The sequence below is a fragment of the Oncorhynchus mykiss genome, chromosome 5 (assembly GCF_057628025.1).
Source record: "Oncorhynchus mykiss isolate SJ-2025 chromosome 5, ASM5762802v1, whole genome shotgun sequence".
NCBI lineage: Eukaryota > Metazoa > Chordata > Actinopteri > Salmoniformes > Salmonidae > Oncorhynchus > Oncorhynchus mykiss.
In genome coordinates, this window is record NC_143026.1 from 87,595,417 (window position 1) to 87,883,774 (window position 288,358).

Sequence of the window (288,358 nt, forward strand, 5' to 3'; positions counted from 1 at the left end):
TGATGGAACAGAACCCATCTATCTATACAGTGCATTCGGAAAGTATTCAGACCCCTTCCCTTTTTCCACATTTTGTTACGTTACAACCTTATTCTCATCCTCATCAATCTGCACATAATACCCCATATAATAACAAAGTGAAAACAGATCCGTTTTTTTTTGCAAATGTATAAAAAATAAAAAACATAAATACTTTATTTACAGTATTCAGACCCTTTCCTATGAGACTCGAATTTGAGCTCAGGTGCATCCTGTTTCCATTGATCATCCTTGAGATGTTTCTACAACTTGATTGGAGTCCACTTGTGGTAAATTCAATTGATTGGACATGATTTGGAAAGGCACACACCTGTCTATTTAAGGTCTCACAGTACATGTCAGAGTAAAAACCAAGTCATGAGGTTGAAGGGGAATTGTCCGTAGAGCTCCGAGACAGGATTGTGTCGAGGCACAGATCTGGGGAAGGGTACTAAAAAATGTCTGCAACATTGAAGGTCTCCAAGAACACAGTGGCCACCATTCTTAAATGTAAGAAGTTTGGAACCACCAAGACTCTTCCTAAAGCTGGCCAACCGGCCAAACTGAGCAATTGGCTGAGAATAGGCCTTGGTCAGAGAGGTGACCAAGAACCCGATATTCACTGACAGAGCTCCAGTTCCTCTGTGGGGATGGGAGAAACTTCTAGAAGAACAACCATCTCTGCAGCACTCCACCAATCAGGTCTTTATGGTAGTGTGGCTAGACGGAAGCCACTCCTCAGTAAAAGGCACATAACAGCCCGCTTAGAGTTTGCCAAAAGGCACCTAAAGGACTCTCAGACCATGAGAAACAAGATTCTCTGATCTGATGAAACCAACATTGAACACTTTGGCCTGAATTGCCGAGCTTCAGGTCTGGAGGAATCCTGGCACCACCCCTACAATGAAGCATGGTGGTGGCAGCATCATGTTATGGAGATGTTTTTCTGTGGCAGGGACTGGGAGACTAGTCAGGATTGAGGGAAAGATGAATGGAGCAAAGTACAGAAAGATCCTTGGTGAAAACCTGCTCAATAGAACTCAGGACCTCAGACTGGGGCGAAGGTTTACCTTCCAACAGGAGAACGACCCTAAGCCATCAGCCAAGACAACGCAGGAGTGGCTTCGGGACAAGTCTCTGAATGTTGTTGAGTGGCCCAGCCAGAGCCCGGACTTGAACCCAATCGAACATTTCTGGAGAGACGTGAAAATAGCTGTGCAGCAGCGCTCCCCATCCAATCTGACAGAGCTTGAGAGGATCTGCAGAGAAGACTTAGAAAAACTCCCCAAATACAGGTGTGCCAAGCTTGTAGCTTCATACCCTACGAAGACTCCAGGCTGTAATCGCTGCCAACGGTGCTTCAACACAGTACTGAGTAAAGTGTCTGAATACTTGTGTAAATGTGATATTTCCATTTTTTAAATTTGTAATACATTTGCAAAATAAAATTGGGGGGGATTGAGGAGCAGATATGGAGAGGATGGGGGAGGATGGGGGATAGCAGACAGGTTACATAAGCTAGAGATGGTTTTCAATTTCCATCAACCTGGCAGCCTCCTTATGGTGGATACAGCAGAGTGGATCTGTTTAAATATGTTGCTCTCTCCTGTGTGTGTGGATTCTGGGAAAACCGACTTACTCACATGGGAACTGTGGTGCAGACTGTGTGTGTGTGTTTTAAAATCAATGGTTTGACGTGCAACGACATTCCCTTATAACTTAATATACTGTATATTGGATAGTTGTAGTATTATGATATGGTCGTACTGCGTAATCAGGAATAACATATTGTAATGCTCGATTTGGTTGTCATGTCGCAAAATTAAAACCAAATAGCCCATATCAGACAAACTAAAAAGTTTAATGTGAAGTGGATGTCTACGCATATAAATAAAGGCATAACATTGTTATTGGCTCGCTTCTATTTGCTAAATTGTAAGCTACTGGCAAATATTTGTGTGCATTGGTCACATTGTAGAAATGATTAACAAACTCGAGGCCACTGGCTGATATCTTTCCTCGCTACATTGTAACAACAAAATATAACAAGCCCGGTGCGCGTCCACAGTTAAATGCCTTTCAGCATTTACATTGTATAACTGTCTTTGTAGGAATTAGACTGATGCATTACAAACTTCTACTATTTAACAGTAATATGGATATCGAATGAGAGTGGCAGAGCCTCGACAATACTCGCAGCAAAATTAATGGTTTTCTCAAACCGTTTAAGTTAATTAGGCCCAATATTCATTTTGGTCCAAATTTAACTACACATAAGTATAGCAAAGTATTGCATATTAGCACCCCTGAAATTATGTTAAACTTCCAGAGAGCCGCAAGAGTAGCGCAACAAAACAACTTTCACTCCATCTGTCAGAATACAGAAAAGTGTAGGCTACCTGGTTGGTTGTATCTTGTGGAAGGTTTTTAATGAGGATTTTCCTCCTGTTGCTCAGCTCGCGGCGAGTTCTCTCTAGCCTCTTCTCAATTTCCTCCGGTTCCAAATCGGGTAAGTCTCTGAGACTGGTCCCCTCGGATGCTGCGTCCTCATCCTGCCGGCTCTCCGGACTGTCAGAATCCGGGAAATTTGCACTTTCCTGGTTCAAAGAGTGAACGGTCGGCGGCTGGATGGAGGAAGCTGCCGCCATCTTGAGTTGCTGTGATAGAAAGTGAGTGGAGGCAGTGATAGGTGGGCGTCTGTGTTTTTGTCGCTCCCATCTGAGTGAGAGAGAGCAGACGGGAAAGGTACGCACATGAAACCAGGCACCGGCGCGCTACTGTAGGCTACCCCGGACGATTGGCGACCCCCACCGTTTACAAAATGTATAAGTGGGCACTATGAAACAATAACGAGTATTGTATCGCCATCCTGTGGTAGACTATACCCCATGGCTAATGAACTAATGCTACCTGTCAATAAGCACGTTATAGATAGGCTATATCCAATACTGAGAAGAGGACAATCAACTAGCCTACAGGTTGCATAATTCGTTTTATGATAAAGCATAATGCATACATACTTTTTTCAAAGAAACATTGCTCTCCAACAGTATGCGGACAAACCATTCACATTAGTGGATTTAGCTATTTCCCCCACATCTGTTGCTGACCGGTGTAAACAATCAGTACAAAAGCCATGCAATCTCCATAGACAAACATTGGCAGTAGAATGGACTTACTGAAGAGCTCAGAGACGTTCAACGTGGCACTGTCATAGGATGCCACCTTTCCAACAAGTCAGTTCATCAAATTTCTGCTCTACGAGAGCTGCCCTGGTCAATTGTAAGTGCTGTTATTGTTTAAGTGGTAGGCCACACAAGCTCACAAAACAGGGCCATCGGGTGCTGAAGCGAGTAGTCTGTCCTTGGTTGCAACACTCACTACAGAGTTCCAAACTGCCTCTGGAAGCAACATCAGCACAAGAACGGTTAATCAGGAGCTTCATGAAATGGGTTTCTATGGCCGAACAGCTGCATACAAGCCTAAGATCACCATACGCCATGCCAAGCGTCGGCTGGAGTGGCATAAAGCTCACCACCATTGGACTCTGGAGCAGTGGAATGGTTCTATGGAGTGATGAATCACTCTTCACCATCTGGCAGTCTGACGGAAGAATCTGGGTTTGGCGGATGCCAGGGGAACGTTACCAGTTCCAATGCATAGTGCCAACTGTACAGTTTGTGGAGGAAGAATAATGGTCTGGGACTGTTTTTCATGGTTCGGGCTAGGCCCCTTAGTTCCAGTTAAGGGACATTTTAACGGCTACAGCATCTAGACAATTATGGAAAGACATACAGTGCCTTGCGAAAGTATTCGGCCCCCTTGAACTTTGCGACCTTTTGCCACATTTCAGGCTTCAAACATAAATATATAAAACTGTATTTTTTTGTGAAGAATCAACAACAAGTGGGACACAATCATGAAGTGGAACGACATTTATTGGATATTTCAAACTTTTTTAACAAATCAAAAACTGAAAAATTGGGCGTGCAAAATGATTCAGCCCCCTTAAGTTAATACTTTGTAGCGCCACCTTTTCCTGCAATTACAGCTGTAAGTCGCTTGGGGTATGTCTCTATCAGTTTTGCACATCGAGAGACTGATTTTTTTTCCCATTCCTCCTTGCAAAACAGCTCGAGCTCAGTGAGGTTGGATGGAGAGCATTTGTGAACAGCAGTTTTCAGTTCTTTCCACAGATTCTCGATTGGATTCAGGTCTGGACTTTGACTTGGCCATTCTAACACCTGGATATGTTTATTTTTGAACCATTCCATTGGAGATTTTGCTTTATGTTTTGGATCATTGTCTTGTTGGAAGACAAATCTCCGTCCCAGTCTCAGGTCTTTTGCAGACTCCATCAGGTTTTCTTCCAGAATGGTCCTGTATTTGGCTCCATCCATCTTCCCATCAATTTTAACCATCTTCCCTGTCCCTGCTGAAGAAAAGCAGGCCCAAACCATGATGCTGCCACCACCATGTTTGACAGTGGGGATGGTGTGTTCAGCTGTGTTGCTTTTACGCCAAACATAACATTTTGCATTGTTGCCAAAAAGTTCAATTTTGGTTTCATCTGACCAGAGCACCTTCTTCCACATGTTTGGTGTGTCTCCCAGGTGGCTTGTGGCAAACTTTAAACAACACTTTTTATGGATTTCTTTAAGAAATGGCTTTCTTCTTGCCACTCTTCCATAAAGGCCAGATTTGTGCAATATACGACTGATTGTTGTCCTATGGACAGAGTCTCCCACCTCAGCTGTAGATCTCTGCAGTTCATCCAGAGTGATCATGGACCTCTTGGCTGCATCTCTGATCAGTCTTCTCCTTGTATGAGCTGAAAGTTTAGAGGGACGGCCAGGTCTTGGTAGATTTGCAGTGGTCTGATACTCCTTCCATTTCAATATTATCGCTTGCACAGTGCTCCTTGGGATGTTTAAAGCTTGGGAAATCTTTTTGTATCCAAATCCGTCTTTAAACTTCTTCACAACAGTGTCTCGGACCTGCCTGGTGTGTTCCTTGTTCTTCATGATGCTCTCTGCGCTTTTAACGGACCTCTGAGACTATCACGGTGCAGGTGCATTTATACGGAGACTTGATTACACACATGTGGATTGTATTTATCATCATTAGTCATTTAGGTCAACATTGGATCATTCAGAGATCCTCACTGAACTTCTGGAGAGAGTTTGCTGCACTGAAAGTAAAGGGGCTGAATAATTTTGCACGCCCAATTTTTCAGTTTTTGATTTGTTAAAAAAGTTTGAAATATCCAATAAATGTCGTTCCACTTCATGATTGTGTCCCACTTGTTGTTGATTCTTCACAAAAAAATACAGTTTTATATCTTTATGTTTGAAGCCTGAAATGTGGCAAAAGGTCGCAAAGTTCAAGGGGGCCGAATTACTTTCGTATTTTCTGTTTTAAAGCTAATGTTGAGATGAAATCTGAGTGAGAATGACGTGCTCTGCATGCACGTTCGGTATTTGGCCATGATTACTACAAGATAGCTGGCTAGACTAACTACCACTCTAAATATTGACATGGGTAATTGTCAGCTAATTGAGGGACTGACATAAGAGAAACACTGCTGATGCACAACCAAATGTAGACATCACACCTGGTGTATTCTACTACTCTTACTCTCGATAGTGGGGTGAGACCCCAACTGAGTAAAAAACAAAAAAATTCTAATTCAAATAAATATTGTTCAAATATACATTGCTCTCCAACAGACACTCCTTGCAATGTAGGATACAGGCCCTACTTTATTTAGCCTATAAATAAGAAATATACCCTAATGTACAAAGAGTGGAAAATGGAGTAACATTCCCCTGCTGTGCAGATTATAAACCTGAATGGTCAGGTCTTCTCTCAGCCACCCAGTGAGTCAATCCTTTTCCAGTGGCTGGAGGGTGCCACCCAGTCAGTCAATCCTTTTCCAGTGGCTGGAGGGTGCCACCCAGTCAGTCAATCCTTTTCCAGTGGCTGGAGGGTGCCACCCAGTCAGTCAATCATTTTCCAGTGGCTGGAGGGTGCCACCCAGTCAGTCAATCCTTTTCCAGTGGCTGGAGGGTGCCACCCAGTCAGTCAATCCTTTTCCAGTGGCTGGAGGGTGCCACCCAGTCAGTCAAACCTTTTCCAGTGGCTGGAGGGTGCCACCCAGTCAGTCAATCCTTTTCCAGTGGCTGGAGGGTGCCACCCAGTCAGTCAATCCTTTTCCAGTGGCTGGAGGGTGCCACCCAGTCAGTCAATCCTTTTCCAGTGGCTGGAGGGTGCCACCCAGTCAGTCAATCCTTTTCCAGTGGCTGGAGGGTGCCACCCAGTCTGACTGAGCTGTAAATGGCAGCTTTCCTCCAGGTCCCCCACAATGGCCATGTGCGTGTGTGCGTGTCTGACCTGAATGTATAAATTGCAACCCACTTAGTGGTGCAGAAAATATTTATTATGTTTATAAAAAGGGGAGAAAATTAACCAATCATCATGCAAAATAGATATGATGCTCCGTTTACCTAGTGAGATTTTTGGCAGCTCTACAAATAGTGCTACACTATCACAACGAAGGGATGGAAACATCCTGCTCTCAACTTGCAAATGAAATTACAGTCTTCAGACTAAAGCAGAACTATACCTCGTTTATGCGTAATTACAGCAATCAAACTAACCCACTTCATGTCTGACGGGAGGTTGAATAAAATAGTTATTCAATGGATATAGGCTATAACAAGATGGGCTTGAGAGTGTTCTCAAAACCGTACTGTATGTGAGCCTACTAGCAAAATATCCATACAGATTGGAAGACGAATCAATCAACTGTGTTTTCTCTGAAATGATGGTCAGTGATGCTGGTCAGTAACAAGATGTTGAAGAGACGATTTATCCCAGAGATAAACAGAAGCACTCCTCAAGAGAACAATCTCTCTCATACACACACCATTGTATTCCCCTCATGCCATAAAAATTCCTCATCAAAGTTTGTCACATTTTTCATCCATGCAAATCAGAGAAGTCTTTCACATGTAAAATGAAAGGCAGGCTATCCAACCAGATACCAACGGGGATGGTGTGTTGGTCTGCACTTCTGTGAGAATGACTGACAGCTCCACCGAGTGGGAGTATGAGAAGAAACAAGGAAACGTCAGCGCTCGATCGTAGGGACCTGTGAGTGGGTGTCAGCAAGTGGCTGAATGGGGCAACGCAGGAACCTGGGACACATGTTAATGTTATGTAGGCGGACTGAACCTTGAACCCTGAATGGCTGTGAGTGAGGTGCTCTGTGTGTGTAGGAGTAAAAATGATCAATTCAGGGATGGTGATAAAATCATCTTCATTGTAGATCTATTTCACCCATTTACATTGTCATTCCATGCTTTAATCCAGGACACTGGATGGTTGTCCTCACCATTCAGGTACATATTTAAATGGGATTGAAGAACAGAAAATTACAGAATGGATTAAGCATGAGCAGGACCCCTACCCTCTCTCACCTACCCAATTTCCCTTCAACATAACAATCCCCATGTTCCCTGATGTTAATGGTACATCAGCCTCAACCAGTGGTCCTCCTGAGATGCATAGATGACGAGGAGGAGATGCAAATAAGTACATGCCTACTTCAGAATAAGCTAGCCTGTTAGTTCATGTGTATGCTTACTCCTCAGTTGTCAGAGAATGCCTTGGGTACACCCTGAATGGCCTGAGGAAAGTGAGAGTGCTCTAATTCAGAGCAGATCCATGGCAGAGAGAGAGGGAGAATGAGTGAGAGGAGCCTAGTCTCTTTTAGAGGTGGTGAATGTGACTACAAGGAAACTCATAGAATCTAGATTGTTTGGTACAAAACTCTATATGCCAATTAAGATGTACAGAAAGGCTTATCAATAAATCAAATGTATTTATAAAGCCATTTTTACATAAGCAGATGTCAAAGTGTATATACAGAAAACCAGCCTAAAACCTCAAACAGCAAGCAATGCAGATGTAGAAGCACTATATAAAGCATAGCTCTTCCCCTACCTTCCCCACAATTAACTACTGCTACAGTAGCTGGAACACTGAAAACAGAGGGCAGTTAGTCTGTGGGATTGAAAGGCCATTGTCTAGTACTGTTCAGTTGCTCTAAGGTACCTTTCCACCCCAGTCTAATCCAACAATAAATATGGGTTGGTGGCTAACAGGAATATGGGCCTGACACGGAGGCAAGATAAAGGATCAGGTAATCCCTCCCTATCAGTTTATCCTACTGTATCTGTACTGGCAGGTGGGACATGGTGCCCTACAGACTGACCTAGGAACATCAGATTATGAAATGATCATTCTAGGAGTTGAATGCCTACTGAGTTGTTGCATTGGGATTGTGTCTACCATGGGTGGTGCTTAAGGTGGCATGTTATTGCTGAACTAAGATGTGATTAATGCTGTCTAAAGGGTACATGATGGTACACCGTGAATGAAATAGAGGCAGTACAGTACATGGTACACATTGAACTGTAACATAGTAAATGGGAAATACAGTGGGGCAAAAAAGTATTTAGTCAGCCACCAATTCTGCAAGTTCTCCCACTTAAAAAGACGAGAGAGAGGCCTGTAATTTTCATCATAGGTATACTTCAACTTTGACAGACAAAATGAGAAAAAAAAATCAGAAAATCACATTGTAGGATTTTTAATGAATTAATTTGCAAATTATGGTGGAAAATAAGTATTTGGTCACCTACAAACAAGCATGATTTCTGGCTCTCACAGACCTGTAACAACTTCTTTAAGAGGCTCCTCTGTCCTCCACTCGTTACCTGTATTAATGGCACCTGTTTGAACTTGTTATCAGTATAAAAAACACATGTCCACAACCTCAAACAGTCACACTCCAAACTCCACTATGGCCAAGACCAAAGAGCTGTCAAAGGACACCAAAAACAAAAATGTAGACCTGCACCAGGCTGGGAAGACTGAATCTGCAATAGGTAAGCAGCTTGGTTTGAAGAAATCAAGTGTGGGAGCAATTATTAGGAAATGGAAGACATACAAGACCACTGATAATCTCCCTCGATCTGGGGCTCCACGCAAGATCTTACCCCGTGGTTTCAAAATGATCACAAGAACAGTGAGCAAAAATCCCAGAACCACACGGGGGGACCTAGTGAATGACCTGCAGAGAGCTGGGACCAAAGTAACAAAGCCTACCATCAGTAACACACTACACCGCCAAGGGCATTGAAGATGAAACATGGCTGGGTCTTTCAGCATGACAATGATCCCAAACACACCGCCCGGGCAACGAAGGAGTGGCTTCGTAAGAAGCATTTCAAGGTCCTGGAGTGGCCTAGCCAGTCTCCAGATCTCAACCCCATAGAAAATCTTTGGAGGGAGTTGAAAGTCCGTGTTGCCCAGCAACAGCCCCAAAACATCACTGCTCTAGAGGTGATCTGCATGGAGGAATGGGCCAAAATACCAGCAACAGTGTGTGAAAACCTTGTGAAGACTTACAGAAAACGTTTGACCTCTGTCATTGCCAACAGAGGGTATATAACAAAGTATTGAGAAACTTTTGTTATTGACCAAATACTTATTTTCCACCATAATTTGCAAATAAATTCATTAAAAAAATCCTAGTGTGATTTTCTGGATTTTTGTTCTCATTTTGTCTGTCAAAGTTGAAGTGTACCTATGATGAAAATTACAGGCTTCTCATCTTTTTAAGTGGGAGAACTTGCACAATTGGTGGCTGACTAAATACTTTTTTGCCCCACTGTACATACAAAGGCAAGTGGTTTTAAGTGTAACATGGATTTATTTTTATCACATTCACATTTTATAACTGTACATGTTACACTGGAAGTTCTTTCAGTACATTAATTAAATTCATAGTGTTCGGTATACACAAGATTATACTTTCTTACAACAGCTGGTAAATACTGTTCATGCTCTCTCGTGTCAAAAACGTAATTACAATATAGTCTCAGTAAATGTAGCAGTTGTTTTTCAGATTCAATCAAAAAATCTAAACATCAGACCCACTGACAGTACCAGTCAAAAATTGAAACCTACCCATTCAAGAGTTTTTCTTTACTTTTACTATTTTCCACATACTACATTCCCATATTGAGACATCAAAACTATGAAATAACATATATGGAATCAAGTAGTGACCAAAAAAAGTGTTAAACAAATCAAAATACATTTGAGATTCTTCAAAGTAGCCACCCTTTGCCTTGATCACAGCTTTGCACACTGTTGGCATTCTCTCAACCAGCTTCATGAGGTAGTCACCTGGATGCACTTCAGGTGCCTTGTTAAAAGTTAATTTGTGGAATTTCTTTCCCTATTAATACATTTAAGCCAATCAGTTGTGTTGTGACAAGGTAGGGGTGGTATACAGAAGATAGCCCTATTTGGTACAAGACAAAGTCCATATTATGGCAAGAACAGCTCAAATAAGTAAAGAGAAACGACAGTCCATCTCAAAAACCATCAAGCGTTATGATGAAACTGGCTCTCGTGAGGATCGCCAAAGGAAAGGAAGACCCAGAGTTACGTCTATTGCAGGGGATATGTTCATTCGAGTTACCAGACTCAGAAATTTCAGCCAAATAAATGCTTCACAGAGTTCAAGTAACAGACACATCTCAGCATCAACTGTTCAGAGGAGACTGCGTGAATCAGGCCTTCATGGTCTCGTTGATGCAGAGAAACCACTACTAAAGAACACCAATAATAAGAAGAGACTTGCTTGGGCCAAGAAACACGAGCAATGGACATTAGACCGGTGGAAATCTGTACTTCGGTCAGATTTTATATATTTTTGGTTCCAACTGCTGTGTTTTTGTGAGACGTAGAGTAGGTGAACATATGATCTCCGCATGTGTGGTTCCCACGTGAAGCATGGAGGAGGTGGTGTGATGGTATGGGGGTGCTTTGCTCGTGACACTGTCAGTGATTTATTTAGAATTCAAGGCACACCTAAACAGCATGGCTACCACAGCATTCTGCAGTGATATGCCATCCCATCTGGTTTGCGCTTAGTGGGACCTATCATTTGTTTCACCACAGGACAATGACCCAACACACCTCCAGGCTGTGTAAGGACTATTTGACCAAGGAGAGTGATGGAATGCTGCATCAGATGACCTGGCCTCCACAATCACCAACCTCAACCCAATTGAGATGGTTTGGGATAAGTTGGACTGCAGAGTGAAGGGAAAGTAGCCAACAAGTGCTCAGCATATACATGGAAACTCCTTCAAGACTGTTGGTAAAGCATTCCAGGTGAAGCTGGTTGAGAGAATGCCAAGTGTGCAAAGCTGTCATCGAGGCAAATGGTGGCTACTTTGAAGAATCTAAAATCTCAAATATATTTTGGTTTGTTTAACACTTTTTTGGTTACTACATGATTCCATATGTGTTATTTCATAGTTCATAGGCCCTACTTTATTTAGCCTATAAATAAGAAATATACCCTAATGTACAAAGAGTGGAAAATGGAGTAACATTCCCCTGCTGTGCAGATTATAAACCTGAATGGTCAGGTCTTCTCTCAGCCACCCAGTGAGTCAATCCTTTTCCAGTGGCTGGAGGGTGCCACCCAGTCAGTCAATCCTTTTCCAGTGGCTGGAGGGTGCCACCCAGTCAGTCAATCCTTTTCCAGTGGCTGGAGGGTGCCACCCAGTCAGTCAATCATTTTCCAGTGGCTGGAGGGTGCCACCCAGTCAGTCAATCCTTTTCCAGTGGCTGGAGGGTGCCACCCAGTCAGTCAATCCTTTTCCAGTGGCTGGAGGGTGCCACCCAGTCAGTCAAACCTTTTCCAGTGGCTGGAGGGTGCCACCCAGTCAGTCAATCCTTTTCCAGTGGCTGGAGGGTGCCACCCAGTCAGTCAATCCTTTTCCAGTGGCTGGAGGGTGCCACCCAGTCAGTCAATCCTTTTCCAGTGGCTGGAGGGTGCCACCCAGTCAGTCAATCCTTTTCCAGTGGCTGGAGGGTGCCACCCAGTCTGACTGAGCTGTAAATGGCAGCTTTCCTCCAGGTCCCCCACAATGGCCATGTGCGTGTGTGCGTGTCTGACCTGAATGTATAAATTGCAACCCACTTAGTGGTGCAGAAAATATTTATTATGTTTATAAAAAGGGGAGAAAATTAACCAATCATCGTGCAAAATAGATATGATGCTCCGTTTACCTAGTGAGATTTTTGGCAGCTCTACAAATAGTGCTACACTATCACAACGAAGGGATGGAAACATCCTGCTCTCAACTTGCAAATGAAATTACAGTCTTCAGACTAAAGCAGAACTATACCTCGTTTATGCGTAATTACAGCAATCAAACTAACCCACTTCATGTCTGACGGGAGGTTGAATAAAATAGTTATTCAATGGATATAGGCTATAACAAGATGGGCTTGAGAGTGTTCTCAAAACCGTACTGTATGTGAGCCTACTAGCAAAATATCCATACAGATTGGAAGACGAATCAATCAACTGTGTTTTCTCTGAAATGATGGTCAGTGATGCTGGTCAGTAACAAGATGTTGAAGAGACGATTTATCCCAGAGATAAACAGAAGCACTCCTCAAGAGAACAATCTCTCTCATACACACACCATTGTATTCCCCTCATGCCATAAAAATTCCTCATCAAAGTTTGTCACATTTTTCATCCATGCAAATCAGAGAAGTCTTTCACATGTAAAATGAAAGGCAGGCTATCCAACCAGATACCAACGGGATGGTGTGTTGGTCTGCACTTCTGTGAGAATGACTGACAGCTCCACCGAGTGGGAGTATGAGAAGAAACAAGGAAACGTCAGCGCTCGATCGTAGGGACCTGTGAGTGGGTGTCAGCAAGTGGCTGAATGGGGCAACGCAGGAACCTGGGACACATGTTAATGTTATGTAGGCGGACTGAACCTTGAACCCTGAATGGCTGTGAGTGAGGTGCTCTGTGTGTGTAGGAGTAAAAATGATCAATTCAGGGATGGTGATAAAATCATCTTCATTGTAGATCTATTTCACCCATTTACATTGTCATTCCATGCTTTAATCCAGGACACTGGATGGTTGTCCTCACCATTCAGGTACATATTTAAATGGGATTGAAGAACAGAAAATTACAGAATGGATTAAGCATGAGCAGGACCCCTACCCTCTCTCACCTACCCAATTTCCCTTCAACATAACAATCCCCATGTTCCCTGATGTTAATGGTACATCAGCCTCAACCAGTGGTCCTCCTGAGATGCATAGATGACGAGGAGGAGATGCAAATAAGTACATGCCTACTTCAGAATAAGCTAGCCTGTTAGTTCATGTGTATGCTTACTCCTCAGTTGTCAGAGAATGCCTTGGGTACACCCTGAATGGCCTGAGGAAAGTGAGAGTGCTCTAATTCAGAGCAGATCCATGGCAGAGAGAGAGGGAGAATGAGTGAGAGGAGCCTAGTCTCTTTTAGAGGTGGTGAATGTGACTACAAGGAAACTCATAGAATCTAGATTGTTTGGTACAAAACTCTATATGCCAATTAAGATGTACAGAAAGGCTTATCAATAAATCAAATGTATTTATAAAGCCATTTTTACATAAGCAGATGTCAAAGTGTATATACAGAAAACCAGCCTAAAACCTCAAACAGCAAGCAATGCAGATGTAGAAGCACTATATAAAGCATAGCTCTTCCCCTACCTTCCCCACAATTAACTACTGCTACAGTAGCTGGAACACTGAAAACAGAGGGCAGTTAGTCTGTGGGATTGAAAGGCCATTGTCTAGTACTGTTCAGTTGCTCTAAGGTACCTTTCCACCCCAGTCTAATCCAACAATAAATATGGGTTGGTGGCTAACAGGAATATGGGCCTGACACGGAGGCAAGATAAAGGATCAGGTAATCCCTCCCTATCAGTTTATCCTACTGTATCTGTACTGGCAGGTGGGACATGGTGCCCTACAGACTGACCTAGGAACATCAGATTATGAAATGATCATTCTAGGAGTTGAATGCCTACTGAGTTGTTGCATTGGGATTGTGTCTACCATGGGTGGTGCTTAAGGTGGCATGTTATTGCTGAACTAAGATGTGATTAATGCTGTCTAAAGGGTACATGATGGTACACCGTGAATGAAATAGAGGCAGTACAGTACATGGTACACATTGAACTGTAACATAGTAAATGGGAAATACAGTGGGGCAAAAAAGTATTTAGTCAGCCACCAATTCTGCAAGTTCTCCCACTTAAAAAGACGAGAGAGAGGCCTGTAATTTTCATCATAGGTATACTTCAACTTTGACAGACAAAATGAGAAAAAAAAAATCAGAAAATCACATTGTAGGATTTTTAATGAATTAATTTGCAAATTATGGTGGAAAATAAGTATTTGGTCACCTACAAACAAGCATGATTTCTGGCTCTCACAGACCTGTAACAACTTCTTTAAGAGGCTCCTCTGTCCTCCACTCGTTACCTGTATTAATGGCACCTGTTTGAACTTGTTATCAGTATAAAAAACACATGTCCACAACCTCAAACAGTCACACTCCAAACTCCACTATGGCCAAGACCAAAGAGCTGTCAAAGGACACCAAAAACAAAAATGTAGACCTGCACCAGGCTGGGAAGACTGAATCTGCAATAGGTAAGCAGCTTGGTTTGAAGAAATCAAGTGTGGGAGCAATTATTAGGAAATGGAAGACATACAAGACCAGATCTTACCCCGTGGTTTCAAAATGATCACAAGAACAGTGAGCAAAAATCCCAGAACCACACGGAGGGACCTAGTGAATGACCTGCAGAGAGCTGGGACCAAAGTAACAAAGCCTACCATCAGTAACACACTACACCGCCAAGGGCATTGAAGATGAAACATGGCTGGGTCTTTCAGCATGACAATGATCCCAAACACACCGCCCGGGCAACGAAGGAGTGGCTTCGTAAGAAGCATTTCAAGGTCCTGGAGTGGCCTAGCCAGTCTCCAGATCTCAACCCCATAGAAAATCTTTGGAGGGAGTTGAAAGTCCGTGTTGCCCAGCAACAGCCCCAAAACATCACTGCTCTAGAGGTGATCTGCATGGAGGAATGGGCCAAAATACCAGCAACAGTGTGTGAAAACCTTGTGAAGACTTACAGAAAACGTTTGACCTCTGTCATTGCCAACAGAGGGTATATAACAAAGTATTGAGATAAACTTTTGTTATTGACCAAATACTTATTTTCCACCATAATTTGCAAATAAATTCATTAAAAAAATCCTAGTGTGATTTTCTGGATTTTTGTTCTCATTTTGTCTGTCAAAGTTGAAGTGTACCTATGATGAAAATTACAGGCTTCTCATCTTTTTAAGTGGGAGAACTTGCACAATTGGTGGCTGACTAAATACTTTTTTGCCCCACTGTACATACAAAGGCAAGTGGTTTTAAGTGTAACATGGATTTATTTTTATCACATTCACATTTTATAACTGTATATGTTACACTGGAAGTTCTTTCAGTACATTAATTAAATTCATAGTGTTCGGTATACACAAGATTATACTTTCTTACAACAGCTGGTAAATACTGTTCATGCTCTCTCGTGTCAAAAACGTAATTACAATATAGTCTCAGTAAATGTAGCATTTGTTTTTCAGATTCAATCAAAAAATCTAAACATCAGACCCACTGACAGTACCAGTCAAAAATTGAAACCTACCCATTCAAGAGTTTTTCTTTACTTTTACTATTTTCCACATACTACATTCCCATATTGAGACATCAAAACTATGAAATAACATATATGGAATCAAGTAGTGACCAAAAAAAGTGTTAAACAAATCAAAATACATTTGAGATTCTTCAAAGTAGCCACCCTTTGCCTTGATCACAGCTTTGCACACTGTTGGCATTCTCTCAACCAGCTTCATGAGGTAGTCACCTGGATGCACTTCAGGTGCCTTGTTAAAAGTTAATTTGTGGAATTTCTTTCCCTATTAATACATTTAAGCCAATCAGTTGTGTTGTGACAAGGTAGGGGTGGTATACAGAAGATAGCCCTATTTGGTACAAGACAAAGTCCATATTATGGCAAGAACAGCTCAAATAAGTAAAGAGAAACGACAGTCCATCTCAAAAACCATCAAGCGTTATGATGAAACTGGCTCTCGTGAGGATCGCCAAAGGAAAGGAAGACCCAGAGTTACCCAGAGTCTATTGCAGGGGATATGTTCATTCGAGTTACCAGACTCAGAAATTTCAGCCAAATAAATGCTTCACAGAGTTCAAGTAACAGACACATCTCAGCATCAACTGTTCAGAGGAGACTGCGTGAATCAGGCCTTCATGGTCTCGTTGATGCAGAGAAACCACTACTAAAGAACACCAATAATAAGAAGAGACTTGCTTGGGCCAAGAAACACGAGCAATGGACATTAGACCGGTGGAAATCTGTACTTCGGTCAGATTTTATATATTTTTGGTTCCAACTGCTGTGTTTTTGTGAGACGTAGAGTAGGTGAACATATGATCTCCGCATGTGTGGTTCCCACGTGAAGCATGGAGGAGGTGGTGTGATGGTATGGGGGTGCTTTGCTCGTGACACTGTCAGTGATTTATTTAGAATTCAAGGCACACCTAAACAGCATGGCTACCACAGCATTCTGCAGTGATATGCCATCCCATCTGGTTTGCGCTTAGTGGGACCTATCATTTGTTTCACCACAGGACAATGACCCAACACACCTCCAGGCTGTGTAAGGACTATTTGACCAAGGAGAGTGATGGAATGCTGCATCAGATGACCTGGCCTCCACAATCACCAACCTCAACCCAATTGAGATGGTTTGGGATAAGTTGGACTGCAGAGTGAAGGGAAAGTAGCCAACAAGTGCTCAGCATATACATGGAAACTCCTTCAAGACTGTTGGTAAAGCATTCCAGGTGAAGCTGGTTGAGAGAATGCCAAGTGTGCAAAGCTGTCATCGAGGCAAATGGTGGCTACTTTGAAGAATCTAAAATCTCAAATATATTTTGGTTTGTTTAACACTTTTTTGGTTACTACATGATTCCATATGTGTTATTTCATAGTTTTGACATCTTCACTATTATTCTACAATATAGAAAATAGTTAAAAATAAAAATAAAAAAACCCTTGAATGAGTAGGTGTGTCCAATCTTTTGACTGGTACTGTATGTTTTGGTGCCGTACAGTTGGAAATATGCACCAACCGACGTGACAAAATCGAGGTGTATATTCCCAGAGCTGTGTAGTGTTATGAGTAATGTCCAGTGCTATAATTTCAGTGCTGGTGGTTATGAACAGGACAGTAGGAGATAACTGTGACTAAAATTAATTACTGCTTTTAACTACCTACAGTGAGAGTAGAGTACCACAATATCCCATAATATGAGCTATAGGGTTAGGTGACATGGTATTATTATCCAATGAAAAGGTATTCTAGAACTAAAGTTGGGGTCAATTATATTTCAATTCAGGAAGTAACACGATATTCAATTTTTAAGAATTGAAATGAAATTGATCCATATCCTGTCTAGAACTAATCCAACTCAACGAACAGGGAGAAAGTTCCACTGCAGTCTAAAATAAAATCTCTTCTTGACAATTGATGTTGTCTTTTGTGACATTTTGCCCTACGTGGTTAAACAAAAATTAGATTTTTAAAGACTAACATCTTCAGCTTTAAGTGTCTAAAATACAACTATGTCAGTCTGTCTTCCATCCAATATGGACCTTAAGAAAGAAAGGTAGACCTAATAACATCCAAGGTGTCGCATACCATGAACTGAAAAATATCACAATAAACCCAAATATCTGAGCATCATTTTGAGTACACAATATTTCATTTCCAACATAAAAATATGGAGTGCAACACATGAATAGCTATTTGTGACTTTTAAAAAGTTATGTACACTTCTTACTGTATAGATCGGGGGTAAAAAAAAAAACACCCTAACTAAATGAATACAATAATGACTTGATTTGGAGAAGTTCATCCATGAATCACATGACAAAAAAACAATCATATCGGGGAAATTACTCGTCAGATAATCAGGCGGACTGCTGAAACAAAAATGATTTGATCTCTATTCACTAATTACACTTTCAAAACAATTAAACCATGTAATAATGCTTTCAATTGAGATGCTCTGACCACTTCCATACAATCAGACCAAACACACACACCCCATTACAGTTGCACAAGCTGTGTACACACACCTCCCTTTAACAGTGATAGGTCCCACTCAGGCATAGAGACAGAGAGCATCATAGCTTGGCCCACCAGGTCCGGATGTTAGTGTGAGGGGGTCAGATAAGACAGACCAACCAATCCCTCTCACCAGCTCTATGCCTTAATGTTCAGGCAGATAACAGGCCACCAACGTGTGGGAATGGCTCTTCCTGTGTGTCTGAGTCATTCTGCCAGGGTCCTGGCATGGCCCTTCCATATTCAGTCATACAGCATCCTGTTGACACAAACCAGCCCTAGACTGGTGGTTGCCTGGTAGGGTGGATTAGTGAATACAATGTATTGTATTCAGCTTGTTCAGTCAGGACAAAGAATTCAACTAATTTCACTTTCAAAACAATAACAATGATTTTCTCATTCTCTACTGAAAATAATCAGTGTCAGATATGTGTTGAATAACCACTTCCTCTCCATGATGCATCCTTAACAGGAAGTGAGGGGCATGTGCAGCAGGGGCACTCTGTGGGCCATGATCAGCCACTGTGGTTACCTTGGCAACCAGAGTTAATTCAGTTCAGTTCCAGCCACTGTCAGGCGCTCATCTGATCACTCTCAAATCCAGTTCAATAAATAGTAGAAAAATAATCCTTTATTCTTATTTGTTATCTTCTTCTTAAAAATCTGAGATGCATTGTTTACACTTTTAAACAAGTTCAGACCCCTTTTGAATAAAAGAGGCCTCCACGACACCCCCCGTGTTTCTGAGCAGGGCTATACTGGGCTACAGAAGCTAGTGTTCCTCAACAGAGGTGGAGTGTGTGAACTTTAAGGAGTCCTCCAGGAGGGGGACTGCTCTGTTCTCCCCAGCCCAACTCCTCTCACCCTGGCTTGGCACAGTGGGAGCACACATGGGTGGTGGAGTCTGGAGTTTGTAGTGGTAGTGTTGGATGAATAGCTAGTAGTGATGTAGCCAGGCTTGGGAGAGGGCTGGTGGGGTTGGAGGAGAGCTGAGGCCTGTGTAGGGATCGGGTACAGAGGATCAGCACTCTGTGTCCACACTGTGCACGGTGACTGCTGCCTGCAGGTGGTGTGTGTGGAGCTGGTGGTGGGGCGGGTGGCGGTATGGGTGGAACTTGTGGCTGAGCAGCGCCGCCGTCTGAGGGGGCGTGTCCAGATCCAGGTCGTCATCGTGGTTCCCCACGTCCACGCCGGCCGACAAGGGGTCGTTGTTGCAGGGAGGGTTTTCGCTGTCCTCCTGAGGACTCATGGTGCTGTAACCTGTTGCGACACACAGGAACACAGACGTTAAAACACATTCAATCCACATCTATGTAAAAAAACACAGGCATTCATAAAAGGAGATAAGTATACAAGCACTTTGTGACAGACCAATAGAGACTTCAGAAGAGAATCAGCAAGACTTTACGTCCATCGATCTATAATTACAGTTTAGGGAACAACATTCTAAGCCATTAATTACGTATGTGAAATCTCAATCATTGTAGAAACGTCTGGAGAAGGAGAGCTGTATGTGCAGTGAGTGGTGTGTGTGTACGTTGCACGTGAGCTGGTATGAAGGGACGAGTTAAGGAAAGTTTGTGCCCCTGCAGTGGAGAGAAAGAAAGTGATAGCAATCAGATGGGGATTGCCAATTTGAATCAATAACTCCGTCTCCAATACCTCTCCAACCTCCCTCCCTCCTCCACCGACTCCCCGCAGATCACTGACATTAAAGCATCATACACATCTGCCACCTCTGATACTGCCACATCCCAACATTTAGCATCCCTAAGGCACTTTAGTTCTAGAAGACGAAGCAACTTTTATAAAACAGTCCAACTGTGGAAAGAGGACAAATGTCACTGCTGTGCTGAGTGTAATGGAAGGTAGGTATGAGTGGAAGATGGGAGAAGGAATGGGCATCTATTGGTATATATCTAAGCGAAACAAAGAGGTACTAATATAACCTGGCTAGTAGAGCTTCTGAAGGTCACTTAGGCTTTTGACATGTTCTCTAATTCTGTCAGAGAGAACTATGGGGAGGACTTCAATGGGATCCGGAGGAGAGGAAAGATGCCAACTTCAGAAGCACTGAGTGCGTAGCTCCGCACTCATATCCTCTACTCAACTCCTTCCATCTATTGATGAAAAATCATTTCAAACAGTGCTACCGCCATTTGTCATCAGTTTTCGGAGTAGGAAAAGAGGTGAGAAAAGTAAATCACAGTTAAAAGGGCCATGAACAACCGTGGAGACGGGGCCTGAAACAGGGGGTGTGAAAGGTCAGGACTTAGGTAATCATACAGAGAAAGGTTGTATTAATAAAGCCTATACCAGGATGTCTGTTAGCCTGCAGGCTGTTAGACAACATCCTTGACTCAGTGACTTTGTAGCTAGAGAGTACAGAGACCCTTCAGCAGCTGTGTGAGTGAGTGGACTGTAGGAAAACACCACTGACTGAGCTGAGGAACAGAGCCAATGTGTTTTTAACGCTTTGCTGTTTGCCCTGAATCTCCTCCGCCCTCTTTCTTCCACTCTCTCTGTATTTCTCCACTGCTTCAATTTTCTCCTCTCCTTCCTCTCTGATCAGTAGCTACACAACCAGTGTTAGCTAGAGAGACTTATCACCGGGCAGAAGAGAGGGAACACAAGGGCAGGGTGTCCTATCTGTTATGTGGTTTTACAGAGAGTTATACTACTCTCCTCCTTCTCAACCAGAAAATGTGTGGTTTTAAGAGCAGAACAGTAGTGGCCTGTTTCCTCTGGGGGTCATACTGTCTTACCGTGGTCACTCTCTGTCCCTGACCGTCCCCAGTACCTCCTCCTGCGCTCGGGGCTGTGGGTGTGTCTCTCAATCACCGCAGCAATAAACCGTGTGTTGCTGACTGCAGGACGGGACAGGAAAACATCTAGGTTTAATACAAGGAATAAAGACAAGGTCAAGTCAAGGTCTTACAGTACACTAATACTAATCCTCTTGCAGTACTTACTGATTCCCCTGTCTTCATGACTGTCCTCATCTCGCTCATTATCCAGGTTAGACATCCGCACTGACATCTCTGCAGAAAGGAGAAAGGGAAAGAAAGTATTATTGTAAGAGATTACTTTCATGCATATCTTTAGTCAGAGTCAATAACAAGTGCTTATGGTCTTATTAGGGAAAGACAATAGTGCTTCTGTAGTGCAGGTCAGCTGTTGAGTTCAGGGCATTAGTTCATTCAATCATCCCCACAGCTCTAGCAGCAGCTTTCATTATCAAAACTAAGACGTGATGCTAAGACAACAGAGGCAATTTTAGGGGCAATTACTGTCTGAATTTGAATACTTTCATAACAGACTAAGACAATAACAAAGTGGTTTTAAAATGTCAATAACATGTCCTATTCATAGCACTGAGATTTCTCTGAGGTCAACCTAAATCAGAGGCTACCTATGTCACCACTACCGGTGTTTCCACTTGCATGCACTAACGAGCTGTATTTCCATAGTCAGTTGTTCTAGGTAACATTCATCTCCAGTATGTCGAAGTGTCTTACCCTGCGCGGCCAGAGGGGACATGTGTTGATGTGAGCGCCGGTGGAGCTGGTGTCTGTAGGCGTATACAGCCAACACCAGCACCATGATACAGCCCATAATCCCCCCAGCAACCGGCCCTACCGGTGCACTCCGAATCATGTTCAGAGACGCTACCTCCTCATCTGGAAGGAGGGAGGGGAGAGGGAGACAGTGGAGGAAGGGTTAAACACATTAGATCTATTATGCTAACCAAATTCTTCGAGGAGGACTATGACATGTATTTAGCCAGAGCTATGTATTTAGAGAGATCGGACAACTTGTAGAATTTTTAATATAGTTCTAATTTTAAACAAATCAGTTATACACCACTGTATAAATGTAATGTTAATGGTGAGCTATGACATAGCTGCCATAGAATGTTGGAGTGTCAAGTAAATGCATCATAATGCAGAAACCTCAATGACCCAGCCATAGAATTAAGAATTGGAATACGCAAGTCATTTAACAGGATGTCTATGGTCCTAACCAGAGCCATGTATTTAGAGTTGGGAAAAATAAGATTTCTGCATTATTTACATAACACTTCTACATTCTATGGCAGCCATGTTAGCTCACCGTTAACATTACGGGAGGATATTTATACAAAGCTGTGTAACTGAATGTCTAGAACTAGAACAATATTACACATTCTACAAGTTGGAATCGAAATAAATTGCTCAGGTCCTAACTCATTCAATAAATTGCTCAGGTCCTAACTCATTCAATAAATTGCTCTGGTCCTAACTCATTCAATAAATTGCTCAGGTCCTAACTCATTCAATAAATTGCTCAGGTCCTAACTCATTCAATAAATTGCTCTGGTCCTAACTCATTCAATAAGTTGCTCTGGTCCTAACTCATTCAATAAATTGCTCTGGTCCTAACTCATTCAATAAATTGCTCAGGTCCTAACTCATTCAATAAATTGCTCAGGTCCTAACTCATTCAATAAATTGCTCAGGTCCTAACTCATTCAATAAATTGCTCAGGTCCTAACTCGTTCAATAAATTGCTCAGGTCCTAACTCCCTAAATAAGTTGCTCAGGTCCTATTCCCTAAATAAGTTGCTCAGGTCCTACTCCCTAAATAAGTTGCTCAGGTCCTACTCCCTAAATAAATTGCTCAGGTCCTAACTCATTCAATAAATTGCTCAGGTCCTAACTCGTTCAATAAATTGCTCAGGTCCTAACTCCCTAAATAAGTTGCTCAGGTCCTACTCCCTAAATAAGTTGCTCAGGTCCTACTCCCTAAATAAGTTGCTCAGGTCCTTCTCCCTAAATAAATTGCTCAGGTCCTAACTCCCTAAATAAGTTGCTCAGGTCCTATTCCCTAAATAAGTTGCTCAGGTCCTACTCCCTAAATAAGTTGCTCAGGTCCTACTCCCTAAATAAATTGCTCAGGTCCTACTCACTAAATAAATTGCTCAGGTCCTAACTCGTTCAATAAATTGCTCAGGTCCTAACTCGTTCAATAAATTGCTCTGGTCCTAACTCATTCAATAAATTGCTCAGGTCCTACTCCCTAAATAAATTGCTCAGGTCCTACTCACTAAATAAATTGCTCAGGTCCTAACTCGTTCAATAAATTGCTCAGGTCCTACTCACTAAATAAATTGCTCAGGTCCTAACTCGTTCAATAAATTGCTCAGGTCCTAACTCGTTCAATAAATTGCTCAGGTCCTAACTCGTTCAATAAATTGCTCAGGTCCTAACTCATTCAATAAATTGCTCAGGTCCTAACTCATTCAATAAATTGCTCAGGTCCTAACTCGTTCAATAAATTGCTCAGGTCCTAACTCATTCAATAAATTGCTCAGGTCCTAACTCATTCAATAAATTGCTCAGGTCCTAACTCGTTCAATAAATTGCTCAGGTCCTAACTCGTTCAATAAATTGCTCAGGTCCTAACTCATTCAATAAATTGCTCTGGTCCTAACTCATTCAATAAATTGCTCAGGTCCTAACTCATTCAATAAATTGCTCAGGTCCTAACTCATTCAATAAATTGCTCAGGTCCTAACTCGTTCAATAAATTGCTCAGGTCCTAACTCATTCAATAAATTGCTCAGCTCCTACTCCCTAAATAAGTTGCTCAGGTCCTAACTCGTTAAATAAATGACTCTGGTCATACTCCCTAAATAAATTGCTCAGGTCCTAACTCGTTCACCTGTTTGGGGTAGGGGGCAGCATTTTCACTTTTGCATAAATAGAGTGCCCAAACTGAACTGCCTCCTACTCTGTCCCAGATCCTAATATATGCATAATATTATTAGTGTTGGATGGAAAACACTCTGAAGTTTCTAAAACTGTTTGAATCATGTCTGTGAGTATAACAGAACTTATTTAGCAGGCGAAACGCAGAGGACAAGCCATTCAGATTCTTTTTTTTTTGAGGTCACTGTCTTTTCAATAGGATTTCATGGGGAATTCTAATCAGAATTCTAATCAACTTTCCTGCAGTTCCTACCGCTTCCACTGGATGTCACCAGTTTGTAGAAATTGGTTGAAGTTGTTCCTTTGTGTAATGAAGAAGTACCATAGCTCAGAACGAACGTCACTTCATGTGTACCTTTTGATAGAGGCGCGTAACCAGAAAAGTAGCGTCAGTTTGTTTTGCTCCTGTATTGAACACAAATCATCCCGTCTTCAATTTGATCGATTATATATATTTAGAAATACCTAAAGTTGTATTACAAAAGTAGTTTGAAATGTTTTGGCAAAAACGCACCAAATAAATTGACATTTTGGATATATATCGACGGAATTAATCGAACAAAAGGACCATTTGTGATGTTTATGGGGCATATAGGAGTGCCAACAAAAGAAGCTTGTCAAAGGTAAGGCATGATTTATATTTTATTTCTGCATTTTGTGTCACGCCTGCAGAGTTTAAATAAGCTACTCTCTCATTGTTTACTGTTGTGCTATCATCAGATAATAGCATCTTATGCTTTCGCCGAAAAGCCTTTTTGAAATCTGACATGTTGGCTGGATTCACAACGAGTGTAGCTTTAACTTGCTATCTTGCATGTGTAATTTAATGAAAGTTTGATTTTTATAAAAATGTATTTGAATTTGGCGCTCTGCATTTTCCCTGGCTATTGGCCAGCCTACCCCAGAGAGGTTAAATAAATTGCTCAGCTCCTACTCCCTAAATAAGTTGCTCAGGTCCTACTCCCTAAATAAGTTGCTCAGGTCCTACTCCCTAAATAAATTGCTCAGGTCCTACTCCCTAAATAAATTGCTCAGCTCCTACTCCCTAAATAAGTTGCTCAGCTCCTACTCCCTAAATAAGTTGCTCAGCTCCTACTCCCTAAATAAGTTGCTCAGCTCCTACTCCCTAAATAAGTTGCTCAGCTCCTACTCCCTAAATAAGTTGCTCAGCTCCTACTCCCTAAATAAGTTGCTCAGCTCCTACTCCCTAAATAAGTTGCTCAGCTCCTACTCCCTAAATAAGTTGCTCAGGTCCTACTCCCTAAATAAATTGCTCAGGTCCTACTCCCTAAATAAATTGCTCAGCTCCTACTCCCTAAATAAGTTGCTCAGCTCCTACTCCCTAAATAAGTTGCTCAGCTCCTACTCCCTAAATAAATTGCTCAGCTCCTACTCCCTAAATAAATTGCTCAGCTCCTACTCCCTAAATAAGTTGCTCAGGTCCTACTCCCTAAATAAGTTGCTCAGGTCCTACTCCCTAAATAAATTGCTCAGGTCCTACTCCCTAAATAAGTTGCTCAGGTCCTACTCCCTAAATAAATTGCTCAGGTCCTACTCCCTAAATAAATTGCTCTGGTCCTAACTCGTTAAATAAATTGCTCTGGTCCTAACTCGTTAAATAAATTGCTCTGGACATACTGTGGGGAGATCAAGCCCACTAGCCCATTATGTTTGCATGACCTCGTGACAGTATGGAATGAGTAGACTCACCCAACATCCCTATGCCGTCCATGTAAGGGCTCTTGGCCCCGAGGATACCCCCGAAGCATTCCTTCTGCAGGGCACAGTAAGGTTTGTCCAGGTGGGTCTTCCCATCATTGTCCACCATACACCATTCACAGTCTAACACGCCAAAACAGTCACTGGAGATCACAGAGTAAAGGTATGAGGTAAAGTCATGGTCAAGACTCATACAACGTAATGGATTTTCTTCACATTAAATCTCAGCAAATGTATTTTGGAAACGTGTTGTGATCTGAAACTTGTTTTGCTCTTCTAAATCAGTATATACACATCACCACATGCTTTAATTAAATAAGTACAGTGCCTTGCAAAAGTATTCATCCCCCTTGCCATATTTTCCCTAATGGACATACACAAAATAGTCCAAATTGGTGAAGTGAAAAAAATGACTTGTATCAAAAAATTATAAAAAATGGAAAAGTGATGCGTGCATATGCATTCACCCCATTTGCTATGAAGCCACTAAATAAGATATGGTGCAACCAATTACCTTCAGAAGTCACATAATTAGTTAAATAAAGTCCACCTGTGTGCAATCTAAGTCTCACATGATTTCAGTATATATATATATATATATATATATATATATGTTCTGAAAGGCCCCAGGGCCCCAACCCCACTAAGCAAGCGGCACCATGAAGACCAAGGAGTTCTCCAAACAGGTCAGGGACAAGGTTGTGGAGAAGTACAGATCAGGGTTGGGTTATGAAAAAGTAGCCGAAACTTTGAACATCCCACGGAGCACCGCTAAATCGATTGTTAAAAAATTGAAAGAATATGGCACCACAACAAGCCTGCCAAGAGAGGGCCACCCACAAAAATTCACGGACCAGGCAAGGAGGGCATTAATCAGAGAGGCAAAAAAGATACCAAAGATAACCCTGAAGGAGCTGCAAAGCTCCACAGCGGAGATTGCAGTATCTGTCCATGGGACCACTCTAAGCCATACACTCCACAGAGCTGGGCTTTACAGAAGAGTGGCCAGAAAAAAGCCATTGCTTAAAGAAAAAATTAGGAAGGAAAACGCTATGTCTGGCGCAATCCAAACACTTCTCATCACCCCAAGAACACCATGCTGTGGGGATGTTTTTCATTGGCAGGGAATGGGAAGCTGGTCAGAATTTAAGGAATGATGGATGCGCGAAATACAGAGATTTGAGACTGGTATGGAGGTTCACCTTCCAGCATGACAATGACCGTAAGCATACTGCTAAAGCAACACTCGAGTGGTTTAAGGGAAAACATTTTAATGTCTTGGAATGGCCTAGTCAAAGCCCAGACCTCAATCCAATTGAAAATCTGTGGTATGACTTAAAGATTGCTGTGCACCAGCGGAACCCATCCAACTTGAAGGAGCTTGAGCAGTTTTGCCTTGAAGAATGGGCAAAAAACCCACTGGCTAGATGCGCCAAGCTTATAGAGACATACCCCAAGAGACTTGCAGCTGTAATTACTGCAAAAGGTGTCTCTACAAAGTATTGACTTTGGGGTGGTGAATAGTTATGTACGCTCAAGTTCAGTTCTTTTGTCTTATTTCTTGTTTGTTTCACAATAAAATATTTTTCATCTTCAAAGTGGTAGACATGTTGTTTAAATCAAATGATACAAACCCCAATATGTTTTATTTTAATTCCAGGTTGTAATGCAACAAAATAGGAAAAATGCCAAGGGGGATGAATACTTTTGCAAGTGGGCTGTAGCGGTAGCCTGTGGGCTGTAGCTGTGGGCGATGGTTGTGGGCTGTAGCTGTGGGCGATGGTTGTGGGCTGTAGCTGTGGGCGATGGTTGTGGGCTGTAGCTGTGGGCGATGGTTGTGGGCTGTAGCGGTAGCCTGTGGGCTGTAGCTGTGGGCGATGATTGTGGGCTGTTGCTGTGGGCAATGGTTGTGGGCTGTTGCTGTGGGAAATGGTTGTGGGCTGTTGCTGTGGGCAATGGTTGTGGGCTGTAGCTGTGGGCAATGGTTGTGGGCTGTAGCTGGGGGCAATGGTTGTGGGCTGTACTCAACCTGCTAGTGAAGCGCTGGCTGCAGCGAGTGTTGATACACTGGTGCAGGGTGTCCTGCAGACTGGAGTCAATCACCGTCAGAGACAGGGGCTCCTGGTGCACCTCACAGCTGGGGTTCCTGTTGAGCCACACGGTCAGACCATAGTGATGAACATGAACACACGGTCAAACCCCAATACACATGACCACACAGTCAGACTACAACAATGACAAACACAGTTCAAATGAGAACTGGCACCACACTGAATCAAGGAGGTAATGACTAACCAATGATAATGTCACAGTTTCAAATTAGGCAGTAATTAGCATTTCGTGAAAAGACCTCAATCAACCACAACAGAGGGAACACGACATGAATGCATGACTGCAGTCTGACAGCAGCTTTGTGGACGATCTTTTCTCTAGCATCCCTCTATCCTCTCACAAAGAGCCTTAGCTAGACAGACAGTTGTCCTCTTCATTTTTTGACAGCTTTTCTGCTACATATACACACATTTGACATACATGGTACTTTAATATAAAGCATAACAATAGTACATTACCAAACATAAGCTCTTTAATCTCAACCCTCAGCCACTCTCAGCCCACCTATCACCATAGACCTCAGCTCTTTAATCTCAACCCTCAGCCACTCTCAGCCCACCTATCACCATAGACCTCAGCTCTTTAATCCCACCCCTCAGCCACTCTCAGCCCATCTCACCTATCACCATAGACCTCAGCTCTTTAATCTCAACCCTCAGCCACTCTCGGCCCATCCCACCTATCACCATAGACCTCAGCTCTTTAATCTCAACCCTCAGCCACTCTCAGCCCATCTCACCTATCACCATAGACCTCAGCTCTTTAATCTCAACCCTCAGCCACTCTCGGCCCATCCCACCTATCACCATAGACCACCCTTGTTTGGTTTCCATGTGCCATATATTTTTCAATTGTACTGTGATGTTTTACATACATTTGAACCTTTCAAAATTGTATATTATCCACAGATTGTGAGCTAAAGATGAAAACCTTTCCTAAGAGTATTTTATATTATTTACTGACCGACTATGGCTTTCCAAATCACCCAAAACTGCTATTTGAAAGGGTCATTTTAAGTTCATGTTTTTTTAACCATTCCTGAACCTGTGACCAAAAATAATCTACATAGGGGCAATGTCATTTACAAAAACATTTACTTCGGCGATGTCATCTACAAAATAGCTTCCAATACTCTACTCAGCAAACTGGATGCAGTCTATCACAGTGCCATCCATTTTGTCACCAAAGCCCCTTACCATTTATTTTGCTAGCTGTATGGCGCAGCTGTCAAAATGTTGATCCTCAAATGAAATTGCTATATTTTTCTATTTATGCCAATCCTTTTCAGCAAATTTGTATCTTTAATATATGGCAGGCACACAAGTTCCTTACCTTCTCCCTTTTCCACTTGCCTCCTCCAGTTTGTATTGAGCAGATATTCCCATATATTTTCGATAGCTGCACGTGACATAACTCCAACAGTTCTATTCATAATATCATTCATATATTTAATATCAAGTTTAAACATGTTTCCATAAAGAATATTTTTCATTAGATAAATATATTTGAGTTTAACCATAACATTTGTTCTAGCTTATCTAAAGGACAAAAGTGAAATTGTAACCAGCTTTGCATGACTTTTTTAAGAAAGGGCGATTACTTTAAACAAAATGTCATTTTCAATTAGTTGGAAATGAGAAGTTGTAATCTGCAAAAAGGGCATGTTTTAACAAAGGATTAGTCTTTCTTAATAATCTACTGGAGACCGTTTTGGGTTGAAGTATAACTTATGTATGAGTGAAGCTTTTAGTGAGAGGTTTAATGCATTCATATTTAATCATTTTAACCCCCAAACTCATTCATTAAATAATTAGGCATGTTTAATTTTGTCTGGCTTAGCGTTCCAAATAAAATGAAATTGTTTTTGCTCAAACGATTAAAAACGAGTTGTCTGGAGTAAGCAGTACCATTAGTAAGTAAGTAAACTGTGATAGGACCATTAGTAAGTAAGTAAACTGTGATAGGACCATTAGTAAGTAAGTAAACTGTGATAGGACCATTAGTAAGTAAGTAAACTGTGATAGGACCATTAGTAAGTAAGTAAACTGTGATAGGACCATTAGTAAGTAAGTAAACTGTGATAGGACCATTAGTAAGTAAGTAAACTGTGATAGGACCATTAGTAAGTAAGTAAACTGTGATAGGACCATTAGTAAGTAACTGTGATAGGACCATTAGTAAGTAAACTGTGATAGGACCATTAGTAAGTAAGTAAACTGTGATAGGACCATTAGTAAGCAAACTGTGATAGGACCATTAGTAAGTAAACTGTGATAGGACCATTAGTAAGTAAGTAAACTGTGATAGGACCATTAGTAAGTAAGTAAACTGTGATAGGACCATTAGTAAGTAAGTAAACTGTGATAGGACCATTAGTAAGTAAGTAAACAGTGATAGGACCATTAGTAAGTAAGTAAACAGTGATAGGACCATTAGTAAGTAAGTAAACTGTGAAAGGACCATTAGTAAGTAAGTAAACTGTGATAGGACCATTAGTAAGTAAGTAAACTGTGATAGGACCATTAGTAAGTAAGTAAACTGTGATAGGACCATTCGTAAGTAAGTAAACTGTGATAGGACCATTAGTAAGTAAACTGTGATAGGACCATTAGTAAGCAAGTAAACTGTGATCGGACCATTAGTAAGTAAACTGTGATAGGACCATTAGTAAGTAAACTGTGATAGGACCATTAGTAAGTAAGTAAACTGTGATAGGACCATTAGTAAGTAAGTAAACTGTGATAGGACCATTAGTAAGTAAGTAAACTGTGATAGGACCATTAGTAAGTAAACTGTGATAGGACCATTAGTAAGTAAACTGTGAAAGGACCATTAGTAAGTAAGTAAACTGTGATAGGACCATTAGTAAGTAAACTGTGATAGGACCATTAGTAAGTAAGTAAACTGTGATAGGACCATTAGTAAGTAAACTGTGAAAGGACCATTAGTAAGTAAACTGTGATAGGACCATTAGTAAGTAAACTGTGAAAGGACCATTAGTAAGTAAGTAAACTGTGAAAGGACCATTAGTAAGTAAGTAAATTGTGAAAGGACCATTAGTAAGTAAGTAAACTGTGAAAGGACCATTAGTAAGTAAGTAAACTGTGATAGGACCATTAGTAAGTAAGTAAACTGTGATAGGACCATTAGTAAGTAAGTAAACTGTGATAGGACCATTTGTAAGTAAGTAAACTGTGATAGGACCATTAGTAAGTAAACTGTGAAAGGACCATTAGTAAGTAAGTAAACTGTGAAAGGACCATTAGTAAGTAAGTAAATTGTGAAAGGACCATTAGTAAGTAAGTAAACTGTGAAAGGACCATTGGTAAGTAAGTAAACTGTGAAAGGACCATTAGTAAGTGAGTAAACTGTGATAGGACCATTAGTAAGTAAGTAAACTGTGATAGGACCATTAGTAAGTAAGTAAACTGTGATAGGACCATTAGTAAGTAAGTAAACTGTGATAGGACCATTAGTAAGTAAGTAAACTGTGATAGGACCATTAGTAAGTAAGTAAACTGTGATAGGACCATTAGTAAGTAAGTAAACTGTGATAGGACCATTCGTAAGTAAGTAAATTGTGATAGGACCATTAGTAAGTAAGTACATTGTGATAGGACCATTAGTAAGTAAGTAAACTGTGATAGGACCATTAGTAAGTAAGTAAACTGTGATAGGACCATTAGTAAGTAAGTAAACTGTGATAGGACCATTAGTAAGTAAGTAAACTGTGATAGGACCATTTGTAAGTAAGTAAACTGTGATAGGACAATTAGTAAGTAAGTAAACTGTGATAAGACCATTAGTAAGCAAACTGTGATAGGACCATTAGTAACATGGGCTATTCAACTTTTCAAACACGCCCTCCTCTCCCTTCCTCCCTTCCAATGTAACCTCCTGTTCCGAGGACGATGGTCCAATATCAGAATGGTTCAGATAATAACTACAGAACGAAGCCAACATCAGCGTAAGCTTTGGTTGCGAATGGTATGAACGTTGAACTCTTATTCACTACAGAAGTGATACCTCCTAGCCCGTGAGTTAGCAACAGCCGCTGCAAACGAGGATTAGGAAGGAACAGACAGAGTATCCCGTCTACCACACAACGACGTTACTACAACATTTTCAATTTACCAGCAGAGACATTCTTCAAAGGACAAAGGACTCGGTTTGGCAACATGGCCTTCCATCTACCACCAACCTACCGAAGCGCAGCTCAGAGTAAATATAGCATTTTCCTTTTCCAAATGGGCGGTAATTTAGAATGCATAAGATACTGCATTTACGATAGCACAGCTTCGCCCTTTGTTCCTCAGTCTTCCCGCTCTTTCACTCAAACCCAGCCCATTTTCTTTTGTGTAACCAGTTGTCATATCTGTTCCGCCCGCTAGGGACGTTTTCCTTTATGACGTAATTTGTAATCAAGTTATGATTTAAATATGTGTATGTGTTATTCTGTGTGATTAGTTAGGTATTTAGTAAATAAATAATTAAACCCAATTTTGTATTGCTGATTCAACTTGTTAGCCAGGGTTCGTGCAGATAACCAAGAATTTACAACTTTCAGATGAGACTGAATTAAGATGACGATTAATATTGACTGATATTGATGTAAAATAGTACTAGGTCTTTAAGAGTTTATTCGTAAGATAACAGCTCTATAAATATTATTTTGTGGTGCCTGACTCTAGTTAATTACATTTGCATGATTAGCTCAATCAGGTAATATTAATTACGGAGAAATTATTTTGTAGAATAGCATAGAATAGCACTTAATCCGGCATAGCCAAAGACACGACACATTCTTTGCAAACTTTCTATTGAAATTGACTGTGGTAAGTACATGTATTTATTTGAGATGTGAACACCAAGTATGTTTACTTCACCGTCCACCCATTTTATTGGTAAACTACAGTGTGGTGTCAGGAAAATAACCTCACACTCAACTTCAACAAAACTAAGGAGATGATTGTGGACTTCAGGAAACAGCAGAGGGAGCACCCCCCTATCCACATCGATGGGACAGTAGTGGAGAGGGTAGTAAGTTTTAATTTCCTCGGCGTACACATCACAGACAAACTGAATTGGTCCACCCACACAGACAGCATTGTGAAGAAGGCGCAGCAGCGCCTCTTCAACCTCAGGAGGCTGAAGAAATTCGGCTTGTCACCAAAAACACTCTTTTACAGATGCACAATCGAGAGCATCCTGTCGGGCTGTATCACCGCCTGGTACGGCAACTGCTCCGCCCACAACCGTAAGGGCAAACTACCTGCCCTCCAGGACACCTACACCACCCGATGTCACAGGAAGGCCATTAAGATCATCAAGGACAACAACCACCCGAGCCACTGCCTGTTCACCCCGCTATCATCCAGAAGGCGAGGTCAGTACAGGTGCATCAAAGCAGGGACCGAGAGACTGAAAAACAGCTTCCATCTCAAGGCCATCAGACTGTTAAACAGCCACCACTAACATTGAGTGGCTGCTGCCAACACACTGACTCAACTCCAGCCACTTTTGTTGTAAAATATATCACTATCCGCTTTAAACAATGCTACTTAATATAATGTTTACATACCCCACATTATTCATCTCATATGTATATGTATATACTGTACTCTATCATCTACTGCATTTTTATGTAATACATGTATCACTAGCCACTTTAAACTATGCCACTTTGTTTACATACCCTACATTACTCATCTCATATGTATATACTGTACTCTATACCATCTACTGCATCTTGCCTATGCCGCTCTGTACCATCACTCATTCATATCTTTATGTACATATTCTTTATCCCTTTACACTTGTGTGTATAAGGTTGTAGTTTTGGAATTGTTAGGTTAGATTACTCGTTGGTTATTACTGCATTGTCGGAACTAAATGCACAAGCATTTCGCTACACTCGCATTAACATCTGCTAACCAGGTGTATGTGACAAATAAATTTGATTTGATTTTGATTTGAGGTAGTGTAAACATTGTGTCTTAACGAACCAATACATAATATGGTGCACTTGTCATAACTAGGTTTTAGTCCAGAGAGGCTAGAAAAGTGATCAAGATCCTCAATGAGACTGTGCAGGGATTCAGATTGAGGACTTAAGAAAAAACTGGAGTCATCGGCCTACATTGACACTTTTGTTTTTATCTCCTGGATTTCTAAACCCTTGCTGTTCTTGTTGGATCTAATTTGACCACATCTTGTTGGATCGAACATGAACACACGGTCAAACCCCAATACACATGACCACACAGTCAGACTACAACAATGACAAACAGAGTTCAAATGAGAGAACTGGCACCACACTGAATCAAGGAGATAATGACTAACCAATGATAATGTCACAGTTTCAAATTAGGCAGTAATTAGCATTAGGTGAAAAGACCTCAATCAACCACAACAGATGGAACACTACATGAATGCATGACTGCAGTCTGACAGCAGCTTTGTGGACGATCTTTTCTCTAGCATCCTCTATCCTCTCACAAAGAGCCTTAGCCCGACAGACAGTTGTTGTCAATGCTAGTCACAGTTTAATGGCTAACTGAGGACACAGGTGTTTCTGAGGAATGATCACAGCCATCTGATTATCATGACAGACAGCCTGATGACACAGTGACAGAGTCAATCACTACCTGTGGGCACGATAGAAAAGGCTTCATTCAGTACAGACACGAGTACACACATACATCTACATTACAATAGAGTGATACACATCTAAACATACAAACACAACAGAACTGTGGGCTTTTTTAACATGCAGGACGGTTCTTGTGATTCTTGACTCACCTGTTCTCAGTGTAGGTGAGGTTGCCAGTACACTCGTTGACCTCCAGGGGGCACTCACATGGACACTCACACTCATTCTGCTCCATCCTGTACAACACAGGGACAACAGTTTCAGCCATGTTCTAAGAATACAGATCCATGAAAGGTATGACTGAAAACCAACAAAATTGCAATGAATTAACTTTGTGATGCAAATATTCACCCCTTTTAATACAGCAAGTTAAACAGATACCTCATAGAATTCATTGGTTTCATGAATAGAAATGTGAAAACACCATGTTGTTTCCTGTGACTGTATATCTGACCTGTGACAGTTGAGACAGAGGCGGTCCACGGTGCTACAGGCACAGAAAGCCAGCGAATCACAAGTCTCGTTGACGATGCCAGCGAAAGCGTTGGTGCCAGGGATACGAGTCAGACGGTACTTGGAGCAGTGGCTCCCGTGGACCAGGTTAGTCAAGTCACCCTGTGAAGGAAGAGCGAGAGGGAGAGGGGGAACATAGTGAAATATGGTACTAGACAAGGATTTATCCAATGGTTTATACACTAGATGAGAGACAGGGGGCGCTGTTTTCAAGCCACTGTGCCTCCATCTTGGTAATCCTACACCATTGTAGAAAATGTTTTGGAAGTAAAAGAAATGCATTTATTAATGTTTAAATTTGTTGTGCCATGTTTATTCTATTACAGATAACTTAATGCATACTTTTAATTTAGAATACGTCAGATAAACATTTTTAAAAAATGAAAGAAATAGTACTAAAAATAAAAAAATATGTGTAATTTTGTCCTGGAAACATTTAAATGAAATACCGTAGAATTCCATTAATTCCTATGGAGGTCTGTATTTCTGAGGAGTGCCAATATGGCCGACCGCTGGCTTCAAAGCCTCTCATTGGCCAATACAAGCATCAGCAATCCAGGGTTTATATAAATCATTAGGTTTATCAGACAGTATATGGAGCCACTGTGGACCAGGTTAGTCAGGAGAGACAGGAGGAGTGTTGTCAAGCATCAGAGTTTGTTTTAAAAAGGCTATACACTATGTATTTGAAAACATGGTACTAACTAGACTATGGTTTATCAATGGCTCTACAAAGAAAGGAAGCACTTGGGTCATTTGAGTATCACTCATTGAGGATGCTATACAATTTCTCACCATGTGGTGGGGTTATAATGCTGATGGATACAAATAAAAGCTGTCCTGGGAAAATGTTTTTCTGAGACCAAAACAGGGAGATGACACTACCTGTCAACTTGCCTCTCACACTTTACTCAGTTAGTTTCAAACAATCCAAAATGGCAGATCTTGTGACACAGGCGCGGTCAGACTTCGGACCACAGGGCCATATTGGGGCCGAGACAGAGCGAGACAGAGCGAGACAGGGCGACAGAGCGAGAGAGAGAGCGAGAGAGACAGAGAGAGAGAGAGAGAGAGAGAGACAGAGCGAGAGAGAGAGACAGAGCGAGAGAGAGAGACAGAGCGAGAGAGAGACAGAGCGAGAGAGAGAGACAGAGCGAGAGAGAGAGACAGAGCGAGAGAGACAGAGCGAGAGAGAGAGAGACAGAGCGAGAGAGACAGAGCGAGAGAGAGAGAGCGAGAGAGAGAGACAGAGCGAGAGAGACAGAGCGAGAGAGACAGAGCGAGAGAGAGAGACAGAGCGAGAGAGAGAGCGAGAGAGAGACAGAGCGAGAGAGAGAGAGACAGAAAGACAGAAAATGTCTAATCAATTCAATTTAAGGGTGCTTTATTGGCATGTGAAACATATGTTTACGTTGCCAAAGCAAGTGAATTAGATAAACAAAAAGTGAAATAAACAATACCAAATGAACAGTTAACATTACACTCACAAAGGTTGCAAAAGAATAAAGACATTTCAAATGTCATTATGTCTATATACAGTGTTGCAATGATGTGCAAATAGTTAAAGTACAAAAGGGAAAATAAATACACATAAATATGGGTTGTATTTACAATGCTGTTTGTTCTTCACTGGTTGCCCTTTTCTTGGGGCAACAGGTCACAAATCTTGCTGCTGTGATGGCACACTGTGGTATTTCACCCAATACATATGGGAGTTGGGGTTTTCTAATTCTTTGTGGATCTGTGTAATCTGAGGGAAATATGTGTCTCTAATATGGTCATACATTTGGCAGGAGGTTAGGAAGTGCAGCTCAGTTTCCACATCATTTTGTGGGCAGTGTGCACATAGCCTGTCTTCTCTTGAGAGCCAGGTCTGCCTTCAGCGGCCTTTCTCAATAGCAAGGCTATGCTCACTGAGTCTGTACATAGTCAAAGATTTTCCTTGATTTTGGGTCAGTCACAGTGGTCAGATATTCTGCCACTGTGTACTCTCTGTTCAGGGCCAAATAGCATTCTAGTTTGCTCTGTTTTTTTGTTAATTATTCCAAATGTGTCAAGTAATTATCTTTTTGTTTTCTCATGATTTGGTTGGGTCTAATTGTGTTGCTGTCCTGGGGCTCTGTGGGTGTGTTTGTGTTTGTGAACAGAGCCCCTGGACCAGCTTGCTTAGGGGACTCTTCTCCAGGTTCATCTCTCTGTAGGTGATGGCTTTGTTATGGAAGGTTTGGGAATCGCTTCCTTTTAGGTGGTTGAAGAATTTAACATCTCTTTTCTGGATTTTGATAATTGGCAGGGTATCGGCCTAATTCTGCTCTGCTCATTATTTGGTGTTTTACATTGTACACAGAGGATATTTTTGCAGAATTCTGCATGCAGTCTCAATTTGGTGTTCGTCCCATTTTGTGAATTCTTGGTCGGTGAGCAGACCCCAGAACTCAAAACCATGAAGGGCAATGGGTTCTATAACTGATTCCAGTATTTTTAGCCAGATCCTAATTAGGATGTCGATAAAAGACAGAACTGTGCAGCCGTCTTCATCGACCTGGCCAAGGCTTTCCAATCTGTCAATCACAGCATTCTTATCGGCAGACTCAGTAGCCTCAGTTTTTCTAATGACTGCCTTGCCTGTTTCACCAACTCCTTTGCAGACAGAGTTCAAATCGGAGGGCATGTTGTCCGGTCCTCTGGCAGTCTCTATGGGGGTGCCACAGGGTTCAATTCTCGGGCCGACTCTTTTCTCTGTATATATCAATGATGTTGCTCTTGCTGGGGGCGATTCCCTAATCAACCTCTACGCAGATGACTCCATTCTGTATACTTCCGGCCCTTCCTTGGACACTGTGCTATCTAACCTCCAAACAAGCTTCAATGCCATAAAACACTCCTTCCGTGGCCTCCACCTGCTCTTAAACGCTAGTAAAACCAAATGCATGCTTTTCAAACGTTCGCTGCCTGCACCCGCATGCCCGACTAGCATCAGCACCCTGGATTTTGTTACTAAAGCACCTTATACCAGCCACCACTGCGACCTGTATGCTCTAGTCGGCTGGCCCTCGCTACATATTCGTCGCCAGACCCACTGGCTCCAGGTCATCTACAAGTCCATGCTAGGTAAAGCTCCGCCTTATCTCAGTTCCCTGGTCACGATTGCAACACCCACTCGTAGCACGCGCTCCAGCATATGTATCTCACTGATCATCCCTAAAGCCAACACCTCATTTGGCCGCCTTTCGTTCCAGTTCTCTGCTACCTGTGACTGGAACGAATTGCAAAAATCGCTGAAGTTATCTGCTATCTGAGCAGCTAACCGATCGCTGCAGCTGTACATAGTCTATCGGTAAATAGCCGACCCAATTTTACCTACCTCATCCCCATACTGTTTATATTGATTTACTTTTCTGCTCTTTTGCACACCAGTATTTCTACCTGTACATGACCATCTGATCATTTATCACTTATCACTCCAGTGCCTTTTGCACACAATGTATATAGACTCTCTTTTTTTTCTACTGTGTTATTGACTTGTTAATTGTTTACTCCATGTGTAACTCTGTGTTGTCTGTTCACACTGCTATGCTTTATATTGGCCAGGTAGCAGTTGTAAATGAGAACTTGTTCTCAACTAGCCTACCTGGTTAAATAAAGGTAAAATATATATTTTTTTAAAGGATGTCGAATCTTGTGTTCCTTTTGATGGCATAGAAGGCCAGTCTGAGATAGTTCACAGCTTTGTGGAAGTTACAGTGCCTTGCGAAAGTATTCGGCCCCCTTGAACTTTGCGACCTTTTGCCACATTTCAGGCTTCAAACATAAAGATATAAAACTGTATTTTTTTGTGAAGAATCAACAACAAGTGGGACACAATCATGAAGTGGAACGACATTTATTGGATATTTCAAACTTTTTTAACAAATCAAAAACTGAAAAATTGGGCGTGCAAAATTATTCAGCCCCTTTACTTTCAGTGCAGCAAACTCTCTCCAGAAGTTCAGTGAGGATCTCTGAATGATCCAATGTTGACCTAAATGACTAATGATGATAAATACAATCCACCTGTGTGTAATCAAGTCTCCGTATAAATGCACCTGCACTGTGATAGTCTCAGAGGTCCGTTAAAAGCGCAGAGAGCATCATGAAGAACAAGGAACACACCAGGCAGGTCCGAGACACTGTTGTGAAGAAGTTTAAAGCCGGATTTGGATATAAAAAGATTTCCCAAGCTTTAAACATCCCAAGGAGCACTGTGCAAGCGATAATATTGAAATGGAAGGAGTATCAGACCACTGCAAATCTACCAAGACCTGTCCGTCCCTCTAAACTTTCAGCTCATACAAGGAGAAGACTGATCAGAGATGCAGCCAAGAGGTCCATGATCACTCTGGATGAACTGCAGAGATCTACAGCTGAGGTGGGAGACTCTGTCCATAGGACAACAATCAGTCGTATATTGCACAAATCTGGCCTTTATGGAAGAGTGGCAAGAAGAAAGCCATTTCTTAAAGATATCCATAAAAAGTGTTGTTTAAAGTTTGCCACAAGCCACCTGGGAGACACACCAAACATGTGGAAGAAGGTGCTCTGGTCAGATGAAACCAAAATTGAACTTTTTGGCAACAATGCAAAATGTTATGTTTGGCGTAAAAGCAACACAGCTGAACACACCATCCCCACTGTCAAACATGGTGGTGAAAGCATCATGGTTTGGGCCTGCTTTTCTTCAGCAGGGACAGGGAAGATGGTTAAAATTGATGGGAAGATGGATGGAGCCAAATACAGGACCATTCTGGAAGAAAACCTGATGGAGTCTGCAAAAGACCTGAGACTGGGACGGAGATTTGTCTTCCAACAAGACAATGATCCAAAACATAAAGCAAAATCTACAATGGAATGGTTCAAAAATAAACATATCCAGGTGTTAGAATGGCCAAGTCAAAATCCAGACCTGAATCCAATCGAGAATCTGTGGAAAGAACTGAAAACTGCTGTTCACAAATGCTCTCCATCCAACCTCACTGAGCTCGAGCTGTTTTGCAAGGAGGAATGGGAAAAAATGTCAGTCTCTCGATGTGCAAAACTGATAGAGACATACCCCAAGCTACTTACAGCTGTAATCGCAGCAAAAGGTGGCGCTACAAAGTATTAACTTAAGGGGGCTGAATAATTTTACACGCCCAATTTTTCAGTTTTTGATTTGTTAAAAAAGTTTGAAATATCCAATAAATGTCGTTCCACTTCATGATTGTGTCCCACTTGTTGTTAATTCTTCACAAAAAAATACAGTTTTATATCTTTATGTTTGAAGCCTGAAATGTGGCAAAAGGTCGCAAAGTTCAAGGGGGCCGAATACTTTCGCAAGGCACTGTACCTGTGGTGCTGATGTTTAGGCCGAGGTATGTATAGTTTTTTGAGTGCTCAAGGGCAACGGTGTCTAGATGGAGTTTGTATTTTCTCTGAGCCCCTACTCACAATGATGCTGGTGTTGAACTTGTAGAAACGTTGGACTGTGCGGTCGCTGAAGCTGTTGCACAAATTCTTCTTGACAAAGTTAGGATGGTTCAGGATGTCGTTGGCCACCAGCGGTTCCTTGTGTGTGATGTGCTGCCGCTCGGCTGGAGCGTGACCTTTAGGATCGATGAGGGTGGGGTGGGCCACCAAATAACCCCTGTCCTCCATAATAAAACACCTAGAGAGAGAGAGCGAAATAGACAGCGAGAAAGCGAAGGAGATAGCGACGGAGAGAGAGACAGGGAGAGCGACAGAGAGAAAGCGAGAGAGAGAGAAAATACAGTTGACATATTATTCATTTTATGGAACAGTACAAACACTTTAACTTAATACACTTATATCAAATACACATGTCCACTGAAATCCATCAGATTTAAACACAATAGAACCCGAACGTCAGACTTGCTGTGGAAAGGGGAGAGGGAGAGAGCCAGAGCGATTACAGTAGACGTGGAGGGCAAAGAGAGCAGTGTTAAGTCAGGAGAGACAAGGGGTGGTGTTAGAGAGAGCAAATTCTGAATGTTAAGAACACCACATGGGCCAGGCTCCAGATCAGCTCTGTGTATTGTCACACCGGAGCCCCATATTACCCCAAACTGCAGGATAGAAAAGCATTCAACCCCAACCCACCTCCCTCCCCTTCCTCCTGTTAAACATGAACCACTCAACACTGAAGACTCTCGGACAGAGATAGAGAGGGAGACAGGGTAAAGAGTGAGAGAAAGAAAGGGGTAGAGGACTGGAGAGAGAAGGGGGAGAGAGAGGGGGCAGGGGGAGAGAGAGAGAAACTAGAGGGAGGGAAGAGTAGGGGTGGAAAGGCAGACGGAAAAGAGAAAGAGAGAATGTAGCAGCAGAATCTAGCATAACAGGATATTTTCTGAATGTAATTATAATCAAGCTTCTCCCTCTCTCACCCTCTTTGTAACTAGCATAAAGTTAATTTGTGGCCCACAACAGATACCAAAGAGAGAGACTCAGGGAAGTTCTCCCACTTAGCAGAGGGTATGCTGGGATGTTGGAGGACCAGGTGAAGGTGCCATTCAAATGAGATTCAGAGAGTCTTAAAAACCTCATTGGGTCATCCCTCAGGATCCCTATGAGAAACCGTCAAAAGATCTGTATCAAGAGAGAAGGAGCCTCAATGAAAGACGTACCGGATCTTGTTGCCCTTGTCCTGATTGCAGATGGGTAGCAGGTCCAGCAGAACCTTGTAGAAGTAACGCAGTGTGAAGTCTATCCCCATTACTGCTACTGCATACCCTGAGGCCATCTGAGAACTACACAGAGAGAGGAGAGAACATTATTCAACAGTACACATCTTATATTCTCTAGCTACCTTCCCTGCTTGTGCATGCAAACCTATTCCGAAAACCATGTGCTTGCAGCTCTTGGGAGCTTTATTTGAGAGCAGAGTCTCGGTATACTACAGACGCCACATGACATGCTCACCGGGGCAGAACCAACATCAACAGACTGAGCCTGCCTTATCAGAGCTGTGTGTGTGTGTGTGTGTGTGTGTGTGTGTGTGTATTATATCTTAATCCACAGCCTGTGTGTTCCAGTTGTTGGTGATTGCCTCCCGTCTACAGCCTCCTCTGAGATGAACCAGTAATGTTGTAACTGTAGTCAGCAGGAACAAACAGCAGACTGCCAGGGCCACGACACATTCAGATCACAGACTAAACAAGAACATTAGTCTGCCTATTTCCCACTACTTCTTCCTGTTTTGCTCTATGTATTGCTTGAGAAAATGGTATTATGTGGCTCAGGGTCAGGTTTGATTCCTGCTGCGGACACCCATAGGATGAATGTCTGCACGCATGACTAAGTCGTTTTGGATAAAAGTGTCTGCTAAACGGACAGTTCTGAAAAAAATAGAAGAGTAGAGTATCATTAAAAATACTAAAGAAACAGAACATTTCAAATTCATCAACAGTCCCAAATGGAAATCTCTAAGTGTTTATCAGGTTGCCCTGGTAACTAGACTGGTGTATCACCATCACTCTGAGTGACATAGATACAGTCCAGTCCAACTGGGTTTCTTCCAATCAGAGCCTGGGACTGTGGTTGACCCTTGACCCCTCCTACCTGGAGGTGTGGACGGTGAGGAAGATGGTGTGTTTGTACTCCTACAGTAGCTGGAGGTGTGGATGGTGTGGCTGATGGTGTGTTTGTCCTCCTACAGTACCTAGAGGTGTGGATGGTGAGGAAGATGGTGTGTTTGTACTCCTACAGTACCTGGAGGTGTGGACGGTGAGGAAGATGGTGTGTTTGTACTCCTACAGTAGCTGGAGGTGTGGATGGTGAGGAAGATGGTGTGTTTGTCCTCCTACAGTACCTAGAGGTGTGGATGGTGAGGAAGATGGTGTGTTTGTCCTCCTATCTGTAGGTGTGGATGGTGAGGAAGATGGTGTGTTTGTCCTCCTACAGTACCTGGAGGTGTGGACGGTGAGGAAGCTGGTGTGTTTGTCCTCCTATCTGGAGGTGTGGATGGTGAGGAAGATGGTGTGTTTGTTCTCCTACAGTACCTGGAGGTGTGGATGGTGAGGAAGATGGTGTGTTTGTCCTCCTACAGTACCTGGAGGTGTGGATGGTGAGGAAGATGGTGTGTTTGTCCTCCTACAGTACCTGGAGGTGTGGATGGTGAGGAAGATGGTGTGTTTGTCCTCCTACAGTACCTGGAGGTGTGGATGGTGAGGAAGATGGTGTGTGGATGGTGAGGAAGATGGTGTGTTTGTCCTCCTACAGTACCTAGAGTTGTGGATGGTGAGGAAGATGGTGTGTTTGTCCTCCTATCTGGAGGTGTGGATGGTGAGGAAGATGGTGTGTTTGTCCTCCTACAGTACCTGGAGGTGTGGACGGTGAGGAAGCTGGTGTGTTTGTCCTCCTATCTGGAGGTGTGGATGGTGAGGAAGATGGTGTGTTTGTTCTCCTACAGTACCTGGAGGTGTGGATGGTGAGGAAGATGGTGTGTTTGTCCTCCTACAGTACCTGGAGGTGTGGATGGTGAGGAAGATGGTGTGTTTGTCCTCCTACAGTACCTGGAGGTGTGGATGGTGAGGAAGATGGTGTGTTTGTCCTCCTACAGTACCTGGAGGTGTGGATGGTGAGGAAGATGGTGTGTTTGTCCTCCTATCTGGAGGTGTGGACGGTGAGGAAGATGGTGTGTTTGTCCTCCTACCTGGAGGTGTGGATGGTGTGGCTGATGGTGACCACGTATCCAGCCCCGCCCACATCCAGGTAAGGCCCGGTGAAGGTGATGAGGCCAGGGTTCGCCACTGCATGTTGGTACCTGTTTGGGTCAGGGGTTAGAGGTTAAAGATCATGGTCAGTGTGATAGGAAACAAAAACAAAACACCTTGACACAACATGCTAATTCCACAACAATACACGTGGATACTGTCTACTAACGAAAGGCTGGGAAAAACATTTAACAGACATTGACACTAAAATATATCTGACTATTCCAGACGGTGGTTCAAAATGAAAAGTGTCATAAAGGATTTAGTAGAACTGAGACTGTTCCATAGAAAGTGAATCATTCCAGCCGTAAACAGAAAGCTATGAGAACCGGGCCAGAACACTGTGGAGCAGGAATCAACTTCCCATCCCTCTCTAGGAGTCTGGAACTACCCCCCCACAACTCCTAAATAAACCTCACCATTGTCTCCGGGACGGATCGAAGGCTTTGTCCATGAGTGAGCCGGGGTAAATCCGAAGCACTCCATTGGGCGTTGCTATGTAACGGCGCACAATGTAGCAGTTGAGGCTACTCATCTCCATGAGTGTCATCCATTCATCTGTGACGTGACTGGTCGCCATCACCTCGTTCCTGACCGACGACTAGAGGGAGAGAGCGATATAGACAGAGGAGCTGAGCTCTCGCTTTAATGCAAGGTAGGCCCAGATCAGGATCTCACCACGCACAGAGAGTCTCTCAGTCTCTCCCCCACGTACAGAGAGTAGAGACTCTCTCCCACCACATACAGAGAATCTCTCAGTCTCTCCCCCACTCTCTCACCACATACAGAGTCTCTCAGTCTCTCCCCCACTCTCACCACATACAGAGTCTCTCAGTCTCTCCCCCACTCTCTCACCACATACAGAGAGTCTCATTCCCTCCACCACATACAGAGAGTATCTCAGTCTCTCCACCACTCTCTCACCACATACAGAGAGTATCTCAGTCTCTCCACCACATACAGAGAGTATATCAGTCTCTTCACCACTCTCTCACCACATACAGAGAGTCTCAGTCCCTCCAACACATACAGAGAGTATCTCAGTCTCTTCACCACTCTCTCACCACATACAGAAAGTATCTCAGTCTCTCCACCACTCTCTCACCACATACAGAGTCTCAGTCTCTCCACCACATACAGAGAGTATCTCAGTCTTTCCACCACTCTCTCACCACATACAGAGAGTCTCTCAGTCTCTCCACCACTCTCTCACCACATACAGAGAGGCTCAGTCTCTCCACCACATGCAGAGAGTATCTCAGTCTCTCCACCACTCTCTCACCACACACAGAGAGTCTCTCAGTTTCTCCACCACTCTCTCACCACATACAGAGAGTATCTCAGTCTCTCCACCACTCTCTCACCACATACAGAGAGTATCTCAGTCTCTCCACCACTCTCTCACCACATACAGAGAGTATCTCAGTCTCTCCACCACTCTCTCACCACATACAGAGAGTCTCTCAGTCTCTCCACCACTCTCTCACCACATACAGAGAGTCTCTCAGTCTCTCCACCACTCTCTCACCACATACAGAGAGGCTCAGTCTCTCCACCACATGCAGAGAGTATCTCAGTCTCTCCACCACTCTCTCACCACACACAGAGAGTCTCTCAGTTTCTCCACCACTCTCTCACCACATACAGAGAGTATCTCAGTCTCTCCACCACTCTCTCACCACATACAGAGAGTATCTCAGTCTCTCCACCACTCTCTCACCACATACAGAGAGTATCTCAGTCTCTCCACCACTCTCTCACCACATACAGAGAGTCTCTCAGTCTCTCCACCACTCTCTCACCACATACAGAGAGTATCTCAGTCTCTCCACCACTCTCTCACCACATACAGAGAGTATCTCAGTCTCTCCACCACTCTCTCACCACATACCGAGAGTATCTCAGTCTCTCCACCACTCTCTCACCACATACAGAAAGGGGCTAAAAACATGGAGCTTTTCTCTAGCTTCCTAGCTTCACCTAAAAGACAAAGAAGGCAGTGGAGCTAAGAGACTTGAGGGGCAGTTCGTTGTCTTTCTTTTGGTGGTGTTAGCTAGTGTGGTTTGGCTCACAAGTCTTTCCAGAAGATACGTGTTTGATATTGGTTTGGCTTCTCTGTGTTAATGACTGCCAACTGTGTGTGAGTACCTTGAGTCCAGGGTTGGCAATGAGACGTGTGTTATCACTGAGGTAGGCAGTGTAGTGTTCCACCATGCGTTTGGTCTCTGGTTGGCTGAGGTGTTCGTAGGGCGAGGAGAAACTCCCTGCAGACAGCATCACTGTAGGACTCTCTGACAGAGAGACAGAGAGAGTGAGGAAAATAGAGACTAAATGTAAAGCTCTAAAATCTCTGCCTCAAGCCTAGTTCCTCTCTCACAGTCATTGCCGATGTGGCCTCAGGTCTTACCGACAGTGGCCAGCTGTTTGAAGTGCAGACAGGAGCTGGGCTGACCCAGCAGGTCCAGGCGGTGATAGAGCAGCTTGGAGCTGGGAGCAGTGTTCAGGTTCTTCAGGTGTTTCACAGGGATCTCTGGCTGGACGTTCACTATGCACAGGATGAACGACTTGTCCTGGACCTGGGGAGGGATTGAGGGAGAAGATAATGGATGTTTTTGTGTAGGAGCTTCTACTTAGAATAGAGTGATACAGAGCAGAGACACAGCTAGAGGCATAGTTTTTCCACAATCCATTGATAAGTCATGACTGATCCTAACTTGTAAGGGGAGTTGAGGTTCAGGGCTACCTCTGGGACTACCTCTGGGACTACCTCTGGGACTACCTCTGGGACTACCTCTGGGACTACCTCTGGGACTACCTCTGGGACTACCTCTGGAACTACCTCTGGAACTACCTCTGGAACTACCTCTGGAACTACCTCTGGAACTACCTCTGGAACTACCTCTGGAACTACCTCTGGGAGAGAGGGACAAAGAAGATGAAGATGCAGTACTGCATTACTGGCTTGTTACGTTATGGAGAAGGAGTGAGAGAGGGACAGAGGGGAAGGAAGGGAGGGACAGAGGGGAAGGAAGGGAGGGAAAAAAGGATATAGATCTAGAGAGGAGAAAGACAAGACAGACACAGACAGACAATCAGTGTGACAGACAGACAATCAGCAGTGCATCGTACCAGTTTCCATGTGTAGCTGACGTTGTAGGCATCCTTGCTAGGGTCTCGGAGGCGGTTGGTGTGCCAGGACAGAGAGGAGTTGGTGGGCACAGCTATCACCTGACTACCCAGGGGCAGACTGGAGAGAGGAACAGGAAGTAGGAGGGTTAATATTAGCAACACAAGATTGTGCAATGCAGTCCGATCACCAAAACACCTCAGACTACAGTATATAAACAAAGATTTCTAGTGTCATGACGTTGCCCTCTTTGGACACCGCGAGCACCATCCCCCTACCTCTGCACCATCTCTCTCTGTCTCCTACAACCAGGCTGCTGTGGTCAGAGAGGTTGTAAATTCCTGGAGGAGACTATCTCCTCATGGCCACAGTATAGAGAGAGAGAGTGAGTTTCATAGAGAGAACAAAGGAATTTCTTCCACCTCACAGAATTGGAGAACCGAAAGACATTTATGTTCTGGAGAAAGTATAAAAGATCGGTGAACAATCCAGCTACGAACTGGTCCATTTGGTACAATTTTGTGAAACTCATGGGAGACAATTCGGCCACATTACCATAACGCTGTTTATACAATAGCCTCAGTTATGAGGATAACATCTAATTGTTGTATAAGATGAATAAGTGAGGATGATACTGTTTGTGAAATTGTGTAATGTGATTTTGGACTGTTTAATGAAGGAAACTCCAATTCCCTTTGGAGTTTAACTAAATCAGAGGACCGCCCATGAGCACAGTCCGGCGTCATGGGACAGGCCCCTTTCTGCTCTTCCAAATAAAACCCCCACCCGGTTTTCTATCACCAGACCAGCTTACCTCGATAACGAGAGGGCCAAGGTTTGAGAGGAGACCGAGCATACCTCAATTAAGAGATGGCTAAAGGTTGCAGACCAGCTTACCATGAGAGGGCCAAGGTTTGAGGAGAGACCACAAACCTGAGTATAAGCTAAGGTTTGAGTAGATAGTTGAATCTTTTAACCATACCACATGGTTAAACTCTTAGACTATCGATACCAACAGAATAAGAACAAGTCCTTGATATTAATTACTAGTCTGCAGCTAGGAATTCGGTATCATTGAACGCGAAGACCGACAACTGCCGAAACACCTATTCTATAACGACATGAATGAATGTCACTCTGAACTATCCATTCTAACCACAACAGAGAGAGAAAGAGGGTGGACAGACTCTCCAACAGAAACAAACTTTTCAACAGAGATCCCGGCGACACACTGAACGTGAATACACTGCTCAAAAAAATAAAGGGAACACTTAAACAACACAATGTAACTCCAAGTCAATACCACTTCTGTGAAATCAAAATGTCCACTTAGGAAGCAACACTGATTGGCAATACATTTCACATGCTGTTGTGCAAATGGAATAGACAACAGGTGGAAATTATAGATAATTAGCAAGACACCCCCAATAAAGGAGTGGTTCTGCAGGTGATAACCACAGACCACTTCTCAGTTCCTATGCTTCCTGGCTGATGTTTTGGTCACTTTTGAATGCTGGCGGTGCTTTCACTCTAGTGGTAGCATGAGACGGAGTCTACAACCCACACAAGTGGCTCAGGTAGTGCAGCTCATCCAGAATAGCACATCAATGCGAGCTGTGGCAAGAAGGTTTGCTGTGTCTGTCAGCGTAGTGTCCAGAGCATGGAGGCGCTACCAGGAGACAGGCCAGTACATCAGGAGACGTGGAGGAGGCCGTGTAGGAGGACAACAACCCAGCAGCAGGACCGCTACCTCCGCCTTTGTGCAAGGACGAGCAGGAGGAGCACTGCCAGAGCCCTGCAAAATGACCTCCAGCAGGCCACAAATGTGCATGTGCCTGCTCAAACGGTCAGAAACAGACTCCATGAGGGTGGTATGAGGGCCCGACGTCCACAGGTGGGGGTTGTGCTTACAGCCCAACACCGTGCAGGACGTTTGGCATTTGCCAGAGAACACCAAGATTGGCAAATTTGCCACTGGCGCCCTGTGCTCTTCACAGATGAAAGCAGATTCACACTGAGCATGTGACAGACGTGACAGAGTCTGGAGACGCAGTGGAGAACGTTCTGCTGCCTGCAACATCCTCCAACATGACCGGTTTGGCGGTGGGTCAGTCATGGTGTGGGGTGGCATTTCTTTGGGGGGCCACACAGCCCTCCATGTGCTCGCCAGAGGTAGCCTGACTGCCATTAGGTACCGAGATGAGATCCTCAGACCCCTTGTGAGACCATATGCTGGTGTGGTTGGCCCTGGGTTCCTCCTAATGCAAGACAATGCTAGACCTCATGTGGCTGGAGTGTGTCAGCAGTTCCTGCAAGAGGAAGGCATTGATGCTATGGACTGGCCCGCCCGTTCCCCTGACCTGAATCCAATTGAACACATCTGGGACATCATGTCTCGCTCCATCCACCAACGCCACGTTGCACCACAGACTGTCCAGGAGTTTGAGGATGCTTTAGTCCAGGTCTGGGAGGAGATCCCTCAGGAGACCATCCGCCACCTCATCAGGAGCATGCCCAGGCGTTGTAGGGCGGTCATACAGCCACGTGGAGGCCACACACACTACTGAGCCTCATTTTGACTTGTTTTAAGGACAATACCTCAAAGTTGGATCAGCCTGTAGTGTGGTTTTCCACTTTAATTTTGAGTGTGACTCCAAATCCAGACCTCCATGGTTGATAAATTTGATTTCCATTGATAATTTTTGTGTGATTTTGTTGTCAGCACATTCAACTATGTAAAGAAAAAATTATTTAATAAGAGTATTTCATTCATTCAGATCTAGGATGTGTTATTTTAGTGTTCCCTTTATTTTTTTGAGCAGTGTATATACAGTGCCTTGCGATAGTATTCGGCCCCCTTGAACTTTGCGACCTTTTGCCACATTTCAGGCTTCAAACATAAAGATATAAAAGTGTATTTTTTTGTGAAGAATCAACAACAAGTGGGACACAATCATGAAGTGGAACGACATTTATTGGATATTTCAAACTTTTTTAACAAATCAAAAACTGAAAAATTGGGCGTGCAAAATTATTCAGCCCCCTTAAGTTAATACTTTGTAGCGCCACCTTTTGCTGCGATTACAGCTGTAAGTCGCTTGGGGTATGTCTCTATCAGTTTTGCACATCGAGAGACTGACATTTTTTCCCATTCCTCCTTGCAAAACAGCTCGAGCTCAGTAGGTTGGATGGAGAGCATTTGTGAACAGCAGTTTTCAGTTCTTTCCACAGATTCTCGATTGGATTCAGGTCTGGACTTTGACTTGGCCATTCTAACACCTGGATATGTTTATTTTTGAACCATTCCATTGTAGATTTTGCTTTATGTTTTGGATCATTGTCTTGTTGGAAGACAAATCTCCGTCCCAGTCTCAGGTCTTTTGCAGACTCCATCAGGTTTTCTTCCAGAATGGTCCTGTATTTGGCTCCATCCATCTTCCCATCAATTTTAACCATCTTCCCTGTCCCTGCTGAAGAAAAGCAGGCCCAAACCATGATGCTGCCACCACCATGTTTGACAGTGGGGATGGTGTGTTCAGCTGTGTTGCTTTTACGCCAAACATAACGTTTTGCATTGTTGCCAAAAAGTTCAATTTTGGTTTCATCTGACCAGAGCACCTTCTTCCACATGTTTGGTGTGTCTCCCAGGTGGCTTGTGGCAAACTTTAAACAACACTTTTTTATGGATATCTTTAAGAAATGGCTTTCTTCTTGCCACTCTTCCATAAAGGCCAGATTTGTGCAATATACGACTGATTGTTGTCCTATGGACAGAGTCTCCCACCTCAGCTGTAGATCTCTGCAGTTCATCCAGAGTGATCATGGGCCTCTTGGCCGCATCTCTGATCAGTCTTCTCCTTGTATGAGCTGAAAGTTTAGAGGGACGGACAGGCCTTGGTAGATTTGCAGTGGTCTGATACTCCTTCCATTTCAATATTATCGCTTGCACAGTGCTCCTTGGGATGTTTAAAGCTTGGGAAATCTTTTTGTATCCAAATCCGGCTTTAAACTTCTTCACAACAGTGTCTCGGACCTGCCTGGTGTGTTCCTTGTTCTTCATGATGCTCTCTGCGCTTTTAACGGACCTCTGAGACTATCACAGTGCAGGTGCATTTATACGGAGACTTGATTACACACAGGTGGATTGTATTTATCATCATTAGTCATTTAGGTCAACATTGGATCATTCAGAGATCCTCACTGATCTTCTGGAGAGAGTTTGCTGCACTGAAAGTAAAGGGGCTGAATAATTTTGCACGCCCAATTTTTCAGTTTTTGATTTGTTAAAAAAGTTTGAAATATCCAATAAATGTCATTCCACTTCATGATTGTGTCCCACTTGTTGTTGATTCTTCACAAAAAAATACAGTTTTATATCTTTATGTTTGAAGCCTGAAATGTGGCAAAAGGTCGCAAAGTTCAAGGGGGCCGAATACTTTCGCAAGGTACTGTATATATTGATTGCAATTGTTCCCGAATGAGTGAGCGTTCATGTGCAAAGGATTAGCATTTAAATTGTTATAATATTCAACTCTGTAGTGTCTCCTCAGCTGACCCCCCACTCCCCTTTTGTCTAACAAGCCGCCATGCCGGTTTAGCCCACTAGGGCACATTCCCCTATCATTCTCCTATCATTTCCTTGTAACCATATCTACTGTTTGTTATGTATTTCTGTGAATTACTTAGTAAATAAATTATTTTAAAACAATTGATGTATGGATGACTCATAGTGAAGACTGGGTTCGTGCAGATGACCACCAATTTACGACGTTTGGAATGAGACTAACGTGAGGTAAATAATAATTAATTAATTCGAAGACTAATTGATCAGATATTAAAATATCTGAAAGTTATGTTAGGAAAATTCTAACTTTATAATCTGAATATTTTCCTTGGTGCCCCGACTTCCTAGTTAATTACAGTTCATGATTAATCAGTTTAATCGCATAATAATAATAATTACAGAGAGTTATTTGATAAATAAGTCTTCAGTTTTTATGATGCAAAAGACATGACACTATGACAAAGAGAGTGGATGAAAACATCTTACTACATTACTAGTCTGCCTTGAGTTTCCAGAATCTATACATACTGGTGAAATCCCACCTCTCATTGCCCCCTGACCCTTGACCCTAACTCACCGGAGAATGTTGTCCCGTACTACGGGGAAGCCAGGGATGTTCTCATAGTGGATGATGTCAGTGTGGAGGGGAGGCTCTGTCATCAGGTAGGGCCGCGTGAGGGACGGGTGCATCAGGGTGTAACCTGGGAAACCAAAAACAACTACATCATCAGCACTGAAAAAGCATCATCAATCAATGCCATCAGGGGCTCTTCACAGGAGCAGCCCTTCATGCAGCCCCCAGCACCTTGACCCCACCTCACCCCAGGGACGGGCTACTGCTCCTTGGGCAGGGTGAGGCCAGATCACCCCTAGACCCCTAGTACTGTGGTCCTGTATCCAGGCAGGCACCAGAGCAGCACTAATAGTAAGCTATGGGAGATTGAAAGCCCTTACGAGGGAGGGAAGGAGGGAGAGAAGGGGGGGGGTTGAATTTTAAGTAGGGCAAAGCGAGAGAGAGCTAGGGAGACCAAGCGAGCAAGAGCGAGGAGAATCCCTTTTCTCTAACGACAAGGTATCTCTGACCATATCACCAACCATTCGGATTGTTTACCAAAATCCCTCTAGGGAGTACAGAGGATATACTGCTAGGCTGACCAAGTTTCATAATAACCCAGTCAATACACATGTCTGAGCATGGCCTTTCCAAACCACCCTAGTAAACCACCCTAGCTCTTAAATATAGCTAGTCTGTGTTAACACTAAAGGGAAACCTAAAAGTAGTGGCCGTGAAGCACTGAGACAAACCCTAGCTCTGGCCCAGTCCCTGCCTTTCGGTGGGCCCCTGGCCCAGTCCCTGCTACAGGAACTGTAGCCTGTTCAGATGGGTTAAATGGAAAGTGAAATCTGGACACTGACTGTAGGTCTATAACCTCTCACATAGCCTTACTATTAACTCCTGCAGAATTAAACACTTCTTGCAGTGAAATGATGCACTAAATGTAGGCTAAATTTGGACTTGGGAAAAGGAGTGGAGAAATATGCTTTCTTTCTGCATCTTCAGATAGCTGGGTCGTTTTCACAGCTTTCTATTTCCTTACAACTGGTCCAACTGATGTCATTTGGACATTTTGCACAGAATTATTATTATTTTTTTTTTTTGCATTATTGCATTTTCTTCCCGGTCCCTAAACGTCTTTGCTCCACAAAAGAAAATGACACAGAGAAAAAACTTTACCGATGTGAACAAAACTGAACCATTCTATAGATGACATTATTCTGGAGAGGAGGGGTTTATTTAGTCTTCTAGGGCAACATATAATGACAGGAGAGAAGCTGCATTTATAGACCAGTTGACTAACAAATAGCCTACAAAAAGGTTGGAAATTACGAAGAAGCATATCTAAATCAGGCCAAACACATCCTGCATCCGCTAATGGGGTGCAAACTGGTCTTATGCATGCCTAATGACCGTACTCAGTCAGACTGGCACTCCCCCTCCGAGTCAGAGCTAACACTGGCTCCACTATGCCAAAAGTAGCAGTACTACTGTAGCACTGTGGCCAAGTGTAGAGAACTAATGTTATCTTCCCTGGGATGCCCCAGAGAGGCCTACTCTGTCATACAACACTGTGGCCTGGAGAGGAGAACACTAATGTTATCTTCCCTGGGATGCCCCAGGGAGGCCTACTCTGTCATACAATACTGTGGCCTGGAGAGGAGAGCACTAATGTTATCTTCCCTGGGATGCCCCAGAGAGGCCAACTCTGTCATACAATACTGTGGCCTGGAGAGGAGAGCACTAATGTTATCTTCCCTGGGATGCCCCAGAGTGGCCTACTCTGTCATACAATACTGTGGCCTGGAGAGGAGAGCACTAATAACAGAAGAACTAAAAGGCTGAGACAAGACATTCACATAGGAGTTGTTGTCCTCGAGGAGAGTGCTGGGTTAGGATAAGTGTGGAGGTGTAGGACACACCTTTGTTGTCTATGAGGAAGGTGTAGGAGGCCAAGGAATCCTGGTAGTAGGTGACGTCCTCTAGAATGTAGGCTAGGTTCACGTCCACCCCAACCACACCCAGCAACAGGTTGCCAAAGTAACAGGGCCGGCTCACCGTCATGATGAAACCTGCAGGGAGAGGACAGATAGTTTTACATGACACTGATTGATCACCAAGAGCCCAAATCAATCTGATCCAGTTAATAATATTTTCTTTACCACTGATTTAGGTTTAGCAGTGTACATTAGTTCTAACCTTAAACGTGATGTGGACATAAGAGCAGAACTGGTCCCAGACCAGTTGTTAGGTCCCAACTATAATCTCCCCCAAATTTTAACAGCCATGACCCAGGACCAATTGTTAGGAACTGTTGAAGCTGGACAGATCTATCATCTATTCGTTACCACTGATTTAGGATCAGATCCCTGTACCTCAGCTCTAGCCTTAACCATAATGACTAGAACAGACCAACTGGTCCTAGATCTGTGTCTAAACCCACCGTCTCCCATGGGGTCCTGGTAGGGCAGGCTGAAGCAGGACAGGTCTATCATGCGGTTGGGCAGGTTGATGTAGAAGCGTCCCACGGTGGTCTCCAGGTTACTGAGCTGATTCAGGACCATCATGCTCCCCTTCACCACGGGTAGCGCTGAGCGGTCCGGGACGCCGTACTTCAAAGAGTTCTGCTCCGCTAGGTCACGCAGGAACGCTAGCTCCTTCAGACCCGTCACGCCCTCTGTTGAGGAAGAAGAGAGCAACACAGATGTTTTACAGATGTTTTGCAGATGCGTTCAAATATATTGGAACCATTGAACGATTCACTATTTCTTGTAAAATAAGTTGACAATTTCAAAAACTGTGTTCACACATGTATTTGTTTGATGCACAGGACACAGGACACCCAAAAATACAAAAATAAAAACGTACACATTGAGATTTTTCACTTCAAAGTGGAAAAATGGCCTGGTTAAATTAATCTAAATGTAATTTGATTTGAATGGAAGTAGAGCTGTTGTGGTGACCGTATTACGGTCACGAGTCATGAAGGCAGTCAAATTCAACGTAACCTAGGTTCACGTTTTGTCACAGTAATTAGGCTTCTCCAAGTTGATGCTGCTGCTGCATAGAGCAGCGTAGAGAACCACAGAGCTGCATAGAGCAGAGCAGAGCTGCATTGAGCTGCGTAGAGCAGAGCAGAGCTGCATAGAGCTGCGTAGAGCAGAGCAGAGCTGCATAGAGCAGCATAGAGCAGAGCTGCATTGAGCAGAGCAGAGCTGCATAGAGCAGAGCAGGGCTGCATAGAGCAGCGTAGAGGCAAAGCAGAGGGGCACAAAGCAGAGCGGCACAAAGCAGAGGGGAACAAAGCAGAGGAGCACAAAGCAGAGCGGCACAAAGCAGAGGGGCACAAAGCAGAGCGGCACAAAGCAGAGCGGCACAAAGCAGAGCGGCACAAAGCAGAGCGGCACAAAGCAGAGCGGCACAAAGCAGAGCGGCACAAAGCAGGGCAGAGGGGAACAAAGCAGAGCGGCACAAAGCAGAGCGGCACAAAGCAGAGCGGCACAAAGCAGAGGGGCACAAAGCAGAGCGGCACAAAGCAGAGCGGCACAAAGCAGAGCGGAACAAAGCAGAGCGGCACAAAGCAGAGCGGCACAAAGCAGGGCAGAGGGGAACAAAGCAGAGGGGCACAAAGCAGAGCGGCACAAAGCAGAGCGGCACAAAGCAGAGCGGAACAAAGCAGAGCGGCACAAAGCAGAGCGGCACAAAGCAGGGCAGAGCGGCACAAAGCAGAGCGGAACAAAGCAGAGGGGCACAAAGCAGAGCGGCACAAAGCAGAGGGGAACAAAGCAGAGCGGCACAAAGCAGAGCGGCACAAAGCAGAGGGGCACAAAGCAGAGCGGCACAAAGCAGGGCAGAGGGGAACAAAGCAGGGCAGAGGGGAACAAAGCAGAGGGGAACAAAGCAGAGGGGAACAAAGCAGAGGGGAACAAAGCAGAGGGGAACAAAGCAGAGCGGCACAAAGCAGAGCGGCACAAAGCAGGGCAGAGGGGAACAAAGTAGAGGGGAACAAAGCAGAGGGGAACAAAGCAGAGGGGAACAAAGCAGAGGGGAACAAAGCAGAGCGGCACAAAGCAGAGCGGCACAAAGCAGAGGAGCACAAAGCAGAGCGGCACAAAGCAGGGCAGAGGGGAACAAAGCAGAGGGGAACAAAGCAGAGGGGCACAAAGCAGAGGGGCACAAAGCAGAGGGGCACAAAGCAGAGGGGCACAAAGCAGAGGGGCACAAAGCAGAGGGGCACAAAGCAGAGGGGCACAAAGCAGAGGGGCACAAAGCAGAGGGGAACAAAGCAGAGGGGCACAAAGCAGAGGGGCACAAAGCAGGGCAGAGGGGAACAAAGCAGAGCGGCACAAAGCAGAGGGGCACAAAGCAGAGGGGCACAAAGCAGAGGGGCACAAAGCAGAGGGGAACAAAGCAGAGGGGCACAAAGCAGAGGGGCACAAAGCAGAGGGGCACAAAGCAGAGGGGAACAAAGCAGAGGGGAACAAAGCAGAGCGGCACAAAGCAGAGGGGAACAAAGCAGAGGGGAACAAAGCAGAGCGGCACAAAGCAGAGGGGAACAAAGCAGAGGGGAACAAAGCAGAGCGGCACAAAGCAGAGGGGAACAAAGCAAAGGGGAACAAAGCAGAGGGGAACAAAGCAGAGGGGAACAAAGCAGAGGGGAACAAAGCAGAGGGGAACAAAGCAGAGGGGAACAAAGCAGAGGGGCACAAAGCAGAGGGGCACAAAGCAGAGGGGAACAAAGCAGAGGGGAACAAAGCAGAGGGGAACAAAGCAGAGGGGAACAAAGCAGAGCGGCACAAAGCAGAGGGGAACAAAGCAGAGCGGCACAAAGCAGAGGGGAACAAAGCAGAGGGGAACAAAGCAGAGGGGAACAAAGCAGAGGGGAACAAAGCAGAGGGGAACAAAGCAGAGGGGAACAAAGCAGAGCGGCACAAAGCAGAGGGGAACAAAGCAGAGGGGCACAAAGCAGAGGGGAACAAAGCAGAGGGGCACAAAGCAGAGGGGAACAAAGCAGAGGGGCACAAAGCAGAGGGGCACAAAGCAGAGCAGAGCGGCATAAAGTAGAGCGGCATAAAGTACCGTCGTAGAGCAGAGCGGCACAAAGCAGGGCAGAGCGGCACAAAGCAGGGCAGAGCGGCACAAAGCAGGGCAGAGCGGCACAAAGTAGAGCAGAGCAGCATAGAACAGACACATAGATGTGAGGTCCTTCGATGTACTGATATCAATGTAAGAAAATGTCCTCTAGAATATTCATTGACTTTATAACAGAGGACACCCTAGAATGATCTCTCCAACATTGCTGCCCAGACAGCTGTCACTGGGCACATTTGGCATTAAGACAGGGCTTAATATGGAATGCATGGCAGCCATATCACTGATTGGATTAATGGGGATCAAGTCAAGCCTTAATACTTAGGGCCTTGTCTGATAATAATAGGATGCTGCACACATGAGAATGTTGCACTATTGACAGGAGTGAGTCAACAGGAGGTGAAAGAAGTCCATACAGCCTGGTATGTGTGGATACAGCTCTGCTCAAACTGGACAGCAGAGGTCATAGTTGGAATGGCCATAGATGAACGTTTGGCCGATGATATTCTCTGTCAAATCCATGATTCTGTGGGTGATTTATTGGTTACTTTTAAAGTATATCTTTAAATCATTCTCCTGTTCTTCATGTCTGATGAGGTATTTTAGATGGATTGAGTTTGTTTGTGGTTCACAAATCAGGCAGGTGGGACTGGGAAGTATTAGACAGTCACAGACCAGGGGGAAGTCTAGAGGGTTTGGCAATACAGTCCATAGCTGAAGATTTCACTCTCCAACCATTTGGCCCTTCTGGTTCTAGCATTTCATCAAAAAACAGACACAGACAAACATGCTTAGTTCAAACATCAGAGTTGATGTGGGAGAAAAGACCACTGGTCACCTTTAACAATCATCAGCTTACACCTGGCACACACACACAGCTCTATGCATATCTCACAATGTGCTGCACAACAAAAGCTTTCTGGGTGCTATGCTAATCAACCCAAGATGATTACATATTTCTGAATCCTTTTCATCATGGCCCCTTTTAAACAAGCGGCCCCTGGCTGTCTTTGTCACGCACTACCCTTTGATGTCTTTAGACTAAGGCGCTCTCAGTTGTCCCTCGTTTTAATCTCCTAATGAACATGATCTGTGCTAATTCCAGGCTAAGTCATGTACTGTGAAGGGGTCTCTGTGTAGGACATGGAGCGAAGGATGAGGAGAAGGGGAGGAGGGAGGGGAGACAGGTGAAGAGGGCCAATAGAGAGGGGAAGGTGGAGACATAACAGACACACAGGAGAAAACAAAAAGCCTTTGAGGTTCCTGAGCACCTCTCCAGTCTGCACTGCCCCCATTCACCCACCTCTCCCTCATCCCGGTGGCTGGGTAGGTCCAGCAGCAGTACCCATAACACACACATTCCACTACTAATCAGGATCGATACACCATCAATCACATTACAAAACATATTGGATTTGTATTGACATTATAAACATACTAATGCCACTTCCAGCCACCACCAAAGCATTTCCTTTTCTCTTGCTGGAGTGACTCTCCATGTGATTTCTGAACATAGATGACCGTGTGTGGTGGAGGGTGATTACGATCATAAACAAACTGTGTGTGGTGGGGGGTTCCTACCATTCATGAGGGCGTAGGTGAGGATCATGACGGAGTTGTTGAGGTGGCGGTTCTCCTCTTTGACCACACGGAGGGTGTCTCTCTTCTCATGCTCCGATGTGTCTCGGGACGTGATGCCAGACGACAGGTAGACGATCACCATGTCTGTGTCTGACAGGAACACACAAGCACAGAGAGATCAGAAACACATTTTGGTCATAAATCCTTCCTCTCACAAATCCTCTACCTCGAGTCACATTCATTGCCACATAACTGACAAATTGGCATTCCCTATAGAACCCTCAAACGCACCTCTGGACCTGGAAGTCAGTTCCACCGCTTTAATACATTCTTCCCCTCTAATCAGGGACTGATTTAGACCTGGGACTCCAGGTGAGTGAATCCCCTCTAATCAGGGACTGATTTAGACCTGGGACTCCAGGTGGGTGATTCCCCTCTAATCAGGGACTGATTTAGACCTGGGACTCCAGGTGGGTGATTCCCCTCTAATCAAGGACTGATTTAGACCTGGGACTCCAGGTGGGTGCTTCCCCTCTAATCAGGGACTGATTTAGACCTGGGACTCCAGGTGGGTGATTCCCCTCTAATCAAGGACTGATTTAGACCTGGGACTCCAGGTGGGTGATTCCCCTCTAATCAGGGACTGATTTAGACCTGGGACTCCAGGTGGGTGATTCCCCTCTAATCAGGGACTGATTTAGACCTGGGACTCCAGGTGGGTGATTCCCCTCTAACCAGGGACTGATTTAGACCTGGGACTCCAGGTGGGTGATTCCCCTCTAACCAAGGACTGATTTAGACCTGGGACTCCAGGTGGGTGATTCCCCTCTAATCAGGGACTGATTTAGACCTGGGACTCCAGGTGGGTGATTCCCCTCTAATCAGGGACTGATTTAGACCTGGGACTCCAGGTGGGTGATTCCCCTCTAATCAGGGACTGATTTAGACCTGTGACGCCAGGTGGAATCAATTAATTATCAGCTAGAACAGAAACCAGCAGGCTCCGGACATCGTAGGGTAAGAGTTGAATACCCCTGCTATAGAACAAGCCTGTAGCATCAGTGGCCCGTAGGGACTGCATTTCCTGTTTCCTGTTCTTACTGGTGAGTTTCCGGGTGACGTTGCTGGTGTTCCTTAGGAGCTGGAAGGCCTTCTGGAAGCCCAGTGCATGCTGGGTAGGGCTGTCGGAGGCCTTGAGGTTGGTGATGAAGGCGCTCATCTTCCTCTTGGTCTCGCTGGTGGCAGGAGACAGGTAGCTCTTATAGCACTGGTCCAGAGAACAGGAGCGCACAGCCTCCGCTGAGGACAGGATCGAGACCTGGTGAAGAGGACATGCACAGACAACATAAACAACCACTTTGGGATTGTAATCACGGGGCATATGCACAATATGTTTTAGCTTCAGAGGGAGAGAAAGGGTGGTTATATCTAGAACGTGGATGGTTTGTCAGGGGTCATCAGTTTCAGAAAGGCTGGGGAATTGGGCTACAAGGAGGGGAGTAAGGGCTGGGTAATCAGAGCAGAGCTCCTCACCTTGTCATGTTCATCTATAGAGTTGAGGACGACGAGGGCAGCATCTCTGGCAATCTGGAGCTGTGTTTCTGTAATGGTCACTCCGTGGTCGATTATCACCACGATGTGTTTGGACTGGGGCCGCACCGCCGCCACGTACACTGGCCTGCGAGGACCCACACGCAGACACGTGATGAGTACACAAGGGCTGTCCCAGACTAAAAAACATCTTGGTCAACCAAGAGTCGTCTGTTCTTTCGACCAATCGATTGAACAAAAATGTTAAACGTGTATTTATCCATATATTGACAGATCCTATGTGTTTTAATCAAATCAACTATTTTTACTGAGCTTGTCTGATGCTTTAAGCACACTGTTTGATTAAATAATACGACCAGCAATTGATTTGATTGTGCCGGGCCGTGCTCAGGCTTGCTGTGCTGTGTAAAAACAAAAAGAAAGTGAATGTGTGACAAGCACCCGTTGTTTCTCTCTCCTCCCTACTGTAGCAACCACCACAGAACATCAACAGTGTTTATCTGTCTGTCCATGTTGCTAAAGCTGCAACATAATCACTGCAGTTTCTGACTGAAAAGTTCCAAATCCCTCACTTGTTTTGGAAAAACATTCCATATTCCCGTAACCCTTGCTCTCTTAACGTGGCACGTATGCATCGCATGCATGAGATCAAAGACCTATTCGCACGGGACTAGTATTACTAGAGAACGTTGATTAGTTAATTATAACTCTAGAATGTCCGTTAATCCAGAGGACGATTCGGTCGGGATTCGTTTTTTTCCAAACTGCCTCCTGTAATTCTTTGGAAGTTATGACAGAAGCCTGGAGGTTTTTATTCTAAGTGTGAAGATACAGTATTTCAACATGTATCCTGGTGACACTAGACCAAAACATCTTTGGTATAGTGTGGCCATAATATTTGAATTGAGGAAGTGTGATCATATTCATTAGGATGTTTTAGCGACCCGCAGTACGTACTAAATGCTTCCCAGCATTCAGATGTGAGCTAAACAGCGCAATTGCACTTGAGATGCATTTAAGGCTATAGATGAGAAAACATACTTATTATTCCCAAACATGTAGGTCAGTTGTATGCTGCTTTGCGATCTATTAACAGCAAGGGTTGCATTAAATAGGCTCAATATGTTTTACTGATGCATTTGGCAATATTCAATTATTAAGTACAAAATATATGAACAAAAGCATTCACTGTGGAAGTTGATGGGCTACATGTAGGCCATTCATATATAGCTTATGCACTTCAAATTTCAATGTAACCAATCAGTTATTGTTTTCTTGCGCAAACCGCGAGCAACACCTGTCAAACTCCAGATATTTCTCTCAAAACACAGGGATGTCAATTCGCACGGGACTAGTATTATCAGAGAACAGTGGGTTATTCTGTCTGGAATTGTTGTTCTCCTGCCATGTAAAAATTACTGACAAGGCAGCAGTGGCGACCCGCCATTCAGGGTAGGTGGGGCAGACCACCCTCTCAGCTAAAACTATATATTTTATAATTGTTTTGCCTGTTTTGCATGTTATTTTAGCATTAATACATATCACATATCAGTTTACAAACAATGTATAAAAAAAAACGACAAAGAAAACAAGTTAATAAAGCGACATTCAAACAAGGTCTCTTTTTTGCTTTCTTGAGTAAGGCAGCTCCAAAATGCAGTTGTTTCAGCCTAGCTCAGTGCTTTATGTGGTGGTGAGGCACCCAGTGGAAAATACGGAGCATAGGGGTTGGTAATGTTCTCTAGTTGCGCCGTGATAGGCTCAGTGTTCTGTCACTCATGGGGACACTACATCACCACAAAATCTACAGGTAGAGCTCGAGAATTCTAGCCCCTTGCGTGCTGCCATAGAGTTACAATAGAAGTGCCCTTCCAAGAAGACTCAAGGGCATTGGCCACAGACAAAATGACATCAAATCACGTTATAACTACAGCAGCTTTGATTGGACTGATCATGTCAACATTATACTTTCAAAATCTTAGCTAGCAGTCATCATCATGAATCAAGTCGACAATTAACTGGCAAATCCTATTCAATCCTTGTCATATGAAGAGAAATTATAGATAAAACGTATCGGTGCTCATTGGTCATTACACAACAAATTGGAAATCTCAAATTCAACAATTTGTGGTTTGGAAGTAATCAGTGGCTAACTGCAAGCATTGCAAAGCAATCACTAGCCTGCTATTCAGTGGAGTGAATGTGTGGTCCAAGTCTCTTACCAAGCTTAAAAGGATAAACATTCAACATTGGCCATGCTGTCAATCCAGCATGACTTCTGCCACTTTCAAAACAACTGTAAACTCGGACCTGGGAAATCTCGGACTTCAGTTCAATACAACTGGGAACTTGGGGTGGGGGGGACAAGCAACGACTGGAAAAATGTGTTTTGAACGGTTATCCAACTCGGAATTCCAAGTCGGGAACTCAGGCCTCTTTCTAGAGCTCCGACCTGAAGATCAGCTGTCTTGAAAGCACCATAAATCCAGAGAATGCCAGACTTTGATAACAAACTTTGCCCATGAAGGACCGCCGCGCCACCTTCCTGTTCAAGTGAGCACTGCACAACAAGGTGATTACAAAAATGTCTTATATGCCGTTGTATAATTGATGTAATATGACAGGTAGATCAACTCAGCAAAAAAATAAACGTCAATTCGTAAAAATCCAAATAACTTCACAGATCTTCATTGTAAAGGGATTAAACACTGTTTCCCATGCTTGTTCAATGAACCATAAACAATTAATGAACATGCACCTGTGGAATGGTCGTTAAGACACTAACAGCTTACAGACGGTAGGCAAATAAGGTCACAGTCATGAAAACTTAGGACACTAAAGAGGCCTTTCTACTGACTCTGAAAAATACCAAAAGAAAGATGCCCAGGGTCCCTGAACATCTGCGTGAACATGCCTTAGGCATGCTGCAAGGAGGCATGAGGACTGCAGATGTGGCCAGGGCAAAAAATTGCAATGTCCGTACTGTGAGACACCTAAGACAGCGCCACAGGGAGACAGGAGGGACAGCTGATCGTCCTCGCAGTGGCAGACCACGTGTAACAACACCTGCACAGGATCGGTACATCCGAACATCACACCTGTGGGACAGGTACAGGATGGCAACAACAACTGCCCGAGTTACACCAGGAACGCACAATCCCTCCATCAGTGCTTAGACTGTCCGCAATAGGCTGAGAGAGGCTGAACTGAGGGCGTGTTGTAAGGCAGGTCCTCACCAGACATCACGTCGCATATGGGCACAAACCCAATGCCGCTGGACCAGACAGGACTGGCAAAAAGTGCTCTTCTGTGATAAGTTGTGGTTTTCTCTCACCAGTGGTGATGTTCAGACTCGCGTTTATCGTCGACAGACCATGACGGACCCTCCCTCATGTGGTACCCTTCCTGCAGGCTCATCCTGACAAGACCCTCCAGCATGACAATGCCACCAGCCATACTGCTCGTTCTGTGCGTGATTTCCTGCAAGACAGGAATGTCAGTGTTCTGCCATGGCCAGCAAAGAGCCTGGATCTCAATCCCATTGAGCACGTCTGGGTACCTGTTGGATTAGAGGGTGAGGGCTAGGGCCATTCCCCCCAGAAATGTCCAGGAACTCCAGGGGAACATCTCACAGCAAGAACTGGCAAATCTGGTGCAGTCCATGAGGAGGAGATGCACTGCAGTACTTAATGCAGCTGGTGGCCACACCAGACACTGACTATTACTTTTGATTTTGACCTCCCCTTTGTTCAGGGACAATTTCTGATAGTCACATGTCTGTGGAACTTGTTCAATTTATGTCTCAGTTGTTGAATCTTATGTTCATATAAATATTTACACATGTTAAGTTTGCTGAAAATAAACGCAGTTGACAGTGTGAGGACGTTATTTTTTGCTAAGTTTATGTATACAGTAGCTAAGAAAGTAATACTAGGTGTATGTTGTGTAGTAAGTTGCCTCACCCTGATACATTTGGTCCCTTTTCCCCCTCATAACTTAGCCTACTGTTCTGACTTGGTGGTGCAATTCTATCCTATAGACTGTTTCAGAAAAATGTAATGATTGAATATTGTAAGAGCTTTCATTTTCTGCTTATATGCCCCCTTCATTTATCCTACGGTTCTGACTTCGTGTACAGGGAGAATACTGTAAAAACGGTCCATGTTCTGAATTAAGTCTCTGTACTTTTCAAAAGTGCTGAACAAATAGTTATATCGACTACGTGTCCTAGCTCGCTCATTACTGTCTTAATCGAAAAACTACAGATTGCCTCATAAGCTCGTCGTCCCGTTATGCCATAGTTTGTACATCTCAATTGACCATAGAAAACACATTTGTTTAAGCAAGTCATCCATATCAGCTATGTTTTTTTTAAAGGCAGTAAATGAGGCTGAATAGCCAGCTGGGGCAGTGGTGAGGTTTTGGGACTGCTGTTGGGACTCTGCTGTTGTGACAGCTTTATGAAGGCCCTAACATTTTGTGGGCACCATTTGTTACTGTTATAATCTAATTAATGTATTGTTTAGTGTTGTGTGGTGGCTTTGCTGGCATGCATCTAAAAAAAAAAAAAAATTGGGGTTTGCCCCAAAGAGATTTACATGCTAAAATCACCACTGCATGGCAGATTCGGACGGGACTAAAATTACAGATGTGATGTTTTGTTCTCATGGACATAATTACATTGCCCGACCTCCCCCAAGAAAACATCCTCATCTTTTAGAAAAATAATTTGAAGTTATAAGCGCAGGTCTTATTTTTATTTCACCTTTATTTACCTAAGTAGGCCAGTTGAGAACAAGTTCTCATTTACAACTGCGACCTGGCCAAGATAAAGCAAAGCGACAAAAACAACACAGGGTTGCACATGGGATAAACAAATGTAGTCAATAACACAATAGAAAAGGTCTATGTACAGTGTGTGTAAATGTAGTAAGATTAGGGAAAAATTACAATTTCGCATTAACACTGGAATGATAGTTGTGCAGAAGATGAATGTGCAAGTAGAGATACTGGGGTGCAAAAAAGCTAACAAAAAAATAGCATTATGGGGATAAGGTGTGCTATTTACAGATGGGCTATGTACAGCTGCAGCGATCCGTTAGCTGCTCAGATAGCAGATGTTTAAAGTTGGTGAGTTCCAGTCACAGGCAGCAGAGAACTGGAAGGAAAGGCGGCCAAAGGTTGGCTTTGGGTATCACCAGTGAAATATACCTGCTGGAGCACGTGCTACAGTGACCAGTGAGCTGAGATAAGGTGGGGATTTACCTAGCAAAGACTTATAGATGACCTGGAGCCAGTGGGTTTGGCGACGAATATGTAGAGAAGGCCAGCCAACGAGAGCATACAGGTCGCAGTGGCGGGTTGTATATGGGGCTTTGGTGACAAAATGGATGGCATTGTGATAGACTACATCCAATTTGCTGAGTAGAGTGTTGGAGGCTATTTTGTAAATGACATCGCCGAAGTCGAGGATCGGTAGGATTCTAGATTTAATTTTGGATAGGAGATGCTTAATGTGAGTCTGGAAAGAGAGTTTAAAGTCTAACCAGACACCTAGGTATTTGTAGTTGCATATTCTAAGTCAGAACCGTGATGCTAGTAGGGCATACAGTGGGGCAAAAAAGTATTTAGTCAGCCACCAATTGTGCAAGTTCTCCCACTTAAAAAGACGAGAGAGAGGCCTGTAATTTTCATCATAGGTACACTTCAACTATGACAGACAAAATGAGAAAAAAAAATCCTGTTTGAGGTTGTGGACAGGTGTGTTTTATACTGATAACAAGTTCAAACAGGTCCCATTAATACAGGTAACGAGTGGAGGACAGAGGAGCCTCTTAAAGAAGAGGTTACAGGTCTGTGAGAGCCAGAAATCTTGCTTGTGTGTAGGTGACCAAATACTTATTTTCCACCATAATTTGCAAAATAAATTCATTAAAAATCCCCTCATTTTGTCTGTCATAGTTGAAGTGTACCTATGATGAAAATTGCAGGCCTCTCATATTTTTAAGTGGGAGAACTTGCACAATTGGTGGCTGACTAAATACTTTTTTGCCCCACTGTATACATATAAAAAGTGATACATTTAACTATATATATATACACAGTGAGGCAAAAAAGTATTTAGTCTGCCACCAATTGTGCAAGTGGCCGTGCTGCTGCACCAGTTCAACTGTTCTGCCAGCGGCTATGGAATCCTGACCTGTTCACCGGCCGTGCTACCTGTCCCAGACCTGCTGTTTTCAACTCTCTAGTGACAGCATTTACTCCTGAGGTGCTGACCTGTACCCTCAACAACCACTGTGATTATTATTATTTGACCCTGCTGTCATCTATGAACATTTGAACATCTTGGCCATGTTCTGTTATAATCTCTGTTATAATAGCCTGGTTCCTCTCTAGGTTTCTTCCTAGGTTCTAGTCTTGCTAGGGAGTTTTTCCTAGCCACCATGCTTCTACACCTGCATTGCTTGCTGTTTGCGGTTTTAGGCTGGGTTTCTGTACAGTACTTTGTGACATCAGCTGATGTAAGAACGGCTTTATAAATAAATTTGATTGGTTGATGATTTATGTAACAATCATTTCTCCATTCTTGCCCATGTGTTTAGGGCTAGTTGATTGTACTGTTAATCTAGGTGTGTAATTGTATTGCTGGTCTGGAAGTGTAACATTTTAGTCATTTAGTTGTACTGTACCTGCTGCGGTGCTCGTAGTTGCCCTTGCAGTGGAACTTGTGGGCGGGAAACACAGTGAAGATGCCCTCCTCTGAGCTGAAGTACTGCCACTTGATGCCCGGGTTGGACTTCAGGTTATCTGCCAACACTACAGAGGAGAGGATGAGACATGTCAGTATTACAAACCGTAGGGAGGATTAATATTAGAGAGAGAGGGCGAGTAAGCAAGAGCAACAGAGCGAGAGAGGTAGGGTTGATACCATTTAAATTCTGAGGGATTCTGGGTGATGAAGTATTATGAAACACAAAGAGAGTGTTCTGTGCTCTCAGACACCTGTCAGACACCTGTCAGAGCCCACTGATAGATGGAGACTTTAAAAAGGGTTAACCTAGTCTCCTCTAATCTGTGTGTGAAGAGTGAGCTCACATGAGAATAATTCTACTAATACTAATGTAAGGCCTGGCATAAAATCCCATTCCCTATATGACTGTGTCAGACTGGATGTCAGATTAAACTGTTCATTCTGCTGTATTACTAACATGGTTCTAATCATTTCACTTAAGTATAACTGTGGGCTCTTAGTTGGCCTAATGTTGTCAACGGCACACTGTACATCTACACTACATGACCAAAAGAATGTGGACACCTGCTCGTCGAACATCTCATTCCAGACTCATAGGCATTAACATGGAGTTGGTCCCTACTTTGCTGATTTAACAGCCTCCATTCTTCTGGGAAGGCTTTCCACTAGATGTTGGAACATTGCTGAGGGGACTTGCTTCAATTAGTGAGGTCGGGTACTGATGTAGGCCGATTGACAAACAATTTCTGTATGCACCTCGCTTTGTGCACGGGGGCATTGTCATACTGAAACAGGAAAGGGCTTTCCCCAAACTGTTGCCACAAAGTTGGAAGCACAGAATCGTCTAGAATGCCAGCGTACGCTGTAGTGTTAAGGTTTCCCTTCACTGGAACTAAGGGGCCTGAACCATGAAAAACAGTCGGTACTATGCATTCGGGCAGGTAGCGTTCTCTGGGCATCCGCTAAACCAAAATTTGTCCGTCGGACTGCCAGATGGTGAAGTGTGATTCATCAATCCAGAGAACATGTTTCCACTGCTCCAGAGTCCAATGGCGGCGAGCTTTACACCACTCCAGTCAACGCTTGGCATTGCGCATGATCTTAGGCTTGTGTGCGGCTTCTCAGCCATGGAAACCCATTTCATGAAGCTCCTGTTTTATCTATGGAGATTGCCTGTCTGTGTGCTCAATTTGTTTAATACCTGTCAGCAACAGGTGTGGCTGAAATAGCCACATCCACTAATTTGAAGGGGTGTACACATACTTTTGTATAAATAGTGTATTTTAATAAGTCTCAACTTAAGCCAAACTTTCTCAGAGTATGTGACTTTCAAGAGAAGTTTCTTGTTTACTGGTTTGTTATATTACTGCATTGCAGGCTGATCAAGCAGCAGCATCTGCCAGGGAACAGGATCAAATTAGCTGCCTAAACAAACAGACTTTTATTGGGTCAGAGAAGTCAAGAGAATATTCAGAGAGATCAGATCACAAACCCTGCAGCTTCCTGTCTGGCAGAGCACAACAACAGAGGAACACAAACAGCCATTCACATGAAACAGACAAGAGAGGGGGAGGGACACACAAATAGAACCAGATTCCTCAACCAGTGCCAAAAAGTGTTACTATGTCTTGGTATGTGTGTGTCTTGCTCCTCTATAACAAAGTAGGGCCCTGAAGATGGATAACAGCACACATGATGACAGCATTTAAAGTGCCACTCCAGTCTCTTTTTACCTCATTTAACACCCGATATCCTGAAAAAATGGCACATCTCAATAAGTGGTCCAGGTAGGTCATGACAGAGCACAAATGGGGGTGGGGGCCTTCCTAGTTTGTTCTCCGTTGCTCCTGTATTGGTCCTCAAGCAAGGGGGGAGTCTGATGACATCACAGATGCCCATCAGACAAACTCCTAGAATGACCTATTTCTTGAAGTTTGTCTAAAAAAACACTGTTTGCTCAAAAAGTATTTGTTTACCCGTCAGTCTGTGTACTCTACTGTATTTATACTACACTAGAGTTTATTACCCCACTGCCCACATGCTGACCCAATCTACTCACTATTTCCTAACACAATATACAACAATGAACTACAAACCAGCAGCCTTCTAGAACACAGTACCCTATATAGACCAACACTACAACAACATGAACACAGTACCCTATATAGACCAATACTACAACATAAACACAGTACCCTATATAGACCAACACTACAACATGAACACAGTACCCTATAAAGACCAACACTACAACAACATGAACACAGTACCCTATATAGACCAACACTACAACATGAACACAGTACCCTATAAAGACCAACACTACAACATGAACACAGTACCCTATAAAGACCAACACTACAACAACATGAACACAGTACCCTATATAGACCAACACTACAACATGAACACAGTACCCTATATAGACCAACACTACAACATGAACACAGTACCCTATATAGACCAACACTACAACAACATGAACACAGTACCCTACAAAGACCAACACTACAACAACATGAACACAGTACCCTATATAGACCAACACTACAACAACATGAACACAGTACCCTATATAGACCAACACTACAACATGAACACAGTACCCTATATAGACCAACACTACAACATGAACACAGTACCCTATATAGACCAACACTACAACATAAACACAGTACCCTATAAAGACCAACACTACAACATGAACACAGTACCCTATAAAGACCAACACTACAACAACATGAACACAGTACCCTATATAGACCAACACTACAACATGAACACAGTACCCTATATAGACCAACACTACAACATGAACACAGTACCCTATAAAGACCAACACTACAACAACATGAACACAGTACCCTATATAGACCAACACTACAACATTAACACAGTACCCTATATAGACCAACACTACAACATGAACACAGTACCATATATAGACCAACACTACAACATGAACACAGTACCCTATATAGACCAACACTACAACATGAACACAGTACCCTTATAAACCAACACTACAACATGGTGGGGATATGGGCTACTTAGTGGCACGTTTGTATTTCATATTGAGTTGAGGCACACTAGCTTGCCATACATAAGCACTCTCAGGCAGTCCATCCATCTCCATCTAGTATTAAAAAGGAATCTCTAGACATGTAAACAGGCTAACAGAGTCTGTATATATCTACTAGGTTTCAGCCCTTAATCCTGCCACTAATGTATAGAAAACACTAGAACCATATAGATGACTGGCTGAAGTGCCACTGCTTACTCTAAAATAGTTTTGTGATGTTTTTGTTCGTTTGGATTTCGGTGAGGGATTTTCAGCTGTTTGGGCACACATTTTTTTGGGAGAGGCAAGCCCAAGTCAGTAGCCAAAGTCTATGTCCCTTCGTCCGTGATTGGTCAACAGTAAGGATTCTTCAATAAAGTCTGTTGTCATTCAACGAGAGACTACTCGTTTTCATGCACATTATTAATAAACATTGCACATACCATCTTAGTTAGATGTAAATTTGAAAGACTAAGATCTCCTCAGCAAAAACGTATACATTAATGACAGATTTCTTGAATTATCTTAGATTAATAGAGATACCAGAAGGAGATACCAGAAGGAGATACCAGAAAGGAGATACCAGAAAGGAGATACCAGAAAGGAGATACCAGAAAGGAGATACCAGAAAGGAGATGCCAGAAAGGAGATGCCAGAAAGGAAAAAACAGAAAGGAGATAACAGAAAGGAGATAGCAGAAGGGAGAAAACAGAAAGGAGAAAACAGAAAGGAGAAAACAGAAAGGAGAAAACAGAAAGGAAAAAACAGAAAGGAAAAAACAGAAAGGAAAAAACAGAAAGGAGAAAACAGAAAGGAGATAACAGAAAGGAGATGAGATGAGGAAAACAATAACCAGAAGGATGAGTTCAGGAAAAACAGATCACCTGACACGTCTCGCTCTACCTTTTTCTTCACTCACTCACTTCTCTTCCTCCCCAAGTCATTTCTCACTCTCTCCTCCTCTGGATAATCTCCCTTCTCTCTGTCCCTCCTCCTTTCTCTTTGGTTGTTCAGACTGGGTCCAGACAAATGGGGACGATAAATGCTAGCAGAGGCTGGAGGTCAAGACGGGCTGAGGAATGGAGGCTTGGCAGTAACATGAACTCCTGATGACTGCTTTGGAAAAATAAGCTCTGAGATGAAGATGTATCGCCCTAATCTGCATCGAAGGCGGAGTGGCCTGGAATTTGGACGGAGAGGGTGTGAGAGACGTAGAGACGGGTAGGGGAACAAGCTGCTTCAGCACAGTCAGGGCATGGGTTAGTGATATTCTGCCATGATAAGTGGAGTCAGGGAGATAGGGATTGGGGTAGGGTGGTGAGGGATTGTCTGAATTGTCTGAATTGTGGATTGTCTGAACTTTGACTGGGAGTGTTCTGATGCAGAAGTTAAATGATGACGTCATCACATCTGATTGGCTAACAGCAGTTCAGAAGGCCCGACAAAGCCTTATAATGTAGAATGAGAAAAACATCCAGTTCCTGAATGGAGAAGCAGACCAAAATACTTCCTTTGATCTCAGAGAGCGAGAGAGCGCGAGCGAGAGAGAGCAGGAAAATAGAAAGGGAAGAGAGAGAGAGAGAGAGAGAGCGAGTAGGAAAATAGAAGGGGCAGAGAGAGAGAGAGCGAGTAGGAAAATAGAAGGGGCAGAGAGAGAGCGAGTAGGAAAATAGAAGGGGCAGAGAGAGAGAGCGAGCGAGTAGGAAAATAGAAGGGGCAGAGAGAGAACGAGTAGGAAAATAGAAGGGGCAGAGAGAGAGAGAGAGCGAGTAGGAAAATAGAAGGGGCAGAGAGGAGGGGAGTAAACAGAATACAAAGTGGTCTAGTAATGCGTGGAACAGGCACAGTTCATTATTTCCATCTGGGTTCAAAGCCCTTTTCCTTTTAAGATGTAACCAACCATATGGTGAATATGAATTTCTTAGAAATATGGGTTGCCGTAAAGGGTGGTAAGGGTAAGGGGGGTAAGGGGTAGTGAGGGGGTAAGGGGTAAGTGAGGAGGGTAAGGGGTAGTGAGGGGGAAGTGAGGGGGTAAGGGGTAAGTGAGGAGGGTAAGGGGTAGTGAGGGGGAAGTGAGGGGGTAAGGGGGGTAAGGGGTAGTGAGGGGGTAAGGGGTAAGTGAGGAGGGTAAGGGGTAGTGAGGGGGAAGTGAGGGGGTAAGGGGGGTAAGGGGTAAGTGAGGAGGGTAAGGGGTAGTGAGGGGGAAGTGAGGGGGTAAGGGGGGTAAGGGGTAGTGAGGGGGTAAGGGATAAGTGAGGAGGGTAAGGGGTAGTGAGGGGGAAGTGAGGGGGTAAGGGGGGTAAGGGGTAGTGAGGGGGTAAGGGGTAAGTGAGGAGGGTAAGGGGTAGTGAGGGGGAAGTGAGGGGGTAAGGGGTAAGTGAGGAGGGTAAGGGGTAGTGAGGCGGAAGTGAGGGGGTAAGGGGGGTAAGGGGTAGTGAGGGGGTAAGGGGTAAGTGAGGAGGGTAAGGGGTAGTGAGGGGGAAGTGAGGGGGTAAGGGGGGTAAGGGGTAGTGAGGGGGTAAAGGGGGTAAGGGGGAAGTGAGGGGGTAAGGGGGGTAAGGCGGTTAGGGGGGTGAGGGGGAGGTGAGGAGGGTAAGGGGTAGTGAGGAGGGTAAGGGGGAAGTGAGGACGGTAAGGGTAAGGGGTAGTGAGGGGGTAAGGGGGGTAAGGGGTAGTGAGGAGGTAAGGGGGAAGTGAGGAGGGTAAGGGGTAGTGAGGGGGTAAGGGGGAAGTGAGGACGGTAAGGGTACGGGGTAGTGAGTGGGTAAGGGGGGTAAGGGGTAGTGAGGAGGGTAAGGGGGAAGTGAGGACGGTAAGGGTAAGGGGTAGTGAGGGGGTAAGGGGGGTAAGGGGGAAGTGAGGAGGGTAAGGGGTAGTGAGGGGGTAAGGGGGAAGTGAGGACGGTAAGGGTACGGGGTAGTGAGTGGGTAAGGGGGGTAAGGGGTAGTGAGGAGGGTAAGGGGGAAGTGAGGACGGTAAGGGTAAGGGGTAGTGAGGGGGTAAGGGGGGTAAGTGGTAGTGAGGAGGGTAAGGGGTGGTAGGGGTAATGGGGTAGTAAAGGGGGTAAGGGGTAGTGACGGGGTAATGGGGTAGTAAGGGGGGTAAGGGAGAAGTGAGGAGGGTAAGGGGTGGTAGGGGTAATGGGGTAGTAAAGGGGGTAAGGGGTAGTGACGGGGTAATGGGGTAGTAAGGGGGGTAAGGGAGAAGTGAGGAGGGTAAGGGGTGGTAGGGGTAAGGGGGTAATGAGGAGGGTAAAGGGTGGGAGTGGTAATGGGGTAGTAAGGGGGTGGTAGGGGTAATGGTGTAATGAGGAGGGTAAGATTAAGGGGTAGTGGGGGGGGGGGTACGGGGGAAATGAGGAGGGTATGGGTAAGGGGTAGCGAGGGGGTAAAGGGGAAGTGAGGAGGGTAAGGGGTAGCGAGGGGGTAAGAGAGGTAAGGGGTAGTGAGTGGGTAAGGGGGAAGTGAGGAGGGTAAGGGGTAGTGAGGGGGTAATGGGTTAGTAAGGGGGGTAAGTGGTGGTAGGGGTAAGGGGGTAATGATGAGGGTAAGTGGTGGTAGGGGTAAGGGGGTAATGATGAGGGAAAATGGTGGTAGGGGTAAGGGGTAATGATGAGGGTAAATGGTGGTAGGGGTAATGGGGTAATGATGAGGGTAAATGGTGGTAGGGGTAATGGGGTAGTGAGGGTGTAAGGGGGAAGTGAGGGGGGTAAGGAGTGATAGTGGTAGAAGGTGACCCACCTGAGTTGAGGTCCCGTCCAGGGTTGAAGGCTCGACTGTTGACCGTGGGGGAGAGCCTGTCACAGCAGATGGTCTTGGACACGTTGGTGTTGAAGTTACCATCAAACCTGAATAAAGATAAAGACATGTTTACAACAGAACCAATTGGACGTATATTTCAAGTAATATCTCTCAGAAAGAGAAGGCAGGAGGACGATAATAAAAAGATAGAAAGAGAAACAGAATCTGGACTGAATCTGAAATGCATAGTGTGCTGATGCAAAGTGCAACAACCATCTCACTGACGCCCATGCTGTGTGGAATATGCTTATCTCATCCTCCCAGTGATGCACCACATGCATAGGTGGGGTACAAGTAGTGTGTGGTGGGTGTCTGGGAGGTGGTGGGTGTATGGTTGCTCTAAGCCCAGTAGATTCCCTATCACATAGGGTTGGCAGCCACCTGGCCACTCCGTGCCGTCATAGCAGCTAGTCTTATCCATCCCAGCATTGTTTTCAGGCTGCCTCAGCCATGAAAAAAAAGCTGATAGAGGGATGGGGAGGGGAGAGGAGGGAGGCGTCTCTGGGGAGCAGGCTGCTCCACCCTGCACCATGGCCAGGTCACTTTGATCCAACACCACCCCCCATGCACCCCCCCCCCCCCCCCACACACACACAAACACACACCAACACAACCACCTAACCTGTAACCTGTTATTCCCTGTCGCACGCACACACGCATGTCATCCTCTCTCTCGCCACCCCATCCGGAGCTTGAGAGAGTGTGTTTGATTGACAGCTGCTCTGATGTACAAGATGCTTTGAACTTCAGACATTTAATTCCCATCAGGTTACAGTCATTATTATTCTCCTCCAACACACTTTACATGAGCAGGCTAAGAAAATGTTGCTTTGAATTCAACATCAAAACCAGGAGAATGAGAGCGGTGCAGGAGTGAGGGAGAGAGATGGAGGAGAGAGAAAGAAGAGAGAATGAGGAGAGAGAGGGAGGAGAAAGAGAACAACTTTGCAGCGTGTAAATGAGGGTTTTGAAAAACATCAGGTTTTAAAAGGGGTAGAAAATAAATCAATATACAGTACCAATCAAGGGTTTGGATACCTAGTCATTCAAGGGTTTTTCTTTATTTTTACTATTTTCTATATTGGAGAATAATAGTGAAGACATCAAACTATGAAATAACACATATGGAATCATGAAGCAACCAAAAGTGTTAAATCACAATATATTTTACATTTGAGATTCTTCAATGTAGCAACCCTTTGCCCTGATGACATATTTGCACACTCTTTGCATTCTCTCAAACAGCTTCATGAGGAATGCTTTTCCAACAGTCTTGAAGGAGTTCCCACGTATGCTGAGCACTTGTTGGCTGCTTTTCCTTCACACTGCAGTCCAACTCATCCCAAACCATCTCAATTGGGTTGAGGTTGGTGATTGTGGAGGCCAGGTCATCTGATGCAGCACTCCATTGCTCTCCTTAGTCAAATAGCCCTTACACAGCCTGGAGGTGTGTTGGGTCATTGTTCTGTTGAAAAACAAATGATAGTCCCACTAAGCGCAAACCAGATGGGATGGCATATCGCTGCGGAATGCCGTGGTAGCCATGCTGGTTAAATGTGCCTTGAATTCTAAATAAATCACTGACAGTGTCACCAGCAAAGCACCCCCACACCTCCATGCTTCACGTGGGAACCACACATGCGGAGATCATATGTTAACCAACACTTCGTATCACAAAGACATGGTATTGGACCCAAAAATCTCAACTTTGGACTCATTAGACCAAAGGACAGATGTCCACCATCCATCTAATGTCCATTTCTCGTGTTTCTTGGCCAAATGAAGTCTCTTCGTCTTATTGGTGTCCTTTAATAGCGGTTTCTTTGCAGCAATGCGACCATGAAGGTCTTTGAACAGTTGATGTTGAGATGTGCATGTTACTTGAACTCTGTGAAGCATTTATTTTGGCTGCAATCTGAGGTGCAGTTAACTCTAATGAACTTATCCTCGGCAGCAAAGGTAACTATGGGTCTTCATTTCCTGTGGCGGTCCTCATGAGAGTCAGTTTCATCATAGCGCTAGATGGTTTTTGCGACTGCACTTGAAGAAACTTTCAAAGTTCTTGACATTTCAGGTTGACTGACCTTCATGTCTTAAAGTAATGGACTGTCATCATAATATGGACTTGGTCTTTTACCAAATAGGGCTATCTTCTGTATACCAACCCTACCTTGTCACAACACAACTGACCATCTCAAACGCATTGCGGAAAGAAATTCCACAAATTCACATTCAACAAGGCACACCTGTTAATTGAAATGCATTCCAGGTGACTACCTCATGCAGCTGGTTGAGAGAATGCCAAGAGTGTGCAAAGCTGTCATCAAGGCAAAGGGTGGATACTTTGAAGAACCTAAATTATCAAATATTTTCATTTGTTTATAACTTGTTTACCACATGATTCCATTTGTCATTTTATACATTTGATGTCTTCACTATTATTCTAAAAAAATATATTTTTATTTATTTCACCTTCATTTAACCAGGTAGGCTAGTTGAGAACAAGTTCTCATTTACAACTGCGACCTGGCCCAGATAAAGCATAGCAGTGTGAACAGACAACAACAACGTTACACAATGTAGAAAATAGTCAAAATACAGAAAAGCCCTTGAATGAGTAGGTGTGTCCAAACTTTTGACTGATACTGTATATGAAACAACCCCTGAAGCTGCATTAAGAGGGATCATTTCCTTATACCAGAATCGCATACCGCTCTTCCATTACTTGAAGCTTTAGCTAGCTTATGACGAGGCCTCCTGAGATCTCCTGATATGGACAGAAGCATGTGCTGTGACAGACAGTGTCAGTCAGTCAGTCAGTGAGAGAGGTACCATCGGCCCATTTTCAAGCTTTTTAGGTCAGTTAAGCCCCTCTCTTTCCTTATCCATCCCTCTCTATCTCATGTTCAAACAGAGGCTTAATTTGCTCACACACTGAGCAAACAGAAAAACAGCCATTCCTGATCCCAGCTCAGACCAGAGCCCAAGAACCTAGCTCCATGTAAGAATGATGGAGGCCACGGTGTTCTTGGATACCTTGAATGCTGCAGCAATCCTGTCTCGGAGCTCTACGGACAATTTATTTGACCTCGTGGCTTGGTTTTTGCTCTGACATGCACTGTGAACTGTGGGACTTTATATAGACAAGTGTGTGCCTTTCCAAATCATGTCCAGTCAATTGAATTTACCACAGCTGGACTCCAATCAAGTTGAGGAAACATCTCAAGGGTGTGCAATGGAAACAGGATGCACCTGAGCTCAATTGAGTCTCATAACAAAGGGTCTGAATACTTATGTAAATGTATGTTTTTTATGTGTGGAAAAATTGTAAACACCGGTTTTCCGCTTTGTCATTTTGGGGCAGGTTAATGAGGGAAAAATAATTGTATCCATTTTAGAATAAGGCTGTAATGTAACAAAAGGTGGAAAAAGTCAAGGTGTCTGAATCCTGTCCGATTACACTGTTTGTCCTTATCATATTATCCACAGAGCAACACTACAATACCACCACACTGGAGATTGTAGCCAGACAAAAACATCAGAAGTGATTGGGTGGAACACAATACAGGTTCTCCTCCAGCCTCCATCTAGTAAATGACAGCCTGGGAATAACCATTATAACAATAAAACCCTGTATATTAACCCCGTCATTATCTAAACACACAGCTATCCAGCTAAACACCTTCTCTCATCTTTACCTGCCTAACTGGCTGGCTGGTCTTCCTGAGGTAGCAGTAGTCAGAGAGAAACAGATATAATGTGTTCAATTTAATAATGTAGCTAGAGCCTTCCGTCTGTCTGTGAAGGGGGTGTCTGTGTTCTGTCTGGCACTGGGAGCAGAGCTGCAGTAGAAGTGACAGTTATGGCAGCTTTCTATACTACATTCTACTAGCTTACACAGGAGGAGGGCAAACGAGCAGTATCTGTAAATCCACACACACTACATCTAAATGAATGGCTTTATGATACATTATTAGACAAGTGGCAATTGATATAGTCATCTGCAACTGAAAATAAGAAACTGACCTAGCTGGTACCAACATACCAATATGTTGACTAGACCTGAAACCCGGCCATCAGACCAACCATTGATGAAAGCAGTCCAACACAGACAACATTTTGTCAAAGCGGAAATGAGTTTGAGACATTCCAGGCTACAAGTGTAGGCCTAAGGATAATCACAGAATGTCATTACAATACACACAGGTGTTTTTTAACAGCTGTCTCTTTCCATTCATCTAATTAAAGGTGCACGGTGCACTGTTGGGTATTTTGTGAGTGAACAAATGTGCGTGGGTCGCCTACAGGAGAGCTTTTGTTAAGTGATTGTTTGACAATCCGATTAAAATCATCATGACTGGTTGTGTTTAGGCCACATTAAAAGGCCTAGGCGGTGTGTCCATAAGGCTAGGGGAAGCTAAGCTTTCCCCAAAGTAAATAGAATTATATAGCCTAATTAGCTTACTCCTGTCTATACAGAAATAATTGACATAATTACCTCAACACCGGTCCCCCCGCACTGAATCTGAACCGGTACCTCCTGTATATAGCCCCGCTATTGTTATTTACTGCTGCTCTTACATTATTTATTTTCTTACTTTAATTTTTACCTATTTTCTTAAACCTGCATTGTTGGTTAAGGGCTTGAAAGTAAGCATTTCACTGTAAGGTGTTGTACTGTATACACTGTATACACCTGTTGTATTCAGCCCATGTGAAAAATTCCATTAGATTTGAAATAAATCAAATAATTCAAAATAGACACATAAACCAGAAAGCATGATTTGGTCATTAGCTAAAACATATATATATATTTAAAAGCTGAGGATTGTTTTAAATCACATAGCATACAGTCGGTAGGCCCCACAATTTGTCCAGCACACTAGAAATACCAAATAGATAAATGCTGAGTTGTGACTGTCAGTAAAAAGCAGAGACCCAGCCAGGCATATCACAGTATTTAAAAATACAATTGAGGAAAAACGATTTGGAAAGCAAATGGCTTTTGCTGTAATGAGACGACAATGAAAAGACTCCAATCTGTCTTTTAGTTATATTAACTTAATTGAGCGAACAAGTAGCCTCTCTCATTGGCTCCAGCAGAGAACATCAGCCACATCCCCGGTGAGTCTGCATATTCACTGTCTTCATTACTGGGTCAGTGCCACTTCTGTTTGTTTTTGGACAATAACTTCCTCCTACAGGTTAAATGGGTGTCATATTGATAGTCTCCCCTTTTCGTAGGCCCATTATATGGATCAGACAACATCGTTTTTATTGATCTGTTTGCGGCACTAGAGTAGGCTACCCTGTCATTTTTTCAGTATATCTAAAAAAAATATGCATGTGCACACTTGGGTGTCCCATACCAGTAAGAAATTAAATGTGCTTCCACCCCTTGACATCCTGTTAACCACCTGACACCCCAGGCTATGGCCGGCCGTTTGACTCAGGAGCAGGCAGCAGCAGCTGACTTGAAGCCCATTGAAAGTGGGTGTCCCCTGACCTGGGGATGCATGGGCTCGCCACCAGCCTCTCTGGAGGATCCAGCACAGCACTGAGTTAGAGTTCGAGAACAGGCCTCGTTCGAAGTCCTGCTGTTGCATTGCACTGGCACAGATCAGATGGTAGGATCTTTAATTTTCCTGGCTGGGACTGTGTGACCCTGGGGAGAGAAAAAGTTATTCCACACACCCCCAAACGGTCACACTCCTAAATGAACTTTCTCAAAGAAGGAGCTGTCAGCTTTTCCCCAGGGGGATCCTTTCAAGTTGTGGGGGCGATGCCCTGCTATTAGACCGACAGGCAGCCTTCAGAAGTGAGCCTGAATTTGGTTTAACCCTCCTCGCCTCCCGCCACGTTCCCAACATCTTCTATAACCTTCTACTCAGTGAGAATATCCACCCCAGATATCCCTTTCTCTACATAAAGTGAGTGAGTGAGTGAGTGAGTGAGTGAGGCCTGGCCGACTACATTGTGATTCAATTCTGTAAGTATTATACTGGACTGGAGCAGGGCTGACTGTGGGAGAAGCAGAGACCCTAGAACTCAAGATAAGGCAGTGGAGAAACTTCAGAGACATAACATACACCATCAAAACTACATTAGATCTGAGAGAGAGAGGGAGAAACAGAAGAGAGAGACAACATACACCATCAAAACTACATTAGATCTGAGAGAGAGAGAGGGAGGGAGAAACAGAAGAGAGAGTCAGAGAGAGGGAGAAACAGAAGACATAACATACACCATCAAAACTACATTAGATCTGAGAGAGAGGGAGGGAGAAACAGAAGAGAGAGACAACATACACCATCAAAACTACATTAGATCTGAGACAGAGAGAGGGAGAAACAGAAGAGAGAGTCAGAGAGAGGGAGAAACAGAAGACATAACATACACCATCAAAACTACATTAGATCTGAGAGAGAGAGAGGGAGAAACAGAAGAGAGAGACAACATACACCATCAAAACTACATTAGATCTGAGAGAGAGGGAGAAACAGAAGAGAGAGACAACATACACCATCAAAACTACATTAGATCTGAGAGAGAGAGAGGGAGAAACAGAAGACATAACATACACCATCAAAACTACATTAGATCTGAGAGAGAGAGAGGGAGAAACAGAAGACATAACATACACCATCAAAATCAAAACAGAAGAGAGAGACAACATACACAATTGAAACTACATTAGATCTGAGAGAGAGAGAGGGAGAAACAGAAGACATAACATACACCATCAAAACTACATTAGATCTGAGAGAGAGAGAGGGAGAAACAGAAGACATAACATACACAATTGAAACTACATTAGATCTGAGAGAGAGAGAGGGAGAAACAGAAGACATAACATACACCATCAAAATCAAAACAGAAGAGAGAGACAACATACACAATTGAAACTACATTAGATCTGAGAGAGAGAGAGGGAGAAACAGAAGACATAACATACACCATCAAAACTACATTAGATCTGAGAGAGAGAGAGGGAGAAACAGAAGAGAGAGACAACATACACAATTGAAACTACATTAGATCAGAGAGAGGGAGGGAGAAACAGAAGACATAACATACACCATCAAAACTACATTAGATCTGAGAGAGAGAGAGGGAGAAACAGAAGAGAGAGACAACATACACAATTGAAACTACATTAGATCAGAGAGAAAGGGAAAAACAGAAGAGATGTAGACAGATGGAGATGTAGGCAGAGAGAAGTAGAAAAAGTTAGGAAGAGAGAGGGAGGGAGTAGGTTTACATGGACACTGATCATTTGATATTAAACTGACTATGGAAATAGTAATGTAAACACCTTACTCTGCTTATCTTAATCGGCGTAGGATCAAACTCGAAGTAAGCCTACGCCAGCGTTCCAGCGATGTATTTGATCTGCGCATGTGTCAGCACCGGTAGCGCAAACCTCCCTCTATATGAGCGAGTGAAGTGAGTTCGGAAAGACATAGTATGCCTTTTAAAAATAGTTTTCACACCCAAACTAACAAAAAAAATGACATTGTCACGGTTGTAGAATGTTAATTTTGATTGTAGATTTTCTGCATTTATTGTGCCATTATTGTGCCAGGTATTCCCAAACTTGGGTACGCCGAATAAAAATGTGATTCAAATAAAATTAAATGAAATAACAAAAATCAAACAGTCCATTTAGTAAGGCGTCCATAGAGACACATACCAGCTCTACTGGTAGTACAGCTACTATCAGCAGTACTACACCTGCACCTGTCCACGAAACAAACTGTTCTGCTTCCACAAACACATCCAATGCTAGCATTAGTAATTCTACATTTGTTGTTAGCCCAGCTACCATGGACACAGACTGTTGTGAATCTGATGCAGCCGAAGAGCCACTGCTCCCTTACTGGGATAAGCACCGAACAACAGACGTTCGACCATCAAAGAGTTGTATGATAAGAACTACATTGATTTGGGGTTCACTTATACTGGGAGTAGTGCCTTTCCTCAGCCACAGTGTGTTATATGGGCAAAAGTAGAAGCTCACATCTCGATGAAACCTTCACTCTTGCGCAGACATTTAGAAACAAAACATGGACATTTGAAAAATAAGCCACAGGAGTTTTTTGAGTGAGAATTAAGACAACTTTTGAGTAATAAGACATGTATAAAAACAACAGACACCATTAATAAGAAGGGGCTAGAAGCGTCTTATATGGTGAGCTACCAAGCTCTATAAGCGTCTTATATGGCTGAGACAATGCTGGGGAAGAAGGCCAACAAACTATACAGACAATGCCTTCATCAAACAACACTGTTTCATGACCCATCAGTGACATGGCAGGAGATGTTTTTAAACAATTACTGCTTTGCATACAAGCCAGTCAATTCTATGCGTTACAACTGGATGAGTCAACAGACATGGCAGGTCTGGCACAGCTCCTGGTATGTCTGTTACGTTTATGGGGGATCAATTAAGGAAGACATCCTCTTCTGCAAACCACTGGAAACCAGGACAACATGAGAGGATATTTTTAAAGTACTGGACAGCTTTGTGACATCAAATGGACTTTGGTGGTCAAGATGTGGTCAAGATTTGTTGGTATCTGTACTGATGGTGCAAAAGCCATGACAGGGAGACATAGTGGAGTGGTAACGTTGCTCCCGATGCAAGCAGTTGCTCCTGATGCCACTTGGGTACACTGCAGCATCCACCGAGAGGCTCTTGGGTACACTGCAGCATCCACCGAGAGGCTCTTGCTGCCAAGGGAATGCCTGACAGCCTGAAAGATGTTTGGCCACTAAATTGAAAATGGTTAACTTTGTTAAAGCAAGGGCCTTGAACTCTCGTGTATTTTCTGCACTATGCAATGATATGGGCAGGGACCATGTAACGCTTTTACAACATAAAGAAGGGCACTGGATATCAAGTGGCAAAGTATTGACACATTTTTTTAAATTGAGAGATGAGCTTAAAGTTTTCTTTACTGACCATAATTTTCACTTGTCTGACCGCTTGCATGATGACGAGTTTCTCACACAACTGGTCTATCTGGGTGATGTTCTTTCTCGCCTGAATAATCTGTATCTAGGATTACAGGGACTCTCCGCAACTATATTCAATGTGCAGGACAAAATTGAGGCTTTGATTAAGAAGTTGGAGCTCTTCTCCGTCTGCAGTAACAAGGTCAACACACAGGTCTATCCATCATTGTATGATTTTTGAGTGCAAATGAACAAGCTTAGGGAGAATGTCAAATGTGATATAGCGAAGCACCTGAGTGAGTTGGGTGCACAATTACGCAGGTACTTTTCCGATATGGATGACACAAACAACTGGATTCGTTATCCATGCCTTTCATGCCCTGCCTCCAGTCCACTTACTGATATCTGAAAAAGGGAGCCTCATCGAAATTGCAACAAGCGGTTATGTGAAAAATTCATTTAATTAGAAACCACTGACAGATTTCTGGATAGGGCTGTGCTCAGAGTATCCTGCCTTGGCAAATCACGCTGTTAAGACACTGATGCCCTTTGCAACTACGTACCTCTGTGAGAGTGGATTCTCGGAAATCACTAGCATGAAAACTACATACAGTGAGTGTGGAACATGATTTAAGACTGAGACTCTCTCCCATACAACCCAACATTGTAGAGTTATGAGCATCCCTTCAAGCACACCCTTCTCATTAACCTGTGGTGAGATATTCACAATTTCCGATGAACAAATAAGGTTTTATATGTAAGATGGTTAAATAAAGAGCAAAATTAATGATAATTATTACTCGTGCCCTGGTCCAATAAGAGCTCTTTGTCACTTCCCACGAGTCGGGTTGTGGCAAAAACACACTCATTCTTATGAAAAAGCTATAACAGGACTATAACAAGTTTGGGAACCACTGAAGTAGCCTGATTTCAGATGTGTCCAAGATAATAAGGGAAATCATTCTTGCAAAGCATGTAAACGTTTTAAACAAACTAATATATTAATCTGACGATCCACAATCGTGTTATTGTGTGCATGTAACAGTGCTCAGTGGGAGATGTAGACAGCTGGTGCAGTAGAGATTAGGGTTGAAAGCAGCGCTCTCTCTCCACTCTATCTCTCTGTCGTTTGAGGTGTGATTTCTCCTGCTGTAGTGAGAGATTGGTGGAAAGTGCATGGACTTCAGAGAAAGTTCTTCCCTGACACCACTCTGAGCCTACGAACCACACAACAAGGCCATCAAAAAAAATCCATTACCCATAATCCCCCACATCTGTCTGGGAGATTAAAATGAAGGCAGAGCAGACCAGTGGTGCTCACCACCACCACTACTACTACTACTGCTGCTGCTGCTGCTCATCCCCACCACCAATACAACTGCTGCTGCTCATCCCCATCCACCACTACTACTGCTACTGCTCATCCCCACCACCAATACAACTGCTGCTGCTCATCCCCATCCACCACTACTACTGCTGCTGCTCATCACCACCAACACCACTACACCTGCTGCTGCTCATCACCACCAACACCACTACAACTGCTGCTGCTCATCCCCACCACCACTACTACAACTGCTGCTGCTGCTCATCCCCACCACCAATACAACTGCTGCTGCTCATCCCCATCCACCACTACTACCGCTACTGCTCATCCCCACCACCACTACTACTGCTGCTGCTCATCCCCACCACCACTACACCTGCTGCTGCTCATCCCCACCACCACCACTACAACTGCTGCTGCTGCTGCTCATCACCACCAACACCACTACACCTGCTGCTGCTCATCACCACCAACACCACTACAACTGCTGCTGCTCATCACCACCACCACTACTACTGCTGCTGCTCATCCCCACCACCACTACACCTGCTGCTGCTCATCCCCACCACTACAACTGCTGCTGCTGCTGCTCATCACCACCAACACCACTACAACTGCTGCTGCTGCTCATCCCCACCACCACTGCTACTGCTCATCACCACCACCACTGCTACTACTGCTCATCACCACCACTACTACTGCTACTGCTCATCCCCACCACCACTACTACTGCTGCTGCTCATCCCCACCACCACCACTACAACTGCTGCTGCTGCTGCTCATCACCACCAACACCACTACAACTGCTACTGTTCATCCCCATCCACCACTACTACTGCTACTGCTCATCACCACCAATACCACTACAACTGCTACTGCTCATCCCCATCCACCACTACAACTGCTACTGCTCATCCCCATCCACCACTACTACTGCTACTGCTCATCACCACCAACACCACTACAACTGCTACTGCTCATCCCCATCCACCACTACAACTGCTACTGCTCATCCCCATCCACCACTACTACTGCTACTGCTCATCCCCACCACCACTACACCTGCTGCTGCTCATCCCCACCACCACCACTACACCTGCTGCTGCTCATCCCCACCACCACCACTACAACTGCTGCTGCTGCTGCTCATCACCACCAACACCACTACACCTGCTGCTGCTCATCACCACCAACACCACTACAACTGCTGCTGCTGCTGCTCATCACCACCAACACCACTACAACTGCTGCTGCTGCTGCTCATCACCACCACCACCACTACTACTGCTACTGCTCATCCCCACCACCACTACACCTGCTGCTGCTCATCCCCACCACCACCACCACTACAACTGCTGCTGCTGCTGCTCATCACCACCAACACCACTACAACTGCTGCTGCTCATCCCCACCACCACCACTACACCTGCTGCTGCTCATCCCCACCACCACCACTACAACTGCTGCTGCTGCTGCTCATCCCCACCACCACTACACCTGCTGCTGCTCATCCCCACCACCACCACTACACCTGCTGCTGCTCATCACCACCAACACCACTACACCTGCTGCTGCTCATCACCACCAAAACCACTACACCTGCTGCTGCTCATCCCCACCACCACCACTACACCTGCTGCTGCTCATCCCCACCACCACCACTACACCTGCTGCTGCTCATCACCACCAACACCACTACAACTGCTACTGCTCATCCCCATCCACCACTACTACTGCTACTGCTCATCACCACCAACACCACTACAACTGCTACTGCTCATCCCCATCCACCACTACAACTGCTACTGCTCATCCCCATCCACCACTACTACTGCTACTGCTCATCCCCACCACCACTACACCTGCTGCTGCTCATCCCCACCACCACCACTACACCTGCTGCTGCTCATCCCCACCACCACCACTACAACTGCTGCTGCTCATCACCACCACCACCACTACAACTGCTGCTGCTGCTGCTGCTCATCACCACCACCACCACTACACCTGCTGCTGCTGCTGCTCATCACCACCACCACTACTACAACTGCTGCTGCTGCTGCTCATCCCCACCACCACCACTACAACTGCTGCTGCTCATCCCCACCAACACCACTACAACTGCTGCTGCTGCTCATCCCCACCACCACCACTACAACTGCTGCTGCTCATCCCCACCACCACCACTACAACTGCTGCTGCTCATCCCCACCAACACCACTACAACTGCTGCTGCTCATCACCACCAACACCACTACAACTGCTGCTGCTTATCCCCACCACAACCACTACAACTGCTGCTGCTGCTGCTGCTCATCCCCACCACCACCACTACAACTGCTGCTGCTGCTGCTCATCCCCACCACCACCACTACAACTGCTGCTGCTGCTGCTCATCCCCAACACCACTACAACTGCTGCTGCTGCTGCTCATCCCCACCACCACCACTACAACTGCTGCTGCTGCTGCTCATCCCCACCACCACCACTACACCTGCTGCTGCTCATCACCACCAACACCACTACAACTGCTGCTGCTCATCACCACCAACACCACTACAACTGCTGCTGCTGCTGCTCATCACCACCACCACCACTACTACTGCTACTGCTCATCCCCACCACAGCTACACCTGCTGCTGCTCATCACCACCAACACCACTACACCTGCTGCTGCTTATCCCCACCACCACCACTACAACTGCTGCTGCTGCTGCTCATCACCACCAACACCACTACAACTGCTGCTGCTTATCCCCACCACAACCACTACAACTGCTGCTGCTGCTGCTGCTCATCCCCACCACCACCACTACAACTGCTGCTGCTGCTGCTCATCCCCACCACCACCACTACAACTGCTGCTGCTGCTGCTCATCCCCAACACCACTACAACTGCTGCTGCTGCTGCTCATCCCCACCACCACCACTACAACTGCTGCTGCTGCTGCTCATCCCCACCACCACCACTACACCTGCTGCTGCTCATCACCACCAACACCACTACAACTGCTGCTGCTCATCACCACCAACACCACTACAACTGCTGCTGCTGCTGCTCATCACCACCACCACCACTACTACTGCTACTGCTCATCCCCACCACAGCTACACCTGCTGCTGCTCATCACCACCAACACCACTACACCTGCTGCTGCTTATCCCCACCACCACCACTACAACTGCTGCTGCTGCTGCTCATCACCACCAACACCACTACAACTGCTGCTGCTGCTGCTCATCACCACCAACACCACTACACCTGCTGCTGCTGCTGCTCATCACCACCACCACCACTACAACTGCTGCTGCTGCTGCTCATCCCCACCACCACCACTACACCTGCTTCTGCTCAAACCCACCACCACCACTACAACTGCTGCTGCTCATCACCACGACCACCACTACAACTGCTGCTGCTGCTGCTCATCACCACCAACACCACTACACCTGCTGCTGCTTATCCCCACCACCACCACTACAACTGCTGCTGCTCATCACCACCAACACCACTACAACTGCTGCTGCTGCTGCTCATCCCCATCCACCACTACACCTGCTGCTGCTCATCCCCATCCACCACTACTACAACTGCTGCTGCTGCTGCTCATCCCCACCACCACCACTACAACTGCTGCTGCTGCTGCTCATCCCCACCACCACCACTACACCTGCTGCTGCTCATCCCCACCACCACTACACCTGCTGCTGCTGCTGCTCATCCCCACCACCACCACTACACCTGCTGCTGCTGCTGCTCATCACCACCAACACCACTACACCTGCTGCTGCTCATCCCCACCACCACCACTACACCTGCTGCTGCTGCTCATCCCCACCACCACCACTACAACTGCTGCTGCTCATCCCCACCACCACCACTACACCTGCTGCTGCTCATCCCCACCACCACCACTACACCTGCTGCTGCTGCTCATCCCCACCACCACCACTACAACTGCTGCTGCTCATCCCCACCAACACCACTACACCTGCTGCTGCTCATCCCCACCACCACCACTACACCTGCTGCTGCTGCTCATCCCCACCAACAACACTACAACTGCTGCTGCTCATCCCCACCACCACCACTACACCTGCTGCTGCTGCTCATCCCCACCACCACCACTACACCTGCTGCTGCTCATCACCACCACCACCACTACACCTGCTGCTGCTGCTCATCCCCACCACCACCACTACACCTGCTGCTGCTCATCACCACCAACACCACTACAACTGCTGCTGCTCATCCCCACCACCACCACTACACCTGCTGCTGCTCATCCCCACCACCACCACTACAACTGCTGCTGCTGCTGCTCATCACCACCAATACCACTACAACTGCTGCTGCTCATCCCCATCCACCACTACTACTGCTACTGCTGCTGCTCATCACCACCAATACCACTACAACTGCTGCTGCTCATCACCACGACCACCACTACAACTGCTGCTGCTGCTGCTCATCACCACCAACACCACTACACCTGCTGCTGCTGCTCATCCCCACCACCACCACTACAACTGCTGCTGCTGCTGCTCATCACCACCAACACCACTACAACTGCTGCTGCTCATCACCACCAACACCACTACAACTGCTGCTGCTCATCCCCACCACCACCACTACAACTGCTGCTGCTGCTCATCACCACCACCACCACTACAACTGCTGCTGCTGCTGCTCATCACCACCAAAACCACTACAACTGCTGCTGCTGCTGCTCATCACCACCACCACCACTACAACTGCTACTGCTCATCCCCACCACCACTACTACTGCTGCTGCTCATCCCCACCACCACTACACCTGCTGCTGCTCATCCCCACCACTACAACTGCTGCTGCTGCTGCTCATCACCACCAACACCACTACAACTGCTGCTGCTTATCCCCACGACCACTACAACTGCTGCTGCTCATCACCACCACCACTGCTACTGCTCATCACCACCACCACTGCTACTACTGCTCATCACCACCACTACTACTGCTACTGCTCATCCCCACCACCACTACTACTGCTGCTGCTCATCCCCACCACCACCACTACAACTGCTGCTGCTGCTGCTGCTCACCACCAACACCACTACAACTGCTACTGTTCATCCCCATCCACCACTACTACTGCTACTGCTCATCACCACCAACACCACTACAACTGCTACTGCTCATCCCCATCCACCACTACAACTGCTACTGCTCATCCCCATCCACCACTACTACTGCTACTGCTCATCCCCACCACCACTACACCTGCTGCTGCTCATCCCCACCACCACCACTACACCTGCTGCTGCTCATCCCCACCACCACCACTACAACTGCTGCTGCTCATCACCACCAACACCACTACACCTGCTGCTGCTCATCACCACCAACACCACTACAACTGCTGCTGCTGCTGCTCATCACCACCAACACCACTACAACTGCTGCTGCTTATCCCCACGACCACTACAACTGCTGCTGCTCATCCCCACCACCACCACTACACCTGCTGCTGCTCATCCCCACCACCACCACTACAACTGCTGCTGCTGCTGCTCATCCCCACCACCACTACACCTGCTGCTGCTCATCCCCACCACCACCACTACACCTGCTGCTGCTCATCACCACCAACACCACTACACCTGCTGCTGCTCATCACCACCAACACCACTACACCTGCTGCTGCTCATCCCCACCACCACCACTACACCTGCTGCTGCTCATCCCCACCACCACCACTACACCTGCTGCTGCTCATCACCACCAACACCACTACAACTGCTACTGCTCATCCCCATCCACCACTACTACACCTGCTGCTGCTCATCCCCACCACCACCACTACACCTGCTGCTGCTCATCACCACCAACACCACTACAACTGCTACTGCTCATCCCCATCCACCACTACTACTGCTACTGCTCATCACCACCAACACCACTACAACTGCTACTGCTCATCCCCATCCACCACTACAACTGCTACTGCTCATCCCCATCCACCACTACTACTGCTACTGCTCATCCCCACCACCACTACACCTGCTGCTGTTCATCCCCACCACCACCACTACACCTGCTGCTGCTCATCCCCACCACCACCACTACAACTGCTGCTGCTGCTGCTCATCACCACCAACACCACTACACCTGCTGCTGCTCATCCCCATCCACCACTACTACAACTGCTGCTGCTGCTGCTCATCCCCACCACCACCACTACAACTGCTGCTGCTGCTGCTCATCCCCACCAACACCACTACAACTGCTGCTGCTCATCCCCACCACCACCACTACAACTGCTGCTGCTCATCCCCACCACCACCACTACAACTGCTGCTGCTGCTCATCCCCACCACCACCACTACAACTGCTGCTGCTGCTGCTCCTCCCCACCACCACCACTACAACTGCTGCTGCTGCTCATCCCCACCACCACCACTACAACTGCTGCTGCTGCTGCTCATCACCACTAACACCACTACACCTGCTGCTGCTGCTGCTCATCCCCACCACCACCACTACACCTGCTGCTGCTGCTCATCCCCACCACTACACCTGCTGCTGCTGCTCATCCCCACCACCACCACTACACCTGCTGCTGCTCATCACCACCACCACTGCTGCAACTCACCACCACCACCACCCCCCCCGCTGCTGCAGCTCATCACCACCACCACTGCTGCAACTCACCACCACCACCACCCCCCCCGCTGCTGCAGCTTATCACCACCACCACTGCTGCAACTCACCACCACCACCACCACCGCTGCTGCAGCTCATCACCACCACCACTGCTGCAACTCACCACCACCACCACCACCACCGCTGCTGCAGCTTATCACCACCACCACCACCCCCGCTGTTGCAGCTCACCACCACCTCCGCTGCTGCAGCTCATCACCGCCACCCCCGCTGCTGCAGCTCATCACCGCCACCACCACCCCCGCTGCTGCAGCTCATCACCGCCACCACAACCCCCGCTGCTGCAGCTCATCACCGCCACCACCACCCCCGCTGCTACAGCTCATCACCGCCACCCCCGCTGCTGCAGCTCATCACCACCCCCGCTGCTGCAGCTCATCACCGCCACCCCCGCTGCTGCAGCTCATCACCGCCACCACCACCTCCGCTGCTGCAGCTCATCACCGCGACCACCACCCCCGCTGCTGCAGCTCACCACCACCCCCGCTGCTGCAGCTCATCACCGCCACCCCCGCTGCTGAAGCTCATCACCGCCACCCCCGCTGCTGCAGCTCATCACCGCCACCCCCGCTGCTGCAGCTCATCACCGCCACCACCACCCCCGCTGCTGCAGCTCATCACCGCCACCCCCGCTGCTGCAGCTCATCACCGCCACCCCCGCTGCTGAAGCTCATCACCGCCACCCCCGCTGCTGCAGCTCATCACCGCCACCACCACCCCCGCTGCTGCAGCTCACCACCACCCCCGCTGCTGCAGCTCATCACCGCCACCACCACCCCCGCTGCTGCAGCTCATCACCGCCACCCCCGCTGCTGAAGCTCATCACCGCCACCCCCGCTGCTGAAGCTCATCACCGCCACCCCCGCTGCTGCAGCTCATCACCGCCACCACCACCCCCGCTGCTGCAGCTCACCACCACCCCCGCTGCTGCAGCTCATCACCGCCAACCCCGCTGCTGCAGCTCACCACCACCCCCGCTGCTGCAGCTCATCACCGCCACCCCCGCTGCTGAAGCTCATCACCGCCACCCCCGCTGCTGCAGCTCATCACCGCCACCCCCGCTGCTGCAGCTCATCACCGCCACCACCACCCCCGCTGCTGCAGCTCATCACCGCCACCCCCGCTGCTGCAGCTCATCACCGCCACCACCACCCCCGCTGCTGCAGCTCACCACCACCCCCGCTGCTGCAGCTCATCACCGCCACCACCACCCCCGCTGCTGCAGCTCACCACCACCCCCGCTGCTGCAGCTCATCACCGCCACCACCACCCCCGCTGCTGCAGCTCATCACCGCCACCCCCGCTGCTGCAGCTCATCACCGCCACCCCCGCTGCTGCAGCTCATCACCGCCACCCCCGCTGCTGAAGCTCATCACCGCCACCCCCGCTGCTGCAGCTCATCACCGCCACCACCACCCCCGCTGCTGCAGCTCACCACCACCCCCGCTGCTGCAGCTCATCACCGCCAACCCCGCTGCTGCAGCTCACCACCACCCCCGCTGCTGCAGCTCATCACCGCCACCACCACCCCCGCTGCTGAAGCTCATCACCGCCACCCCCGCTGCTGCAGCTCATCACCGCCAACCCCGCTGCTGCAGCTCACCACCACCCCCGCTGCTGCAGCTCATCACCGCCACCCACGCTGCTGCAGCTCATCACCACCACCCCCGCTGCTGCAGCTCATCACCGCCACCACCAGCCCCGCTGCTGCAGCTCATCACCACCACCCCCGCTGCTGCAGCTCATCACCGCCACCACCAGCCCCGCTGCTGCAGCTCATCACCACTACTACTACTGCTGCAGCTCATCACCGCCACCCCCGCTGCTGCAGCTCATCACCACTACTACTACTGCTGCAGCTCATCACCGCCACCCCCGCTGCTGCAGCTCATCACCACTACTACTACTGCTGCAGCTCATCACCGCCACCCCCGCTGCTGCAGCTCATCACCACTACTACTACTGCTGCAGCTCATCACCACTACTACTACTGCTGCAGCTCATCACCGCCACCCCCGCTGCTGCAGCTCATCACCGCCACCACCACCCCCGCTGCTGCAGCTCATCACCACCACCCCCGCTGCTGCAGCTCATCACCACTACTACTACTGCTGCAGCTCATCACCACCACTACTGCTGCTCATCACCACCACTACTACTACTACTGGTGCTCATCACCACCACTAATACTACTACTGCTGCTCAAACACATTTAAACACAGGAAGGGGGGTAAGTGGTTTGTGGATCAGGTTTAGGTTAATACTCACTCAACCATGGAGGGGGGGATGGTGCAGCAGTCCTGGATGGCGTTCAGAGGAGAGGTCAGGTGGGCTGTGTATGACGCCTCCACTACCTGCTTGTTCCTGTTCACCACATCCAGGTAGCGGTTAAACTTCTCACGGATCTTCTTCGCAAGCTAAACACACACACACACACACAGTTAGATATATTCTGTATGACATGGTACACAAGGCCCTCGTCATCATCATGGTAGAATTACAGCACACGCTCAGTCAGAAGATGAAGTACCTTAGTTGAGCACCTATTCATGTATGAGGACCCTCCCATTCTATAGGTCAGAGACTACGTTCTGTATTAATCACAGTTTGAAAAAGGCACGTATAACACACACACAAGGTCCTCATACATACTGGCTGAATTACCAAGGGAAAGATCTGTGAACAGCATCAAAGCCGCTCAGACCTCAGAACCAGACTCTGTGTGAAAGCTGTCAATGTTGAGGAAAAGTCATGATGGGTGGTGGAGGGCTAGTGAGGAATAACCCTGTGTTACACGCTCAAAGCATGGAAACCAAGAAGGAAAAAGGAAAATCTAGTCCCTCCTAAACAAAGGGCGGATAATTGAATCCTGCTGGTTAGTGTTAAGCCTGACGAGTCCCCTGTGTTGGTGCTGAGCGATTTGTGCTTTTTGAGGTTGGTTCGATTTGATTATCAAAAAATAATGGTCTGTGATTTTTTTATTTTATTATTAAATGCACAATGCAATGCATTGAATGCTGTAACAACACAGAATAAAACTATTAATAAAAGTCCATGATGGTAGTGACTCCTTATGACTACTTAATAACCATCATTTATTCACATTACTTGAATGAAATATTTCAGTTGTTGTATATATTACATTTGATGACTTTATTTCATTCCAAGTCCTCATCTCATCTCTATAGAGCGGTTGTCTATGCTGTCTGACAAATTCACTATTTTAGTAGTTCTTCAGAGTAAATAAGGCATACTTTTATGACTGCTGAATATCAACTATCAATCACTTAGATAATGTATTTTCAGGTAGAGATAGTGGGGCAAAAAAGTATTTACCAATTGTGCAAGTTCTGCCACTTAAAAAGATGAGGCCTGTACTTTTCATCATAGGTACACTTCAACTATGACAGACAAAATGAGAAGAAAAAAAATCCAGAAAATCACATTGTAGGATTTTTAATGAATTTATTTGCAAAATAATGTGGAAAATTTGGTGGAAAATAAGTATTCGGTCAATAACAAAAGTTTATCTCAATACTTTATGTACTTTTTGTTGGCAATGACAGGTCAAACGTTTTCTGTAAGTCTTCACAAGGTTTTCACACACTGTTGCTGGTATTTTGGCCCATTCCGCCATGCAGATCTCCTCTAGAGCACTGATGTTTTGGGGCTGTTGCTGGGCAACACGGACTTTCAACTCCCTCCAAAGATTTTCTATGGGTTTGAGATCTGGAGACTGGCTAGGCCACTCCAGGACCTTGAAATGCTTCTTACGAAGCCACTCCTTCGTTGCCCGGGCGGTGTGTTTGGGATCATTGTCATGCTGAAAGACCCAACCACGTTTCACCTTCAATGCCCTTGCTGATGGAAGGAGGTTTTCACTCAAAATCTCACGATACATGGCCCCATTCATTCTTTCCTTTACACGGATCGGTCGTCCTGGTCCCTTTGCAGAAAAACAGCCCCAAAGCATGATGTTTCCACCCCCATGCTTCACAGTAGGTATGGTGTTCTTTGGATGCAACTCAGCATTCTTTGTCCTCCAAACACGACGAGTTGAGTTTTTACCAAAAAGTTATATTTTGGTTTCATCTGACCATATGACATTCTCCCAATCTTCTTCTGGATCATCCAAATGCTCTCTAGCAAACTTCAGACGGGCCTGGACATGTACTGGCTTAAGTAGGGGGACACGTCTGGCACTGCAGGATTTGAGTCCCTGGCGGCGTAGTGTGTTACTGATGGTAGGCTTTGTTACTTTGGTCCCAGCTCTCTGCAGGTCATTCACTAATTTGCAAATAAATTCATTACAAATCCCACAATGTGATTTTCTGGATTTTTCCCCCTAATTTTGTCTGTCATAGTTGAAGTGTACCTATGATAAAAATTACAGGCCTCTCTCATCTTTTTAAGTGGGAGAACTTGCACAATTGGTGGCCGACTAAATACTTTTTTGCTCCACTGTACCTTGAAGCAACAGCTCTCTATCTCTCACCATCGCGCGTTCTTCTGTGGCTTCCCCACACTAACCTAATGTAGAAGGCGTTAAAGAAACAGAACGGACAAGTGGATTATGGTTATTGCAGTTAATTACCACGTTTTTGGCGCTGAACTATGTAGAATGTTGGCTTAATGGAAACTACAACTCTACTGAAAAAAATTGAATTCAAACCGGTCAGTCAATTAGTTGTTTAAAAAACTAAAAATAATCTAAGATTTCAGTTCATTTTTGCTCAACATTACTCTCTGTCCTGTGTAAGTGTGTAGCTAAAGCTAGGTATACATTACAGCTCTCAGAGGGGGAGTCATGGCTGAGTGCACACATCTCTGAGCTTAATGCAAAAGGGGTTCCCTCTGGGGGACACTAATAATCAGCGCACCAGCAGCTCCTCACAACAGGTACCTGTTCCTACTCTGGAGCTAATGAAAAGCCCCCACGGGGAACCTAGTTAGAACCTACGGGACCGTGGCAACTCTCACCCACATGCATTGAAACACGTAGGCGACATAGCCTGACGAACACAAACAAGCACTACGAACTCCAACTCATAACATACAGCAGCTTTAGGCCTACACAGTAACATGACTGGGTCGGCAGGTAGCCTAGCGATTAAGAGCGTTGGGCCTGTAACCGAAAGGTCGCTGGTTTGAATCCCTGAGCTGACTAGTTAAAAAAATGTGCCGATGTGCCCTTGAGCAAGGCACTTAACCATAATTGCTACTGTAAGTTGCTCTGGATACCAGAGTCTACTAAATGACTAAAAATTTGTTTTTTTAAAGATACTACATTCAATTACTGCCTGGAAAAAAACAGGACAGAACCATTACTACGGCAACCAGTCGCCATGTCTGTCCACATCGCATAATGAGCCATGCCTGCCAACACAGCCCTGGCCCAGGCCAGGAACAGAGAAATGTGCTCCGACCCATTGACCGCGATTCCCTTAATCAGGCAGCTGCTATTCCTATTAAATCAGACAGCCGCTGCTCTCAGTAGGGCTTTATACAGGCCCAGCGGCGTCACAGCCAAACTATACATAGGATCTCAGTCCCAAATGGCCCCCTATATAGTGTACTACTTCTTACTACAGGCCATAAGGCTGAGGTCAACAGTAGTGCACTATGCAGCCTGACGATGGTGCCATCTGGGACTCATCCATACTGTAAACCCCTTCAGACTGGGCTGGACCAGCATGCTCACACAGCAATTAGCCCCAATGTGGACTGTAATATGTCTGTGTGTGTGTATGTGTGTGTGTGTGTGTGTGTGTACCACAGCAGTAATATGTCTGTGTGTGTGTACCACAACGGGGGTAAATAGAGAAATACCCATTAATGACTACAGAGAAACTAGAAACCAAAGAACTGCAAAGCACAGGTTTAGGGTCTGACTATTTTCCATAGCCAAAACCACCCTCCACTCCCTGACCTCCCACCCTCTCTTTACCCACAAATCCCAGCCACCCACCCTCCTACCAGGCCTCACCGCTCACTCCCCTGACCCCTATCCCCTTCACTATAACACATATTGGGCTCTGTGGTTGCTGTAGCTCTTGCCAGCCCGTCTCAGACCATGCAGTTCTGGTTCAGTGTGGTTAGGGCTAGAATACGCCTGGGTTAGGGAGGAGAGCTGTGACCCGGATCAGTACCAGACTGGGTGAATGTTACTAAATAACTAGCCCATCAAGGTCATTCCATACAGCTGAACAGAAACAGAGAAACCCTTCCATTAGCTCTAGCTGGCCTTTACTTTAAATGTCACTGTTAGGTGGTGTATCTCAGTGGTCTGAGACAGACCAGAGACACACCGAGAGACCCCAGAGACACACCGAGACACCCCAGAGACACACCGAGACACCCCAGAGACCCCAGAGACACACCGAGACACCCCAGAGACACACCGAGACACCCCAGAGACACACCGAGACACCCCAGAGACACACCGAGAGACCCCAGAGACACACCGAGACACCCCAGAGACACACCGAGACACCCCAGAGACACACCGAGACACCCCAGAGACAGAGACCCCAGAGACACACCGAAACACCCCAGAGACACACCGAGAGACCCCAGAGACACACCGAGAGACCCCAGAGACAGAGACCCCAGAGACACACCGAGACACCCCAGAGACACACCGAGAGACCCCAGAGACACACCGAGAGACCCCAGAGACAGAGACCCCAGAGACACACCGAGAGACCCCAGAGGCAGAGACCCCAGAGACACACCGAGAGACCCCAGAGACACACCGAGAGTCCCCAGAGACACACCGATAGACCCCAGAGACACACCGAGAGACCCCAGAGACACACCGAGAGACCCCAGAGACACACAGAGAGACCCCAGAGACACACAGAGAGACCCCAGAGACACACCGAGAGACCCCAGAGACACACCGAGACCCCAGAGACACACCGAGAGACCCAAGAGACACACCGAGAGACCCAAGAGACAGAGACCCCAGAGACACACCGAGAGACCCCAGAGACACACAGAGAGACCCCAGAGAAAGACAGACCGAGAGACCCAACTGAGAGACCCCAGAGACACACCGAGAGACCCCAGAGACACACCGAGAGACCCCAGAGACAGAGACCCCAGAGACACACCGAGAGACCCCAGAGACAGAGACCCCAGAGACACACCCGAGAGACCCCAGAGACACACCGAGAGACCCCAGAGACACACCGAGAGACCCCAGAGACACACCGAGAGACCCAAGAGACAGAGACCCCAGAGACACACCGAGAGACCCCAGAGACACACCGAGAGACCCCCAAGACAGACAGACCAGAGACACACCGAGAAACCCCAGAGACACACCGAGACACCCCAGAGACACACCGAGAGACCCCAGAGACACACCGAGAGACCCCAGAGACACACCGAGAGACCCCAGAGACACACCGAGAGACCCCAGAGGCAGAGACCCCAGAGACACACCGAGAGACCCCAGAGACACACCGAGAGACCCCAGAGACACACCGAGAGACCCCAGAGACACACCGAGAGACCCCAGAGACAGAGACCCCAGAGACACACTGAGACACCCCAGAGACACACCGAGAGACCCCAGAGACACACCGAGAGTCCCCAGAGACACACCGAGAGTCCCCAGAGACACACCGAGAGACCCCAGAGACACACCGAGAGACCCCAGAGACACACCGAGAGACCCCAGAGACACACCGAAAGACCCAAGAGACAGAGACCCCAGAGACACACCGAGAGACCCCAGAGACACACCAAGAGACAGACAGACCGAGAGACCCAACTGAGAGACCCCAGAGACACACCGAGAGACCCCAGAGACACACCGAGAGACCCCAGAGACACACCGAGAGACCCAAGAGACACACCGAGAGACCCCAGAGACACACCGAGAGACCCCAGAGACAGACCAGAGACACACCGAGAGACCCCAGAGACAGACCAGAGACACACCGAGACACCCCAGAGACACACCCCAGAGACACACCGAGAGACCCCAGAGACACACCGAGAGACCCCAGAGACACACCGAGAGACCCCAGAGACACACCGAGAGACCCCAGAGGCAGAGACCCCAGAGACACACCGAAACACCCCAGAGACACACCGAGAGACCCCAGAGACACACCGAGAGACCCCAGAGACACACCGAGAGACCCCAGAGACACCCCAGAGACACACCGAGAGACCCCAGAGACAGAGACCCCAGAGACACACCCGAGAGACCCCAGAGACAGAGACACACGAGAGACCCGAGAGACCCCAGAGACAGAAACCCCAGAGACACACCGAGAGACCCCAGAGACACACCGAGAGACACCAGAGACACACCAAGAGACCCCAGAGACACACGAGGGACCCCAGAAACAGAGACCCCAGAGACACACTGAGACACCCCAGAGACACCCCAGAGACACACCAAGAGACCCCAGAGACAGAGACCCCAGAGACAGAGACCCCAGAGACACACCGAGAGACCCCAGAGACACACCGAGAGACCCCAGAGACAGACAGACCGAGAGACCCCAGAGACAGACAGACCGAGAGACCCCAGAGACAGACAGACCGAGAGACCCCAGAGACAGACAGACCGAGAGACCCCAGAGACAGACAGACCGAGAGACCCCAGAGACAGACAGACCGAGAGACCCCAGAGACAGACAGACCGCGAGACCCCAGAGACAGACAGACCGAGAGACCCCAGAGACAGACAGACCGAGAGACCCCAGAGACAGACAGACCGAGAGACCCCAGAGACACACAGACCGAGAGACCCCAGAGACACACGAGAGACCCCAGAGACACACCGAGAGACCCCAGAGACACACCGAGAGACCCCAGAGACACACCGAGAGACCCAAGAGACACACCGAGAGAACCCAGAGACAGAAACCCCAGAGACACACTGAGAGACCCCAGAGACAGAGACCCCAGAGACACACCGAGAGACCCCAGAGACAGAGAGAGACCCCAGAGACAGAGAGAGACCCCAGAGACAGACCCCAGAGACAGAGAGAGAGAGACCCCAGAGACAGAGACAGAGAGACCCAAGAGACAGAGACAGAGAGACCCCAGAGACAGAGAGAGAGACACCCCAGAGACAGAGAGAGAGAGACCCCAGAGACAGAGAGAGAGAGACCCCAGAGACAGAGAGAGAGAGACCCCAGAGACAGAGAGACCCCAGAGACAAAGAGACCCCAGAGACAAAGAGACCCCAGAGACAAAGAGACCCCAGAGACAGAGAGAGAGAGACCCCAGAGACAGAGAGACCCCAGAGACAGAGAGAGAGAGAGACCCCAGAGACAGAGAGAGAGAGACCCCAGAGACAGAGAGAGAGAGACCCCAGAGACAGAGAGAGACAGACCCCAGAGACAGAGAGAGAGAGACCCCAGAGACAGAGAGAGACCCCAGAGACAGAGCGAGAGAGACCCCAGAGACAGAGAGAGAGACCCTAGAGACAGAGAGAGAGACCCTAGAGACAGAGAGAGACCCCAGAGACAGAGAGAGACCCCAGAGAGAGAGAGAGACCCCAGAGACAGAGAGAGAGAGAGACCCCAGAGACAGAGAGACCCCAGAGACAGAGAGATCCCAGAGACAGAGAGATCCCAGAGACAGAGAGAGAGAGAGACCCCAGAGACAGAGAGACCCCAGAGACAGAGAGACAGAGAGACCCCAGAGACAGAGAGACGACAGAGACAGAGAGAGAGAGACCCCCAGAGAGAGAGAGACCCCAGAGAGAGACCCCAGAGAGAGAGACCCCAGAGAGAGAGACCCCAGAGAGAGAGACCCCAGAGAGAGAGACCCCAGAGACAGAGAGAGAGACCCCAGAGACAGACAGAGAGAGACGCCAGAGACAGACAGAGAGAGAGACCCCAGAGACAGAGAGACCCCAGAGAGAGAGAGACCCCAGAGACAGAGAGAGAGAGAGACCCCAGAGACAGAGAGAGAGAGACCCCAGAGACAGAGAGAGAGAGACCCCCAGAGAGAGAGAGACTCCCAGGGAGAGAGACCCCAGAGAGAGACCCCAGAGAGAGAGACCCCAGAGAGAGAGACTCCAGAGAGAGAGACCCCAGAGAGAGAGACCCCAGAGAGAGAGACCCCAGAGAGAGAGACCCCAGAGACAGACAGAGAGAGACCCCAGAGACAGACAGAGAGAGACCCCAGAGACAGACAGAGAGAGACCCCAGAGACAGACAGAGAGAGACCCCAGAGACAGACAGAGAGAGACCCCAGAGACAGACAGACTCGCCGAGAGATCCCACAGACACACAGACAGACAGAGCGAGAGACCCCAGAGACAGACAGACAGACAGAGACTCCAGAGACAGACAGACAGACAGAGACTCCAGAGACAGACCGAGAGACCCCACAGACAGACAGACAGACACACAGACAGAGACACACAGACAGAGACACACAGACAGAGACACACAGACAGAGACACACAGACAGAGACACACACACACACACACACACACACACACACACACACACACACACACACACACACACACAGACAGACACAGACACACACACAGACACACACACCCCAGAGACAGAAAGAAAGAACTATGCATCCATCTATAGGCAGCTTTTGACCATAGACTAGCTGCTCATTGTCTGCCGTTGTCGCTCTCTGCTGATTCTATTTCCCCAGAGGAGCAAACAGCAGACTCCATCTCATCTCCCCAGAGGAGCAAACAGCAGACTCCATCTCATCTCCCCAGAGGAGCAAACAGCAGACTCCATCTCATCTCCCCAGAGGAGCAAACATCAGACTCCATCTCATCACCCCAGAGGAGCAAACAGCAGACTCCACCTCATCACCCCAGAGGAGCAAACATCAGACTCCATCTCATCACCCCAGAGGAGAAAACAGCAGACTCCATCTCATCTCCCCAGAAGAGTAAACAGCAGACTCCATCTCATCTCCCCAGAGGAGCAAACAGCAGACTCCATCTCATCTCCCCAGAGGAGAAAACAGCAGACTCCATCTCATCTCCCCAGAGGAGCAAACAGCAGACTCCATCACATCTCCCCAGAGGAGTAAACAGCAGACTCCATCTCATCTCCCCAGAGGAGCAAACAACAGACTCCATCTCCCCAGAGGAGAAAACAGCAGACTCCATCTCATCTCCCCAGAGGAGTAAACAGCAGACTCCATCTCCCCAGAGGAGCAAACAGCAGACTCCATCTCCCCAGAGGAGAAAACAGCAGACTCCATCTCATCTCCCCAGAGGAGCAAACAGCAGACTCCATCACATCTCCCAGAGGAGCAAACAGCAGACTCCATCACATCTCCCCAGAGGAGTAAATAGCAGACTCCATCTCCCCAGAAGAGCAAACAGCAGACTCCATCTCATCTCCCCAGAGGAGCAAACAGCAGACTCCATCTCATCTCCCCAGAGGAGCAAACAGCAGACTCCATCTCATCTCCCCAGAGGAGCAAACAGCAGACTCCATCTCATCTCCCCAGAGGAGCAAACAGCAGACTCCATCTCATCTCCCCAGAGGAGCAAACAGCAGACTCCATCTCATCTCCCCAGAGGAGTAAACAGCAGACTCCATCTCATCTCCCCAGAGGAGCAAACAACAGACTCCATCTCCCCAGAGGAGAAAACAGCAGACTCCATCTCATCTCCCCAGAGGAGTAAACAGCAGACTCCATCTCCCCAGAGGAGCAAACAGCAGACTCCATCTCCCCAGAGGAGAAAACAGCAGACTCCATCTCATCTCCCCAGAGGAGCAAACAGCAGACTCCATCACATCTCCCAGAGGAGCAAACAGCAGACTCCATCACATCTCCCCAGAGGAGTAAATAGCAGACTCCATCTCCCCAGAAGAGCAAACAGCAGACTCCATCTCATCTCCCCAGAGGAGCAAACAGCAGACTCCATCTCATCTCCCCAGAGGAGCAAACAGCAGACTCCATCTCATCTCCCCAGAGGAGCAAACAGCAGACTCCATCTCATCTCCCCAGAGGAGCAAACAGCAGACTCCATCTCATCTCCCCAGAGGAGCAAACAGCAGACTCCATCTCATCTCCCCAGAGGAGCAAACAGCAGACTCAATCATATCTCCCCAGAGGAGTAAACAGCAGACTCCATCTCCCCAGAAGAGCAAACAGCAGACTCCATCTCATCTCCCCAGAGGAGCAAACAGCAGACTCCATCTCATCTCCCCAGAGGAGCAAACATCAGACTCCATCTCATCACCCCAGAGGAGCAAACAGCAGACTCCACCTCATCACCCCAGAGGAGCAAACATCAGACTCCATCTCATCAGCTGGAGAAAACAGCAGACTCCATCTCATCTCCCCAGAAGAGTAAACAGCAGACTCCATCTCATCTCCCCAGAGGAGCAAACAGCAGACTCCATCTCATCTCCCCAGAGGAGAAAACAGCAGACTCCATCTCATCTCCCCAGAGGAGCAAACAGCAGACTCCATCACATCTCCCCAGAGGAGTAAACAGCAGACTCCATCTCATCTCCCCAGAGGAGCAAACAACAGACTCCATCTCATCTCCCCAGAGGAGCAAACAACAGACTCCATCTCCCCAGAGGAGAAAACAGCAGACTCCATCTCATCTCCCCAGAGGAGTAAACAGCAGACTCCATCTCCCCAGAGGAGCAAACAGCAGACTCCATCTCCCCAGAGGAGAAAACAGCAGACTCCATCTCATCTCCCCAGAGGAGCAAACAGCAGACTCCATCACATCTCCCAGAGGAGCAAACAGCAGACTCCATCACATCTCCCCAGAGGAGTAAATAGCAGACTCAATCATATCTCCCCAGAGGAGTAAACAGCAGACTCCATCTCCCCAGAAGAGCAAACAGCAGACTCCATCTCATCTCCCCAGAGGAGCAAACAACAGACTCCATCTCATCTCCCCAGAGGAGCAAACAACAGACTCCATCTCCCCAGAGGAGAAAACAGCAGACTCCATCTCATCTCCCCAGAGGAGTAAACAGCAGACTCCATCTCCCCAGAGGAGCAAACAGCAGACTCAATCATATCTCCCCAGAGGAGAAAACAGCAGACTCCATCTCATCTCCCCAGAGGAGCAAACAGCAGACTCCATCACATCTCCCAGAGGAGCAAACAGCAGACTCCATCACATCTCCCCAGAGGAGTAAATAGCAGACTCCATCTCCCCAGAGGAGTAAACAGCAGACTCAATCATATCTCCCCAGAGGAGTAAACAGCAGACTCCATCTCCCCAGAAGAGCAAACAGCAGACTCCATCTCATCTCCCCAGAGGAGCAAACAGCAGACTCCATCTCATCTCCCCAGAGGAGCAAACAGCAGACTCCATCTCATCTCCCCAGAGGAGCAAACAGCAGACTCCATCTCATCTCCCCAGAGGAGCAAACAGCAGACTCCACCTCATCTCCCCAGAGGAGCAAACAGCAGACTCCATCTCATCTCCCCAGAGGAGCAAACAGCAGACTCCATTTCATCTCCCCAGAGGAGCAAACAGCAGACTCCATCACATCTCCCCAGAGGAGCAAACAGCAGACTCCATCTCATCTCCCCAGAGGAGCAAAACAGCAGACTCCATCTCATCACCCCAGAGGAGCAAACAGCAGACTCCATCTCATCTCCCCAGAGGAGAAAACAGCAGACTCCATCACATCTTCCCAGAGGAGCAAACAGCAGACTCCATCACATCTCCCCAGAGGAACAAAACAGCAGACTCCATCTCATCTCCCCAGAGGAGAAAACAGCAGACTCCATCACATCTCCCCAGAGGAGAAAACAGCAGACTCCATCACATCTTCCCAGAGGAGCAAACAGCAGACTCCATCTCATCTCCCCAGAGGAGCAAAACAGCAGACTCCATCTCATCACCCCAGAGGAGCAAACAGCAGACTCCATCTCATCTCCCCAGAGGAGAAAACAGCAGACTCCATCACATCTCCCCAGAGGAGCAAACAGCAGACTCCATCTCATCTCCCCAGAGGAGCAAAACAGCAGACTCCATCTCCCCAGAGGAGAAAACAGCAGACTCCATCACATCTCCCCAGAGGAGTAAATAGCAGACTCCATCTCCCCAGAGGAGTAAACAGCAGACTCAATCATATATCCCCAGAGAAGTAAAAAGCAGACTCCATCTCCCCAGAGGAGCAAACAGCAGACTCCATCTCATCTCCCCAGAGGAGAAAACAGCAGACTCCATCTCATCTCCCCAGAGGAGCAAACAGCAGACTCCATCTCCCCAGAGGAGCAAACAGCAGACTCCATCTCATCTCCCCAGAGGAGAAAACAGCAGACTCCATCGCATCTCCCCAGAGGAGCAAACAGCAGACTCCATCACATCTCCCCAGAGGAGCAAACAACAGACTCCATCTCATCTCCCCAGAGGAGTAAACAGCAGACTCCATCTCCCCAGAGGAGCAAACAGCAGACTCCATCTCATCTCCCCAGAGGAGAAAACAGCAGACTCCATCTCCCCAGAGGAGTAAACAGCAGACTCCATCTCATCTCCCCAGAGGAGCAAACAGCAGACTCCATCTCATCTCCCCAGAGGAGCAAACAGCAGACTCCATCACATCTCCCCAGAGGAGCAAACAGCAGACTCCATCTCATCTCCCCAGAGGAGCAAACAGACTCCATCTCATCTCCCCAGAGGAGTAAACAGCAGACTCCATCTCCCCAGAGGAGCAAACAGCAGACTCCATCTCATCTACCCAGAGGAGTAAACAGCAGACTCCATCTCATCTCCCCAGAGGAGCAAACAGCAGACTCCATCTCATCTCCCCAGAGGAGCAAACAGCAGACTCCATCTCATCTCCCCAGAGGAGTAAACAGCAGACTCCATCTCATCTCCCCAGAGGAGTAAACAGCAGACTCCATCACATCTCCCCAGAGGAGTAAACAGCAGACTCCATCTCATCTCCCCAGAGGAGTAAACAGCAGACTCCATCTCCCCAGAGGAGCAAACAGCAGACTCCATCTCCCCAGAGGAGAAAACAGCAGACTCCATCTCATCTCCCCAGAGGAGCAAACAGCAGACTCCATCACATCTCCCAGAGGAGCAAACAGCAGACTCCATCACATCTCCCCAGAGGAGTAAATAGCAGACTCCATCTCCCCAGAAGAGCAAACAGCAGACTCCATCTCATCTCCCCAGAGGAGCAAACAGCAGACTCCATCTCATCTCCCCAGAGGAGCAAACAGCAGACTCCATCTCATCTCCCCAGAGGAGCAAACAGCAGACTCCATCTCATCTCCCCAGAGGAGCAAACAGCAGACTCCATCTCATCTCCCCAGAGGAGCAAACAGCAGACTCCATCTCATCTCCCCAGAGGAGCAAACAGCAGACTCAATCATATCTCCCCAGAGGAGTAAACAGCAGACTCCATCTCCCCAGAAGAGCAAACAGCAGACTCCATCTCATCTCCCCAGAGGAGCAAACAGCAGACTCCATCTCATCTCCCCAGAGGAGCAAACATCAGACTCCATCTCATCACCCCAGAGGAGCAAACAGCAGACTCCACCTCATCACCCCAGAGGAGCAAACATCAGACTCCATCTCATCAGCTGGAGAAAACAGCAGACTCCATCTCATCTCCCCAGAAGAGTAAACAGCAGACTCCATCTCATCTCCCCAGAGGAGCAAACAGCAGACTCCATCTCATTTCCCCAGAGGAGAAAACAGCAGACTCCATCTCATCTCCCCAGAGGAGCAAACAGCAGACTCCATCACATCTCCCCAGAGGAGTAAACAGCAGACTCCATCTCATCTCCCCAGAGGAGCAAACAACAGACTCCATCTCATCTCCCCAGAGGAGCAAACAACAGACTCCATCTCCCCAGAGGAGAAAACAGCAGACTCCATCTCATCTCCCCAGAGGAGTAAACAGCAGACTCCATCTCCCCAGAGGAGCAAACAGCAGACTCCATCTCCCCAGAGGAGAAAACAGCAGACTCCATCTCATCTCCCCAGAGGAGCAAACAGCAGACTCCATCACATCTCCCAGAGGAGCAAACAGCAGACTCCATCACATCTCCCCAGAGGAGTAAATAGCAGACTCAATCATATCTCCCCAGAGGAGTAAACAGCAGACTCCATCTCCCCAGAAGAGCAAACAGCAGACTCCATCTCATCTCCCCAGAGGAGCAAACAACAGACTCCATCTCATCTCCCCAGAGGAGCAAACAACAGACTCCATCTCCCCAGAGGAGAAAACAGCAGACTCCATCTCATCTCCCCAGAGGAGTAAACAGCAGACTCCATCTCCCCAGAGGAGCAAACAGCAGACTCCATCTCATCTCCCCAGAGGAGCAAACAGCAGACTCCATCACATCTCCCAGAGGAGCAAACAGCAGACTCCATCACATCTCCCCAGAGGAGTAAATAGCAGACTCCATCTCCCCAGAGGAGTAAACAGCAGACTCAATCATATCTCCCCAGAGGAGTAAACAGCAGACTCCATCTCCCCAGAAGAGCAAACAGCAGACTCCATCTCATCTCCCCAGAGGAGCAAACAGCAGACTCCATCTCATCTCCCCAGAGGAGCAAACAGCAGACTCCATCTCATCTCCCCAGAGGAGCAAACAGCAGACTCCATCTCATCTCCCCAGAGGAGCAAACAGCAGACTCCACCTCATCTCCCCAGAGGAGCAAACAGCAGACTCCATCTCATCTCCCCAGAGGAGCAAACAGCAGACTCCATTTCATCTCCCCAGAGGAGCAAACAGCAGACTCCATCACATCTCCCCAGAGGAGCAAACAGCAGACTCCATCTCATCTCCCCAGAGGAGCAAAACAGCAGACTCCATCTCATCACCCCAGAGGAGCAAACAGCAGACTCCATCTCATCTCCCCAGAGGAGAAAACAGCAGACTCCATCACATCTTCCCAGAGGAGCAAACAGCAGACTCCATCACATCTCCCCAGAGGAACAAAACAGCAGACTCCATCTCATCTCCCCAGAGGAGAAAACAGCAGACTCCATCACATCTCCCCAGAGGAGAAAACAGCAGACTCCATCACATCTTCCCAGAGGAGCAAACAGCAGACTCCATCTCATCTCCCCAGAGGAGCAAAACAGCAGACTCCATCTCATCACCCCAGAGGAGCAAACAGCAGACTCCATCTCATCTCCCCAGAGGAGAAAACAGCAGACTCCATCACATCTCCCCAGAGGAGCAAACAGCAGACTCCATCTCATCTCCCCAGAGGAGCAAAACAGCAGACTCCATCTCCCCAGAGGAGAAAACAGCAGACTCCATCACATCTCCCCAGAGGAGTAAATAGCAGACTCCATCTCCCCAGAGGAGTAAACAGCAGACTCAATCATATATCCCCAGAGAAGTAAAAAGCAGACTCCATCTCCCCAGAGGAGCAAACAGCAGACTCCATCTCATCTCCCCAGAGGAGAAAACAGCAGACTCCATCTCATCTCCCCAGAGGAGCAAACAGCAGACTCCATCTCCCCAGAGGAGCAAACAGCAGACTCCATCTCATCTCCCCAGAGGAGAAAACAGCAGACTCCATCGCATCTCCCCAGAGGAGCAAACAGCAGACTCCATCACATCTCCCCAGAGGAGCAAACAACAGACTCCATCTCATCTCCCCAGAGGAGTAAACAGCAGACTCCATCTCCCCAGAGGAGCAAACAGCAGACTCCATCTCATCTCCCCAGAGGAGAAAACAGCAGACTCCATCTCCCCAGAGGAGTAAACAGCAGACTCCATCTCATCTCCCCAGAGGAGCAAACAGCAGACTCCATCTCATCTCCCCAGAGGAGCAAACAGCAGACTCCATCACATCTCCCCAGAGGAGCAAACAGCAGACTCCATCTCATCTCCCCAGAGGAGCAAACAGACTCCATCTCATCTCCCCAGAGGAGTAAACAGCAGACTCCATCTCCCCAGAGGAGCAAACAGCAGACTCCATCTCATCTACCCAGAGGAGTAAACAGCAGACTCCATCTCATCTCCCCAGAGGAGCAAACAGCAGACTCCATCTCATCTCCCCAGAGGAGCAAACAGCAGACTCCATCTCATCTCCCCAGAGGAGTAAACAGCAGACTCCATCTCATCTCCCCAGAGGAGTAAACAGCAGACTCCATCACATCTCCCCAGAGGAGTAAACAGCAGACTCCATCTCCCCAGAGGAGCAAACAGCAGACTCCATCTCATCTCCCCAGAGGAGTAAACAGCAGACTCCATCTCCCCAGAGGAGTAAACAGCAGACTCCATCTCCCCAGAGGAGTAAACAGCAGACTCCATCACATCTCCCCAGAGGAGTAAACAGCAGACTCCATCTCATCTCCCCAGAGGAGTAAACAGCAGACTCCATCTCCCCAGAGGAGTAAACAGCAGACTCCACCTCCCCAGAGGAGTAAACAGCAGACTCCATCTCATCACCCCAGAGGAGTATACAGCAGACTCCATCTCCCCAGAGGAGTAAACAGCAGACTCCATCTCATCACCCCAGAGGAGTAAACAGCAGACTCCATCTCATCTCCCCAGAGGAGTAAACAGCAGACTCCATCACATCTCCCCAGAGGAGCAAACAGCAGACTCCATCACATCTCCCCAGAGGAGTAAACAGCAGACTCCATCTCCCCAGAGGAGAGACAGAACATATCCTGGTGTATGCTGTCGACCTCCAAACGGACAGGAGAGAAACTATTATGAACCGAGGTACTGTATCTACTGGCAGGCCGCATTAGCATGGTGTCTGGAACCTCTTAAATAACAACATACTGGAACCAAATGTGGGCATCAAAGCCTACAGTTTTCTATGTCCACACAGAAGGAGTGGTAGTACCGATACAGCCTATGGGCATTACCAGGTACTAAACTAATGACCATAGATCAGATTAATGAGAGCAGTAGCTGTGGGGGGAGAAATAAAAAAAAAAGATAAAATGACTTATTGATGACTTATTGATTAAACTGATCCAGGGCCAGCTACTGTACTGTATTATGCTGAGCCAGTAGAAATGGAAACTGCCAGTCTTTCAAACAGTGAAAACATCACAGATCACTGCAGCGCAGGAATGGGCATGGGCAGTAAGCAGACTGCTGTGGTTACTACTACTCTACACAGTGCCAGCTCATTAGCTCTGCCCACAGTGCTCGGGCCAGAGTAACACACTGACATATTACTGTACTGCTAACACACTGAGCTGGCTGGGCAGTGGGCTTCACCTTTCTTAATAGCTCTTGAAGGGATAAATAAAGTTGAATTACATTCACTTGTTTAAACAGATCTAGCCAGGAGTCTAATGTGGCCTCTTTATTACCAACCATGGGAGAATGGAGATTAAATGGCATGTATTCACTCTTTAATACTGCATTACAGCTCAGGTAGAGAGAGAACCGATTTCAGCATCACCTTGTCAGAGGGAAGCCTTACTGCACAGACACTGTGTAGTAGAGGGGATAGAGTGGAGGAGATAGAGTGGAGGAGATAGAGTGGAGGAGATAGAGTGGAGGAGATAGAGTGGAGGAGATAGAGTGGAGGAGATAGAGTGGAGGAGATAGAGTGGAGGAGATAGAGTGGAGGAGATAGAGTGGAGGAGATAGAGTGGAGGAGATAGAGTGGAGGAGATAGAGTGGAGGAGATAGAGTGGAGGAGATAGAGTGGAGGAGATAGAGTGGAGGAGATAGAGTGGAGGAGAGGAAAACAGAAAGAGAACTTAAAGCCGATGAGGCGGCAGCTGTAGAATTTTAATAAGCCCTCTTTCCCTCTGATGATTGTTGTGTGTTTACTGCAGCACAGACAATCACAAACACACATACTATGCACACACACGCACGGGTCCACACACACACAGGAAGGAGCACCCAGTGACTCACCTGCTGTACCTCGGTCTCTCTGTTTGAGGTCTTTTCTGTGTACACAAATGAGTTGAAGATTCTCTGCATGGAGAGAGAGGAGAGAAACAGGGTTAGTATGACTGTAAAAAGACTTGCTGCTTAAAACTAAATCACATGAGACCCAAACTCTCTTCATACCGATGCAAATACACATGGATTTATTCTGATTGCTTCATTTCAGAGGATCTCTTTTGCTGTGACGTGAATGTCTCGCTTCATTACCAGGCATTTGTTGACAAGGTCTTGTTAGGTTGTGTTATTTACTTTACTACACCCTTCAACGCTTCTCTGCCTTTGCCTTTACATTTAGATGAAGAATGAGAGAATAACTCCCTGCCCTCCTAGGTCCCCTCCAAAGTAAAGACCATTGCCTTTACATTTAGATGAAGAATGAGAGAATAACTCCCTGCCCTCCTAGGTCCCCTCCAAAGTAAAGACCATTGCCTTTACATTTAGATGAAGAATGAGAGAATAACTCCCTGCCCTCCTAGGTCCCCTCCAAAGTAAAGACCATTGCCTTTACATTTAGATGAAGAATGAGAGAATAACTCCCTGCCCTCCTAGGTCCCCTCCAAAGTAAAGACCATTGCCTTTACATTTAGATGAAGAATGAGAGAATAACTCCCTGCCCTCCTAGGTCCCCTCCAAAGTAAAGACCATTGCCTTTACATTTAGATGAAGAATGAGAGAATAACTCCCTGCTCTCCTAGGTCCCCTCCAAAGTAAAGACCATTGCCTTTACATTTAGATGAAGAATGAGAGAATAACTCCCTGCCCTCCTAGGTCCCCTCCAAAGTAAAGACCATTGCCTTTACATTTAGATGAAGAATGAGAGAATAACTCCCTGCCCTCCTAGGTCCCCTCCAAAGTAAAGACCATTGCCTTTACATTTAGATGAAGAATGAGAGAATAACTCCCTGCCCTCCTAGGTCCCCTCCAAAGTAAAGGCCATTGCCTTTACATTTAGATGAAGAATGAGAGAATAACTCCCTGCCCTCCTAGGTCCCCTCCAAAGTAAAGGCCATTGGTGGAGTTATTTCACTGTTAAATGGACCATTTCCTGGAATTATACTATTGCTTCTAAGTGAAGTCAACTACAGTAATAAGATTGTGTTATGCCTTCAGAAACCGAACCTGCCTGCTCCTGTCCATTGAAGATAATTGGTTACAGGCACCTTTACTCTCTAATAGATCCGTCCTACCATGTTAGAACCACTTACTAGTGCTTTCCATTTTGGTCAAATGCTGCCTACAAGCTGACTGACTGCAAAACCACCTGAACCCATTCAAAACTTTGGGTCGTAGGCAACATACGATACACATCATATTCTACTAATCATAAAGCACAGGCATAAACCCAGTGTTTCCCCTATATTAATACAAGCAGCGGCAGGCTAGTAAAAAGGTTTAGTGTAAAAGTAAACGACTAAAACCACATGAAGTAAATATTCAAATTAGATCATCTTTGAGAACTAAGAATCAAAATATAAACTAGACAGTGTAGTCCAGGGAGAATGAAAGATTGTAAACATGTCATGGCATGGGGCCCATTGATATAGTTATGTTGGGGTCACTCAGCAGAAGAAAATGACATTGGTAAATGGTATGTGTAGAATTGCAGGAAATTTGCTTAAAAACGGTTTTATTTTTTGTTGCCCCATGACAATATGTGTAGACAAAACATGTAGAATTGCAGGAACTAGCTTTACAAGTGTACATGTTTCTCTCCACCCATGTCAAAACATGTAGAATTGCAGGAACTAGCTTTACAAGTGTACATGTTTCTCTCCACTCATGTCAAAACATGTAGAATTGCAGGAACTAGCTTTACAAGTGTACATGTTTCTCTCCACTCATGTCAAAACATGTAGAATTGCAGGAACTAGCTTTACAAGTGTACATGTTTCTCTCCACCCATGTCAAAACGTGTATAATTGTAAGAAATTAGCATTAAAAAAATGTTTGTCTTTGTGGCCAAGAGGAGTGGCTTTAAAGGTTTCGTTCACACCCATATTCTACAGCATTAAACTACAAACATGGCAGGGATAATAACAGAGGTCCTTGTATGACCTTAACACTAACACAAAATACACAAGCATTCAAGAAAACTTTTAACACACACACACACACACTAGTTCCAGGTAAAAATAAATACATTAAAAAGCTAAATAAATGTTAACTATGTGTCAGGTGTTTAAGCTTCTCTACTGCCATGTTCCACATACACACTCACACCTGTCCTGTCCACACCTATTGTAGGACACATTCCAGAGCAGATGGGCACCAACTACCCAGCATGTCTCACTCCGCCTGCCTCACTAACCCGGAGTTCACTCCATTTTATTGCGTGATTCATGAGACCTCCCACAATCAAGAGGAGACTTGTCACGCTGACCTTGGTTCCTGGGTTCCTAAACAGAGAAGGAACCCCTGGAAAGCTATCTGGTAGGGGGATCAGGTAAAGAGGCTTTTCTGAGCTGGTTTCATTCTCTACTGAAGTTAAAGAGGTCGGCTCAGGTCCACACTGACAGCTAAGTGTTAGTTAAACATGGGAAACAAACACAGACATACACAGCCAACATGCTGCACATTTTACCCACAGCTTTATTTGGAAAACTTAAAGCCAACCTAGAGATGGTATAGCATGTATTAGTGCAGGCTGTTTGTTTTTGGACGTGGCGCGGTGGCTTTCACAGCTAAGACCTGGGCATGGAGGAATGCCTCCAACTGGAATCCAATATGGCTCACCCTGGCTCCCCTGACCCAGAGAGTCCATTGGGAGACAGACTACAGGCACACCCACACTTCAGGATCCTACCAGGGTATGGTTTCATACTTGAAGCTTGTTGAAGTATAAACAAATTAATGGAACAAAGTTGTATTCTGGTAGCTATTTTATTATTTTCGTCTTAACTAATCAAAGCTTAGGGTGGGCTCGAATGAAAAAAGCCACCCACGGCCTCATTCACCAAAACATACTTGACAATCATAAATCACAAGGACAACAAATAACTACGCTGTCTCTTAGTGTCTCTCCAGCCTGGTCTTCTCTTAGTGTCTCTCCAGCCTGGTCTTCCCTTAGCGTCTCTCCAGCCTGGTCTCCCTTAGTCTCTCTAGCCTGGTCTTCTCTAAGTGTCTCTCCAGCCTGGTCTTCTCTTAGTGTCTCTCCAACCTGGTCTTCCCTTAGCGTCTCTCCAGCCTGGTCTTCCCTTAGCGTCTCTCCAGCCTGGTCTTCCCTTAGCGTCTCTCCAGCCTGGTCTTCCCATAGCGTCTCTCCAGCCTGGTCTTCCCTTAGCGTCTCTCCAGCATGGTCTTCTCTTAGCGTCTCTCCAGCCTGGTCTTCCCTTAGCGTCTCTCCAGCCTGGTCTTCCCTTAGCGTCTCTCCAGCCTGGTCTTCCCATAGCGTCTCTCCAGCCTGGTCTTCCCTTAGCGTCTCTCCAGCCTGGTCTTCTCTTAGTGTCTCTCCAGCCTGGTCTTCTCTTAGTGTCTCTCCAGCCTGGTCTTCTCTTAGTGTCTCTCCAGCCTGGTCTTCTCTTAGTGTCTCTCCAGCCTGGTCTTCTCTTAGTGTCTCTCCAGCCTGGTCTTCTCTTAGTGTCTCTCCAGCCTGGTCTTCTCTTAGTGTCTCTCCAACCTGGTCTCCTTTGAGATGCAGTAAACCACCAAAGAGCCCATTTTCTTTTCAAGCGACTTTCTTCTTAATGGAGCAGCTCTTTAAAACAGGAACCTCCTGTGTAAAAACAGGTGACAACACAGCTAGAAAATAGAGATTCCTCTCAAATCATTCAGGCTGGGGATGGGGAACGGACACAGACTACGAATCGTTTTCATTAGAAGGGGTGTGAGGTGAGGTTGAGGTGGGGGAATAAACCTAAATTCAGTCCGGAGCCTTGAGCCACAGTAATTTTGGATTGGACTGGTGAGAGAGGGCGTGGCACTTTGCCTCAAAAACAGACTTAATTATTTGATGCATGGATTCTACAATGTTTGTTGCTCAATTGGTATCAAGGGACCTAAAGTGTGCTGGGAAAACATTTCCCCATCATTACCGCACCGTCACCAGCCTGTACCGTTGACACCAGTCAGGATGGGTCCATGGACTCATGCTGCTTACGCCAAATCCTGACACTGCCATCAGCATTATGCAACAGGAACCGGAATTTGTCGGACCAGGCAGAGTTTTTCCACTCCTCAATTGTCCAGTGTTGATGATCCTGTGCCCACTAGAGCCCACTACTCCTTCGGTCTCTCTCATAAACGAGCTGTTTTCACCCACAGGACTGCCGCTGACTGAAGGTCTTTTGTCTGCCGCACCATTCTCTGTAAACCCTAGACACTATTGTGCGTGAAAAGCCCAGGAGGGCAGCCATTTGAGATACTGGAGACACTGGGTGGTAGCCGGACAGTGATGACAGTTTAACAGTCTGACGCCTGGAGATAGAAGCTGTTTAACAGTCTCAGCTTTGATCCACCTGTACTGTCTACGCCTTCTAGGTGATAGCAGGATGAACAGGCCGTGGCTCGGGAGGCTGAGGTGACACCGGGTGCTGTGGATGTCCTGAAGCGTGCCCTTGTGCAGCGGTGGGCTGACTGCACCACACTCTGGTCGAGTCCGAATACCATACTAGCGTACTACATACATAAAACTGCATAATCATTTTGGCGTTTGAACTAGTAGAATTTGTGTGTTTGACAACAGCTGATAATCAGACACACTGTTCCAAAATGAATGAATGGCGGGGGTCAACTTAAGTGTGCATTATGTGGCACATTTGCAGTACTATTTTGCAAAATGTCACATAGTATACAATGTTATTATTCGCATAGCATTTAGTATGCTAGTATGGGTATTCAGACCCACTGTCTGGCACCTGAAGGGGTGACGCATTGCTTAGGTGTGGTGCACCAAGTTCCTCCATGTCGCACATGAACGTGTGTGTGTGTGTGTGTGTGTGTGTGTGTGTGTGTGTGTGTGTATATATATATATATATATATATTATATATATATATATATATATGCGAGTATATTTTTCACATGTGCTCTGCGGAGTGGGGGAGGGGTTGGAGTGCGTGGGAGCCCAGGGGCTGGCAGGAGAGACAGGAGCCAAGCAGGGTACAAATAGCAGTAGATGAAAGGACAGACAGGCTTTAGGAAGCTGAGATGGGTGGAGGGAGGTGCAGCAGCCTGCTGCAGGTACACTGTGGCTCTCCCCTCCTTCCCTCACCACTCTCAGAGCTGCTCCGCTCATTGGACTACAAAGGGCTGGAGCCAAGAGTGAGGCATCCTAGCTCTGCTTCTGATGTGAGTTTTTTCCACCCCCCCATCCCTTCTTCAATTTTTCTGATGGCTACAAAGTAGGTTTGAGCCATGCACCTGGGGGAACACGACTCTGTTTTTAGCAACAAATAAAAATTGCATCTCCCCCAAAAACACACACTAAAAGAGAAGCCTTTCCCTCAGCAACACACCAACAACCAGACTTCAAATCTAAACTCTTGTTTAGAACTCTTGTCTAAACTCTCGCTCATGTGACAAAGAAAATGTGATTTGCAGATATCTTGGGAGTAATGCGAGCTTGAGGAAGAAACAATCCATATTAATACCTCGATCCACAATGGCACATTAAATAACCTCAGAGAAACAAATGCTAATTAATACTTCTCCATTTCAATTCAGCAACACAGACAGAGACGGTTGTCTAATTAAATGGCTTGGGATCCCTGCCTGTCTGCCAATTGCTGCTGTATTCAGAACCAGACACAGAGGGAATTTCATTTGGTTCATCTTCCTAACGAACCGAACCCTCAGGCTACATCGGTAAATCTACACCTCCTCTCCCTTCATTGAGAGGCTCTCAGGACAGTGTGTGTGCAGTTTAGTGTGTGTTTGTGTACACCCGTGTGTCTGTGCAGAGAGTGTGAATATACACATGCAATTAGATCCACATTTGTTTCTGTACTGATGCAACTATGCCTCAGGTTGTCTGTTTATTGGAACATTCAAATCTAAACCTCCATTTAGGTTCTTTAAAACCTAAATGGTTTTATGTACAGAAACACTGAGGTCTGCTAGGGTAATGATTCAAGTCCGTTGCTACGGTAACTCGTTGGCATGGCCTAAACATTGAAGCCCCATAAAACGTACCACACCATACCAAGGCCTCAGACACAAAGATCTACTCACTCACTCCACTCTGACTCGACACATGATGGCTTCTCAACATGGAGCTAGCCTTATAAACCACTGTGTTAAATCCACAACAGGAAGAGCGGTAGAATGGAGAATGCATTGAGTAGCAATCCAAGGCAGGCACTCCCAAAACAATAAAATGTCTCCTTAAAATACAATAACAGCAAAAACATAACCCAGCTACATCATACCCATGCAGGGCAAATTGTGGTGGACTGGAGGTTAGCTCTTCCCCTAGAGAGAGAGCGAGAGAAGACGAGGATAGCAAATGCAAGGTACCCAAAAAACAAAACAAAAGAGGGTTCAGGCATCAAAACCTAAAATAACAGGCGTGTAGTCTAGACTAACCCTTCCCCCTGCTTCCCCCTCTTCCCCTTGTCAAGGGGGAAAGGCCTGTCGGAGTGTGCGGTTCTGTTATAACAGGGGCCAGGCCCTAGAGAGGCTGGGTCACCCAGCACAGAGGAGATCCCCTACACTGATCCCAGACCTGTCCCAGCCTCCCAGATCCACAGTTTGCTACTACCCTCACTGCTATGCTCCTGTAGACAGGATATAATGCTTTCCACATGTGAGGGAGAGAGGGGGATGGATGGAGAGGGAGAGGATGGGTGAGAACAATGACAACAGTGGAGGCCGGTGTTTTATTACAAACTCTCTCTCAACATCTCTCTCCAGCTACACATGCTTATGGTAAAGTGTCCAACTGAGAAATAATGTCTACAAGGAAAAAATAATTTAAACCAGAAACAAGGATTCAATCAACAAGAAGATAAATGTATCCTCAAGGCAAACTGTACTAGTATCTTTGTCTCATCTTTAATTTAGAGACAACTGAATTTCAACTGAAAATTACCTAACGTAAATTCAGATCCCCAAGTTCTTTCAAGATATGGGGATTGTTCTAATGACGCGAATAACATCTAAGTCTTTAGTAATGGAGAAAAACTGAATTGCTTAACAACTGGAATCCTGCCTCCCGAGTGGCGCAGCAGTCTAGAGGTGTGTCACTACAGATCCGGGTTCGATTCCGGTCTGTGTTGCAGCCGGCCCGAGACCAGGAGACCCATGAGGTGGAGTAGAATTGGCCCAGCATCGTCCGGGTTAGGCCAGTCAGGATGTCCTTGTCCATCGCGCTCTAGTGACTCCTGTGGCAGGCCGGGTGCATGCACGCTGACACGGTCACCAGGTGTACGGTGTTTCCTCCGACAAATTGGTGTGGCTGGCTTCGGGGTTAAGCGAGCAGTGTCAAGAAGCAGTGTGGCTTGGCAGGGTCGTGTCTCAGAGGACACACGTCTCTCGACCTTCAGCTCTCCCGAGTCCGTACTGGAGTTACAGCGATTGGATAAGACTGTATATAAATCAATGGAATACTTCCGTAACCCTTTACGGAGGGTTGCATTCAGGAGGTGGAAACTCTTAATTCCCATAGATTGCCATTTTGGGGAATATTAACAAAAATATATGCAAAGTAATATTAATACCATTTAAAATGTAGATGTTTTTGCATTGAATATATTTACCATATCATATGGAAACAAAAACAAACCTTTTACCTTATCATAAGCAGACATAATTGCAAATTATGAAATCCTTCCAATAGAAAAAATAAAAATGTACAAATTGAATTTTAATTAAATGAGTTGAATGATCCCCAATGATCCATCACATCTCCCAAAAACGTTTTCAACATAGTAGTAAAATGATAGTCTAGAAACTAAAGCTTTGGTTGTCTTCCTCTGAGGCTTCCATGTCTTCTCCCTGGACCTCCTCAATGTCCACCTCTTGAACATCAGACTCTCAGGCTTCCATGTCTTCTCCCTGGACCTCCTCAATGTCCACCTCTTGAACATCAGACTCTCAGGCTTCCATGTCTTCTCCCTGGACCTCCTCAATGTCCACCTCTTGAACATCAGACTCTCAGGCTTCCATGTCTTCTCCCTGGACCTCCTCAATGTCCACCTCTTGAACATCAGACTGAGTCCTCATCTTCACTGTCACTTTTCAACCTAGTTGAGGATGGCTCGTTGTCAGGCTCAAAAAGCCTCAAATTGGCCCAGATGGCTATCAATATTTCAACCCCTGCATTGGTCAGTGGGCAGGGCAGTGCAAGCAGAGTCAGGAAATTTCCCAGAATGTTTCCGACCCTTTGCAACCCTGCCTTTACTACATACCTGGATGAAGATTTCTACTTCAATGAGTCAGGACATACTGCTCACCCCGGATAAGGCAGCGTTGGGTAAACTCAAGGGGGGTGGTGTGTGTCTCTTTGTTAACAGCTCGTGCGCCATCTCTAATATTAAGGAATTATTGAGGTTCTGCTCACCGGAATAGATGTAGGATACCTAATGATAAGCTGTAGACCATACTATGTACTAAGAGAGTTTATCTATAATTATTCGTAACTGTCTATTTACAACCACTAACCGATGCTGGCACTAAGAATACACTAAAACCACACTCAACAAGCTGTATGAGGCCATAAGCAAACAAGAAAAAGCTCATCCAGAAGCGGTGTTCCTAGAGGCCCATGACTAATGCAGGAAAACTGAAATCTGTTTTACCTCATTTCTACCAGCATGTCACCCGTGTAACTACAGGTGAAAAACTCTAGATCACCTTTACACACAGAGACGCATACAAAGCTTTTCCCTCTCCCTCCATTTGGCAAATCTGTTTATAACTCTATCCTCCCGATCTTTACAAGCAAAAACTCCAAACAGGAAGTACCAGTAATGCGCTCAATACAGAAGTGGTCCAATGAAGTGGATGCTAAGTAACAGGAATGTTTTGTTGCACAGACTGGAATATGTTCTGGGACTCATTTGATGGCATTAAGGAGTTTACCACATCAGTCATCGGCTTCATTAATATGTGCATTGATGACGTCGTCCCCACAGGGACCGTACGTACATATCCCAACCAAAAGCCACGGATTACAGGCAACATCCAGTTAAAATGCTAGAGCTGCCTCTTTCAAGGAGAAGGTCACTAACACGGAAACGCTTATAAGAATTCCAGCGACACCATCCGAACGAACCATCATACAAGGCAAAGGGTCAATACAGGACTATGATCGAACCCTACTACACAGGCTCTGATGCTCGTTGGATGTGGAAGGGCTTGCAAACTACTGTATCACAGATTACAAAGGGAAACCCAGCAGCTGAGCTGGCCAAACGAGCTAAATGCCTTATATGCTCGCTTCAAGGCAAGCAACACTGAACCACGCGTGAGAGCACCAGCTCTTCCAGATGCCCGTGTGATCACACGTACTCAAAGCATGCACTGACCAGCTGGCATGCATCTTCTCTGACATTTCAACCTCTACCTGACCCAGTCTGTAATACCTACATGTTTCAAGCAGACCACCATAGTCCCTGTGCCCAAGAATGACAAGGTAACCGGTCTGAATGATTACCACCCCGTAGCACTCACATCTGTAGCCATGAAATGCTTTGAAAGGCTGATCATGGCTCACATCAACACCATCATCCCAATTCGCAAACTGCCCCAACAGATCGAAAGATGACGCAATCTCTATTGCATTCCACACTGCCCTTTCCTACTTGGACAAAAGGAACACCTATGTGAGAATGCTGTTCATTGACCACAGCACAGCATTTATTTATTTTTTAAAAGTTGTACCTTTATTTAACTAGGCAAGTCAGTTAAGAACAAATTCTTATTTTCAATGACGGTCTAGGAACACTGGGTTAACTGCCTTGTTCAGGGGCAGAACGACAGATGTGTACCTTGTCAGCTCAGGGATTTGAACTTGCAACCTGTCCAACGCTCTAACCACTAGGCTACGCTGCCGCCCCACCATAGAGCCCTCCAAGCTTACTAATAAGCTAAGGACACTGGGATTGAACACCTCCCTCTGCAACCGCCCCCAGGCGATGAGGGTAGGAAACAACACACCCACCACGCTGAGCATAAATACAGGGGACCTCAGGGGTGCGTGCTTATTCCCCTCCTGTACTCCCTGTTCACCAATGACTATGTGGCCGCACACGACTTCAATACCATCATTAAGGTTGCCGACAACAACGGTGGTAGGCCTGAACACCAACGTCAATGAGACATCCTATAGGGAGGAGGTCAGAGACCTTGCTGTGTGGTGCCAGGACAATGACCTCTCCCTAAACGCCAGCATGACAAAGGAGCAGATCGTGGGCTATAGGAAGCGGAGGGCCCAGCACACCCACATTCACGTTGACGGGCTGATGTAGAGCGGGTAGAGCTTCAAGTTCCTCTGTGTCCACATCATTAAGGATCCATCATGGTCCAAAAACACCAACACAGTTGTGCCCTCTCCACGAGGCTGAAAAGTTTTGGCAAGGGCCCTCAGATATTCAAAAAGGTCTACAGCTGCAACATTGCCAGCATCTTGACTGGCTGCATCACCATTTGTTATGGCAACTGCTTGGCATCCGACCGCAAGGTACTGCACTGGGACCGAGTGCCCTGCCATTCAGGACATCTATACCAGAAATATTCTCTGCTACAGCATGGCAAGCGGTACCGATTGGAACCAAAAGGACCATGAACAGCTTCTGCCCCCAAGCCATAAGACTGGCAAATAGTTAACCAAATAGCTACCTGGACTATCTGCATTGACCCTTTTACACCAACTTTTTTTTTCATTCATCACTGCTGCTACTGTTAACTATGTGTCACTTTATTCCGAGTTATACAGTTGAAGTCTGAAGGTTACATACGCCTTGGCCAAATACATTTAAACTCAGTTGTTCACAATTCCTAATCATAGTAAAAATTCCCTGTCTTAGGTCAGTTAGGATCACCACTTTATTTTATGAATGTGAAATGTCAGAATAATAGTAGAGAGAATTATTTATTTTAGCTTTTATTTCTTTCATCACATTCCCAGTGGATCAGAAGTTTACATACACTCAATTAGTATTTAGTAGTAATTTTTCAAAATAAAAGTCTGAAACTATTTTTTTTTTTATTTTTTTATTTTACCTTTATTTAACCAGGCAAGTCAGTTAAGAACAAATTCTTATTTTCAATGACGGCCTGGGAACAGTGGGTTAACTGCCTGTTCAGGGGCAGAACGACAGATTTGTACCTTGTCAGCTCGGGGGTTTGAACTCGCAACCTTCCGGTTACTAGTCCAACGCTCTAACCACTAGGCTACCCTGCCGCCCCGAAGACTGTTGACACCCTGCCGCCCCGAAGACTGTTGACACCTTGAGGAAGCGATAGGAAAAGGAATCTGGTTGATATCCCTTTAAATGGAGCAATGGGAGGCTGTGGAACATGGAGTTTTCAAAATAGAAGCCACTTCCTGGTTTGATTTTTCTCAGGGTTTCACCTGCAACATGAGTTCTGTTATACTCACAGACAATATTGTGACTGTTTTGGAAACTTTAGAGTGTTTATCCTAATCTGTCATCTGTCAATTATATGCATATCCTAGCATCTGGTCCTGAGAAATAGGCCGTTTACTTTGGGAACGTTATTTTTCCAAACATAAAAATAGTGCCCCCTAGTTTCAAGATGTTAACCCACCGTTCCTAGGCCGTCATTGAAAATAAGAATGTGTTCTTAACTGACTTGCATAGTTAAATAATTATTAAATAAAAGGTCACAATATATATATATAATTAAATAAAAATACAAAATCGGCCAAATCGGTCTCCAAAAATACAGATTTCCTAACGTGAAATCGGCCCTAATTAATAGGCCATTCCGATTAATCGGTCGACCTCTAGTATGTACATATCTACCTCAATAACCCCTGCACATTGACTCGGTACTGGTACCCCCTTGTACATAACCAAGTTATTACTCATTGTGTATATATTATTATTATTATTATTATTATTATTATTATTATTATTATTATTATTATTATTATTATTATTACACGTTTTATTTTTCTATTATCTCTCTATTTTATTTCTCTACATTGTTGGGAAGGGCCCGTAAGTAAGCATTTCGCGGTTAGTCCACCACACCTGTTGTTTACAAATCATGTGACAAATAAAATTTGATTTGACTAGCTCAGTGTTCATCCCTCTGGGGTTAAAATTCACTTAAAAACAGTCCTTTTGGACATCCTATAAGGCCACACACACACCGAGATGAACCAGGCACTTCTCTGATTCCTTTCCAAAAATAGCACATTGTGAGTTGTCGTCAGGCTGCTTTGCTGCCGTGGCTGATGGGAGAGTGAAAGCAGTCGCGCCTGTGTCTGATCTCTTCCTTCTGAAGGTGTTAGAAACTGCAAGGTGAACATTGCCTCTGCGCCAGTGCAAAACTTTGATCTTCAAAGAGAAAAGTACTGCTCGCAACAGGACGACAAGTGTAGAATGGAAAGAGAGAGAAAGGAGGGAGAGCTCACATCTCCTTCTGACATTCCCCGTGCTCATCCATCTCTCCGGATGGATCACAAAGCCCCCGCTCCCTCGCTTCATACAGTCTCATATATACAGTCCATTAAGTCTCAAGTTTGGTATATAATACAGTCAGTGATCTGGAATGAGAGGCAGTGTGTCCTCTCAAGGAGGACACATGATACAGCTGCTGAGGTTAGAGGTAGGGGTTAGAGGAAGGGCGGCAGGTAGCCTAGCGGTTAGAGTGTTGGACTAGTAACCGAAAGGTTGCAAGATCGAATCCCCGAGCTGACAAGGTATCTGTCGTTCTGCCCCTGAACAAGGCAGTTAACTCATTGTTCCTAGGCCATCATTGAAAATAAGAATTTGTTCTTAACTGGACTGCCTAGTTTAAAAAATCAAATCCTTTGCTAAAGTGCTCTTTTACTAGGCAACCTAGGGCCGTTAGGGTTACGGGCCGTTAGGGTTAACATGCTCAGAAATATCCTTTTCATGTCAGGATAAGGGATTGAACACAATACCTTCTACCTTATACAAACTACTGCTGAATACCCAAACTAATAATGTAAAACTATTTGATAACGTTACACATTGATAAGTTTAACAGCTGAACTCTGACTTTAGAACAGGGCCAAGCTCACTTGCAGTGGATGGCAATAAAAACATGACATTCAAGTGGAACAGAGGTGAAACTGTTCCAATAGAAGTTCAAAGCCAAATACCTGAGCTCTTCCTTTAAACTGATACAATCATTGAGAGGCCCAAGTAACCCCCCACCTCATGGAGATGGAGGAAACAATCTTGGAATGCACAGATGATGAGATTGCGTGGCAGTTTTTACGAGGAGTGGTGTATAATATTTTGAAGGACATTGGAAGACCACACATTTTAAATAAGGCGTGTCTGCTGACAGTAAAACAGAGTTAAGGCGCCTTCCTATGCTAGTGTGTGTATTTCACATGATGCTTTTCTGCAGAGGAGCATTTACGGTGTCTTGAAGTGTGTGTTTTTATGATTGATAAGATGTGTTTCAGCATGTGCGCTCACTAACTAAGCCTGACCAAGTGCATGAGTTTGACATTATGGGTCACTCTCTCGACTCGTGTCGGGTCTTTGGCTATGCCGGATTAAGTGATATGACATGCTATTTTATAAAATAATTTCTCCGTAATTAATATTACCTGATTGAGCTAATCATGTAAATGTAATTAACTAAAGAGTTGGGCACCACAAAATAATATTTATAGAGCTGTTATCTTCTGAATAAACACTTAAAGACCTAGTAATGTTTTACATCAATAGCAGTCAATATCAATCGTCATCTTAATTCAGTCTCATCTGAAAGTTGTAAATTATTGGTTATCTGCACGAACCCTGGCTAACAAGTTGAATCAGCAATACAAAATTGGGTTTCATTATTTATTTACTAAATACCTAACTAATCACACAGAATTACACATACACCTAATTAATCCTAACTTGATTACAAATTACATCACAAAGGAAAACATCCCTAGCGGGCAGAACACAAAAGGAAAATGCAATAAATATTTACTCTGAGCTGCGCTTCAGTAGGTTGGTGGTAGATGGAAGGCCGTGTTGCCCAACCGAAGAATGTCTCTGGTGGTCAATTGGATACGTTGTAGTAACGTCGTTGTGTGGTAGACGGGATACTCTGTCTGTTCCTTCCTAACCTGTGTTTGCTGTAGAGTTTGTCATCTTATCATTGATGAGAATGTCTCAGATGACGACCGAACTGACATCATATTCATTAAGTACCACCGCATATGTTCAATTGGTCGGATTACCAGAATATAGTTAATTTCCCCCCACCTTCTGATGTTCCCAGAATCTCTATGTTAACCAAGGGGTTTTCAAATGTAACATCAGTAGGGTAGAGAGAGGAAAAAGGGGGGAAGAGGTATTTATGACTGTCATAAACCCACCCCCAGGCCAACGTCATGACACCACTGACCTCAGGACCTCATGGTCCTGATTTAACTATACCCTCACTGCCCTCTCCAACCCGCTTTGGCCCACAAATGACTAGGGCCTGCCAGGCTAGGGCGCCCTGCGCCCAGTGTCTCACCCACAACTCCTGGAGAGAAAAGACCTCGTCCAGCCTCTAGTTAGGTCCAATGCCAGCCAGACAGGGGACCTGGCAGTGCCAACCAGAGTCACACCCTGATAACACACCAATCTCATACTTCACTGTAAAGAGAGTATGTGTATTCGAGGTGAATGAGAGGTGGCTTAAGATGGATGGAGGGAAAGAGACGGAGGAGGAATGAGAGGCCGAAAGAGAGCGGAAATGGCATCTATCAATCCTGCTATACAGCCTACGTGGGAAATGTAACTTTTCAACATACTTTGTACAAGAAAGCGATTTTTCCCCAGAGTCATTCAGATGAAAATGTCCCAGAGAGTGTGTTTAAAAGCAGTGTAACAAAGCACTCACACTGTGTCTGAAGGCTTGTTAACGGCCAGGCTCAAACCACATCACAGGCCAAGGCTAACAGAACTCTCCTTCCCTATCAACAACCGCTAAAGATATGCCTTCCTACTTCAGCACCGTTCTGGCCTAATGTCCTCTCTCTTTCTGAAGCGCAACAGACGCCATCATAAAGACAGAGGAGAGAGAGAGACACACAGAGAGAGAGACACACAGAGAGAGAGACACACAGAGAGAGAGAGAGACACACAGAGAGAGAGAGACACACAGAGAGAGAGAGACACACAGAGAGAGAGAGAGACACAGAGAGAGAGAGAGACACAGAGAGAGAGAGAGACACAGAGAGAGAGAGAGACACAGAGAGAGAGAGAGACACAGAGAGAGAGAGAGACAGAGAGAGAGAGACACAGAGAGAGAGAGAGACACAGAGAGAGACACAGAGAGAGAGAGACAGAGAGAGAGAGACACAGAGAGAGAGAGAGAGAGAGAGAGAGAGAGAGAGAGAGAGAGAGAGAGAGAGAGAGACACAGAGAGAGAGAGAGAGAGAGAGAGAGACAGAGAGAGAAACAGAGAGACAGAGAGAGAAACAGAGAGACAAGAGACAGAGAGAGACAAGAGACAGAGAGAGACAAGAGACAGAGAGAGACAAGAGACAGAGAGAGACAAGAGACAGAGAGAGACAAGAGACAGAGAGAGACAAGAGACAGAGAGAGACAAGAGACAGAGAGAGACAAGAGACAGAGAGAGACAAGAGACAGAGAGAGAGTTCCGGAGTTCCAAATTGAGCAGCTGCTGAAAAATGAGCTCCTGTATATATTGAGATTTAAATGGTTTTTTAGAGTGAAGTACATCGAAAAAATCAAAAGAAAACCGCAAGACTCAATAGAAGACAATACAAGCAACAAACCAAAAAGACAAGATTTTGAAAAAGTAACTATTTTTCATAAAATTATACAGTTATCTTAGCTAGCTGAATTGTTAGCTGAATTGTTTACATGTTGCTAAGCAGTTGCTAGGGACTCTCCTGGAAGAAGCTAGCTAGCTTACAAAGAATAACAAAAAAAGATCTAGTTAACAGAAGAAAGGAAGACAAAATAAGGACAAAATAAGGACAGAAGAAAAAGGAAAAGAAAAAAGGACAACAAAGTGAAACAGTCCTCTGAAGAAACAAGAGAGCGTAATACAAGAAACAGCACTTCTATTGCAACATTGTAGCCAACATCACCAGCGTTGCTATGGAAATTGTTTACCCACCAGACATCCAAACAGAGAAAGCTAAGAAAACTTTCAAAGGTTTGTTGATGGGACAGAACCATGAATGCCTGTTTGCAGATCTTACCAGTTACAAAACAAGAGCAAATTTAATTTTTAATACCAATCGAGGGAACATATGGAAAAAGGTTATTTGCAACCATTTCCCTTTCTTAAAAAAGAGGGGCATCAGCCAAGGATGTCAGATCAGCATTTTTGAAGAAGCTGACCAGAGCAACACATATCAAACAGTAAACTTATATAATAATGGAACTGTATTGATACAAGGCAATGATTCAAGCCTCCAGGCTTTTGAGAATAGGTTTGCTACCCTAAAAGCAGACGCTGACATCATCTCAGAAAATGAGGAAAAAGTCAAGGAGGGAGATGGAGAAAAGCAGACCCCAATGGTCTCTGTGACCCAGCAGGAAGCCCTCAACGTCCCTTTACCTACCTCACCTGCAGCAGACAGAGTCAAGGACATGACGATTTCAATAAGAACACCTGCTATGCAACGTTTCCACAACACCCTCTCTCTAGTCGAAGCAGAGGTCATAGAACTCAGAGAGAACAAGCGTCAAGAGGAGGACACTGTCCAGAAACTCAAAGAAGAGATGAAACAGTTCAGGGAGGAGAGCAGAGCATCTATAGCTAAATTAGAAAGCAGAATGGACAAGCTGAGTCAGACAAATGATGACCTCAGAGACCATCTGAGCACAACAAGAAAGGAGCTCGAACAAAAAGAGAGGTACATTGACACCCACAACCGGCAGAGAGTCATTGTGTCCTCTGCATCTAGAGAACATGTCCACCAGCTTGGTACAACACAAGCAGAACCTGAGACCAGCATGGCCTCCACTACACAGCCGGATGACACTGCACCAGCCTACCAGTCTGCTCCAGCCCAGGTCAACCTACCAGCCTCTCAGTCTGCTCCAGCCCAGGTCAACCTACCAGCCTCCCAGTCTGCTCCAGCCCAGGTCAGAATACCAGCCTCCCAGTCTGCTCCAGCCCAGGTTAACCTACCAGCCTCCCAGTCTGCTCGAGCCCAGGTCAGAATACCAGCCTCCCAGTCTGCTCCACCCAGACAATCACCCACAACTGCAATCCTAATTGATTCAAATGGGAAGTTCTTGTATAAATTCTGGTGTCCTACAACTGAGAGTGCAATGCAGCTACTCAGTCAGACCAGGATTGACACCCCTGACAACATCATGATCCACACTGGCACAAACGACCTTCATGCCAAAGGTGAAAATGTATCTGGGGCAGTGAGAAGAGTGGCAGAACGGGCACAGGCTATTTTCCCAACAACCAATATAGTTGTGTCCACCCTCCTACCAAGAAAAGACTTCCCAGGAAAGTTGATCGACAAAATAAATCAACAGATCACTGTGGACTGTGCCTCACTGCTCAACGTCAGAACGGCTCACCACCCCACTCTGACATGTCAACACTTATATGATAATATACATCTTGATCAGGACAGTATCAGAACCTTTGCCAAGGACCTAAAAGATGCAACACTTGGCAGGGACCCACACACCCATCACCCCAGCAACAAAGGTCCCCCGCCCCACCTTCTGAAACAACAGTACCTCCACCATCCCGAGGAGAAAAGAGCCAGACATGGCTTATTACAGCACAGCTCTACTAGACCAGGCCCATCACAACACAGCTCTACTAGACCCGGCCCATCACAACACAGCTCTACTAGACCCGGCCCATCACAACAAAGCTCTACTAGACCCGGCCCATCACAACACAGCTCTACTAGACCCGGCCCATCACAACACAGCTCTACTAGACCCGGCCCATCACAACACAGCTCTACTAGACCCGGCCCATCACAACACAGCTCTACTAGACCCAGCCCATCACAACACAGCTCTGACCACTACTCCAGGGTCGGTCAGAACACTGCCCTTCAGGGAAGTAGACCACATGATGCAGTCCACACCATGTATCAGTCAGATCGTCAGCCTACATATGCTGAGGTAACCTCTGGCAGAAGACCCCTAGAACAATCAGAGATAGGAGAGGTGCGCCAACTACTGCAACTAATATGCAGACTACTGAGCTAGACAGTCCCTTTAATTCACACACGGGCACCCACACGCGCACACACACACACACACAAACACACAGGGTTGCAGATTGCACATAAAATAAGTACAATGCAATCTTATTCCATTCTTATTAATTTGTTTACAAATATTCCTAAATGTATTGACACCGGTATTATAATAATTATTATATGTAATGGTGTGTGTGTATGTATGTATGTATGTATGTGTGTGTATGTATGTGTGTGTATGTATATTGTATGTGTGTGTGTGTGTGTGTGTGTGTGTGTGTGTGTGTGTGTGTGTGTGTGTGTGTGTGTGTGTGTGTGTGTGTGTGTGTGTGTGTGTGTGTGTGTGTGTGTGTGTGTGTGTATGTATATATATATATATATATATATATATATATATATATATATATATATATATATATATATATATATATATATATATATATATATATATATATATATATAGTATTTTTTTGTTTTTTTTCGATGTACTTTATTCAAACCAGTGAATATCACTTATTATAAATGCGATCATTAACTATCAGCTCTTGGAATATCCAGGGCCTATACTCTTCACATTTTGGTTATAAAACAACTAATCGAGAATTGATTAAAAACATCAAGGGACAGGACATCATAATCCTACTGGAAACATGGTGTCGTGGAGACATAGATACTCAGTGTCCCTCAGGCTATAGAGAAAGTTTACTACCATCAATCAAACATAAAAATGTTAAACGGGGCCGAGACTCATCATTTGGCATAAGCAGGACTTAGCACTGAATGAAATGAAAAAAGGTACCACTCACATTTGGCTAAAACTTAACAAAGGTACAATCTACTGTGACAATGATGTATACATATGTGCAGCTTATGCTCCTCCTTCAGATTCATCATATTATGATGATCAGTTTTTTGACAATCTCCAGACAGAAATCATTACATTTCAGGCGCAGGGTAAAGTGCTTCTTTGTGGAGATTTCAATGCAAGAACAGCCCTATTATAAATAATAGAAACAGTCCTGACCAAATACTGAACAAAAATGGAAAATAGTTAGTACATCTCTGTCGAGCCTTAGGCCTGTACATGCTTAATGGTAGAATCAGAGGGGACTCTTTAGGTCAGTTTACTTACTGCTCAGCTCTTGGGACAAGTGTAGTCGATTATGCCATCACTGACATTGACCCCTCCTCCATTAGTGCATTCACTGTCAGACCACAGACACCATTGTCAGATCACAGTCAGATCAACGTGTTTCTGAAGAAATTAACCGGCAATATTAATTTAAAAAAACAGCCCAATAAACTTTACAACATAAACCAATCGTTCAGATGGGCTCCAAACAGTGCAGAGGCATTCATTGAAACATTGAACTCAAATGAAATGAACTCTATACAGTTTTTCAATAACTCACAGTACCAAAACAATAAAGATGGTGTCAATTCAGCTACCCAAAACATCAACTGCATATTCCAAAAAGCAGCATCGAAAGCAAATTTGAGAAAACCAAAGCAATGCAACATCAGAAGCAAAAATCAAAATGTTTCTGACAAATGGTTTGATAATGAATGTAAAACAATTAGAAAACACCTAAGACAAATGTCAAACAAAAACCATAAGCAGCAAAACAACCCAGAGCTACGATATGAATACTTTGAAACTCTGAAACAGTATAAACAAACACTGAAATGCAAGAAATTAAATTATACCAACAAGACACTTGATGAAATTGAAAATGCAATTGACCAAAATCAGTTCTGGGACATGTGGAACAATTTAAGCACAACAAAGCCACAAGAATTAGCCATACAAGATGTAGGAATTTGGAAAACTTACTTTGATAATCTATACAAAAACATCCCACAAAAAGACTTACAACAGAACCAATTAGAAATTAAAGAAAAATTGAACATCCTTGAATCCGTCATTAAAAACAACCAAAATCCATTAGATTACCCAATAACCCAACAAGAACTAAATGAAAAGCTAAAATCTATTAAATCAAAAAAGGCTTGTGGTGTAGACAACATCAGAAATGAAATGCTGAAAAACAGCACACCTGAGTTGCAAAATGCTGTGCTTAAATTGTTCAACATGGTTTTAACTTCTGGCTGCTTCCCTGCTGTCTGGAACCAGGGGCTCATCTCCCCTATCCACAAAAGTGGAGACAAATCAGACCCCAATTATTACAGGGGAATTTGCGTCAACAGTAACTTGGGAAAGATTTTCTGTAGCATTTTGAATTCAAGAATTCAAACCTTTCTTCAAGAAAAAAATGTAATAAGTAAATGTCAAATTGGCTTTCTCCCTAACCATCACACTACTGACCATATATACACCTTACACACACTAATTAATAAACACGTCCACCAAAAAAAAGAGGGAAAATCTTTGCTTGCTTTATTGACTTTAAAAAAGCATTTGATTCGATTTGGCATGAAGGGCTATTCTACAAAATTCTACAAAGTGGGCTTGGTGGTAAGGTGTATGACTTAATAAAATGTATGTACACAGAAAACAAGTGTGCAATAAAAATCAAAAACCAAAGAACATAATTTTTTTCACAATGTCGAGGTGTGAGACAAGGCTGCAATTTGAGTCCAAATCTTTTCAACATTTATATCAATGAATTAGCAGACATGTTGGACCAATCTCCAGCCCCAGGACTCACACTATTTGACACAGAGGTGAAATACCTGCTATATGCTGATGACTTGGTACTTCTATCACCAACCAAAGAAGGTCTTCAACAAAACATTAATATTCTGGAGCAATATTGCCATAATTGGGCCCTGGCAGTAAATTTCCAAAAAACTAAAATCATGATTTTCCAAAAAAAACCCAGATGTCAGAAACACAAATGTAAATTCACCCTGAACAACACCTTAATTGAACACACAAAAAATTACACCTACCTTGGTCTGACCATATCTGCATCGGGAAACTTTAATATGGCAGTGAAGGCACTCAAAGAAAAAGCCCGCAGAGCAATGTATGCAATAAAAATGAAATTATTCAAAATCAACATCCCAATTAGAATTTGGACTAAAATATTTGACAGTGTAATCCTACCAATAGCACTTTATGGAAGTGAGGTTTGGGGGCCACTCAATAAACTGGATTTTAAAATGTGGGACAAACATCCAATTGAAGCCCTACATGCAGAATTCTGTCGGAAAATTATACAAGTCCAGAGAAATACACCAACTAATGCATGTAGGGCAGAATTGGGCCGTTTTCCAGTAATAATGAAAATACAGAAAAGATCATTAAAATTTTGGCTACATCTAAATTCAAGTCCAAATTCGAGTCTGCAATTTAAAGCACTTCAAGCCCAAGAGCTGAGCCCAGAAACGAGCCCTCTCAGTCAGCTGGTGTTGGACCTCACCAACCAAGCTGACACCAGCACTGCTTCAAAAGAAAGAATTCCAATAAGCAAAATCATGAACCAATCAAAGGAATCATATTTACAATACTGGAAAAACGAAACAAAATCCCAAAGCCGACTAAATTGCTATCTGACCCTAAACAGAGAATATGAATTGGCTGATTATCTCTACTCTGTCAGAGATACGAAGCAGAGACAGATCCTTACCAAGTACAGGCTGAGTGACCACCAATTGGCAATAGAAACCGGCAGACATAAAAAGACATGGCTACCCAAAGAGGAGCGTGTATGTGGTCACTGCATGACAGGGGAGGTAGAGACAGAGATGCACTTTCTCCTTTACTGTGATAAATATTCCTCACAAAGAGATTAATTATTCACAGAAATGACTACATATATTCCACATTTTTACAAATTGAACCCAGAGGAAAAACTAAGAATACTCATGGGCGAAGGAGCAATGGCTCCTCTTGCAGCCAAATATGTATTTTCCTGCCATAGCCTGAGGGACACTGAATAATAACATCTGCATAGTAAACAGTAACTTACTTATTATTATTATTACTAGAATTATTAATGTTTATCATCCCAAATATGGGTGGTAATGGTAGTGATAACAGTTTAGTGATGGTAGTAGTAGTCGTAGTAATGATGATTGTAGTTGTAGTACTGATATAAAGAAGAAGATGACCGTTATTTAGTTATAAGTTAGTTATAGTTTCATTTTCCATAATTTGATTTTATATTTATTACATTTCTACTATTGAATGTTACCATTTTATTGTATTTATTTTTGTATTTAATTTTGTATTATTATTTGCTATCATTTATAATTTTGTTACAATGTATATTGTATACATTGTTGCTTTGGCAATATTGACACAATGTTTTTCATGCCAATAAAGCAGCTTGAATTTGAATTTGACAGAGAGAGAGAGAGAGAGAGAGAGAGAGAGAGAGACAGAGAGACAGAGAGACAGAGAGAGAGAGAGAAAGACAGAGAGACAGAGAGAGAGACAGAGAGAGAGACAGAGAGAGAGAGACAGAGAGAGAGAGAGACAGAGAGAGAGAGAGACAGAGAGAGAGAGACAGAGAGAGAGACAGAGAGAGAGACAGAGAGAGAGACACACCATTGTAAATACAACCCATATTTATGCTTATTTATTTTATCTTGTGTCCTTTAACCATTTGTACATTGTTAAAACACTGTATGTATGTATGTATGTATGTATGTATGTATGTATGTATGTATGTATGTATATGTATATATATATATATATAAGACAGACAGACGAAGGACAGACAGACAGACGAAGGACAGACAGACAGACGAAGGACAGACAGACAGACGAAGGACAGACAGACAGACGAAGGACAGACAGACGAAGGACAGACAGACGAAGGACAGACAGACGAAAGACAGACAGACGAAAGACAGACAGACGAAAGACAGACAGACGAAAGACAGACAGACGAAGGACAGAGACAGAGGAAGGAAGGACAGAGAGAGCGAGAGAGACAGGGAACAGAGGGAGGGTGAGAGAGAGAGAGAGAGAGACAGGGAACAGAGGGAGGGTGAGAGAGAAAGAGACAGGGAACAGAGGGAGGGTGAGAGAGAGAGACAGGGAACAGAGGGAGGGTGAGAGAGCGAGAGAGACAGGGAACAGAGAGAGGGTGAGAGAGAGAGACAGGGAACAGAGAGAGAGAGGGAGACAGGGAACAGAGAAAGAGAGAGAGAGAGAGAGACAGGGAACAGAGGGAGGGAGAGACAGGGAACAGAGGGAGGGTGAGAGAGAGATAGGGAACAGAGAGAGAGAGAGAGAGAGAGAGAGAGAGAGAGAGACAGGGAACAGAGGGAGGGAGAGAGAGAGACAGGGAACAGAGGGAGGGAGAGAGAGAAACAGGGAACAGAGGGAGAGAGAGAGAGACCGGGAACAGAGAGAGAGAGAGAGACCGGGAACAGAGGGAGAGAGAGAGAGAGAGAGAGAGACCGGGAACAGGGGGAGAGAGAGAGAGACAGGGAACAGAGGGAGGGAGAGACAGGGAACAGAGGGAGAGAGAGAGAGAGACAGGGAACAGAGGGAGGGAGAGACAGGGAACAGAGGGAGGGAGAGAGAGAGAGAGACAGGGAACAGAGGGAGGGAGAGAGAGAGACAGGGAACAGAGGGAGGGAGAGAGACAGGGAACAGAGGGAGGGAGAGAGAGAGCAAGCCTGTGCTGCTATTCTGTTCATGCAGGAAACATATGACATCTAGTCTCATGTATAAATACTCCATATGGCTGTCCCTCACACTGCAATGAACCAAAACAGCAGGATAGAGACCTCATTAACAACACACACACTTCTCAGTCCACCTGCAATCCCACAGCTCCCCTCTCTCTCTGCTAATGTTCCTGTTGCATTACCAAGCAATCCAGATAACATGACCCAGTCCCTGGCAGACAGCACTCTGGTCTTAGAGACACTGATAGCCAAACACAGCTGCTGTGTGTGTGTGTGTGTGTGTGTCCTCTTCCCTATCACACTCAAGGCCCCAACACTACTCTGTCTGCCAATTAGTGTGATTTTTTTTTCTCACTCTCCTTTCTAAAAAAAGAAAAGCGCACCATCCCGCCTTTCATCTGCTCAACAACCTTGTGCTGCAGCGGACGGGGGGTCAGTTCAGACATCAGCCATGGTCACTTCCTGATTCATCTCCACAACCAGTGATCCGACGGAGAATGCAGTCCAGGGCCTCACACACAATTAGTGAGAGAGTAATACAAAGGGTTAGAGAGAGGCAGAGCGAGAGAGAGAGGAAGATGTTGGGGAGAGAGAGAGAGAGAGGAAGATGTTGGGGAGAGAGAGAGAGAGAGGAAGATGTTGGGGAGAGAGAGAGAGAGGAAGATGTTGGGGAGAGAGAGAGAGAGGAAGATGTTGGGGAGAGAGAGAGAGAGGAAGATGTTGGGGAGAGAGAGAGGAAGATGTTGGGGAGAGAGAGAGAGAGGAAGATGTTGGGGAGAGAGAGAGAGAGGAAGATGTTGGGGAGAGAGAGAGAGAGGAAGATGTTGGGGAGAGAGAGAGAGAGGAAGATGTTGGGGAGAGAGAGAGAGAGAGGAAGATGTTGGGGAGAGAGAGAGAGGAAGAGGTTGGGGGGAGAGAGAGAGGAAGATGTTGGGGAGAGAGAGAGGAAGATGTTGGGGAGAGAGAGAGGAAGATGTTGGGGAGAGAGAGAGGAAGATGTTGGGGAGAGAGAGAGGAAGATGTTGGGGAGAGAGAGAGGAAGATGTTGGGGAGAGAGAGAGGAAGATGTTGGGGGGAGAGAGAGAGAGGAAGAGGTTGGGGGGAGAGAGAGAGGAAGATGTTGGGGGGAGAGAGAGAGGAAGATGTTGGGGAGAGAGAGAGAGGAAGATGTTGGGGAGAGAGGAAGATGTTGGGGAGAGAGAGAGGAAGAGGTTAGGGGGGTAGTGTATCAGTTCCCTCCCAGTCAGGAACCTCTCCAGGACCTGTGAGACCAACTGAAACTGAAGACAAGCCCTCAGGCAGGAGAAAACAATATAGCCACAGAAAGACTTGTTCCTACTAGGGTTGAGCCATATTATGATGGTATCGGATATGGAAGATGATTGACAGTAATCGTCGGTGGTGATGTAAGATGATGTAAAACCAATTCAACTCGACTGGGACCAGGCAGTACAGAGCTGACAGGCAGCTCACAGCAGAGCCATGCCTAGTGGCCTACTCCTTTGTTGCAGCCTGCATAAACCAATTCAACTTGACTGGGACCACGCAGTACAGAGCTGACAGGCAGCTCACAGCAGAGCCATGCCTAGTGGCCTACTCCTTTGTTGTAGCCTGCATAAACCAATTCAACTTGACTGGGACCACGCAGTACAGAGCTGACAGGCAGCTCACAGCAGAGCCATGCCTAGTGGCCTACTTCTTTGTTGCAGCCTGCATAAACCAATTCAACTTGACTGGGACCAGGCAGTACAGAGCTGACAGGCAGCTCACAGCAGAGCCATGCCTAGTGGCCTACTCCTTTGTTGTAGCCTGCATAAACCAATTCAACTTGACTGGGACCACGCAGTACAGAGCTGACAGGCAGCTCACAGCAGAGCCATGCCTAGTGGCCTACTCCTTTACTGTAGCCTGCATAAACCAATTCAACTTGACTGGGACCAGGCAGTACAGAGCTGACAGGCAGCTCACAGCAGAGCCATGCCTAGTGGCCTACTCCTTTGTTGCAGCCTGCATAAACCAATTCAACTTGACTGGGACCAGGCAGTACAGAGCTGACAGGCAGCTCACAGCAGAGCCATGCCTAGTGGCCTACTCCTTTGTTGTAGCCTGCATAAACCAATTCAACTTGACTGGGACCACGCAGTACAGAGCTGACAGGCAGCTCACAGCAGAGCCATGCCTAGTGGCCTACTCCTTTGTTGTAGCCTGCATAAACCTATTCAACTTGACTGGGACCAGGCAGTACAGAGCTGACAGGCAGCTCACAGCAGAGCCATGCCTAGTGGCCTACTCCTTTGTTGTAGCCTGCATAAACCAATTCAACTTGACTGGGACCAGGCAGTACAGAGCTGACAGGCAGCTCACAGCAGAGCCATGCCTAGTGGCCTACTCCTTTGTTGTAGCCTGCATAAACCAATTCAACTTGACTGGGACCACGCAGTACAGAGCTGACAGGCAGCTCACAGCAGAGGCATGCCTAGTGGCCTACTCCTTTGTTGCAGCCTGCATAAACCAATTCAACTTGACTGGGACCAGGCAGTACAGAGCTGACAGGCAGCTCACAGCAGAGCCATGCCTAGTGGCCTACTCCTTTGTTGTAGCCTGCATAAACCTATTCAACTTGACTGGGACCACGCAGTACAGAGCTGACAGGCAGCTCACAGCAGAGCCATGCCTAGTGGCCTACTCCTTTGTTGCAGCCTGCATAAACCAATTCAACTTGACTGGGACCACGCAGTACAGAGCTGACAGGCAGCTCACAGCAGAGCCATGCCTAGTGGCCTACTCCTTTGTTGCAGCCTGCATAAACCAATTCAACTTGACTGGGACCACGCAGTACAGAGCTGACAGGCAGCTCACAGCAGAGCCATGCCTAGTGGCCTACTCCTTTGTTGCAGCCTGCATAAACCAATTCAACTTGACTGGGACCACGCAGTACAGAGCTGACAGGCAGCTCACAGCAGAGCCATGCCTAGTGGCCTACTCCTTTGTTGCAGCCTGCATAAACCAATTCAACTTGACTGGGACCACGCAGTACAGAGCTGACAGGCAGCTCACAGCAGAGCCATGCCTAGTGGCCTACTCCTTTGTTGTAGCCTGCATAAACCAATTCAACTTGACTGGGACCACGCAGTACAGAGCTGACAGGCAGCTCACAGCAGAGCCATGCCTAGTGGCCTACTCCTTTACTGTAGCCTGCATAAACCAATTCAACTTGACTGGGACCACGCAGTACAGAGCTGACAGGCAGCTCACAGCAGAGCCATGCCTAGTGGCCTACTCCTTTGTTGTAGCCTGCATAAACCAATTCAACTTGACTGGGACCACGCAGTACAGAGCTGACAGGCAGCTCACAGCAGAGCCATGCCTAGTGGCCTACTCCTTTGTTGCAGCCTGCATAAACCAATTCAACTTGACTGGGACCACGCAGTACAGAGCTGACAGGCAGCTCACAGCAGAGCCATGCCTAGTGGCCTACTCCTTTGTTGTAGCCTGCATAAACCAATTCAACTTGACTGGGACCACGCAGTACAGAGCTGACAGGCAGCTCACAGCAGAGCCATGCCTAGTGGCCTACTCCTTTACTGTAGCCTGCATAAACCAATTCAACTTGACTGGGACCACGCAGTACAGAGCTGACAGGCAGCTCACAGCAGAGCCATGCCTAGTGGCCTACTCCTTTGTTGCAGCCTGCATAAACCAATTCAACTTGACTGGGACCAGGCAGTACAGAGCTGACAGGCAGCTCACAGCAGAGCCATGCCTAGTGGCCTACTCCTTTGTTGCAGCCTGCATAAACCAATTCAACTTGACTGGGACCACGCAGTACAGAGCTGACAGGCAGCTCACAGCAGAGCCATGCCTAGTGGCCTACTCCTTTGTTGCAGCCTGCATAAACCAATTCAACTTGACTGGGACCACGCAGTACAGAGCTGACAGGCAGCTCACAGCAGAGCCATGCCTAGTGGCCTACTCCTTTGTTGCAGCCTGCATAAACCAATTCAACTTGACTGGGACCACGCAGTACAGAGCTGACAGGCAGCTCACAGCAGAGCCATGCCTAGTGGCCTACTCCTTTGTTGTAGCCTGCATAAACCAATTCAACTTGACTGGGACCACGCAGTACAGAGCTGACAGGCAGCTCACAGCAGAGCCATGCCTAGTGGCCTACTCCTTTACTGTAGCCTGCATAAACCAATTCAACTTGACTGGGACCACGCAGTACAGAGCTGACAGGCAGCTCACAGCAGAGCCATGCCTAGTGGCCTACTCCTTTGTTGTAGCCTGCATAAACCAATTCAACTTGACTGGGACCACGCAGTACAGAGCTGACAGGCAGCTCACAGCAGAGCCATGCCTAGTGGCCTACTCCTTTGTTGCAGCCTGCATAAACCAATTCAACTTGACTGGGACCACGCAGTACAGAGCTGACAGGCAGCTCACAGCAGAGCCATGCCTAGTGGCCTAGTCCTTTGTTGTAGCCTGCATAAACCAATTCAACTTGACTGGGACCACGCAGTACAGAGCTGACAGGCAGCTCACAGCAGAGCCATGCCTAGTGGCCTACTCCTTTACTGTAGCCTGCATAAACCAATTCAACTTGACTGGGACCACGCAGTACAGAGCTGACAGGCAGCTCACAGCAGAGCCATGCCTAGTGGCCTACTCCTTTGTTGTAGCCTGCATAAACCAATTCAACTTGACTGGGACCAGGCAGTACAGAGCTGACAGGCAGCTCACAGCAGAGCCATGCCTAGTGGCCTACTTCTTTGTTGCAGCCTGCATAAACCAATTCAACTTGACTGGGACCAGGCAGTACAGAGCTGACAGGCAGCTCACAGCAGAGCCATGCCTAGTGGCCTACTCCTTTGTTGTAGCCTGCATAAACCAATTCAACTTGACTGGGACCACGCAGTACAGAGCTGACAGGCAGCTCACAGCAGAGCCATGCCTAGTGGCCTACTCCTTTGTTGTAGTCTGCATAAACCAATTCAACTTGACTGGGACCACGCAGTACAGAGCTGACAGGCAGCTCACAGCAGAGCCATGCCTAGTGGCCTACTCCTTTGTTGCAGCCTGCATAAACCAATTCAACTTGACTGGGACCACGCAGTACAGAGCTGACAGGCAGCTCACAGCAGAGCCATGCCTAGTGGCCTACTCCTTTGTTGTAGCCTGCATAAACCAATTCAACTTGACTGGGACCAGGCAGTACAGAGCTGACAGGCAGCTCACAGCAGAGCCATGCCTAGTGGCCTACTCCTTTGTTGCAGCCTGCATAAACCAATTCAACTTGACTGGGACCAGGCAGTACAGAGCTGACAGGCAGCTCACAGCAGAGCCATGCCTAGTGGCCTACTCCTTTGTTGTAGCCTGCATAAACCAATTCAACTTGACTGGGACCAGGCAGTACAGAGCTGACAGGCAGCTCACAGCAGAGCCATGCCTAGTGGCCTACTCCTTTACTGTAGCCTGCATAAACCAATTCAACTTGACTGGGACCAGGCAGTACAGAGCTGACAGGCAGCTCACAGCAGAGCCATGCCTAGTGGCCTACTCCTTTGTTGCAGCCTGCATAAACCAATTCAACTTGACTGGGACCAGGCAGTACAGAGCTGACAGGCAGCTCACAGCAGAGCCATGCCTAGTGGCCTACTCCTTTGTTGTAGCCTGCATAAACCAATTCAACTTGACTGGGACCAGGCAGTACAGAGCTGACAGGCAGCTCACAGCAGAGCCATGCCTAGTGGCCTACTCCTTTGTTGCAGCCTGCATAAACCAATTCAACTTGACTGGGACCAGGCAGTACAGAGCTGACAGGCAGCTCACAGCAGAGCCATGCCTAGTGGCCTACTCCTTTGTTGTAGCCTGCATAAACCAATTCAACTTGACTGGGACCAGGCAGTACAGAGCTGACAGGCAGCTCACAGCAGAGCCATGCCTAGTGGCCTACTCCTTTGTTGTAGCCTGCATAAACCAATTCAACTTGACTGGGACCAGGCAGTACAGAGCTGACAGGCAGCTCACAGCAGAGCCATGCCTAGTGGCCTACTCCTTTGTTGTAGCCTGCATAAACCAATTCAACTTGACTGGGACCACGCAGTACAGAGCTGACAGGCAGCTCACAGCAGAGCCATGCCTAGTGGCCTACTCCTTTGTTGTAGCCTGCATAAACCAATTCAAAAAAATATGTTAGAAAGTATTTACAGAATGCAAGAAAACAATGTAGACAGCGCTATAAGATTTTCACCAAAGCAGCAGAAATTGTCCAGTCAGAAAATGTCCCAATATCAGATGATCTGGGCAATACAGCCAAAACTCATTTTATTTGACTAGCCACACTTTATTTTCTCTCCATTTGATATATATATATATTAAAAAATATATATTTATTTATTTGACCTTTATTTAACTAGGTAAGTCAGTTAAGAACAAATTCTTATTTACAAGGACTGCCTAGGAACAGTGGGTTAACTGCCTTGTTCAGGGGCAGAACGGCATATTTTTACGTTGTCATCTTGGGGATTCGATCTTGCAACCTTTCAGTTACTAGTCCAACGCTCTAACCACCAGGCTACCTGCCTCTAACCACCAGGCTACCTGCCTCTAACCACCAGGCTACCTGCCTCTAAACACCAGGCTACCTGCCTCTAAACACCAGGCTACCTGCCTCTAAACACCAGGCTACCTGCCTCTAAACACCAGGCTACCTGCCTCTAAACACCAGGCTACCTGCCTCTAACCACCAGGCTACCTGCCTCTAACCACCAGGCTACCTGCCTCTAACCACCAGGCTACCTGCCTCTAACCACCAGGCTACCTGCCTCTAACCACCAGGCTACCTGCCTCTAACCACCAGGCTACCTGGCTTTCTCCCACGCTAGTTCACAATAGTGTTTTTTGAATTACCTAAAAACGCCCTGGCCGTATGTACTTCCTACTAAGGGCTAAATAAAAAGTTAGGTGCAACTGAAACAATGCTTTGTCTGGAAATAATGTAAATATTGTTTTTGAGCTAGTGTGCATATGCCCATTCCACCTCTTCTGCAATATTAGTAATGTAATTAAAACACTAAATAAAGCCTATCTATACAACCACTGTCAGAACATCTTATATTGTCTACTTAATCAACTTACATGAAACATTACATTTCATGTAGCCCGGGAAACAGATTGATATGACCTTACTGTGGTGGGGGATCAAGGACCTTTCCTGTTGCTGGATCAGCAGGCCTGTGTATGACAGCCGAGAGGAGGAGGCGAAGCGAGAGGTTTCACTCTCGCCAAAATACGTCCAAAATAAGCCCAATGCGTTTCTATGGGCTTATATTAGACCTAAGCTTGTCGCCTGCCCTCCCGCCTTTGGGACGAAGACTCCCAGCAGAGGCATGAGCATCTCCTCATTATATACAGATTTCTGGTGGCAATAATGAGGTGCAGAAGAGGTGAATTTGGCACACCTGCACTTGCTCAAAAATAATATTTAGATTCTGTACAGACGGGCATGTGACTTCATTGTCTGGAGGTACATATAGGCCGGGAAGGCAGTAATGATGACAGCTACTCAACAAAACCACATTCTTTTGGAATGTACTGAAAATACAGTATTTTGAAATGATACGCTTGAAAAGCTGGTGAATGGCATGGTGAATGGCATGGTGAATGGCATGGTGAATGGCATGGTGAATGGCATGGTGAATGGCATGGTGAATGGCTGCTTCCTGAGTTTAAAGGAGAATGTCTCCTGTAAGCCCAGATTCTGGTTCACCTACAATGTATAGAAGGTTCATAAGATTGCAAGATTGGGCAAAAATTACAATTATTGAATAATTATCCAGTTCTTGGGACAGCGGAGTTCGTGCTCTGCAGCCGGGCTCTTCGTGACTTTCAATCAGCCACACGACGCACAGCCAATGACGCGGTCTTGACCGTTGGCACACACACACACACACCTCTTCTGTGCCACAGCTCCAACAGAGGAACAGGTCACGAAAAGAGATTTGGTTCCAAAATATATTTTGTCACGATTCCTTTTGTCCCTCCTGTAGCATGCAAGCAAATTTTTATATCTATTGTTTATAAAAATAAAAAAACAGAGTTCCTATTAAATCAGACCCAATGCAGCAGTTTATATATCAATATCAAACCCTTTCTGGGTAACAACATTCTGACTGCACTGGGACTTTAACAATGGGTTTCTCTTTTAGGCCGTCATTGTAAATAAGAAACTGTTCTTAACAGACTTGCCTAGTTAAATAACTGATAAATAAATTTAAAATAATCTTTATTTTGCCTCCTCTCACTTAGTCTCTCTGCTAGTGAGAGAAATCACACTTCATTTTGTGATTTTCCTGTGGCTAAGAATCATGGGCTTTCCCTGTGAACACCTTTCCTTAGGCCGAACACCATCCCAGTCACTTCCACTATAAACACTTTCGGCCTGAGGACACTGAAAACACATACAAGACACACACACACACCTTCACGGATAGCACAGCCAGATCCTGTGTCATAACTACCAGGGAGAGAACTCTCCTCCATTCAGATGGAAACTACAACACCAGAGAACAAGTTCCATTCCCTGGAGGCTGACGTCCTACCAGTTCATCTTCAACCACACAAGTTCCATTCCCTGGAGGCTGACGTCCTACCATTTCATCTTCAACCACACAAGTTCCATTCCCTGGAGGCTGACGTCCTACCAGTTCATCTTCAACCACACAAGTTCCATTCCCTGGAGGCTGACGTCCTACCATTTCATCTTCAACCACACAAGTTCCATTCCCTGGAGGCTGACGTCCTACCATTTCATCTTCAACCACACAAGTTCCATTCCCTGGAGGCTGACGTCCTACCAGTTCATCTTCAACCACACAAGTTCCATTCCCTGGAGGCTGACGTCCTACCAGTTCATCTTCAACCACACAAGTTCCTGTATAAATACAGCCAACAGGACTTTATACATTCCACTGGCAATACTCTTCAAAGAAAGGTCAAGAACTATTTCTTGATGAAAAAGGTGAGATAGTTATTTTATAAAAGCACTAGTCTATGAACATTGCTAGTCTATCAGAGGACTTTGTTCTTCTGTGCAATGAGAAGTCTTTGTGTGACCTGGGTTAGCTTCTAGAGTGTCTGCTGTTATGAATGGCTAAGAGGATAGGAGTTAGACTAACTGAGCTGACCTCTAATGACCCCTGCACAGAGGGCCATGTGAGGGAGGTGGACTGATGAGGAGAACTCTTTTAGGATACGCCTTATTATTCATCCCCAGGCAAAGAGTGAGGCTGGCAGCACACTGGCCGCTCTGTGCCACACTGGGTATTGTTGTGTGGGGGCTTTGGTTAGTCCAGCAGAGCAAACCCCGGCCCAGTCCACTGCTCCGTCCCTTCCCCCCTTCATTCCCCACTTCATTGGGAATGCAAAGCAGGAGAGAGAGGAAGAGGGGGCTCCCCTCATTGGGAATGCCAAGCAGGAGAGAGAGGAGAAGAGGGGGCTCCCCTCATTGGGAATGCAAAGCAAGAGAGAGAAGAGAAGAGGGGGCTCCCCTCATTGGGAATGCAAAGCAGGAGAGAGAAGAGGGGGCTCCCCTCATTGGGAATGCAAAGCAGGAGAGAGAAGAGAAGAGGGGGCTCCCCTCATTGGGAATGCAAAGCAGGAGAGAGAAGAGGGGATGGGGAGATCTCAGAAGACAAAGTGCCGGGCTGGAGAAGTGGGAAGGGTAGCCAATGATTCCCTACTTCCCTCAGCAGTCTGCCTCTACCTCTCCTCAATGTCCCTTCCCCCTTCCCCCTTCCTCTTTCATTCCCCGGGAGTTGAGTTCATCTTCGCCCAGCCCTTTGTGCTGAGTGAAGAGCAGATGTGGAGAGGCCTTGCTGTCCTGGGCAGCCCTGCAGGGATCAACACACAGGGATCCCAGACACACACGGATCCTTTTCTTCAGGTGTCTGCGTGTGTTGAACTGATTAAATAAATGCCAGCTAATCACGGCTCCTGTTTAATAATAAAGCCATTTGAGAGGAAACTAAGGGCCATTGGTCTCTCATTGAGGAACAGGGGCTTCAGACACTCAATTAACCAGTGAATAGCTAACTGGGTTTGACCATCTCTTGCTACTGGTCACCTGAAGTCCACATAACCATCTTTGATGGTACTGATTAGAGGAGGGAACTTCAAGGAAGTGAGGAGGAAAAAAGCCTTTTCTAAGACTAAGGAAAAACAGAAATATAGCCCAAAGTTTTTATATTTAGATGAGATAGGCCTAGTTGCAGAGGAACATTCCCTCCTGATTGTTAACTCCAGCAAGGCATCCAAGGGGTGGCCCTAACCCAGGGGCGGCCCTAACCCAGGGGCGGCCCTAACCCAGGGGCAGGGTCATACAAGATAACAAGAGGGTGGAAGAGAAAACCTAAAGAAAGAGTATAAGAGAAACAGAGGGCGAGAGAGAGGTAGCATGCTTAAAAACATTGAAAGCAGCTTTGGTCAAAGCCTTTAACAAAAGGGTACGTAGGCAAACCATCAGAACGGGAATAGATAAATGATCTCGGTCTACCACGCTGTAGTGTACAAACTGTTTGAAAACAGTTGTGGGGGGAGGTGGTGGGGTGTGGTGCAGGCCAGAGGGAGGTGGTGGGGTGTGGTGCAGACCAGGGGAAGGTGGTGGAGTGTGGTGCAGGCCAGGGGGAGGTGGTGGAGTGTGGTGCAGGCCAGGGGGAGGTGGTGGGGTGTGGTGCAGGCCAGGGGGAGGTGGTGGGGTGTGGTGCAGGCCAGGGGGAGGTGGTGGGGTGTGGTGCAGGCCAGGGGGAGGTGGTGGGGTGTGGTGCAGGCCAGGGGGGGGTGGTGGGGTGTGGTGCAGGCCAGGGGAAGGTGGTGGGGTGTGGTGCAGGCCAGGGGAAGGTGGTGGGGTGTGTAACACAGAAATTACATAACAATAATGAGCCTATATACAGGGGGTACAGGTACTGAGTCAATGTGTGGAGGAACAGGTTAATTGAGGTAATTTGTACAAGTAGGTAGGGATAAAGTGACTATGTATAGATAATAAACAGCGAGTAGCAGCAGTGTAAAAACTAGGGATGCATGATATATCGGTGAACCTAGCTAATACTTACAAGGATTCCTAAATCATTGCAAAGAATAACGAAAATGACTGCAGTTTCTACTAGTCATTGTTTTCAGGCCAGTTGTATTGGTGCTAGCAAGGTACCAAGCTAAAGCTGGCTACCACAGAAGTTGCGGTCAAACAAATTATGCTTTATTTCCGTTTGTGGCAGGTGTTTGCAGAGTTTTTTGTACAGCTTTGACAGTGCTACTGTATCTTTTTTGACACACAAACCACCCAAACAGAGTTCCATAGTATGTATGTCGTGAAGTTAATATAAGTGACGCTATTACTGTGTAACTCCAGTAGGGCAACATGGATTCCATTATCGTGGCTTTAATGGATTTCGCCTTTGAGTTGTCTCGCTGAAATGTTCTTACTCTTTCAAAAGACTTGTCTTGTTGATCCACACAGCAGACATTGTGGGCTAGGTTAGGAACGCTGTGTTAAACGTGTAGTGCAAAATTTAACGTGGCATCATTACGTCATGTACCTAAGTTATATAGGTATGCAATGTAGCTTTGACATCTGTTTTTAACATCCGCGTTAAACTAGACATCGGGCCGATACCGATGTTGGCATTTTTTTTATCTAATATCGGCCGATTCCGATATGTTCACCGATATATCATGCATCCCTAGTTTTTACACTGCTGCTACTCACTGTTTATTATCTATACATAGTCACTTTATCCCTACCTACATGTACAAATGACCTCAATTAACCTGTTCCTCCACACATTGACTCAGTACCTGTACCCCCTGTATATAGGCTCATTATTATGTCATTTCTGTGTTACTTTTTGTTCTTATTGTGGGGTTTTTTAAACTTTATTTAGTAAATATTTTCTTAACTTTATTTCTTGAACTGTATTGATGGTTAAGGGGTTGTAAGTCAGCATTTCACGGTAATATATTCAGTGATTTGATTTATTTCACTAGATTTTTATGGACACGCCCAACATTTTTACACACATCTTATAGTGTTCCAATAAGCAAACGAGGCTGCTTCCTGGTCCTAAAACCCACAGGGTCATTTCACTTCATTACGAATAGAGATAAAACAAATCTAAAGAAACTTTGTGGAATTGCAAAGTAAACTGCCTAAAAAATGTTAATAGGCATGTGCATCAACTCAAACATGAATGAAAATAGAATTTGATGGAAGACCAACTTCTGTACAATGACAGAGAGCACTTCATCTGAAGAGGCAGATCATCAGTTCAGAACACAAAGCACAGAGTAACGGGACGCATGTGTGGTTAACTCTGAGAATACCTCAACATCTTTACTCCTAGACTTCTGGAACACCACATAATGTTCTAGAACCATTCCGGAACAGAAAAAAAGAACACAACTTTAAAGAGGCCAGGTCAGTGGGAGTTCAGGCCTCAGAACAAAAGAGTAGCAGCTCCTCATGTCAGAGAAACATGTGCTGGTGAGTGGTGGAAGAGAGTAGGCCTATAGCCGGGGGGCCAGGAGGGGGTTGATTTTTGATAACTTCACTCAGAGGCCCACCACAGAGACCCAGCCACTCCAGAGAGCCCCTCTCCCCAGCCTCATCCCACCAGCAAGGCTAAGTGTGATGGATGGAGGTCTAGGGATGTTAACCGTCTGGCTGATTTCATAGAGGTCTTCTTAATAGGGCTCCTCACCGTGAGAGATGGGTCCCACCATCCAAGGAGACACATTCGCCACAGGACCAGGCTACCGTTGTGAGCTGCAGTTTTGGGGGGGAATTTTCTACATCATCTACTACATTGCAATTTTGAAAAGAAATATGTCATAATTGGAAGCAATGTGTGTTTTTGTCCTCAACAGAACATGTACACGCAGAGATAGGTTGTCCTAATAACTAGCAAAACACCAGGGCATCACATGTAAGCTAGATCTAGCACTGGCTGTGGGTCTGCTGGGTATTACAAGAGCACCATAGCCAATGCAGCACAGGCACTTTGAAGCTGCTCTGCAGAGGAACATCAGGAATTCAGATTGTATTATCTTCTCTTATAGGCTGCATTTTGACCACTAAGATAGGTGAAAAGAAAAGAGAGAGGTGTGAAGAGAGGTGTAACCGAGCTTGTCTAGTCAGAAGTAAAACCACAACAAGAAAGAGCAGCCAGGGAGAAGGAAACAGTCTCATACCCTCTCAACAACTGTTGGACTTGGACAGGACCCAACCTAAAGATCAGGACCTAAAGATTCTTTCCTGGGGATACTTCACAGGTTCCGCACCCCCCACACATTTTTTTTAACCATAATTATTCAATTAGGAGGCCTGGACAGGATTCTGGACGAGCCAACGCCAAAACAAACCAAAGGCACCACAACCCCCTGCTTCCCCCTTCCTGTGATTAAAGGAAGTAGCCCCACCTTTCAGATGGAGAATCAACATATTGATCATGGGAAATAGAAGGCAAATACATGCTCTCTGGGAAAACTGTACTTCCACAGAGAGTGAGTGACGAGCATCTGATTTCTCTTAGCTGCGGCTATGCTGTCTATAACGCAGTCCCTATGCTCCGCTTATTTGGCTAGGCCTAACTGTTGAAGGCTACATAGGCCTGGGTTGCTGTGTCTCAACAGTTGAGAAAATACAATAAAGACCATCAGTGTTTAACTCCACTGCAAATTAGGGGGAAAATTAGGTCTCTAAAATTAGAACAATTTCAACCTTTGAAGGTTGTTCTAAAAATGCTTTCCGGGCAGATCTCTACAGTGCTACCATTTTGGTCACATATGCTCCTAAATATTTGACTGTGCTACCTGGAATTTTAATTCAGGACCACCAATGCCCCCTTGTAAAAAATATTTATATATATTTTGTAATTGCTGGCAATTCTTATCATTAAAACCTAGAATATTTGAAATATCTTAATGTGCTCCTACATTTTTCCACTTAGGAGCAGATGTAAGAAATGTCAGCGTAGAGGCCTGCAGCGGTAGGCCTGCTCACTCAGCACCAAAGCTCATCTCCTCTCCACAGAAGCACTTGATTATCCACGCATTACGTTACAAACGCGATTGAGAACATAGGGTGTCTCTGTAACCAGGCTCCCTTGATAATTGAATAAGTCACTGACAGATTGTATCAATTTAACCCACTGACTCAAGAGACCATGACAGGGCAGTGGCACACATCGTATTACAAATAAGACCAGATTTACACTTATTTACATTGGCAGAGGACAATGTGAGGTTTGGTTGATTATAGAAACACCAACAAAAATGGATGAAAATGTAATCCCGGCAAGAAACGATATCATGCAAACAGGAATTATGACAAATGTATCTGTCTCTTTAAATTCATTGTGTATGACTTCCTCCTGTATAATTCACTGTGTACTCAGGATTGGGTCAGAGCACTTCAGTATAATCCCAGTATGGACACATTCCCAGCCTAGTCTAGCTTTAGTAGTAGAGACAGTTCTTTTGTCTTCATATTATTAGTATTTTTTAATTTTTGGAACAATTAGGGTTAAGTGCCTTGCTCAAGGGCACATCGACAGATAGGTTTCTGGTTCGGATCCCAGGGCCGACTAGGTGACCATTCAGTTACTGGCCCAAATGCTCTCAACCGCTAGGCTACTTCCATGGAGCAACAGGCCCTGCCTAGCACACATACCAGTGTTAGGGCAGGGAGATCAGCTGCCATAGCCACATCTCTACACTTATTTAAATGGACAGGTGACTGTTTAATCTGGATACAGTACACATAACTTTGCGGTCAAAGAGGTCTGACCAAACATAAAGCTTCATATCAATGCAATGCCTGAATTAAATCAGCTAAAAGCCCAGCTACATTTTCACAGCTTGTAAAATAACATGACAATCAACCTAGAATGTTGTAGTTTTACAGGAATTTTTTTTGCCATGAATGATTTTGTAAGATGAATCAGAAACCAACCGACACCACAGACACAAACCAGAAGACTGATAAATATGGGCATTCATTAAATTACACTCAGAGTACACCACAGCCAAGGCATGAATACTAGAAGAAATCAATGGCCAAAATAAGGTGGATAATAGTATCATGAGGTCAACACTGAGAGAGAGAAACTGAAAGGAAGAGAAAGAGAGACCAAGAAAGAGCAAAGATGGGGGAAATCAAATCAAGCTTTATTTATAACGCACATTTCAGACATGGAATGCAACGCCCTTCACAGGAAAGAAAAGACCCAATGTTCTTCACAGGGAAAAAAAAGATCCCAATGTTCTTCACAGGGAAAAAAAAGATCCCAATGTTTTTCACAGGAAAAAAAAAGATCCCAATGTTTTTCACAGGAAAAAAAAAGATCCCAATGTCCTTCACAGGGAAAAAAAGATCCCAATGTCCTTCACAGGGAAAAAAAGATCCCAATGTCCTTCACAGGGAAAAAAAAAGATCCCAATGTCCTTCACAGGGAGAAAAAAAGATCCCAATGTCCTTCACAGGGAGAAAAAAAGATCCCAATGTCCTTCACAGGGAGAAAAAAAGATCCCAACGTTTTTCACAGGAAAAAAAAAGACCCAATATTCTTCACAGAAAAAAAAGATCCCAAAAGATCCCAATGTTCTTCACAGAAAAAAAAGATCCCAAAAGATCCCAATGTTCTTCACAGGAAATAAAAAAAGATCCCAATGTCTTTCACAGGGAAAAAAAGATCCCAACGTTCTTCACAGGAAAAAAAGATCCCAACGTTCTTCACAGGAAAAAAAGACCCCAACGTTCTTCACAGGAAAAAAAGACCCCAATGTTCTTCACAGGAAATGAAAAGAGAAAGGAAACAAAGAAGGCCCCGGGGATCACAGCAGGCCTGAAAGCCAGGTCACAGTGGTAGGATGAAGGGTAGTGGAAAGATGAAACACCATTTGGACTGGGCCCCCTACTGATCATCACTGTGAGCCCTGCCTCTGAAGTGTGAAGCAACCCCCTTCCACCATCACTGCACTGTTCGCCATTTGTTGGCCATGGCCAGACCCCCCTTTAAACTAGCACGACAAACAGTGTTCCGAAAATCAATCAGGACAATTAAAATATGATAATTGATTGCATTTAGCGGTTTTCTACAATGTACCCACAAAGACAACAAAATGTCACCGAAAAAGGAAGGCACTAATTCTGTAATCAATCATGTAAAATGTTCAGGTATTAGAAACAACCGAGATCATTTTGTACTATCCACATCGCATTAAGCCAAATAGTAAACTCATGGCAGATTTCTGTTTTCGTCAAAATAACAGCAAATAATTTCACCTAAAACAGGAGCAGTGGTGTGGTGAGAGGAGGGGATGTGAATGAAGTGCGTTTAGTTCTCCCCTCCCCATTCACACACACTAATTGTGGTAATTCATAAATGTAACAGAAATCTGACACTATAAACGTTATAACTGTGACACCATAAAGCCTATATAAAAAGGTCCTGAGAAGATAACGCTGAAATGCTGCAGGTAAAGTGTTATCATCAGAATCATTTATCTAACATCCTTCCTCTAGGACTTCTAGGTGATGCAGTTCCTGATAAAGTGTGACAACACACCAACTATCTCAAAGTGCTGTTAAAATATTCTAACCTGCCTCGAAAAAGTAACTTCGGTATCGAAGTGCCTGGAAAATTGTGTTTCCCTTGTCACACTGCAACATTTTGTCATCCGCATACGACTTCAAAGACCGCCTTTCAAGAATGGCAAATATGTAACGTGAATAGCTACAAAGAACGTGGTTGTTGTAATTGATGTAGCTAGTTTAATAGAACATTTGTTACATTTCTGACCACAAAGTTACACTAGTACAGAACTGCAACAATGTGGCATAATTAGTAGCTGTAGCTAGTGATTGTAGATCGCAACAGAACCAATTCATGATACAAGTCAATGCGCAAGTAGATAATACGTCAAAAATAATAATTGTGTCGAATGTTAAAATCGAAACAGAACATTTGAACAGTTTTGTTACCTGCATGTTGAAGACTCCAAGCTCCTGCGAGGACAGTTTTTTCATTTGAACGGCTAAAACTTGTGCCTCCTCCAAGATCGAGAACTCCGTTTCGGCACCACAAACCCCACAACATAGAAGCGACATGACTGCCATACAGCTCCAAGAAACCGCCATGAAGTCATACCAGTGGAGTCTCGACTGCTTACTCCAATTCGTGTATGGAATTTGTGTTAAAATCACGGATCCTTCTCCCCCTACCCGCCTCGCCATGGTGGCTGGGGTAGTTGAATAGTAAACAGGGAATTCGCTTTGCAGCCCTTGGGGGAAAACTTCAAGGGAACAACTTCGCAACGTCGTCGCTAAACCTGGACCTCCTTTCAAGACAAACTCCCTCGATTTTAAACGGCGACATCAATGCATATTCGGGAATCGTTGAAAGCAGGAAAATAAAATCCGTGAAAGCACCTATAGCTGTTTTTTTTTTATCCTGCTCACCCCGCACCAACTCCAGCAAAGTGTGAGCCGGAGAATCACAATGGGGGTGAAAGTAGGAGGAGCGGGAGAAAAACCACGGCATGGAGCTTGAGGTGGGAATGGATTGGGCTTTGATTTGGAGAACAATCTTACATAACAACAAGTGGAGGCTGCTGAGGGTAGTAATAATAATGCCTGTAATGGAGTCAATGGAATGGTATCAAACAAGTGGTTTCCATGTGGTTGATGCCATTCCATTGACTTCATTCCATCCATTATTATGAGCCGTCCTCCCCTCAGCAGCCTCCACTGATAACAACTAGGCTACTGTAAAACAATATGCTCAACAGACGCTCTGTAAATAGCTACTATAGGCTACATCAGCTAAAGCAACATATGCCTAGTATTTTATATAGTCAACAAACACTGGGGATTGCAGTTTTTATTACATTTCATCAAGCAAATAGAAATCACATAATGTAAAGCACTTTCTTTCAACAATGGTGATAATGAAAAATCACATTTTGCTTTAAAACAAAGGCCAAGTGATTATCCTAGCCATATGCTACAACAGCACCATCCACAACTGCAGGGCTCTCCAGAGGGTGCCCTTACAACAACAAAAAATGCAGTTTTGAAACTGCAGTCGACTGTGGTATTTTGGACACAGTAATTACAGTATAACTGCAGTTACACTGCAAAATTACTGCAGTAAATCTCTAATTGCAGTTATACTTCAGTGTACTGCAGTTATACTGCACTCTGACTGCAATCTTTTTTTGTAAGGGTGGTGCGGTCAGCCCAACGCATCACCAGGGGCACACTGCTTGCCCTCCAGGACATCTACAGCAACCAGTGTCACAGGAAGGTTAAACATATTTTCAAGCACCTCAGCCACGGCCTGTTCATCCCGTTACCATCCAGGTGGAGACAGTACAGGTGCGTCAAATCTGGGACCGAGAGACTGAGAAACAGCTTCCATCTCCAGGCCATTAGACTGTTAAACAGTTACCACTAGCCTTAGTCACTGTTCTAACCGGCTACTACCTGGTACTCTACCCTGCACCTCAGAGACTGAGAAACAGCTTCCATCTCCAGGCCATTAGACTGTTAAACAGTTACCACTAACCTCAGTCACTGTTCTAACCGGCTACTACCTGGTACTCTACCCTGCACCTCAGAGACTGAGAAACAGCTTCCATCTCCAGGCCATTAGACTGTTAAACAGTTACCACTAGCCTTAGTCACTGTTCTAACCGGCTACTACCTGGTACTCTAACCTGCACCTCAGAGACTGCTGCCCTATGTACATAGTCACTGTTCTAACCGGCTACTACCTGGTACTCTACCCTGCACCTCAGAGACTGAGAAACAGCTTCCATCTCCAGGCCATTAGACTGTTAAACAGTTACCACTAACCTCAGTCACTGTTCTAACCGGCTACTACCTGGTACTCTACCCTGCACCTCAGAGACTGAGAAACAGCTTCCATCTCCAGGCCATTAGACTGTTAAACAGTTACCACTAACCTCAGTCACTGTTCTAACCGGCTACTACCTGGTACTCTAACCTGCACCTCAGAGACTGAGAAACAGCTTCCATCTCCAGGCCATTAGACTGTTAAACAGTTACCACTAACCTCAGTCACTGTTCTAACCGGCTACTACCTGGTACTCTAACCTGCACCTTAGAGACTGCTGCCCTATGTACATAGTCACTGTTCTAACCGGCTACTACCTGGTACTCTACCCTGCACCTTAGAGACTGCTGCCCTATGTACATAGTCACTGTTCTAACCGGCTACTACCTGGTACTCTTCCCTGCACCTTAGAGACTGAGAAACAGCTTCCATCTCCAGGCCATTAGACTGTTAAACAGTTACCACTAACCTCAGTCACTGTTCTAACCGGCTACTACCTGGTACTCTACCCTGCACCTCAGAGACTGCTGCCCTATGTACATAGTCACTGTTCTAACCGGCTACTACCTGGTACTCTACCCTGCACCTCAGAGACTGAGAAACAGCTTCCATCTCCAGGCCATTAGACTGTTAAACAGTTACCACTAACCTCAGTCACTGTTCTACCCTGCACCTCAGAGACTGAGAAACAGCTTCCATCTCCAGGCCATTAGACTGTTAAACAGTTACCACTAACCTCAGTCACTGTTCTACCCTGCACCTCAGAGACTGAGAAACAGCTTCCATCTCCAGGCCATTAGACTGTTAAACAGTTACCACTAACCTCAGTCACTGTTCTAACCGGCTACTACCTGGTACTCTAACCTGCACCTCAGAGACTGAGAAACAGCTTCCATCTCCAGGCCATTAGACTGTTAAACAGTTACCACTAGCCTTAGTCACTGTTCTAACCGGCTACTACCTGGTACTCTACCCTGCACCTCAGAGACTGCTGCCCTATGTACATAGTCACTGTTCTAACCGGCTACTACCTGGTACTCTTCCCTGCACCTTAGAGACTGCTGCCCTATGTACATAGTCACTGTTCTAACCGGCTACTACCTGGTACTCTTCCCTGCACCTTAGAGACTGCTGCCCTATGTACATAGTCACTGTTCTAACCGGCTACTACCTGGTACTCTACCCTGCACCTTAGAGACTGCTGCCCTATGTACATAGTCATTGAACACTGGTCACTTTAATAATACATACTGTTTTCCCCACTTGATATGTATATACTATATTCTAGTCATGGCTCATCCTATATAACTACTGCTGTACACACCTTTTATATTAATATACTGTCTGTACACACCATAATATGTATATATATATGTATATATATATATTTATATTTCAGATTCTGACATTACTCGTTTACAACATTTCTTAATGTCTTTATATTTTTCAGAATTATGTGTGTATTGTTTTTATTTATTTTAATGCATTTTACATTTACATTTGATTATTTTAGCAGATTCTCTTATCCAGTGTGACTTACAGTTAGTGCATTCATCTTAAGATAGCTAGGTGGGATGACCACGTATCACTGTCGTAGTAAATATATTTTTCGTCAATAAATAAAATAGCCATCAGGAAAGTCAGAGCTAGTAAGGGGAAAATAGTCAAGTGTGAGTGTTAGTTCACAAAAGGCTTTTTTGGGGGTGGAGGGGGGGTGATGTTGCATTATTAAAGATACTCTTTGAAGAGGTAGGGTTTCAGATGTTTTCGGGAGATGGGTAGGGACTCTGCTGTCCTAGCTTCAGGGGGGTACCAGGACAGAGAAGATGGGTAGGAGGGCCTAGAGACCAGAGGTGTCAGAATGGAGTGGGGAAGAAGGCTTAGAGCAGAACCTGAAGGTAGGGTGGGGCAATTCCTCTTGCTGCTCCATAGGCAAGTACCATGGTCTTGTAGTAGATGCGAGCTTCGACTGGAAGCCAGCAGAGTGTGTGGAGGAGCAGGGAGATATTGGAGAACTTAGCGTTCTGGATAAATCACAGGGGTTTAATGGCACAAGTAGTGAGCCTAGTCAACAGCGAGTTTCAGTAGTCCAGATGGGAGATGACAAGCGCCTGGATTAGGACCTGCGCCACTTCCTGTGTGAAGAAAGGTTGTACTCTACAGATGTTGTGGAGCATGAACCTGCAGGAGCGAGTCACTGCTTTGATGTTTGCAAAGAATGGCAGGGTGTTGTCCAGGGTCGTGCCAAGGTTATTTGCACTCTGGGAAGGGAACATTGTGGACTTATCAACCGTGATGGAGAGCTCTAGAAGCAGACAGGCCTTCCCCGGGAGGAAGAGCAGCTCCGTCTTGTTGAGGTTGAGCTTGAGGTGGTGGGCAGACATCCAAGCTGAGATATCTGCCAGGCAGGCAGAGATGCGTGTCGCCACCTGGGTGTCAGAGGGGGGGAAGGAGAAAAGTAGTTGAGTGTCATCTGCATAGCAATGATAGGATAGACCATGTGAGGATATGACGGTGCTGAGTGACTTTGTGTGTAGACAGAAGAAGAGAGGGCCTAGAACCGAGCCCCGGGGGACACCAGTAGTGAGAGTACAGGGTACAAACACAGATCCTCCACATCACCTGGTAGGAGCGACGTGCCTGAGCCACCCAGCCCCGAGAGGGTGGAGAGGAGGATCTGATGGTTCATTGCACAGAGGGGTATTACAGCAGATAGCTCTAGGAAGATGAGAACAGAGGAGAGAGAGTCAGCTTTGGCAGTGTGGAGATACTCTGTGACAGAGAAGAGCAGTCTCAGTTGAGTGACCCTTCTTGAAGCCTGACTGGTTAGGGTGAAGATCATTTTGAGAGAGTTGGTCAGAGACGGCACGCTCAAGTGATATGGAACTAAAATAAAAAAGGTCTGTTGTTTTTTACATCAGAGGGGTATTACTGCACTGTTGGAGCTAGAAACACATGCATTTTGCTGCACCTGCGATACAATCTTTAAATCTGTATATGCAACCAATATAATTTGATTGGATTTTCTCACTTGTGAAATGGAAACTAACCAATAAAACCGGGACCAGAGTCTCCAATAGAAAGACTGTCTTCAGTCAAGACATTTGATTTACCACATGTCCCAAATACAACTGGTGTAGACTTCACAGTTAAATGTTTGCTTACGAACTTTTCCAAACTTTTTTTATAACAAATAAAATAGTAATTAACAGTAGAGGAATAAAATATAATACACAAGAATGGAGCTATATACAAGGAGTACCAGTACCAGATCAATGTGCAGATGTATGAGGTACTTGAGGTAGATATGTACATTATGGCAGTGTAAAGTGACTAGGCATAGAGCATAGACTAGGCATAGATAACAATTAGAGTCAAATAAAGAATAGTGTAGCAACAGCAAATTATGAGTGTAAAAGTGTGTGTGTGTCTGTATGTTTGTTTGTTTGTGTCAGTATGCATGTGTGTGTTGTGTGTGTGCGTATGTAGTGTTTGAATGTGTGAAAGATTTGTGTGGGAGTGACAGTGTAGTGTGTGTTAGTGAGTGTGTACAGTATATAGTTGAAGTCAGAAGTTTACATACACCTTAGCCAAATACATTTCAACTCAGTTTTTCACAATTCCTGACATTTAATCATAGTAAAAATTCCCTGTCTTTGGTCAATTGGGATCACCACTTTATTTTAAGAATGCGAAATGTCAGAATAATAGTAGAGAGAATTATTTAATTCAGCTTTTATTTCTTTCATCACATTCCCAGTGGGTCAGAAGTTTACATACACTCAATTAGTATTTGGTAGCATTGCCTTTAAATTATTTAACCTGGGTCAAACGTTTCAGTTAGCCTTCCACAAGCTTCACACAATAAGTTGGATGAATTATGGCCCATTCTTCCTGACAGAGCTGGTGTAACTGAGTCAGGTTTGTAGGCCTCCTTGCTCGCACACACTTCTTCAGTTCTGTCCACAAATTTTCTATGGGATTGAGGTCAGTGCTTTGTGATGGCCATGGTCATTGTCCATTTGGAAAACCCATTTGCTACCAAGCTTTAACTTCCTGACTGATGTCTTGAGATGTTGCTTCAATATATCCACATAATCTTCCTGCCTCATGATGCCATCTATTTTGTGAAGGGCACCAGTCCCTCCTGCAGCAAAGCACCCCTACAACATGATGCTGCCACCCCCGTGCTTCACGGTTGGGATGGTGTTCTTTCGCTTGCAAGCCACCCCCTTTTTCCTCCAAACATAACGATGGTCATTATGGCCAAACAGTTCTATTTTTGTTTCATCAGACCAGAGGACATTTCTCCAAAAAGTACAATCTTTGTCCCCGTGTGCAGTTGCAAACTGTAGTCTGGCTTTTTCATGGTGGTTTTGGAGCAGTGGCTTCTTCCTTGCTGAGCGGCCTTTCAGGTTATGTCGATATAGGTCTCGTTTTACTGTGGATATAGATACTTTTTTACCTGTTTCCTCCAGCATCTTCATAAGGTCCTTTGCTGTTGTTCTGGGATTGATTTGCATTTTTCGCACTAAAGTACATTAATCTCTAGGAGACAGAACGCGTCTCCTTCCTGAGCGGTATGACAGCTGCACGGTCCCATGGTGTTTATACTTGCGTACTATTGTTTGTACAGATGAACGTGGTACCTTCAGGCATTTAGAAATTGCTCCCAAGGATGAACCAGACAGGTCTACAATTTTTTTTCTGAGGTCTTGGCTGATTTCTTTTGACTTTCCCATGATGTCAAGCAAAGAGGCACTGAGTTTGAAGGTAGGCCTTCAAATACATCCACAGGTACACCTCCAATTGACTCAAATCATGTCAAGAAGCTTCTAAAGCCAAGACATAATTTTCTGGAATTTTCTAAGCTGTTTAAAGGCACAGTCAACTTAGTGTATGTAAACTTCTGACAGATTGGAATTGTTATACAGTGCGTGAAATAATCTGTCTGTAAACAATTGTTGGAAAAAGTACTTGTGTCATGTACAAAGTAGATGTCTTAACCAACTTGTCAAAACAATAGTTTGTTAACAAGAATTGTGTAGAGTGGTTGAAAAACGAGTTTTAATGATTCCAACCTAAGTGTATGTAAACTTCCGACTTCAACTGTATGTAGTCTAGTGAACGTGCTTAGGGTCAGTGCAAGATAGAGTAAGTACAGATAGTTTGGGTACCATTAATTGACTATTTAGCAGTCTGGCTATTCAGAAGTCTTATGGCTTGGGGCTAGAATCTGTCTCGGGGCCTGTTGGTCCGAGAGCCGATACTCTGGTACAGTTTGCCGGATGGTAGCAGAGTGAACAGTCTTTGGCAATTTTTCGGGCCATCCTCAATTATAGAGGACCTGGATGGCAGTGATGTGGGCATGCTCTCCCCTCTTTCTCCTGTAGTCCACAATCAGCTCTTTGGTCTTACTGATGTTGAGGGAGAGGTTGTGGTCCTGGCTCCACACTGCTTAGTCTCTGACCTCCTCCCTGTAGGATGACTCACTAACGTCGGCGATCAGACCTACCACCATCATGTCGTCAGCAAACTTGATGATGGTGTTGGAGTCGTGCGCGGCCACTCAGTCGTGGGTGAACATGGAGTACAGGAGGGGACTAAGCACCCCTGAGGGGCCCCTGTGTTGAGGCTCAGCGTGGCGGAGGCGTTGTTGCCTACCTTCACCACCTGATGCCGACCCGCCAGGAAGTCTAGGATCCAGTTGCAGAGGGAGGTGTTCAGTCCTAGGGTACATAGCGTGGTGATGAGCTTGGAGGGAACTATGGTGTTGAATGCTGAGCTGTCGTCTATGAACAGCAATCTCACATAGTTATTTCCCCTCTTGTCCAGTTGGGAAAGGGCAGTGTGAAGTGCACTGAGATTGCGTCATCTGTGGATCTGTTGGGGCGGTATGTGAATTGGAGTGGGCCCAGAGTGTCTGGGATGATGGTGTTGATGTGATTCATGATAAGCCTTTCAATGTACTTCATAATTACAGATGTGAGTGCCACAGGGCGATAGTAATTTAGGCAGGTTACCGTGGAGCTCTCGGGAACAGGGATAATGGTGGTCAGCTTGAAACATGTTGGGATTACAGCCTTGGACAAGGAGAGATTTAAAATGATACGCAGCATGAATGGGACGTAGGTTTGTATACTTGGCCTGAGAACCTGTCAGATTTGATCATAGTCGTGAGATGCTTTTAGACACTTCCAAACAGAAGGATGTTTGCAGAAGAAGGGGCAAATATATGCAAAGTGCTTACTAGCACATACTGTATTGCGTTGGACACAGGCATTTCAATTTCCATTCCACAGTGAATCAAACAATGTCAAAATATCTGTCAATTTGAACAAAACCACTAGAGGAAAACGCATCTCCTCTCATCCCCTCCCCTCCTCTCCTCTCTACGTGTGTCAAGGCCACAGTGAGGCAGAGGTGACCTCATCTGAGCTCAAATGTCAGGAAAAGGTGCTGATGAGTGGAGAGGATTAGAACATAGAAACAGACGCTCTGCTTCACACCTGGAGAGAGGGCTACAGCTGCCTTCTCAATGTGTGTGTGTGTGTACGTATGGGCACGACTGTGTGTGTGTACGTATGGGCACGACTGTATGTGTGTACGTATGGGCACGACTGTGTGTGTGTGTGTGTGTACGTATGGGCACGACTGTGTGTGTGTGTGTGTGTACGTATGAGCACGACTGTGTGTGTGTACGTATGGGCACGACTGTGTGTGTGTGTGTGTGTACGTATGGGCACGACTGTATGTGTGTACGTATGGGCACGACTGTGTGTGTGTGTGTGTACGAATGGGCACGACTGTGTGTGTGTACGTATGGGCATGACTGTGTGTGTGTACGTATGGGCACGACTGTATGTGTGTACGTATGGGCACGACTGTGTGTGTGTGTGTGTACGTATGGGCACGACTGTGTGTGTGTGTGTGTACGTATGGGCACGACTGTGTGTGTGTGTGTGTACGTATGGGCACGACTGTGTGTGTGTGTGTGTACGTATGGGCACGACTGTGTGTGTGTACGTATGGGCACGACTGTGTGTGTGTGTGTGTACGTATGGGCACGACTGTGTGTGTGTGTGTATCTGTGTCCTGGTTACAGTGTTATGTGTGAGTGTGTGAAGGAGGGGAGCGAGCCAGCTGAACACTCATTGTAGATGTCCTGCAGTGTCACGCCACCCAAGCTGTGTGAGCATGAGCCTTGTCAGTAAGAGCCAGGCAGGTTGTCACACCCAAAGGCAACACAACAGTGGAAACTGATCATATCTTATGTGGAAAAACTGCCCAGCCAGTCAGTAGCTTTGGGAAACAACAGCGGGAGTGTGTGTATTGGTTGGACTCCTTGACTTGTGCATCGTCCTGGTTGTTGGCGATGGAAAATAACACTACCACAATATAGCTGACTTCACCCAAAAAAGGTTTCCTGTCAACAAAAAGCATATGTATGTATAATCTCTAGAAACTCTACTTACCAGATGTAAAGTGAAATGTGTCCCTCACCATCAAATAAACGTCAGAATCCAACTTTTGCCCAAACCATGTTCCTGCTGTGTAAACAGTGGGAGATTTCGAGGTAGGAAGTCTCTCGGGAAGTGTGTGGTCTAATGGCAGCCCGCTGTCTAACTTGGCAGGAATATGGTGAGAGAGGAGGGAGAGAGAGAAGAGAGAGAGGTCTTGGCAGGAATATGGTGAGAGAGGAGAGAGAGAGGTCTTGGCAGGAATATGGTGAGAGAGGAGAGAGAGAGAGAAGAGAGAGAGGTCTTGGCAGGAATATGGTGAAAGAGGAGGGAGAGAGGTCTTGGCAGGAATATGGTGAGAGAGAGGTCTTGGCAGGAATATGGTGAAAGAGGAGGGAGAGAGGTCTTGGCAGGAATATGGTGAGAGAGAGGTCTTGGCAGGAATATGGTGAGAGAGAGGTCTTGGCAGGAATATGGTGAAAGAGGAGGGAGAGAGGTCTTGGCAGGAATATGGTGAGAGAGGAGGGAGAGAGGAGAGAGAGAGAGAGAAGAGAGAGAGGTCTTGGCAGGAATATGGTGAGAGAGGAGGGAGAGAGGAGAGAGAGAGAGAGAAGAGAGAGAGGTCTTGGCAGGAATATGGTGAGAGAGGAGAGAGAGAGGTCTTGGCATGAATATGGTGAGAGAGGAGAGAGAGAGAAGAGAGAGAGGTCTTGGCAGGAATATGGTGAGAGAGGAGGGAGAGAGGAGAGAGAGAGGTCTTGGCAGGAATATGGTGAAAGAGGAGGGAGAGAGGAGAGAGAGAGGTCTTGGCAGGAATATGGTGAGAGAGGAGGAAGAGAGGAGAGAGAGAGGTCTTGGCAGGAATATGGTGAGAGAGGAGGGAGAGAGAGAAGAGAGAGAGGTCTTGGCAGGAATATGGTGAGAGAGGAGGGAGAGAGAGAAGAGAGAGAGGTCTTGGCAGGAATATGGTGAGAGAGGAGGGAGAGAGAGAAGAGAGAGAGGTCTTGGCAGGAATATGGTGAGAGAGGAGGGAGAGAGGTCTTGGCAGGAATATGGTGAAAGAGGAGGGAGAGAGGAGAGAGAGAGGTCTTGGCAGGAATATGGTGAGAGAGGAGGGAGAGAGAGAAGAGAGAGAGGTCTTGGCAGGAATATGGTGAGAGAGGAGAGAGAGAGGTCTTGGCAGGAATATGGTGAGAGAGGAGGGAGAGAGAGAAGAGAGAGGTCTTGGTAGGAATATGGTGAGAGAGAAGAGAGAGAGGTCTTGGCAGGAATATGGTGAGAGAGAGAGAGGTCTTGGCAGGAATATGGTGAGAGAGGAGGGAAAGAGAGAGAAGAGAGAGGTCTTGGTAGGAATATAGTGAGAGAGGAGGGAGAGAAGAGAGAGAGAGAGGTCTTGGCAGGAATATGGTGAGAGAGGAGAGAGAGGGGTCTTGGCAGTAATATGGTGAGAGAGAGAGAGAAGAGAGAGAGAGAGAGAGAGAGAGAGAGAGAGAGAGAGAGAGAGAGAAAGAAAGAAGAGAGAGAGATCTTGGCAGGAATATGGTGAGAGAGGAGGGAGAGAGGTCTTGGCAGGAATATGGTGAAAGAGAAATGGAGAGAGAGAGAGGGAGAAAGAAAGAAGAGAGATCTTGGCAGGAATATGGTGAGAGAGGAGGGAGAGAGGTCTTGGCAGGAATATGTTGAAAGAGAAATAGAGAGAGAGAGAGAGAGAGAGAAAGAAAGAAGAGAGAGAGATCTTGGCAGGAATATGGTGAGAGAGGAGGGAGAGAGGTCTTGGCAGGAATATGGTGAGAGAGAGAGAAGAGAGCGAGGTCTTGGCAGGAATATGGTGAGAGAGAGAGAAGAGAGAGAGGTCTTGGCAGGAATATGGTGAGAGAGGAAAGAGAGAGGTCTTGGCAGGAATATGGTGAGAGAGAGAGAGAAGTGAGAGAAGAGAGCGAGGTCTTGGCAGGAATATGGTGAGAGAGGAGAGAGAGAGGTCTTGGCAGGAATATGGTGTGAGAGAAAGAGAGAGGGAGAGAGAGAGAGAGAGAGAAGAGAGCGAGGTCTTGGCAGGAATATGGTGAGAGAGGAGAGAGAGAGAGGTCTTGGCAGGAATATGGTGAGAGAGAGAGAGAGGTCTTGGCAGGAATATGGTGAGAGAGAGAGAGAGAGAGGTCTTGGACCGCTGCCTCTGCTCCATTGTGGATTCTAGTGAATCAGGGATTGGATTGCTCCAGTGGATGGATTTGGCCACCTTTTACTTACAGATGTTTCTCACTAGGCCAGGCACCAGACCAAGATCAAGGCTTGGACTTCACAGCTGCAGGCCGCTTGTCAGAGAGGATATTCATTATTGTGGGAGGTTATGCACATATTTATAGTGTTCATTGTGTGTTGAAAAACATGTCTGTTTTTACACATCAGACAGAGTGTATACACACACACACACACACACACACACACACACTCATGGGACACAGCACAACCAGTTGAGTGTAATTTTTGTGCTGTCATGTGAATGTGGATTTGAAGGTGCTTCTCAGTAAAAGATGAGCGGCAGAGGAGCCTTCATTAGTCTCAATGCGTCAGCAGACTGACTCACTGCATACAACAGTAGTACTGGAATAATGAATGAGATTAACAAGAGTAGGAGATCATAGCCACGGGAAGTAGGGGTGCTGAGGGTGCTTCAACACACCCTGATAAAACACGTAGAAAGAATTAGAATTAGAATGAAAAAATCCCTACATTTGTGAACTGGGCCTTTATTACTCCTGCATGAGTGGAGAAACATCTACTCATCAGCAGAGCATCAGCTACTCTTCCTGGGGTCCAAACAGAGATAAAACCTTTCATCGTACAAAACACTGTGCATTAAACTACTTTACATTGACCCATCATCACACTATACTATTACAATAGTACATTACATTACTAAGAATAGTGTGTGTCTCTTCACAGTCTGCCTTGTGCTGTGAGGTATTGTTTTATCTCTTTATAAATCCGATTTTTACTGATAGCTTGAGTTACCTGAGGGGGAAGACAGGTCCATGTAGTCAGGGCTCTGTGTAGGACTTGGGACTGTGAAAAGGCCTCTGGTGTCCCTGCTGGAGAGGGGTGTTTGGAGCGACACTGCTAGGGGCTAGGTGTATGATGACCAATCTTCAGTCTTTAAATAGCATGGGTTGTGGAAGTGAGATACATTTATTCATTTCCTTTGTGTGTGAGGTAATGTGCTTTGGGGCACAAACCCATGAACATTGAGACAGATGCACAGAACACACACACACACACACACACACACACACACACACAATGCACATCCTGATTGTGGATATACAATTAGTACCTCTCAGCAGCCTTCTAAATGCTTTAGCATGTGACCATCTCATCTCTCTCCTCTAAATGACATGTAATCCAGTGAATCTGTCATTTTGTGTGTGGTGTGGTGTGGTGTGGAGTGGAGTGGTGTGGTGTGATGTGGTGTGGTGGGGTGTGGTGTGGTCTAATGAGGCCAAAACGCTGGTGCAATTGCTGTCTGCTCTGGGCTCATTAAATCAGCTGTATGGGTTTTATAACCCCCCTGCCTAATTAGCCAGTACTATCGCTCCAAGACTGGGGCACATCAAACAGAGTGATACACAGACACACACACACACACACACACACACACACACACACACACACACACACACACACACACACATGCACACATCAGACAGCACTGTGGAGTAATGGGATTCATCTGTCCTCTGTTGCTGTGTGCTGAGGTCTCCCAAAGAAGAGATATGAGCAAACACACACACACAGACACACAAGCACACACACACTAACAAGCTGGAGCTCACAATCATTACCTTCAGAAAGACCTGTTTCTAACCCCTACATTAGCTACACTCTACTGATTGGTAGTTGGAACACACATGAAACAGAAATGCCAGCCTGCCTTTGAACTGCTGCTACAGTGAGCGGCCGTGAGCTAGCTACATGCTATGAATAGCAACCAAGCCATGTTTGACAGACCGTTCAAATAGCCAGCTTCACTACCCATTAATACATTGGAGTTGTTAGCTACTGACTTTTTATCAATTTGATTTGTTTCAGTAGTGTATGAAACACTAATCCTACTGCCTGGCTGGCTGGCTGGCTGGATGGCTGACTGGCTGACTGACTGCCTGGTGGGTAGCCTATCTACCCAGACGACTCCTACCAACTGGCTGGCTGGATTTCTGGCTGCCTGGCTGGATGGTGGGTAGCCTATCTACCCAGACGAATCCTACCAACTGGCTGGCTGGCTGGATTTCTGGCTGGCTGGCTGGATTTCTGGCTGCCTGGTGGGTAGTCTATCTACCCAGACGACTGACGGGTCTTTTATTTGGGGAGAAATACTTCATTACACAGGAAGCCAGGGAGGGGGCCTCATTAAGGGAAAAGGACTTGTTTTATATGATTCTCATTTGCATAATTGTTATTATACCACGCAGCTATGACGTCACCTGGTTGGGGAAGATAAATGGAGAGAGAGCGCGAGAATAGAAGGGAGAGAGAGAGAAAGAAGTGAGGGAGGGAAAGTGTGAGGCTGATTAGCACAGGAACCCGGAGCTGAAAATACGTTAGCCCAGATCTAGGGAGAAGAAAAGAGACGGTCAGGGAATGGCAGGATAAACTGCTCTGTTCAACTCTCTCTCTCTGCTCTCTCTCTCTCTGTTGTTTCTCTGTTTCTAAATTAAAAAAAGGTTTCTCTCTCTCTCTGTCTCTCTCTCTCTCTCTCTGCTCTCTCTCTCTCTGTTGTTTCTCTGTTTCTAAATTAAAAAAAGGTTTCTCTCTCTCTCTGTCTCTCTCTCTCTCTGCTCTCTCTCTCTCTGTTGTTTCTCTGTTTCTAAATTAAAAAAAGGTTTCTCTCTCTCTCTGTCTCTCTCTCTCTCTCTCTCTCTCTCTCTCTCTCCCATCAGGAATGCTAAGACATGATAAGAGCAGTGGAGCATGGCTCTCCTAAGAGAGAATGAACACTGGCCACAGTTGGATATAATCAAAGGGGAGTTTACAGTAGCAGTTGGTCAGATAGTCTTTATATTATACACTTTGTATTATAGAGCTGTTAATGAATGTTCCACCGTTGCATATACCAACCAAGATATTTTATAAATGTATTTTGTTATTTCATTTTTTTAAATCCCAGCCCCCTTTCCTCGCAGGAGGCCTTTTGTCTTCTGGTAGGCCGTCATTGTAAAAATGAATTTGTTCTTAACTGACTTGCCTAGTTAAATAAAGATTAAACCTATAGAATAAAGCTATAGTGTGGTACAATTACTATATTGACTGTTCTGGATATGCCTCTAATACACCACCCCAGTCTAGACAGAGGTTCCCAGGATAATCCTTAGAGAGACGTTGTGATTGTTAGTAGATAGAGGCTCTGTACTGTCTGAAAACCATAGCCTATGAATTGATCAGTCTAAGCCCAGTGGCATCTCTAGTAATAACTCATTCACATAGGATTTGCAAATGTTGCCTGAAAAAAAATTGGGCAGTGTTTATACCCACTGGGCCAGATCTGGGTGAATCAACGTTGTTTCAACCCCAAAATTCTACGTGAGGACGTAGAAGGTTGAATTGATTGGATTTGCAATAAGTCATCAACATAAGGGAATGTGGTATTTTTTTCACCCAACTTTTAACCTAAATCCAATGATAGGGTGAACATTTTGTGTTGATTTCACATTGAATTTACATCAGTTGACAACTCAACCAAATGTCAATCAAAACTCGATGTTGAACTGACCGTACCATTTACAACAGTAAGTTTGCAGCTCGCCGTACCATTTACAACAGTAAGTTTGCAGCTCACCGTACCATTTACAACAGTAAGTTTACAGCTCACCGTACCATTTACAACAGTAAGTTTGCAGCTCACCGTACCATTTACAACAGTAAGTTTACAGCTCACCGTACCATTTACAACAGTAAGTTTGCAGCTCACCGTACCATTTACAACAGTAAGTTTGCAGCTCACCGTACCATTTACAACAGTAAGTTTACAGCTCACCGTACCATTTACAACAGTAAGTTTACAGCTCACCGTACCATTTACAACAGTAAGTTTACAGCTCACCGTATCATTTACAACAGTAAGTTTGCAGCTCACCGTACCATTTACAACAGTAAGTTTACAGCTCATCGTACCATTTACAACAGTAAGTTTGCAGCTCACCGTACCATTTACAACAGTAAGTTTGCAGCTCACCGTACCATTTACAACAGTAAGTTTGCAGCTCACCGTACCATTTACAACAGTAAGTTTACAGCTCACCGTACCATTTACAACAGTAAGTTTACAGCTCACCGTACCATTTACAACAGTAAGTTTGCAGCTCACCGTACCATTTACAACAGTAAGTTTGCAGCTCGCCGTACCATTTACAACAGTAAGTTTGCAGCTCGCCGTACCATTTACAACAGTAAGTTTACAGCTCACCGTACCATTTACAACAGTAAGTTTACAGCTCACCGTACCATTTACAACAGTAAGTTTGCAGCTCACCGTACCATTTACAACATTAAGTTTACAGCTCACCGTACCATTTACAACAGTAAGTTTACAGCTCACCGTACCATTTACAACAGTAAGTTTGCAGCTCACCGTACCATTTACAACAGTAAGTTTGCAGCTCGCCGTACCATTTACAACAGTAAGTTTGCAGCTCACCGTACCATTTACAACAGTAAGTTTGCAGCTCACCGTACCATTTACAACAGTAAGTTTGCAGCTCACCGTACCATTTACAACAGTAAGTTTGCAGCTCACCGTACCATTTACAACAGTAAGTTTGCAGCTCACCGTACCATTTACAACAGTAAGTTTACAGCTCACCGTACCATTTACAACAGTAAGTTTGCAGCTCGCCGTACCATTTACAACAGTAAGTTTACAGCTCACCGTACCATTTACAACAGTAAGTTTGCAGCTCGCCGTACCATTTACAACAGTAAGTTTACAGCTCGCCGTACCATTTACAACAGTAAGTTTACAGCTCGCCGTACCATTTACAACAGTAAGTTTGCAGCTCACCGTACCATTTACAACAGTAAGTTTACAGCTCTCCGTACCATTTACAACAGTAAGTTTGCAGCTCACCGTACCATTTACAACAGTAAGTTTGCAGCTCACCGTACCATTTACAACAGTAAGTTTACAGCTCACCGTACCATTTACAACAGTAAGTTTACAGCTCACCGTACCATTTACAACAGTAAGTTTACAGCTCACCGTACCATTTACAACAGTAAGTTTGCAGCTCACCGTACCATTTACAACAGTAAGTTTGCAGCTCACCGTACCATTTACAACAGTAAGTTTACAGCTCACCGTACCATTTACAACAGTAAGTTTACAGCTCACCGTACCATTTACAACAGTAAGTTTACAGCTCACCGTACCATTTACAACAGTAAGTTTGCAGCTCACCGTACCATTTACAACAGTAAGTTTACAGCTCACCGTACCATTTACAACAGTAAGTTTGCATCTCACCGTACCATTTACAACAGTAAGTTTGCAGCTCACCGTACCATTTACAACAGTAAGTTTGCAGCTCGCCGTACCATTTACAACAGTAAGTTTGCAGCTCACCGTACCATTTACAACAGTAAGTTTGCAGCTCACCGTACTTGTAAATAATTTGCAAATAAATGCCTTGAAATGTGTTAATTTTCCTGTTATTGGGAATAAAAAGTGTGCAAATCTGTCATCAAGGCAAAGGGTGGCTAAAGGTTGGCTTTGATACCGGCAATACCTTTCAGATATCAACAAAAGGCGATAAAAAGTTACCAGTATGATAATGTTTTTCGAAAAATGTCTTCGTATGAAGGGGATATAAGGAAGCTATCCCACAACTTAAACAGGATTTGCCAAAACTGACTTGTATAATACATACATGACATTTCGTTAGCTACAGTAAACACAAAATAAATTGAGTCAGTCAGTATCTTCTGTGCCATGAGTCCTCCTCCTCCTCCGTAGCTGGTCTTGGATTAGATTCTAAACACTTCAGACAGAGTCTCACCACAGTGATTTATCAGCCAACAGGAAACCTTAGAGGACACCAGAATTTAACAGGCACAGGGCCTTCTCCTGACTCTTGGCCAGGGAGTGAGGCGATTGGGCGGATATCTATATTTAAAAAAGGAAACCTTTATTGGCACAATTCAGCTAATGTGGAGAAGTCAATGCCAAAAGTAAAACATCTGTCACTTCACAGCAGGTCCTAGAATGAGAGAGAGAGAGAGATGGCAGTCATAAAATGAACCTGGTTATTGACCCCTAACCCTTGACCCCTAGCTGCATTCCAGTCAATGACCTCTCCCCTCTTTTTCAGACAGGTTCCCCTTATAATGCCCAACAACAACATATCTGAGTGACAGCCACAGTATCAAAACCTGCATATTGGTTGGCATACAGTGCTTCATTGCTGGTTGGGTTTTCAGTTGGGTTTTTAGTTCTTCCAATGGAACCCCTCCATTACGTATCAGGATTATAATTTGCGGCTATGGAGGGATTGGTCCAAACCTTGATTTAACCCAGATTTTAGAAGGAGGGAATCTAACGAGACAGATATAATAAAAAGCCTATATGGGACAACAACCCTTCCACCTCTGGATCAGAGAGTTCTGCAGTGCTGCTAACCTCAAAGGGGAAACTGGAGGAGCTGCTACTCTATGGGTTTTTCATTTGAGTTAACCGCAACGCTAGGCCAGCCAGAGATAACGCACACACGGACATGATCTGGGATTTGATCAGACATTGTTAGAGTGCTGCTGTGGAGGAAGAGAGGAAAAACAAGGGAGGGAAAGTGTCTGACCCAGTCAGAGGTTTTTTTAGGAGAAATCTGCGCCTCAGTATTACACTCCATTTTTCTATATTTTTGGGGGAGGAAAACTAGGAAGGAAAGCAGGCCCAGTTGCCATGACAATGCGATTCTTTGAGTTTTTTTTTTACTGCCGAATATAACCAGATCTGTTCCCCCCATTTTCCCCTTTCTTTTCCTACATCAGAATTAGCCTTTGAAGACTAAGCCGATTCCCCAGTCGAAGACATTGCTATTTCTGTCTGTATTTAAGAATGAGGCTCTAGCTTGAACAGTGTGTTTTTTTCTGACATCAGGACTTGAAAGCGTGTGTGTGTGTGTGTGTGTATGCGTGCGTGCAGGCCAACAAACAATAGTCCGATGATTAGCCTGCTGGGTTTGCGCTGATAATGCCTAATGTCTGAATAGTTTGTGCCGATAGCAGTATTAAGATCCCAAGGTGTCGTTGGTGTTATCATCTCCTCTTTAAGGAACAAATGAATAGAACATCTGATAGGATTATTCCCAACCAAAAGAGCATAACATTGAAGACTGGCAGGAGATGTTCTGTAATCTCAGAGTGGCGCAGCGGTCTAAGGAATTGCATCTCAGTGCTCTAGGTGTCACTACAGACCCTAGTTTGATTCCAGGCTGTATCACAACCGGCCCTAATTGGGAATCCCAATTGGCCCAGCGTAGTTAGGGTTTGGCCGGGGTAGGCCGTCATTGTAAATTAGAATTTGTTCTTAAGTGACTTGCCGAGTTAAATAAAAATCTCTCAGCCCATTTATACCATCCACCTGTCATCACTATACTACCACTTTATCATACAAAATGGCTGACTGATGTAGTCTTTATGTTCACTCCTCCAACATGATACGACTTCATTACTGCAAAAAACCTCCCTGCTTCTCTCTAAGTACCATACATCTTTCAGTACATAAACCATACTCCCATCGGTGTTCCTGCTAGATCATTCAGATGGTGCACAAAGAAACTAAAACTACTTCAAAGCACAGGAATGAAATGCTTGACCACTTTTAGCTTGTGAAGTGAACTAGCTGAATCATTTCCTGCCCATCATAAGGCTATTCACAAATCTACTTACTCCTCTCCTATGCATCCTTTTATAGGACAATATCACTCCTACTGAGATACATACCTACATAGAGACACAACGTTGAAAATCCATACCGCCCCAGCCCCAGCCTCAGCCCTAGCCCCATGTACTATAAATCCATGAGGCAGGGGCCCAGCCCTCCCTTCTGCCCCAGGCTAGGGGCCCCGATGTGGCGAGGAATGTTGGGGCTGAGTGGAACCAGACTTGGGGGTGTGGGCTGGGGTGCGAGCTGGGGAGAGCTAATGGAGTGGTCGGCCTCATCCCTGGAGCCCACAGCACAGCCAGATGGAACACATTAGCCAAGCCTCAGCCTCCATTCCAACACGGAGATGGAGGGATGAGAGCCGTTGGAGCTGCTGGACCCTGCAGATTGGAGACCAGAGACTGGGGAAGGGGGACACCAGCCTGCAATCTCATGTAGAGAGATCAGTCACACCATCATCTGGCATGGATACTAACAGGCTACATGAGCAGGAGAAAATCAAGCAATAATTTTGATCTACATTTTGGTGCAGAATAAAAGTTAGGCACTCATTTTACAAAGCTGAATATGCAGTTTTATAACGGTGATGGTATTACAAAGGCCACCATAGTCTTAGTCATGAGCAGTAGTAACTTCCTGTGCATACAGTACATCAGACAGGCACTCAGCAGGGGTTCTTTGTACTCTCTAACTCTCTAACTCTGAGATTTAGGGCTCTATTCTAACCTTAACCCTACTGGAGCTCTGAGATTTAGGGCTCTATTCTAACCCTAACCCTACTGGAGCTCTGAGATTTAGGGCTCTATTCTAACCCTAACCCTACTGGAGCTCTGAGATTTAGGGCTCTATTCTAACCCTAACCCTACTGGAGCTCTGAGATTTAGGGCTCTATTCTAACCCTAACCCTACTGGAGCTCTGAGATTTAGGGCTCTATTCTAACCCTAACCCTACTGGAGCACTGAGAATTAGGGCTCTATTCTAACCCTAACCCTACTGGAGCTCTGAGATTTAGGGCTCTATTCTAACCCTAACCCTACTGGAGCACTGAGATTTAGGGCTCTATTCTAACCTTAACCCTACTGGAGCACTGAGATTTAGGGCTCTATTATAACCCTAACCCTACTGGAGCGCTGAGATTTAGGGCTCTATTCTAACCCTAACCCTAATGGAGCTCTGAGATTTAGGGCTCTATTCTAACCTTAACCCTACTGGAGCTCTGAGATTTAGGGCTCTATTCAATCCCTAACCCTAACCCTACTGGAGCTCTGAGAGTTAGGGCTCTATTCAATCCCTAACCCTAACCCTACTGGAGCTCTGAGAGTTAGGGCTCTATTCAATCCCTAACCCTAACCCTAACCCTAACCCTGACATGGAGTGTCTATGTGGACTATGTGCCCTGACATGGAGTGTCCATGTGGAATATGTGCCCTGACATGGATTGTCCATGTGGACTATGTGCCCTGACATGGAGTGTCCATGTGGACTATGTGCCCTGACATGGAGTGTCCATGTGGAATATGTGCCCTGACATGGAGTGTCCATGTGGACTATGTGCCCTGACATGGAGTGTCCATGTGGACTATGTGCCCTGACATGGTGTCCATGTGGACTATGTGCCCTGACATGGCGTGTCCATGTGGACTATGTGCCCTGACATGGCGTGTCCATGTGGACTATGTGCCCTGACATGGAGTGTCCATGTGGACTATGTGCCCTGACATGGAGTGTCCATGTGGACTATGTGCCCTGACATGGAGTGTCCATGTGGACTATGTGCCCTGACATGGTGTCCATGTGGACTGTGTGCCCTGACATGGTGTCCATGTGGACTATGTGCCCTGACATGATGTCCATGTGGACTATGTGGCCTGACATGGTGTCGATGTGGACTATGTGCCCTGACATGGAGTGTCAATGTGGACTATGTGCCCTGACATGGTGTCCATGTGGACTATGTGCCCTGACATGATGTCCATGTGGACTATGTGCCCTGACATGGTGTCCATGTGGACTATGTGCCCTGACATGGAGTGTCAATGTGGACTATGTGCCCTGACATGGTGTCCATGTGGACTATGTGCCCTGACATGGTGTCCATGTGGACTATATGCCAAGACATGGAGTGTCCATGTGGACTATGTGCCCTGACATGGAGTGTCAATGTGGACTATGTGCCCTGACATGGTGTCGATGTGGACTATGTGCCCTGACATGGAGTGCCAATGTGGACTATGTGCCCTGACATGGTGTCCATGTGGACTATGTGCCCTGACATGATGTCCATGTGGACTATGTGCCCTGACATGGTGTCCATGTGGACTATGTGCCCTGACATGGAGTGTCAATGTGGACTATGTGCCCTGACATGGTGTCCATGTGGACTATGTGCCCTGACATGGTGTCCATGTGGACTATATGCCAAGACATGGAGTGTCCATGTGGACTATGTGCCCTGACATGGAGTGTCCATGTGGACTATGTGCCCTGACATGGCGTGTCCATGTGGACTATGTGCCCTGACATGGAGTGTCCATGTGGACTATGTGCCCTGACATGGAGTGTCCATGTGGACTATGTGCCCTGACATGGAGTGTCCATGTGGAATATGTGCCCTGACATGGAGTGTCCATGTGGACTATGTGCCCTGACATGGTGTCCATGTGGACTATGTGCCCTGACATGGTGTCCATGTGGACTATGTGCCCTGACATGATGTCCATGTGGACTATGTGGCCTGACATGGTGTCGATGTGGACTATGTGCCCTGACATGGGGTATCAATGTGGACTATGTGCCCTGACATGGTGTCCATGTGGACTATGTGCCCTGACATGATGTCCATGTGGACTATGTGCCCTGACATGGTGTCCATGTGGACTATGTGCCCTGACATGGAGTGTCAATGTGGACTATGTGCCCTGACATGGTGTCCATGTGGACTATGTGCCCTGACATGGTGTCCATGTGGACTATATGCCAAGACATGGAGTGTCCATGTGGACTATGTGCCCTGACATGGAGTGTCCATGTGGACTATGTGCCCTGACATGGAGTGTCCATGTGGAATATGTGCCCTGACATGGAGTGTCGATGTGGACTATGTGCCCTGACATGGTGTCCATGTGGACTGTGTGCCCTGACATGGTGTCCATGTGGACTATGTGCCCTGACATAATGTCCATGTGGACTATGTGGCCTGACATGGTGTCGATGTGGACTATGTGCCCTGACATGGAGTGTCAATGTGGACTATGTGCCCTGACATGGTGTCCATGTGGACTATGTGCCCTGACATGATGTCCATGTGGACTATGTGCCCTGACATGGTGTCCATGTGGACTATGTGCCCTGACATGGAGTGTCAATGTGGACTATGTGCCCTGACATGGTGTCCATGTGGACTATGTGCCCTGACATGGTGTCCATGTGGACTATATGCCAAGACATGGAGTGTCCATGTGGACTATGTGCCCTGACATGGAGTGTCAATGTGGACTATGTGCCCTGACATGGTGTCGATGCGGACTATGTGCCCTGACATGGAGTGCCAATGTGGACTATGTGCCCTGACATGGTGTCCATGTGGACTATGTGCCCTGACATGATGTCCATGTGGACTATGTGCCCTGACATGGTGTCCATGTGGACTATGTGCCCTGACATGGAGTGTCAATGTGGACTATGTGCCCTGACATGGTGTCCATGTGGACTATGTGCCCTGACATGGTGTCCATGTGGACTATATGCCAAGACATGGAGTGTCCATGTGGACTATGTGCCCTGACATGGAGTGTCCATGTGGACTATGTGCCCTGACATGGAGTGTCCATGTGGACTATGTGCCCTGACATGGAGTGTCCATGTGGACTATGTGCCCTGACATGGAGTGTCCATGTGGACTATGTGCCCTGACATGGAGTGTCCATGTGGAATATGTGCCCTGACATGGAGTGTCCATGTGGACTATGTGCCCTGACATGGTGTCCATGTGGACTATGTGCCCTGACATGGTGTCCATGTGGACTATGTGCCCTGACATGATGTCCATGTGGACTATGTGGCCTAACATGGTGTCGATGTGGACTATGTGCCCTGACATGGGGTGTCAATGTGGACTATGTGCCCTGACATGGTGTCCATGTGGACTATGTGCCCTGACATGATGTCCATGTGGACTATGTGCCCTGACATGGTGTCCATGTGGACTATGTGCCCTGACATGGAGTGTCAATGTGGACTATGTGCCCTGACATGGTGTCCATGTGGACTATGTGCCCTGACATGGTGTCCATGTGGACTATATGCCAAGACATGGTGTGTCCATGTGGACTATGTGCCCTGACATGGAGTGTCCATGTGGACTATGTGCCCTGACATGGAGTGTCCATGTGGAATATGTGCCCTGACATGGAGTGTCCATGTGGACTATGTGCCCTGACATGGTGTCCATGTGGAATATGTGCCCTGACATGATGTCCATGTGGACTATGTGCCCTGACATGGTGTCCATGTGGACTATGTGCCCTGACATGGAGTGTCCATTTGGACTATGTGCCCTGACATGGAGTGTCCATGTGGAATATGTGCCCTGACATGGAGTGTCGATGTGGACTATGTGCCCTGACATGGTGTCCATGTGGAATATGTGCCCTGACATGATGTCCATGTGGACTATGTGCCCTGACATGGTGTCCATGTGGACTATGTGCCCTGACATGGTGTGTCCATGTGGAATATGTGCCCTGACATGGAGTGTCGATGTGGACTATGTGCCCTGACATGGAGTGTCCATGTGGAATATGTGCCCTGACATGATGTCCATGTGGACTATGTGCCTTGACATGGTGTCCATGTGGACTATGTGCCCTGACATGGAGTCCATGTGGACTATGTGCCCTGACATGATGTCCATGTGGACTATGTGCCCTGACATGGTGTCCATGTGGACTATGTGCCCTGACATGGAGTGTCCATGTGGACTATGTGCCCTGACATGATGTCCATGTGGACTATGTGCTCTGACATGGAGTGTCCATGTGGACTATGTGCCCTGACATGATGTCCATGTGGACTATGTGCCTTGACATGGTGTCCATGTGGACTATGTGCCCTGACATGGAGTCCATGTGGACTATGTGCCCTGACATGATGTCCATGTGGACTATGTGCCCTGACATGGTGTCCATGTGGACTATGTGCCCTGACATGGAGTGTCCATGTGGACTATGTGCCCTGACATGATGTCCATGTGGACTATGTGCTCTGACATGGAGTGTCCATGTGGACTATGTGCCCTGACATGGAGTGTCCATGTGGACTATGTGCCCTGACATGGTGTCCATGTGGACTATGTGCCCTGACATGGAGTGTCCATGTGGACTATGTGCCCTGACATGGAGTGTCCATGTGGACTATGTGCCCTGACATGGTGTCCATGTGGACTATGTGCCCTGACATGGAGTGTCCATGTGGACTATGTGCCCTGACATGTAGTGTCCATGTGGACTATGTGCCCTGACATGGAGTGTCCATGTGGACTATGTGCCCTGACATGGAGTGTCCATGTGGACTATGTGCCCTGACATGGAGTGTCCATGTGGACTATGTGCCCTGACATGGAGTGTCCATGTGGACTATGTGCCCTGACATGGAGTGTCCATGTGGACTATGTGCCCTGACATGGAGTGTCCATGTGGACTATGTGCCCTGACATGGAGTGTCCATGTGGACTATGTGCCCTGACATGGAGTGTCCATGTGGACTATGTGCCCTGACATGGAGTGTCCATGTGGACTATGTGCCCTGACATGGTGTCCATGTGGACTGTGTGCCCTGACATGGTGTCCATGTGGACTATGTGCCCTGACATGATGTCCATGTGGACTATGTGGCCTGACATGGTGTCGATGTGGACTATGTGCCCTGACATGGAGTGTCAATGTGGACTATGTGCCCTGACATGGTGTCCATGTGGACTATGTGCCCTGACATGATGTCCATGTGGACTATGTGCCCTGACATGGTGTCCATGTGGACTATGTGCCCTGACATGGAGTGTCAATGTGGACTATGTGCCCTGACATGGTGTCCATGTGGACTATGTGCCCTGACATGGTGTCCATGTGGACTATATGCCAAGACATGGAGTGTCCATGTGGACTATGTGCCCTGACATGGAGTGTCCATGTGGACTATGTGCCCTGACATGGCGTGTCCATGTGGACTATGTGCCCTGACATGGAGTGTCCATGTGGACTATGTGCCCTGACATGGAGTGTCCATGTGGACTATGTGCCCTGACATGGAGTGTCCATGTGGAATATGTGCCCTGACATGGAGTGTCCATGTGGACTATGTGCCCTGACATGGTGTCCATGTGGACTATGTGCCCTGACATGGTGTCCATGTGGACTATGTGCCCTGACATGATGTCCATGTGGACTATGTGGCCTGACATGGTGTCGATGTGGACTATGTGCCCTGACATGGGGTATCAATGTGGACTATGTGCCCTGACATGGTGTCCATGTGGACTATGTGCCCTGACATGATGTCCATGTGGACTATGTGCCCTGACATGGTGTCCATGTGGACTATGTGCCCTGACATGGAGTGTCAATGTGGACTATGTGCCCTGACATGGTGTCCATGTGGACTATGTGCCCTGACATGGTGTCCATGTGGACTATATGCCAAGACATGGAGTGTCCATGTGGACTATGTGCCCTGACATGGAGTGTCCATGTGGACTATGTGCCCTGACATGGAGTGTCCATGTGGAATATGTGCCCTGACATGGAGTGTCGATGTGGACTATGTGCCCTGACATGGTGTCCATGTGGACTGTGTGCCCTGACATGGTGTCCATGTGGACTATGTGCCCTGACATGATGTCCATGTGGACTATGTGGCCTGACATGGTGTCGATGTGGACTATGTGCCCTGACATGGAGTGTCAATGTGGACTATGTGCCCTGACATGGTGTCCATGTGGACTATGTGCCCTGACATGATGTCCATGTGGACTATGTGCCCTGACATGGTGTCCATGTGGACTATGTGCCCTGACATGGAGTGTCAATGTGGACTATGTGCCCTGACATGGTGTCCATGTGGACTATGTGCCCTGACATGGTGTCCATGTGGACTATATGCCAAGACATGGAGTGTCCATGTGGACTATGTGCCCTGACATGGAGTGTCAATGTGGACTATGTGCCCTGACATGGTGTCGATGCGGACTATGTGCCCTGACATGGAGTGCCAATGTGGACTATGTGCCCTGACATGGTGTCCATGTGGACTATGTGCCCTGACATGATGTCCATGTGGACTATGTGCCCTGACATGGTGTCCATGTGGACTATGTGCCCTGACATGGAGTGTCAATGTGGACTATGTGCCCTGACATGGTGTCCATGTGGACTATGTGCCCTGACATGGTGTCCATGTGGACTATATGCCAAGACATGGAGTGTCCATGTGGACTATGTGCCCTGACATGGAGTGTCCATGTGGACTATGTGCCCTGACATGGAGTGTCCATGTGGACTATGTGCCCTGACATGGAGTGTCCATGTGGACTATGTGCCCTGACATGGAGTGTCCATGTGGAATATGTGCCCTGACATGGAGTGTCCATGTGGACTATGTGCCCTGACATGGTGTCCATGTGGACTATGTGCCCTGACATGGTGTCCATGTGGACTATGTGCCCTGACATGATGTCCATGTGGACTATGTGGCCTAACATGGTGTCGATGTGGACTATGTGCCCTGACATGGGGTGTCAATGTGGACTATGTGCCCTGACATGGTGTCCATGTGGACTATGTGCCCTGACATGATGTCCATGTGGACTATGTGCCCTGACATGGTGTCCATGTGGACTATGTGCCCTGACATGGAGTGTCAATGTGGACTATGTGCCCTGACATGGTGTCCATGTGTACTATGTGCCCTGACATGGTGTCCATGTGGACTATATGCCAAGACATGGTGTGTCCATGTGGACTATGTGCCCTGACATGGAGTGTCCATGTGGACTATGTGCCCTGACATGGAGTGTCCATGTGGAATATGTGCCCTGACATGGAGTGTCCATGTGGACTATGTGCCCTGACATGGTGTCCATGTGGAATATGTGCCCTGACATGATGTCCATGTGGACTATGTGCCCTGACATGGTGTCCATGTGGACTATGTGCCCTGACATGGAGTGTCCATTTGGACTATGTGCCCTGACATGGAGTGTCCATGTGGAATATGTGCCCTGACATGGAGTGTCGATGTGGACTATGTGCCCTGACATGGTGTCCATGTGGAATATGTGCCCTGACATGATGTCCATGTGGACTATGTGCCCTGACATGGTGTCCATGTGGACTATGTGCCCTGACATGGTGTGTCCATGTGGAATATGTGCCCTGACATGGAGTGTCGATGTGGACTATGTGCCCTGACATGGAGTGTCCATGTGGAATATGTGCCCTGACATGATGTCCATGTGGACTATGTGCCTTGACATGGTGTCCATGTGGACTATGTGCCCTGACATGGAGTCCATGTGGACTATGTGCCCTGACATGATGTCCATGTGGACTATGTGCCCTGACATGGTGTCCATGTGGACTATGTGCCCTGACATGGAGTGTCCATGTGGACTATGTGCCCTGACATGATGTCCATGTGGACTATGTGCTCTGACATGGAGTGTCCATGTGGACTATGTGCCCTGACATGATGTCCATGTGGACTATGTGCCTTGACATGGTGTCCATGTGGACTATGTGCCCTGACATGGAGTCCATGTGGACTATGTGCCCTGACATGATGTCCATGTGGACTATGTGCCCTGACATGGTGTCCATGTGGACTATGTGCCCTGACATGGAGTGTCCATGTGGACTATGTGCCCTGACATGATGTCCATGTGGACTATGTGCTCTGACATGGAGTGTCCATGTGGACTATGTGCCCTGACATGGAGTGTCCATGTGGACTATGTGCCCTGACATGGTGTCCATGTGGACTATGTGCCCTGACATGGAGTGTCCATGTGGACTATGTGCCCTGACATGGAGTGTCCATGTGGACTATGTGCCCTGACATGGTGTCCATGTGGACTATGTGCCCTGACATGGAGTGTCCATGTGGACTATGTGCCCTGACATGTAGTGTCCATGTGGACTATGTGCCCTGACATGGAGTGTCCATGTGGACTATGTGCCCTGACATGGAGTGTCCATGTGGACTATGTGCCCTGACATGGAGTGTCCATGTGGACTATGTGCCCTGACATGGAGTGTCCATGTGGACTATGTGCCCTGACATGGAGTGTCCATGTGGACTATGTGCCCTGACATGGAGTGTCCATGTGGACTATGTGCCCTGACATGGAGTGTCCATGTGGACTATGTGCCCTGACATGGAGTGTCCATGTGGACTATGTGCCCTGACATGGAGTGTCCATGTGGAATATGTGCCCTGACATGATGTCCATGTGGACTATGTGCCCTGACATGCAGTGTCCATGTGGAATATGTTCCCTGACATGGTGTCCATGTGGAATATGTGCCCTGACATGATGTCCATGTGGACTATGTGCCCTGACATGGAGTGTCCATGTGGACTATGTGCCCTGACATGGAGTGTCCATGTGGACTATGTGCCCTGACATGGAGTGTCCATGTGGACTATGTGCCCTGACATGGAGTGTCCATGTGGACTATGTGCCCTGACATGGAGTGTCCATGTGGACTATGTGCCCTGACATGGAGTATCCATTTGGACTATGTGCCCTGACATGGAGTGTCCATGTGGACTATGTGCCCTGACATGGAGTGTCCATGTGGACTATGTGCCCTGACATGGAGTGTCCATGTGGAATATGTGCCCTGACATGATGTCCATGTGGACTATGTGCCCTGACATGCAGTGTCCATGTGGAATATGTTCCCTGACATGGTGTCCATGTGGAATATGTGCCCTGACATGATGTCCATGTGGACTATGTGCCCTGACATGGAGTGTCCATGTGGACTATGTGCCCTGACATGGAGTGTCCATGTGGACTATGTGCCCTGACATGGAGTGTCCATGTGGACTATGTGCCCTGACATGGAGTGTCCATGTGGACTATGTGCCCTGACATGGAGTGTCCATGTGGACTATGTGCCCTGACATGGAGTATCCATTTGGACTATGTGCCCTGACATGGAGTGTCCATGTGGACTATGTGCCCTGACATGGAGTGTCCATGTGGACTATGTGCCCTGACATGGAGTGTCCATGTGGACTATGTGCCCTGACATGGTGTCCATGTGGACTATGTGCCCTGACATGGAGTGTCGATGTGGAATATGTGCCCTGACATGATGTCCATGTGAACTATGTGCCCTGACATGGAGTGTCGATGTGGAATATGTGCCCTGACATGATGTCCATGTGGACTATGTGCCCTGACATGGAGTGTCCATGTGGACTATGTGCCCTGACATGATGTCCATGTGGACTATGTGCCCTGACATGGAGTGTCTATGTGGACTATGTGCCCTGACATGGAGTGTCCATGTGGACTATGTGCCCTGACATGGAGTGTCCATGTGGACTATGTGCCCTGACATGGAGTGTCCATGTGGACTATGTGCCCTGACATGGAGTGTCCATGTGGACTATGTGTTTTTTTTACTACATGTTTTATTTAACCTTTATTTAACTAGGCAAGTCAGTTAATAACAAATTATTATTTACAATGACAGCCTACCCCGGCCAAACCCTAACCCAGACGATGCTGGGCCAATTGTGCGCCGCCCTACGGGACTCCCAATCACAGCCGGTTGTGATACAGCCTGTAATCGAACCAGGGTCTGTTGTGATGCCTCTATAACTGAGATGCAGTGCCTTAGACCGCTGCACCACTTGGGAGCTGTCTGCAACAGTGCATGTACTTTCTCTGCAGGCTGAGGTATTATGGGGCAATCTCCTGCTCCACTATCCAGAATGTCACTGTACAGGCAAAACCAATCTCCTGCTCCACTATCCAGAATGTCACTGTACAGGCAAAACCAATCTCCTGCTCCACTATCCAGAATGTCACTGTACAGGCAAAACCAATCTCCTGCTCCACTATCCAGAATGTCACTGTACAGGCAAAACCAATCTCCTGCTCCACTATCCAGAATGTCACTGTACAGGCAAAACCAATCTCCTGCTCCACTATCCAGAATGTCACTGTACAGGCAAAACCAATCTCCTGCTCCACTATCCAGAATGTCACTGTACAGGCAAAACCAATCTCCTGCTCCACTATCCAGAATGTCACTGTACAGGCAAAACCAATCTCCTGCTCCACTATCCAGAATGTCACTGTACAGGCAAAACCAATCTCCTGCTCCACTATCCAGAATGTCACTGTACAGGCAAAACCAATATCCTGCTCCACTATCCAGAATGTCACTGTACAGGCAAAACCAATATCCTGCTTCACTATCCAGAATGTCACTGGTACAGGCAAAACCAATCTCCTGCTCCACTATCCAGAATGTCACTGTACAGGCAAAACCAGGATGACAGGTCTGCTCAAAACTGCCTAAAAAATGATCGGCCAGCCCACCAACAAAACCGACAACACAAACATGCTGAGGATGGCAAACAAAATAGCAGAGGACCACTTCCATGTGCTCAGCTCAGAGTTTGTGCTCCTGCCATCCAGGAAGCACTATAGACTCTCCGGTGTAAACTGGTCAGGTACAAAAACGAATTTGTGCCCAACGCACTGACCACTTATGAACAGATAAGGAGGACATTAGGGGCATGGGGATAGATTCACTCATTCGGGAATGTGCAATAGTGAAAAGGGAAATGTAACTAAATGTGTAAAATAATCATGGAATCATTGACATTGAAATGATATTGATGTGCAATAACATGTGCTACATTCAGGGCCCTTGGACATCAAGGCGATGTGTAATGTTGAGTATATGGGGGGGGGGGGGGGGGGGGGCTAGAGTCCTTAAGCTGTCATTCTTGTTTTGTTTTTTCATGAACTTGTATGTTTGATGTTATGTCTGGCCTATGCCATGTTTTGTCAACTTATCGCAGTGCATTTTATTTACGTAAAGGAAATATCTGTGGGCAGTGTGCACATAGCCTGTCTCCTCTTGAGAGCCAGGGCTGCCTGCCTTTCTCAATAGCAAGGCTATGCTCACTGAGTCTGTACATAGTCAAATCATTCCTTAAGTTTGGGTCAGTCACAGTGGTCAGGTATTCTGCCACTGTGTACTCTCTGTTCAGGACCAAATTGTCATGTACTGTCATGTTGTGTCTTGTCTCTGTCCTTTCCCTTCACCCTGTCTCCCTCTGCTGGTCGTTGTTAGGTTACCTTTTCTCCCCCGCTTTCCCCCAGCTGTTCCTTGTCTCCTCTAACTACCCATTCACCCCGTTTCCCACCTGTTCCCTTTTTCCCTCTGATTAGGTCCCTATATCTCTCTCTGTTTCTGTTCCTGTCCTTGTCGGATTCTTGTTTGTTGTGTTTCATGCCTGAGCCAGACTATCGTCATGTTTGCTGTAACCTTGTCCTGTCCTGTCGGAATCTGCCGGTCTATCTGAGCCTACCTATGTTTGGTTATTAAAGAAGCTCTGTTTAAGTTAGTTCGCTTTTGGGTCCTCATTCACTCACCATAACAGAAGAATCCGACCCAGAATGGACCCAGCGACTTCGGATCCTCTCCACTCAGCCGTCGGGATCCAGGGAGCGATGCTAGGCAGACACGAGCAGGAAGTATCTGCTGCTCGACATGCCGTTGAGACCCTGGCCACCCAAGTCTCCAACCTCACAGAACAGGTTCACCATCTCCGCCTCGATCCACCGGCCACTTCCAGGGCTTTCGAATCTCCGGAGCCCAGAATCAATAACCCGCCGTGTTACTCTGGGGAGCCCACTGAATGCCGCTCGTTCCTCACCCAGTGTGATATTGTGTTTTCTCTCCAGCCCAACACTTACTCCAGGAGCACTGCTCGTGTCGCCTACGTCATATCTCTCCTTATTGGACGGGCTCGTGAGTGGGGCACGGCAATCTGGGAGGCAAGGGCTGAGTGTACTAACCAGTATCAAGACTTTAAGGAGGAGATGATACGGGTTTTTGATCGATCTGTTTTTGGGGAGGAGGCTTCCAGGGCCCTGTCTTCCCTATGTCAAGGCAATCGATCCATAACAGACTACTCTATTGAGTTTCGCACTCTTGCTGTCTCCAGTGGCTGGAACGAGCCGGCCTTGCTCGCTCGTCTTCTGGAGGGTTTCCGCGCAGAGGTAAAGGATGAGATTCTCTCCCGGGAGGTTCCTTCCAGCGTGGATTCCTTGATTGAACTCGCTATTCGCATTGAGCGACGGGTTGATCTTCGTCACCGAGCTCGTGGAAAGGAGCTTGCGCTCTCCGTCGCCTCCCTCTCCGCATCACTACCATCTTCCTCTGCCGGCTCGGGTGCTGAGCCCATGCAGCTGGGAGGTATCCGCATCTCGACTAAGGAGAGGGAACGGAGAATCACCAACCGCCTCTGTCTCTATTGCGGTTCCGCTGGTCATTTTGTCACTTCATGTCCAGTAAAAGGCCAGAGCTCGTCAGTAAGCGGAGGGCTACTGGTGAGCGCTACTACTCCTGTCTCTCCTTCAAGATCCTGCACTACCTTGTCGGTCCATCTACGCTGGACCGGTTCGTCAGCTTCCTGCAGTGCCTTAATAGACTCTGGGGCGGAGGGCTGTTTTATGGACGAGACCTGGGCTCGGGAACATGACATTCCTCTCAGACAGTTAAAGGAGCCCACGGCCTTGTTCGCCCTGGATGGTAGTCCTCTCCCCAGGATTCAGCGTGAGACGCTACCTTTAACCCTCACTGTTTCTGGTAATCATAGTGAAACCATTTCTTTTTTAATTTTTCGTTCACCTTTTACACCTGTTGTTTTGGGCCATCCCTGGCTAGTTTGTCATAATCCTTCCATTAATTGGTCTAGTAATTCTATCCTCTCCTGGAACGTCTCTTGTCATGTGAAATGTTTAATGTCTGCTATCCCTCCTGTTTCCTCTGTCTCTTCTTCACAGGAGGAGCCTGGTGATTTGACAGGGGTGCCGGAGGAATATCACGATCTACGCACGGTGTTCAGTCGGTCCAGGGCCACCTCTCTTCCTCCACACCGGTCGTATGATTGTAGTATTGATCTCCTTCCGGGAACCACCCCCCCCCCCCCCGGGGTAGACTATACTCTCTGTCGGCTCCCGAACGTAAGGCTCTCGAAGATTATTTGTCTGTAGCTCTTGACGCCGGTACCATAGTCCCCTCCTCCTCTCCCGCCGGAGCGGGGTTTTTTTTTGTCAAGAAGAAGGACGGGTCTCTGCGCCCCTGCATAGATTATCGAGGGCTGAATGACATAACAGTGAAGAATCGTTATCCGCTTCCTCTTATGTCTTCAGCCTTCGAGATCTTGCAGGGAGCCAGGTTTTTCACTAAGTTGGACCTTCGTAACGCTTACCATCTCGTGCGCATCAGGGAGGGGGACGAGTGGAAGACGGCGTTTAACACTCCGTTAGGGCACTTTGAATACCGGGTTCTTCCTTTCGGCCTCGCTAACGCTCCAGCTGTCTTTCAGGCATTAGTCAATGATGTCCTGAGAGACATGCTGAACATCTTTGTTTTCGTTTACCTTGACGATATCCTGATTTTTTCACCGTCACTCCAGATTCATGTTCAGCACGTTCGACGTGTCCTCCAGCGCCTTTTAGAGAATTGTCTTTTTGTGAAGGCTGAGAAGTGCACTTTTCATGCCTCCTCCGTCACATTTCTCGGTTCTGTTATTTCCGCTGAAGGCATTAAGATGGATCCCGCTAAGGTCCAAGCTGTCATTGATTGGCCCGTCCCTAAGTCACGCGTCGAGCTGCAGCGCTTTCTCGGCTTCGCGAACTTCTATCGTCGTTTCATCCGTAATTTCGGTCAGGTGGCAGCTCCTCTCACAGCCCTTACTTCTGTCAAGACGTGCTTTAAGTGGTCCGTTTCCGCCCAGGGAGCTTTTGATCTCCTCAAGAATCGTTTTACATCCGCTCCTATCCTTGTTACACCTGACGTCTCTAGACAGTTCGTTGTCGAGGTTGACGCGTCAGAGGTGGGCGTGGGAGCCATCCTTTCTCAGCGCTCCCTCTCTGACGACAAGGTCCACCCATGCGCGTATTTTTCTCATCGCCTGTCGCCGTCGGAACGTAACTATGATGTGGGTAACCGCGAACTGCTCGCCATCCGGTTAGCCCTAGGCGAATGGCGACAGTGGTTGGAGGGGGCGACCGTTCCTTTTGTCGTTTGGACTGACCATAGGAACCTTGAGTACATCCGTTCTGCCAAACGACTTAATGCGCGTCAGGCGCGTTGGGCGCTGTTTTTCGCTCGTTTCGAGTTCGTGATTTCTTATCGTCCGGGCTCTAAGAACACCAAGCCTGATGCTTTGTCTCGTCTCTTCAGTTCTTCAGTAGCCTCCACTGACCCCGAGGGGATTCTCCCTGAGGGGCGTGTTGTCGGGTTGACTGTCTGGGGAATTGAGAGGCAGGTAAAACAAGCGCTCACTCACACTCCGTCGCCGCGCGCTTGTCCTAGGAACCTTCTTTTCGTTCCCGTTCCTACTCGTCTGGCCGTTCTTCAGTGGGCTCACTCTGCCAAGTTAGCCGGCCACCCTGGCGTTCGGGGTACGCTTGCTTCCATTCGCCAGCGTTTTTGGTGGCCCACCCGGGAGCATGACACGCGTCGTTTCGTGGCTGCTTGTTCGGTCTGCGCGCAGACTAAGTCCGGTAACTCTCCTCCTGCCGGCCGTCTCAGGCCGCTTCCTATTCCCTCTCGACCGTGGTCTCACATCGCCTTAGATTTTGTCACCGGACTGCCTTCGTCAGCGGGGAAGACTGTTATTCTTACGGTTGTCGATAGGTTCTCTAAGGCGGCTCATTTCATTCCCCTTGCTAAGCTTCCTTCTGCTAAAGAGACGGCACAAATCATCATCGAGAATGTTTTCAGAATTCATGGCCTTCCGTCAGACGTCGTTTCGGACAGAGGTCCGCAATTCACGTCTCAATTTTGGAGGGAGTTTTGCCGTTTGATTGGGGCTTCCGTCAGTCTCTCTTCCGGCTTTCACCCCCAGTCTAACGGTCAAGCAGAACGGGCCAATCAGACTATTGGTCGCATCTTACGCAGTCTTTCTTTTCGTAACCCTGCGTCTTGGTCAGAACAGCTCCCCTGGGCAGAATACGCCCACAACTCGCTTCCTTCGTCTGCGACCGGGCTATCTCCTTTTCAGAGTAGCCTCGGGTACCAGCCTCCGCTGTTCTCATCTCAGTTCGCCGAGTCCAGCGTCCCCTCCGCTCAGGCTTTTGTCCAACGTTGCGAGCGCACCTGGAAGAGGGTCAGGTCTGCACTTTGCCGTTATAGGACGCAGACTGTGAGGGCTGCTAATAAGCGTAGAACTAAGAGTCCTAGATATTGTCGCGGTCAGAGAGTTTGGCTCTCCACTCAGAACCTTCCCCTTAAGACGGCTTCTCGCAAGTTGACCCCGCGGTTCATTGGTCCGTTCCGTATTTCTCGGGTCATTAATCCTGTCGCAGTTCGACTTCTTCTTCCGCGATACCTTCGTCGCGTCCACCCGGTCTTCCATGTCTCCTGCATCAAGCCCGTCCTTCGCGCCCCCGCTCGTCTTCCCCCCCCCCCCCCCCCCCATCCTTGTCGAGGGCGCACCCATCTACAGGGTCCGTAGAATTTTGGACATGCGTCCTCGGGGCCGTGGTCACCAGTACCTCGTAGATTGGGAGGGGTACGGTCCTGAGGAGAGGAGTTGGGTTCCCTCTCGGGACGTGCTGGACCGTGCGCTGATCGAGGATTTCCTCCGTTGCCGCCAGGTTTCCTCCTCGAGTGCGCCAGGAGGCGCTCGGTGAGTGGGGGGGTACTGTCATGTACTGTCATGTTGTGTCTTGTCTCTGTCCTTTCCCTTCACCCTGTCTCCCTCTGCTGGTCGTTGTTAGGTTACCTTTTCTCCCCCGCTTTCCCCCAGCTGTTCCTTGTCTCCTCTAACTACCCATTCACCCCGTTTCCCACCTGTTCCCTTTTTCCCTCTGATTAGGTCCCTATATCTCTCTCTGTTTCTGTTCCTGTCCTTGTCGGATTCTTGTTTGTTGTGTTTCATGCCTGAGCCAGACTATCGTCATGTTTGCTGTAACCTTGTCCTGTCCTGTCGGAATCTGCCGGTCTATCTGAGCCTACCTATGTTTGGTTATTAAAGAAGCTCTGTTTAAGTTAGTTCGCTTTTGGGTCCTCATTCACTCACCATAACACAAATAGCATTCTAGTTTGCTTTGTTTTTTTGTTAATTCTTTCCAATGTGTCAAGTAATTATCTTAGTGTCAAGTAATTATCTTAGTGTCAAGTAATTATCTTAGTGTCAAGTAATTATCTTAGTGTCATGTAATTATCTCAGTGTCAAGTTATTTCTCCTCTCTCTCTCTCTCTCTCTCTCTCGCTCTCTCTCTCAGGGTCTGGCTGAGCTCATATGGCATGTGACATCACAAGGCAGAACCCATGTCTAGGTCATGTGATCTGAGTCTGACCTGTGAAGCTTGAATGGAGAGTGGAATGTGGATCTCGCCTCCCTTCCATTCACTCTAACACTATTGTTCACATTCCTTGCTTTTTTTCACTGTGGTCATGTGAGTTGAACATCAGTGAAACACTGAATAGGGAGTTGAATGTTTAAACCACTGAATGGATCCGACTTGGTATGCACAATGTAGGTCCAGCTGACAAGGCAACCATATCACACACGATTAGCTTATTACGGCTTTATTTTAACGACCCACAGAATAATAATTCTCTCCAAAAACAACATGTACCGTAACCAGCACTTCTTTCTGCTCAGCAGTAGTATAGTTATGTACACTGAGTGTACAAAACATTAGTAACACCTTCCTAATATTTAGTTGCACCCCCTTTTGTTGCCCTCAGAACAGTCTCAATTCGTCAGGGCATGGACTCTACAAGGTGTCGAAAGCGTTCCACAGGGATGCGCTGTTCTGTGAAGGGTGTAGTACACAGCGTTGTACGAGATCTTCAGTTTCTTGGCAATTTCTCGCATGGAATAACCATTTCTCAGAACAAGAATAGACTGATGAGTTTCAGAAGAAAGTGCTTTGTTTCTGGCCCTTTTGAGCCTGTAGTCGAACCCACAAATGCTGATGCTCCAGATACTCAACTCGTGTAAAGAAGGCCAGTTTAATTGCTTCTTTCATCAGAACAACAGTTTTCAGCTGTGCTAACATATTTGCAAAAGGGTTTTCTAATGATCAATTAGCCTTTTAAAATGATAAACTTGGATTAGCTGACACAACATGCCATTGGAACACAGGAGTGATGATTGCTGATAATGGGCCTCTGTACGCCTATGTAGATATTCCATAAAAAAATCTGACATTTCCAGCTACAATAGTCATTTACAATAATAACAATGTCTACACTGTATTTCTGATCGATATGATGTTATTTTAATGGGCAATTTTATTTATATTTTTTTCAAAAACAAGGACATTTCTAAAGAGTAATATTGGGATGCAAACAAAAAATGTAATACATTTCAACTCTATATCTGCAAGGTACCGGTGTCTTATTTTTTTAAGCCATAACCATGTGTGTCAGGTGTATACTTTTGTTTCAAAGTAGATTTGTTTAAGACTACCAAGAAACACTGTGTGACCCGTATTTAGCCTACTGCAGTAAAAGGTTATTAACTATTTCCATGAGTACCAGTAACCAAGGAGACGAAGTGGACAGCCAATAGCCTTGGAGGCTAAGTTGAAAATGATGAGCCACTTGAGAGAGTTCAAGGGCCTAGTGTTCACTTCCCCTGTCCAAGGTCAACAGGTTACAGCCTGGACTGTAATCTCCTTTAACTAGGGGTCAACTGCCTATCAGCCCTCAACAATAACACGGCATGTTCTCTGACAAACGGGCTTGTGTGAGGCCTTGCAGCCATCACAGAGAGATGAGGAGGAACAGGGCCCCGAGAGATGGGAGTGAAACTTTATACCTCCCTTTTTCTCCCTCTCTTCTCTATTCTCGTTCTCCCTCCCTCCCTCCCTCCCTCCCTCCCTCCCTCCCTCCCTCCCTCCCTCCCTCCCTCCCTCCCTCCCTCCCTCTGATCTCTGGACAAAGCTAAATCAGCTGTCACAAACTGACAGGGGATTTGGGAAGGGGGAGCTATACAGGGGAGGGGTGCTAATCTGAGCACCTTTATCCCACCTGTCGGTCGGTCTGTCTGTTTGCTTCTGGGTCAATGGACGGCTTGTTCTCCAAACAGATCAGATGTTAGCGCCAGTGTAGGATTGTATCCAGTTTTGAATAAAGTGAGAGTGAAAACAACCGTTCCATTCAGATCTGTCTGTCTGCACGTGATTCCAGAACAAATGATTGAAAGAATGAAAATGGTTATCAAAAAGTTCTTACTGTAAGTTCTTACTGTCTTTCACCCTATGTACGTTACATTACTCTACATTCAATCAGGACCCCTCTACAATATATATCCGTCACTCTCTCACCCTTCTTTTCTCACTGGTTTTTCTGACCTCCATGTTCCATTTCTCTCTAATTATTCCTTCCCATACTTAATGTCACTGAAGTCATCTATACTGTAGCTAATTCTAGCAGTCATCTATACTGTAGCTAATTCTAGCAGTCATCTATACTGTAGCTAATTCTAGCAGTCATCTATACTGTACCTAATTCTAGCAGTTATCTATACTGTAGCTAATTCCAGCAGTCATCTATACTGTAGCTAATTCTAGCAGTCATCTATACTGTAGCTAATTCTAGCAGTCATCTATACTGTAGCTAATTCTAGCAGTCATCTATACTGTAGCTAATTCTAGCAGTTATCTATACTGTAGCTAATTCTAGCAGTCATCTATACTGTAGCTAATTATAGCAGTCATCTATACTGTAGCTAATTCTAGCAGTTATCTATACTGTAGCTAATTCTAGCAGTCATCTATACTGTAGCTAATTCTAGCAGTCATCTAAACTGTAGCTAATTCTAGCAGTTATCTATACTGTAGCTAATTCTAGCAGTTATCTATACTGTAGCTAATTCTAGCAGTCATCTATACTGTAGCTAATTCTAGCAGTTATCTATACTGTAGCTAATTCTAGCAGTTATCTATACTGTAGCTAATTCTAGCAGTCATCTATACTGTAGCTAATTCTAGCAGTTATCTATACTGTAGCTAATCCTAGCAGTCATCTATACTGTAGCTAATTCTAGCAGTTATCTATACTGTAGCTAATTCTAGCAGTTATCTATACTGTAGCTAATTCTAGCAGTCATCTATAATGTAGCTAATTCTAGCAGTTATCTATACTGTAGCTAATTCTAGCAGTCATCTATACTGTAGCTAATTCTGCAACACTGCTGTATCCCTCAATCACCCTCCATTAACCCTTTCATCCTCCACCCCTCTCTCCCTCTTCCCCTCTCTCCCATTCTCTCTCCCATTCTCTCTCCCATTCTCCCTCTCTCTGTCTCTCTCTTCCTCTTCCCCTCTCTCCCATTCTCTCTCTCTCTGTCTCTCTCTCCATCTCCCTCTCCCTCTTCCCCTCTCTCCCATTCTCTCTCCCATTCTCTCTCTCTCTGTCTCTCTCTCTCACTCTCTCTCTACACCCCTCTCTCCCTCCTCCCCTCTCTCCCATTCTCTCTCCCATTCTCTCTCTCTCTGTCTATCTCTCTCTCCCTCTCCCTCTTCCCCTCTCTCCCATTCTCTCTCCCATTCTCTCTCCCATTCTCTCTCTCTCGGTCTCTCTCTCTCACTCTCTCTCCATCCCTCTCTCCCTCTTCCCCTCTCTCCCATTCTCTCTCCCATTCTCTCTCTCTCTCTGTCTCTCTCTCCCTCTCCACCCCTCTCTCCCTCTCCCTCTCCACCCCTCTCTCCCTCTCCACCCCTCTCTCCCTCTTCCCCTCTCTCCCATTCTCTCTCTCTCTCTAACTCTCTCTCCACCCCTCTCTCCCTCTTCCCCTCTCTCTCATTCTCTCTCTCTGTCTCTCTCTCTCTCTCCCTCCCTCTCCACCCCTCTTCGCCTCTCTCCCATTATATAGTTCAAGGGGCTTTATTGGCATGGGAAACATATGTTAACATTGCCGAAGCAAGTGAAGTAGATAATAAACAAAAGTGAAATAAACAATAAAATGAACAGTAAACATTACACTTATATATGTTCCAACAGAATAAAGACTTTACAAATGTCATATTATGTATATATACAGTGTTGTAACAATGTGCAAATGGTTAAAGTGCAAAACGGAAAAGGAAAGGGAAAATAAATACATGTAAATATGGGTTGTATTTACAATGGTGTTTGTTCTTCACTGGTTGCCCTTTTCTTGTGGCAACAGGTCACAAATCTTGCTGCTGTGTTGGCACACTGTGGTATTTCACCCAGTAGATATGGGAGTTTATTTATTTGTTTTCTAATTCTTTGTGGGTCTGTGTAATCTAAGCTAAATGTGTCTCTCTAATATGATCATACATTGGGCAGGAGGTTAGGAAGTGCAGCTCAGTTTCCACATCATTTTGTGGGCAGTGTGCACATAGCCTGTCTTCTCTTGAGAGCCATGTCTGCCAATGGCGGCCTCTCTCAATAGCAGGGCTATGCTCACTGAGTCTGTACATAGTCAAAGCTTTCCTTCATTTTGGGTCAGTCACAGTAGTCAGGTATTCTTCCACTGTGTACTCTCTGATCAAGGCCAAGTATCATTTTCGTTTGCTCAGAGTTTTTGTTAATTATTTTCAATTAGTTAATAAATGATCTTTTTGTTTTCTCATGATTTGGTTGGGTGTGTTGTGTTGCTGTCCTGGGACTCTGTGGGGTGTGTTTGTGTTTGTGAACAGAGCCCCAGGACCAGCTTGTTTATGGGACTCTTCTTCAGGTGCATCTCTCTGTAGGTGATGGCTTTGTTATGGAAGGTTTGGGAACCACTTCCTATTAGTTGGTTGTAGAGTTTAACATCTCTTTTCTGGATTTTAATCATTAGCAGGGTATCGGCCTAATTCTGCTCTGCTCATTATTTGGTGTTTTACATTGTACACAGAGGATATTTTTGCAGAATTCTGCATGCGGAGTCTCAATTTGGTGTTTGTCCCATTTTGTGAATTCTCGGTTGGTGAGCGGACCCCAGACCTCACAACCATAAAGGGTTCTATAACTGATTCAAGTATTTTTAGCCAGATCTTTATTGGTATGTCAAATTTTATGTTCCTTTTGATGGCATAGAAGGCTCTTCCCCTCAGATCGTTCACAGCTTTGTGGAAGTTACCTGTGGCGCTGATGTTTAGGCCGAGGTATGTATCGTTTTTTGTGACCTCTTGGGCAACGGTGTCTAGATGGAATTTGTATTTGTGGTCCTGGCAACTGGACCTTTTTTGGAACACCATTATTTTGGTCCTACTGAGATTTACTGTCAGGGCCCAGGTCTGGCAGAATCTGTGCAGAATATCTCGGTGCTGCTTTGGCCCTCATTGGTTGGTGACAGAAGCACCAGATCATCAGCAAACAGTAGACATTTGACTTCAGATTCTAGTAGGGTGAGGCCAGGTGCTGAAGACTGTTCTAGTGCCTTCACCAATTTGTTGATATATGTAACAGTTTTCCTCCTCTTCTGAGGAGGAGTAGGAAAGATCAAATCAATGCGCAGCGTGATAAGTGTACATATTTTAATGAAATAAAACTGAACACTGAATACAAAAGAACAAGAGAAATAAATGAAAACCGAAACAGTTCTGTATGGTAAAACACAGACACAGAAAACAACTACCCACAACCCATATTGGGAAAACAGGCTGCCTAAGTATGGTTCTCAATCAGAGACAACGATCGACAGCTGCCTCTGATTGGGAACCATACCAGGCCAAACACAGAAATACAAAATCTAGACTACACAACATAGAATGCCCACCCCAACTCACGCCCTGAGCAAACTAAAACAGAGACATAAAAAAGTAACTAAGGTCAGGATGTGACAATATATATGTGGGGCTTAAGCTGGGTGGGTGGGGCTTAAGCTGGGTGGGTGGGGCTTAAGCTGCATCCCAGTCTCACATCATGGCCCTGTGGGAAGAAATGTGTGTGTTTTTTGCCTATTTTAACCGCACACTTGTTGTTTGTGTACATGGATTTTATACTGTTGTGTGTTTTCCACCAACACCACTTTCCATCAATTTGTATTGCAGACCCTCATGCCAAATTGAGTTGAAGGCTTTTTTAAAATCAACGAAGCATGACTTGGTTTGTTTGTCAATTAGGGTGTGCAGAGTGAATCTCTCTCTCTCCCCCCTCTTGATCCTCTGGTGAGTCACACCATGCCAGATCCCTCAGCTGAATCCCTGGTGATTCGTACCATGCCAGATCCCTCAGCTGAATCCCTGGTGATTCGCACCATGCCAGATCCCTCAGCTGAATCCCTGGTGAGTCGCACCATGCCAGATCCCTCAGCTGAATCCCTGGTGATTCGCACCATGCCAGATCCCTCAGCTGAATCCCTGGTGATTCGCACCATGCCAGATCCCTCAGCTAAATCCCTGGTGATTCGCACCATGCCAGATCCCTCAGCTGAATCCCTGGTGATTCGCACCATGCCAGATCCCTCAGCTGAATCCCTGGTGAGTCGCACCATGCCAGATCCCTCAGCTGAATCCCTGGTGATTCGCACCATGCCAGATCCCTCAGCTGAATCCCTGGTGATTCGCACCATGCCAGATCCCTCAGCTGAATCCCTGGTGATTCGCACCATGCCAGATCCCTCAGCTGAATCCCTGGTGATTCGCACCATGCCAGATCCCTCAGCTAAATCCCTGTAACTAACATACACATCCTTCACTTAACCCTTCTTCCTCTGTCTACACAGTCCTGGTAACTAGCTACATGTAGTATAACCCATCTCCTCCTTTCTCTATTCTCCAACACCTTGAACTACACCACATGACCAAACGTTTGTGGACACCTGCTTGTCAAACATCTCAAGCCAAAAATATTGGCATTAATATAGAGTTGGTCCCCGCTTTGCTGCTGAAACCCCTTCCACTGTTCTGGGAAGGCTTTCCACTAGATGTTGGAACTTTGCTGAGGGGACTTGCTTCCATTCAGCCACCAGAGCATTAGTGAGGTCGGGCACTGTTGGGCGATTAGGCCTGGCTCGCAGTCGGCGTACCAATTCATCCCAAAGGTGTTTGATGGGGTTGAGGTCAGGGCTCTGTGCAGGCCAGTCATGTTCTTCCACACTGATCTCGACAAACCATTTCTGTATGGGCCTCGCTTTGTGCACAGGGGCATTGTCATGCTGAAACAGGAAAGGGCCTTCCCCAAACTGTTGCCACAAAGTTGGCTATCCACTTCGCGACTGAGCCGTTGTTGCTCCCAGACGTTTCCACTTCACAGTAACAACATTTACAGTTGACCGGGCAGCTCAAGCAGGGCAGAAATTTGACGAACTGACTTATTGGAAAGGTGGCATCCTATGATGGTGCCACGTTGAAAGTCACTGAGCTCTTCAGTAAGGTCATTCTACTGCCAATGTTTGTCTATGGAGATTGCATAGCTTTGTGCTCGATATTATACACCTGTCATGGCTGTGGCTGAAATAGCCGGATCCACTCATTTGAAGGGGTGTCCACATACTTTTGTATCTATAGTGTACCTTAATACCTCCACCTCTGCCTCCTCTCTTACTGCCTACCTCCCTCCCTCTCCCCCCTCCTCTCCCCTCCCCTCTCCTTCCCTCTCCTTTCCTCCCTGGTATCTGTCTCTCTCTGAAGGACTGTATTCACTATCTCTTTGTATGTTTCTCTGGTATCTGTCTCTCTCTGCAGGACTGTATTCACTATCTCTGTCTGTTTCTCTGGTATCTGTCTCTCTCTGCAGGACTGTATTCACTATCTCTGTCTGTTTCTCTGGTATCTGTCTCTCTCTGAAGGACTGTATTCACTATCTCTCTGACTGTTTCTCTGGTATCTGTCTCTCTCTACAGGACTGTATTCACTATCTCTGTCTGTTTCTCTGGTATCTGTCTCTCTCTGCAGGACTGTATTCACTATCTCTGTCTGTTTCTCTGGTATCTGTCTCTCTCTACAGGACTGTATTCACTATCTCTCTGTCTGTTTCTCTGGTATCTGTCTCTCTCTACAGGACTGTATTCACTATCTCTCTGTCTGTTTCTCTGGTATCTGTCTCTCTCTGCAGGACTGTATTCACTATCTCTGTCTGTTTCTCTGGTATCTGTCTCTCTCTGCAGGACTGTATTCACTATCTCTGTCTGTTTCTCTGGTATCTGTCTCTCTCTGCAGGACTGTATTCACTATCTCTGTCTGTTTCTCTGGTATCTGTCTCTCTCTGAAGGACTGTATTCACTATCTCTGTCTGTTTCTCTGGTATCTGTCTCTCTCTGCAGGACTGTATTCACTATCTCTGTCTGTTTCTCTGGTATCTGTCTCTCTCTGCAGGACTGTATTCACTATCTCTGTCTGTTTCTCTGGTATCTGTCTCTCTCTGCAGGACTGTATTCACTATCTCTGTCTGTTTCTCTGGTATCTGTCTCTCTCTACAGGACTGTATTCACTATCTCTCTGTCTGTTTCTCTGGTATCTGTCTCTCTCTACAGGACTGTATTCACTATCTCTCTGTCTGTTTCTCTGGTATCTGTCTCTCTCTGCAGGACTGTATTCACTATCTCTGTCTGTTTCTCTGGTATCTGTCTCTCTCTGCAGGACTGTATTCACTATCTCTGTCTGTTTCTCTGGTATCTGTCTCTCTCTGCAGGACTGTATTCACTATCTCTGTCTGTTTCTCTGGTATCTGTCTCTCTCTGAAGGACTGTATTCACTATCTCTGTCTGTTTCTCTGGTATCTGTCTCTCTCTGCAGGACTGTATTCACTATCTCTGTCTGTTTCTCTGGTATCTGTCTCTCTCTGCAGGACTGTATTCACTATCTCTGTCTGTTTCTCTGGTATCTGTCTCTCTCTGCAGGACTGTATTCACTATCTCTGTCTGTTTCTCTGGTATCTGTCTCTCTCTGAAGGACTGTATTCACTATCTCTGTCTGTTTCTCTGGTATCTGTCTCTCTCTGCAGGACTGTATTCACTATCTCTCTGTCTGTTTCTCTGGTATCTGTCTCTCTCTGAAGGACTGTATTCACTATCTCTGTCTGTTTCTCTGGTATCTGTCTCTCTCTACAGGACTGTATTCACTATCTCTCTGTCTGTTTCTCTGGTATCTGTCTCTCTCTGCAGGACTGTATTCACTATCTCTGTATGTTTCTCTGGTATCTGTCTCTCTCTACAGGACTGTATTCACTATCTCTCTGTCTGTTTCTCTGGTATCTGTCTCTCTCTACAGGACTGTATTCACTATCTCTGTCTGTTTCTCTGGTATCTGTCTCTCTCTGAAGGACTGTATTCACTATCTCTCTGTCTGTTTCTCTGGTATCTGTCTCTCTCTGCAGGACTGTATTCACTATCTCTCTGTCTGTTTCTCTGGTATCTGTCTCTCTCTACAGGACTGTATTCACTATCTCTCTGTCTGTTTCTCTGGTATCTGTCTCTCTCTGCAGGACTGTATTCACTATCTCTGTCTGTTTCTCTGGTATCTGTCTCTCTCTGAAGGACTGTATTCACTATCTCTGTCTGTTTCTCTGGTATCTGTCTCTCTCTGAAGGACTGTATTCACTATCTCTGTCTGTTTCTCTGGTATCTGTCTCTCTCTACAGGACTGTATTCACTATCTCTCTGTCTGTTTCTCTGGTATCTGTCTCTCTCTGAAGGACTGTATTCACTATCTCTGTCTGTTTCTCTGGTATCTGTCTCTCTCTACAGGACTGTATTCACTATCTCTCTGTCTGTTTCTCTGGTATCTGTCTCTCTCTGCAGGACTGTATTCACTATCTCTGTATGTTTCTCTGGTATCTGTCTCTCTCTACAGGACTGTATTCACTATCTCTCTGTCTGTTTCTCTGGTATCTGTCTCTCTCTACAGGACTGTATTCACTATCTCTGTCTGTTTCTCTGGTATCTGTCTCTCTCTGAAGGACTGTATTCACTATCTCTGTCTGTTTCTCTGGTATCTGTCTCTCTCTGAAGGACTGTATTCACTATCTCTGTCTGTTTCTCTGGTATCTGTCTCTCTCTGAAGGACTGTATTCACTATCTCTGTCTGTTTCTCTGGTATCTGTCTCTCTCTGAAGGACTGTATTCACTATCTCTGTATGTTTCTCTGGTATCTGTCTCTCTCTACAGGACTGTATTCACTATCTCTGTATGTTTCTCTGGTATCTGTCTCTCTCTCTGAAGGACTGTATTCACTATCTCTCTGACTGTTTCTCTGGGATCTGTCTCTCTCTACAGGACTGTATAAATCATAGCTGCCTGTGTCTACATTCCCCCTCTTTGTTTTCTCCTCTTTATTTACTTATGATGGGCTATACCCCTCTCCTCTATATGTTTTCTATCTATATCCATCTCTTTCCCTCTCCACAATCTGTGTTCTACCTCTTTCTGTATCTTTCCCTCTCCTCTATATGTTTTCTATCTATATCTATCTCTTTCCCTCTCCTCAATCTGTGTTCTACCTCTTTGTCTCCTTCCCTCTCCTCTATCTGTGTTCTATCTCTTTGTCTCCTTCCCTCTCCTCTATCTGTGTTCTATCTCTTTGTCTCCTTCCCTCTCCTCTATCTGTTTTCTATCTCTTTGTCTCCTTCCCTCTCCTCTATCTGTGTTCAACCTCTTTCTGTATCTTTCCCTCTCCTCTGTTTTCTACATTTTTCTCTCTTTCCCTCTATCTGTTTTCTATCTCTTTGTCTCCTTCCCTCTCCTCTATCTGTTTTCTACCTCTTTCTGTCTCTTTCCCTCTATCTGTGTTCAACCTCTTTCTGCATCTATCCCTCTCCTCAATCTGTTTTCTACATGTCTCTTTCCCTCTCCTCTGTTTTCTACATTTCGCTCTTTCCCTTTCCTCTATCTGTGTTCTACCTATATCCATCTCTTTCCCTCTCCTCAATCTGTGTTCTACCTCTTTCTGTATCTTTCCCTCTCCTCTATATGTGTTCTACCTCTTTCTGTCTCTATCCCTCTCCTCAATCTGTTCTACCTCTTTCTGTATCTTTCCCTCTCCTCTATATGTGTTCTACCTCTTTCTGTCTCTATCCCTCTCCTCAATCTGTTTTCTACCTCTTTCTGTATCTTTCCCACTCCTCTATATGTGTTCTACCTCTTTCTGTATCTTTCCCTCTCTATCTGTGTTCTATCTCTTTGTCTCCTTCCATCTCCTCTATATGTTTTCTACCTCTTTCTGTTTCTATCCCTCTCCTCTGTTTTCTACCTCTTTCTGTCTATCCCTCTCCTCTGTTTTCTACATTTTTCTCTCTTTCCCTCTCTATCTGTTTCTACCGCTTTCTGTCTCTCCCCATCTCCCTCTCTCCTGCAGAGCAGATGCGTATGAGAGGAGACTCAGAGGGGTTGAGGAATGCAGACAGACTGACATGTCGTGCACTGGGGGGCACATAAACATTTAAGGCCTCATCTATATTTAATTTTTGATGTGTGCACGTGCGTGCGTGCATGCATGCATAGGTGTGTCTGTGTATGTAGTTAGGTCAGTGTGTCTGTCTGTCCCCATTCAGACCCAGCTAGCTGGCCTGCTGCAAACCCAGTGTGTGATCCTGTCTCCTGCTCTGAGACTGGGCTGGAGAAAAGAGGCTACAGACATGATGGGCTATAACAACCAGGGTTGAAATTCCAATTAATTTCTTGAAATAATTAATGAAGTGGAGAAGTTATGTTGAATTCAATTTGAATTTCAACAAACTTCCATGGAATTGGAATTAGACTGTTTGGACTATATGAATTGGAATTGAATTGGAATTAGACTGTTTGGACTATATGAATTGGAATTAGACTGCTTGGACTATATGAATTGGAATTGAATTGGAATTGAATTGGAATTGTAAAAAAAATAAGTAATCTTTGGAAATACATTGGAATTCAATATTTGTGAATTTCACAGTTGATTGAATTAATACACTCAGTGTCAATAACGGATTGCAGGATTTGTTTTAAATAATTTCAACTTGTATTTCTATATTTCCAATATAGCTAGGTTGTCTGAACAGTGACATGATCAGCCTGAAAGCCTGTGGGAGTGGAAGTCTAATTTGAGGTTGAGGAAAATATTGAATTGGGCATTGAATTCTTGGAATTTACCTAATATTGGAATTGAGAGAAATGTAATTATCTCTTCAAGACAGACCTGGAATGTGAATTGAATTAAATGGAACTTACAGTGAGAGTGAATTGAATTAGAATTGAACTAGTGGAGTTAACCCCAACCCTGATAACAACTTCAGGATCAATGCAGTTCAAGTCGTCTTCATTTAATGAGTGCCACGAACACACACATTTGTAAACTAGAGAGAACACATGGCATGTTTGAATTGATGATAATGAGACTCAGAAAATCCCTGACAAAACATGTACATTTTTACTTCAAAACCACAAAGTGTTCTGCGGTACTGTTGAAAAACAACTCGTTTCAGAGCAGTGGTGTAGAAAATAGAAACTTGTCAAGAGCCTGTAACATTCCAGAATCCAAAAAGAGAATTCTGGGATTTCTCCAAATGGGAGAATTGGAAGCTGGGCATAGTCCCGATCAAAAACACTCCCCACATCACACACACACTTCTCACGAGGTCCAGCTGTCCATGCCAGGAGTATGTTCATCTAATTATGTCTCCATATACAAAGGAACATTCTAATAGATTGTGTTTATTGAGGGCTCTGCAAAAAGTGGTTCCAGGATTGAAGGTACACTCACACGCACCCAGATACCACACAAATTCACACACGGAGAGTGCGAGCAAGGGTACAGTAACAGAACAGCAACCCACTACCCCAACCTGGTCTCAGAGTATTTCGTATGATTCTGTACATAAACCCGAGAGATCCAATTTAGTATGATACAATATATTTTGTATGGTATATAATAATTTGTGGATGTCAATAACCCAATTCTTATGATATGTTACAAATTCAAATTCATATGTGTTACGAATTTGCAAAACGTATGATATGTTACAAGTTCTAGCTAAGTGGCTAACATTAGTTAGGCTAGGGGTTAGGATTAAGGTTAGGGTTAGCTAGCATTGCCATTAAATTGTTGATCTTGGGTCAAACGTTTTGGTTAGCATTCCACAAGCTTCCCACAATAAGTTGGGTGAATGTTGGCTCATTCCTCCTGACAGAGCTGGTGTAACTGAGTCAGGTTTGTAAGGCCTCCTTGCTTGCACGCGCCTTTTCAGTTCTGCCCACAAATTTTCTATGGGATTGAGGTCAGGGCTTTGTGATGGCCACTCCAATACCTTGACTTTGTTGACCTTAAGCCATTTTGCCACAACTTTGGAAGTATGCTTGGGGTCATTGTCCATTTGGAAGACCCACTTTCAACTAAGCTTTAACTTCCTGACTGATGTCTTGAGATATTGCTTCAATATGTCCACATAATCTTCCTGCCTCATGATGCCATCTATTTTGTGAAGGGCACCAGTCCCTCCTGCAGCAAAGCACCCACACAACATAATGCTGCACCCCCGTGCGTTACGGTTGGGATGGTGTTCAAGCTTCCCACTTTTTCCTCCAAACATAACGATGGTCATTATGGCCAAACAGTTCTATTTTTCCTTTCATCAGACCAGAGGATATTTTTCCAGAACGTATGATCTTTGTCCCCGTGTGCAGTTGCAAACTGTAGTCTGGCTTTTTTACGGCAGTTTTGGAGCAGTGGCTTCTTCCTTGCTGAGCGGCCTTTCAGGTTCCTCCGATATAGGACTTGTTTTACTGTGGATATAGATACTTTTGTACCTGTTTCATCCAGCATCTTCAGAAGGTCCTTTGCTGTTGTTCTGGGATTGATTTGCACTTTTCGCACCAAAGTACATTCATCTCTAGGAGACAGAACGCGTCTCCTTCCTGAGCGATATGACGGCTGCGTCGTCCCATGGTGTTTATACTTGGTCCTTGTTTTTGTACATATGAACCTGGTACCTTCAGGCATTTGGAAATTGCTCCCAAGGATGAACCAGACTTGTGGAGGTCTACAATTTTTTTCTGAGGTCTTGGCTGATCTCTTGATTTTCCCATGATGTCAAGCAAAGAGGCACTGCGTTTGAAGGTAGGCCTTGAAATACATCCACAGGTACACCCCAACTCAAATAATGTCAATTAGGCTATCAGAAGCTTCTAAAGCCAAGACATAATTTTCTGGAATTTTCCAAGCTGTTTAAAGGTACAGTCAACTTAGTGTATGTAAACTTCTGACAGATTGGAATTGTTATACAGTGCGTGAAATAATCTGTCTGTAAACAATTGTTGGAAAAAGTACTTGTGTCATGTACAAAGTAGATGTCTTAACCGACATGCCAAAACTATAGTTTGTTAACAAGAAATTTGTGGAGTGGTTGAAAAACGAGTTTTAATGACTTCAACCTAAGTGTATGTAAACTTCCGACTTCAACTGTATACTACTGTCTGTTTTATTGCTTTGGTTTTCACAAGTATGTGGTCCATTTTCACAAGTATGTGGTCCATTTTCACAAGTATGTGGTCCATTTTCACAAGTATGTGGTCCATTTTCACAAGTATGTGGTCCATTTTCACAAGTATGTGGTCCATTTTCACAAGTATGTGGTCCATTTTCACAAGTATGTGGTCCATTTTCACAGCTCAGTGCAAAACTCCAAATGGGTCACACTTGTAATGCAGCCAGTCTCATTCAAATCTTTTCATTGTGCATTCATTTGGATTGTAAATCTCTCACCACACAACCATTGATTCAAAATATATGTTTGTGAAATGTAATGAGAACATTTGTTTCATCACCAAAACACAACATAATGATATCTTTTCAATTTCGTAATTTTAACTACCAGTTAATTCAATAGCAAACAATGCAAGATACACGTTTCAAAGTGTAGGCAATACTTACATTACCCAACAAAATGAACAGAAAATGTACCATTTCCATCAAATCTATCCAAAGTGTTATCAAATGTGTGATCAATGAAGACATCCTCTACAATCATTCATATTTCATATATACTGTAGCTATGAGGACATTCATCACAGTGAATCACATTGTTCACGCACCGTGGGAAAAACCTTTTGGCATGACGAATCCAAGCTTGACATTGGTCTGACGTGATGTCGTTACATGCCTCATCCAAGGCCAGTAGGAGGGTAGCATGCTCATGGGGATGGCGATCGTACACCTACCTCCATGCTAACAAAAGGAAAGGAGTGTATGTGGGCAGATATAGGGTAACGAAACAGGGATGGGCCTAAACCACCTCTGCATGATGGAACTGGACTCTGTCCCATACAATGACATAGTTGACCCCTTCACCTTGACAGGCCTGCTCAATTTATCTGAGAAACACAATGAGGTGTGCAGTGTTGTAGGATCCAAGTAATGACTTACGTCCTCCACACCATTTAGCTGCGCACATGGAGATGTTTCCCCACGTTGTCCAGGCACTTGGACGGTCTCCCGCTGGCTGATGAGGTTCCGGCCACGGCGTCCAGTTTTGACCAGGTTGAAGCCCGCTTCATTAACAAAGATATACTTGTGATGGTTCACAGCAGCATCAAACACCATCACCTTCTAAAAATATAGTTTGGTTAGTTATTTTTACAGTATAGTTCCAATATGATATTGTGAAGTATCATGTGCATTAATAGTAACAGTAATACAGTATATAGTGCTGTACCTGAACATACTTGGTCTGCAGTTGTTTCACCTGGTCATTGTTTCGATCACAAGGCACCAGGTAAATGTGTTTCATAGATACCTGGTGCCTCTTCAAAAGGCGGTGATGTTGGTAGGCTGATGGATGTGTCACGCCCTGACCATAGAGAGCTGTTTATTCTCTGTTGGTTGGGGCGTGATAGTGACTAGGGTGGGTCATCTAGGTGATTAATAGTTTATGTTGGCCTGGTATGGTTCCCAATCAGAGACAGCTGTTTATCGTTGTCTCTGATTGGGGATCAAATTTAGGCAGCCATTTCCTCATTGTGCTTTGTGGGATCTTGTCTACAGATAGTTGCCTGTATGCACACAAGTAGCGTCACGTATCGTTTGTGCTTGTTTGTTTTTGTTTGAGTTTCTATTAATTAAAATATGTGGAACTCTACGCACGCTGCGCCTTGGTCCAATCATTTCGACGAGCGTGACAGAATGCCACATCGGCAAGGGTGTCATCGTTCTCCTCAATGGCCTGCTTTATTTCTGACAGCCGTGTATCATTCCTGGCACACACCATTTCCACCACTGCCCACTCCTGTTGGTCAGTCAGCACACGTCCACTGGGTCTTCTGTCAATTCTGAGGGTAGAACTGTCACACCCTAATCGGTTTCACGTCTTTGTGCTTGTCTCCACCCCCCTTTCCCTATTATCTCCTGTGCATTTATACCTGTGTTCTCTGTTTGTCTGTTGCCAGTTCGTCTTGTCTCATCAAGCCTACCTGCATGTTTTTCGTACTCCTGTTTTCTTGAGCCCGTTTTCTAGTTATCCAGATTTGGATCATTCTGCCTGTCCTGAGCCTGCCCGCTGTTCTGTACCTTTTTACACTGTCTTGGATTACTGACCTCTGCCTGCCCTGACCCTGAGACTGTCTGCCGCTCTGTACCTTACGTACTCTGTCCTGGATTACTGACCTCTACCTGCCCTGACCCTGAGACTGTCTGCCGCTCTGTACCTTACGTACTCTGTCCTGGACTACCGACCTCTGCCTGCCCTGACCCTGAGACTGTCTGCCGCTCTGTACCTTACGTACTCTGTCCTGGACTACCGACCTCTGCCTGCCCTGAACCTGAGACTGTCTGCCGCTCTGTACCTTACGTACTCTGTCCTGGACTACCGACCTCTGCCTGCCCTGACCCTGAGACTGTCTGCCGCTCTGTACCTTACGTACTCTGTCCTGGACTACCGACCTCTGCCTGCCCTGACCCTGAGACTGTCTGCCGCTCTGTACCTTACGTACTCTGTCCTGGACTACCGACCTCTGCCTGCCCTGACCCTGAGACTGTCTGCCGCTCTGTACCTTACGTACTCTGTCCTGGACTACCGACCTCTACCTGCCCTGACCCTGAGACTGTCTGCCGCTCTGTACCTTACGTACTCTGTCCTGGACTACCGACCTCTACCTGCCCATGACCTGTCATTTGCCCACCCCGTTGTATAAATTAACGTCTTATTCGAACTGTCTGCATTTGGGTCTTATCCTGAGTCATGATAAGAACAGAGTATAACGTCAATAGATCATACTGGAACAACAATAACATGTGTTGTGAATTTACATACATTACAATATGTAATTGACTTTAAATGTAATGGTAAAGCATAGTGCATATCCTGGAGACTTACATTTTTTTGGGGTGAAATGTTCTCATGATCGAATTGACAGTTGGGATGAACTAATCTGGCAACCTCTGCCATGGTAAGGCCTCTGTTTACCACATGGTCAACGACGATGGCCTGGATTTCATTAGACACAGTTTCCTGCCGTGTGCCTCCATCTCTGATGTCCACCTCTTTGATGGGGCCCATGCCCACCTCTCTGAAGGGCCCCTTGTCCTCAAACTCTTTGATTTCTTCCTCTCCCTTGCTGTCTATCTGCACCATGTTAAAATAAATTGCATGTGTTCACACACACCCTTTTATATGGGGACCAATTGTCGTTACCACCCTGTGAATCAATTAGCAATAACCAGTAGTCATTATGTATTATGTCTGGTTGTAATGTATCATACATGTCATCTACATGTTTATACTATACAAATACACGTTTTATTTCTGTAGTTCTCTAAATCCATATAGGGTAGACAAACCAGTTTAAGAGCTATAGGTTTACCAAACGTTAAGTGATTAACCATTAAGCGCAGTTGGGTTAAGTGATGGTCAAATATATTTAAACAAATGAGAAGAGAATCATATGAAAAGTCTTACTTTATATAAAAGGTAAAGTACTTCTAGATGAAACACGGATTAGGTTTGGTGAAAAAGTGTGATTTTGTGTGTCGTACTTAGTCAATTGAAAATGTGCTTAAAGTTTTAAAAAAAAACAGCCTTCTTGGTGATCTGTTTTGAGTTTAGTTTTAGAAGTTCTGAGATTATACCACATACTTGTGAAAACGGTACCAAAGCAATAAAAACAACAACTGTAATTTGAGTGTCCCGGATTTGTGGAACATTACTATGTAACGTCTAGTCTATGAGACATGAAAAACATCTTCCAGCTTCTACAAAGGTTCAAATGTTCATTTGTTTAGACAATACTGAGGGTTTTGGTCTTTATATCATTCATCAAACTGTGATGTTGAGTTAAAAACAGTAAGAAACCGTATGAGGAAAGCCTGTAAAGCACCTGTCAGGTCCACAAGGTGCAGGTGCAATACATGGTTTCCTCATACGGTTTCTTACTGTTTTTAACTCAACATCAAAGTTTGTTGAATGATATGAAGATTGCATTTTAAATATGATATGATCAAACTTAACTTGTTTCTCAAATGCCTTTCAAGTGTCTTGAGCTGAGACTTACAAAGCAGTACTGGACAAATTATATTATGACTAATAGCTGAATTGCACCATTGTGTGGTCAAAGCTGATTTTGAGGCAGATATAGTTTGGGAATTATGGCTACCAATGCAGGAGATACAGATTAAGTGCCCCCTTGTGGACCTTTATAGTCAACACAACATTGTCCAATCAGACAATATCTATCAACCCCACAAAATACAATCCAGGCCCTACAAATGTCACAATTCTTAAATACTAATATTTGGGTTTCTCAGAAATAATGATACAACCCAATATGACCAAACAATGTAATTATTTAATAATGATTTTGCCATACAAAACATTTGTGCAAAAATCTTCAGAAAATACAAAGACAAGGTAAATCGAATATTATGCATGTAAACCTTTCTGAGGAATACACTGTAATCTAAAAATGCTGTTTGAAAAAGACTGTCCAAGAAAAAGAAACTGATCTAACATAAAACTTTCTAACAAAATAAAAACAGCACAAGAATGATATTTTGCCCAAGACAAAATAGCCAGTCCCAAGGTTCACAGTCTTGTGTTTAAGTGGTTTTGAACTGATATATATACACACACTTAAATTCATATAACATCAGAGGATACCTGTATAAAACTCCAGATACCTAGGTAGGTAGAACTGCTTTAGAGAAAGAAAGATATGTGGAATATAAAAATAAAAAAGAACTTAACCTAAAGGGACAGTACCTCTGGACACTAACTGACACATCCTAGAAATGTCCAGGATAGTAGTACCCAAATTAACACAGTCATCATGCTTCACTGACTTTCTACCCTGATAAAATATAACGATGTGCTTAACATGACAGAGATGTGTATTATACCAGAGTAAGTATGGAAGAGATGTGTATTATACCAGAGTAAGTATGGAAGAGATGTGTATTATACCAGAGTAAGTGTGGAAGAGATGTGTATTATACCAGAGTAAGTGTGGAAGAGATGTGTATTATACCAGAGTAAGTATGGAAGAGATGTGTATTACACCAGAGTAAGTATGGAAGAGATGTGTATTATACCAGAGTAAGCATGGAAGAGATGTGTATTATACCAGAGTAAGTGTGGAAGAGATGTGTATTATACCAGAGTAAGTATGGAAGAGATGTGTATTACACCAGAGTAAGTATGGAAGAGATGTGTATTATACCAGAGTAAGCATGGAAGAGATGTGTATTATACCAAAGTAAGTGTGGAAGAGATGTGTATTATACCAGAGTAAGCATGGAAGAGATGTGTATTATACCAAAGTAAGTATGGAAGAGATGTGTATTATACCAGAGTAAGCATGGAAGAGATGTGTATTATACCAGAGTAAGTATGGAAGAGATGTGTATTATACCAGAGTAAGCATGGAAGAGATGTGTATTATACCAAAGTAAGTATGGAAGAGATGTGTATTATACCAGAGTAAGCATGGAAGAGATGTGTATTATACCAGAGTAAGTATGGAAGAGATGTGTATTATACCAAAGTAAGTATGGAAGAGATGTGTATTATACCAGAGTAAGCATGGAAGAGATGTGTATTATACCAGAGTAAGCATGGAAGAGATGTGTATTATACCAGAGTAAGTATGGAAGAGATGTGTATTATACCAAAGTAAGTATGGAAGAGATGTGTATTATACCAGAGTAAGCATGGAAGAGATGTGTATTATACCAGAGTAAGCATGGAAGAGATGTGTATTATACCAGAGTAAGTATGGAAGAGATGTGTATTATACCAAAGTAAGTATGGAAGAGATGTGTATTATACCAGAGTAAATATGGAAGGCAAGTGCTTGTTCTCTTCCTGTACAGGCAAACAATGAGTATTTGTACTAAGTAGTTGCATAGCAACAAACACATTAAAGTGAGGTGAAATATACTGTATTGTAGCTGATTTTGTGAGCTGTCTGGTCAAATGTGATTGGATATCAGATTCATACCTATATTTGATCATTCCTTCACCCTACTGTCAGACATTATTGTTATATTGATTGCTTTGAGAAAGAAGTTATGATGGACATACATGTATCAGTACTATTTCTTCATATCATAAAAACAACAATAAATGGATAGATCAAAGACTGCAGAGCCAATGTAAGAGCCATATTGCATAACTGATCTATTGTAAGAGGGTGATAGAGGGGAGGAGAGACATGCTCACAGATTGGAGAGAGAAGTATGGCTGGTTAAACAATCGTCTGATTCAGTCCTAGTACCTCTACATCAGTGAAATATGAATTCATAGAACCCTGTATTGAGAAGAGAGTCTAGTGGACACACATAACTGTGGAGACCGTGGAGGCACATGACTGTGGAGGCACATAACTGTGGAGACTGTGGAGGCACATAACTGTGGAGAGTGATGCAGAGGGTATGAGTGCTATGTTATTGCATAGCGCTGTGCAGAACATGGCCCCTCCAGTCCAACAACACCACACCCTACTGCAGAACAGCCCTAAAAATGCTCCAGAAAATCAAGAAGTGTCTGATTCAGAGTTTACTAAGTGTCTGTCCAGGCAGGTAGAGTAGATTCATTAAGAGTCTATCCAGGCAGGTAGAGTAAATTCATTAAGAGTCTATCCAGGCAGGTAGAGTAGATTCATTAAGAGTCTATCCAGGCAGGTAGAGTAGATTCATTAAGAGTCTATCCAGGCAGGTAGAGTAGATTTATTAAGAGTCTATCCAGGCAGGTAGAGTAGATTCATTAAGAGTCTATCTAGGCAGGTAGAGTAGATTCATTAAGAGTCTATCTAGGCAGGTAGAGTAGATTCATTAAGAGTCTATCCAGGCAGGTAGAGTAGATTCATTAAGAGTCTATCCAGGCAGGTAGAGTAGATTCATTAAGAGTCTATCTAGGCAGGTAGAGTAGATTCATTAAGAGTCTATCCAGGCAGGTAGAGTAGATTCATTAAGAGTCTATCCAGGCAGGTAGAGTAGATTCATGAAGAGTCTATCTAGGCAGGTAGAGTAGATTCATTAAGAGTCTATCCAGGCAGGTGGAGTAGATTCATTAAGAGTCTATCTAGGCAGGTAGAGTAGATTCATTAAGAGTCTATCCAGGCAGGTAGAGTAGATTCATTAAGAGTCTATCCAGTCAGGTAGAGTAGATTCATTAAGAGTCTATCCAGGCAGGTAGAGTAGATTCATTAAGAGTCTATCTAGGCAGGTAGAGTAGATTCATTAAGAGTCTATCCAGGCAGGTAGAGTAGATTCATTAAGAGTCTATCCAGGCAGGTAGAGTAGATTCATTAAGAGTCTATCCAGGCAGGTAGAGTAGATTCATTAAGAGTCTATCCAGGCAGGTAGAGTAGATTCATTAAGAGTCTATTCAGGCAGTTTGAGTTTCAGAATAGGAGGCAGGCCACGACTTCTAGCTCTCTTATTAAAACAAGTTAATTGAATTTAAATCTTTGCATTTCATTCATTCGGGATTTACGTACATGTATTTACAAGTAGAGTAAAAAGTTGAAACAATAATTATAATAATTTTATTACAAAAACAAACAAAACAGGTAAAAGGAAACAAAGCATGAAATCAACCAGATGAGATATTATAAAGTCCAGGTCTGTAGTGTTTTACATGTCAGCGGTGATGATTGAATCGCTGTACATGAGTCTGTTGGCGTCGGCCAGCAGTGCGGACGTCTGCGAGGGGTCCATCTGTTGCAAAGCCTTCTGGGACATGTGTCCGTATACCTGCATGGTCCCGCCCCCTGGCAGGGCGGATATCGCCACGCAGTGTGACAGCAGTGGCGTGTTCGCATCGTGATTAGACCCCGTGGATGGCAAGCTGGCCACATGACCGGTGCTGGTGGAGCCGCTAGCACTGCTGGGAGATCTGCTCTTGGGCGGGGGGAGGTGTTGCACCCCCCTGGGGGGGCCCTGGGCCTGGAAGTGGGCTGCAGGAAAGGCAGCATAGCCTGGGGGGATGGGGTAGCCGTTGACAGGGATGAAGCATTGGTGTTGGTGCTGGTTCTGGGCCATGGGTGCTCCATGGGTCATTGGGGTCCAGCCTGCCATTTGGTGGCCCGGATGACCAGGCGCGGGTATCCCCTGGGCTGGGTAGAGGTAGCCTGCAGCGGCGTAGCGTGGGTTGCTGAGGTTACTGACAGGACTAGCACTCAACGAGGTGGTCTGGGTGGTGGCGTTGCCCCCGCCTCCTGATGGGGTACTAGAACTGGCGTGGGATGACAGCCCCTCCCAGGCCCGGAGACGACAGTGGATATCCTTAAACCGCGGACGCCTCGCTGGGCCCTCCTGCCAGCACTCTGTCATCAGGCTGAAGACCCTGGGGGGGCAGTCCTCTGGGCAGGGCAGCAGCTGGCGTTTCCTCACCATCTCCATGACCTCCTGGTTGCTGAAGCCGTAGTAGGGCTGCAGGCCGTAGCTGAAGATCTCCCACAGCACCACGCCAAACGCCCAGATATCTGACTCCGACGTGAACTTCCCATAGGCCATGGACTCAGGAGGCATCCATCGGATCGGGAGTAAAGCCTTGGGCTGGACCCTGGAATCATATTTTTCAAAACACCCAAATGTACTTTATATACTAAAATCAGCAAGATTAATACAAATCAGCATTAACGTCAAATCACACTAAACATTACAGCAATGACAAACTAACAAGTCAACTAAATATGGAAATATGCACTAACTAGGGTTAGGGTCAGGTCTAGGGTCAGGTCTAGGGTTAGGGTCAGGTCTAAAGAGACAGTGAGCCATGTACAGTACCTGTAGTAGTCGGAGGCATAGATCTCTCGGGACAGACCCAGGTCAGATATCTTGACGTGGAGCCGTTCCCCCACTAGGATGTTACGGGCTGCCAGGTCCTTATGGACAAAGGAGTGACTGGCCAGGTATTCCATACCAGCAGCCACCTGGAATAGAGTAAAGTACAATAGATACTTTAATGTCCATTAATGTTCTATTTCTATCTCAGCCCATACAGTAGTTATGGTAGCTACCTGGATGGCCAGGTGCAGGAAGTCTCCGTGGTCCAGGACGGACTTGATGGTCCCGTCCTCATCACTACTACAGCCCACGTCAGAGTGAGGAGAACGCATAATGAGGAACTCATGGAGGTCCCCCTGGTTCAGGAACTCAAACAGCATGCAGACAGGCTGTTCCTGGGTCACTACCCCCAAAATACACACCACATTGTGATGGTGCAGCTCAGCCATGACTGATGCCTCCTAGATATAGATAGATAAGTAGATAGGTCTTATACTTATATCTGAGGGGAAATGTCATGTCAAATGTCAAACAGCAGCAGACAAAACAACAAACGTAACATCAGATGAAAAACAGAATACCAAAAACAATAAATACCATTAAAGATCACCAAAATATAGAATCAGAAAGGATCAGAGAGCATCAGATAGCATCAGATACCATCAGAGAGCATCAGATAGCATCAGATACCATCAGAGAGCATCAGATAGCATCAGAAAGCATCAGAGAGCATCAGAAAGCACCAAAGAGCATCAGAGACCATCGGAGAGCATCAGATAGCATCAGAAAGCACCAGAGAGCTTCAGAGAGCATCAGAAAGCATCAGAGAGAATCAGAGAACATCAGATAGCATCAGAGAGCATAAGAAAGCATCAGAGAACATCAGATAGCATCAGAGAGCATCAGATAGCATCAGAAAGCATCAGAGAGCATAAGAAAGCATCAGAAAACATTGGATAGCATCGGAGATCATCAGAGAGCATCAGAGAGCATCAGTGAACATCAGAAAGCATCAGAGAACATCAGATAGCATAAGAAAGCATCAGAGGACATCAGATAGCATCGGAGATCATCAGAGAGCATCATATAGCATCGGAAGCACCAATTAAAGACAGCATCAATGAATTTCATAACACAATAACAGTAGCTAACATCAGAGAGCATCAAAAGAAACAACTATAGATAGCATAAATTACTACCACAACACAGTAACATGAATAATAACATGCCTGTTGGAAGTCCCCCCACTGGCCAGGGCTGGAGTAGTCCTTCAGGGTCTTGATGGCCACCAGCTGGGCATGCTCCATACCAGGCATGTACAGGTGGCCCTTGTAGATCTTACCAAATGTACATTCACCTAGCTCCTCCATGAAACGCACTGCGGATAGGGGGAGCTCCTTGGCCTTACTCTGGAGAGAAGAAGAGGGATAGAGAAAGATAGAGAGAAGAAGAGAGAGAGGGGGAGAGAGAAAGATGGAGAGAAGCAACGAGAGGGGGAGAGAGAAATATAGGGGGAGAAGCAGAGCGAGGGTAGAGAGCAAGATGGAGAGAAGCAGAGAGAGGAGAGAGAAGGAGAGGGGGAGAAGCAGAGAGAGGGGGAGAGAGAAAGAGAGGGGGAGAAGCAGATAGAGGGGGAGAGATAAAGAGAGGGGGAGAGAGAAAGAGAGGGAGAGAAGCAGATAGAGGTGGAGAGATAAAGAGAGGGGGAGAGAGAAAGAGAGGGAGAGAAGCAGATAGAGGTGGAGAGAGAAAGAGAGGGTGAGAAGCAGATAGAGGGGGAGAGAGAAAGAGAGGGGGAGAAGCAGATAGAGGGGGAGAGAGAAAGAGAGGGGGAGAAGCAGATAGAGGTAGAGAGATAAAGAGAGGGAGAGAGAGAAAGAAAGAAAGGGAGATAAGCAGATAGAGGTGGAGAGAGAAAGAGAGGGGGAGAAGCAGATAAGGGGGAGAGAGAAAGAGAGGGGGAGAAGCAGATAAAGGGGAGAGAGAAAGAGAGGGGGAGAAGCAGATAGAGGGAGAGAGAGAAAGAGAGCGGAAGAGAGAAAGAGAGGGGAAGAAGCAGATAGAGAGGGGGAGAGAGAAAGAGAGGGGGAGAAGCAGATAGAGGGGGGGAGAGAAAGAGAGGGGGAGAAGCAGATAGAGAAGGGGAGAGAGAAAGAGAGGGGGAGAAGCAGATAGAGGGAGGGAGAGAAAGAGAGGGAGAGAAGCAGATAGAGGGGGGGAGAGAAAGAGAGGGGGAGAAGCAGATAGAGGGGGAGAGAGAAAGAGAGGGAGAGAAGCAGATAGAGGGGGGAGAGAAATAGAGGGGGAGAAGCAGATAGAAGGGGGGAGAGAAAGAGAGGGGGAGAAGCAGATAGAAGGGGGGAGAGAAAGAGAGGGGGAGAAGCAGATAGAGGGGAGAGAGAAAGAGAGGGGGAGAAGCAGATAGAGGGGGGAGAGAAAGAGGGGGGAGGTGTTACATGCTGAAATTTCCAGTCAGCTTTATACTCATATTCAACACTCATAACTATCTTGGTATGTAGACAGACATTAAAATTTAACAGCTACCAATTGGTGCTCGTTATAATTTTAGGCAGGAAAAGTGCCTAATACACCAGTGTGTGTGTGCGTGTGAGCAATATTGCCTGGATATGTCATAATTATCTATTAGTCTCATACTGTATCCATTATCTCCTTTCCTCAGCTCAACTCTTCAATAAATCACTTCAGCTCCAGACAGAAAATGCATAAATATACCAACGCCAGCTCAGACTCTGGCAACACACTCCCAACACAATCTGGCAATGTGCCCCCAACACAAACAACAATAAACTGACAAGTTAGTGCATAGTTCAGAAATTGCAGGTAATCAATTTTCTCTGTAATTATTAATGTGGTATAAATGAGAGCCATTAATAACTGAAGGTTAACTTTGGTTTGAGGGATGACAGATGACTGTAATTATCAACCCAGCTGGGGACTGAACCATGAGAACTAGAGTGGAGCCAAGACCCATTGGGCACAAACTGGTTAACTCAACATTGTTTCAACGTAATTCATCAACGTATTGTGACGTGGAATCCACATGTAAAATGCATTGGACTTGAATCAATGGAAACTGTTGTTTTGATAGTTGTTTTGAGGGTGAAATTTCAACCACAGTATTATATCATCATGGAAACAAATTTCAGCATAAAATATGTTTAATTCACAGGAGGTTGGTGGCACCTTAATTGGGAGAACGGGCTTGTGGTAATGACTGGGCCGGAATGAGTGGTTTCCATGTGTTTGATGCCATTCCATTTTCTCTGTTCCAGCCATTATAATGAGCCATCCTTCCCTCAGCAGCCTCCACTGGTTGAATTTGTACCTTTAAAACAATGTCAGATCTTCAACTTATTTCCACTATCAGAAAAAATACAATAGTATGGGCAGCACCTCCTACTGGAGAGTTGTTCTGTCGACAGCACCTCCTACTGGAGAGTTGATCTGTCTACAGCACCTCCTACTGGAGAGTTGATCTAGCTACAGCACCTCCTACTGGAGAGTTGATCTGTCTACAGCACATTCTACTGGAGAGTTGATCTAGCTACAGCACCTCCTACTGGAGAGTTGATCTGTCTACAGCACCTCCTACTGGAGAGTTGACCTGTCTACAGCACCTCCTACTGGAGAGTTGATCTGTCTACAGCACCTCCTACTGGAGAGTTGATCTGTCTACAGCACCTCCTACTGGAGAGTTGATCTGTCTACAGCACCTCCTACTGGAGAGTTGATCTGTCTACAGCACCTCCTACTGGAGAGTTGATCTGTCTACAGCACCTTCTACTGGAGAGTTGATCTAGCTACATCACCTCCTACTGGAGAGTTGATCTGTCTACAGCACATTCTACTGGAGAGTTGATCTAGCTACAGCACCTCCTACTGGAGAGTTGATCTGTCTACAGCACCTCCTACTGGAGAGTTGTTCTGTCTACAGCACCTCCTACTGGAGAGTTGATCTGTCTACAGCACATCCTACTGGAGAGTTGATCTGTCTACAGTACCTACTACTGGAGAGTTGATCTGTCTACAGCACCTCCTACTGGAGAGTTGATCTGTCTACAGCACCTCCTACTGGAGAGTTGATCTGTCTACAGCACCTCCTACTGGAGAGTTGATCTGTCTACAGCACCTCCTACTGGAGAGTTGATCTAGCTACAGCACCACCTACTGGAGAGTTGATCTAGCTACAGCACCTCCTACTGGAGAGTTGATCTAGCTACAGCACCTCCCACTGGAGAGTTGATCTGTCTACAGCACCTCCTACTGAAGAGTTGATCTAGCTACAGCACCTCCTACTGGAGAGTTGATCTAGCTACAGCACCTCCTACTGGAGAGTTGATCTGTCTACAGCACCTCCTACTGAAGAGTTGATCTAGCTACAGCACCTCCTACTGGAGAGTTGATCTGTCTACAGCACCTCCTACTGAAGAGTTGATCTAGCTACAGAACCTCCTACTGGAGAGTTGATCTGTCTACAGCACCTCCTACTGGAGAGTTGATCTGCCTACAGCACCTCCTACTGGAGAGTTATCTGTCTACAGCACCTCCTACTGGAGAGTTGATCTGTCTAGAGCACCTCCTACTGGAGAGTTGATCTGTCTACAGCACCTCCTACTGGAGAGTTGTTCTGTCTACAGCACCTCCTACTGGAGAGTTGATCTGTCTACAGCACATCCTACTGGAGAGTTGATCTGTCTACAGTACCTACTACTGGAGAGTTGATCTGTCTACAGCACCTCCTACTGGAGAGTTGATCTGTCTACAGCACCTCCTACTGGAGAGTTGATCTGTCTACAGCACCTCCTACTGGAGAGTTGATCTGTCTACAGCACCTCCTACTGGAGAGTTGATCTAGCTACAGCACCACCTACTGGAGAGTTGATCTAGCTACAGCACCTCCTACTGGAGAGTTGATCTAGCTACAGCACCTCCCACTGGAGAGTTGATCTGTCTACAGCACCTCCTACTGAAGAGTTGATCTAGCTACAGCACCTCCTACTGGAGAGTTGATCTAGCTACAGCACCTCCTACTGGAGAGTTGATCTGTCTACAGCACCTCCTACTGAAGAGTTGATCTAGCTACAGCACCTCCTACTGGAGAGTTGATCTGTCTACAGCACCTCCTACTGAAGAGTTGATCTAGCTACAGAACCTCCTACTGGAGAGTTGATCTGTCTACAGCACCTCCTACTGGAGAGTTGATCTGCCTACAGCACCTCCTACTGGAGAGTTATCTGTCTACAGCACCTCCTACTGGAGAGTTGATCTGTCTAGAGCATCTCCTACTGGAGAGTTGATCTGTCTACAGCACCTCCTACTGGAGAGTTGATCTAGCTACATCACCTCCTACTGGAGAGTTGATCTAGCTACAGCCCCTCCTGGAGAGTTGATCTAGCTACAGCACCTCCTACTGGAGAGTTGATCTAGCTATATCACCTCCTGGAGAGTTGATATAGCTACAGCACCTTCTACTGGAGAGTTGTTCTGTCTACAGCACCTCCTACTGGAGAGTTGTTCTGTCTACAGCACCTCCTACTGGAGATTTGTTCTAGCTACAGCACCTCCTACTGGAGAGTTGATCTAGCTACAGCACCTCCTACTGGAGAGTTGATCTGTCTAGAGCACCTCCTACTGGAGAGTTGATCTGCCTACAGCACCTCCTGCTGGAGAGTTGATCTAGCTACATCACCTCCTGGAGAGTTGATCTAGCTACAGCACCTCCTACTGGAGAGTTGATCTAGCTACAGCACCTCCTACTGGAGAGTTGATCTAGCTACAGCACCTCCCACTGGAGAGTTGATCTGTCTACAGCACCTCCTACTGAAGAGTTGATCTAGCTACAGCACCTCCTACTGGAGAGTTGATCTAGCTACAGCACCTTCTACTGGAGAGTTGTTCTGTCTACAGCACCTCCTACTGGAGAGTTGTTCTGTCTACAGCACCTCCTACTGGAGAGTTGTTCTGTCTACAGCACCTCCTACTGGAGAGTTGTTCTGTCTACAGCACCTCCTACTGGAGAGTTGTTCTGTCTACAGCACCTCCTACTGGAGATTTGTTCTAGCTACAGCACCTCCTACTAGAGAGTTGATCTAGCTACATCACCTCCTACTAGAGAGTTGATCTAGCTACATAACCTCCTACTAGAGAGTTGATCTAGCTACATCACCTCCTACTAGAGAGTTGATCTAGCTACAGCACCTCCTACTAGAGAGTTGATCTAGCTACAGCACCTCCTACTAGAGAGTTGATCTAGCTACATCACCACCTACTAGAGAGTTGATCTAGCTACATCACCTCCTGAAGAGTTGATCTGTCTACAGCACCTCCTACTGGAGAGTTGATCTAGCTACAGCACGTCCTACTGGAGAGTTGATCTAGCAACAGCACCTTCTACTGGAGAATTGATCTGTCTACAGCACCTCCTACTGGAGAGTTGATCTGTCTACAGCACCTCCTACTGGAGAGTTGATCTAGCTACAGCACCTCGTACTGGAGAGTTGATCTAGCTACATCACCTCCTACTAGAGAGTTGATCTAGCTACATCACCTCCTACTAGAGAGTTGATCTAGCTACATCACCTCCTACTAGAGAGTTGATCTAGCTATATAACCTCCTGGAGAGTTGATCTAGCTACAGCACCTCCTACTGGAGAGTTGATCTGTCTACAGCACCTCCTACTGGAGAGTTGATCTGTCTACAACACCTCCTGCTGGAGAGTTGATCTAGCTACATCACCTCCTGGAGAGTTGATCTAGCAACAGCACCTTCTACTGGAGAATTGATCTGTCTACAGCACCTCCTACTGGAGAGTTGATCTGTCTACAGCACCTCCTACTGGAGAGTTGATCTAGCTACAGCACCTCCTACTGGAGAGTTGATCTAGCTACATCACCTCCTACTAGAGAGTTGATCTAGCTACATCACCTCCTACTAGAGAGTTGATCTAGCTACAGCACTTCCTACTGGAGAGTTGATCTAGCTATATCACCTCCTGGAGAGTTGATCTAGCTACAGCACCTCCTCCTGGAGAGTTGATCTGTCTACAGCACCTCCTACTGGAGAGTTGATCTGTCTACAGCACCTCCTGCTGGAGAGTTGATCTAGCTACATCACCTCCTGGAGAGTTGATCTAGCAACAGCACCTTCTACTGGAGAATTGATCTGTCTACAGCACCTCCTAATGGAGAGTTGATTTGTCTACAGCACCTCCTACTGGAGAGTTGACCTGTCTACAGCACCTCCTACTGGAGAGTTGATCTGTCTACAGCACCTCCTACTGGAGAGTTGATCGGTCTACAGCACCTCCTACTGGAGAGTTGATCTGTCTACAGCACCTCCTACTGGAGAGTTGATCTGTCTACAGCACCTCCTACTGGAGAGTTGATCTGTCTACAGCACCTCCTACTGGAGAGTTGATCTGTCTACAGCACCTCCTACTGGAGAGTTGATCTAGCTACATAACCTCCTACTAGAGAGTTGATCTAGCTACATCACCTCCTACTAGAGAGTTGATCTAGCTACAGCACCTCCTACTAGAGAGTTGATCTAGCTACAGCACCTCCTACTAGAGAGTTGATCTAGCTACATCACCTCCTGAAGAGTTGATCTGTCTACAGCACCTCCTACTGGAGAGTTGATCTGTCTACAGCACCTCCTACTGGAGAGTTGATCTAGCTACAGCACTTCCAACTGGAGAGTTGATCTGTCTACAGCACGTCCTACTGGAGAGTTGATCTAGCAACAGCACCTTCTACTGGAGAATTGATCTGTCTACAGCACCTCCTACTGGAGAGTTGATCTGTCTACAGCACCTCCTACTGGAGAGTTGATCTAGCTACAGCACCTCCTACTGGAGAGTTGATCTAGCTACATAACCTCCTACTAGAGAGTTGATCTAGCTACATAACCTCCTACTGGAGAGTTGATCTAGCTACATCACCTCTTACTAGAGAGTTGATCTAGCTACATCACCTCCTACTAGTGAATTGATCTAGCTACATAACCTCCTACTGGAGAGTTGATCTAGCTACATAACCTCCTACTAGAGAGTTGATCTAGCTACATCATCTCCTACTAGAGAGTTGATCTAGCTACATCACCTCCTACTAGAGAGTTGATCTAGCTACAGCACCTCCTACTAGAGAGTTGATCTAGCTACATCACCTCCTACTAGAGAGTTGATCTAGCTACAGCACCTCCTACTAGAGAGTTGATCTAGCTACAGCACCTCCTACTAGAGAGTTGATCTAGCTACATCACCACCTACTAGAGAGTTGATCTAGCTACATCACCTCCTGAAGAGTTGATCTGTCTACAGCACCTCCTACTGGAGAGTTGATCTGTCTACAGCACCTCCTACTGGAGAGTTGATCTAGCTACAGCACTTCCTACTGGAGAGTTGATCTGTCTACAGCACGTCCTACTGGAGAGTTGATCTAGCAACAGCACCTTCTACTGGAGAATTGATCTGTCTACAGCACCTCCTACTGGAGAGTTGATCTGTCTACAGCACCTCCTACTGGAGAGTTGATCTAGCTACAGCACCTCCTACTGGAGAGTTGATCTAGCTACATAACCTCCTACTAGAGAGTTGATCTAGCTACATAACCTCCTACTGGAGAGTTGATCTAGCTACATCACCTCTTACTAGAGAGTTGATCTAGCTACATCACCTCCTACTAGTGAATTGATCTAGCTACATAACCTCCTACTGGAGAGTTGATCTAGCTACATAACCTCCTACTAGAGAGTTGATCTAGCTACATCACCTCCTACTAGAGAGTTGATCTCGCTACATCACCTCCTACTGGAGAGTTGATCTAGCTACATCACCTCCTACTAGAGAGTTGATCTAGCTACATAACCTCCTACTGGAGAGTTGATCTAGCTACATCACCTCTTACTAGAGAGTTGATCTAGCTACATCACCTCCTACTAGTGAATTGATCTAGCTACATAACCTCCTACTGGAGAGTTGATCTAGCTACATAACCTCCTACTAGAGTTGATCTAGCTACATCACCTCCTACTAGAGAGTTGATCTAGCTACATCACCTCCTACTAGAGAGTTGATCTAGCTACATCACCTCCTACTAGAGAGTTGATCTAGCTACAGCACCTCCTACTAGAGAGTTGATCTAGCTACAGCACCTCCTACTATAGAGTTTATCTAGCTACATCACCTCCTACTAGAGAGTTGATCTAGCTACAGCACATCCTACTAGAGAGTTGATCTAGCTACATCACCTCCTACCAGAGAGTTGATCTAGCTACAGCACCTCCTACTAGAGAGTTGATCTAGCTACATCACCACCTACTAGAGAGTTGATCTAGCTACATCACCTCCTGAAGAGTTGATCTGTCTACAGCACCTCCTACTGGAGAGTTGATCTGTCTACAGCACCTCCTACTGGAGAGTTGATCTGTCTACAGCACCTCCTACTGGAGAGTTGATCTAGCTACAGCACTTCCTACTGGAGAGTTGATCTGTCTACAGCACGTCCTACTGGAGAGTTGATCTGTTTACAGCACCTCCTACTGGAGAGTTTATCTGTCTACAGCACCTCCTACTGGAGAGTTGATCTGTCTACAGAACCTCCTACTGGAGAGTTGATCAAGCTGCATCACCTCCTACTGGAGAGTTGATCTAGCTACAGCACCTCCTGGAGAGTTGATCTAGCTACAGCACCTCCTACTGGAGAGTTGATCTAGCTGCATCACCTTCTGGAGAGTTGATCTAGCTACAGCACCTCCTACTGGAGAGTTGATCTAGCTACATAACCTCCTACTAGAGAGTTGATCTAGCTACATCACCTCCTACTGGAGAGTTGATCTAGCTACATCACCTCCTACTAGAGAGTTGATCTAGCTACAGCACCTCCTACTAGAGAGTTGATCTAGCTACATCACCTCCTACTAGAGAGTTGATCTAGCTACATCACCTCCTACTAGTGAATTGATCTAGCTACATAACCTACTACTGGAGAGTTGATCTAGCTACATAACCTCCTACTAGAGAGTTGATCTAGCTACATCACCTCCTACTAGAGAGTTCATCTAGCTACATCACCTCCTACTGGAGAGTTGATCTAGCTACATCACCTCCTACTAGAGAGTTGATCTAGCTACAGCACCTCCTACTAGAGAGTTGATCTTGCTACAGCACCTCCTACTATAGAGTTGATCTAGCTACATCACCTCCTACTAGAGAGTTGATCTATCTACAGCACATCCTACTAGAGAGTTGATCTAGCTACATCACCTCCTACTAGAGAGTTGATCTAGCTACAGCACCTCCTACTAGAGAGTTGATCTAGCTACATCACCACCTACTAGAGAGTTGATCTAGCTACATCACCTCCTGAAGAGTTGATCTGTCTACAGCACCTCCTACTGGAGAGTTGATCTGTCTACAGCACCTCCTACTGGAGAGTTGATCTGTCTACAGCACCTCCTACTGGAGAGTTGATCTAGCTACAGCACTTCCTACTGGAGAGTTGATCTGTCTACAGCACATCCTACTGGAGAGTTGATCTGTCTACAGCACCTCCTACTGGAGAGTTTATCTGTCTACAGCACCTCCTACTGGAGAGTTGATCTGTCTACAGAACCTCCTACTGGAGAGTTGATCTAGCTACATCACCTCCTACTGGAGAGTTGATCTAGCTACAGCACCTCCTGGAGAGTTGATCTAGCTACTGCACCTCCTACTGGAGAGTTTATCTAGCTGCATCACCTCCTGTAGAGTTGATCTAGCTACATCACCTCCTACTGGAGAGTTGATCTAGCTACATAACCTCCTACTAGAGAGTTGATCTAGCTACAGCACCTCCTGCTGGAGAGTTGATCTAGCTGCATCACCTCCTGTAGAGTTGATCTAGCTACATCACCTCCTACTAGTGAATTGATCTAGCTACATAACCTACTACTGGAGAGTTGATCTAGCTACATAACCTCCTACTAGAGAGTTGATCTAGCCACATCACCTCCTACTAGAGAGTTCATCTAGCTACATCACCTCCTACTGGAGAGTTGATCTAGCTACATCACCTCCTACTAGAGAGTTGATCTAGCTACAGCACCTCCTACTAGAGAGTTGATCTTGCTACAGCACCTCCTACTATAGAGTTGATCTAGCTACATCACCTCCTACTAGAGAGTTGATCTATCTACAGCACATCCTACTAGAGAGTTGATCTAGCTACATCACCTCCTACTAGAGAGTTGATCTAGCTACAGCACCTCCTACTAGAGAGTTGATCTAGCTACATCACCACCTACTAGAGAGTTGATCTAGCTACATCACCTCCTGAAGAGTTGATCTGTCTACAGCACCTCCTACTGGAGAGTTGATCTGTCTACAGCACCTCCTACTGGAGAGTTGATCTGTCTACAGCACCTCCTACTGGAGAGTTGATCTAGCTACAGCACTTCCTACTGGAGAGTTGATCTGTCTACAGCACATCCTACTGGAGAGTTGATCTGTCTACAGCACCTCCTACTGGAGAGTTTATCTGTCTACAGCACCTCCTACTGGAGAGTTGATCTGTCTACAGAACCTCCTACTGGAGAGTTTATCTAGCTACATCACCTCCTACTGGAGAGTTGATCTAGCTACAGCACCTCCTGGAGAGTTGATCTAGCTACTGCACCTCCTACTGGAGAGTTTATCTAGCTGCATCACCTCCTGTAGAGTTGATCTAGCTACATCACCTCCTACTGGAGAGTTGATCTAGCTACATAACCTCCTACTAGAGAGTTGATCTAGCTACAGCACCTCCTGCTGGAGAGTTGATCTAGCTACATCACCTCCTGGAGAGTTGATCTAGTAACAGCACCTTCTACTGGAGAATTGATCTGTCTACAGCACCTCCTAATGGAGAGTTGATTTGTCTACAGCACCTCCTACTGGAGAGTTGACCTGTCTACAGCACCTCCTACTGGAGAGTTGATCTGTCTACAGCACCTCCTACTGGAGAGTTGATCGGTCTACAGCACCTCCTACTGGAGAGTTGATCTGTCTACAGCACCTCCTACTGGAGAGTTGATCTGTCTACAGCACCTCCTACTGGAGAGTTGATCTGTCTACAGCACCTCCTACTGGAGAGTTGATCTGTCTACAGCACCTCCTACTGGAGAGTTGATCTAGCTACATCACCTCCTACTAGAGAGTTGATCTAGCTACATAACCTCCTACTAGAGAGTTGATCTAGCTACATCACCTCCTACTAGTGAGTTGATCTAGCTACAGCACCTCCTACTAGAGAGTTGATCTAGCTACAGCACCTCCTACTAGAGAGTTGATCTAGCTACATCACCTCCTGAAGAGTTGATCTGTCTACAGCACCTCCTACTGGAGAGTTGATCTGTCTACAGCACCTCCTACTGGAGAGTTGATCTAGCTACAGCACTTCCAACTGGAGAGTTGATCTGTCTACAGCACGTCCTACTGGAGAGTTGATCTAGCAACAGCACCTTCTACTGGAGAATTGATCTGTCTACAGCACCTCCTACTGGAGAGTTGATCTGTCTACAGCACCTCCTACTGGAGAGTTGATCTAGCTACAGCACCTCCTACTGGAGAGTTGATCTAGCTACATAACCTTCTACTAGAGAGTTGATCTAGCTACATAACCTCCTACTGGAGAGTTGATCTAGCTACATCACCTCTTACTAGAGAGTTGATCTAGCTACATCACCTCCTACTAGTGAATTGATCTAGCTACATAACCTCCTACTGGAGAGTTGATCTAGCTACATAACCTCCTACTAGAGAGTTGATCTAGCTACATCATCTCCTACTAGAGAGTTGATCTAGCTACATCACCTCCTACTAGAGAGTTGATCTAGCTACATCACCTCCTACTAGAGAGTTGATCTAGCTACAGCACCTCCTACTAGAGAGTTGATCTAGCTACAGCACCTCCTACTAGAGAGTTGATCTAGCTACAGCACCTCCTACTAGAGAGTTGATCTAGCTACATCACCTCCTGAAGAGTTGATCTGTCTACAGCACCTGCTACTGGAGAGTTGATCTGTCTACAGCACCTCCTACTGTAGAGTTGATCTAGCTACAGCACTTCCTACTGGAGAGTTGATCTGTCTACAGCACGTCCTACTGGAGAGTTGATCTAGCAACAGCACCTTCTACTGGAGAATTGATCTGTCTACAGCACCTCCTACTGGAGAGTTGATCTGTCTACAGCACCTCCTACTGGAGAGTTGATCTAGCTACAGCACCTCCTACTGGAGAGTTGATCTAGCTACATAACCTCCTACTAGAGAGTTGATCTAGCTACATAACCTCCTACTGGAGAGTTGATCTAGCTACATCACCTCTTACTAGAGAGTTGATCTAGCTACATCACCTCCTACTAGTGAATTGATCTAGCTACATAACCTCCTACTGGAGAGTTGATCTAGCTACATAACCTCCTACTAGAGAGTTGATCTAGCTACATCACCTCCTACTAGAGAGTTGATCTCGCTACATCACCTCCTACTGGAGAGTTGATCTAGCTACATCACCTCCTACTAGAGAGTTGATCTAGCTACATAACCTCCTACTGGAGAGTTGATCTAGCTACATCACCTCTTACTAGAGAGTTGATCTAGCTACATCACCTCCTACTAGTGAATTGATCTAGCTACATAACCTCCTACTGGAGAGTTGATCTAGCTACATAACCTCCTACTAGAGAGTTGATCTAGCTACATCACCTCCTACTAGAGAGTTGATCTAGCTACATCACCTCCTACTAGAGAGTTGATCTAGCTACATCACCTCCTACTAGAGAGTTGATCTAGCTACAGCACCTCCTACTAGAGAGTTGATCTAGCTACAGCACCTCCTACTATAGAGTTTATCTAGCTACATCACCTCCTACTAGAGAGTTGATCTAGCTACAGCACATCCTACTAGAGAGTTGATCTAGCTACATCACCTCCTACTAGAGAGTTGATCTAGCTACAGCACCTCCTACTAGAGAGTTGATCTAGCTACATCACCACCTACTAGAGAGTTGATCTAGCTACATCACCTCCTGAAGAGTTGATCTGTCTACAGCACCTCCTACTGGAGAGTTGATCTGTCTACAGCACCTCCTACTGGAGAGTTGATCTGTCTACAGCACCTCCTACTGGAGAGTTGATCTAGCTGCAGCACTTCCTACTGGAGAGTTGATCTGTCTACAGCACGTCCTACTGGAGAGTTGATCTGTTTACAGCACCTCCTACTGGAGAGTTTATCTGTCTACAGCACCTCCTACTGGAGAGTTGATCTGTCTACAGAACCTCCTACTGGAGAGTTGATCAAGCTACATCACCTCCTACTGGAGAGTTGATCTAGCTACAGCACCTCCTGGAGAGTTGATCTAGCTACAGCACCTCCTACTGGAGAGTTGATCTAGCTGCATCACCTTCTGGAGAGTTGATCTAGCTACAGCACCTCCTACTGGAGAGTTGATCTAGCTACATAACCTCCTACTAGAGAGTTGATCTAGCTACATCACCTCCTACTGGAGAGTTGATCTAGCTACATCACCTCCTACTAGAGAGTTGATCTAGCTACAGCACCTCCTACTAGAGAGTTGATCTAGCTACATCACCTCCTACTAGAGAGTTGATCTAGCTACATCACCTCCTACTAGTGAATTGATCTAGCTACATAACCTACTACTGGAGAGTTGATCTAGCTACATAACCTCCTACTAGAGAGTTGATCTAGCTACATCACCTCCTACTAGAGAGTTCATCTAGCTACATCACCTCCTACTGGAGAGTTGATCTAGCTACATCACCTCCTACTAGAGAGTTGATCTAGCTACAGCACCTCCTACTAGAGAGTTGATCTAGCTACAGCACCTCCTACTATAGAGTTGATCTAGCTACATCACCTCCTACTAGAGAGTTGATCTATCTACAGCACATCCTACTAGAGAGTTGATCTAGCTACATCACCTCCTACTAGAGAGTTGATCTAGCTACAGCACCTCCTACTAGAGAGTTGATCTAGCTACATCACCACCTACTAGAGAGTTGATCTAGCTACATCACCTCCTGAAGAGTTGATCTGTCTACAGCACCTCCTACTGGAGAGTTGATCTGTCTACAGCACCTCCTACTGGAGAGTTGATCTGTCTACAGCACCTCCTACTGGAGAGTTGATCTAGCTACAGCACTTCCTACTGGAGAGTTGATCTGTCTACAGCACATCCTACTGGAGAGTTGATCTGTCTACAGCACCTCCTACTGGAGAGTTTATATGTCTACAGCACCTCCTACTGGAGAGTTGATCTGTCTACAGAACCTCCTACTGGAGAGTTGATCAAGCTACATCACCTCCTACTGGAGAGTTGATCTAGCTACAGCACCTCCTGGAGAGTTGATCTAGCTACAGCACCTCCTACTGGAGAGTTGATCTAGCTGCATCACCTTCTGGAGAGTTGATCTAGCTACAGCACCTCCTACTGGAGAGTTGATCTAGCTACATAACCTCCTACTAGAGAGTTGATCTAGCTACAGCACCTCCTACTGGAGAGTTGATCTAGCTACATAACCTCCTACTAGAGAGTTGATCTAGCTACATCACCTCCTACTGGAGAGTTGATCTAGCTACATCACCTCCTACTAGAGAGTTGATCTAGCTACAGCACCTCCTACTAGAGAGTTGATCTAGCTACATCACCTCCTACTAGAGAGTTGATCTAGCTACATCACCTCCTACTAGTGAATTGATCTAGCTACATAACCTACTACTGGAGAGTTGATCTAGCTACATAACCTCCTACTAGAGAGTTGATCTAGCTACATCACCTCCTACTAGAGAGTTCATCTAGCTACATCACCTCCTACTGGAGAGTTGATCTAGCTACATCACCTCCTACTAGAGAGTTGATCTAGCTACAGCACCTCCTACTAGAGAGTTGATCTAGCTACAGCACCTCCTACTATAGAGTTGATCTAGCTACATCACCTCCTACTAGAGAGTTGATCTATCTACAGCACATCCTACTAGAGAGTTGATCTAGCTACATCACCTCCTACTAGAGAGTTGATCTAGCTACAGCACCTCCTACTAGAGAGTTGATCTAGCTACATCACCACCTACTAGAGAGTTGATCTAGCTACATCACCTCCTGAAGAGTTGATCTGTCTACAGCACCTCCTACTGGAGAGTTGATCTGTCTACAGCACCTCCTACTGGAGAGTTGATCTGTCTACAGCACCTCCTACTGGAGAGTTGATCTAGCTACAGCACTTCCTACTGGAGAGTTGATCTGTCTACAGCACATCCTACTGGAGAGTTGATCTGTCTACAGCACCTCCTACTGGAGAGTTTATATGTCTACAGCACCTCCTACTGGAGAGTTGATCTGTCTACAGAACCTCCTACTGGAGAGTTGATCAAGCTACATCACCTCCTACTGGAGAGTTGATCTAGCTACAGCACCTCCTGGAGAGTTGATCTAGCTACAGCACCTCCTACTGGAGAGTTGATCTAGCTGCATCACCTTCTGGAGAGTTGATCTAGCTACAGCACCTCCTACTGGAGAGTTGATCTAGCTACATAACCTCCTACTAGAGAGTTGATCTAGCTACATCACCTCCTACTGGAGAGTTGATCTAGCTACATCACCTCCTACTAGAGAGTTGATCTAGCTACAGCACCTCCTACTAGAGAGTTGATCTAGCTACATCACCTCCTACTAGAGAGTTGATCTAGCTACATCACCTCCTACTAGTGAATTGATCTAGCTACATAACCTACTACTGGAGAGTTGATCTAGCTACATAACCTCCTACTAGAGAGTTGATCTAGCTACATCACCTCCTACTAGAGAGTTCATCTAGCTACATCACCTCCTACTGGAGAGTTGATCTAGCTACATCACCTCCTATTAGAGAGTTGATCTAGCTACAGCACCTCCTACTAGAGAGTTGATCTAGCTACAGCACCTCCTACTATAGAGTTGATCTAGCTACATCACCTCCTACTAGAGAGTTGATCTATCTACAGCACATCCTACTAGAGAGTTGATCTAGCTACATCACCTCCTACTAGAGAGTTGATCTAGCTACAGCACCTCCTACTAGAGAGTTGATCTAGCTACATCACCACCTACTAGAGAGTTGATCTAGCTACATCACCTCCTGAAGAGTTGATCTGTCTACAGCACCTCCTACTGGAGAGTTGATCTGTCTACAGCACCTCCTACTGGAGAGTTGATCTGTCTACAGCACCTCCTACTGGAGAGTTGATCTAGCTACAGCACTTCCTACTGGAGAGTTGATCTGTCTACAGCACATCCTACTGGAGAGTTGATCTGTCTACAGCACCTCCTACTGGAGAGTTTATATGTCTACAGCACCTCCTACTGGAGAGTTGATCTGTCTACAGAACCTCCTACTGGAGAGTTGATCTAGCTACATCACCTCCTACTGGAGAGTTGATCTAGCTACAGCACCTCCTGGAGAGTTGATCTAGCTACAGCACCTCCTACTGGAGAGTTTATCTAGCTGCATCACCTCCTGTAGAGTTGATCTAGCTACAGCACCTCCTACTGGAGAGTTGATCTAGCTACATAACCTCCTACTAGAGAGTTGATCTAGCTACATCACCTCCTACTGGAGAGTTGATCTAGCTACATCACCTCCTACTAGAGAGTTGATCTAGCTACAGCACCTCCTATTAGAGAGTTGATCTAGCTACATCACCTCCTACTAGAGAGTTGATATAGCTACATAACCTCCTAATAGAGAGTTGATCTAGCTATATCACCTCCTACTAGAGAGTTGATCTAGCTACAGCACCTCCTACTAAAGAGTTGATCTAGCTACAGCACCTCCTACTAGAGAGTTGATCTAGCTATATCACCTCCTACTAGAGAGTTGATCTAGCTACATCACCTCCTACTAGAGAGTTGATCTACCTACAGCACCTCCTACTAGAGAGTTGATCTAGCTACAGCACCTCCTACTAGAGTTTATCTGTCTACAGCACCTCCTTCTAGAGAGTTGATCTAGCTACAGCACCTCCTACTAGAGAGTTGATCTAGCTACAGAACCTCCTACTAGAGAGTTGATCTAGCTACAGCACCTCCTACTAGAGAGTTGATCTAGCTACATCACCACCTACTAGAGAGTTGATCTAGCTACATCACCTCCTGAAGAGTTGATCTGTCTACAGCACCTCCTACTGGAGAGTTGATCTGTCTACAGCACCTCCTACTGGAGAGTTGATCTAGCTACAGCACGTCCTACTGGAGAGTTGATCTAGCAACAGCACCTTCTACTGGAGAATTGATCTGTCTACAGCACCTCCTACTGGAGAGTTGATCTGTCTACAGCACCTCCTACTGGAGAGTTGATCTAGCTACAGCACCTCCTACTGGAGAGTTGATCTAGCTACATCACCTCCTACTAGAGAGTTGATCTAGCTACATCACCTCCTACTAGAGAGTTGATCTAGCTACATCACCTCCTACTAGAGAGTTGATCTAGCTATATCACCTCCTGGAGAGTTGATCTAGCTACAGCACCTCCTACTGGAGAGTTGATCTGTCTACAGCACCTCCTACTGGAGAGTTGATCTGTCTACAGCACCTCCTGCTGGAGAGTTGATCTAGCTACATCACCTCCTGGAGAGTTGATCTAGCAACAGCACCTTCTACTGGAGAATTGATCTGTCTACAGCACCTCCTACTGGAGAGTTGATCTGTCTACAGCACCTCCTACTGGAGAGTTGATCTAGCTACAGCACCTCCTACTGGGGAGTTGATCTAGCTACATCACCTCCTACTAGAGAGTTGATCTAGCTACATCACCTCCTACTAGAGAGTTGATCTAGCTACAGCACTTCCTACTGGAGAGTTGATCTAGCTATATCACCTCCTGGAGAGTTGATCTAGCTACAGCACCTCCTACTGGAGAGTTGATCTGTCTACAGCACCTCCTACTGGAGAGTTGATCTGTCTACAGCACCTCCTGCTGGAGAGTTGATCTAGCTACATCACCTCCTGGAGAGTTGATCTAGCAACAGCACCTTCTACTGGAGAATTGATCTGTCTACAGCACCTCCTACTGGAGAGTTGACCTGTCTACAGCACCTCCTACTGGAGAGTTGACCTGTCTACAGCACCTCCTACTGGAGAGTTGATCTGTCTACAGCACCTCATACTGGAGAGTTGATCGGTCTACAGCACCTCCTACTGGAGAGTTGATCTGTCTACAGCACCTCCTACTGGAGAGTTGATCTGTCTACAGCACCTCCTACTGGAGAGTTGATCTGTCTACAGCACCTCCTACTGGAGAGTTGATCTGTCTACAGCACCTCCTACTGGAGAGTTGATCTAGCTACATCACCTCCTACTAGAGAGTTGATCTAGCTACATAACCTCCTACTAGAGAGTTGATCTAGCTACATCACCTCCTACTAGTGAGTTGATCTAGCTACAGCACCTCCTACTAGAGAGTTGATCTACCTACAGCACCTCCTACTAGAGAGTTGATCTAGCTACAGCACCTCCTACTAGAGAGTTTATCTGTCTACAGCACCTCCTTCTAGAGCGTTGATCTAGCTACAGCACCTCCTACTAGAGAGTTGATCTAGCTATATCACCTCCTACTAGAGAGTTGATCTAGCTACAGCACCTCCTACTAGAGAGTTGATCTAGCTACAGCACCTCCTACTAGAGAGTTGATCTAGCTACATCACCTCCTACTAGAGAGTTGATCTAGCTACAGCACATCCTACTAGAGAGTTTATCTAGCTACATCACCTCCTGAAGAGTTAATCTGTCTACAGCACCTCCTACTGGAGAGTTGATCTGTCTACAGCACCTCCTACTGGAGAGTTGATCTGTCTACAGCACCTCCTACTGGAGAGTTGATCTAGCTACAGCACCTCCTACTGGAGAGTTGATCTAGCTACATCACCTCCTACTAGAGAGTTGATCTAGCTACAGCACTTCCTACTGGAGAGTTGATCTAGCTATATCACCTCCTGGAGAGTTGATCTAGCTACAGCACCTCCTACTGGAGAGTTGATCTGTCTACAGCACCTCCTACTGGAGAGTTGATCTGTCTACAGCACCTCCTGCTGGAGAGTTGATCTAGCTACATCACCTCCTGGAGAGTTGATCTAGCAACAGCACCTTCTACTGGAGAATTGATCTGTCTACAGCACCTCCTACTGGAGAGTTGACCTGTCTACAGCACCTCCTACTGGAGAGTTGACCTGTCTACAGCACCTCCTACTGGAGAGTTGATCTGTCTACAGCACCTCCTACTGGAGAGTTGATCTGTCTACAGCACCTCCTACTGGAGAGTTGATCTGTCTACAGCACCTCCTACTGGAGAGTTGATCTGTCTACAGCACCTCCTACTGGAGAGTTGATCTGTCTACAGCACCTCCTACTGGAGAGTTGATCTGTCTACAGCACCTCCTACTGGAGAGTTGATCTAGCTACATCACCTCCTACTAGAGAGTTGATCTAGCTACATAACCTCCTACTAGAGAGTTGATCTAGCTACATCACCTCCTACTAGTGAGTTGATCTAGCTACAGCACCTCCTACTAGAGAGTTGATCTACCTACAGCACCTCCTACTAGAGAGTTGATCTAGCTACAGCACCTCCTACTAGAGAGTTTATCTGTCTACAGCACCTCCTTCTAGAGCGTTGATCTAGCTACAGCACCTCCTACTAGAGAGTTGATCTAGCTATATCACCTCCTACTAGAGAGTTGATCTAGCTACAGCACCTCCTACTAGAGAGTTGATCTAGCTACAGCACCTCCTACTAGAGAGTTTATCTAGCTACATCACCTCCTACTAGAGAGTTGATCTAGCTACAGCACATCCTACTAGAGAGTTTATCTAGCTACATCACCTCCTGAAGAGTTGATCTGTCTACAGCACCTCCTACTGGAGAGTTGATCTGTCTACAGCACCTCCTACTGGAGGGTTGATCTGTCTACAGCACCTCCTACTGGAGAGTTGATCTAGCTACAGCACCTCCTACTGGAGAGTTGATCTGTCTACAGCACATCCTACTGGAGAGTTGATCTGTCTACAGCACCTCCTACTGGAGAGTTGATCTGTCTATAGCACCTCCTACTGGAGAGTTGATCTAGCTACATCACCTCCTACTAGAGAGTTGATCTAGCTATATAACCTCCTACTAGAGAGTTGATCTAGCTATATAACCTCCTACTAGAGAGTTGATCTAGCTACATCACCTCCGACTAGAGAGTTGATCTAGCTACAGCACCTCCTACTAGAGAGTTGATCTAGCTACATCACCACCTACTAGAGAGTTGATCTAGCTACATCACCTCCTGAAGAGTTGATCTGTCTACAGCACCTCCTACTGGAGAGTTGATCTGTCTACAGCACCTCCTACTGGAGAGTTGATCTAGCTACAGCACTTCCTACTGGAGAGTTGATCTGTCTACAGCACGTCCTACTGGAGAGTTGATCTAGCTACATCACCTCCTACTAGAGAGTTGATCTAGCTACATAACCTCCTACTGGAGAGTTGATCTAGCTACATCACCTCTTACTAGAGAGTTGATCTAGCTACATCACCTCCTACTAGTGAATTGATCTAGCTACATAACCTCCTACTAGAGTTGATCTAGCTACATAACCTCCTACTAGAGAGCTGATCTAGCTACATCACCTCCTACTAGAGAGTTCATCTAGCTACATCACCTCCTACTAGAGAGTTGATCTAGCTACATCACCTCCTACTAGAGAGTTGATCTAGCTACAGCACCTCCTACTAGAGAGTTGATCTAGCTACAGCACCTCCTACTATAGAGTTTATCTAGCTACATCACCTCCTACTAGAGAGTTGATCTAGCTACAGCACATCCTACTAGAGAGTTGATCTAGCTACATCACCTCCTACTAGAGAGTTGATCTAGCTACAGCACCTCCTACTAGAGAGTTGATCTAGCTACATCACCACCTACTAGAGAGTTGATCTAGCTACATCACCTCCTGAAGAGTTGATCTGTCTACAGCACCTCCTACTGGAGAGTTGATCTGTCTACAGCACCTCCTACTGGAGAGTTGATCTAGCTACAGCACTTCCTACTGGAGAGTTGATCTGTCTACAGAACCTCTTACTAGAGAGTTGATCTAGCTACATCACCTCCTACTAGTGAATTGATCTAGCTACATAACCTCCTACTAGAGTTGATCTAGCTACATAACCTCCTACTAGAGAGCTGATCTAGCTACATCACCTCCTACTAGAGAGTTCATCTAGCTACATCACCTCCTACTAGAGAGTTGATCTAGCTACATCACCTCCTACTAGAGAGTTGATCTAGCTACAGCACCTCCTACTAGAGAGTTGATCTAGCTACAGCACCTCCTACTATAGAGTTTATCTAGCTACATCACCTCCTACTAGAGAGTTGATCTAGCTACAGCACATCCTACTAGAGAGTTGATCTAGCTACATCACCTCCTACTAGAGAGTTGATCTAGCTACAGCACCTCCTACTAGAGAGTTGATCTAGCTACATCACCACCTACTAGAGAGTTGATCTAGCTACATCACCTCCTGAAGAGTTGATCTGTCTACAGCACCTCCTACTGGAGAGTTGATCTGTCTACAGCACCTCCTACTGGAGAGTTGATCTAGCTACAGCACTTCCTACTGGAGAGTTGATCTGTCTACAGAACCTCCTACTAGAGAGTTGATCTAGCTACAGCACATCCTACCAGAGAGTTGATCTAGCTACATCACCTCCTACTAGAGAGTTGATCTAGCTACAGCACCTCCTACTGGAGAGTTGATCTGTCTACAGCACCTCCTACTGGAGAGTTGATCTAGCTACAGCACCTCCTACTGGAGATTTGATCTGTCTACAGCACGTCCTACTGGAGAGTTGATCTGTCTACAGCACCTCCTACTGGAGAGTTGATCTGTCTACAGCACCTCCTACTGGAGAGTTGATCTGTCTACAGAACCTCCTACTGGAGAGTTGATCTAGCTACATCACCTCCTACTGGAGAGTTGATCTAGCTACAGCACCTCCTGGAGAGTTGATCTAGCTACAGCACCTCCTACTGGAAAGTTGATCTAGCTACATAACCTCCTACTAGAGAGTTGATCTAGCTACATAACCTCCTACTGGAGAGTTGATCTAGCTACATCACCACCTACTAGAGAGTTGATCTAGCTACAGCACCAGCTACCCTTCAGTCTCCCATCCAGGGTTTTAACCAAGCCCAGCCTGCTTAACTATGATGTTTATTGATGACTATTACCAATGTGCTATAGTGAGAATGATCGTTGAGATAGTGCCACTTAAAGACAAAATAGATTCACTGTTGGTATCGAAGTCATTCCAAAGAGAAGGTTTAACAAAGCAGATGAAATGTGACTATACTTTATCACTCATGTATCATCAAGGAGACTATTTAGGCCTATATTGCATTTTCAATGTCATCAACAGCTATTGTTTCAATTCAACACAGAAACACAACAAAGAATAGACAATACAACAGGCCTTGGGTTTCAAGCTGAGGTTCATTTCAAATGGAATGATATTTTGGGATATTGAATTGTGTTTGGTTGTCAGCACAACCGAATATTAGCATTTTAAAGATATTTATCTTCTTTGCCACTGACTTAGTTTGGCTTTAATTTCAGTTTGTCTTAGAATTCAGGAAACTGTCAATCCCACCTCCCTCAAACAAAAAAGTATGGAGCAAACTCCAAAACGACTCACCTTGTACATGTAGAGCAAGCCTGCCATCACACATTGGGAATCGGGGTTGTGGTCAATTACATTTCAATTCCAGTTCATTCAGAAAGTAAACCAAATTCCAATTCCAAATTTTCCTGGCTGAAAAGCATTTAAGAGAATTGGAATTTCAGTGTACTTGCTGAACTGACTTGACATTAAATGGAATGATCATTTTCAATCATTAGTGAAATGCACTACAGTATAGAGGACTTCATAGAGCTGAGACAATAAACCCAAAATGATTGACACCGACCAAACCGACAAGGGGGTATGAAAGATTCCAGGAACTCCCAGATGAAAAATGAAATTCCTGACAGAGGCCAGTTAGGGGGGGGTTAGGGGATGGGAGGGGAGGACTGTTTGGGGGAGTGGTTAGCAATGGAATGGTGGTGGGGGATGTGACTGTTATCAAAGGGCAACAGATGTTTTTGGTTTGGGTTTCTCCCTCTCTCCCCGGGGCCAGAACAGGCTCATCCTCGCCTCGCAGCACACCGGGCCAGGCTGTGCTGGGCGGGGCCAATGCTGTCATGAACAACAAACCCTAGGTGACCTGGAGCAAGGCCCGGTGGAAAGTGGTGACATTGAGGAGGACAGGAGTGGTGGGGCAGATGTATTTAGGGATGACATAAAGACTCAGACAGTAGACACTGTGTTGTTAGTGGTTTTAGTTTTTTTACAGAAGGATATACTCTTCTAGATTCCCACAGGTCAATCTAAATCAGAGATGACAGGGACTTTGACGGGGACCACAACACTGGCCTGTCTGACAGAGCCAGTCCCCTACAGCTGTAGCTTTGATTGGCTATAACATCAGGGAGTAGACCTTTGTCTCACATCATAACACAGCCTGGATAACCTTCTAAACAGGGTGGATAGAGATATATCAGAGATAACATTATAAGAATGCAGTGTTGACTGTAATACGATCTGCAGGAGAATATGAATGAACTTATAGGCAAAAGACAGACAGACAGACAGACATAGAGAGAGAGAGAGAGAAAGAGAGAGAGATAGAGATAGAGGGAGACAGAGAGAAACAGAGAGAGAGAGAGAACAAAAGAGAGAGAGAACAAAAGAGAGAGATAGAACGAAAGAGAGAGAGCGAAAGAGAGGGGACTTAGCTACAGAGGGGGGACTTATACCTTGGGTTTGTAGTTGGTGAGCATGGACATCTCAACGTTCTGTCCCCTGACAGGTTTGGGCTGTCTGGGGGCTGGGGGGCGAGAAGCCTTCTGGTTGTTACGACACAAACAGATGAAGAAGAAAAGGAGGGCGATGGACAGAGGGATGGCTATGCTCGGGACTAGGATGTACAGAATCTCCATGTTACTGCCCCCACGCTTCTCCTTATAATCTGGATGGGACACAGGCAATCCAAACACTGTAAATACACTGTCAATTGCCAACATAATGAACTCAGGTAGTACTGTCACTTATTGTTAAACAGACCATAACATAACGCATAACAACTACTGTGTCTATTTGATAGGTCGCAGCATTGACTCCCAATAATAACTTAGTGTTTATGAAGCCTTATAACCCAGCCTGGCACACTGCTAACACCCTCTCTCACTATAGAAAGTGGGGTCATTAGTGCTATATAAACCCTTAAACCCCCCTATATCTCACCACAGATAGGGTGTTATTAGTGCTTATAAACCCTTAAACCCCCTCTATATCTCACCACAGATAGGGTGTTATTAGTGCTTATAAACCCTTAAACCCCCTCTATATCTCACCACAGATAGGGTGTTATTAGTGCTTATAAACCCTTAAACCCCCTCTATATCTCACCATAGATAGGGTGTTATTAGTGCTTATAAACCCTTAAACCCCCCTATATCTCACCACAGATAGGGTGTCATTAGTGCTATATTAACTCTTAAACCCCCTCTATATCTCACCACAGATAGGGTGTCATTAGTGATATATAAACTCTTAAACCCCCTCTATATCTCACCACAGATAGGGTGTCATTAGTGCTATATAAACTCTTAAACCCCCTCTATATCTCACCACAGATAGGGTGTCATTAGTGCTATATAAACTCTTAAACCCCCTCTATATCTCACCACAAACAGGGATGTCACATAGTTCCAAGCGGACCCCCTCGTCCAGCGTGAAACACCATGGTCCCTCCTGCTTGTTGCCGGGGTTACGGCAGTAGGAGTGTCCTCCGCTGAGCTCGGGGTATTGTACCGCCAGGTAGGTGTGACTGTGAGGGTACTGAGAGTTCCAGGGCTGGCACTGACGACCTGACTTGGTCTTACTGACCGTCCCGCGGAAGTCTGAACCACTGCTGTTGAAACACTTGTGGTCTGGTCAAAGGGAGAAGAACATGAGAACATTGGAATGTATAAATGAGAGCGTTTTTACTTTATTGTTGATGGGCTTCACTGTGATATGCAGATCCATGTTAACATGAAAGTATACAGGTCTGCTTTTGTTAATGGACCCTATGGGTTCTGACAGAACCTCTCCAATAGAAAACGTTGAGGTAGACAGTAAAAATAAGTAAAAAGTATCTTCCTCTAGTTGATGGTGTGTGCTATGAAGATGTGTAATAGTCTTTCGGTGTATTTAGTATATCATTCCATATCCATCCGAATAATGCAAACTATTAGTTTGATAGAAACTGAATGTATTCAACTGAAATGTGTCTTCCACATTTAACCCAACCCCTCTGAATCAGAGAGATGCTGGGAAGGGGGGGGATAACTAGTCAGTTGTACAACTGAATGTATTAAACTGAAATGTGTCTTCCACATTTAACCCAACCCCTCTGAATCAGAGAGATGCTGGGAAGGGGGGGGATAACTAGTCAGTTGTACAACTGAATGTATTAAACTGAAATGTGTCTTCCACATTTAACCCAACCCCTCTGAATCAGAGAGATGCTGGGAAGGGGGGGGATAACTAGTCAGTTGTACAACTGAATGTATTAAACTGAAATGTGTCTTCCACATTTAACCCAACCCCTCTGAATCAGAGAGATGCTGGGAAGGGGGGGGATAACTAGTCAGTTGTACAACTGAATGTATTAAACTGAAATGTGTCTTCCACATTTAACCCAACCCCTCTGAATCAGAGAGATGCTGGGAAGGGGGGGGATAACTAGTCAGTTGTACAACTGAATGTATTAAACTGAAATGTGTCTTCCACATTTAACCCAACCCCTCTGAATCAGAGAGATGCTGGGAAGGGGGGGGATAACTAGTCAGTTGTACAACTGAATGTATTAAACTGAAATGTGTCTTCCACATTTAACCCAACCCCTCTGAATCAGAGAGATGCTGGGAAGGGGGGGGATAACTAGTCAGTTGTACAACTGAATGTATTAAACTGAAATGTGTCTTCCACATTTAACCCAACCCCTCTGAATCAGAGAGATGCTGGGAAGGGGGGGGATAACTAGTCAGTTGTACAACTGAATGTATTAAACTGAAATGTGTCTTCCACATTTAACCCAACCCCTCTGAATCAGAGATATGCGGGGGAGGGGGGTTGATACCCAGTCAGTTGTCCAACTGAATGTATTAAACTGAAATGTGTCTTCCCCATTTAACCCAACCCCTCTGAATCAGAGAAGTACGGGGGGGCTTTCTTAATCGACATCCACGTCTTCAGCGGCTGGGAGCAAAACAACAGATTTTTCCCTTGTCAGCTCAGGGATTCGATCCAGCAACCTTTCGGTTACTGGCCCAACGCTCTAACCACCTGCTGCCCAACCCAAAGTCTATCTGCAATATTAAAGCTGATCTACCAAAATAAATCAATAAAACTAAATTATAATTCTTACTCTTGTTGAAGGGCTCGACCATGGGGATCCCTATCCTCATGCAGTTGGCAGCCTCTGGGCTGGTGTGTCCCGCCAAGTCCTCACAGTTAGGTAGTTTCAGTCTCTTCAGGATGATGGGGTTGGAACGGGCGATGATGTACTCGGTCTTACACAGGTCATTCTCTAGGATCTCACACTCGTCCTTACACAGAGAGGACAGGAGGAGAGGATAGACTTGAGGGTCAAACAAACAATAAAAGCAACATAACATTTTAATAAGAGGACCACAATGGAAATAAGTCCCAGACTGTATTGTGTGTTATCCTCCATGATTTAACAATGGAAATAAGTCCCAGACTGTATTGTGTGTTATCCTCCATGATTTAACAATGGAAATAAGTCCCAGACTGTATTGTCTGTTATCCTCCATGATTTAACAATGGAAATAAGTCCCAGACTGTATTGTGTGTTATCCTCCATGATTTAACAATGGAAATAAGTCCCAGACTGTATTGTGTGTTCTCCTCCATGATTTAACAATGGAAATAAGTCCCAGACTGTATTGTGTGTTCTCCTCCATGATTTAACAATGGAAATAAGTCCCAGACTGTATTGTGTGTTCTCCTCCATGATTTAACAATGTAAATAAGTCCCAAACTGTATTGTGTGTTCTCCTCCATGATTTAACAATGGAAATAAGTCCCAGACTGTATTGTGTGTTCTCCTCCATGATTTAACAATGGAAATAAGTCCCAGACTGTATTGTGTGTTCTCCTCCATGATTTAACAATGGAAATAAGTCCCAGACTGTATTGTGTGTTATCCTCCATGATTTAACAATGGATGTAAGTCCCAGACTGTATTGTGTGTTATCCTCCATGATTTAACAATGGAAATAAGTCCCAGACTGTATTGTGTGTTCTCCTCCATGATTTAACAATGGAAATAAGTCCCAGACTGTATTGTGTGTTCTCCTCCATGATTTAACAATGGAAATAAGTCCCAGACTGAATTGTGTGTTATCCTCCATGATTTAACAATGGAAATAAGTCCCAGACTGTATTGTGTGTTATCCTCCATGATTTAACAATGGAAATAAGTCCCAGACTGTATTGTGTGTTATCCTCCATGATTTAACAATGGAAATAAGTCCCAGACTGTATTGTGTGTTATCATCCATGATTTAACAATGGAAATAAGTCCCAGACTGTATTGTGTGTTATCCTCCATGATTTAACAATGGAAATAAGTCCCAGACTGTATTGTGTGTTATCCTCCATGATTTAACAATGGAAATAAGTCCCAGACTGTATTGTGTGTTCTCCTCCATGATTTAACAATGGAAATAAGTCCCAGACTGTATTGTGTGTTATCCTCCATGATTTAACAATGGAAATACGTCCCAGACTGTATTGTGTGTTATCCTCCATGATTTAACAATGGAAATAAGTCCCAGACGGTATTGTGTGTTATCCTCCATGATTTAACAATGGAAATAAGTCCCAGACTGTATTGTGTGTTCTCCTCCATGATTTAACAATGGATATAAGTCCCAGACTGTATTGTGTGTTATCCTCCATGATTTAACAATGGAAATAAGTCCCAGACTGTATTGTGTGTTCTCCTCCATGATTTAACAATGGAAATAAGTCCCAGACTGTATTGTGTGTTCTCCTCCATGATTTAACAATGGAAATAAGTCCCAGACTGTATTGTGTGTTCTCCTCCATGATTTAACAATGGAAATAAGTCCCAGACTGTATTGTGTGTTCTCCTCCATGATTTAACAATGGAAATAAGTCCCAGACTGTATTGTGTGTTCTCCTCCATGATTTAACAATGGAAATAAGTCCCAGACTGTATTGTATGTTATCCTCCATGATTTAACAATGGAAATAAGTCCCAGACTGTATTGTGTGTTATCCTCCATGATTTAATAATGGAAATAAGTCCCAGACTGTATTGTGTGTTATCCTCCATGATTTAACAATGGAAATAAGTCCCAGACTGTATTGTGTGTTCTCCTCCATGATTTAACAATGGAAATAAGTCCCAGACTGAATTGTGTGTTATCCTCCATGATTTAACAATGGAAATAAGTTCCAGACTGTATTGTGTGTTATCCTCCATGATTTAACAATGGAAATAAGTCCCAGACTGTATTGTGTGTTATCCTCCATGATTTAACAGTGGAAATAAGTCCCAGACTGTATTGTGTGTTATCCTCCATGATTTAACAATGGAAATAAGTCCCAGACTGTATTGTGTGTTATCCTCCATGATTTAACAATGGAAATAAGTCCCAGACTGAATTGTGTGTTATCCTCCATGATTTAACAATGGAAATAAGTCCCAGACTGTATTGTGTGTTATCCTCCATGATTTAACAATGGAAATAAGTCCCAGACTGTATTGTGTGTTCTCCTCCATGATTTAACAATGGAAATAAGTCCCAGACTGTATTGTGTGTTATCCTCCATGATTTAACAATGGAAATAAGTCCCAGACTGTATTGTGTGTTATCCTCCATGATTTAACAATGGAAATAAGTCCCAGACTGTATTGTGTGTTATCATCCCTGATTTAACAATGGAAATAAGTCCCAGACTGTATTGTGTGTTATCCTCCATGATTTAACAATGGAAATAAGTCCCAGACTGTATTGTGTGTTATCCTCCATGATTTAACAATGGAAATAAGTCCCAGACTGTATTGTGTGTTCTCCTCCATGATTTAACAATGGAAATAAGTCCCAGACTGTATTGTGTGTTATCCTCCATGATTTAACAATGGAAATAAGTCCCAGACTGTATTGTGTGTTCTCCTCCATGATTTAACAATGGATGTAAGTCCCAGACTGTATTGTGTGTTATCCTCCATGATTTAACAATGGAAATAAGTCCCAGACTGTATTGTGTGTTCTCCTCCATGATTTAACAATGGAAATAAGTCCCAGACTGTATTGTGTGTTCTCCTCCATGATTTTACTCATGTGTATGTTTCTTTTTCAAGTTTTATGTGTGCTGTTTATAAAAATGGTTGAATGAATAAACGTAACTAAAACTAAACAACACGTTAGCCTACCCCAGAAGGCGACTACTACTATTAAACTAGGGCCATTTCACACCAAATCGATTGACGAGCAAGCCTGAACAGATCTAGCTTTAACTGTCACCAGTCAGGGGCTGTGTCTGAAATGGCTCCATATTCGCTAAATAGTGCACTACTTTGACCAGGAACAATAATTCCCTAACCAGAAACCGTGGATTGATGGCAGCATTCGTGTGAAACTGAAAGCGCGAACCACTGCTTTTAATCAGGGCAAGGTGTCTGGTAACATGACCGAATACAAACAGTGCAGCTATTCCCTCCGCAAGGCTATCAAACAAGCTAAGCGCCAGTACAGAGACAAAGTAGAATCTCAATTCAACGGCTCAGACACAAGAGGCATGTGGCAGGGTCTACAGTCAATCACGGACTACAGGAAGAAACCCAGCCCAGTCACGGACCAGGATGTCTTGCTCCCAGGCAGACTAAATAACTTTTTTGCCCGCTTTGAGGACAATACAGTGCCACTGACACGGCTTGCAACGAAAACATGCGGTCTCTCCTTCACTGCAGCCGAGGTGAGTAAGACATTTAAACGTGTTAACCCTCGCAAGGCTGCAGTTCCAGATGGCATCCCCAGCCGCGCCCTCAGAGCATGCGCAGACCAGGTGTTTACGGACATATTCAATCAATCCCTATACCAGTCTGCTGTTCCCACATGCTTCAAGAGGGCCACCATTGTTCCTGTTCCCAAGAAAGCTAAGGTAACTGAGCTAAATGACTACCGCCCCGTAGCACTCACATCCGTCATCATGAAGTGCTTTGAGAGACTAGTCAAGGACCATATCACCTCCACCCTACCTGACACCCTAGACCCACTCCAATTTGCTTACCGCCCAAATAGGTCCACAGACGATGCAATCTCAACCACACTGCACACTGCCCTAACCCATCTGGACAAGAGGAATACCTATGTGAGAATGCTGTTCATCGACTACAGCTCGGCATTCAACACCATAGTACCCTCCAAGCTCGTCATCAAGCTCGAGACCCTGGGTCTCGACCCCGCCCTGTGCAACTGGGTACTGGACTTCCTGACGGGCCGCTCCCAGGTGGTGAGGGTAGGCAACAACATCTCCTCCCCGCTGATCCTCAACACTGGGGCCCCACAAGGTTGCGTTCTGAGCCCTCTCCTGTACTCCCTGTTCACCCACGACTGCGTGGCCACGCACGCCTCCAACTCAATCATCAAGTTTGCGGACGACACAACAGTGGTAGGCTTGATTACCAACAACGATGAGACGGCCTACAGGGAGGAGGTGAGGGCCCTCGGAGTGTGGTGTCAGGAAAACAACCTCACACTCAACGTCAACAAAACTAAGGAGATGATTGTGGACTTCAGGAAACAGCAGAGGGAACACCCCCCTATCCACATCGATGGAACAGTAGTGGAGAGGGTAGCAAGTTTTAAGTTCCTCGGCATACACATCACAGACAAACTGAATTGGTCCACTCACACAGACAGCATCGTGAAGAAGGCGCAGCAGCGCCTCTTCAACCTCAGGAGGCTGAAGAAATTCGGCTTGTCACCAAAAGCACTCACAAACTTCTACAGATGCACAATCGAGAGCATCCTGGCGGGCTGTATCACCGCCTGGTATGGCAACTGCACCGCCCTCAACCGTAAGGCTCTCCAGAGGGTAGTGAGGTCTGCACAACGCATCACCGGGGGCAAACTACCTGCCCTCCAGGACACCTACACCACCCGATGTCACAGGAAGGCCATAAAGATCATCAAGGACATCAACCACCCGAGCCACTGCCTGTTCACCCCGCTATCATCCAGAAGGCGAGGTCAGTACAGGTGCATCAAAGCTGGGACCGAGAGACTGAAAAACAGCTTCTATCTCAAGGCCATCAGACTGTTAAACAGCCACCACTAACACTGAGTGGCTGCTGCCAACACACTGACACTGACTCAACTCCAGCCACTTTAATAATGGGAATTGATGGGAAATTATGTAAATATATCACTAGCCACTTTAAACAATGCTACCTTATATAAATGTTACTTACCCTACATTATTCATCTCATATGCATACGTATATACTGTACTCTATATCATCGACGGTATCCTTATGTAATACATGTATCACTAGCCACTTTATACTATACTATGCCACTTTGTTTACATACTCATCTCATTTGTACATACTGTACCCGATACCATCTACTGTATCTTGCCTATGCTGCTCTGTACCATCACTCATTCATATATCCTTATGTAAATATTCTTTATCCCCTTACACTGTGTACAAGACAGTAGTTTTGGAATTGTTAGTTAGATTACTTGTTATTACTGCATTGTCGGAACTAGAAGCACAAGCATTTCGCTACACTCGCATTAACATCTGCTAACCATGTGTATGTGACAAATAAAATTTGATTTGATTTGATTTGAATAAGGAATAGGGTCCCATTTCAGCCACAGTCAGTGTTTAATGCTACAAGACTAGTAGGTGCAGTTATAGTCGTAGTTGTGAAGCATGTCATCATACCTTACACAGGTCCCTGGGCTTGTCTGTCCCAGAGCTGCGGTCACATGTAGGGAAGGCAAAGTGGCACAGAGACGGGATGGCGAACAGGGAGCAGCGGTCCGACAGGTGGTTGGACGTTCCGATCATGGTGAAGGCGGCTGGGTGGGGAAAGTGGGAATGTGAATATATGTATCAGATCATGTGTGTTCCATACTGTGTAGATCATGTGTGTTCCATACTGTGTAGATCATGTGTGTTCCATACTGTGTAGATCATGTGTGTTCCATACTGTGTAGATCATGTGTGTTCCATACTGTGTAGGTTATGTGTGTTCCATACTGTGTAGATCATGTGTGTTCCATACTGTGTAGATCATGTGTGTTCCATACTGTGTAGGTTATGTGTGTTCCATACTGTGTAGATCATGTGTGTTCCATACTGTGTAGATCATGTGTGTTCCATACTGTGTAGGTTATGTGTGTTCCATACTGTGTAGATCATGTGTGTTCCATACTGTGTAGATCATGTGTGTTCCATACTGTGTAGGTTATGTGTGTTCCATACTGTGTAGATCATGTGTGTTCCATACTGTGTAGATCATGTGTGTTCCATACTGTGTAGATCATGTGTGTTCCATACTGTGTAGATCATGTGTGTTCCATACTGTGTAGATCATGTGTGTTCCATACTGTGTAGATCATGTGTGTTCCATACTGTGTAGATCATGTGTGTTCCATACTGTGTAGATCATGTGTGTTCCATACTGTGTAGATCATGTGTGTTCCATACTGTGTAGATCATGTGTGTTCCATACTGTGTAGGTTATGTGTGTTCCATACTGTGTAGATCATGTGTGTTCCATACTGTGTAGATCATGTGTGTTCCATACTGTGTGTTCCATACTGTGTGTTCCATACTGTGTAGATCATGTGTGTTCCATACTGTGTAGGTTATGTGTGTTCCATACTGTGTAGATCATGTGTGTTCCATACTGTGTAGATCATGTGTGTTCCATACTGTGTAGATCATGTGTGTTCCATACTGTGTAGATCATGTGTGTTCCATACTGTGTAGATCATGTGTGTTCCATACTGTGTAGATCATGTGTGTTCCATACTGTGTAGATCATGTGTGTTCCATACTGTGTAGGTTATGTGTGTTCCATACTGTGTAGATCATGTGTGTTCCATACTGTGTAGATCATGTGTGTTCCATACTGTGTGTTCCATACTGTGTAGGTTATGTGTGTTCCATACTGTGTAGATCATGTGTGTTCCATACTGTGTGTTCCATACTGTGTAGGTTATGTGTGTTCCATACTGTGTAGATCATGTGTGTTCCATACTGTGTAGGTTATGTGTGTTCCATACTGTGTAGATCATGTGTGTTCCATACTGTGTGTTCCATACTGTGTAGATCATGTGTGTTCCATACTGTGTGTTCCATACTGTGTAGGTTATGTGTGTTCCATACTGTGTAGATCATGTGTGTTCCATACTGTGTAGGTTATGTGTGTTCCATACTGTGTAGATCATGTGTGTTCCATACTGTGTAGGTTATGTGTGTTCCATACTGTGTAGATCATGTGTGTTCCATACTGTGTAGATCATGTGTGTTCCATACTGTGTAGGTTATGTGTGTTCCATATTGTGTAGATCATGTGTGTTCCATACTGTGTGTTCCATACTGTGTAGGTCATGTGTGTTCCATACTGTGTAGGTTATGTGTGTTCCATACTGTGTAGGTCATGTGTGTTCCATACTGTGTGTTCCATACTGTGTAGATCATGTGTGTTCCATACTGTGTAGATCATGTGTGTTCCATACTGTGTAGGTTATGTGTGTTCCATACTGTGTAGGTCATGTGTGTTCCATACTGTGTAGATCATGTGTGTTCCATACTGTGTAGATCATGTGTGTTCCATACTGTGTGTTCCATACTGTGTAGGTCATGTGTGTTCCATACTGTGTGTTCCATACTGTGTAGGTTATGTGTGTTCCATACTGTGTAGGTCATGTGTGTTCCATACTGTGTAGATCATGTGTGCTCCATACTGTGTAGATCATGTGTGTTCCATACTGTGTAGGTCATGTGTGTTCCATACTGTGTAGATCATGTGTGTTCCATACTGTGTAGATCATGTGTGTTCCATACTGTGTGTTCCATACTGTGTAGGTTATGTGTGTTCCATACTGTGTAGGTCATGTGTGTTCCATACTGTGTAGATCATGTGTGTTCCATACTGTGTAGATCATGTGTGTTCCATACTGTGTGTTCCATACTGCGTAGGTCATGTGTGTTCCATACTGTGTAGATCATGTGTGTTCCATACTGTGTAGATCATGTGTGTTCCATACTGTGTGTTCCATACTGTGTAGGTTATGTGTGTTCCATACTGTGTGTTCCATACTGTGTAGGTTATGTGTGTTCCATACTGTGTGTTCCATACTGTGTAGGTTATGTGTGTTCCATACTGTGTAGATCATGTGTGTTCCATACTGTGTAGGTTATGTGTGTTCCATACTGTGTAGGTTATGTGTGTTCCATACTGTGTAGATCATGTGTGTTCCATACTGTGTGTTCCATACTGTGTAGATCATGTGTGTTCCATACTGTGTAGATCATGTGTGTTCCATACTGTGTAGATCATGTGTGTTCCATACTGTGTGTTCCATACTGTGTAGGTCATGTGTGTTCCATACTGTGTGTTCCATACTGTGTGTTCCATAAGGTGTAGATCATGTGTGTTCCATACTGTGTAGATCATGTGTGTTCCATACTGTGTAGGTCATGTGTGTTCCATACTGTGTGTTCCATACTGTGTGTTCCATACTGTGTGTTCCATACTGTGTAGATCATGTGTGTTCCATACTGTGTAGGTTATGTGTGTTCCATACTGTGTAGATCATGTGTGTTCCATACTGTGTAGATCATGTGTGTTCCATACTGTGTGTTCCATACTGTGTGTTCCATACTGTGTAGGTTATGTGTGTTCCATACTGTGTAGATCATGTGTGTTCCATACTGTGTAGGTTATGTGTGTTCCATACTGTGTAGATCATGTGTGTTCCATACTGTGTAGGTCATGTGTGTTCCATACTGTGTAGGTTATGTGTGTTCCATACTGTGTGTTCCATACTGTGTAGGTTATGTGTGTTCCATACTGTGTGTTCCATACTGTGTAGGTTATGTGTGTTCCATACTGTGTAGATCATGTGTGTTCCATACTGTGTAGGTTATGTGTGTTCCATACTGTGTAGGTTATGTGTGTTCCATACTGTGTAGATCATGTGTGTTCCATACTGTGTAGGTTATGTGTGTTCCATACTGTGTAGATCATGTGTGTTCCATACTGTGTGTTCCATACTGTGTAGGTCATGTGTGTTCCATACTGTGTGTTCCATACTGTGTGTTCCATACTGTGTAGATCATGTGTGTTCCATACTGTGTGTTCCATACTGTGTGTTCCATACTGTGTAGGTCATGTGTGTTCCATACTGTGTGTTCCATACTGTGTGTTCCATACTGTGTGTTCCATGCTGTGTGTTCCATACTGTGTGTTCCATACTGTGTGTTCCATACTGTGTGTTCCATACTGTGTAGGTCATGTGTGTTCCATACTGTGTGTTCCATACTGTTTGTTCCATACTGTGTGTTCCATACTGTGTAGGTCATGTGTGTTCCATACTGTGTGTTCCATACTGTGTGTTCCATACTGTGTAGATCATGTGTGTTCCATACTGTGTGTTCCATACTGTGTGTTCCATACTGTGTAGGTCATGTGTGTTCCATACTGTGTGTTCCATACTGTGTGTTCCATACTGTGTGTTCCATGCTGTGTGTTCCATACTGTGTGTTCCATACTGTGTGTTCCATACTGTGTAGGTCATGTGTGTTCCATACTGTGTGTTCCATACTGTTTGTTCCATACTGTGTGTTCCATACTGTGTAGGTCATGTGTGTTCCATACTGTGTGTTCCATACTGTGTAGGTCATGTGTGTTCCATACTGTGTGTTCCATACTGTGTGTTCCATACTGTGTGTTCCATGCTGTGTGTTCCATACTGTGTGTTCCATACTGTGTGTTCCATACTGTGTTCCATACTGTGTGTTCCATACTGTGTGTTCCACACTGTGACTTTATCATCCTGAAATCCCTCTCACCCCTCTACCAGATATCCTCTCATCCCTCTACCAGATATCCTCTCATCCCTCTACCAGATATACTCTAATCCCCCTACCAGATATCCTCTCATCCCTCTACCAGATATCCTCTCATCCCTCTACTCTACCAGATATCCTCTCACCCCTCTACCAGATATCCTCTCATTCCTCTACCAGATATCCTCTCATCCCTCTACCAGATATCCTCTCATCCCTCTACCAGATATCCTCTCATCTCTCTACCAGATATCATCTCACCCCTCTACCAGATATCCTCTCATCCCTATACCAGATATCCTCTCATCCCTCTACCAGATATCCTCTCATCCCTCTACCAGCTATCCTCTCATCCCTCTACCAGATATCCTCTCATCCCTCTACCAGATATCCTCTCATCCCTCTACCAAATATCCTCTCATCCCTCTACCAGATATCCTCTCATCCCTCTACCAGATATCCTCTCATCCCTCTACCAGATATCCTCTCATCATCCTCACTGACAGTAATGACAAGCTACAGACTCAACCAGGGTCGATGGGACCTAGCGCACACACATGCACACACACAAGTCTGGATTGAAAGTGTTTGGTTATATTTACACAGACTACCACATCTGGAGCATGACCCTTATCCCTGTACTCCATGTCTGATTAAAATCAAAACTCAGGGATTGGAGAGAAGCACAAAACACACGCACGCACGCACGCACGCACACACACACACACACACACACACACACACACACACACACACACACACAGGCAGGCAGGCAGCATACCTGTGATCTGGGTCTCGATCTCACCCTGCATCTGCAGAGAGTCAACGAAGATGCTGCGGTTTCCTATGAAGCGAGAACAGGCCACTCCCCTGTACGGTTGGCAGAACCCCTCCTCATCAAAATCATCACTGACGAGAGAGAGAGAGAGAGAGAGAGAGAGAGAGAGAGAGAGAAAGAGAGAGAGAGAGAGAGAGAGAGAGAGAGAGAGAGAGTATACATTACAGTTATAATTATCACCACTAGAGGGAACCACACATTACACTATAACAGGGATGTGGCAGAAACACTCTCTCCTCTCTCAATTCAATTCAATTCAAGGGCTTTATTGGCATGGGAAACATGTGTTAACATTGCCAAAGCAAGTGAGGTAGACAACATACAAAGTGAATATATAAAGTGAAAAACAACAAAAATTAACAGTAAACATTACACATACAGAGGTTTCAAAACAGTAAAGACATTACAAATGTCATATTATATATATATATACGCTGTTTTAACAATGTACAAATGGTTAAAGGACACAAGATAAAATAAATAAGCATAAATATGGGTTGTATTTACAATGGTGTGTGTTCTTCACTGGTCGCCCTTTTATCGTGGCAACAGGTCACAAATCTTGCTGCTGTGATGGCACACTGTGGAATTTCACCCAGTAGATATGGGAGTTTTTCAAATTTGGATTTGTTTTCGAATTCTTTGTGGATCTGTGTAATCTGAGGGAAATATGTCTCTCTAATATGGTCATACATTGGGCAGGAGGTTCTCTCTCTCTCTCTCTCTCTCTCTTTCTCTCTCTCTCTCTCACTGTACTTCTCTTCATAGTGGAACAGAGAGTAGATTTCAGTCCTGTTCTAACATCTATCTAAGTTTCCAGTGTGCCAACTAAGAGAGCATAATGTCCTTCCCAGAGTAGTGATTTTATTTTATTTTATTAGGATATCTTTTAGTCCTCATTTGGACTAATCTTCCAAGAGTCCATAAACATTAAAATACAATTTATAATACGATCACATTTTCATATATAACACACTGTTACAAACAGACATAATACACTGACATATTGACCAGATAAAACAGTCTAAAAAGATAGATTGGTTCTTCATCTACCATAGTCCAGCACAACTTTCCTATGTATTGTATTTAAATGGTTTTAAAGTGTTATTTTAATTTCTTTATTGAAAGGTTTCTGGTTTACTCAGATAAATGATTCCATTTCTTTATTGCTCTAAATCAAAATGTTGATTTATTGTGTGCGTCATGCGTGCGTGTGTGTGTGTGGACTGTTTAACTATACTTGAGAGTATACACAAGAGTAGAACAGAAACAAACATTTGACCAACTGAGGACATTTTGTTAGTCCCCACAAGGTTACATGCTATTTCTAGGGGGTTTATGTTTAAGGTTAGAATTAGTGTTAGGGTTAGAATTAGGTTTAGTGTTAGGGTAAGGAGCTAGGGATAGTTTCAGGGTTAGGAGCGAGTTTTAGGTTTAAAGTTAGGTTTTTGGGTTAAGATTAGGGTTAAGGTTAGGGTATGAGTTGGGGTTAGGGGTTAGGCAAAATAGGATTTTGAATGGGACTGAACTTTCACAGATAAACTCACACACGATTCACACGACTCAAACGACACGACTCACACGACTCACATGCCACATGACTCACACGACACACACAACTCACACGACTCACACCCCTTACACGACACACACAACTCACACGACTCACACCCCTTACACGACACAAGACTCACACGACTCACAAGACTCACACGACTCAGAGACGTCTTCTCACTACGAGCTTATTCAGTCATGTGACTGAAGCCATGCCAAATGAAACCATATAAGTGCATATGACATCATGAGGCACACACATAACTATTATCATATTGTCACAATAAGCACCCGCTTCTTCATCCTGCTTCAAAACCACATGAACCACCCTGGAACATTATGGCTGAGTGGGGCAGATGACCTGGAACATTATGGCTGAGTGAGGTAGATACCATGGAACATTATGGCTGAGTGGGGCAGATGACCTGGAACATTATGGCTGAGTGAGGTAGATACCCTGGAAAATTATGGCTGAGTGGGACAGATGCCATGGAACATTATGGCTGAGTGGGGCAGATGCCCTGGAACATTATGGCTGAGTGAGGTAGATACCATGGAACATTATGGCTGAGTGGAGCAGATGCCCTGGAACATTATGGCTGAGTGAGGTAGATACCATGGAACATTATGGCTGAGTGGGGCAGATGACCTGGAACATTATGGCTGAGTGGGAGAGATGACCTGTAACATTATGGCTGAGTGGGAGAGATGACCTGTAACATTATGGCTGAGTGAGGTAGATACCATGGAATATTATGGCTGGGCGGAGCAGATGCCCTGGAGAGGACTCATATTACTCCAGGGGTACATACACCCTCGAGCACACACAAGCACACGCACACACACACACGCACATATACACACACACACACACACGCACGCACGCACGCACACACGCACGCACGCACGCACAGACAAACACACATATACACACACACTAACAGAGAACATCTAAGGGTAACCCTATCAGTGTCTGGGTTGGGGGCTGAGTGCTGCGGGCTGTGAGTCAGGGGTCAAAGGGGTCATTAACTCTGAGGAGAGCATTAAGTCTCAGAGGCCAAGATCACCTCTCTACACTGACTTTTAACCCCTAACCCCACCACATCCCCCCTGACTGCTGCAGAATGGGATTTCCAGACAGACTTACATACATGCAATGACGCAGGCATGCACACACACACACACAAACACAGGGCTCTGGTCTACATACTAGAGGTTCCAAGATTCCATAGGAAATACAATAACATTACATTTATATGCTTAAAACCCTTTCCTGCAGTCAAATGACCAAAGCACCCTCTAGTGTCCTCATGGGTGGAATATTATTCAAATTATTCATACTTTTCAACAATTATTAATTTTGTAATGTTGAAAATCCAGTGTTTATTTGTCAAACAGTATAGTTATATTTCAGTCTTTTGTGATGTATATAAAGTGTAATTGTAAGGGTTTTCCTGTGGTGAAGGAGAGGCGGACCAAAATGCAGCGTGGTGGTTATTCATGTTTTTAATAAAGACGATACATGAACAGACTAAACAAAACAAGAAAGTGAAAACCTAAACAGTCCTATCTGGTGCAAACACAGCGACAGGAACAATCACCCACAAACACACAGTGAAACCCAGGCTACCTAAGTATGATTCTCAATCAGAGACAACTAATGACACCTGCCTCTGATTGAGAACCATACTAGGCCGAAACATAGAAATACCCAAATCATAGAAAAACAAACATAGACTGCCCACCCAACTCACACCCTGACCATACTAAATGAATCCAAAACAAAGGAAATAAAGGTCAGAACGTGACAGTAATATTGGGATACAAACTCAAAATGTAATACATATCATCTCTATATATGACATGGTACAGGTGTCCCCTTTTTTTAAGCCTAAACCCATAACCATGTGTGTGAGGTGTATACTTGTGTGTGAGGTGTATACTACCAAGAAACACTCTGTGTGACCCTGATTTACCCCACTGCAGTAAAAGGTAACTGGATTATTGGCAGATTTTTTAAAACATGTTTTATTAATTTTGAAATCATGAAAAATATGAATAATATTCCACCCTTTGGTCATTTGACTGCAGGAAAAGGCTATACTGATAATCACAGGATGTTTGACTGACTGGGCTGCTACCATACATACAGACAGACAGACAGACGGACGGACGGACGGACGGACAGACAGACGCACGCACACACACACATATAATCTTTTGACAGAGAGTGTAGAGTCTGGAGTGTGTCCAGCAAGCTGTGGTGTGTTGTGTGTCACAGGGAACGGGACAGCACTGAGATGGCTAAATGACAAGGAATAGTACACAACAATGCTACCTCCAAGTCCCGGTCCGCATCATGAGCCAGCAGCAAATTACAACCCTGGTCTGTCCAAAAGACCTGCACAGACCAACATCCCTCGCCCAGCAACTCTGTCCCAGAAGGCTTTAGGTTAAAAAGCCATGTCCAGATCAGTCAAACAAAAAACGTATTTAAAAAAAAAACGTAGGTCCTAAGTCCACTAACCACCATCCGCCACAAAGCCTGTTCTCTGGAGGTGGTTCCTGTCTGTGTGTGCATGGTGAGAGGCTGAGGGCGTCACATGCTGGGAGGCCAAAAGGCCCAGTGAGTGTGGTTGCTATTTGGATAAACAGTGTGGATGTTCAGGCCTTTATGTTCCACACTAACAACACACTCTGTGAAGGGGGAATGTCTGTAGTAACAGTTTATAAAGGCTAATTACAGGAAAGACTTCTCCTTTAAACTGACTGTGAGCAGCAACCGACTGTGTTTGCCTAGGCTAAGCTTACATCTTGGGTCCTGTCAGAGAGAGAGAGAGGAGAGGAGAGAGAGATAGAGAGAGGGGGGAGAGGGAGAGGAGAGAGATATCGAGAGAGGGGGGAGAGGGAGAGGAGAGGAGAGAGAGAGAGAGAGAGGGGGGGAGAAGGAGAGGGAGAGGAGAGAAGAGGAGAGAGAGAGAGAGAGAGAGAGAGAGAGAGAGAGAGAGAGAGAGCAGAGGTAGTTATAACTACAGGCTAGAAACCCTGAGGTCTACACACACACACACACACACACACACACACCGTCTACTGGTCTTGTTGGCTTTAAACAGGTCTGGCCGTGTAAAGCCATAAAACAGTGACAGGAGGCTGTTTTACCGTTGGACCACTGATGTGTGTGTGTGTGTGTGTGTGTGTGTGTGTGTGTGTGTGTGTGTGTGTGCGTGAGCCTGCCTGCCCTTCGTTCCCAGTCATCCATGGGGGAGAGACACCAGAGAACATTAGGAAGATGGATCTCCCTGAAATCCAATCTGTTTTTACTATAAAGGTAAGACATCAGCCACACTGCTGCTAAAGCCTTGACCTCAGAGACAGGAGAGGGCCGAGGGGTCAGAGACAGGAGAGGGCCGAGGGGGCAGAGACAGGAGAGGGCCGAGGGGGAAGAGACAGGAGAGGGCCGAGGGGGCAGAGACAGGAGAGGGCCGAGGGGGCAGAGACAGACAGGACAGGGCTGAGGGGGCAGGGACAGGGCCGAGGGGGCAGAGACAGTTGAGGGCCGAGGGGGCAGAGACAGGACAGGGCCGAGGGCGCAGAGACAGGAGAGGGCCGAGGGGGCAGAGACAGGAGAGGGCCGAGGGGGCAGAGACAGGAGAGGGCCGAGGGGGCAGAGACAGGAGAGGGCCGAGGGGGTAGAGACAGGAGAGGGCCGAGGGGGTAGAGACAGGAGAGGGCCGAGGGGGCAGAGACAGGAGAGGGCCGAGACAGGAAAGGGTCGAGGGGGCAGAGACAGGAGAGGGCCGAGGGGGTAGAGACAGGACAGGGGGGGCAGAGATTGTGGGCTCTGACTGTTGACAAACGTACAAAAGTCAACTCCATCTGTGTGTTAGCTCATCCTATTCAAGGCCATTCTGTTTTCTTTTCTGGAAAAACTACATCTAAAGGAGGAAAGTTGATAAAGGTGTGTGAAGACATGAGGTATGATGTTTCAGACCACATTTTCGACTCACAAAAGAGTCAGAGACTTTACTGGTTGTACTGGTCAGTGAATCAGTCCACCTAGAATAAAATAAACTTCTGGTTTGACTGCTGCGGAGTTGTATTTTATCATTCTATTGGAATCTGTAAATGCACATACAGCCTTGTAAATGCTTTCCACAGCCCCTAAAACACAGGGAGTCCTGAGCCTATGGAGATGTCAATGTTATGTTGCACGCTCAACACAGAGGAGCAAGGCTAATGGATTTGGTTCTCCAAAGCTAACGGAGGCAACTCAGCGCCTCTGGAGGCCAATAAACATCCCTCAAATTCCCCAAAACCTCATTCCCTCTCTTCCTCTCTATCCTGTAGATCCAACCGTTCCCTCTCTTCTTCTCTCTTCTGTAGTTTCCTGGCATTCCTTACACTGAGGAATCCTCTTCCTAGCAGGCTTGTCAATAAGACCGTCAGAGATTTGGGAGCAGACCGGATTGAATGTGGGATATGAACTCTAAACTAGGCTTCTCTACATTCTATATACAGTATCTAACCCTAACCCTAACCCCTCGACCCTCAGCCACACTGCTGCTAAAGCCTTGACCTCAGAGACAGGAGAGGGCCGAGGGGTCAGAGACAGGAGAGGGCCGAGGGGGCAGAGACAGGAGAGGGCCGAGGGGGAAGAGACAGGAGAGGGCCGAGGGGGCAGAGACAGGAGAGGGCCGAGGGGGCAGAGACAGACAGGACAGGGCTGAGGGGGCAGGGACAGGGCCGAGGGGGCAGAGACAGTTGAGGGCCGAGGGGGCAGAGACAGGACAGGGCCGAGGGCGCAGAGACAGGAGAGGGCCGAGGGGGCAGAGACAGGAGAGGGCCGAGGGGGCAGAGACAGGAGAGGGCCGAGGGGGCAGAGACAGGAGAGGGCCGAGGGGGTAGAGACAGGAGAGGGCCGAGGGGGTAGAGACAGGAGAGGGCCGAGGGGGCAGAGACAGGAGAGGGCCGAGACAGGAAAGGGTCGAGGGGGCAGAGACAGGAGAGGGCCGAGGGGGTAGAGACAGGACAGGGGGGGCAGAGATTGTGGGCTCTGACTGTTGACAAACGTACAAAAGTCAACTCCATCTGTGTGTTAGCTCATCCTATTCAAGGCCATTCTGTTTTCTTTTCTGGAAAAACTACATCTAAAGGAGGAAAGTTGATAAAGGTGTGTGAAGACATGAGGTATGATGTTTCAGACCACATTTTCGACTCACAAAAGAGTCAGAGACTTTACTGGTTGTACTGGTCAGTGAATCAGTCCACCTAGAATAAAATAAACTTCTGGTTTGACTGCTGCGGAGTTGTATTTTATCATTCTATTGGAATCTGTAAATGCACATACAGCCTTGTAAATGCTTTCCACAGCCCCTAAAACACAGGGAGTCCTGAGCCTATGGAGATGTCAATGTTATGTTGCACGCTCAACACAGAGGAGCAAGGCTAATGGATTTGGTTCTCCAAAGCTAACGGAGGCAACTCAGCGCCTCTGGAGGCCAATAAACATCCCTCAAATTCCCCAAAACCTCATTCCCTCTCTTCCTCTCTATCCTGTAGATCCAACCGTTCCCTCTCTTCTTCTCTCTTCTGTAGTTTCCTGGCATTCCTTACACTGAGGAATCCTCTTCCTAGCAGGCTTGTCAATAAGACCGTCAGAGATTTGGGAGCAGACCGGATTGAATGTGGGATATGAACTCTAAACTAGGCTTCTCTACATTCTATATACAGTATCTAACCCTGGTTCTGATGACCGTACTGGGGCGCTGACATGATTCCCTCTTAGTGAGCATTAGACTCATGCAGTAATAGGATGGGACACAGGGACCTTGTGGGAACACAAAGGCAGGGCATCAAAACTGAAACTCTATTTACCGGCAGACATATCGGCTGTTTTCATATCGTCTTTGGTATTAATCTTCCCAATCCATTTATTGGACACTTACAATGAGTGTACAAAACATTAGGAACACCTACTCTTTCCATGACATAGACCAGGGGTACTCAAGTACAATTTGAGAAGGTCTGGTCACACACATTTCCTAGGTGACAAGAGTCCAGACAGAGAATGACATTTATCAGCATAGAAACAAACCCCCAACCAAACTGTTCACACCCCTCTTGTTGTCAGAGAGAACTTTTTGCTGTTTTAAAGCAAATCTCCTGCTAATCTACGCATTCTTCCATGTCTTATGTGTGTTCATATGACACCAGGGTCCGAAGCCTGACCGAGTAAAGAAACAATATATACACAGTAACAGTCATTCCAGGGTTTTTCTTTATTTTTACTATTTTCTACATTGTAGAATAATAGTGAAGACATCAAAACCACAAAATAAGACATACGGAATCATGTAGTAACCAAAAAAGTGTTTAACAAATCAAAATATATTTGACATTTGAGATTCTTCAAGTAGCCACCATTTGCCTTGATGACAGCTTTGCACACTATTGGCATTCTCTCAACCAACTTCATGAGGTCACCTGGAATGCATTTCAATTAACAGGTGTGCCTTGTTAAAAGTTCATTTGTGGAATTTCTTCCTTCTTCCTTGAGCCAATCAGTTGTTTTGTGACAAGGTAGGGGAGGTATACAGAAGATATACAGACCTATTTGGTAAAATACCAAGTCCATATTATGGAAAGAACAGCTCAAACAAGCAAAGAGAAACAACAGTCCATCATTACTTTAAGACATGAAGGTCAGTCAATACGGAACATTTCAAGAACTTTGAAAGTTTCTTCAAGTGCAGTTGCAAAACCCATCAAGCGCTATGATGAAACTGGCTCTCATGAGGACAGCCACAGGAAAGGAAGACCCAGAGTTACCTCTGCTGCAGAGGATACGTTCATTAGAGTTAACTGCAACTCAGATTGCAGCCCAAATAAATGCTTCACAGAGTTAAAGTAAGAGACACATCTCAACATTAACTGTTCAGAGGAGACTGAGTGAATCAGGCCTTCTTGGTCAAATTGCTGCAAAGAAACTACTACTAAAGGTCACCAATAAAAAGAAGAGACTTGCTTTGGTCAAGTAACACGAGCAATGCACATTAGACCGGTGGAAATCTGTCCTTTGGTCTGATTAGTCCAAATGAAGCATGGAGGAGGAGGTGTGATGGTATGGGGTGCTTTGCTGGTGACACTGTCTGGGATTTAGAATTCAAGGAACACTTAATCAACATGGCTACCACAGCATTCTGCAGCGATACACCATCCCATCTAATTTGCGTTTAGTGAGACTATAATTTGTTTTTCAACAGGACAGAAGGGGTTCCCACATATTCTGAGCACTTTTGCTGCTTTTCCTGTGTAAGGGCTATTTTACCAAGAAGGAGAACGGTGGAGTGCTGCATCAGATGACCTGGCCTCCACATTCACCCAACCTCAACCCAATTGAGATGGTTTGGGATGAGTTGGACCGTGGAGTGAAGGAAAAGCAGCAAAAGTGCTCAGCATATGTGGCATATGTGGGAACCCCCTCAGGAAGCTGGTTCAGAGAATGCCAAAGCATGCAAAGCTGTCATCAAGGTTAAGGGTGGCTACTTTGAAGAATTTCTTAAACACTTTTTTGGTTACCACATGATTCCATATGTGTTATTTCATAGTTGTCAAGTTCTGACCTTAGTTCCTTTATTATGTCTTTGTTTTAGTTTGGTCAGGGCGTGAGTTGGGGTGGGTAGTCTATGCTCTTTTTTCTTTGTTGTGTTTATGTGTTTGGCCTGATATGGTTCTCAATCAGAGGCAGGTGTTGTTCGTTGTCTCTGATTGAGAATCATACTTAGGTAGCCTGTTTTCCCCATTTTAGTTGTGGGTGATTATTTTCTGTTTAGTGTTTTTCGTCACCTTACAGGACTGTTCGTTTGTCATTTGTTGTTTTTGTTCAGTGTTCAGTTGTTTTATTAAAAATATGAACACTTACCACGCTGTGCTTTGGTCCTCCTCTCCTTCCACCGAAGACAACCGTTACAGAATCACCCACCACAACCGGACCAAGCAGCGTTGTAACCAGGAGCAGAGGGTTCTGGACTCCTGGACATGGGAGGAGATTTTGGACAGAAAGGGACCCTGGGCACAGGCTGGGGAATATCGCCCCCGGGAAGAGCTGGAGGCAGCCAAAGCCGAGTGGCGACATTATGAGGAGCTAGCACGGCAGCGCAACAGGGACGAGAGGCAGCCCCAAAAATTCCTTGGGGGGAGCACACGGGGAGTGTGGCTAAGTCAGGTAGGAGACCTGAGCCAACTCCCCGTGCTTACCGTGGAGAGAGGTGGACCGGGCAGGCACCGTGTTATGCCGTGAGGCGCACGGTGTCCCCAGTGCGCAGGCATAGCCCGGTGCGCTACATCGCAGCTCCTCGTATCGGCCGGGCTAGAGTGGGCATCGAGCCAGGTGCTATGAAGCCGGCTCAGTGCATCTGGTCTCCAGTGCGTCTCCTCGGCCCGGGGTATATGGCACCAGCCCTACGCACGGTGTCCCCGGTTCACCAGCACAGCCCAGTGCGGTCTGTTCCACCCCCCCGCACTGGCCGGGCTACGGGGAGTATCTAGCCAGGACAGGTTGTACAGGCTCGGTGCTCGAGACCTCCAGTGCGCCTCCACGGTCCGGTCCATCCGGTTTCTCCTCCACGCACCAGGCCTCCGGTGGCAGCCCCACGCACCAGGCTGTCTCTCCGTCTCCTCCCTCCAGGTGCTCCCGCCTGTCCAGCGCTTCCAGAGTCTTCCCCCTGTCCAGCACTTCCAGAGTCTTCCTCCTGTCCTGAGCTTCCAGAGCCGCCCGTCTGTCCTGAGCTGCCAGAGCCGCCCGTCTGTCCTAAGCTGCCAGAGCCGCCCGTCTGTCCTGAGCTGCCAGAGCCGCCCGTCTGTCCTGAGCTGCCAGAGCCGCCCGTCTGTCCTGAGCTGCCAGAGCCGCCCGCCAGTCAGGAGCTGCCAGTGCCGCTTGTCAGTCAGGAGCCGCCCTTCACTCCGGTGCTGCCGGAATCGCCCTTCACTCCGGAGCTGCCGGAATCGCCCTTCACTCCGGCGCTGCCGGAACACTTACTTATGAACGCTTACCACGCTGCGCTTTGTTCCTCCTCTCCTTCCACCGAAGACAACCGTTACAGTAGTTTTGATGTCTTCACTATTATTCTACAATGTAGAAAATACTAAAAATAAAGAAAAACCCTTGAATGTGTAGGTGTGTCCAAACTTTTGACTGGTACTATATATATATATGGACCTGCGGTCCGGATCCGCCAGTTGAGTATGGGAGACATAGACTGACCAGGTGAATCCAGGTGAAAGCTATGATCCCTTATTGATGTAATTGTAATCAGGGTAGATGAAGGGGAGGAGAAAGGTTTAATAAAGATTTTCAAGCCTTGAGACAATTGAGACATGGATTGTGTATGTGTTCCATTCAAACGGTGAATGGGCAAGACAAAATATTTAAGTGTCTTTGAACGGGGTATGGTAGTAGGTGCCAGGATCTCCGGTTTTAGTGTGTCAAGAACTGCAACACTGCTAGGTTTTTCACGCTAAAAGTTTCAGGACATCCAGCCAACTTGACACAACAGTGGGAAGCATTGGAGTCAACAAGGGCAAGCATCTCAGTGGAAAGCTTTCAACACCTTGTAGTCCATAGCCGACAAATTGAGGTTGTTCTGAGGGAAAAAGGGAGTGCAACTCAATATTAGGAAGGAGATCCTAATATGTTGTACCCACAGTGTAGATCTCTTTAAAGCTGCAATTCATTAACTCTTTGCTAATTCTTTTGATTTACATTGAAGTTGAGATGTTTTTACCACACATGCACGCACGCACGCACGCACGCACGCACGCACGCACGCACACACACACACACACACACACACACACACACACACACACACACACACACACACACACACACACACACACACACACACACACACACACACACACACACACACACACACACACACACACACACAGGGGAGAGGAGATGGACGGCTGAGGCCTGGTTCTATCTTGATGCTTCTGATGGTGTTGACAGACAAGGATATGAGCTGTCACCACTGTTTACTCACAGGTGTTTACGTCTGGTTTGGAGACGTCTCTGCCTTGTTAGTGGAGGATCTGTTTCTCTCTATCCACAGGAAGTCTTCTAGAGGGGGATCCTCTCTAAGCCTCTCTTCTTTTCTCTTTTCTTCTGCTCCTCTGCTCTCCTCTCCTTTCCAAACCTCTGCTCTGCTCTCCTCTCCAAACCTCTCATCTCATCTCCAAACCTCTGCTCTGCTCTCCTCTCATCTCCAAACCTCTCCTCTCATCTACTCTCCAAACCTCTCATCTCATCGTCAAACCTCTCCTATCATCTACTCTCCAAACCTCTCCTCTCATCTACTCTCCAAACCTCTCCTCTCATCTACTCTTCAAACCTCTCCTCTCCTCTCATCTCATCTTCAAACCTCTCCTCTTATCTACTCTCCAAACCTCTCCTTTGTAAACCTTTCCAAACCTCTCTTCTCCAAACCTCTCCTCTCCAAACCTTTCCTCTCTCTGAACCTCTCCTCTACACTCATCTCCAAACCTCTCCTCTACTCTCCTCTACAAACCTCTACAAGTATCTCCAAGCCTCTCAAAGCCCCAAGTGAAAGAACCACTGAGCGAGAGAGAGAGAAAGGACAATCGAGACGACTCTTCTCGAGTAAATGGGTTTCCAACTCAAAACAAAGCTTTTAAGGTTTGAGAAGAAGATCGAGACACAGAAAAACAGCTCTGTTTATCATTATCGTCCACTTTGAGATTGTGTGCATTCCTCTTATCTTCATGCAATATGTTTTTATGTCCAGTCTTTTATTTTTCGGTGCAATAAACAATAAAAAAAAAACATTGCATGTGTACAGCTACAGTGTTGTTGTGAGCCTACATTAAACAAGATAAGCCAGAGAGACGTGAGTGTCAAACCCCATGAAGACATCTGAACTGCATGTGTGGGTGCCTGGGTAATGATACCTCAGTGACAATGGAAACAAAATGGCCGCCAGCGGCTGGGGTCGGCCGGGTCTGTGGGTCCCAGTGGCGCGTGACCACATAGAGAACGGATAGAGAACAGGGCCACTGAGGGACTTCATTAGAACACAATGGAGAAAGGACCCCTCATGAGTCCTCATGTTACCCTGAGTGGAACAATACAGGCCTCTGTCACAGAGCAGGGGAGCAGGGGACAGAGAGAAAAAAGGACTTAGTGCTGCTATTCTCTCAGAGAGAGAGGTAAGAGGAAGCAGGGAGAAAAGGAGTGAGAGGATAGGGACAGAAAATAGATGCCAGTGAAAGTGATGGACATGTCCCTCAACATTACAGTAGTCGTCACAGCAGGTATGGGGATAGTATTATGCCCATCAGATCAGGTAAGACTAGTGCTTCCTCAGGGACAGGAAAGGATTAGGATGTGGAGAGAGACAGAGACCCACCCCAATCCCATCACTCTTCACTGTGACCTCTGACCACTGTGACATCACATCCCGGTTGGAGGAATCAGCAAGGAACAAGATGCAGATCTGCAACAGAATCCGCCAACCTGGAATTCTTTAGCTGAGATTTTAGAAAATAAAACAATGTTGGGAAAAGTTTTGAGAGAGTCAGAGGGGAAGTCAAAAGAGCTGCATCCACAAATCCTGGTCGTGTTTACAGACGCTCAGCTCACTGATTTACTAAACACAAGGAGCTGAGGGTCAGACTGGTAGGAGTCCATTACAACTCAGAGAGAGAGGGAGGAAGGGAGAGAGGAAGAGAGTGAGAGAGAGTGTGTGTGTGTGTGTGTGTGAGAGAGAGAGAGAGAGAAACGGAGAGAGAGAGAAAGAGAGAGGAAAAAGAGAGGTACTTCAAGAAAACAGTGTTATTTTTTGTTGTCTCCTATGACCCATTATGTATACAGATCCCTCAAAAACAAACAGAGCTGGCAGAGAGAAGCAGGGAGGATGTAAGATAGATAAATATGAGAGAGTGGAAGAAAAGGAGGGCGGGCTGGAAAAGATTCCCTCCAGACGGTGTGGTAGACTAGAGCGCTAGCCTCTCAAACAAACACCGTTGTTAGGGCTCATCATGAAGGGCCCTAGGTCTGCCAGGCCAAACCAACCGCCTGCTTCTCCTTCCAACCCACTCTCCCTGTCCTTTAGCTAGGAACCAAAACATCACATAGAAACTGTTGTGGAGTAATAACAGGAAAAGTAGGAACAATTATAAACAAGAAGAGGAAGAAAGGAATCGCTGAGAGCAACCAAGGTACTGTAAGAATGACAGCTATTCAACTGGTTGATTTACACCCCAATGTGTAGTAGATCACAGATCACAGACAAAAGACGTGTACATACAGGAACCTGAGAACACATGTTTGGCTCGACAAGGTGGTGAAGCGGGTACTTAGAGAACAAGAAGACGCATGTTAAACATGAAGCAGGACTTCTTTGGGTAGAGGAGTTCATCCTTAACAAGAGCCATTAGCAGTCACTCACTCAAGGCATAGATCACAGGGAAGGAAAACACTGTCGCACCGTATCAGCCTTGGAGCGGTCCGTCTGTATAAATCATCCCCTTTCTACCAAATTGTCTATCGGAGAAAGAGAAAGGCCTTTCCTGGGGTCTAAGAGAGTAACTGTCTTTCATGGACCGAAACAGTTGTGTCTGGGTCGTCCTGCAGTAGAACTTTTACCTTAAGGTTTGCCTATGAGGGAGAAAGAAAGGTTCGCTAAATGAGCAGAATATTAACCTTCATCATTAAAAGAAAAGACAGAAATCTAAAAATAGTCCATGAGTAAAGAGTGTCCATACAGGGTTGTAGAAGCAGCGTTGCTCAGACACAGACACAGGAGGAGGCTTGTAGGGCTGAGGCTGCTGCTCCAACAGAGTCCAGAGGATTCAGTAGTGATCACCCAATAAAAGTGAATTTACAGGCCACCCGTCCTCTTAAAGCAAATGGGAGTAAGGCATCATTCACCCTGAAAACAGGGCAGAGAAAGAACCCCTCAGAGCTTTCATTCATATTTACAGTTATTGCTCTCAGAACGCGTGTCTGCCCTTCTGTGTTGTTCAAATGGAAAACTCTGTTCAAGGCCTTGGCAAAAACTCAAGGGGGGTAAATGGAGAGGGAGGGAGGGAGGGAGAAAGGGGGAGGGAGGGAGAAAGGGGGAGGGAGGATAAGAGGGGAGACTGGGGCTGGCCTGAAGGACACTTTGGGGCCTGAGGTTTAGCTAAGTTAAACAATCTTGTCTGCTCTGTCCCTACGTAACCAAACTAGAGGCTAGCTTAAGTCTACAGAACACATCCTATCTGAATTAACGTGGATCACGACTGAATACATCTCTGTTTATCTGAACATCTGGAGAAAATAAACCAAACCGCAGACATCTAATGTATCCTCTTCATTCATGGGTACAACCTCAATAACCCAGTGATGTGAAAGTATTATAATGCAGTAACATGAAGGCGTGACAACGAGAAAAATAAAACAGATGATCTCAGAGTCCACAGCACTATAGCTCAGCATTGAATCAGTTGTCACAACCTCGCTTGTGTCTCTGATGTTAAATCATAAATCTAAATCCTTTCTCCTTATCTTTCTTTCTTTCACTCTTGCTCTCAGGTCTGTCATCCGATCCCTCTAATATTGTAATTTTTGAAATAATTTATTAGACACTCTTATTCAGTGCGACTTACAGTGTTGAGTGACGTGCATACATTTTTGTAAGGCAACAGGTGGAGAGTCTTTGTGTTGTAGTCTAATAGATTTAGCCCCAGGTGGGAGCAGGAGCCCACAGATAAGCCGATGCCTGGCCCAGAGTCAGGGCATCATGTCTGACCTGGGCCCCTGTGTCAGTATACACACTCAGCTGTGGGTTCACTGCATTCACCATTTACAGTGTAGAGGGTACCATCTTTGCCCTCCTGTTGTTTTGTACCCCTTTCGAGTCAGAGTACACTACCTTTGCCCCTGCCTCTGTCCTACATGACAAAGCATTGCATTGTGTTCAGACAGACCTCTAGTGAACAGATCTATTCAACTATTTCCAGATGTTTTAGAATACCAAAACATCCCGTTTGTTAATGCAACAAAATTAGAGCAACAAAGACATGATGACCATGGAAATCCATGCCACAACCTTTAGTACGGAGAGATGTCAGCTAGTCAACAGGGCTCTGAATTAGAACCTTAGAAGGACCTTCCACTGTGACAGTTCTGTTACCCCACTCTAGGACACATCCAGACGGGCTCTTTACTACAACCAGTGGAGCTGTTTCCTACAATAGTTCTGTTACACCACTCTAGGACACATCCAGACGGGCTCTTTACTACAACCAGTGGAGCTGTTTCCTACAATAGTTATGTTACACCACTCTAGGACACATCCAGACGGGCTCTTTACTACAACCAGTGGAGCTGTTTCCTACAATAGTTCTGTTACACCACTCTAGGACACATCCAGACGGGCTCTTTACTACAACCAGTGGAGCTGTTTCCTACAATAGTTATGTTACACCACTCTAGGACACATCCAGACGGGCTCTTTACTACAACCAGTGGAGCTGTTTCCTACAATAGTTCTGTTACACCACTCTAGGACACATCCAGACTGGTTCTTTACTACAACCAGTGGAGCTGTTTCCTACAATAGTTCTGTTACACCACTCTAGGACACATCCAGACGGGCTCTTTACTACAACCAGTGGAGCTGTTTCCTACAATAGTTCTGTTACACCACTCTAGGACACATCCAGACGGGCTCTTTACTACAACCAGTGGAGCTGTTTCCTACAATAGTTCTGTTACACCACTCTAGGACACATCCAGACGGGCTCTTTACTACAACCAGTGGAGCTGTTTCTGTAGTGGCAAATCGGTTCAAATATGACACAACCAAGAACTTTGTGAAAATCAATATAGACTTTTAATACAACAGTATCATAAGCCGGAGCGGTCCGCGGAACACACCCCCTTTCCAGAGCTCTCACTCTTCATTTTATACCCACACATACATCATCAGTTCATCCCCCAATGCAACTACAGTTACATTCCAATCCGTGCATCCTGCTTGTTCAGCCCAGTAACGCCCACATCTGCTTTCCGTCAGATTATCATGATGACAAGACCCTTGCTTTGATCTAAAGATAATATACCTCCCCCTTTCCTGTGGCCTGTGTTTAGACCCTGTAATTAACCCCATGTGTCCCTTTTGTATGTGTCCTTTATCTCTAGTTTTTAGTGTGTTCAGCTGCCCTGGTCACCTTCTCTTCATATTGTTGTCTAAGATCAAACAGACTTGTGTGTCTCCCCTGTGATGTGATTGATGCCTGTAATCCATCAGTTGGTCCTTTGGCTGACCCCCTCCTTTGTCTATCTCTCTGATCTTTGTATGTCCAGTTGCCCTAGGCATATATGTGTCTGCATTTTAAGTGTTTTTCAGCTGTCCCATACTCCCATGGCCTTTATCTACTTCCTGCCCTATACAATAGACAATGCATTTTACCAGAACAAGAAATGAACCCATAAGTGTATCTTTCTCTTGTGTTACCAAAATCATGTATATAATTTCTCCCACATAACCAATTTCTCCCACATAACCCCCCTCTGGTGCTTTAATAAGCACCAAAAAACTTAAAAGGACATATACTGATCAGAATATCAACAATTGATTAACAAAAATAAAGCTCCCTAATTAACTAGACCAAACATCTCTAGTATTTCATAAGAGTAAAAGATCTAGTTAGAAACAATAAAAGAACACCTAACTTAGACCAAACATCTCTAGTATTTACTACGGAAATGACCCTTTTTGTGGATATGCATCAGTTGACTTTCTTATGAATTTGGAATGACAGCATAACTGTCCATTTTCATCAGTATAGTGGCCTGGCCTACCCGGCACAGGATCAACTATCACCGGAGTGTCAGCTCTACTTACAAACATCTGTTTAACCGTTGTCTGAATCACAAGTGATTTCACCCAGGGTAAAACACAACAAAATACAATACCCAGAGCCAATAACCCCCCTTCCAGCATAAAGGCCGTCCTAGCAAACATGGCTCCCCATTTCCCCAATGCTAAGTCCAACCAATCCCAAACATGAGAGTCCACCCCAGCATTTTTCTTAACCTTTTCTCTTAACCCTTTAAGTTTAGCCATAGCGATTGCAAGGGATCCATTAGGCACAGTGTTATTGGGAATAAAGGTGCAACAATCATCCCCGAACATAACAAACTCCACCCTTCTCTGCAAAAAGCCAATTGAGAGCCTGTCTATTTTGGCAAGACATTTTACTGGTATCCTGTACCTGTTCCCCCAACGCCGTTAAAGCCGAGTCAGTATAGTTAATGAATCTCTGTTGGTTATAGTATATGTAATTAATCCACTCTAAGTTCTTATTTGATGTTATCCACAAAAATTAAGATTCAAATCCAGATTTAACTTCATCTCTTGCCTTGAACTCCCGAGGTACCCCTCTAGGCTGTCCAATTGCATCAAAGTATACCTCAGTGTCTTTCTCATACGCCCTCTTAACTCAACCATTATTAAATCACCCCATGATGACTACCTGTTGAATTGCTCTAACTAAGGTACAAAGACCCGTCCATCCATCTGGCAGTACATTCAACAGTTTGTCATTCCCACACATCCAGAAACTATCCGCAATACTTCTGTCCTGATTTTTTAGCATAATAAGAGATGGCGCAACCTGAGTTATTTTACCACACAACCCTTTTCTATTCGTCACCAACCCTTTATCTTTATTCCTACGAACCCCTGCAGTCTCTAGTACCCAAATAGTATCACATTCTACAGTGGTGTTTCCTACACCAATTCCTTCGGTGTTATGGCTGTAAAAACATTCATATTTTCCCTTAACCACAGTACTTCTGTCTAATTGAGGTCCATTTAATTCAGTTTTAATGTCATAGGCAGCACAATCCTTGTCTCCTAATCCAGTCTCGTTTAACATGGTTCTGCCTCTAGTGTGCTCCCTCGAGCAATCCTACATTCTATGTCACACAAGGGAATGTAGTATTTTCTCTGAATATTGAACATTTTACATTTAACACATTCTTCAAATGATGCAGGTTCAGGTACTATCAAAAGATGGGAAGGTGATTTTCTACACAAAATACAATTGTCCATTCTATGTTTATTTCTGCTGTATACTTAGCCCATTCGTACCACTCATTCTTCACTATTCATTTCATGTGGTGTCCTTGAGTGGTTCAGAGTCTGGTATGTCTGTGTCTGTCATCTTTGCAATGTTCTTATCTTGAGGTAGGTCATTAAAGTTAGTCAAAAAGTTCAAAATGTCAGTAAAGAACCCTCCTGGTTCTGATGCTTTCTAGCTACCGCAGGCTCTTCCTGTTTAGGTATTGGCGTAAGACCAATTCTGAATGACTGAGGAACTACTCCCTTCAGCCAATCTTGTTCTCATTATTTCACCTATTAATTCTTCACCTTCAACTGGTTCAATCTGATTCATGGTGAGCACCCACTCGTCTACTTCTTTGGTTAACGTCAGGTCACATCCTTTTGAGTCCCAAATGACTTCTCTCTTCGTTCGATGATATGTCCATCCACCGAATGCAATCTCCGGTAAGGGTTTGATCCTTTTGTCTTCTCTTCTTCTGTTTCAGTTATATGTTGAGGTGGGACAGAGATTCTAACCTTGTCAGTCTTTTTAGATTGTTTGACTGGTTCCTCTCTTCTCTTCCTGTTTCCACCCTACATCTTGATTGTGCGTGAGTCTGTTGTTGCTATTCTAGCGTTCACTGTTACTTCTGTTATGTCAATATCATTGTTCTTCTATGGGTCTAACTTCAATTGTTCATTATGGAGACAATTCAAGAGCTGAAAAGTCAATTTTGGGGAAATCCCCATTTTCTTCAGCTTGCTGGACTTTTCCTCCTCTTTGCGGGGTCTCTCCTTCTGTTCCTGTGAGGCCTCTCCTCCTCTGTCTTCCCCTGAGGCTCCCTCCTCAGGCCGGACTGTGCTTCCATCTGGAAGGTGACCATTTCAGGGAAGAGATGTTCACATTCTTTAGGCGATACCTCGGGGTCCCGCTGTAGAAGGCTTCCGTCAACAGAGTCTGCCCCAACAAGTATATCATCAGGAGTGGCAGACATGTTACCCCCTCCCACTTCTGGGCTTTCTGGCCATACTGGAGGAAACTTTGGTTGTTTGTCTCTTTTCTTTTCAGGCTCTTTTTCCCTGGTTCGTTCTTCTGAGTATGTTAGCCGATGCACTCGTTGTATCTGGTCTGCCATTTTCTTGATTCCTCCCCGGCGCTTTGATCGATTCCGCTGCTCCTGCTCCCTCCGGGGTCCCTTCTGGTGAATCAGCATCCTCTGTGTCCTCATCTCTGTATGGTTGTGTCCTTCTCTCCGTCGGGACTCGGGTGCAGTGGTTTAGATGATACCACGTCTTGCTTCCTTTCACTTGGACGGCCGTGTTTGTGGCTGTTGCCACCTCGTAGGGTCCTTCCCTCCTCGGCTGATCCCACTTCCTTCGGAACACTCAAACGTAGACTAGATCTCCTGGTATCACTGGGAGAGATCCTTCTGGTCCCCTTGGATCATCAGATGTGGAACCTCTCGTCCTGGTTCAGATTTCTGCCTTCTTTCTGTGGGGCATTCATACTTAGAGACTTATGGCCTCTGTTCTATGATTACACCATACATTATCTTACTTCCATCACTCATCACACAAACTGACATTCCAGCTGAAGCTGGAGAGCCCTTCTCCATCTGGTTTCCTAAACATAAGACTTGGAAAACAAAGGACAAAACATAACAGTATTGACAATGTTATATGTTATGCATGACTGTATTCATGAATACTGAAATCTGAGACCATGACAATTCCCACTCTCTCTTCACCTGACTCTATGCCTCCAGGATATTTTTCTGCTGGACTCCACAAAAATGGAGGCCCTAATTGGCTTCCTCGTGCTTTCATCCAGTCTTCCCCTTTCGGCCGCAGGTTCTGAGAGGTGTTCCCAAACCATGTCATTTTTTACTTAGTTCCCCATCTGCTCTGTTTCAACTGATAAACATGTGCATAACCTTAATCAACATTATTCCTTCTTAAAGTAATTCAACACGGAATGGGCTTCCACATTGAGCCTTCAACATGTGGTTTAGAGTACAACTACCCTAACATATATCCTTATTCACATGATACATTATCAAATAAAACAAATAACCCCCAAACTCAACCCAGTATGTCTACAGTAGAATCTAGTCTCTCTCTCTCTCTCTTTTGTTTTGTTTCACGTCCTCTGTCATGGTGTTTTCAAGCTCACCCATTATTCAGCTGGACCTTACTTCTTGTGAAACTTATGCACCCATCATAGAGAGACATGACAATCTTTACCACTGCAGGTGCTGTAAGAAGTATATCCCCAGCCCGGTGTATCTTGATGTACACTCAGTTTCCAGAATTCAGCCCATGCCCTTCCATCTGGCGTCTTTTCCTGGGAACATACATACTAACTCATGGGTTATTTCCTGACAACAGACTTTCTTCTTAGAGCAAGATCACTAAATCTTAATTTTTAAATAACAGCCCTATGTAAACATTCTGTCTTAAATACCTGGCCTCTTGCCACAAAAATATTCATAATGATAGCCAAATTATGATCCCTACCGTAACTGCTGCAAGAATAACATGTAATCAGTCAAGTGTCTTCCAGTTGAAAGAATATCCAATCCTAACAAAACTAAATCCTAAACTTCTTAAACTTTTGCTCTAGTGTTCAAAATGCCACTACTTATTACTTTTACCATAATCTAGGTATGTGTAATGTTCTATTTACTTTTAGAATTGTCCCTATATTTTTACAAAACCAACTGTCCTTCCTTTTCCGTGAATTATCTTGTCTATCAATATACACTGTTTCTAGAAATAACACCCCCCCTTTTTACCATAACCTTCATATGAGCCCCCAATGTAGTTACAGTTTTTCTAACCCATAACACAAGTCACTACTCCTAATTTCCTTCCATAGTTTGATACATACTTAAACATTCTCAAATCATTTTTAGTCAATTTATATCAGTCCCTCTTCAGGAACAATATACACTCTTATTTTCCTCAAAACAAAAATAAATTGACCAAACAAGAAATGGTAAAGTAAATTATAATAACTGCATATTTGCAATAAATTACCACTATTTGTAATGTCTTCTTGTAATGTCTTCTTCATCCTTGGGTGTTATCACACAACAGACTATACTTTTTATTCAATTACTTATGTCATTCCAATGTATCACTCCAATTACTATGATATTGTAAAATAAAAGAAACAAAAACCTTTAATTTAATATTCTGTAAATTCTGTCAATCACCCTGTCTCAGGATTAGTTTCCAGAGCTTCCCTAGGCCTAATAAATTTAAACAGTCCTATAACCAAAACATAACTAAATGTTGTTTATAAATTTCACACCCACTTGGTGTTATGATAGTCTCTCCCAAGCATGAATGCATTCTGACATTACATTTCCATGATAACTCCCTTATTCTACTGGCGATCTCTCAGATGAGTTACAGATTATGTAGTTATCATCATAACCCTTGCAGAAACCCCCACTCCAATAACCTATTTGGAGTAACTGTTATCCCTTGTTTAGATATATTTCCATTTTATATGTAGAATGAACAAAGCACATTTTGTATTTACCCAAAGACCATAACCCCAGGGAACTGATATGTTCTCCTATAACCCCATGTTAAATAAAAATAAACCTATTTGAATAACTAGTCAATTCAAGATTACAACTCTTCATCTTTTTCCCCAAGGAAATAATGGAATTTCAAAGTGATTCTACACTTTGAACAGAAACTGGTGTTTCTCAATCATTTTATAATTAAATCCCACCTATTCCAAAAATTTCTAGTGAAGTTGATCAGTCTTCACGGGAAATTCTTAGAGTTCAGGGCATTCGACACCATTATAATGTTTTCACTCTTTTTTCTTTAGAAACATCTTAACCACACTTTCAAAAGCACTTCCATCCTTCTGCATACCCAATTTGAAACCGAACTGAAAAACCCATTGAAAATGTAACCCCTTTTTTCTGGAAAAGAAATGTACATTTCGTTAACATTCACCATGCCACCCTCTAAATCAGCAAGCCAACAGTAACACACATACTAAAATCCCCTCACTTATCCCGAGCATGCGATAAAAGCTCCAGCCATGCACAGAACGCACAATTCCCCCCTGCTCGGCCATCTGTATCCTACCCTTAGAAATTGAATACACCCATACTCTACAATTTGCTTTTCTTCTAACTATTTTTACCACGCTTGTGATTTTTCATATACGTTTATTTTCCGTATTTTGACGCTAATAACAACTTCTCCACGCATTTTATCACCACTGAAACCACCATTGTAATGCAAAACGACTCCGAGTGGGGCTATTTGTAAATTACATCGGTACCTTACTATAAGTTAGGTAAAACGTGATCTAGTACGTATTTCATCACATAAACTGTACTCTCTATGAACCACTTTTTGATTAATTAGAGACTATACACCGCTTGGTGAAAACTTCATTCGTACTAACCTTAGAACGATCAGTTGTTGTTCTTTTAAAACGGGTGTAAATTCCTGTATTTCTGCATTCTCTACTATCGCATTCCAGTGTCATCTTACACTAATTTTCCCCCACACTAGTTAGCCCTGCTCTACAACTTCTTACACTTCCCCCATCGTAATGTATTTCTGATGATATAATGTTAATTAACATTAAAACGCTGGTAAGTTAAGCTTCTTGTTATGGTTGTATGTGATCGTTCCAATTCATTATTTTATTTATCCTGTTTACCGGGTAATGTTGCCCTACATTGTAGCAAACCGCTCCTTCATATTCAAATCGAATTGGTAGAATTAACGTGCGCTTCTTTCAGCGACTCTATGGCTTTATTAAATTTCGCTATCTCTATATTCCCGGGAGAAACAGTCCATTTGTTTCCATGCCACTATTTATTTTTCCTAAACTCTCCCATCGCATTATATACTTTACTTACTATTTTCCAAGGTAGATCTACCCTACTTTCTCAAATAATAATTTATTAGTCACATCACTTAATACCTCCTATTAAAACCTACTCTATAATGTCTACAACTGTATTACTGAATACTACAGAAGCCTTAATGTCTTATTCTAGTACAGCACCTCAAATATCACTGTGTTTTTATCTTTGCTTATACTATTACTTTAACTTTATTCAATGTATTAAATCCTATTTCATATAATTTTCCTTCTAATTCAGCTTATTTATAATGTCTGCACTTTCTTATCTCTTTATTTATCCGCTTGCTATATTCTCTCTTAGCCTATTTTACTGTTTAATTCCTGAGGCTATTTTTAAATTGCAGCCTCCTATTTCGTTTACAGGGCTCGTGATATTTTCAATGTGTTCTAGACTTCTATTTTCATGCAATTCTCACTTTAGCCTAGATTTATTTTAACCAGTATATTTTAGTTTATCTGTATATTTTTAAGTTATTTCTTCCTACTTCGCATCCGTTTTATACTATCCATGCCTTGTTTAATACCTCTTTTTAACACCTATTGTAATTTTTACAATGGTCTTTTAACTCATTATCCAGTCAATGTTTTATGCTTATGTATAACTTATCTTGCCCAATATTTATCGATTTCGTTCCTCTTCCCAGTGAGAGTTAAATGCGCTCTCTTTCTCAAATTACACTTAGTTAACTGTCAGAGAGGCCTGCGCATTCCCAGTTGGTCACAGACACACAGCCTGTTCTTCCTCTTCTTTCTAATCTGCTCATTCATCACAAATAATTATATTACAGCATTCATTCAATCCTTTTGTCTTTACCTAAAAACAAAACAGTTTATTACCTAACTTAATTCACTTCCTCTACATAAGCTGGTATTATCCTATAGGATTTTTCACGCATACCCTTCGTTTTTACCTAAAAACGACCTATAGTTTATCCCCTAGTTTAATACACTTCCTCTACATAAACTGGTATTATCCTATAGGATTTTTACGACATGACGAGACTACTGTCTAATCGGATCAGCTTGTCTTCATATCCTATTCATCCACCCCGTATTGATCTTTATTCTACGTTAGAGCAATATCGTGGTGCGACCTACTGATTTATAAACCCCCGTTTAGCTAGACGGAGCGTTTTATATTCGCAGGATTTCCTTTTTCAGTTGAACGTCGCACAATCAGGCCAGCGTTCTTTCTGTGTTTTAAATATTCACCCGTACAGACCTTCATTTCAAAGCGGTAGCCATGTGTATTTATTTTCTAAATACTCATCCGTACAGACCTTTTCCTTGAAGCGGTAGCCATGAATGTTTATCTATCTACTTATCAATAAAGTAGCCTACCCATTCAGTCCTTCAGCTAAATATTTTGAAGCGGTATCGCAGGATTACTTATCAATAAAGTAACCTACCCATTCAGACCTTCTGGTAAATATTTTTGAAGCGGTATCGCAGGACTTCTATAACTACGTATTTTATTCAAACCTTATAAGCAGATAGCTGTAACCCTGTGCCCAATCCCAGCCCCAACATGCCAGAATAACACACCCTACACCAGCGAAGTTCACAGCCCCCACCTACTTACTCACTAGACATGCATGCACATTCATTATACAATTTCCAAGCTTACACACATGCATGCAAATTCATTGAATTTCAAAAAGTTCTTTCGTTTCTATAGTTTTTAGGAAATTTGAGAGAGAGAGACCTACTTGACGCTCCTCTTGCTGAGGCAGGATCTCTGAAGCGATCTACGCAAACATTTCACTGTTGTCTTACCTTAGCTGGGTGGCCACCCTTGTTTGCCCAGATCGTCCAAAGATCCCGCTGCCAGCCAAGAACGTTATTCAGTCCCTAATTCTCCTGGCAAGCTCGCCAATTATGTAGTGGCAAATCGGTTCAAATATGACACAACCAAGAACTTTGTGAAAATCAATATAGACTTTTAATACAACAGTATCATAAGCCGGAGCGGTCCGCGGAACACACCCCCTTTCCAGAGCTCTCACTCTTCATTTTATACCCACACATACATCATCAGTTCATCCCCCAATGCAACTACAGTTACATTCCAATCCGTGCATCCTGCTTGTTCAGCCCAGTAACGCCCACATCTGCTTTCCGTCAGATTATCATGATGACAAGACCCTTGCTTTGATCTAAAGATAATATACCTCCCCCTTTCCTGTGGCCTGTGTTTAGACCCTGTAATTAACCCCATGTGTCCCTTTTGTATGTGTCCTTTATCTCTAGTTTTTAGTGTGTTCAGCTGCCCTGGTCACCTTCTCTTCATATTGTTGTCTAAGATCAAACAGACTTGTGTGTCTCCCCTGTGATGTGATTGATGCCTGTAATCCATCAGTTGGTCCTTTGGCTGACCCCCTCCTTTGTCTATCTCTCTGATCTTTGTATGTCCAGTTGCCCTAGGCATATATGTGTCTGCATTTTAAGTGTTTTTCAGCTGTCCCATACTCCCATGGCCTTTATCTACTTCCTGCCCTATACAATAGACAATGCATTTTACCAGAACAAGAAATGAACCCATAAGTGTATCTTTCTCTTGTGTTACCAAAATCATGTATATAATTTCTCCCACATAACCAATTTCTCCCACATTTCCTACAATAGTTCTGTTACACCACTCTAGGACACATCCAGACTGGTTCTTTACTACAACCAGTGGAGCTGTTTCCTACAATAGTTCTGTTACACCACTCTAGGACACATCCAGACGGGCTCTTTACTACAACCAGTGGAGCTGTTTCCTACAATAGTTCTGTTACACCACTCTAGGACACATCCAGACTGGTTCTTTACTACAACCAGTGGAGCTGTTTCCTACAATAGTTCTGTTACACCACTCTAGGACACATCCAGACGGGCTCTTTACTACAACCAGTGGAGGTGTTTCCTACAATAGTTCTGTTACACCACTCTAGGACACATCCAGACGGGCTCTTTACTACAACCAGTGGAGCTGTTTCCTACAATAGTTATGTTACACCACTCTAGGACACATCCAGACTGGTTCTTTACTACAACCAGTGGAGCTGTTTCCTACAATAGTTCTGTTACACCACTCTAGGACACATCCAGACGGGCTCTTTACTACAACCAGTGGAGCTGTTTCCTACAATAGTTATGTTACACCACTCTAGGACACATCCAGACTGGTTCTTTACTACAACCAGTGGAGCTGTTTCCTACAATAGTTCTGTTACACCACTCTACGACACATCCAGACGGGCTCTTTACTACAACCAGTGGAGCTGTTTCCTACAATAGTTATGTTACACCACTCTAGGACACATCCAGACGGGCTCTTTACTACAACCAGTGGAGCTGTTTCCTACAATAGCACAAAGGGAAAGTATGGACATATTGTGGCTGAAGGGGATGTGGAATGTGAGTAAGAGTCATGTTACAAGCTCAGATGCTCAGAGAGATGGAGCACTATGGTGGAATAGGAGCCAGAATGAGAGGGTCAAAGCCAGATAAAACCTTTTGTTCATGATTAACAGAGGTATTGGCTACGTTAGTTAGTGGAGTCTGTGAAACAGGCTTATTCATGAGGGGTGGCTGCCCAGAGGTTTACCCACCTCCCAAATACCCCTCTATTCAATCACTGGCCTCTTAAACCGTGTGGTTGTCACACACACACACACACACACCACAACCCTCAACCCCTCATACAATGACCCTCAACCCCTCTGAACCCTCAGCGAGGGAGACCTTACTGCTAGAGAAGCAAGACCACTGAGTGCCTGTGAGTGTGTATGTGTGAGTGTGTTGCGTCTCCCTCGCTGAAGGTCCAGAGGGGTTGAGGGTCGTTGTATGAGGGGTGTGTGTGTGTATGGTCGTTGTATGGTGTGTGTGTGTGTGTGTGTGTGTAGGAGTGGGGGAAAAGTCTAAACCACTGCATCCCTATTGGGAACAGACATGATTTACACAAACCACAAACTTTATCAGCCAGACCTGCGCCAGACCTGCCAGTGGAGACCAAACTTCAGACAGACTCCTGCAAGCGTAGCTGGGAACAGGAAACAGGAAGTGCCCTAGCCATGGCCCCTCCCTCCCCTCTCAGATGATCTGTCTGGACCTGGGGTCCCTGAGGTCCTGACCAGGCTGCCCCTCACACTGCCTGAACAATATAGGCCTGTCTACTGGGGGAGAGGGGGAGAGAGAAGTAATGGAGCGATAGAAAGTGTGTTTCTAGGGTGATTGAAGGGGTGGAGGAGGGTAAGACAAAAATAACATGCAAACTTATAAAGACAGAGGGACAGTTTGTGTGGTGAGAGAGAGAGAGAGAGAGAGAGAGAGAGAGAGAGAGAGAGAGACAGAGAGAGAGAGAGAGAGAGAGAGAGAAGAGAGATCGAGAGAGAGAGAGAGAGCGAGAGAGAGAGAGAGAGAGAGAGACAGAGAGAGAGAGAGAGAGAGAGAGAGAAGAGAGATCGAGAGAGAGAGAGAGAGCGAGAGAGAGAGAGAGAGAGAGAGAGCACAGCAGGAAAAGCTCTCTCTCTGTGACGACTCCCCCATCCTGAGTGAGACTGATCACACCTATTCAAACTGTCCTGCAGATGAGGATAGTAACCCCCCCCCCCCACACCTAGGTCCCACAACTGCACTGCTCCTCCATCATTGAGAGGGATACATTCACAGAGCTGGAGACAGACATTGTGGTGATCAGAGAGCTAGTCCACTCACCCAGGGGGCAGAAGGTGGAGATGGATGGCTGTCTGAGAGAGCTGGCTGCTCTACGGACTGAGGTGAGAGAACTTAAAGAGGAGGGAGAGGAACACATCACAGCTAACAGCAGTGAAGGAAGAGGGAGAGGATCACATGGCAGAGCTAACAGCAGTGAAGGAAGAGGGAGAGGAACACATGAACAGCTAACAGCAGTGAAGGAAGAGGGAGAGGAACACATGGCAGAGCTAACAGCAGTGAAGGAGGAGGGAGAGGAACACATGGCAGAGCTAACAGCAGTGAAGGAGGAGGGATAACTTAAAGAGGCACACATGTAACAGCTAACAGCAGTGAAGGAGGAGGGAGAGGAACACATGGAACAGCTAACAGCAGTGAAGGAGGAGGGAGAGGAACACATGGAACAGCTAACAGCAGTGAAGGAGGAGGGAGAACTTAAAGAGGCACACATGGAACAGCTAACATCAGTGAAGGAGGAGGGAGAGGAACACATGGCAGAGCTAACAGCAGTGAAGGAGGAGGGAGAGGAACACATGGCACAGCTATCAGCAGTGAAGGACGAGGGAGAGGAACACATGGCAGAGCTAACAGCAGTGAAGGAGGAGGGAGAGGAACACATGGCACAGCTAACAGCAGTGAAGGAGGAGGGAGAGGAACACATGGCACAGCTAACAGCAGTGAAGGAGGAGGGAGAGGAACACATGGAACAGCTAACAGCAGTGAAGGAAGAGGGAGAGGAACACATGGCACAGCTAACAGCAGTGAAGGAGGAGGGAGAGGAACACATGGAACAGCTAACAGCAGTGAAGGAAGAGGGAGAGGAACACATGGCAGAGCTAAGAGCAGTGAAGGAGGAGGGAGAGGAACACATGGCACAGCTAACAGCAGTGAAGGAGGAGGGAGAGGAACAAATGGAACAGCTAACAGCAGTGAAGGAGGAGGGAGAGGAACACATGGCACAGCTAACAGCAGTGAAGAAGGAGGGAGAGGAACAAATGGCACAGCTAACAGCAGTGAAGGAGGAGGGAGAGGAACACATGGCAGAGCTAACAGCAGTGAAGGAGGAGGGAAAGGAACACATGGCACAGCTAACAGCAGTGAAGGAGGAGGGAGAGGAACACATGGAACAGCTAACAGCAGTGAAGGAAGAGGGAGAGGAACACATGGCAGAGCTAACAGCAGTGAAGGAGGAGGGAGAGGAACACATGGCAGAGCTAACAGCAGTGAAGGAGGAGGGAGAACTTAAAGAGGCACACATGGCACTGAAGGAGGAGGTGAGAAAGCTGAGGTGTGACAGAGAGCAGGACTCTCCCCCAGAGAAGCCAGCAGAACAGCCCACCTCAGACCCGAACCACAACCTCAACACCACAATGGGACAGACAACACAGAACCCAGACTGTACCTCCAAATCTAATGTCTACCTGGCCCACCACTCTACCTTGGACTTGAACAGCCTTTATGACCAGGTCCACCTCTACAAGGCAGCAATCCCAACTTTTGCCAGGACCCTGAAGGACGTCACCCTCAACCGTAGCCCCAGCACCTCACACAGGAGAACCAGAGCAACGGACACCCCGCCCAGACTAGTGAGACACCCTCCCAGACCTGTAAGACCCCCTCCCGAAGGACCTGCACCAAGAGAACCCACGCCAAGAGGACCTACACCCAGACCACAGTTACACCAGCCACACTCCAACTAGCTAAGACCACCCCAAGCAACCCTGGCCAAACCCTTTATAGGCCCACCCATATCAGACCTATGCCCCTTCTGCCCAACCCATGTCCCCCACCCCTGCAGCAAGGACCTCAACATGACAGCAGGACATATGCCCAGGCTGTGATCAGAGCAACAGGCCCAACCCCAACTATTACACCTGACCATGCTCAACATGCTCTGCTCACACCTACTGTGATGGTCCAGGCCTAAACCACACAAAAACAACACTAGACACTACCTTAACACAAAGATTTTACTATCTCATCCTGGAATGTACAAGGTCTGAGGTTATCAGCTGTTGGCCTAAAGAGTAGGAAGCCAGACCCACTGGTTGCCCTCTAGGTTACAGAGAACTGGTAGTCCCATCCACCAAACTACCAGGTGTGAAACAGGGAAGAGACTCAGGGGGTATGCTAATTTGGTATAGAGCAAACCTAACCCAAATTAGTCAAAGCAGGAACATTTTAAATCTTGCTAGAAATGAATAAGAAAATGATCTCAACAATGTCCTCATGTGTACCTCCTATATCCCCCAATACGTTAATGATGATGACAGCTTCTCCAGCCTAGAGGGGGACATCAACCATTTACAGGTCCAGGGACATGTACTAGTCTGTGGTGATCTAAATGCCAGAACTGGACAAGAACCTGACACTCTCAACACACAGGGGGACAAACACCTACCTGGAGGTGACATCATTCCCTCCCCCATATGTCCCCCTAGACACAACTATGACAACATAACCAACAAAAACAGATCACAACTCGTGCAGCTCTGTCGGACACTGGGTCTGTACATAGTCAATGGTAGGCTTCGAGGGGACTCTTATGGTAGGTACACCTATAGCTCATCTCTTGGCAGTAGTACTGTGGATTACTTATCACTGACCTCAACCCAGAGTGTCACAGAGTGTTCACAGTCAGCCCACTGACACCCCTATCAGACCACATCAAAATCACAGTCAACTTGAACATGCTCAATCATAATGCAACAAAGCCAAAGGAACTGAATAATATTAAGAAATGCTATAAATGGTATAAAATACTATAAAAAAATATTTGTATTTTATTTATTTTACTAGGCAAGTCAGTTAAGAACAAAATCTAATTTACAATGACAGCCTATACCGGCCAAACTCGGACGATGCAGGGCCAATTGTGCGCCGCCCTGTGAGACCCCCAATCATGGCCGGTTGTGATACAGCCTGGATTCGAACCAGGGTGTCTGCAGTAACACCATAGAGACCCAGAAAACCTGAGCCTACGCCTTCACTATATTGAATCACTAAAACAATACAGATATAAACCACGGAAAAAGAAGGAACAGCACGTCAGAAATCAGCTAATTGAAGAATCAATTGAATCTAACACTTCTGGGAAAATGTGAAAACTCTAAACAAACAACAACACAAAGAGTTATCTATCCAAAATAGAGATGCATGGATAAACCACTTCTCCAATCTTTTCGGCTCTACTGTATGTATATACTGTACCAGTCAAAAGTGAGAAACAAACAGAGAGAGAGAGACAAAGAGAGAGAATGAGAGAGACAAAGATACACAGACACAGAGAGAGAGAGAGAGAGAGAGAGAGAGAGAGAGAGAGAATGAGAGAGACAAAGAGAGAAAGAGACACACAGAGCAGAGAGAGAGAGAGAGAGAGAGAGAGCGAGAGAGAGCGAGAGAGAGAGAGAGAATGAGAGAGACAAAGAGAGAAAGAGACACACAGAGCAGAGAGAGAGAGAGAGAGAGAGAGAGAGAGAGAGAGAGAGAGAGAGAGAGAGAGAGATGTGTTTAAGTGGATCCACGTAGTAGGGTTTCAGGGAGGTTTCCTACCTTTATATCCCCTGACCTGACTAAAGAAGAGGCCTATTTAGCAGAAGTATTTATGTATCTGCATGGTGGTTAGGCTCTGAAGTATTTAGCCTTAGTATTTAACCTGCATGGTGGTAGGTAGAATAGGGCTCCAGTTTCAAACAGTGCTATGACCATAGAGACTAGGCTGCAAGGCCTGTCCCCTAGTGGGCCATATTAGGACCCTAAACCCAAATCAATCAACACTTAGTTAGATAGGATCCATAACAAGGAGGAAATTGAGCCCCGCTGAGGGCTTAGCTGAACATGTATGTGTGTGGGCGAGCGTGTATGTGGGAGAGAAAGAGAGAATGTGTGTGTGCGTGCGGGTGTGTATATCACACTGGGGTCACACTGGAGAAAACCCTCAGTCTGCACCGGATGTGAAAAACAAAGTAGAAGCCTTTGTTTGTTCTATCCTCTGAGAGACAACATTCCTCATGAGTTTGCATCAAGTCTGAACACAAACACACACACACACACACACACACACACACACACACACACACACACACACACACACACACACACACACACACACACACACACACATGTAATCTCATGGCATAAATAAAATGTTGCTAGAACACAAACAACTGTAAACTTAAGAGACATGTTACAGTAAACAGGCCCTTGGTACACAAGGGTTATTTGTACATAAAACAGTATATACTGTATCAAGGCTGGTAGGTGGCATCAGCAGGGCTGCTGACACTGTCACTGAGGTGTGAAGAGGTGTAATGAACACTCAAACTGTAATCAGTATCACTTTAACATTTTACTGACTAACTAATTGACTCTTATAAACTATAAAGTTGAAGTCGGAAGTTTACATACACTTAGGTTGGAGTCGTTAAAACTGGTTTTTGCAACCACTCCACACATTTCTTTTCAACAAACTATAGTTTTGGCAAGTCGTTTAGGACATCTACTTTAATTTTTCCAACAATTGTTTACAGACTGATTATTTCACTTATAATTCACTGTATCACAATTCCAGTGGGTCAGAAGTTTACATACACTAAGTTGACTGTGCCTTTAAACAGCTTGGAAAATTCCAGAAAATGTTGTCATGGCTTTAGAAGCTTCTGATAGGATAATTGACATAAATTGAGTCAATTGGAGGTGTACCTGTGGATCTATTTCAAGGCCTACCTTCAAACTCAGTGCCTCTTTGCTTGACATCATGGGAAAATCAAAAGAAATCAGCCAAGACCTCAGAAAAAACATAGTAGACCTCCACAAGTCTGGTTCATCCTTGGGAGCAATTTACAAATGTCTGAAGGTACCACGTTCATCTGTACAAACAATAGTACGCAAGTATAAACACCATGGGTCCACGCAGCCTTCATACCGCTCAGGAAGGAGACCTGTTCTGTCTCTTAGAGATGAACGTACTTTGGTGCGAAAAATGCAAATCAATCCCACAACAACAGCAAAGGACCTTATGAAGATGCTGGAGGAAACATGTACAAAAGTATCTACATCCACAGTAAAACTAGTCCTATATCGACATAACCTGAAAGGCCACTCAGCAAGGAAGAAGCCGCTGCTCCAAAACCGACATAAAAAAGCCAGACTACAGTTTGCAACTGCACATGGAGACAAAGATCATACTTTTTGGAGAAATGTCCTCTGGTCTGATGAAACAAAAATAGAATTGTTTGGCCATAATGACCTTAGTTATGCTTGGAGGAAAAAGGTGGAGGCTTGCAAGCCAAGGAACACCATCCCGACCGTGAAGCACGGGGGTGGCAGCATCATGTTGTGGGGGTGCTTTGCTGCAGGAGGGACTGGTGCACTTCACAAAATAGATGGCATCATGAGGGAGGACAATTATATGGATATATTGAAGCAACATCTCAAGACATCAGTCAGAAAGTGAAAGCTTGGTCGCAAATGGGTCTTCCAAATGGACAATGACCCCAAGCATACTTCCAAAGTTGTGGCAAAATTGCTTAAGAAAAACAAAGTCAAGGTATTGGATTGGCCATCACAAAGCCCTGACCTCAATCATATAGAACATTTGTGGGGAGAACTGAAAAAGCGTGTGTGAGCAAGGAGGCCTACAAACCTGACTCAGTTTACACCAGCTCTGTCAGGAGGAATGGGCCAAAATTCACCCAACGTATTGTGGGAAGCTTGTGGATGGCTACCCGAAACGTTTGACCCAAGATAAACAATTTAAAGGCAATGCTACCAAATACTAATTGACTGTATGTAAACTTCTGACCCACTGGGAATGTGAAGAAATAAAAGCTGAAATAAATGATTATCTATACTATTATTCTGACATTTCACATTATTAAAATAAAGTGGTGATCCTAACTGACCAAAGACAGTGAATTTTTACTAGAATTAAATGTCAGGAATTTAAATGTATTTGGCTAAGGTGTATGTAAACTTCTGACTTCAACTGTACATCATGTCCATCTAAATAAAGGTGCAATTTAGACTATTTCAAAAAGAGCTTTATAATCCAGGTTTATAATCAAGGTACCGATAGCACTACCGCTTCAACTCTTAGTACCAAACTGAAAACAGATCATCAAAAAGGCAGTTGTTTCAAAACTCTAAGCACTGACGAAATACAACACAACTGACAACATGACTACAGATGTAGGATCTTAATTTGAGTTTGCTTTAGCAGTAAAATAATCCTGCAGCAACAGGAAATGTGGATTATTATGTGGATTACAATTAATGGACATTTGTTTTAGGGTTTTATAAATCTTTCTTTAGGGCAAATCAAGTTGTACATTTTAAAGTGGAAATTGCTAACTTTAGAAGCCTTTTTAAATAATCTCGAATACACTACACGTTTGCTTTTCCTGCTGTGCAGGAACATTCTCAGAAACAAAAGAGTGATCTAATTAACATCCTACATCTTTAATTACAGTCACTTTTTCACAAAACTTAATCAGTGTTTCGTTTAAAAATACATGTTTCACATTGCAATACAAGTTCATATAAAGTAATTGCCTTTCACAATGTAATGCTCACATTACTTTTGATATGATTGTCTTCTCATTTGTTAAAATAAATTGTACGATTACTTAATTCGACAGCTCTTCATTGATCATCACTTTGGTAAACCTATAGATTTTAAAATGGCTTGTCTACTACAGAGTTCGAGAACTACATAATGTACGTTATCTGTGTAGAGTAGAAACATATATGATATACGTATACTGTAATGTACTATTATGATGATGAATATTGTGATTTTACTTCACAGTAAATGTAAGATGCAGGTGAAAAAGCTTTGTGAGGCCAGTTGGACGTACTACCAAATTCTCTAAAACGACGTTGGAGGTGGCTTATGGTAGAGAAATTAACATTAAATTCTCTGGCAACAGCTCAGGTGGGCATATCTGCAGTCAGCATGCCAATTGCACGCTCCCTCAAAACTTGAGACATCTGTGACATTGTGTGACTAAACTGCTAATTTTAGAGTGGCCTTTTATAGTCCCCAGCACAAGGTGTACCTGTGTAATGATCATGCTGTTTAATCACACCTGTCAGGTGGATGGATTATCTTGGAAACTGAGAATGCTCACCAACAGGGATATAAAAATGTGTGCACAACATTTGACAGAAATAAGCTTTTGTGCATAGGGAACATTTCGGGGATCTTTTATTTCAGCTCATGAAACATGGGACCAACAATTTACATGTTGCATTTATATTTTTGTTCAGTGTACTTAACAGACACATTATCCAAAGTGACAACAGTGAGTCCACACATTTTGGTATGTGGTCCCAGTGGGAGTGGAAAACACAAATCTGGTGTTGCTAGTGCCATGCTCTTATGAACTGAGCCACGTACAGGACCACTACTATACATATGTGTCTTGTTTTGCACGCTTTGTACAAAATAATAAAATGCAGTAGGACAGGATCTTTATAAAACATATCTGTTTATTAGCTAGTTATAACTGACATGTTCATGTATCTCCAGCCATGATCAACTGCAATGACCTCACAACCTGGGTGGTCTTAACCAATCATAGTGCAGTATGATATGACCGTAGAATGAAACCAATTACAATCCAATATGTTGACACATATGAAAATTACATCCCCTTGTTTGAAAATAAAAATAAATGTTCTACATATTTTAAAGCGTTTCTTTTGAAAAGCTGCTCTGTAGTTTGAACTCCAGGTAAGTAACCATGCATACTGTAACCATGCATACTGTAACCATGCATACTGCACCAACTGTAACAACATAACAGACTCTGAAACAATGTTTCAACATACTGTTTCTTTTTGAACCCAGATTTCTCAGCAACTCAACTTTCCACTGTAGCATTGACACATCTCAACATGTTAAACAAATACAATACCAAAGCATTTCAAGTGAACTTTTCAATAACAAGTTTACAGTCTGGAACTCTTTTAGGGCAGCGATCCACCTACACCCTTTGACATTTCACAGATCTAGGACAGCTCTAGGCGTTACCTCTCTTACTGACCTTGAGTGGTATGAAATCTGAGCCTGCTTCTGTGTCCGTCTTGTGGTGTTGCAGGTAAGTATGGTGTGTGTTGTGTTGTGTTTAGTCCATCACGTTCTCATTCAGAGAAACAGTTCATCTCATCAGTGTGTTGTTCTGTTGTGTTCAGTAGGTGACGATGATTGCAGCGGTACACCACTCCTTCTGCGGTGTGGACGTGATACTCAGCTGACCTGGATGACGACTGCTGGCTTCCAGTGGTTTCTAACTGACTCTGTCATTCAGTGGTGGCAGTGGTCTAGTTGACCTGTCCACGTTTTGCTTTTGGTGTTGTTGTCTCTGTCCACGTTTTGCATGTATTTCCTTGTAGCTGACGACCTCAGGTTGCAGTCTGCGGCACATCAACAGCTAGGCTGGTGATTTGAAGTTGTCAACTGGTGTGTTTCGGTACTCAAGGAGACTGAGGTAGGGTCTCTCTTGTCTGATTTGGATTTGTCCATGAGTGATTTAACAATCTGCATAGATTGGGGGTAATGTGGGCTCGTGGTGATGCGTTTGAGAAGGATTCAAACTCCTTTGATTTGGAACAGGGGCCATTGTCAAATATTAAAGTCTCTACAAAAGCCTGGCAAAGGCTGCTTTCAGTCAAATATTAAAGTCTCTACAAAAGCCTGGCAAAGGCTGCTTTCAGTCAAATATTAAAGTCTCTACAAAAGCCTGGCAAAGGCTGCTTTCAGTCAAATATTAAAGTCTCTACAAAAGCCTGGCAAAGGCTGCTTTCAGTCAAATATTAAAGTCTCTACAAAAGCCTGGCAAAGGCTGCTTTCAGTCAAATATTAAAGTCTCTACAAAAGCCTGGCTAAGGCTGCTTTCAGTCAAATATTAAAGTCTCTACAAAAGCCTGGCTAAGGCTGCTTTCAGCTTGTGGATCACAGTTGCAGATGTGGTGCTGTGAAGCTTGTCGAATGCAACTGTCGTAGTCCACTGTTATGATGTAGTCCTCGTTGTTCCAGGTGAACAGATCGGTTGCCACGACCTGCCAGGGTCGGTCTGGGATACGGTGAGGTAACATTGTCTCTTTGGTGTTTGAGAGGAGTCGTTCAAGACAGGTGGGGCATTTACCATCAACATCCTCTATTTGTTTGCACATTCTCATCCAAAACAAAAGGGCCTGTGCTCTCTGTTTGCACTTTTCTATGCCCCTGTGTTCAGCAGGGTCAAAAAACCCTAGGAATGGTGATTTTCTCTCCTTTGAAAATTATTCCTTTGATCTGTGATAGTTCATCACGATGGTTCCAGAACACTCTGAGATGCTCTGAGGGGCATTTTCTCCTCTCCTCAGGCCATCCATCATGTATGACTTTCCTCAGCTGTGTGAGTTGTGTGTCCTTTTCTGTTTCTGCTTGGATCTACTTCCGTTTTGTGTTACTAACTGGTAAGTTGCTGTACACCTGCATGTCCATGCCTTCAATGAGGCTGCTGTCCTTGTTGGTAAGACACTTCCTGGAGAGTGTGTCTGCGACAGGTATGTCTTTGCCTGGGCGGTGAATGATTGTGAAGTCGTATTTTTTAGTTGAAGGATGAGCCTCTTTAGCCTTGGCGGGGCTGCGGCTAGCGATTTCCTCAAGATTGACTTGAGGGGCTTGTGGTCAGATTCCACAATGACTTGTTGTATATATACGTACTGATGGAAGCGTTTACATCCAAACAGAATGGCGTACAGCTCCTTTTTGATTTGAGCGTAAATAATTTTACAGTCTGAGAGATTTGGAAGCGGAAGCGATGGGCTTTCCTTCTGGCAGTAGCACTGCACCTAGCCCATACTTCGATGCATCCACTTGTAGAGTCCAAACGGTGTGTTGAGAGTTGTGAGCTTAGATGACTCTTCTGGGAGCTTGATAGTCCAGTAGCCTGATCTGGTGCCCATGACACTGAAGTAGCATGCTACCGCTAGCTTGTGTGTGATGTCATCTAGCATCGGTAGATGTTTGATTGCTCCATGCTCTCCAACTATTTCTTCAGACAGAGCAAGGGGAATCTTTCTCGGTGGGTAGACCACAGGGGTTGCGTCTGGGTCAAGGTGAATGGTACATTCTCCTGGGAATAGTCCTATTCCTGTAAAAACATCAGCAAACTCCTCCAGTACATGTTCTGTCTCTACTGGTGCTGTCACTGATAAAATTAGCTTGCTGAGGTCCATGTCTAAACATGCTTTAAGACCTAGCAATGCAGATGCTCTAGTGTCAACAACGTAAAAGACCAACATCATGTCACTTTCCTTGTAGTTGCATTTGAAAATGAATGTGCCTTTTACTGGGAGCTGTTCACCACCATAACCAGTCAGTCTGCGTGCGCATGGTGGGCTGTAGTTCACACTCAGATGTCAAGCTGCGGTACTCATTCAGAGGAATAACATTTACTTGTGCACCAGTGTCTAGTATGAACTTTAGCTCTATGCCTTGTGTTCCTATCTCAATGTCAGCAAAGGTTTGCTATGTCTCTGATATCTGACTTTTCTGTGTTACTGAATCAATAAACAGTTCATCAGCATTTGACTCTTTGATTTGATCTGCATTCACTGTGTGTACTGTTTTCCCACAGTACAGTCGTGGCCAAATGTTTTGAGAATGACACAAA

The 288,358-nt window shown here is 45.5% G+C and overlaps 3 protein-coding genes across 5 annotated transcripts in view; all 3 read right to left on the bottom strand.

Moving 5' to 3' along the window:
* raver2 (ribonucleoprotein, PTB-binding 2) overlaps nt 1–2,817 on the bottom strand; it is a 137,322-nt gene extending 134,505 nt beyond the window's left edge. For both annotated transcript variants that reach the window (XM_036978624.2, XM_036978623.2), the window contains exon 1: nt 2,418–2,817. In XM_036978624.2, coding sequence (XP_036834519.2) covers nt 2,418–2,666 — 249 coding nt within the window. In that variant the 5' untranslated portion in view covers nt 2,667–2,817. The remainder of the gene's footprint in view (nt 1–2,417) is intronic.
* Nucleotides 2,818–15,403: 12,586 nt separating this feature from the next.
* Nucleotides 15,404–152,132, bottom strand: cachd1 (cache domain containing 1). 2 transcript variants are annotated; one of them, XM_036978627.2, is made up of 26 exons: nt 151,574–152,132; nt 110,575–110,637; nt 93,027–93,175; nt 73,708–73,814; nt 66,845–66,971; nt 60,135–60,279; nt 59,703–59,919; nt 58,602–58,751; nt 54,373–54,606; nt 53,852–54,001; nt 51,951–52,074; nt 46,812–46,929; nt 46,090–46,258; nt 45,831–45,973; nt 44,102–44,283; nt 43,622–43,732; nt 41,595–41,717; nt 40,402–40,618; nt 34,877–35,037; nt 34,572–34,658; nt 27,688–27,804; nt 25,650–25,801; nt 21,708–21,869; nt 21,162–21,230; nt 20,955–21,056; nt 15,404–19,449 (listed from the first exon to the last, which is right to left on the bottom strand). In XM_036978627.2, the coding sequence occupies exons 1-26, from the start codon at nt 151,823–151,825 to the stop codon at nt 19,211–19,213; spliced, it is 3,870 nt and encodes a 1,289-aa protein (XP_036834522.2). In that variant the 5' UTR covers nt 151,826–152,132; the 3' UTR covers nt 15,404–19,210. The 2 variants fall into 2 exon arrangements, with proteins under 2 accessions (XP_036834522.2, XP_036834521.2); XM_036978626.2 differs by having other exon boundaries at nt 20,955–21,080.
* Nucleotides 152,133–206,798: 54,666 nt separating this feature from the next.
* ror1 (receptor tyrosine kinase-like orphan receptor 1) overlaps nt 206,799–288,358 on the bottom strand; it is a 288,092-nt gene continuing 206,532 nt past the window's right edge. Inside the window, exons 5-13 of the mRNA XM_036978628.2 lie at nt 249,357–249,484; nt 244,436–244,572; nt 238,850–239,030; nt 237,123–237,368; nt 236,193–236,404; nt 212,491–212,670; nt 211,495–211,722; nt 211,262–211,407; nt 206,799–211,037 (exon numbers count right to left, since the gene is read on the bottom strand). Of these exons, the coding sequence (XP_036834523.2) occupies nt 210,107–211,037; nt 211,262–211,407; nt 211,495–211,722; nt 212,491–212,670; nt 236,193–236,404; nt 237,123–237,368; nt 238,850–239,030; nt 244,436–244,572; nt 249,357–249,484 (2,389 nt within the window). The 3' untranslated portion in view covers nt 206,799–210,106. The remainder of the gene's footprint in view (nt 211,038–211,261; nt 211,408–211,494; nt 211,723–212,490; nt 212,671–236,192; nt 236,405–237,122; nt 237,369–238,849; nt 239,031–244,435; nt 244,573–249,356; nt 249,485–288,358) is intronic.

Coding starts and splice junctions, on each gene's coding strand:
- cachd1 (XM_036978626.2), bottom strand. CDS start 151,825: ATGGCGAGGCGGGTAGGGGGAGAAGGATCCGTGATTTTAACACAAATT. Junction 73,815..93,026: donor ATCCCCCCCTCCATGGTTGA/GTGAGTATTAAC, acceptor ATCTTTATTCAG/GTTTGATGGTAACTTCAACA. Junction 27,805..34,571: donor CTCACCTACACTGAGAACAG/GTGAGTCAAGAA, acceptor GTGGCTCAACAG/GAACCCCAGCTGTGAGGTGC.